Below are 221,382 nucleotides of genomic sequence, written 5' to 3'. Positions count from 1 at the left end.
AATCTGTGCATGACTTTAATGAATTGGTATCTAAAAATAGGTATATTTTAAACAAACTAATCGACTGTGTAAAATTTTGTGGAGTTTTCGAAATTGCATTGCGCGGTCATGACGAAAGTGACAGCTCCAATAATCGTGGAATTTTTCTGGGCCTTATCGATTTTGTTTCTGAACTGGATTTAATGTTTAAAGAACACATTGAAAAAAGTACAGTATTTAAAGGAACATCGAAAACAATTCAGAACGATATTTTAGAATCAATGTTAGCCATTGTGCATACTCATATCATGAAGGAGATTGGCCAGACAAATTTTGTGGCCATTCAAGTAGATGAGACCACAGACAGCTCCAATAAAACGCAGATGATTATCATATTGCGATATGTATTAACTGGTATTGTACATGAAAGATTTTGGAAATTTGTTAACCCCCTAGGTACTACAGCACAACATTTAACTAATGTAATATTGGAAGAACTTCAATTATTAAAAATTAATGAAGCACCTGAAAAATTGATTGCCCAAAGTTACGATGGTGCATCAGTCATGAGCGGTAAACTGGGAGGAGTACAAACAAAAATTAAAGAAATATACCCAAATGCACACTTCATTCACTGCTATGCCCATCAATTTAATCTTATCCTCCAAAAAGCGGCGAGTCAACACAAACCGATAAAAATATTTTTTGCAAATTTACACGGATTTTCGTCCTTTTTCGGCCGATCTCCAAAACGTACGATGGTTCTGGATAGAGTGGTTAAAGTAAGGCTACCTAAAGCTGCGCCTACTCGATGGGCTTTCAATACAAAATGTGTTGAAATTGTATACACTTATAAAGATGATTTAAAATCTTGCTTAGAGGAAATTATTGATGAGGAGCAAGATGGTAACAATATAAATCAAGCAACTGGTTTAAAAAGACATTTGGAAGATGAGCATTTTTTATTTTGGTTAAATTTTTTCCATAAAATAATGCCCCATGTTGATATATTGTTTAAACAATTGCAAATGCGAGACATTGATGTTATATCTGTCAAAAATTGTATCCTGTCTTTTAACAACAATATCCAAATAATTAGAAATACTATTTTGGAATCAGAAGTACCAAGCACATCAACAGCAAAAAAAAGAAAAACTACTGCAGAGGATCCAAAGCGACGAACTGCACTTGAAATTTGTGATATTATTATATCTGAAATAAATCACAGGTTTAGTTTCAATGATCATCTCATGATTTCACAGTTATTCTACATAGAGAAATTTGAAGCATACACTACCAACTTTCCGCAAAATATTTTAAAAATGGTGACGGCTAATTATCCCACAGTGAATATTTCCAAACTAAAATCGGAACTTGAAGTCTTATATTGTCGTGAGGATTTTCGCAATAGTGCTGGTGCAGTAGCCATACTTCAGCTTTTTATTAACATGAATTTGTCTGAAACATTTTCTGAAGCAGTGAAGTTATTAAATATTTTGTGCACACTCCCTATGACAACCGTGGAAAGTGAGAGATGTTTTTCTACTTTAAAAAGAGTAAAAACATTCCTGCGTAATACGATGGGACAACCTAGACTTAGTGCCTTGTCTATGCTGAGCATCGAGAAAACGCTTGTCAAGAGCATTCCAAATTTCAATGAGAAGGTCATAGACTATTTTGCAGAACTAAAGGATAGAAGAATTGACTTAAAATATAAAAATATTTAAAGTAAGTTTCGTTTTAATAAATTTACAATTTATTATACTATAAATATTCCTATCTATATATCAGTCAATAACCTGTTCATACCATTTTTCCTATATTTTTTAAAAGATTTACTCTAAAAAAAGACAAATTTAATTTTCGGAAAACTAGGGTAAATAGTATTGAGTTTTATCTAAGTCTGTATTTTTTATCTAAAATATAAATGCTAAAAGATCTTTTAAATACTTTAAAAAATCAACAGTTTGAAGTTTTCAAACCAAAATGACCCCCCTGAAGATTGACCCACGAGCCGCCGCTGAGTCTATTTGATTCCTTTTGAACTCCACTAGACGGTCGCCATTCTCATTTCTCTATCCCAGTCCATTTTTGCCCAGCACTCCTTCAATATTTTCATTAGATGACCCCACTTTGACGTTAAAATCTCCTAAAATTATGACGAGTTCACGATTCGGAATAGCGCGAACAGTTTCTTCTAGACGACCTGTTGATGTGTTCTTGTGCAGCTGTTGTAGTAGCGTATACCTGGACAATGTGTAGGGTATTGGTGGATATTCTCATTTTAAGGGATATTATCCTGTCATCAATAGTATTATATCCAATTACGCAGTCGTTAAGTTTAGAGGGTACAATTATTGCGACTGCATTTGTACTTTTGTTATCTGGGCTTGAAAAATAGACGAAGTTGCCAGCAGTTGTTTTAAAATGCCCTTTACCTCTCCAGTGAGTTTCTGAGAGTCCCAGTACTGAAAGATTTTGGTCTGCCATTTCAATTATGTGTAACTTTCCAGGGTTTTGGATCAGTCCCTGGACGTTCCATGTACCAATTCGCTGACATTTTCTTAAATTAAATGAAAATTTGGATTCAGTCGCACAATTTCTGCCAGGTCCCTCACACCTTGACAGCCGGTAGCAAATTTCATACCATCCGACCCGGAACCGAGATGACGCCGAGCGTGAGTCGGGTCGCTACACATTCCATCTTCACTTACTGAAATTGTCATCGTTATGGGAAGAAATTCTCTTGGGAAAATAGTGCAGTGATTTCCCTTTGCCTTCTGCAACGCTGTATATGTGTCGTTTCTGTGGCTGTCATTCTCGCCGCATGGTCAGTTTTGTAACAGCCAGCTGTCACTGTCCAACCTATCACCATGTCTGGCTACCCTCACTTAGCCTGCAGACCAATGCAGTTGCCCGGGATGTGGCACGTGGAGCCATAAGTGAGAGTTGAGTGCCTTATGAGGACCAGTTATCAAAAAACAATCTCCCGTCGATGACGTTTGATGTGGTCGGTCCAATAAAAGGTGCTACCTCTACAACACACTTACACAACCCGTCTGATACCTCATGTGATATACGGGGTGATAAATATATACTTTTTAATATCTGATATGAATGATGAATATTTGAGATTAAACAGGACTAAATGATGAATATAAACATGAACCAGATAAGAAAAGGGAACAACTATATTTCTTCTTGTTTCTGTAAGATAGTAGATACGTAAGTAGTAGTTTTATCTTTTAAAATGTATATGTCGTAGGTAATCGGCGAAACAGGCCATTCCGTGAAAAGCTTAGTCATTACACGTATTGCCGGCAAACGCTGTATTACAATCATTATTACTTTGTTTGAAATTATGCGCCATTTCAGGGACTGCCGTCTACGGTTTAGGCAAACGGTGATACCGCCCGAATGATTGAACGTTACAGCGTCTGACGGTTGTATGTTTAATCAATTTAGTCGTCGAATTAAGATTTTATCACATATCTCGTTGCAAGTGCTTATTATATAAATATTAATATCCACAAGGGTATAAATATTATCAAGTGAACAAAGACGTCAAAAAGCTGTGTAATTATAATGACATGAATGAGGTAAGAACCACTTAAATCTAACCTTAAATATAAAAAGTGCGCGGCCGTTTATTCCTATACGCTACCTTATAAAATTTATACAGCTTTCATAAAATACACCCTTGTGGATTTCCATATTAATAATAAACGAGATATGTGATAAAAGGATTCTGTGGGAAGGATTGTGAGAAATCAGATTGATTACATACTAGTAAATAAGAGGTATAAGAACAGCTGTACATATGTCAAAACATACCCGGGGGCAGACATAAATTCTGATCATGTACCAGTTGTAGGTAATTTCAAAGTCAGAATGAAGAAGGTTACAAGTAACTCGATGAAGAGGTAAGATATTAGAAAACTGAAAGATCCCAGTGTTCAACTGAAGGTGAGTGAAAACCTCAATACAAAGATGCTAAAATGCAGAAATGCAGGAACTATAGATGAAAGTCTAACCATCATACAAGAAACAGTGAGAGAAATAAAAGAACAACACCTGAAGAAAGATACAGAGAAACGGAAATCGTGGATGACCGATGAAATACTCGAGCTTATAGATCAGAGAAAAAAGAACAAACAAAATCTCAATGAATATAAAAGAATACATACCATCGTCAGAAGAAAGATAAGAGAAGCAAAAGAGAAACAAAAAACGGAACAATGTCAAGAATTAGAGTAGTATCAGAGTCGATATGACAACTTCAATGTCCATCGAAAGGTGAAGGAAATAGCTGGAAAGTTCCGAAAACGCAGTAGCGGAAAAATAACAGATGATGAAGGCAATCTTGCCAGAACCAAAGAAGATAAAAAGAAAGTATGGGAAGAATACTTGGGGAAACTTTTCCACGACCTTAGAACAGGAAAAGAACCCACCATTGAAGATAATTCAGGTCCCGAAATTCTACCAGAAGAAGTAACCACAGCCATCAGACAAATGAAGGATGGAAAGGCACCGGGACTTGATGAAATACCTGCAGAACTGAAATAGCTGAAATATTTAATGACATATACAAGGCAGGAAAAATATCAGCAGAGTGGCTCAAATCTGAGTTTGTACCGTTGCCCAAAAAACCAGGAGCAAAAGTTTGTGAAAACTATAGGACCATAAGCCCAATGAGCCATCTTCTCAAGCTATTTTTAAAAGTCATCCATAATAGAATTTACCGAAAATGCGAAGAACAAATTGTGCCCAATCAGTTTGGATTTGTGAACGCCATTGGTACGAGGGAGGCTTTATTTAGCGTGCAGGTGTTGTTTCAGAAATGTAGAGATGTCAGCTGTGATGTTTTTGCATGCCTGATTGACTACAAAAAGGCTTTCGATAGAGTCCGACATGAACAAATGATGGAAGTGCTGAAGAGGACAGGGATTGACGGAAGAGACCTGAAAATAATAGCTAACCTGTATTGGAATCAATCAGCAGTGCTCCGAATACATGGAGAATATACAGATCAGGTCAAAATCTTAAGGGGAGTGAGACAGGGATGCATAATTTCACCGCTGATATTCAATCTGTACTCAGAGCACATTTTTGAAGAGGCTCTAAAAGATATTGATGAAGGCATCTCAATAAATGGAGTCAAGCTCAGTAACCTGCGATATGCAGATGATACAATAGTGTTTTCCAATACCATAGAAGGGCTGCAAAACTTAATGAATAAAATAACTGAAACCAATAGCTAGATATAAACACCATCAAAACCAAGCTAATGATCATCAGCAAGCAAAACATAACTGGAGTAAATCTGTATGTGAACCAAGTGAGAATTGAACGTGTCTCACAATACAACTATTTGGGAACTATAATCAACGAGTCGTGGGACAATACTCAAGAGATTAAATGTCGTATCGGAAAGGCAAAGAGTGCATTCTTGACTATGAGCTCTGTGTTCAAGAGCCATGCTATCACTCTAAAAACAAAAATAAGGCTCCTTAAATGTTACGTGTACTCAGTGCTTCTATACGGAGTAGAAACGTGGACATTGAAGGCGGAAACTCTATCGAAACTTCAAGCTTTTGAGCTATGGTTGTACAGAAGGATCCTGAAGATACCATGGACAGACAAAGTCACCAATGAAGAAGTACTACGGAGGATGAACACAACCGCAGATTTAGTCAACATCGTGAAGGGCCGTAAGCTGTAGTACTTGGGGCATATAATGAGAAATCAAGGCAGATTCGAGCTACTCCAGTGCATTTTACAAGGTAAAATTGAAGGAAAAAGGGCCCCAGGACGAAGAAGAATATCCTGGCTTGCTAACATGAGAGCATGGTATAGAAAGACCTCAACACAACTATTCCGTATAGCAACTAACAAAGTTATCATAGCCAGAATGATCGCCAACGTTCGGAACGGACAGGCACTCTAAGAAGATGTGATAAAATCTTAATTCGACGACTGAATTGACTAAACATACAACCGTCAGACGCTGTAACGTTCAATCATTCGGGCGGTATCACCGTTTGTCTAAACCGTAGACGGCAATCTCTGAAATGGCGCATAATATCAGTCAAACAAAGTAATAATTAAAAAGGGTTCAAGGCAGGTTTTGTTTATATTCGATTCAGAGTTGGACTACCATCTCCATATAGCAACTATTTCAGCATCCTTATGCATCATCAGTGAAGATTATGCAGTCACAACTCTGAAGGGAATATAAACATTCTGCCTCTTTTAAGGCAAAACATCGCGATGCAATGAACCCACCTTTTGAGACGCAAATCAGCGACATCTCTCGTATTACGAGGAAAACAACGAAAAGCCCCAGATACAAAGTTTACTACTTTTTAAACAATTAGAATAATTGAAATAAAAATATAATAAACAATATTTTAAATCAAAGACTTTTCGTTAATAAACTGCTTTCTGGCTGCATCCCATATCTCCGGATTTTACAATATATAATCACGTAGAGACGACGAAAATAGGAGAAAGCAAATAGAGGACACTTAGGCCACGCATTTACCTTCTCTTCGTCTAGGAAAAGGACCGAAAGACAGTTTCTAAATACTCAAAAACTGAGTAAAATGAAAAAGATTAAAAAGGGTTCAAGGCAGGTTTTGTTTATATTCGATTCAGAGTTGGACTACCATCTCCATATAGCAACTATTTCAGCATCCTTATGCATCATCAGTGAAGATTATGCAGTCACAACTCTGAAGGGAATATAAACATTCTGCCTCTTTTAAGGCAAAACATCGCGATGCAATGAACCCACCTTTTGAGACGCAAATCAGCGACATCTCTCGTATTACGAGGAAAACAACGAAAAGCCCCAGATACAAAGTTTACTACTACTAAAGTAATAATTATTGTAATACAGCGTTTGCCGGCAATACGTGTAATGGCTAGGCTTTTCACGTAATGACGTGTTTCGCCGATTGCCTACAACATAATATATATATATATATATATATTTACTATTATATTACTTTTACATGTTTAGAATTTTTTTTAGAAATATTTGATAAGAAACCTCACTTGTTTTTTAGGCCCAAATAATATACACTAATAATATACACAAAACTATACACAAAAAGTATCGCATAATTTTTAAGACAGAAAAAACGATTAAAAGTAATTTTTAATTTTTAGCCGAATGTTAATATAATACTCGTCTATTGTCTTCTTTAGGTGTCTAAAAACCCATAACATTTCAAGGTTGAAATGTGTTTTTGCTGAAAAAGAAAGTAAACAAAACGTTGATAAGAGCGAATATTTATTTTGGAAGTTTGTGTACGAGAATTTGATCTGTGCACTATGCCTGTTTGATTTTTCAATGAGGAGCATTCTTAGAAAAATAAATGAGTAATTTAACGTCAGAACAAGCAGCCCAAATCGTAGTTTTAATTGGAGATGGACGATTGCAGCAATATGTTGCTGATGTTATGGGAATCCACCAATCCAGCGTTTTAAGAGCTTTAGGAAAGTATAGAGAAACTGGAGATTACACAAGACCAGATCCAGGACGTCTTAGGTGCACGAACCCGCAGCTGACCGTTATTTACGTCTGCAGACTTTGTGTACACGTCATGTTACTGCTAGGTAGCTGCGAAATGAACTTTCCACAGTCTGTAATGTTCGAATAAGTGTCAATTCGGTTAGAAACAGATTAAGGGAATTTGGAATCAAGAGCCAGAATGCCTGTTACTGCTCCACTGTTAACGAGGGCACACAGTATGACATTTAAGGTTCGCACGACAACATGTCGATGGGGATATTAACGACTGGGCTAATATTCTTTTTACCGATGAATCAAGATTTACTACACTTTGTGGATCCGACAGACGTATTCCAGTTTACGGACGCGTCGGTGAGTGATTAGCTCTGTGTAACATAAGATCAGGCAGACATTTTGGAGGTGGCTCGATTACGATATGGGGAGGCATCTGCTTTGCAGGTCACACAGAATGAACAGTGTTTCGTACGGGGTCCCTAACAGCTGATTGGTATATAAAAGAGGTTCTTGAAGAAAATGTCGTGCCCTTTGTTCCAATTATTTCAGATCATTTCGTTTTTCTGTAAGACAACGCTTCGCAAGTTCTCGATTGACCAGCAGTCATCCCAGACCTTAGCCCAATTGAGCATGTTTAGGACTACCTAACTCAAACTCAACGCAAGAAAAACGAAGTTTATGGTTATTAGTAAACAGGCAGCCGTAAATAATAATAACTATAACGTAACAATCGGTAATGACTCAATTGAACGAGTAAGTAATATTGTATATCTGGGTACTCATATTAATGAAAGCTGGAACCCTAGTACAGAAATAAAAAGTAGAATTGCCAAAGCAAGAACAAGTTTTATGAAATTTAAGAAAATCCTGTGCAGTCATGATCAAAATTTGGAACTTGGCATAAGAATGGTTCGATGTTATATATTCCCAGTACTACCTTACGGGGTTGAAGCATGGACCCTGACAGAATCGCTTTTAAAAAACCTAGAAGTATTTGAGATGTGGGTCTACCGCCGTATTCTGAAGATCAGTTGGGTAGAAAGAGTCACAAACGAAAGGGTTTTGCAACGTTTGGGAAGAAAATAATGGGAAAAAGAAGTGTGGGCCGCCGTACAACTTCTTGGCTTAAAAACCTACGCCAATGGTTTGGGAAAACTAGCACTGAACCATTTCGTGCGGCTGTAAATAAGACAATGATTGTTAATATGCTGGGCAACATGAGAGCCAACGATCGACAAACGGTCTCGGCACCTTAAGAATAAGAAGAAGGACTACCTACAAAAACGCGTAAGAGCCTGTATCGTCCCTCCAGATGAACTAGGAAATGCTTTAACGGAAGAATGGGACATTTTGGATTTGGAGTACATACAGTCTCTGATAAGAAGCAACAGAAAATGAGGGACGTCATTACAGCCAGCAGTGCTAATACCAGATCCTAAAATGTTCAATTTAACCTCGAAATTCCTAATTTCATAGATTTGTATTTTTTATTTTACTGGAATAATACTGTTAAATATTCCCACTAGGGTGGGCCAAAAAAAACTTTTTTTTTATTTCGTGTTGCTATACCGCGGAAAAGTTGCTACTAGAATAGAGTTTTAAATTACAAAAAGAATTTTTCAAATTGGTTGATATCTTCCGGTCGCGCATTGGTCGTAGTTTGAAAAATTGGTTGTTTTTGAAATTTTTTTATAAACACAAAAATATTTTATCCTGTTTTGCTATACCGCGTACATTTTTCCTTGAGGGGTCAGGATTAAAATAAAGCAAAGAACACAAGATATATTGACATATTCCGGTCGCGCATCTTCCATAAAATATTAAAAAATATCGTTTTTTGCTATTTTCTTCTTTGAAAATACAACGCTTTTAATAATATAAAACCAACTTAACGGCCCTACTTTTCATGTGTCAGGCACAAGACTTAAATAAAAAAAACAACTGAATTGCAATAAAAATTTCAAAAACAACCAATTTTTTTAAATCTTACGACCAATGCGCGATCGGAAGATATCAACCAATTTGAAAGTTCTTTTTGTAATTTAAAACTCTATCCTAGTAGCAACTTTTCTGCGGTATAGCAACACGAAATAAAATAAAAAGTTTTTTTCGGCCCACCCTAATTCCCTGGCATTTAAAAAAAATATATTTAGGAGATTTAGTTTTGTCTACATTAAAATATCGGTCGAAATATTTTTAATTTGGCAAATGGCTAAAGTTCTTTGGAAAAATAAAATATATGCAATGGCACTTTGGATAAATATATTCTGTTACAAGTTAACACCGTGTATATTACATACAATTAAATATTTCCACATTTTTGGACCAATCTGTACAGTTATTCATTGAATTTAAATCCTTTAAAAGGATGGATAAAATGTTTATTTATTCAAACTTTCCCACAATTCATCATCTCCCCACTTATCATTCCACGTATTTTCCACCTTTTTTTGTGTTTCTTTTTCCTTGGGTTTTCTTTCTTTTTTGTTACTTTTACTGGATCTATCTTCTGTTGGCGATGTTATACTATTTGAGGAATAAGTTTTTAAATCGGATTGGTAACTACCGTGATCTTCATTTTGATAACCACTCCAATCTCCTTCCCAGTTTTGATTGGGAGATTTAGGACTTGATGCTCTAAAATACAAAACAAATAAAACGATTATTAATATTATTATTGTAATTAAAATAAGGTGACGGAATAAAAACTAGCACGAAAATTTATGTATGGCCTGTACTAACAATAATAAGAAATATCATTTATTTTACATTGTATTTCTCTACTCAGAACCACTTTCATCCACCTTCTTGTACAAACTGATATATTGAGTTGCGTGATATATAACTGTTAAAAAAAATACAGTAGAATAAACCAAACGACCAGAAATATTGAAAAGATGAAAAAAAAAAGAATTAAGTAAATTCTATATTTCTAAAATAAGACGGTATAATAAGTATGGTGTATTCCACGAATATACGTCTGTTTTGGATTATCGCGACAACGAATATTTTAGTGTGCAACATAAGAAGTACGAAAGTATTTTGCTCTAATAATTACTCCAATAAACAACAATATAATTTGAAATTTACTTTTGTTCTTCATATTTTGCACAGTAAAATATTCGTTGTCGCGATAATCCAAAACAGACGTATATTCGTGGAATGGGGTATATATAAGGTTAGTTCCCCTGACATTTTGAAGTTGTTTTGACAGTAGTGACGTTTTAGAGATGATTATAATATGCACTGTCACTTTTCAATTTGTCAATAGTTTATTGATCCCTTTTCGTTTTGAAAATACCCCAAATAATAATTATATATTCCCCATGATACAAAATTCCATGGAAAACTAGTTGCAGAATTCAAATAGAACTTAGAAGTAGAAGCTCAAGGCAAGTCAAAGATATAATGTGACATTGTGCCAGTGCCAATCATATTGGGACCGTGCAAGTTCGGAAGAGCGGCACCTGGTTTCATAGCTCAGAACATTTGTAGCACTTTTAATTATATTGGCCAATTATATTAGTCCTGGTTACTGGATAATTGTCAAGGCCATAGCCCAAAAAAGAATAAGACGAAAAAGTAAGATTGAGGTTATATTATTAAAAGGTAAACGTTGTATGGAAGTCACCTTTTCTCTTTGCATTAATTTGTGCTTAGAAGTTGGAAACGAACAGAACTTAAATTGACAATTTTTTGTTGTATTTTTACAATTTATAACACAGCATTTGCGAAATTTCATTTTCTTCAATGACAGTAGGTATGAAATATGTCAATATGACAATTTCAATTGACAATATGAATTCAAGAAAGTTACGAAGATTTCTCCGCTACTCGCACAAAATCTTTTCTCGTATCCCCTCCAAGTACTTGCACACAGCGACTAGAAAATTATCAACTGGCAATTTTCTTCAAGCCATTTGCTAAATATTTTACAGAAAATTCACTTATTGTGAACACAATTTTTTCAGAAAGGTTAGCAACTTATACAAGTATACCGACGACAAATACAGATATATACAAGCACATGTGTTACGAATCGATAAATTATTTAAAAAATGAATAACCATTTTCAATTTCGTTGCAAAACGAAAATACAGCCGAACCATATTCCAGTCCAATCAGAGAGTGCCGCAAGCACCTCTACCGGTTTCGAAACTTATTAGTCTCTCATCAGGAGGCACATATGATGCTCTCCCTGATCCAACCAAAACAAACCCCAGCGTGCAGTCCCGAATTGCAACGAACGAAATGGCATGATGCCCTAGCGGCAACTGCTAGCAAAAGGCTAAGTTTTAAAAAGTCAATAGTAGCCTAAATCTAAAATCACAAATGAATTCCTCCGTTACGTTAGCCGCCATCTTGATTTTAAAGGAGAACCGGTTTTGCTCAATATCTCCGCCATTTTTAACTTTTCAACAAAAATGGTAGGAACTGAAATTGTTCCAAATAAATCGTATTTACAATTATTACAATTTCTTTTTAACAATTTTTGTCGTGAGGTCGATATTTTCGAGTTAATTGTACTTACAGTAGACGCCTTTATTTTTGACTATAATATTGCATGTAACTTTTTTGGTATTGTAATATAATTCAAATCCTTCTCACCACTTACAAGTCCTATGTTTTGTCTATCTGTGGGCAAATTTTCAGCCAAATTGATTATGATGTATTTTGGGAATGGATAAAAATGTAAAAAACGGTACTTTAACGTTTTCTACACTATAAAATTTGATCAAAAGCTTGTTTTGAATCAAAGTAACTTGTTATAATGCAATATAATGACATTTTTGAGTCCCTTCTATTAAAATATTATGTTTTCCATTGATACTTTACGATAGAAAATGCAAATTTGTATAAATAAACACCAAATCACTGTAAAATCGCATAAAATAACATTTTGAGAAAAAAAGAAGAAGATTTTTTGACCTTAAATATCTTATTTTTACGTCCCGCAAAAGCTATATACCAATTTTCAGACAAATCGGAGGTCCAAATTTTTTTTTTGCTCCAAAAGTGAGTGATTTGAAATGGAATGACCCTTATACATGAAGATGACATTGAAACGGTTGGAAAGTTTACATACCTGGGAGTAGAAATATATGCCGACGGATCAGAAGATGGAGAAATACGGAAGAGAATAACGCAGGCAAACACCTTATTTTGCCCTCTCCCATATATTTCGGTATAAAAGTGTCCACCGAAATACAAAGATGAGAATCTATAAAACCTTAATTCGACCAATAACATGCTATGGCAGTGAAGCCTGGGTGCTGAAAAAAACATCCAAAAACAAACTCGACACATTCGAAAGGAAAGTACTGAGGAGAATACTAGGTCCTGTGAGGGAAAACGGAATCTTCAGAAGTCGATACAACAACGAGCTTTATCAACTCTATAAGGAAACACCCCTGTCAGACTTCATTAGAATACAAAGATTGCAATGGGCCGGGCATGTGATAAGAATGGGAGAGGATAGGCTACCAAAAAGAGCACTGAATGCTAGAATGCAAGGAAAGAGACCGGTTGAAAAGCCAAGAAAGCGCTGGAAAGACACAGTAAATAGCGACGCACAAGCCCTTTTAAGAGTCCGTGTATGGAGAAGTCAGCCACAGACAAGCAAGGGTGGGGGCAAAAAATAAAGGAGGCCAAGGCTCAATTTGGGCTGTAGTGCCGTAGATGAAGAAGAATTTTTGTTTGGGTTTACTGACATTTTTCTGATGACACATTCCATATATATATATATATATATATATATATATATATATATATATATATATATATATATATATATATAAAATAAAATAGATGAAATACGAGTGGTCGTTAAACCAATAACCTTGGATCTTTGGTTCACTGAGTGTGTTTCAAAGATCTACATCTTATGTTTTTAAATATATATATATATATATATATATTAAACAGAGTTGGTGCCTGAGAGACGAGCTGGCACAGCATAAACGATAGGCTTCCATACTTAAATTGAAATATTATTTTACAATATGTAATATTTCAATTCTCTGTGGTAGTTCATTGTTACACTAATATTGCAGCAATACAGAAAAATAGTTTTTAATCGCAGAAACGATCTTTAAAATGTTTATGTTAAGACATAATAACTGTTACTTACTTCGAACCTTGCTGACTATTACAACTCCAATCCTCCTCTCTAACATATCCGTTTCCTTGACTATACAATGATGATTTTTCACTCGGAGAATAATTGTCCCCAGCTACTTCACCATATCCTCCGCCACTGTTGTTCTCATTGCCTAAATTGCTCACTTCTTTCCACCCCCTTTTGCCCAGTTCGGACATCTAAACAATACAAAAAATGTGATGAAATATTTGACACCTGAGTATATTCGATCTATAAGTACATTTAAAATTTAAAAATACTGTGAATTCAAATATAACTCATCAATGTAGTTGTTCAATTAGTTCACTTTTTTTATCACTAGTGACTCACTCCAAGGAGATCCTACATCACATGAAGTTCTCTCAAGCAAAGAATCTACGAAAAAATAATAAAAAATAAAATGGCGAAGGCGCACTAACAGGCAGGATTTCGGGTGGTTAGATAAACTATTGAACAATTTAACTGTGACACAAATAATTGAAAATAACATGTCTTTTAATCAAGAACCACATGTAGTATACAGTATGTAAATCGTTCAGCTGGACATAGGGAATATACATTGAGAGAATTGTGGCAACGGCGCTAACCTGTGTTAGTTGAAGCTTCTGTTCGAGTACGAGATTTTGGTGCAATAGAGCTGTTAGAACGAATAGAATGAGTGAGTTTTTAGGCAAGGCTGTCCATAAATAAATTAAAAACAAAGTTTATGATTAATGAGTTCATAATTTTACTTTAATTTTTAAAATATTTTTTATTTAAAAACTAATTTCAAAACTAGACAGTTTACCCATTCGCTTAGGCCAAAAATATTTAGCTACTACATTGTCATATTTTGACGTTTATTTGTGTCAGTCGAAATGAGTTGTCAACAATGAACTGTCAATACGGATGGAATAGGCACGAAGAAAATTAATGCGGCCACGATACAAGAGAGAGGTCCTAGAGAGAGACAGAGAAGGTGCTGGAAAATTTGACAGGCCGTGTAATTTCAGTTGCCTATATCAACTTAAATCGGGGAAATAGCCCTCATATTTTTTTTTAATTTTTTATTTTTTATTAACTTAATTTTTAAATACTGCCTATCAGCCCTGATACCAAGTTAAAAAAATATGAAGTCCATTTCCCCGATTTAAGTTGATATAAGCAACTGAAATTACACGGCCTATCAAATTTTCCAGCACCTTCTCTGTCTCTCTCTAGGTCTGGATCCCTCGTATGAAAAAAAAGTTGATTAATAGCAAGCTGAAAATTTGTTAATGGCTTAAGGGTGTCTAGTCGGATAAACTTTGATATATGGGAACACTGTAACAGGAGCAGTTTTAATTGTGGAACAGGTTAAAAATCTGGAACGGTCAGACCACGAAAACGGCACATTTATTTTGTCCGACAGAACAGACTTAAACTCTCCGAACAGACATTAAACTCTCATGCAAAAATCAGACTGCTATTTATCACCTGTCATAATTCCTGTCATTTAACATATTCTACATGTTCCACTCATTAAAACGCCCATTTGGTGATAAATAGCAGTCTGATTTTTGCATGAGAGTTTAAAATCTCTGTTCGGAGAGTTTAAATCTGTGCTGTCGGACAAAATACATGTGCCGTTTTCGTGGTCTGATCGTTCCAAATTTTTAACCTGTTCCACAATTAAAACTTCCCTGTTCCAGTGTTCCCATATATCAAAGTTTGTCCGACTAGACACCCTTAAGCTATTAACAAATTTTCAGCTTGCTATTAATCAACTTTTTTTTCATATGTGGGATCCAGACCTATCTCTCTTGTATGTTGGTGGCAATCTCGCTTCACTATTTGAATGGGACAGGGCCATTCCATCCGTATTGACAGTTCATTGGTTGTCAATTTTTAGGTTAATGCCCCTTAATGCTAACAACCATATTGCCATCGAGAGAGCTCAGTTGCCACAATTATCTCAATATAATACAATGTATGTATTTATGTATCTAAATATATACAACGTTTGTTCCCTATGTCCAGCTGAACGATTTACGTACTGTATAAATATGACTTTAAAACATATAAAACCTCTTCAGAAAACGAATATAAGAGTAATCCATAGAGACTGGATATACAAAAAAAGTTTCGTGTATAAATTCACACATATCATCAGTTCTATCAACAAGCTTACAAATATAGAGATATCAATGAATAACTTAACAAAGAATATGCAGTTGACAATTGATCGCAGTAATATTGACAATGATGACAAAATTGTCAGCTACATATTCTTATAAGTTTTCCATTGGACTCAAAAAGCACGAGTGAGGCTGAACAAATCGACGAAAACAAAGGAATTTGAAATTTTAAGAGGGTGCGACAGGGATGTATTTTGTCTCCTGTGTTGTTCAACCTCTATGTGGAGAATGTTTTTGCAGAGGCACTTGCAAGGCAAGGACTGTGGTATAAAGGCCAACGGGTACCCGATAAATAAAATTCGTTACGCCGACAACACCGCGATAATCACAGATAACGAGCATGATATGCAGTTGATGCTAAATAAAATAAATACCGCAGGAAAAACATATGACTTGAAGATAAATGCTGGAAAAACTAAATGCATGGCAATAAGAACACACTTTTAAGAATACAACTGCAAGTAGATAATGTTCCAATCGAGCAAGTGAAAACATTCAAATACTTGGGAATGATGGTGGATGATCAATGGGATCCTCAACAAGAAATAAAATTCCGTACAGAACGAGCAAGACAAGCTTTAATTAAATTTAAACCGCTACTTTGTAACCGCAATCTTTCCTTCAATCTTCGTTACAAAATGGTTAAGTACTATGTATGGTCCATATTGCTATACGGCATGGGGACATGGACGTTGAAAATATCTTCCATTAATAAGTTGGAGGCTTTCAAAATGTGGACCTTGCGAAGAATGTTCCGCATACCATGGATAGATAGAGTGAGAAACGAGGAAGTCTTAAGAAGAGCAAATACTGAGAGAGATTTGCTCAACTTGATTAAGTGGCGAAAAAATGGATACCTGGGCCACATCCCGAGAGGGGGAAAATACGCAATCCCTCAATTAATTATCCAAGGAAAAATTGAGGGCAACGGAGAAGACGTCGCAAAAGACAGACGTCTAACCTTCAGATAATTCGCCAACGCACTATAATAAGGAAAAGAGTATTCAAAGGAATTCTAGCCAAATCACAGTATAATGCTAAAGAGTTAGTAGGGTCACACCGCGAAAATCCTTTGTTCTCTATGTTCATTCATCAAAATTTGTAGTCCTTTGCGCAGATTAATGACAACTAACGTATCTTACGTTTGCCGTGATTGGTCGTTATCGTCGCGCATTCAAAATTTTGTCTCAGGAGTTGATTGCAAATTTGGAACCGTCAAAATTCGAGAGTGAATTAACTGATTCTTTAGCATTAACCTGTGACCATATCGCAGATTTGACTTGTAGTGGTAGTTGTGTTAAGTCCTCTTTTAAGTAAGGTGCTATCGTTTTTACGATTTAGGCCAGATTTATGTTAGGACGGGAAGTGGACGACACGGCCGTCATACGGGGCACGTTAAGAATCGTCTGATAAGAAAAGCATTGGCTAGTTTATCATAAAACGGAACGGGATGACACCGGGGACGTGCGCTTTCTATTGTTCAACGGCACGTCACGTTCTGTCCACGGCCCGTCGTAAGATAAACCAGCATTTATTTCATTGTGCATCTCAGAGTACTGCATTAAATGACTTTAGTGTTTTTCAACTTTGAAATTTGCTCTTTTCCCACTTAATTCACTTTACCACTATTTGTGACCGATGTCTTAAATATTTTTACATATTTATCATTAAATTTCATTTTACTTTCTATCTTTTTATTGGAAGCTTGTAGACTAGAAGCCGGTATAGGTGAAATTTGCTAATCATTTTAGGCACTATAAGACCCTATAACTTAAATAGTAGAACCTAAAAGAAAACGTATCAACACTGTGCCGTCACTTTTTAGTGGCACATGCGTTGACAGTGGCGCATCAAACTTTCCACTTATGGACGGGATAAATAAATTAAAATGTACCCTCAGTTACTCCCAGAATTCAATTTTTTTAAATTAGGCTCAGCGTAATTTTATCCGCCACCCCCTTCCCCTTCTCCCACCATCAAAAAATTCGTTTTTCGATGGTATTTTTTTTTAGGTGGGATGCAATCAATTTTAAAATTTCAAAAAATTTATGGACATACATAGTTGAGGATTTTCCAAATCATGTCTATTTGTTATAGATCAGTAGGCTGAGTATACGTAACCTCAAAAAATGTTTAAAATATATTTTTTAAAGCGTGTAACTTTTTTTTGGAGGTGGCTGGAGGACTATTTTTTTCTATTTTGTGTATTTTATCAAACACTATGTTTTTAATTTTTTAGATTTTTCCGTAAAGTTCGCCCCTTCAAAAAATCCAAAAAACTGTTTTTTTGGGGATTTTATCTAGTTTATAGACTTAAAAATAGATCAAATCAATGTTTTTGTATACGTTACATATAAATTAAAGTAACTGAGTCCTTTGTAACATTTATAAATGGGAGAAACACGTCCAACTCCCCAAAAACTCCATAAAAACAGTTACACGCTTTTTTCAAACAAAAAATATTTTAAAAATTTTTGAGGTTATGTATACTCAACCTACTGATCTATAAAAAATAGACATGATTTGGAAAATCCTCAACTATGTCTATGAATTTTTTGAAATTTTAAAATTGATTGCATCCCATCTAAAAAAAAAATAAAAACAAAAAATGAATTTTTTGATGGTGGGAGAAGGGGGAAGGGGGTGGCGGGATAAAATTACGCTGAGCCTAATTGTTTAATCACATAGAACTTAAAAAAATCAAAAAAATTAAATTCTGGGAGTGAGGAAGGGTACCTTTTAATTTATTTATCCCTTCCTTACGCGAAAAGTTCCTTATGCGCCACTGTCGACGCATGTGTCACTAAAAAGTGACGGCACAGTGTTCAAACGTTTTCTTTTAGGTTCTACTATTTAAGTTATAGGGTCTTATTGTGCCTAAAATAATTAGCAAATTTCACCTATAGCGGCTCTTAGTCTATTGTTCTAAATGAATTTTGAATGATTTTGAAAAAGACAGAATTATTTTAGATGTTTATTGATTTATGAATCTATTTTAAATCAAGTATCACCTTTTTGAAAGCGAGTTATCTCCGAATAAACTTTGTATTGCCTAGAGTACAGCTGCAGAACGTTTTGTAGCTTATTGCCTCATATGTCTTTTAAATTAAATTTAAACAGTTAAATTCAAATAAAATAAAACAACTTCTTAAAAACCCCTATTAAGACTATAAAATGATAGTGTTTTATTCTAATCAAAATGCAATAGTACTATTGAAAAATTAATAATTAAAATACCATCATAATAACTTATAATTACCTTATTGGTTAAACTAGTAACTTGACAACCAACTTCTTCTAATAGTGTTCCTTCTCTAACCTAATGAACGTAAAAAAAATAAAAATAAGGAAACAAAAAGATAAATTAAGACACTTAAACTTTTGCGATTTTCTGAAATCATGGCTTTTATAATTATTTTATGTAAGTAATGAATATACTTAATAAAATAAATGTAGCCAAAACTAAGAAAAGTATGAACATATTATAAACAATATTAACCTTTAACTACACGCGCTGGCGTATTTTGTACGCCAGATATAAGAAATCTACTGCAAATATATTTAAAAATTTAATTTTTAATCTTGTTTATCTCTCTAACCTATCACTGGAATGTACTTTACAATTTGGTTTTAGTTTCGTTATAATCGGCGGTCTGGGAAGATCGTAATTTACAGTTTATTATTTGTTTTTTCCGGTGGTGGTCAATATACGCCACGATTATATTAATATAAGTCTTAATATAAGTACATATTTCAATTGTTTTTTAGTAATTATGGCACAAAATATATTTTTCTTTATAAAAAATACTTTTTATCCTGTAAAAAATAACATTTCAAAAATTTTTTTATTAGAAATTTTATTTATCATGGAATCCAGTTATTCCATGATTCCAGTTATAAATCCCAATTGGCTTACTGAGAAGGAACTCCAATTATTCACTGATGCCGAATAAGGTTTATAGCAAACAACTAAGTGTATTTTTCCAAAAAAAAAAAAAAACAAATCCGCTTTTAAGTGTATTTTCTTATGGCGTATAAAGTACGCCACGCGTGTAGTTATGTTATAACTAGATGCGCGGGTAATTAAAGGTTAACAACGTATGTCAGATAACAGATTTAAACTGTGTTTCGACTGATCAATCATCAATTTTATAACTTCAAAACTTCATACTACACAAAAGCCTATAACCTCAGAAAACTAGAACGAAATAATAAAACTAATAAAAACAGAAACGAAACAACAAATGAAAAGCATAACTTGACAAACACAAAAACAAACCTTTTCCCCTACATGTGAACTAACTTCAACTACCTTCTGACTTGCTAATCCTCCATATTTAACGGCGTTTTCGGACGCTTTGCTCGCTAGTTTTGTTGCTGAAGAGGACAAGAAGGACCAACCCTGCAAAAAAAAAACAAATTATTGTTACAAAACGCAAATACTTAGATATACAATACGGACTTACTGCGGGCATATGAAACACTAATCTTGCTCATATTTGTGGATAATTTGTTAAAAACAAAATAAACGGTTTCGTTTTGATTCAAATCGAGTATCTTGCCATCCTCTGACCATCTTACCATGCTTATCAAAGAGGCTTCGCAAGAAGACTGATTTGAATCAAAACTCACCGAGAGGTTGGTGTAATACTGTAAATATTTACACCGGAATATGGTTAGAGTGACCTCTAGCTGGGAACGAAGAAATAAATGTCGACAACGATGCAAGCAAGCTGTTAGCCCAGATATATACTCATGGATAAAAATATTGCATATTTAATCTTCAATCGTTATTATTTGTTTATTTTTGATCTTTTAAATGTTAAGTATTTTTTTATTTATTTATTTATCTATTTATTTTATTTATTTGATGTATTTTAATTGATTAGAGATAAATAAATGATTAAACATAGTCTTTATAACTGAATATATGCAGTAATGTAACAAATTAACAAACATTGCATATTATGGAAAGTGTACTTTGGCGACTTGACAATTCTTGTTTTGTTGAATTGTCAGTTAGAATATGTCAGTTGGAGAGTTTTATTTTTCGATTCTGCAGTTTTCTTGCAGATATGCCACATTATTTAAGTGAGGTAGTGTGTGCTAGAATTGTTACTTTAAGAAATGAGGGTTACAGACAAGAAGATATTGCGTGGATAGCGAATATCCATCAGTCGACTGTTTCTCGTATAGTAAAGCGATACAATGAGACTGGGGAATACCAAAGGCGACCTGGTCAAGGACGAAAAGATGTACAACGTCAAGAGAGGACCAATATTTAAGATTTAATTCTTTGCGAAATCGTACACTTTAGCTTCTTATCTCAAAAATGAGTTACTGATCACAAGACAAGTTAATGTAAGTGCCAAAACTGTGACTCGAAGACTTAAAGAGGTTGGTTTGAATCCAAAACGGCCACTTCTCCTACCACGGCATAAAACTCAAAGGTTGCACTTTGCAAGAGCCCACGTTAACTGGAACGAACATCATTGAGGATGTTGGAGTTGAGGCTCTAGACTGGCCACCAATGAGCCCTGATGCAAATCCCATAGAACATATATGGGACATCCTAAAAAGACGTATACGAGCAAGAAATCTAGCTCCAAACTCAACTGAAGCATTAAGAATTGTTGCACAGGAAGAATGGAATCGACTTCCGCAAGAAACCATCCAAGATATTCTGCGAAGCATGTCCAAAAGGATGCAGGCAATCATTAGAGCTAGAGGAGGAAATACTAGGTACTAAATTGTTACAATATTGCCGTAAAAAATTGTTCTATTGTCGTTATTGTTTCTTTTTCTAATTAAATGTTATAAGCAAAATCAGACTATTTCATTAATTTCTCTACAAATTAGTTGTGACTTTGCAATATGCAAGTTACTTGACAATAAATATAAGTAGGATAGTTCAGCTCAACTCATTTAGCAATAAAAAGTACAAAATTTTTTAACAGGAATAAGATGTACTTCAAAAATAAAATATGCCATATTTTTGTCTGAGTGTATAAATATTAAACGGACGACGCTTAGGAAAAATATTCCATCGATGCATCTCAGCTTGCCTATCCGAATCGTCATATTTTTTTACTCGTATACTGAGTAAAGTGTAAAAACAAAGTAAACGGTTTCGTTTTGATTCAAATCGAGTCTCTTGGCATCCTCTGACACCGTGTTTCTGGGTCTACCCGTTATCAAAGAGGTTTCGCAAGAAGACTGATTTGAATCAAAACTCATCGAGTTTTGATTGAGAACTCAATTTGAGAAATTTGTTAAAAATATATTAGGCAATATATTAAAGTAATCAAAATGCAAATCAGATACAGTAGACTCCCTCTATAACGAGAACTGAAATGGCGGACTAATTATTTCGTTATAAGCGGATCTCGTTATATCAGACAACAATAATATTGTGCATATCACCACTACTGAAATGTTTTGATGCCTCTTACATAGCTTATTAGGTGTCGATGGTCGACTTCAACAATGAAACTTGGCCATTGTAAATTGTAACATTCAATATCGGTAGATAGATAAATAGACAGGAAGAAGTTTACTACAGGCGGTGGAATTTATTACAGCACTGGCCTCGGTAAGCACACAGATGTCGCGCATTCCTATATACAGGCAGTGGGGTATTTATTTATAGCCATCACCACGCCAAAAACAGGTAAAGAAACATATTATTCGATTTCATTTTTCTTCATTATAACCAAATATGCCTCGTTATAGAGGTGTCATAGTTCAATAATAACTTCAAGGGACATCTAGTGTACCTCGTTATGAGCGAAACCTCGTAATACCCGTGTTCGTTATAGAGAGAGTCTACTGTACTTTTACTGTCTTTTATTAAATTTCAGTTCAAATCTGTATTACACTGTTGTATTTTTAATGGTGTTGCATATTTACAATCCCTTTACAATTTTTGCTTGAATTCATTTCTTTTGTCAGTTATTAATATGTTACTACCAGGTAGTTGAATGTCGTTACTTTTTCAAATTTCTTCAGGGTCTTCATGTAGTCTTAATTTAAAATTAGAACATTAATTTCCTTGGTTCAATTACGATATATCCACTTGAAAAATCTACATTAATAAATCTGACAATAGTAATAAACTTTTTGCATAACTTTCGAAACCCCCCCCCCCCATATTCATAATTGAAGTAAGCCATTTGTTATGACATAACTCTATCCCCAAATAACTTCCACCAAATTGGATTCGTGTGATAAATGTTAATGTAGATGATCCCAAACCCCTTTTTTCAGTGCGTCATTAATTTTGACGTCATATAGGATTTTAAGAATGTCGCAAATCATTACATGACATTTTAGTTAAATCTGACACTGACAGTTGTCAGATTTAACATCATTTTCATCAGATTTAATTTTATATAAACATCAATATTTATATAAATATTTGCCAGAATAGTAATATTTTAAATATTTTAATGTAAAAATAAATAAATATAAAATCTAATTTCACTATACAATGACATAAAATTACAATTGTCATTTTACCATATGATTTGTGAAAATACGATCACAATGGATTTCTTTTAAAATTAAAATCTTAAGAAGTCATGGGGCCATCTATCTGAAGATGAATACCAAAAAGCAGAAGAGTTCATCAAGAATGAAAGTGACATCTTCTTTAAAAGAAAAATAACTGGCCGCACTGACTTACTCCAACATCGGATAAACTCTGACAACTCCAACCTCATAAGACAAGCACCAAGAAGTCTTCCATTTGCAAAACAAAAAGAAGCTTTTGCCATCCTTGAAGATATGTGGAAGGAGAATGTTATCGAAGAGTCGAGTAGCCCCTGGTTTTTTCCGGTGGTGTTAATAACCAAAAAAGATGGCTCCACTCGGTTCTGTGTCGACTACAGGAGACTGAATAGCGTTACCAAGAAGGACAGCTATCCACTGCCCCGTATTGACGATAAACTTAGTGCCTTGGCTGAGTCGAAATGGTTTTCCACTCTGGGCCTCAAAAGCGGCTATTGGCAAGTTGCAGTACACCCTGAAGACAGAGAGAAGACCGCATTTTTTGCTCGAAATGGGCTCTACTAGTTCAAAGTGCCATTCGGATTGTGTAATGCACCTGCCACGTTTGAACATTTAATGGAGCTAGTACTTAGAGGACTTACATGGAAAATCTGTCTGGTATACCACGACGACATTATGGTCATCGGAAAAGATTTCGACGACCATAATGTCGTCGAGGTATATCAGACAGATTTTCCATGTAAGTCCTCTAAGTACTAGCTCCATTAAACGTTCAAACGTGGCAGGTGCGTTACACAATTCGAATGGCATCACTTTGAACTGGTAGAGCCCATTTCCAGCAGAAAATGCGGTCTTCTTTCTGGTGTCAGAAGTGGGATTAAGTATTATATGGATTAATGTCAAATTATTGTTTTCAAATTATATTTTATTTATTGAGTTTATATTTTAATGACAGTTTTTTTAATTAACTTCACTTTCCCTTCCCTATTTTGATTGGTCGATTAGATAGTCTTGTTGTATAGTGGGTTTAGTTAATAGGCTTTAATTTTAAGAAATGTAGCTGGCTAAATGGGCACAGCTCCCAAAGGCCATACAAGAAGAAAAAGAAATAACAAAAATTTTACAAAATCTTTTGAAGGAAAACATGACTTCGACACTTATATAAGCCAAGCCGCACACCAAAGAAACATGAAACGAAAAACATGAAACATGAAACGAAAAACATGTTTCATAAAAATAAAACACTGCTAAACAAATCTCAAAGTCCGCCTACGAATGAAACGAGTGTGATTCATGCTCATGACACATTTTTATTTTCGGAGAGTTTCATAAATGGCCGGACATATATTTGTTTAGCAGTGGTTTATTTCCATGAAACGTAATTTACGTTTCAGGTTTCTTTGATGTGCGGCCTGCCTTACAGACAGTTATCTTTGTTTCACACTCTTAAAAACAAAGAGAAACAGTGTAGCCGGTGGTAAATACATGTTTTTTATTTGGCAACAGCGCTTTCCTGCTGAACTTAACGGTAGCGAAAAAACTAATATTTGCTCCGTGTATGACTGACGCGACACCTAGTGTAGTCGCCTGACATTTTTGGCGACCACAATTTGACGTTAAGCATATGATACACATATGACATATTTGACGTTAATATGTAATATTTATTTACCATTTTTGATAAAATTTGTTAAACAAACAATGACAGTGATATTACAAAAAATCGCCAAAATTATCATATTTCGCCGCTACGGACGCTGGCAGTTTCGTGTATCCCCACCATAGTCACGCACGGAGCGAATATGAGGTAAAATTTGTTGAATTTGTTTGCCGTCAAGTTTGTACCGGTGGGTTATGATGTCATTAAATCTATGACGTGCATGCCTAATTGTTTGACTTTTAGTTTACCTCAAGTGATTTCTATTTCTTCTTTGCAATACTCATGAATGACTTTGGAAACATGCATGTTATGCACCTAATTACAAAAATTATGAACTACTTTTAGAAAATATTAGGGCTAATATTACTAAAGAACATATCAGGAGCTTGAAAAGTAAGGGCGAACTCGCACAATGCTCGTTTCAAAAACAGTCTTATCTTCCTCACATATTTTTAAAGAATTGGTCTGTATATTATAGCAGCATGTTTCGCCCTTCATACACCTAACTTTCTTTAAGAAATAATATATGTACCAATCAATTCATGTCCGAAACTGAACTGCATCATCCTCTAGAAGAACAAGGGCGAACCCAAAGGCTTTCATTACGTTTCCGTTCAAGGTTCGCCCCTTCTCCTCTGTAACCCGCCCGTGTTTCTGTAGTTTTAGTTGTTCGCCCTTACTATTCTAACATGTTTGTAAACATTAACTCAGTTTTCCCGAAACATGGTTTTTGCAGTTCGCCCTTACTCTTCCAAGCTCCTGATATTAGAGTTAATTTTATCTATCAGTTTAGTAAACTTTGCATTTTTATTGTTTATCTATACTATAATTTTTTATTTCTTACATTAGCTAGAGATGATATGGCTGAATCTACAAATTCTTGAGATTGGCTTCTAGGTGGAGGTTCCATTGTATATCCAAATCCGCTGTATTTCCCTCCTTGGCTCGGTGGAACGTCACTAAAATTAAAATAAAGAATATACATGAGTTAACAATTAGATACAGTTATGCAGATGTAAACAAATTTAAGTAAGTATAATGGATTTCTATGGCTGTCGCCGCCTCTCCATACCCAGCTTCCAATTTTTTCTATCATAACACATATCTTCATCTAATTGCCTCGAATCCACTGCCTCCTGAATATTGTCCCTCCAGCTTCTCCGCGGTCGTCCTATTTGTCTTCTCTCCGGTGGGACCCACTCTAATATTTTCCTCGGCCAGCGAGTCTCATTCATTCTTTTAATGTGACCGAACCATGTTAGCTGTCTCTTTTCAATATCGTCTAATATAGTTTTTTCCACTTTCATACGTTCTCTAATTGTTTCATTTCTTACATGTTCTAATCTCGAAACCTGACAACTTCTCCTCAAAAAGTCCATTTCTGTACTAAGTAGCTTCTTTTTATTTCTTGCACTTATGTCCAAAACTTCTGCACCGTAGATTGTAGCGCTCTTCATTATACTTTCATATATTCTTCTCTTTGTTTCCTTCCTGATATCTTTGTCCCATAAAATTGAATTGAGGGATCTAGTGATGCTTCTACCTTTATTGATTCTGTGTTGTATTTCATCTTCACTATTTCCTCGTTTGTTAAATATAGCTCCCAAATATTTGCATTGTTTCACACCAACCATATGTCCTTGTTCCAATGGTAGGTTTTCAATGTCTTCGTTTCCCACTATGAAGCATTCTGACTTATCCATATTTATTACCAGTACTGTTTTTGTAACAATATAAGGTTCCGGTACGCAATGGTTCCGGTACGCTTAGGTTCCGGTACGCTTAGGTTCCGGTACGCAATGTTCCTGAGGGTCTGGGAATTGTTCATAAGGGGGATCCACCCCCGGGAAAACTTTTTAAATTTATTCTCAATAATGGCGTTTTAAAGCTATTTGGGAGCAAGGGAAAAATTCAGGAATTTGTCTATAATTTTGTTGATTTTTTTATTTTTTGTCCCAAGAGGTGCCGGTACGGCGTACCGGCGCGTACCGTCACAAAAACAGCACTGTTTATTACTAATCCTGCCTGTTGGTAGTGTTCATGTAGCTTCCGAATCATATAGCTTAAGTCATCTTGACCTTGGGCTATAACAACTTGGTCGTCCGCAAAGTATAATGTAAATAGGGAGTCGTCTCCCACTTTCAGTCCCATCGGTTTTACTGCTTTTGTCAACCTCTTTAAGGATTGGTCAAGGTATATTTTAAAGAGAGTGGGAGATAGACAACATCCTTGTCGGAGGCCTTTTGAAGTATTAAATGCCTAAGTGAAATTTTTGCCGTTTTTGATTCTGGTGTTAGTGGTATCATTTAACATTTTAGTTGCTTGTATGAGTTTTCCATCGATACCGATGTCTTGGCTTCCATAGTTCTATTATGGGGACCTATCATAGGCCTTTTCTAGGGGTTTCCTGATTTCTCTGTATTCTTTTTTCTAGTGCTATTTTTAAAGTGAAGAGATTGTCTACCGTTGAACGTCCCGCACGAAAACCAGCTTGTTCAGCTTGCTTTCCTTGAATTTCTTGTTCTATTTCATTTCTTAATATCCTGGAGTATAATCTTCCAATGGTGCTGATGACTGCGATTCCCCTATAGTTTTTGGGGTTATTTTTAGGTCCCTTCTTATGTATGGGAGTAATATGTGATGTTAGCCATTCATCTTGTACTTTTTCTCCATTTAGACATCTTTCGAAAAGTTTTTTAAGCATATCCCATAGTTTGGGTGGTCCATATTTTATTGTATAACTTTTATTTTTATTGTAAATAAATTTACCGATCATAAATTATCATGTAACTGATAATTTATCTTATCCAATTGACTTTCTTAATCGTGATTCTTAGAATTACTAAGAAGAATCCAAGAAAGAAAAATGCAATACTTGGGCAATGTGTTAAAAGGGGAAAGATATGATCTACTTCAAATCATATTAGAAGGTAAAGTACCGGGTGATCAGTTAAGGGTAGCGAGCGGCCATATCTCATAAGATATTGGTCGTATAGAATTGAGAAAAAAAAATCATGGTAAAAGTCGCCAAGAGAAATTGCTGGAAATTATTTTCGAGTTTATCAAACGTCCGCTAGAGGGCGTAACAACCAACACAAAGTAGAAAAATGGGATTTTTATAGAATTTTGTCCAATGAAAGTTTATCGATGATATCATTTTCATATTAACAGACCATTTCCCTACATTTTTTGTCTAAAACGTTTTGTTCTATCTATCAAAATAAAGCGGTGGGGGAAGTTCAATTGTTTTTTTAAACAAACCAAGATTTCTTCCGTTTCTTTTGACCGATTTTAGAAAACTTAGGCTCATATGAAAGAGCATAATTTGCACTACAAAACTCTTATTTGGTTTTTAATTTTTGACGTTTTCTGTCGCCGCTAGATGGCGTTAACTGAAATGGTAGCAAATTTTTGAGTTTTTTTCAAAAAAAACAAATGTAATGATATATTAATTTTTATATATTTTAAAAGAGGATAAATTTCTCTATAATTTAATGAAAATAATTTATTATCTACCTTTTTTTGAACCGTTGATATTGACCAAAATATAATTTTATTACATTAAAAAATGGCACGCCACTGTTTTTTATCAAAATAAAAATCAGTTTTGTAATCTCTTATTAGTTGCTAACAAAAAGAACCTCTTGACTTTTTTTCGTTAGACAAACGGTTTTGGATTGAAAAAATAAAATAGGTTTACATACTGATAATTATAAGGTTCAAAATTATTTTTAAATATTACATCTCACAATAATAAAATTATTACCTATTATTTTTATCATTAATAATTATTTAATTAACGAGAGAATGCATTAGTTCATAATTTATTAATAATAATTATTATTATTTCATAAATTAAATTAAAAATCAAACTTAACTAACATCGCATTTAAGCGAAGCAGGCCATGATCTACGAAACTGAAAATAAAATGAAAGAAAACACCAAATTGTCAATCACGCTGATATTTATTTTGACAGTTCCTGCCATTGACATCTAATTTAATGTTATGTAAAAAGTATTTTTACAACAAATCATGCCTTTTACGAATGAAGAAGCCTTTGATATGTTGAGAATTTATTTTCAATGTTTTGAAAATGCGGCGATTGCTTCTAGGCAGTATGCACTGCGTTATCCCCTCCGTAGACGGCATTCGAGAATGGTTTTTCGTCGTTTAGCCTTACGTTTAAGGCAACATGGCCAAGTGCAACCAACTCCAACTTTGAGAAGAAATCGTAGAGTAAGAAGAGAAGATAACATTATAAATGTGTTGGCTTATATTCATGCAGACCCCCATTTAAGCATAAGAGAGATCTCCAGATATTTAGGAATATCCTATGGCTCAGTGCAAAAAATATTAATGGATTTTAAAATGCATCCGTATCACGTCGTGATTCATCAATCCTTAAAAGAGACTGACTTTGAACGTAGGCTCGATTACAGCTACTGGCTTAGAGACTTCATTAGGGAAAACCGTCTTATTTTGTCACAAATATTATGGACAGATGAAGCATCGTTTAGCAGTAATGGCAAGGTATATCTGCATAACATGCATTACTGGTCGGACACTAATCCACACTGGTTACGTGAAGATTATCAGCAGGGTCGATGGAGCGTTAACGTCTGGTGCGGTGTTATTAATGGTACTATTATCGGTCCGCACATATTTAATGGCAATCTAACCGGTGACATGTATTTGAACTTTTTATTGAACGATTTACCAGGACTCTTAGAAAACGTGCCTTTAGAAGTAAGAAGAAACATGTGGTTTCAACAAGACGGATGCCCGGCACATTATTCTCGAAATGTGCAAGATTTTATGAACAGGCATTTTCCTAACCGTTGGATTGGTAGAGGCAGCCTATTTTTCTGGCCACCACGGTCCCCTGATTTAACCTGCCTTGATTTTTATCTATGGGGCCGAATAAAGGATTTAGTGTATAAAACTCGACCAACTACTCGAGAAGACATGATAGTCCGAATTCAAAACGCGATAAATATTATACCAAGAGCGGAAATTGAGGCAGCTGTCAACTCCACCCAGAAGAGAATGGACCAGTGCATTCAAAATAACGGACAACATTTTGAACATTTACGACAAAATTATTAATTTAGTTTTAACGTTTATTTTTAAAGTTCTGTGTTCTTGTTTTTAGTGTTACTGCTCTTGCTGTTGTTGGACAGTTTTATTAAGATTTTTTTCCAAATATGTAAATTAGTATGTTTCGAGATATGGGCGCCCCATGTAAACATATCTTATTTTTTCAATCCAAAACCGTTTGTCTAACGAAAAAAAGTCAAGAGGTTCTTTTTGTTAGCAACTCATAAGAGATTATGAAACTGATTTTTATTTTGATAAAAAACAGTGACGTGACATTTTTTAATGTAATAAAATTATATTTTGGTCAATATCAACGGTTCAAAAAAAGGTAGATAATAAATTATTTTCATTAAATTATAGAGAAATTTATCCTCTTTTAAAATATATAAAAATTAATATATCATTACATTTGTTTTTTTTTGAAAAAAGCTCAAAAATTTGCTACCATTTCAGTTAACGCCATCTAGCGGCGACAGCAAACGTCAAAAATTAAAAACCAAATAAGCGTTTTGTAGTGCAAATTATGCTCTTTTATATGAGCCTAAGTTTGCTAAAATCGGTCAAAAGAAACGGAAGAAATCTTGGTTTGTTTAAAAAAACAATTGAACTTCTCCCACCGCTTTATTTTGATAGATAGAACAAAACGTTTTAGACAAAAAATGTAGGGAAATGGTCTGTTAATATGAAAATGATATCATCGATAAACTTTCATTAGACAAAATTCTATGAAAATCGCATTTTTCTACTATGTGTTGGTTGTTACGCCCTCTAGCGGACGTTTGACAAACTCGAAAATAATTTCCAGCAATTTCTCTTGGCGACTTTTATCATGATTTTTTTTTCTCAATTCTATACGACCAATATCTTATGAGATATGGCCGCTCGCTACCCTTAACTGATCACCCGGTACAGGGCAAAAGATCAGTAGGAAGACGCCAGAACTCGTGGCTGAAGGACCTGAGAAGATGGTTTGACCGCTCATCCGCAGAAATTTTTCGTGCAACTGTTTCCAAAGCTACAGTTGCCATTTGCAGCTGAATCGTGATTCAGCTAACTGTAAATGAACCTTTACAGTGATGAGCGCGCTAATAACAGAGACATGTTAACCGTAGACAAGACTGAGCAAAAAAGCGTAACGCGCGGCAGTCGATCGGTGGCCTATCTATCTCATTTTACTAAGCGATAGCGCTCATATGACGGACAAAGATGGCTAGACCACTCAACATGAATATTGACCAATGGCGTCCTTGATATCGGCGTTACACCTCGATGCACAGAGCGTCCCATAGCTAGCCTAATCTACAGGTTAATATATCTATGGTTAATAACCGGCAGAATATCGTAAAAATATGGAAAACACATTACGTTGTGAGATAAAAAGAAATGAAACTAGTGGGGGTGGGAGATTTAGCGATAAAAACTTATAAACTTACATTCTATTTATTGTTTCCCACCTTTAGACGTATCAAAGGAGTATGTCAAATAAAACTGTCACTGTGACAGTGGTAGTTGCCAAACTCGTCCGATACGTCTAAAGGTGGGAAACAATAAGTAGAATATAAATTTATAAGTTTTTATCGCTAAATCTCCCACCTCCACTGGATTTATTTCTTTTTGGGCCGGTTGTTCGAACGCTAATCAAGAAGTTGATTATAATCAAGTCCCCTTAACAAACATCAAATAACAAAATCCGTTGTTCGTACGCCAATCAGTTGATTGTAATCAATTATGTTAATTATCATTACGATAATTAACATAATTGATTTATTAATTAATTATTAGTTATTAATTAACATAATTATTAACATAATTGATTAACTAATCAATTAATCTCATAATTTTAACCAATTATGTTTTCAGCAACCCAATCAAAGTTGACATTGACAGTTGGTGACAGTAATTAAATATTTGATAATGATTAGTTGATTCCATTTTTGATTAGCGTTCGAACAACCGGCCCTTTATCTCACAACTTAGGGCCGGTTGTTCGAACGCTAATCAAGAAGTTGATTATAACCAAGTCCCCTTAACAACTATCAAATAACAAAATCCGTTGTTCTTACGCCAATCAGTTAATTGTAATCAATTTTCTTGATGAGAATCAAATCGAGATATCAAATACACGTAAAACACTAATCATTCATTGTGATGCGTTGCATAAACGTCAATCAAATTGACGTTTATGCAACAAACAATCAATAAATAACTAATATAATATAATATAATCAAATAATAACTAATCAATTAGTGACAATTCAGCAACCCAATCAAAGTTGATAGTAATTAAATATTTGATAATGATCTGTTGATTCCATTTTTGATTAGCCTTCGAACAACCGGCCCTTAATGTGTTTTCCATCTTTTGCGTTATTCTGCCGGTTTTTACCGCGCTCATCACTGTATATTATTTTTATAGCATCAACTCCAATAATATATAACTTCCCCGCTATGATGCTAACTCTAACTCTTTCAGCTCCTCTTTAATATTTTCTACCTCAGCTCCTGTGCCGGCAGAAATAATCTCTTTTGAGTATAAGCGAACGGCTCCACGAGCGATAAATTGAAGGTAGCAGTAGCAGTAAAATGAAACGTGATAAATGAAACCAACAGCGATAATAGGGCTTTTCATTTACAGTGATTTGTTTCGAGCTTCTGTCATATGTCGTATAATCCGTGTATATTAATATTATACACAGATTATACAACATATGACAGAAGCTCGAAACAAATGACAATCGATGAAAAGCCCCATTGGAGAGGAACCGCAAAGTGGGCGACGCCTGGTGGCGAATTTGAAAAGCATCAACTCTAGGAAAACATTGACTTTGTCATTAATTTGTGTACATATTTGCGGTCAGTTTATGTTGTAATTAACAATGATTTCGACTAAAAAAAAACTATTGCAGTGTTCCTCAGTGTTCATTTCTATTATACTCTACGTAATGATGTGAACTAACCAATGCCAAATCACACATTTTGTTAATTTAACGTTTGTATTAAACGTAGTATTTTTTAATGTTTAAGCGACTGCAAAATTAAATAAACATATAAAATGTAGTATATATTCTGTACATAGAATGTACATTGTTATGCAAAATATTCCGACCATCTCATAATTTCCAGAACACAATTATTATAAAATAAATTCACCTACTTAGTTTCCAGTTTTTATTTAATTAAAAATTATTATCTATCTGTTTGTGTAAAATAAACAAGAATAAAAAACCGCTAAACGCCTTAAAAATGAGTGGCGCATACAATATTCCAGCTACAAAAGATCTGATATGAATATTACGTGGCGTGAAAATGTATTTTCATTTTGATGCAAAACAAAATTCTAGTTTTATTTTAAAAGATTTTTCCATAATATTTGCTTAATTTGAAGTAAACGCGCCACAAAAGAGTAACTTTGATACAGTTTGAATTTTGAAACTCTTTTGTGGCGCGTTTATTTCAAATTTAGCAAATGTTATGGAAAAATCTTTTAAAATAAAACTAAAATTTTGTTTTACATCAAAATGAAAATACATTTTCGCGCCACGTAATATTCATATCAGATCTTTTGTAGCTGGAATATTGTATGCGCCACTCATTTTTAAGGCGTTTAGCGGTTTTTTATTCTCGTATCAGGAGTTTTTCAAAGTTATTTATAAATTAAATGTATGAAGTTGAATGCAATGTTCCTCTATTACTCGTTAAGCTTTATAAATGGTCACCTTTGTTGCATTATCTCCCAAATGATCTAGTGTCCATCGAATGTACACTAGATTTTTTTCTATTCGAAATAGATTGAAAAAAAAATATTGAGATGACCGGTAAATGAAGTCGGATTGCCCGTTGCCAGATCAAATTTAGCGTCGTAATCACTACAACTACATAAACCATTTCGGGAATAATCGTTAATTGGATTATACTTTTGTAGCTTAATAACTTCTAAAAGGCTTAACCGATTTTGATCAGTAAACATGAGTTTGAAACGTATTTACCAGTAGTATCTGATATATCTAAGGTCAAGTATGATAACTGAAGCTATTACAGGAATTATTGAGCTTGAGAAACCGTTTTTCCCGTAGGAAATAGATTTGATCATACTTATGAAGCCTATAACTTAAAAATTCGAATTTTCCCGGATATGACGTATACACCGTTAGATTCGTCTAGAGTCCTTCTACAAACGCTCAGTTATTGGCGCAATTCGTAGGTTGAAATTTTGACTAATTATCGAAAAACCAAAATTTTCAAAGTATAGTTTTTCAGTTTTTCGGCTATACTGAGCCGTGTGTATGTCTGATCCTGACGGCTTAGACACCATTTGAAAGCTTAACTCAACACTATTGATTTGATGTATTTGCGGTTCTCCTGTCTCTTCTTGATCCGAAGATACATATCCCCAAAAAATATGCCGTTTTGTACCTACTAAGTCCTCTAGCTGGCTTATGGGTGGTCAGAAGTCACAAACTACACCGGTTCTGAATCGGCCCTGACCCCCGCCCCTCTTCAAACACAGAAAAAAAATTCAAATCAGTTTAACTTTTAAACACACATACATACATATCCACAAACATTTTCCTTTTTTTAAATAAAAATTTAGTCATACTTCTGAGCTCGGTAACTTTTGAATGGTATAACCGATTTTCAAAATTACACATGCGTTGGAAAGGTAATGATCAGTACTATTAGAAGCCGCAAAGGTCGGACTTAAAATTTTGAAGTTTTTTGGAGTTTTGGGGACAAGAACGAAAAACAGACCCTAAATAGAAAGGGCCGTAAAATCCACACTCTTGGACCAAAATGGATGGTTGACATATGAATGGGTGAGTCTTTTCCTGAACTTTAAGATGGGACTTGGCCCATCTTTCAAATCAGTCAGATTTAGAAAATCGAAAATTTCGTGTATATATAGTGTCGCGTGTAGGGGGTCGCTACCGTTCTCTGGTAATTGTAGTGTACCTATTAAGTAAATTAAGAACAACATTAGAAATTCTAAGATAGATTAATAATTTTTCTACGGCCGTGCTAAAAGAGCCACTTTCACGCACACATTTCGTTTCCGAAAGTTGCACTTTAAAATACCTTGTAAAAAATAAATAAAAAGTAAAATACCTTGTAATATGGCATTATAATATATTGTAATACATGCAATAAACTAATATTTAGATATTTACTAATTTATTTCAAATTTATCTTATTGTGTTCATGTTTTAATGAAATTAGCGCGATTATTTCATTCATAGGAGATTCTGACCAATAGAGAGCTACAGAAATCTGAATTAAATCGATAATTTTTGATAATCTCCCGTCGTTAAGTATATTACGTCAGATGCCCTTCGTTGCTACGAAAAAATACATTCAGTGACATTAATGACAATTAATGTTTTAAAAATTATAAAAGTGATGACTTGCAATCGTCAAATATTTATAAAAACTGCGTGTTTAATGGTACTTACATAAATAAATTACAATAAAATTTTGGTTTTGAACAGTTTTATTCGTGAAATAATCGCAACAAATTGCACTCGACCTCTGAAATTAATATAGAATTTTTGCTCTCGTGACACTTTGACATAATTTCACTCGCCTTCGGCTCGTGAAATTGTCAAAGTGTCACTCGAGAAAAATTCAATAATTTCAGAGCTCTTGTGCAATTACTACTGATAATTCGATGAAATAAAATTATTTTGAGATAATATTTAAAAGTCAGATCAGTGGACAATTACAATGGTTTTGAATCGTCGTCATGGAAATCAATATCGTCGTCGTGGTAACCCATTATATTGAAAGTTTGGTTTTGACAACCTTGTCAAAGAATTAATTTGTGTATTTTCACTTCTAAATAAAAATTGATATAACTCTATTTTTTGTAGCTTTTTTCCAAACGTACGGCCCTAGAAAAAATATTGTTCCTAACTCATGCGGAAAGTGTCTTCCCCGCACTCAACTGCTTGCCCGAACTCCGCTACGCGTCGTTCGGCAGTCTCGTGCGTGAAAGTATCATTTTCCGCACTAGTTAGGAAAATAACTATTTTAAAACGCTGTGTGATTATCGGGGGGCCACATTTTTTATGAAAAAAAGGTAAAAACAAATCATGTCTTTGTGGCAAAATTTAGTGGTTACTTTGGCAAAACACTCGTGTAAATGATTTTAATTTAACGTTTTAGAACTGTGAGGTCAAATGACAAAATGAATTGTTTTCCTAGAGTTATCGTCCATCTTTGAAATTTTGAGCGCCCTCTGTTGGAATTTAATTTTGCGAATACTAGGCGGCTCCACGGAGCTGTAAATTGTCGCTCAAGATCGGGAAAAGGCGCGTCGTCAAGGTCATGTCACAAACGGATGTTTCAAAATCTACCAGTTTATACCTAAATTTTATATAGGGATGTTCACTTCTAAAAATTCCTTTTGGTTGTAAGATTAACACGTGCCTTTGCAATTGTGATAAAAATAGGACCTTTAAAAATTCAAGACCAAGACGCGGCGCTATGCACGCTGTAAATTATCGCCCTCACGGAGCCATGATTTTACAGCTGTGCTGTCGCCGTAACTTTACTGCTACTGCTAGCGTCAATTTGTCGCTTGTGGAGCCGTTCGCTAACACACACAGCGCGCTTACGCGTCGAATGACACTAATATCTGTAGTCATATTTGGACGCGTGTACGCGTCGCCGGAGCTGAAATGATTAAGGTAGTGGACAAATTCACGTTTTTAGCTCCCTTTTCACCAATGAGAATTGTATCGCATAAGAAATAAAACGGATAATAATTCTAGCAAACAAGTCTATCCACATTGGACTGGGTAATGGGTAGACAACTAAAAATAGGGCCAGAAAATCAAAATGCCATACAAAATTTTTATTCTTCTTCTTCTTTACGTGCCATCTCCGCGACGAAGGTTGGCAATCATCATTGCTATTCTCACTTTCGACACTACAGCCCGAAAGAGTTCAGTTGAGCTGCATCCAAACCATTCTGAGATTTCTCAGCCAGGACATTTTTCTCCTACCTATGCTGCGCCTTCCTTGAATCTTTCCCTGCATAATTAATTTTAGGAGTTCATATCTGTCACCACGTGTTATATGACCCAAGTATTGAAGTTTTCTTATTTTGATGGAATCTAGTATCTCCCTGCTGTTCTGTATTCTCCTTAGTACTTCCTCATTGGTTATTCTGTCTGTCCAGGAGATTCTCAGCATTCTTCGATACGTCCACATCTCAAATGCTTCCAATCTATTGAGGCATTGTTTACTGAGAGTCCATGTCCCCACACCATACAAAAGAACAGAAAATACATAACATTTTAGTACTCGCTTTCTAAGATCTAGGCTGAGGTCCCTATTACACAATATTTCTTTCATATTAGTGAATGCACTTCTAGCCTTTTCTATTCTAATTCGGATTTCTTTGGTATAATCGTTTGTTTCACTAATGTTCGTCCCTAAATAGTTATAATTCTGAACTCGTTCTATCGTCTTATTATTTACGTGTAGATTGATGTTTCTAATATTTTTCTTTGATATAACCATGAACTTCGTTTCCTCTATGTTTAGTGATAGACCAAATTCTTCACTTGTTGCAACAACCTTATTTAAAATTCTTTGTAGATCTGTAATAGCTTCTACTATTAGTAGTGTGTCATCGGCGTATCTAATTTCACATATGGGTAGGCCATTTATTTTTATGCCTGCTACTTCATCTTCCAATGCTTTTTTGAATATTTCTTCTGAGTATGCATTAAACAGTGATGGCGACAAGACACATCCCTGTCTAACTCCTCTTTTGATTTTTATTTTATTGGTGTTTAAATTATTTATTCTTATGACAGCTTCTTGTTCATAATAAAGATTATTTATTATTATTATATCCCGTGTGACGATGTTCTTTGTTCTCAGTAGTTTTATTAACGGATTATGTTTCACCTTATCGAATGCCTTGTTATAATCTAGGAAGCAGAGATAGATGTCCTGGTTTACATCTAAACATCTCTGTATTAGCACATTTACTGCAAACAATGCTTCTCTGGTTCCTTGAGCATTTCTAAATCCGAACTGAGTTTGTCCAATGTCTTGTTCTAACTTTTTGTATATTCTACGATGAATAATCTTTAGAAATACTTTGAGTATGTGGCACATTAGACTGATGGTACGGTGTTCGCAACATTGTCTGGCGTTTCTCTTTTTTGGTATAGTCACGAATGTTGATAGAAGCCATTCTTTAGGTAATATACCTGTTCTGTCTTCTTCTTCTTCTTATGCAATCCACTCATGGATGTTCGCGATCACGTTTGACCATTTTTCTCTATCCCTTGCAGTATGTATTAGGCCTCCTATGTTTTTTAGTCCTGTCCATTGTTTGACATTACGGAGCCATGACATTTTCTTCCTGCTCACTCCCCTTCTTCCTTCGATCTTTCCTTCAATTAAGGTTTGCAGAAACTGATATCTTTCATTTCTAATTATGTGTCCCAGGTATGCCGTTTTTCTCTGTTTAATTGTGCACATCAGTTGTCGTTCTGTACCAATTCTTCTCAGGATTTCTTCATTTGTTATTCTTGCGGCCCAGGGAACTTTAAGGATTCGTCGATAGATCCACATCTCAAATGCCTCTAGCTTATTCATTGTGTTTATTTTTAAAGTCCATCCTTCCATGCCATATAGGAGCACCGACCATATATAGCATTTTGTGAATCTTAATCTTAGGTTTAGGTCAAAGTCAGAGTTCGTAAAGACGTTTCTGAATTTCATGAATGCACTTCTGGCTCTTTCTATCCGACATTTAATTTCCATATCCGACATCCAGTCTTCACATAGCCAGGTTCCCAGGTACTTAAACTTTCTTACGCGCTCTACATCTTGGTTGTTATATGCTAGTCTTGCATTTTGATGTTGACATAATTGACGGCTGATTATAAGGAACTTCAGTCTTTTTTATGTTGATGCTAAGTCCCATGTTCTCGCTATGCTCTGCAATTTTATTAAGAAGGTTTTGGAGGACCTGTTCTGTATATGATATTAAATAATTCGACAATTACATGTATATTGCAGTTGGCTATAAGTTGCAATATTTCTGTCGGTATTTCGTCCGGTCCTACAGCTTTCCCAGTTTCAGTTCTTTAATGGTGTGTTTTACTTCACTTTCTGTTATTTCTGGTCCAGTCTCTTCAACGAAATATTCGTTATCTATTGTGCCTCGGTTGTCGTTAAACAGCTGTTCTCTATAGTTTGTCCATACCAACAATTAGTTTTCTGTATCCATTACTATGTCTCCCTTTTCATCAACTAGTATATTTTGTTTGTATTCTGGTTTTCTAGTTAATTCTTTTATTTTCCTGTGTACATTAAAGCTGTCATGTTTATGTTGTAGCGTTTCTATTTCATCACATTTTTCTTTTAACCAATTTTCTTTTGCTATGCGAATTTGTCGCCGTATTTCGTTTTGTGTTTGCTGGTATAACGATTTATTTTTGTCCTAATATGCTCTTCTTTTGTTCATTAAGTTTAGTATTTCGTCTGTCATCCAATCTTTTTTCTTTTCTTTGGGTTTGCGTAGATACTTTTTTGAAGGTTGTATTAAGTCAGCCTTTATTTTTGATATTTTCTTCACTGTATTCCCCCTCCATCTGTACGGTGTTTAGACGTGCGTTAATTCTTTCTTTGATATTTTCTCTGATTTCTGGATTTCTTAGTGCACTTATATCAGTTCTTTCTTCTTTTGTTGTTTTCTCTATTCTTTTCATTTTAATTTTCATGTGAGCTACTAAGAGATTATGATTAGATGATATATCTGCTCCAGGTTGTGTTTTGACTGCTGTAATACTATTCAGATATCTTTCTTTGATCATGATATAATCTATTTGATTTCTCATTATCTGATGTTCATTATCTCTTGGCGATTTCCACGTGTACAAACGTCTATTAGGTAATTCAAAGAACGTGTTTGTAAATTTTTATTATACGGTTCTAAAAATATGCTGCTGATTCTTTTGAAAAGGTGAAAATTATGTCACGTGAAAATTGTTTCACATTCATTAATAGCTGCCGACGGTTTTCTTTAAAACGGCTTGTTATAGCTCACTTACACCATACATAAGCATCAAGTGTTGTTAAATGAGCTGAATAAGATTTATTTATTGTAGGTTATCTCATGAGACAACTGATTGGCATGGATGATAAGTCAAACAATACCTATTCGCTCTGTGCATGACTGACGCGACATCTAGCTTCGTCACCAGACATTTTTGGCGACAACAATTTGAAGTTAAGCATATGATAAATACATATTGTGAAGTTGCATATTATTACAGACTGAAAACCTCATTATATATATATATATACAATAGCACTAAAGGCCTTAGAGGCCCATGGCTTGAAAAGTTTGTTTTTTTTTCTTTCTTCATTTTCACGTTTCTTTATGTGCTGAGCTCTTCTCTGGCTTGATATGTGATTTTCCTCCATTCCTTCCTGTCACTCATTTTTCTTTTTTGGCCCTCTAGCCCCATTCTTTCCAAATCTTTTTCGACGCCTTGTTTCCATCTATTTTTCGGCCTTCCTCTTCTCTTTCTTGAAGTTATAGTGTAGTTTAGTACCTTCTTTGGAGTCCTCGTGTTTGGCATCCTTTCAATGTGGCCTCGCCATCTAAGTCTCTGAGCCTTTATCACTCCTATTATATTAGGTTGGTTGTATAATTGTTTTAACTCATCATTTGATCTTCTTATCCATAAACCGTCCCTTATTTTTCCTCCATATATCTTCCTTAGTATTTTCCTTTCCCAGATCTCCAGTAGATTTTGTTCATTTTTTGTCATTGTCCATGTCTCACTGCAGTATGTTACTATTGGCTGTATAGTTGTTTTGTATAGCTGTACTTTTGCCCTTCTTGATAGAAACTTGCTTTTCAACATTACATTAAGCGCATGTACACTTCTATTGCCTGCCATTATTCTAGCTTGTATTTCTTCTTTAATGATAGGTTTACGTGATATTATTGCCCCTAGGTATGTAAATCTTTCTACCATTTCGAATTCGTATGATGTTCCTTCTTCTACTTCTACTTTAAACTTTTGACCATTCCTAAACTGACCATCTGTCCACTCCATACATTTTGTTTTAGTTGAATTTATATATAGTCCCATTTTCTTCGCTGCTTTTACTATTCTCTGTACCATCTCCTGTAGCTCTTTTTTTCCTCTTGCCAGTAACACCACATCATCCGCAAACGCCAAAACTTGGTGTCTTCTTTGATATATGAGTCCTTCTCTATTGATTTTTGCTTCTCGCATTATTTTTTCTAGGCATAAGTTGAAGAGTAAAGATGACAGAGGATCGCCCTGTCTTAATCCTTCGTTTACTATAAATTTTTCTGATGATTGATTGTTTATTTTGACTCTGTTTTCTGTATTCTCCAGAGTGAGATGTATCATGTTACGTAGCTTTCTGCTAACTCCCAATTCCTCAAGCGCCTCTTTTAATTTCTTCCTCTTTATTCTATCGTATGCTTGTTGGAAGTCGATGAATAGTGCTATCGTTGGTAGGTTGTGTTCATAGCTTTCTGCTTGTAATTCTCTGATTACGAATACTTGGTCCGTTGTGCTTCTCCCTCTTCTAAGTCTGCACTGATATTCGCCTATTATATTTTCAGCTTCTTTTTCAAGTTTGTCTTTTATTGATTTTCCTAGGATTTTGTATACGGTATTTAGTAAAGCTATTCCTCTGTAATTACTGCATTCTGTTTTGTCGCCTTTTTTATGTAATGGGCAGATAATTGCTTCCTTCCAGTCCTCTGGTATTCGTTCTTTTAACCATATATCTTTTATGATTGTGTGTATCCAATCATTCAGCAATTTTCCACCATATTTCATCATCTCTGCTGTTATGTTATCGCTTCCAGGGCATTTGTTGTTTTTAAGATTTCTAATTATTTCCTCGATTTGTTCTTTGCTCGGTGGATTCTCTTCTATGTCTTCTAACTGTTCATTTTCTGTCTCTGCTTCTATGGATTCATTTTGGTTTGGCGTATTCTTGCCATTTAGTAATTCGTCAAAATACTCTTTCCATCTCTCTACTATTTCTGCTTCGCCGCTTATATTATCTCCAGCTTTGTTTTTAGCGAATATGGGTTTTTGCTGGTATCCTCTTTTCTCGTTTCTGGCACCTTGATACAGGTTTTTTATTTCTTTATTTCTGTAGTTCTCTTCTATTTCTTTTAGCTTATTATCTAAGTGTTTTCTCTTCTTTTCTCTCAACAACCTCTTTACTTTTTGTCTTTGTTCTATATATCTATCATGCGTCTCTGTTGTTTCTTTCTTGATCATTTCCATCCTTAATGATTGTCTTAGTTCTATTTCTTTTTGGCACTCTATGTCGAACCACTCCTTCCTCTTTTTAATCTCTTGTTTATTACATTCTTTTGCTGCTTTGTTCATTACTTGCTTTATGATTTCCCAGTTGTTCTCCGTTTGTTCTTCTATTTGTATCTTTTTTAGTTCCCTTTCCATTGTTTCTCTGTATGTTTCTTGCTCTTTTTTTGTTGCAAACCGAATTGGTTTATTTATACATTTCTTTTCTTTTGTTTTTGTTTTCAGGTATCAGTTGCTTCATTTTGATACCCACCATGTAATGGTCGGAGTCGGCATCTGGTCCTCTGTATGTTCTAATCTTCTTTATACATTGCTGCTCTTCTTTTTCGATCAGCACGTGATCTATTTGGTTTTTGGTCTTACTATCTGGCGATATCCATGTTTCCTTGTGTATTTCTTTTCTTTCGAAATATGTGCTCATTATGATCATATTTTTTTCTCTTGCAAAATCTATGAGGAACTGTCCGTTTTCATTAGTTTCATTGTGTTTACTATGTTTTCCTATTGTCGGTCTAAATACTTCTTCCTTCCCTATTTTGGCATTTGCGTCGCCTAAAATAATTTTCATGTCGTATCTGGGTATACTTTCGATTGTTCTATTTAGTTCACTGTAAAAAGATTCTTTGACATCATTATCTTTTTCTTCAGATGGTGCGTGAATATTTATGAGAGTGATTTTTTGGTATTTTCCCTTGATCCTGATACTACATATTCGATCTGATATTGGTTTGAATTCTACTATTGCTTCCTTTAGTTCTTTTCGTAGCATAAAACCTGTGCCTAATGTTCTATTCTTTCCGCCGCTATTAAAAAACACTGTATCTTCTATTTCTAATATATCATTTCCCAGCTGTTTCGTCTCCTGCAAGGCTACTATGTCAAATTGGAACTTTTCGATTTCTCTCGCTAGATGTTTAAGTTTACCTTCTCTATATGTGCCTCTTACATTCCATGTTCCTAAAAGTAAGTGTTCTTTTCGACATGTTCTCTTGTGTTTTTGTCCGGTTTTCATTTTTTTTCTCTTTTGTCCTTTTTTTGAATTATCGTTATCCTTTTTCTGTACTTGTGTCGTCATCGTTATTCCCATGGTACAATTGTCTGCTAGTTTTTTGATGTTGTTTTGATCATTTTTCCTTCTTTGTCGTTCCACTTCCATTCGTTGTTGTTTACCCATATTTTTTTTACTCCAATCTTGACTTCATTTCCTTTGTTTCTTTCTTCCTGAGCAATGTTTCTAATTGTTTTCTGTATTTCTCGTTCTCTTATGGTTGCATCTTCGTTAATATATACCTTCAGCCCTCTTATTTCTTTTAACTTATACTTTTTTTCCATTATTTTTCTTTTTTCTTCTTGGTTTTCTAATTCAATGAGGCATGTTTTTTCTCCTAGCTTGTGAGCATTCCTTATTTTAACCTCTACTCCTAAGTGTTGTTTGATGAAATTGTTAGTTGTTTCTTTTAACCCTGCTTGTTCATATGTGCCTATCCTTAGACCGTTCATGACTACGTTATTTATTCGTCGGTGTTTTTCCATAACTTCCATGTGGTTTGTTATTTCTCTGAGTTCCTCCTTGATTTCTATATTCTCTTGTTTTAGTTCCGCATTTTCTTTTCTCAGCGCTCTGTTTTCTATAATGAGCTTTTCTATTGCTTCCTTGCTTTCTTTTTGATTTCTTTTTATTTCCTTAATGTCATCGGTGAGGTGTCTCACCATTATTAATAATTGATCAATTTTTGTTTCTTCATTTCTTTTCTCTTGATTTTTTGTTGGTGTTCTCGAGAACTTTTTGCTCTTGCTAAAAATATCATCTTCCTCGTTATCCATATATCTGTCCTTCCTTTTTGACCCTCCTTCTGACTGTGTGTCATCACTGTCTAAAGTTTCCAGATACCTTTCCATTTTCCGGCGCCAAACACTGTCTTCCACCTCAAAAGTGCAGAGAAGACAGCGTTTACCGTATTTATTTTGTATATTTGTTATCGGTTGTTATTTTCTGTGGTTACCTGGAAAATCTACTCACAACGGCAACGTCGCAATTTCATCGGCCAGAGTTTCGTGTCTACGTTTTGTTGTTAAACAGGCTTAACAATTTTAGCGATCTTACTTTTTGTATGTCCTTGGTTCTATTTTGATGTTATTTCACCGATTTTAATGTTTTTAATTATCACTAACCTTAACTTAATGTCTTATATTGTTCACTGGATACTTTTAATAACTTATTTCCCGTTGCAACTCTCTAAAATTGAGTTTATTTTCTTTTCTTTGGGTTTGCGTAGATACTTTTTTGAAGGTTGTATTAAGTCAGCCTTTATTTTTGATATTTTCTTCACTGTATTCCCCCTCCATCTGTACGGTGTTTAGACGTGCGTTAATTCTTTCTTTGATATTTTCTCTGATTTCTGGATTTCTTAGTGCACTTATATCAGTTCTTTCTTCTTTTGTTGTTTTCTCTATTCTTTTCATTTTAATTTTCATGTGAGCTACTAAGAGATTATGATTAGATGATATATCTGCTCCAGGTTGTGTTTTGACTGCTGTAATACTATTCAGATATCTTTCTTTGATCATGATATAATCTATTTGATTTCTCATTATCTGATGTTCATTATCTCTTGGCGATTTCCACGTGTACAAACGTCTATTAGGTAATTCAAAGAACGTGTTTGTAAATTTTTATTATACGGTTCTAAAAATATGCTGCTGATTCTTTTGAAAAGGTGAAAATTATGTCACGTGAAAATTGTTTCACATTCATTAATAGCTGCCGACGGTTTTCTTTAAAACGGCTTGTTATAGCTCACTTACACCATACATAAGCATCAAGTGTTGTTAAATGAGCTGAATAAGATTTATTTATTGTAGGTTTATCTCATGAGACAACTGATTGGCATGCATGATAAGTCAAACAATACCTACTCGCTCTGTGCATGACTGACGCGACATCTAGCGTCGTCACCAGACATTTTTGGCGACAACAATTTGAAGTTAAGCATATGATAAATACATATTGTGAAGTTGCATATTATTACAGACTGAAAACCTCATTAACATGATAAAATGTTTGACTTAGAAGTACCTGTTTTACTATGTGTTTGAGCCAGATGCATGGTGCTCACAATAGAAAGCTAATCGAGGAGCTAAAAGCAGATATTGTGATGGCGCACCCTACGATGCAACAGTTTTGATATATAACTTCAATAATAAATTCAAAATTAATATACCAAGTAGGGAAAACTGGAAGGAAGGTGTACCCATACAAGCCGCTGCTACCTGATATACTGATGGCTCAAAAACATCGGAAGATGTGAGAGCATAGTAGTGACAAATCAGGGGATACATTTCCCGGTAAGCCTATCTAAAGGGGCCTTTAGACGGGCCACTAAAATTGCACATTTTCGGCAATATTTAGTAGAAATATTGCTCAGCGATATTTGTGAAAACAGATATATTACGTATAGCCTGTCAACTGTCAACAATAATAAAAAATATTTACTGCAATATTTCCAGCCATGCTTGTTGCATTATATTTCCGTTTTAGATGAAAAATACCTTTTTGAAATATTGACGAGACGAAGTCAAAAATAAAGATGTCCGACATTGTACAAGTTGCTGCGTCCTTAATCGTGCTACGACGCTACATAAAAAAGAAAAATAAAAAGCAGAAAATGTGGATACGCCTTTTTTTAAGTAAACGCAAAACAATGAGTAATTTAACTATGGAAATAATGCTAGATAATTGTTTGTTTAAGAATTTTACAAGGATGTCAAAAAGTGATTTCGAACTATTGTTTTCACCCAATTTTCAAAAATGTAAAAACGTTGAATTATCCACGTCCGTCCGTCTGTCCGTCCGTAAACACAATTCCTCCGTCATTATAATATGTACCAGTCAGAATGACAAATGAGCTGTCGAATGGAAGCTTATCATCCAAGGACTAAGACCTAGGTTTTAGAAATGTAACCGGAAGTACTGTTTTAAAGTCGCCGAAGACTACTAAACACGAGAACAAATATATACGTCCGGTTTCACGACTGTCTGTCCGTCCGTCCGCGAATATAACTACTCCGTTATTAATACAGATAGAATAGAATCACAAATGAGGTGTCGAATGAAAGCTTATAATCCAAAGATCGTATTAAATATTAGGATTTTTGACCTCGGACTTCAGGCTTTCAAGTTGCAACCGAAAGTACCGTTTTGAAGTCACCGAAAAAGCGTAAGCGATATATTATTCGACGTGCCTTAGCTAGATGAGAATGTATCCTTTCGGATTTTATATCATTTCCGGTTAAAAAGTTCAAAACGGAAGTGTCATATTATAGTCGCAGAAATAGTATATGTGACATATAAATCGAAGCGTATAAAGTCGAGCTTGAATTTTTAGTTCCGGTTTTGAAGTCATTTCCGTTTAAACAATTATGACCGAAAGTTTAGTAAAAATTACTCAAAATTAGTGAAATTGTACCTTATTGTAAAATTGTAAAGACAAGACATCGTAACTGACAAATTTGCATAAAATGAGTTATTTCGGTTTTCGCTTTAGAAGTAAGTGTACGGGCACCTATTAACCAGCGGTTAAAGCTGGGACAATTTCCGGAAGGCTTTAAATTATAGAAAACGGTACTACTAAACATAATAAGATACGTCCTAAATGAAAAATGATGTGGTTTTTTTTTGGTCTTCTGTAAAATCATCATCTTGCCACTAATAAATTCCTGCTTTTCCGCCGTCGCGATATGAATTGTCCACTTTGTCCAATTGTCGTCCACTTTGATTGAAAGTACTGGTGAAACCTAAGACTTACGAAGTCCAATTATTACTTATTGTGTTTTCATTTGACCATAAATTCATTTTTCTTTGTATGTTTGACAAATCCAAGTTAAATTTCAACAGAGTAGCCGAGCAACATGCAAGATTTTCCACAACAGTTCGAACTTATTGGCAACGCATCAGCCACTAACTGCAATAGTGTTCAAATACCAGCAATATTTCGGCCACATGGCTCGGCCCTACGGCGATATTTTCATTAGATGCTGCAATGTTGCCAGCAACATACCGAATATATATTGCCGGCAACATATTGTCACAGTTTTCCAGGCGTAAATAACGGCAATCCATCACTACGTGGAAGAACTAGAAAGACAGGAAAGAACGTTCCGTCCAGTTGTAATCTTCACAGATAGTCAGGCAGCGCTTAAGGCACTCAATTATGTAGAGGTCAATTCTAAGCTAGTATGGGATTGTGTGTGTGCCCTAAATAAACTAAGAGATCGTAGCAAGGTTACGGTAGCCTGGGTACCGGGGCACGAGGGTCATAGGGACAATGAAAAAGCAGATGAAATGGCCAAACAAGGCTCATCAATGCCATTCGTTGGACCGGAACCCTTCTGCGGCATTGCAAAAGCAGTTACAAGAACGGCTACAAGAATCTTTAGATTTGTGGAAGAATTCACCAGGACAAAGACAGGCGAAACAGTTAATTACAGAACATTTACCAAAATTTACGGCACACCTAATAAACAAAGATAGGAAAACGGTCAAAGCTATAGTAGGTCTGCTAACAGGACACTGCAAGCTGAATAGGCACTTGAATTGAAGCTGATGGGATTGTCAGATGATGACCTGTGCAGATTATGTTACCTGGAAGAAGAAACAGCAGAGCACATTCCATATAGTATGATATTCTGGCAAATGTGCGGTTCTTTGCATTAGGAGAAGAAAATCCACTGGCAAAGAACTACCTGGAAAATTCAGTCTCGAAGCTATTAGACCTTTTAAAAAGAGTCAGTCTAGAGAAGGTCTGTAATTTAGGACTAGAGAACCACAATATATCTGCAAGGGTCACAGTGGAATACGCCAAAAAGCCATATTTTTGAATCTATCTATCTATATGTTTGAGTTTTTTGTCGCAGTATTAGTCTCCGTTGATGGTTAGGTGTTATAAATTCTGCAGTAATAAAATTTAGTACGCTAGAACGATTTCCAGATTCATTTAGGTAGTGTAACGAAATCTTTGTTTTTGGTAATGTGAATGTGGATCATTGAATGTAAAAAATAAAACTTACTTTGGTCTACTTGCATTCTCCATTTGTTTCTTTGAGAAAAATGCTTCCTTTTGGTTTTTAAACTCTGGGGAGTTCATATTCTGATAACCACCCTCATATGTATCATAAGACGATGATTGGTAAGTACTGGCAGAAGAAGTGTGATTGGTTTTTGAGCTAGAATGTTGTAATGAGTTGCCTCCAATTAAATTACTTGTGTAATTTTGAGCGGGAGATTTCCTTTCATCCCATGGTTTTCCTTGAGCTAAAGTGGAAATCTAACAAGAAAAAAAAAACAAATTTAAACAAGTTTTCATCACTTTTGCTTTCATGAAAGAGCTAAAACATTATTTAGTATCGTATAGGTAACGTTTAAATACAAAATTAGAAAAAATACAACTGGATTTCGAGTGAAAAAAAAATTACTATTAAAAATCTACTACTAACAACAATATTAAGAAAAGTGAAAAAATCATTTGATACAACGCGATGATAAAACCTGTAAAAACTTCAAATAGTGGAATATTACTCTGGGCTAATTAGCAAAATTCATGGAAAAGTTATTTACCAGCAATTTTATTGCTGGAATCGAATTATAAGATCCTATATATTAATAATATAGGTATGCAAAGTCCGCAGATAGTGTGCTACTTTTTTTATAAACAAAATGGCGCGGACAAATCGTATTTTTTTCAATTATTGCTCTATAACTCAGAAGATTTTAACTTTACAACAAAAACACCTTAATAAAAATTCACCGCAATTAAATTCTGCATAGAGATATATTTTTCACGATTTGCTCCGACGAAAATTTTCCTCGGAAAATGCGGGTTTTCCTAACAAAAACTCTAATTTTCAAATAAAGTTTTAGGTAAATAATTATTAATCAATAATTAAATAACTTAGTGACATCAAAGCTTTCTTGGTATAGATTGTAATTCCAGAAGCCGGTGAAAATTAAACGAATATTTTAGCAACAATTCAATTGTTAATTAACAAATTACGATCGCAATAATAACCAAAATAATCATGATACATTGATCAAACTTATAAAGGTTATAAAGATGAGATGCTTATTTAATATTTTATCGACAAAATATAAATTTTTCTTTTTTTGCATAATCTTTAAATTTTGAAAAAAAAAAGATAGTTATAATACGCTGGTCTAATTAGTAAAGTACAAAGAAAGGTTATTTACCAGCAATTTTATTGCTGGAATCGAATTATAAGATCCTATATATTATTAATATGGGTATGCAAAGTCCGCATATAGTGTGCTACTTTTTTTATAAACAAAATGGCGCCGACAAATCGAATTTTTTTCAATTATTGCTCTATAACTCCGAAGATTTTAACTTTACACCAAAAACACTCAAATAAAAATTCACCCCAATTTAATTCTGCATAGAGGCATGTTTTTCCCGATTTGCTCCGACGAAAATTTTCCTCGGAAAATGTGGGATTTCCCAATAAAATCTCGAATTTTCAAATAAATTTTTTGGGCCAGTAATTATTTATCGATAATTATATAGCTTGGTGAAATAAAAGCTTTCTTATTATAGATTATAAATTCAGAAGCCGATGAAAATGAAACTAATATTTTTCAATTGTTAATTAACAATTTACAGTCGCAATAACAACCAAAATAATCATGAGACATTGATCAAATTTAGAAAGAATATAAAGGTGTGATGGCTATTTAATATTTTGTCGACAAAATATAAATTTTTCATTTTTTTGCGTAATCTTTAAATGTTTAAAAAAATTGTTATAAACAAATTAACATTTCTCAGAAATTGTTTATTATATTCTAATTTTAAAAAATACTTAAAATGCGTATTTCATAGGTCTTGAAAATGAATGCTTTAAAAAAAATTTCCAACCATTTGCAAAAAAGTTATGAAACAGCAAAGTAAATATACGAATTCTCCGTTGTTTATAATTTGTTTTAATTGTTTCAACGCTTAAAAGTGAGTCTATGGTACAATCTAATTACTCACAAAGAATGTCAAAAATTAGTGCAATGGTTATATTTTAATCAAAGATTAAAAATACTTTTTTTGTAATTTTTAGCGCGAAAGTAGGCTTGATACAGAGCCGGAGATAAAATGTTCACTCGAAGCGACTGACACGCTTAAACTCGGGCGAGTTGTGTATGTGGGCGGGTAGCTACGGTACTGTATTATTCTACTTTCGCGCGTGTAAATTATAAAAAAATATATTTATAATCTTTAATTACAATATAACCATTAAACTGATAATCGATATTTTTTTATAAATAATTAGCTTGTACTTTAAACTCACTTCTACGCTTTGAAAGAATTAAAAAAAAATTATAAACACCGTAATAATCGTATGTTTACTTTGCTGTTTCATAACTTTTTTGCAAATGGTTGCAAAAAATTTTAAGGCATTCATTTTCAAGATATTTGAAATGCGCATTTTAGCTATTTTTTAAAATTATAATATAATACAAACTTTCTGAGAAACGTTAATTTGTTTATAACTATTTTTTTTTAACATTTAAAGATTATGCAAAAAAATAAAAAAATTATATTTTGTCGACAAAATGTTAAATAGGCATCTCATCTTTATAAGATTTCAAAGTTTGATCAGTGTATCGTAATTATTTTGGTTATTATTGCGACTGTAAATTATTAATAAACAATTGAATTGTTGCTAAAATATTCGTTTAATTTTCACCAGCTTCTGGAACTATAATCTAAACCAAGAAGGCTTTTAAGTCACCAAATTATTTAATTATTGGTAAATAATTACTTATCTAAAACTTTATTTGAAAATTAAAGATTTTGTTGGGAAAACCCGCATTTTCCGAGGAAAATTTTCGTCGGAGCAGATCGGGAAAAACACGTCTCTATGCAGAATTTAATCAGGGTGAATTTTTATTTTGGTGTTTTTGTTGTAAAGTTAAAATCTTCGGAGTTATAGAGCAATAATTGAAAAAAACACGATTTTCGGGCGCCATTTTGTTTATAAAAAAAGTAGCACACTATCTGAGGACTTTGCATACCTATATTATTAATATATAGGATCTTATAATTCGATTCCAGCAATAAAATTGCTGGTAAATAACTTTTCCCAAAAATGGTCTATTCTCCGATAATCAGCCCAGACTATATACTAAGAAAAGAAAAAACCTGAAATGGTAAAAAATACACATCTATTACAAATTAATATTAATAACCAGGCTTTTTTTACTGTGAGGTATGGACAGACAACATCAGAAATCACATTGATAAAGGCAGGGTACCACAGGGCAGTGTTCTTGGTCCACTTCTCTATCTTATGTACATAGCTGATCTTCCAGTAAGCAACCAAACAATCACAGCTTCCTTTGCAGATGATAAAGCGATAATGGTCAAACACAAAGACCCAGTCATAGCTGCAAGAATTCTCCAACAACATCTAGTGAAAATCCAGGATTGGACAAGAAACTGGAGAATCAAAGTCAATGAAGTAAAATCAGTGCAGGTTACATTTACCAAATGCAGAAGTACAGTGCCACTTGTTACACTAAATGGACAAGATCTGTCTCAATCTGACAGCGTCAAGTATTTAGAGATGTACTTGGACAAAGGACTGACCTCGAGAAAACACATTTTTAACAAAAGAAAACAACTTGGCTTGAAACTCAGCAAATACTATTGGCTATTGGGAAGACAGTCAAAACTAAGCTTAAAAAACAAATTATTGGTTTATAAAGTAGCCTTAAAACCAATATGGACATATGGTGTACAACTATGGGGTACGGCCGCAAACTCAAACATAGAAATATTGGAACGCGTTCAGTCGAAGGTACTATGCGCCGTAACAAATGCACCTTGGTTTATACCAAACAGGAAAGTCTGCGACAATCTCCAAGTAGCCACAGTTAAGGAAATAGTAAGTGAATACAGCACCCAACATTTTGGTAAAATTGGAAAACCACCCAAACAATATTGCACTAAACCTGCTAGATAATAGTGAACAGACTCGGAGACTGAAGAGGCACAAACCATTGGGGCTACGATATAGGTTCTAAGCAGCAGTGAAGTGAAGTGCAGTAAAGTACTTAGCGTTAAAGGCACATTTCAATAATCTAAGAGACTAGTGGAATTTTTGTTATCACTATATAACAAATCAAAATTTATACATACACCCTTTTGTACAAAAAAAAACATGCTCATAATAATTATAAAAACTATTTTTATCTATTGATTTTATGTAGTAAATAAACTATAATAAAAAAAATTCAGAACCCTAATTAGACCCGCAACAACCGCAAGGATGTGAGATATGAGGGCAAAAAAGATGTCGATGGTATATGGAGAATAAAAAGAAAACGAAATTAGTGAACTGAATGAAGGATTCAACATTTTACGACTTGTAAAAAGTCAGAGACTGACATGGCTGCACATGTCCAGAGATTACAAGACTCAAAAGCAACTAAACAACTGGTGTAATGTGACAGAAAGAAACAAATGAGAAAGAATTTTATTGATTATTAGACTAAAAACGAGCTATTTTGAAAAAGTACAATTATAAATGAAGAGTACTGTTTTAAACTTGTAATAGTCTGGGCTGATTATCGGAGAATAGGCCATTTTTGGGAAAAGTTATTTACCAGCACTTTTATTGCTGGAATCGAATCTTATGATTGTATATATTAATAATATAGATATGCAAAGTCCGCAGATAGTGTGCTACTTTTTTTATAAAGAAAATGGCGCCCGAAAATCGTGTTTTTTTCAATTTTTGCTCTATAACTCCAAAAATTTTAACTTTAGACCAAAAACACTCAAATAAAAATTCACCGCAATTAAATTCTGCACAGAGACGTGTTTTTTACGATTTACTTCGACGAAAACTTTCCCCGGAAAAAGCGGGTTTTTCCAACAAAATCTTTAATTTTCAACTAAACTTTTAGATAAGTAGTTGTTAATCGATAATTAAATAACTTGGTAACGTAAAAGCCCTTTCCGTATATATTATAATTTCAGAAGCCAATGGAAATTGAATGAACAGTTTAGCAACAATTGAAATGTTAATTAAAAATTTACGGTCACTATAATAACGACAATAATTATGATGGATAAGAATAACTATGATTTTTTCATAAAAAGACACTATACCTATCTAATGTACTTTACAGAATTGAAATTGGACTATTTAAGCGGCCTCAGGAATATTTTAAAATTATAAACAATTTTTTGGCTTATAAACAAATAGAATATCTCGGGAAATATTAAACTAAATTAAATTGTGAAAACGGTATTCGAAAGACAGCGGCAGGACGCTTCTTTTAAAAGTAAAAACGTTTAATTATGACGAGTGGTTCCTAAGATACAACCGGTCAAAGTTGACCGAAATTTACGGCAAAGATATAAACAATGGGATCATAATTTTCAAACCATCACCTTTTCATTTTTGTTCTCTTTCTCCACACCAATTTTCATATCTTTAAAATCCTCATAACATATATTATTATAATAAAAACTATCGATAATACGTGTGAAAATTGCCAAAAATAGCAAAATTCCAATCAAAAATTAGGTTGGAGAAAATGTAACCCGCTAAGTTCAAAATCGGTATACGTTAAAAAAATGCATTTTATCGGCTTTCCATGGAGCAATTTCCTTCATTCTTTTTTTGTTCCCAAGTAACTCGAGTAGAGCCATCGAACTAACGCATTATTAAATATCAAACTTGCTTTTGTTTTGTTATAATAAATTAATTTATTTATTATAACACAAAATTTTAATTTGTTTAAATAAAAATTGTTTAAATAATTATACAGCTTTCAAATGAGAATATTTATGTTTTTAACTTTAAAAGGTACACTTGTAGTAAGTTTATCTAAAAAAAGCCTACAATTGGAAAAAATATATAATTTTCTGTTCTTATAAATAAATTAATCTATTATAACAAAACAAAAGCAAGTTTGATATTTAATAATGCGTTAGTTCGATGGCTCTACTCGAGTTATTAGGGAACAAAAAAAGAATGAAGGAAATTGCTCCATGGGACGCCGAGAAAATGCATTTTGTTAACGTATACCGATTTTGAACTTTGAGGGTTACATTTTCTCCAACCTAATTTTTGATTGGAATTTTGCTATTTTTGGCAATTTTCACACGTATTATCGATAGTTTTTATTATAATAATATATGTTATGAGGATTTTAAAGATATGAAAATTGGTGTGGAGAAAGAGGACAAAAATAAAAAGGTGATGGTTTGAAAATTATGATCCTATTGTTTATATCTTTGCCGTAAATTCCGGTCAACTTTGACCGGTTGTATCTCAGGAACCACTAGTCATAATTAAACGTTTTTTCTTTTAAAAGAAGCGTCCTGCCGCTGTCTTTCGAATACCGTTTTCACAATTTAATTTAGTCTAATATTTCCCGAGATATTCTATTTGTTTATAAACCAAAAAATTGTTTATAATTTTAAAATATTCCTGAGGCCGCTTAAATAGTCCAATTTCAATTCTGTAAAGTACATTAGATAGGTATAGTGTCTTTTTATGAAAAAATCATAGTTATTCTTATGCATCATAATTATTGTCGTTATTATAGCGACCGTAAATTTTTAATTAACATTTTAATTGTTACTAAACTGTTCATTCAATTTTCATAGACTTCTGGAATTATAATATATATGGAAAGGGCTTTTACGTTACCAAGTTATTTAATTATTGATTAACAACTACTTATCTAAAAGTTTAGTTGAAAATTAAAGATTTTGTTGGAAAAACCCGCTTTTTCCGGGGGAAGTTTTCGTCGAAGTAAATCGGAAAAAACAAGTCTCTATGCAGAATTTAATTGCGGTGAATTTTTATTTGGGTGTTTTTGGTCTAAAGTTAAAATTTTTGGAGTTATAGAGCAAAAATTGAAAAAAACACGATTTTCGGGCGCCATTTTGTTTATAAAAAGAGTAGCACACTATCTGCGGACTTTGCATATCTATATTATTAATACATACAATAATAAGATTCGATTCCAGCAATAAAATTGCTGGTAAATAACTTTTCCTTGTATTTTGCTAATTAGCCCAGAGTATAAGTAAAATGGACGCAAGCATTCTTGAAAATAGACCAGGCTTAAAGAAAAAAAGTCATTCTTATTTACTTAGGCAATGCACCTGACCATAAAGTCCCCATTATATCTGAAATTTAAGTAGTTAGCAATATGGAGATCTGGAACACCCACCTGGAGCCTCAGATATGGCGCTCTCGGATTTTTCTATTTTATTCTCAAACCTGAAGATCTTCCACAATGCAGTGCTTATTGTCTTCCCAAAAACCCATTGTGGCTGTAGATGAGAATTTTGTAATACTTTCACAGAAACACTATAGAGAAGAGATAATGACATTGGAATGCCAGTGGATGAAATGTATTAACATTAAAGACGATAATATTAGAAAATAATACTTCTTTGAGAGCATTATGATGGCAAGAACTTTTCAGGATACAACAATACTAATCATATATAGTTACCTTATCCCTGTAAAGAGCTGCAGCTTTAGAATTGTATTTTTGTTGTAGGGTCATATCATCGTGCCAGTCTGGTTGTGCTTCAAAAAATATCCGAGCATTTCTGTTACCTCCTAATTTCATTTTTTCTAGTTCTATATCCTTCCATTTATCCATAGTAACAGATCGTACAAATGATAAATGGACTCCTAACCCACGATGTTTCCCAGAACATTCTAAACAAATCCATATTCCATATGTGACTGACACCCATTGTGGATTAAGTGTTCCACACTCAAAGCATTTCTGAAATAATAAAATTAAAATAATATTAAGTCAAAGTGAGAAAGAAAAAGTTATATTGTTCTAATGATATTTTCTTTTAAACTGACACTTTAATTTGGTAATTACTAGAAAATGTGAATTAACCACAAATTTAAAATTGGGTCTACTTTATTTAGTGTTTCCAGCTTTATCTTCTTCTTCTTTCTCGAAACTCCTTATGCCCCTCAGGGGCGTCGGAGGTTTTATTCATCCTCTATCCGTCTCTTCCATTTCTGGCGGCCCTTTGCTAACTCTTTCATTTGTTAATGTGTTTTTCCTTTTTTCTGTCCAATTTCTATAATCTGATCGATCCATCTTTTCCTTGGCCCCCCTTTCCTTCTTTTACCATATCTTTTTGATTCCATCACCTGCTTTGGTAGTCTTCCCTGGTCCATTCTGTTAATGTGTCCATACCATTTTAATTTTCTTTTTTTGATCTTTGTTATTATCGATTCGTGTTTCAGTCTTTGTCTAATATCTTCGGTCCAATTTTATTTTTCCTAGATGAAGTAGTTTTCAATCCTAATAGCAATATTAATAATATTTAAAAATATTAAAATATTACTAAAAGATTTTTAAATTGAAAACTTATTGGTCCATTTTCTTGGTAACACCTCCAAGGCTTCTAAAATTTGCAAGCCAGATGGATGCTGAAGCGAAGAAGATAAGATAGTCGAGGAAATGAAGCTGAAAAAATGGCAAAACCTCGCAATTTTTTCGTCCAGCATCGATTTGTACAAAAATTTGGGTTTAGGCTCATTACACCCTCTAGTTCATTTTCTATATTGAGCCGTTGTACGCTTTTGGTTTTTTAAGGGTGAAAACTACCCCTAATTGTATAAAATTATAAAATAACATTTTAAACTTTAATATTGTCAACATTTGGTTCTTATTAGTTACATAATGATTGTTTTATGCATTAAGATATACTATCATAATATTTCAACCCTTAAAACCACCCTTGTTGGAGCTATATATAAAAGATTTACTTATCCTAAAAGAATAATTTCGGCTTGCATCGATTTACATAAAAATTTGGGATTAGGATCATCTCACCCTATACTTTATATTCTATATCATGCTTAAGGGCGTTGATTATTTTTAGGGGTGTTAACTATCCCTTATTTTCAAAAATTATATAAAAACATTGTAAACTTTAATATGGGTAAAATTTGGTTTTGATTGGTTAAATAATGATTGTTTTATACTTTAGGAAATAATATAATATTTCAACCCTTAAAAATCACCCTTAATAACATTACAGTTTTTATAAGTAGATATTTTATAGATCTATACAGAAAAAAAGTAGAATTAAAGAATTACAAAAACATTTATTTACACAAAAATACGAATTTACAAAAATGTTCAAATACAAATACATACAAATAGTTTTTTAGTCATCTTCTAGTATACGAACCGGTTCTATGGTATTATACCTACATTGAAAATTATCCATAAGCGGTCTCTCCGAATTTTTCGAAAAGAAAAATTGGTTTTATAAACATAGCTCCTTCATTTTTGGCGATAAAAAGTTTTTTCAAAAATGACTGTAGGATTTTTGAAGAGTTATAAGACAGTGTGAACTAAATTCCGTAAGATTTCTTAGTTTTTAATTAGGGTGGGTTTAAAGGGCTCGAATAAGGGGGTGTTTGCTCGTAAATAGAGGTTTTAAACAAATATATCTCGCTAACTGTTCACTGTAATGAAAACGTATGCACAAGGGAATTTTAGTTATTAAAAAAGCTATAATTTAGTAGTTTATCATTTTTTTCGTATCTCCGGTATTTTCGGAGATATTTTGAAGTAAAAGGTGAAAAATGAGAAATTCCAAAAAATTAATTTTTCTTTAAACCCTAATTTTTCTAAAATTGGGCCTTTTAAATGGGTCAAACTTCTTGGGTTTATTGATAGACCAAATATAAAAGGAATTACGGAAAGGTGAAGACCAATTTTTAATTAGGAGGGTAGTTAGGGGGTTGTTTTCACTGATTTTTTCATAGAGAAAAGCAGGTACCGACCTATTTTTGATCATAAGTCGCTTAGTTTTCAGGCTAGAAACTTGTTGTTAATATTTTTTGAAAAAACTTACTGTATATTTGAAAAAAGATTATTTAAGTTTTCTTCGAAAAATGCAAAGTTTTTCCGTTATTTTACTTTGAACATTTCAAATTATGCATTTGACGAAAAAAGCTAACTTTTAACATGTCGTATCTCGGTTTGTATTGGTCTTAGAGATATTACAGAAAAAGAATTTGGTTTGTGCTAGTTAGTGAAAAAAGTTGATTTTTTCATCGAAAAACTGTTACATTCAAGCTCGAATAACTCGAAAAATGTTGGTTTTACGAAGAAAATGTAAAAAACATTTTTTTCTTAGAATTACCTTTTACATCGACTTACATGATTAAAATGTAATAAAAAATTCCCGCCCCCGAGATGGGGTGGCAACCACTCCCAAGGTTTTAGCGTACAGCGGCATGATATAGAAAATGATCCTTGGACTATTCCCTACCTTCTGTGAAAATTTCAAGTAAATCCATGCTGGACGAAAAAATTGCGAGCCAAAATGCTTCATTTCCTCGACTAAGAGGGAATTCAAAAAACTTACAATTCACGACCCCGTCTGTTCTAGCTGGTAAATTCCAACAGAAAATGGACCTAGTTACTCAAAGAAGTAACGCCCAATATAAAAATAAAATAAAAATTCCATTTTTATTCAGTTGCAATGCGAAGGCAAAACAATCCTATTTTTCACTTAGAATACTAAGTGAAATCTAAGTGAAAAATAAGACTGTTTTGACTTCGCACTGCAACTGAATAAAAATGGAATTTTTATTTTATTTTTCTGTTGGTCGGTACTTCTTTGAGTAACTAGGTCCATTTTCTGTTGGAATTTACCAGCTGAACAGACGGGGTCGTGAATTGTAAGTTTTTTGAATTCCCTCTTGTCTTCTTCGCTTCAGCATCCATCTGGCTTGAAAATTTTAGAAGCCTTGGAGGTGTTACCAAGAAAATGGACCAATTAGTTTTCAATTTAAAAATCTTCTAGTAATATTTTAATATTTTTAAATATTGTTAATATTGCTATTAGGATTGAAAACTACTTCACCTTTCAATTGCCAGATGACGCTAGTCACCTAGTCCATTCACGTCAGTTGCGGTGTGGGGGATAAACTCTCGGTGTTGGTCACTTAGAGTATGGAGCAGCAGGCCTGCGTTCTCTCCGATGAGACTCCAACAAGAGTCGAAAATCGTCGATTCAGAGTGCTGGATTGCGCTCCGTATTCTAAGTGAAAAATAAGATTGTTTTGCCTTCGCATTGCAACTGAATAAAAATGTAATTTTTATTTTATTTTTTTATATTTCCTGCTATTTTTCTCAACTGCTTCATCTGCAAATCACGGTTTAACTCGCTACAACGTTCCATTTAAAAACAAATTTCTGAAATTTTTACAGCACATATCTCTTACCATTGTGAAGACTGACAATTGTTGTAGACTTTTAGTCTGCTTCTCGTAAAAGTTATGAATTTAAAAAAATAAAAGGTGCAGCTTCGTGAATTGCAAAGTTAAATCGCAAAAATTAAAAATTTATCTATTTGATCACGTCTATGTTAAACTATAGAGTCCAAAGAGAAGTGTTATGGGGAGTTTTAGATCTAGACGTGTTATAGAAAAAAAAATTAAAGCACTCATGGGAGTGCCGAAAGAAGTGAAAACTTCTTATAGTATATAAATTACAAGATCAGTTGCTTTTTATGTATACATACACATAATATATATTATATACGTACGAAATTTATTTCGGCAAAGTGATGACGGTTGCAGACTCAATAATTTTTTCCTATCTAAAAAGTGCACAACGTCACCAAAGAAGTTTTCACTTTAAAAATTTATTTCTTCAAACAATGACGGTCGCTAATTTAATACTTTTTGCCCATCTAAAAAGTGCACAATGTCCCTAAGAAGTTTTCATTTGAAAAATTTATTTCGCCGAAGCGATTACGGTCTCTAGTACAACACTTATTCCCCATCTAAAAAGTATATAACGTCTCTAAAGAAGTTTTCACTTCAAAAATTTATTTCGTCGAAGCAATAAAGGTCGCTAATTCAATACCTCTTTCACATCCAAAAAGTGCACAACGTCCCTAACAAAGTTTTGATTTTGAAAAATTTATTTCGTCGAAGCGATGACGGTTGCTAATTCAACATTTTTTTCAATCTAAAAAGTATATAACGTCCCTAAAAAAGGTTTCGGTTCAAAAATTTATTTCGTCGAAGCAATGACGGTCGCGATGGCGGTCGATAATTCAATATTTTTCTCCATATAAAAAGGGCACAACGTCCATAAAGAAGATTTCACTTCAAAAATTAATTTCGTCGAAGCAATGACAGTCGCTAATTTAATACTTTTTTCCCATCGAAAAAGTGCAAAACGTCCCTAAAGAAGTTTTCACTTCAAAAATTTATTTCGCCGAAGCGATGACGGTCACAAATTCAACACTATTTCCCCATCTTAAAAGTGCACAACGTCCCTAAAAAAGTTTTCACTTCAAAAATTTTATCATCGAACAAATACCGGTCGCTAATTTAATACTTTTTCCCCATCTAAAAACTGCACAACGTCCCTAAAGAACTTTTCACTTCAAAAATTTATTTCGCTGAAGTGAAAAGACGGTCGCTAATTCAATAATTTTTCCTCATCTAAAAAGAGCACAACGTCGTTAAAGAAGTGTTCACTTCAAAAATGTATTTCGTCGAAGCAATGACGGTCGCGATGACGGTCGCTAATTCAATACTTTTTCCCCATCTAAAAAGACCAAAACGTCCCTAAAGAAGTTTTCACTTCACAACATTATTTCGTCGAAGCAATGACGGTCGCTAATTCAATATTTTTGCCTATCTAAAAAGTGCACAACGTCGCTAAAGAAGTTTTTACTTCAAAAATTTATTTCGCAGAAGCAATGGCGGTCGCTAATTCAACACTTTTTCCCCATCTAAAAAGTTCACAACGTCCCTAAAAAAGTTTTCACTTCAAAAATTTATTTCGCCATGGCGATGACGGTCGCTAATTCAATATTTTTCCCCATCTTAAAAGTGCACAACGTCCCTAAAGAAGTTTTCACTTCAATAATATTAGTATTATTATTATACGTACATTATAATAATACCAGTACAAAATTTATTTCGTCGAAGCGATGACGGTCGTGAAATCAATCTTTTTCCCGCATGCCAAAATAGATTTTACATTTATTTTAAATTTAAATACTTTTATACAATTTATGTATACATACTCATAATATAGATACGTACAAAATTTATTTCGCCGAAGAGATGACGGTCGCGAAATCAATCATTTTCCCCATCCTAAAATAGGTTTTACATTTATTTTAAATTTAAATGCCTCTACACAATTTATATACATACACATAATATATATATATATATATATATATATATATATATATATATTGTTGTGATCTTGATTATTGATATGAGATAATAATTTTATATGTCATTTAATTTAATCAATGCTTTAATAATAATCTAATTAATTTACCAGATCACATATCAATATGTTTTCAATCTCAGGGCTTTTTTATAAAATTAATTACTTACATACGTGGCTTCTAAGTATTTCTTAATGGTTCCTAATCGGGATAGGAAAGAAAAGAGTAGAATAATAACACATATGGGTTACAATTGTAATCAAAATATTGTTTATTTTATTTAAATGGCAATCACTGCTTAATATTTGCTATATCTTATTATTCTTAAACATAACATTTATACATGGGAGTCTTATTTCCTATTGATTTCCAATTGAAAGTTTTTATTAACATTTAACTATTATGATTTATCAGCAACAATTCTATTTAAGTTTGATGAAGCTTTTCTGATATTATTGATTATGTTTTTTCAATTTTAAATGTGGTATTTACTACGAAAAACCCATACATTCATGTCCAAACAAATGAGACTGACCTTTTTCTGATGCACTGAGAATGTCTTCACACAAAACCCGTTTCCTGCTATCCTTGGCTGCAATCAAAACCTCTTCCTGGCTTCCAGTAATGTTCTCCTCCGAAACTAGCTCGTATAGCTCTCGTTTCCTGCTTCTGTCGTGATGCTGTGTTCTACCTTTTTCGAAACTGCAATCAGCTACCGGGAACTCTTGGCTCAAGGAGGTTCTTTTACTCTCAACTTGGCCTACCTCTCGTTCTACGATAGATACTCCACACTCACGGAACTACACCTGCTTTCTCACTCTCCGTACACTACCGTCTACGACTCGACTTCACTTCTCGACAGCTCAAAACATTCTGCTCTCTATTTGTCATTCATTCCCCTACTTTCTAAATATCCCTTCCAGATTCACAAATCAAAATTCCACCACCAACTCTCATTCGCAGTATTCCTCAAAACCAATTTTTAAACTTTCTAAATATGCTTAATGGATTTCAAAGAAAATAGTTAATTCCCATTCTAAAATTACTTTCTACTATATACAAATTTTAATGACCTTTTAACGATTTCACTTGAGTCTTATTTAATCACTTCTTAAAATTAAATATAACAATTTGTTGTATACAGGTTGTTCTAAATTTATATGCCCGTGGTTGAGAAAATTGAAAATATTTTATATTAAATTGAATTCTGTTTATAATTATCAAATTTTAATTTTCATATCACATAGAAATATAACAAATCCCCGCCTTGTATTCGATAAAATTTATCTGCATTTTTAAATAAATTTTCTCGAGGCAAAACCAACTCCCTGTATATTTCCTTACTTTAATCTACGTCTTATACCCCTTCTTCTTGTATTACTCTAATTAGTCCCACCTGTAGAGTAATTGTTTCCTTATTTTCAGTGTCCTCATCCTGTGTTAGAGTGTCGGCTATTATGTTGTCTTTCCCTTTTTCCCATATCAATCTTCTGTCTTTTTCCTCAGATTTTTCACATACTTTTACCGTGCATTCTGCATCCTCGTTTTCATATGCCTCCTCTTCAAATGCCACTGTTTCGATTTTATCTTTTTCGCTTTCATTTGTTAGCTTTATTTCTTCTTCTCCTGAGCTCATCTCTTCTTTTGAGGAATCCCAGTTTTCTTTTGCTTTTGATACTCTCAATTTTTCTTCTTCTGGGCTCAACTCTTCTTTTGAGGAGCCACAGGTTTCACTTTCTTTTGTCTTTTTCTGACTTTTTCTCCCTTTTCTTCTTTGTCCTTGCTTCGTTGCCAAATTCATTTCCACTGTTTGTTCTTTACCTGATTCGTCCGTATTTTGTTTCTCCTGTTCCTTGTCCTGTTCTTCTTCTTTTTCTTCTGTTAGATTCATCGTATTATTTTTAAAATCTATCACTACATGTTTTTCTGCCAATTCGTCAACTCCTACTATCATGTCATGTGACATGTTTGGCATTATTACACATTGTAGTGCATACATCTTCTTACCCAGTCGTACTATTACTCGTATGCCTTCATTTATAGTTGCCAATGTCCGTTTGTTTGCGCCCACTAAATTTACCCTAGGTATTTTATAAATTAAATTTGTTAAGTTAACTTCTTCTATTAGTTTTCTGTTGACCAATGTTATTTCAGATCCAGTGTCTATCATAATTTTAATTGGTTTCTCGTTGATAAATCCATCCACAAATTTTAAATTAACTCCATTTTTCTTTTCGTTGTTTCTTGCCAATTTAATAAACTCCTTGGGGTTACAAAAGATTCCTGTTTGATTTTTGGTTTTTAGTGAGCGCCGTCGTGAAAAAACGCCGGTTGCTCATCGTTGTTTATATTTTCGTCATAATGTCTCTCTCCGTCATATCCATCTGTCTGGGTATTATTTACTTCTCTTCTATTTTCTCTTGGTCTGTCGGATCTGTTTCGGTTTTCTCGATATCCCTGTTCATTATGTCTACCATTATTTCTGTTTTCTTGATTTGAGCGTGTGGTGTTTCTATTCTGGTATTCTCGATTTCTGTCCTCATTCCATTGCCTATTTCTTTGTTCATAATTTCCTCTTCCGTTGTCTCTATTTTCGTTTTCCCTTCTGGGATTAAAATCTCGTCTTGTATAGTCCCTCCTATTTTCATTTCTATCTCTGTACTCCTGTGTTTCTCGGGACCTGTAATCTTCTCGCGACCTTCTTGATTTTCTTTCTCTTAAACGCAATTCTCTTATTTGTAGGAATTGGCATAAACTATCTATGTCTTTGTAGTTTTGCAATGTGATATGGTCTTCCAGCGTTTCTTCGAAATGTCTTGCAATCAGTTCGACTAATTGTTCCGATGAGTAATTATATTGTAAATGTTTTGCGTTATAGTAAATTTGTAATGCATATGTCCTTTCTGATATACCCATCCTATCATTGTATTTCCCATTTTGCAATTCCTTGTTAATTTCCAATTGTTGGACTTTTCCCCAGAAATAATTCAAAAATTTTTGTTCAAATTCTTGCCAACTGTCAAATTCTTCTTCTTTGCAATCGAACCATAGGCTTGCTTCATTTTTGAGATGGTTTCTGATAGTTTCTTTTGCTGTTTCGAAATTTCCGATGTGTTGTATTTTCTTTTTCAGGCTATTTATGAACGGCACTGGGTGTAATCTTCTTACATCCCCGCCAAACCTTATTTTCACGTCATCTGTGCTATGTATAACCATTTCTCTTCTTTCTCCTACATTTTGTTGCGTCCGGTTTTCGGTGACTTGTTTTTCTATTTCTGTGATTCTTTTTTCCACTTCTTCTCTGTCTACTTGAATAGCATTTTCCAACTTATTTTCCAAATTTTCTATTTCCTTTTTCTGGCAATTCGTTATTTCCTTTATTTTGCTTTTGATTTCTTTAATCTCTGTCTCTTGTTGTCCCATATCGTTCTTGATCATTGTCAAACATTCTTTTACTTCCTTTTCATACTTTCCTATGCGTTCCTCCATTTTCTTGTTGTTCTCTTCTATTGCTTGTTTCATTTTTTGTTGTGTTTCATCCATTTTTTGATCCAATTTTTGTTGTGTTTCATCCATTTTTTGATCTACTTTATCCATTGTCCTTTTTGCTTCATCCATTGCTTGTTTTGTTTTTCTTTGATTGTCATCCAGTTTTTGTTGTATTTCATCCATTTTCTGTTCCATTCTTTGTGACTGGAGTTGCATCATTTGTAATAGTTTATCTATTCCTGATAATTCTTGCTGTTCTGATGCCATGATTGTCGTGTCTAAAATCTCTTCTTGGTCTGAATGTTCTTTTTGTTTTTTGTTGTCTTTGCTTTGGCTTCTTGTCACAGACATTTGTTTTCAAAAAGTACTATCCCCGCCAAATATGAAATTTTACTAGTATGTTACCAAAACGACTTTTTCTCACCCAAATATTATAAATTGTCAATAAATATATCAAATGTAAATATCGTAAAATAAAATATTAAATCAGTTATGTAAAATTTGTACCTAAAGAGATCTAAAATTTTATGTTATCAGATGTAAGTATCTCACTTTTTACCACAGGCATATAAATTTTCAAATACCGGCTTTACTCTTTCTATCCTTCAAATTTGCCACTAGAAATACTTTTCAAATGCCCTCCACGTTGGACGACAGTTGTTGTGATCTTGATTATTGATATGAGATAATAATTTTATATGTCATTTAATTTAATCAATGCTTTAATAATAATCTAATTAATTTACCAGATCACATATCAATATGTTTTCAATCTCAGGGCTTTTTTATAAAATTAATTACTTACATACGTGGCTTCTAAGTATTTCTTAATGGTTCCTAATCGGGATAGGAAAGAAAAGAGTAGAATAATAACACATATGGGTTACAATTGTAATCAAAATATTGTTTATTTTATTTAAATGGCAATCACTGCTTAATATTTGCTATATCTTATTATTCTTAAACATAACATTTATACATGGGAGTCTTATTTCCTATTGATTTCCAATTGAAAGTTTTTATTAACATTTAACTATTATGATTTATCAGCAACAATTCTATTTAAGTTTGATGAAGCTTTTCTGATATTATTGATTATGTTTTTTCAATTTTAAATGTGGTATTTACTACGAAAAACCCATACATTCATGTCCAAACAAATGAGACTGACCTTTTTCTGATGCACTGAGAATGTCTTCACACAAAACCCGTTTCCTGCTATCCTTGGCTGCAATCAAAACCTCTTCCTGGCTTCCAGTAATGTTCTCCTCCGAAACTAGCTCGTATAGCTCTCGTTTCCTGCTTCTGTCGTGATGCTGTGTTCTACCTTTTTCGAAACTGCAATCAGCTACCGGGAACTCTTGGCTCAAGGAGGTTCTTTTACTCTCAACTTGGCCTACCTCTCGTTCTACGATAGATACTCCACACTCACGGAACTACACCTGCTTTCTCACTCTCCGTACACTACCGTCTACGACTCGACTTCACTTCTCGACAGCTCAAAACATTCTGCTCTCTATTTGTCATTCATTCCCCTACTTTCTAAATATCCCTTCCAGATTCACAAATCAAAATTCCACCACCAACTCTCATTCGCAGTATTCCTCAAAACCAATTTTTAAACTTTCTAAATATGCTTAATGGATTTCAAAGAAAATAGTTAATTCCCATTCTAAAATTACTTTCTACTATATACAAATTTTAATGACCTTTTAACGATTTCACTTGAGTCTTATTTAATCACTTCTTAAAATTAAATATAACAATTTGTTGTATACAGGTTGTTCTAAATTTATATGCCCGTGGTTGAGAAAATTGAAAATATTTTATATTAAATTGAATTCTGTTTATAATTATCAAATTTTAATTTTCATATCACATAGAAATATAACAATATATATATATATATATATATATATATATATATATATATATATATATATATATATATATATATATATATATATATATATAGCATAAGCGATGACGGTCGCCAATTCAATGCTTTTTCCCCTATACAAAAATCGCAAAACGTCCCTAAAGATGAAGGTCGCGATGACGGTCGCGAATTCAATGCTTTTTCCCCTATCCAAAAATCGCAAAACGTCCCTAAAGATGAAGGTCGCGATGACGGTCGCGAATTCAATGCTTTTTCCCCTATCCAAAAATCGCACAACGCCCCTAAAGAAGTTTTCACTTCAAAAATGGTGAAACTTTTAATTTTAAGAAAAACGTTGTTTAATTTTTTTTATTTTTATGGTAAAATTGCGATTTTGACAAATTTGATTTTTTAATAAAAAATTAAGTAATCGTGTGGGAAAAAAATAAATATGCCATTTTAATTGCCTATTTGTCTAATTTGTAAAATTCATATTAGAGTTTTCAAAAAGCGTATACAGGGTGAAATTTTTTCTAAGACCCAAACGAACTAATTTTTTAAAGCCGGACCTGATTTTCTTCTAGTTTGAATAAATCAGCTGATTGGGTGGTAACATAAATCAAATATTTGTTTAAAAAAATTAATTTTTGTAATAAAAGTTAATTTTTTTTAAATCTATGGTTCACTTTACCAAATTTTTAATTCACAGTCAAATTTGATTTTTTTATAAAAAATTAAGTAATCGTGTGGGGAAAAATAAATATGTCATTTTAATTGCCTATTTGTCTAATTTGTAAAATTAATATTAGAGTTTTCAAAAAGCGTATACAGGGTGAAATTTTTTTTAAGACCCAAACGAACTAATTTTTTAAAGCTGGACCTGATTTTTTTCTAGTTTGAATAAATCAGTTGATCAGATGGTAATAGTGTAACGATTGACCAAAATAAGAGACACATCGATCTGACCGTTCAAAAATTATGACGAATATAAATTTCTGTCAAAATGCGAAACTCGCCCTGTATATTATTAAACAATGGGAGCAGACACTTTTTAATGGTCATTTGTTATTCCCCATAGGGGCCTCTATACGAGGTAGGAGTATGTACAGTTCCTCATGACTCACCCTGTATATTAAAGTTGGTACAGATATTGCATTGTATACCTTCAGTTCTAGCAGTTCAATTTATTTATCTACTTCTTCCTTTTCAAATATTGTTTTATTTAGTGCAAAGTAGATCTTATTTGATTTTTTCCCCTGGATGAGATTTCTTGGACTAGCTTTCGATCCTCTGATATTATTACTCCTAGGTATTCAAACATCTATACGGTCTAAGGTATTCATACGTTTTACTTATACATCTTTTATCTATACACTTTTATCTTTACACTGTTTTATGAATACTTATTTTCATCTTATTTTATTTTATTTTAGTTGTGTACACCTATGCTTCCTTCTATTTTAACTTTTTTTCATACACTTTTCTTTTGTACACAGTACTCAATGTTTTATTTCTGGAACAAATAAAAGAATAACTACTCCTCACAGTCAGCTCCACCGGCATGGAGTAGAAATAGGGTCAACAGCGGGGCATCCAAAGTAACGTTTGCTAAAAATACGTACCGGGTGTCTACGGCTGGAATGAGGGGGTTTTAGTGGGTAGGCAGTTGCGTTTTCACGATTGATTCGCTCGGCTTCACGGGTGTCTGAATCGGGCAAGCGAACTGAATCCCACACACCAGGGTAGAAGACAGAACACCAATTTCTTGGGGTGCTGCGGTCTACTCTGACGGTCTTATGAAGATTTCCTCCTCCCACAAAGAAAAAAAGGTATTCAAACGTTGAGACTACTATTATTTCGTTTTTGCACCTAAATATTGTTTGGTTTATTTCTTCCCTTTTCTTTTGGGTTACTATCATGGTCTTCATTTTCTTTACATTTACCTCCATTTTCAAATTTTCTATTTTTTCCACCCAGATATCAATTAATTTTTGCATTTTCTCTTTATTGTCTGCTATTATTTCTAGGTCACCTGCTTATAGTAATCCCTCCATTTTCACTGGTACTAAATTCCTATACTATATTGTGGACTGTAATTGCCTTGACCTTCTTTTAGCTCTCTTCATTACTCTATCCATTACTAATATGAATAAAACTGGGCTGAGACTGTCCCCTTGTTTTATTCCTCTCCTTAGATTTATTATTGGCGATCTGTTTCCGTTTATTTGTACTATTGCGGATACGTTTCTATATTTATTTATTTATTCACGGGCAAGCCCTAATCGGATATAAATGTTACAGTATTCTAAATTATCATAATATAACATAAATTATCATAATATAACATAGGGGACATGAAAGGAGCCTCCACGTAGATTGTGATCACTTGTGAATACAATTGGGCGTACCCTGGAAACGAGTAATGTCGGCTAATCCTTTCAACACCGGTGCACCAACAACACAGATGCAATCAGAATCAAAACGGTCTTTATTAAGGTCATTTTTGATGACGACCTCAATTAATATTGAAGGACTATCAGCGGATAAAAAAATAATATTGTCTAATATGTGCAGAGAACATGGTGTCGATGTTCTACTGGTTCAAGAAACCCATAGAGGTACTGCAAGCCGCAGACCAAGGATTCGGGGTATGAAGCTTATACTGGAGAGACCACACGACCAATATGGTAGCGCAGTCTTTGTCAGACCAGATATCGACATAGCGTCCACATCTCTAACAGATCAAAATGACATCGAAATCCTCACAGTGGAGATGAACTCCTGTACAGTAACGTCAATCTACAAACCACCAAACGCAGACTTTGCTTTTGAGGAACCGAGTAACTTTCAATCACAGCAAATCAAATTCGTACTGGGTGACTTCAACTGCCATAGTGTCGCTTGGGGTTATAACGAAACAGATTCCAATGGCGAAGAACTAGAAAAATGGGCTGAAATCATGAACCTAAAACTTATTCACGATCCAAAGCAGCCTGCGTCGTTCAACAGCGGAAGATGGCGCAGAGGCTATAACCCAGACAATATATTTGTCAGCGACAGAATTGGAGACCAGGTGACAAAAATCGTTGGAAGCGCCCTCCCAAAGACACAGCACAGACCAATAAGTTGTCTTTCCAACGCGGCAATCAGATACGAAATTGTTCCTTTCAAGAGAAGGTTCAACTTTACTAAAGCAAAATGGGAAAAATTCACTGAAGCATTGGATCAAGAAGTTTCCCAGCTAGAACCTTGCCCTGATGCATACGATAAATTTGTAGAAATCGTAAAGCAAGTATCACGGAAATTTATCCCTAGAGGTTGTCGAACTGAGTACATAGCGCGGCTCAATGAAGAATCTAAACCCCTACTTAAAAGATACGAACAGCTACTTGAAGAAGACCCTTTCTCGGAAGCGACAATACAGGCTGGGGAGGAAATGTTACATGCGATATCCTCCAACAGAACGGAAAGGTGGTGCAAGCTGGTCACGAGTCTGGACATGAAACAAAACAGCAGACGTGCCTGAAAGCTGATTCGGAATCTTGGCAACGATCCCGTTGCTCCGGAAGTCAACATGACAGAAGTAACACCCGATCAGATAGCTCATCGTCTTCTAATGAACGGTACGACGACATCAAGAAAGAACAAGGTGAGAGCTCAACGGAATATCGACGAAGAAAGAGATGTTCTAGGTACCTCTTTTTGTCTAGAGAAGATGAGAGGCGCGATCCACCAAATGAAAGATAATAAAGCGGCTGGCCTGGACGACATACGAACAGAACAAATAAAGAACTTTGGACTAAAAACCATAGAGTGGCTCGTAAAAATGATGAATTGCTGCATCCGTACATTACAAATCCCCAAAATCTGGAGGAAACCTAGAGTGGTAGCCCTCTTAAAACCAGGGAAGGATCCAGCGGATACAAAGAGTTTTAGACATGTGTCTCTCTTGTGCCACCTTTTCAAAGTCTTTGAAAGAATTATACTGAACCGGATCACAGAATATGTGGAGACTAAAATTATTCCAGAACAAGCAGGATTTAGACCAGGAAAGTGCTGCTGCAGTCAAATTCTTAATCTCACCCAACATATTGAAGATGGTTTTGAACGGAAGGAAATAACAGGAGTAGCGTTCATAGACCTAACAGCCGCCTATGACACAGTTAACCATCAACAGCTACTCGCAAAACTCTATGAAACTACAAAGGATTTCCGACTAACAAGGTTAGTGAAATGTCTCCTCCAGAATAGACGCTTCTACGTAACGCTCCAGTCCAAGAACAGTCGGTGGAGGGACCAAAAAAATGGGCTACCACAGGGAAGTATCCTCGCGCCGATACTATACAACATATACACCAACGACCAACCCATACACCAACAAACAAGGCAATTTATTTACGCTGATGATACAGCTGTGGCAGCTCAGGGAAGAACCTTCAATGAAGTCGAAGTGAAACTGACAGATGCCCTGGGAGACTTAGCTCTATACTACGATAAAAACCATCTGAAACCCAATCCCACAAAAACCCAGGTATGTGCTTTCCACCTGAGAAACAAGCATGCCCGAAGGCCGCTGGAGGTGGAATGGCGTGGTCAGATGCTGGAACACAACGAGACGCTAAAATACCTTGGCGTCCGTCTGGATAGAACTCTGTCTTACCGATACCACTGTCAAGAAGAAAGTAAGTGCCAGAAATAATATCATACGCAAGCTAACTAATACAAAATGGGGAGCACAACCACACACTCTCCGCACTTCTGCCTTGGCACTATGTTTTTCGGCCGCGGAGTTTGGAGCACCAGTATGGGCAAACTCTGCTCACGCAAAGAACGTCGACGTGGCTCTAAATGAAACGGTTCGTACCTATAATATCGGGTTGCCTGAAACCGACACCTATCGAAGAGGTATACCCCATAGCTGGAATTGCTCCACCACCTATCAGGAGGAAGGTCACGTCAGAGGTAGAACGAAAAAAGCAGGAGACGGACCGAAGACACCCCTTATATGACCACCAAACTCAGCCAAGCAGACTAAGATCTCGGAAAAGCTTCCTGAAAACATCAAGATCAAGAGGAAATGGCTGCTGGACACAATTTACCATATCCGACTTGGAAAGCGCTAAACAGATTAAGAACCGGCGTTTCACGTTGTGCTAGTAACCTGAAAAAAATGGGGATACCAGGAGGACGATACCTGCGACTGTGGCGCGGTTCAGACCAGCCGGCATCTACTATCATGCACAGAGATGGGAGAGACTTGCACAGAAAAAGACCTAATTATAGCAAATGACAGGGCCATCTATGTGGCCAACCATTGGAAATACAGAATTTGAAGTTGTTGGTGTTCCGGACACGGAAAGTAAGTAAGTAATAATATAACATAACAAAGTGGTTCGAGAAAAAATAATTCTATGAGTAGTACAGTTACAAGAAAGAAAAAAGAATAAGATAACATATAGGGCAGTACAATTACAAACAAAAGATAACACATAAATCAATTCAGAAATGTTCCAAGGTATAACGGTTTTGAGTTATCTAATACATACAGGTCATGTAACACTAATCAAAATACAAAAGCTCTGGCCGAAAGTATTAAAAAGTTAGGGAAGAAATATGATTTTTAAATCGGGAAACTGGGATTAAAAATTTCGAGGTTATTTAATGAGTTAGCTAATCGAAGAGTTCTAGGAATAAATGTGTTGTAAGAATAATTGAATCTATGAAAAGAAACATAAAAGGTTTGCACCTGCCTAGTCGAACGACTGGGGACAAATAGAGATATTTTGGAGAGCTCAGGGCAGTTACACAGCCCTTTAATAATTTTAAATAAAATTATTAAGTCTCTTTGTTTTCTGTGTACCTCAAGAGGAGGTAAGTTCAGTATGCGCTCTAATGCAGAATAGTCGTAGTATACATGCATTTTAGTGGCAGTATATATCAGAAAATTGTGTTGGACAGCCTCAAGTTTCAGTTTATGAGTAAAGTAATAGGGGGATCAAATTGTGGAACAGTGATCAAAATGAGATCTAACCAGGAAGAAATAAAGGGATTTAATAGCTGAGATGTTAGTAAAGTCTCTGGTGGTTCTCTTTATAAAGCTAAGCATCTTCATAGACTTCTGTATTGTACTGGAAATGTGTGATTTATAGTTAAGGATGGAGTCAAGGATCACACCTAGATCCTTAGTTTCAGAGGCAGAATGTAAAGTCAGATTATTTATACTATATTCGAAGATGATTGGATGATGAGTTCGATGAAAACGAAGAATATGGCATTTGGATGCATTCAAACACATACCATTTTGCATACACCAGTTAGATAGGCGATCAATATCACCTTGTAGACTAAGTGAATCAGCCTCACATGTGATCATTTTAAAACATTTTAAATCATCAGCGAATAACCAAGTTTCACTTACTTGGAAACAGGCTATTAGATCAATGATAAATATATTAAACAACAGAGGTCCCAAGTGTGATCCTTGTGGTACACCTGAGGTAACAGAGATGGTATGAGAATAGTAATGATTAACCCTGACAATTTGCGATCTTTGCGTAAGATAGCTCTTGAGCCACTTCAATATAAGACCATCAACTCCGTATAAATAAAGTTTATGAATCAAGAGCTCATGATTAACTTTATCAAAAGCTATGGAAAAGTCAGTCAGTTACAGAGTCAACTTGTAAACCCCTCTCAAGAGCATCTGTCAAAAAATCAACATATGTTATGAGACCCAATTCTGCTGATTTTTTTTATGTAAATCCAAATTGTTGGGCCCCTATAATTGGCGAGCAGTCATCTTAAATAATCGGAAATAATGCTCTCAAAAACTAGGAATAGAATAGAAATGGGACGATAGTTACCTATATCCGATTTTAGACCTGATTTATATATTGGAGTGACGGTAAGAGTTTTTCCAGTAGTCTGGAAATTCCCCTGTAAATAGAGACTTACTAAATATATAAAAAAGTGGGCGCGATAGAATGAAGCTGAATGTTTTAAGGAAAGTAGGAGGAATTCCATCAGGACCAGGACCTTTGTTGGTATTAAGTTCAGACAGTTTTTCGTAGATTTTTGAAATTTCAATTTGATAATTAGACATGTTAACCAAAGGTGAAATCTGGGTTACATGCGGATTTAAGGATTGGTTTGTATAGACGGAAGAGAATTGGTTAGCAAAAAGATTAGCAATATCAGTTCCATTGAAGGCAGTACGATCTCCAAGAGTCATTGTATTAGGTATAGCGTTATTTTCCCTTTTACTACTTACAAATTTCCAAAAGGATTTAACGTTATTAATAATAAAATGTTCGGTGCGTTGAATGTAATCAGCATAACACTCTCTTGATAAAAATTTACATCTAGTTCTTAAGTTACTAAATGCTGCATAACTTTCTGGACACCTTGTGCTCTTGTATATCTTGTGCGCTGATTTCTTCTCGTGAAGCAACTTCTTCAGCTCAGAGGAGTGCCAGCATGGATATTTCTTATCACAGATTTTTTTTAGTGGAACAAAACGATCAATGATGGAATAAAAAATGTCGTAAAATACAGAAACCATGTCAGAGAGCTCTTTTCCTTGAAGTGCACCATCCCATTAATTGCTTCGAGGGAAGAACGAATTGCTGCATAGTCAGCATGAACAAAGTCATAATAATACTACTCACCAGATGAATGTTCATTTGTGATTTTGAGTGGCAAACTGCATTCAAGTGGAGGATGATGTGTGTCCACTGGAATTAAAGTGTCGATAGCCTTCAATACATCAATACCCAATGGAGATAAAATGAGATCAAGCATAACTCCTCTATCATTGGTTATTTCGTTGGTCTGGAAGAGATTGAAAAAAGCACAGATATTGGATATAGTTTCAATAGAATCAGCTTCGGATTGTGTAGCTGTAGGCTGAGGAGAAGCAACGGAACAATAATCATTGACATCCCAAACTGCAGATAGAAGATTAAAATCATCCAATAGAAAAGGGTTTGCTCTATCGTATTGCTTGCTTATAGTGATAAGCTGTTCAAAGTACGATTGGTATAAAGTAGCTATAGATTTAGGTGGAAAGTATACAGTACCGATTATAGATTTGTTATTAAAGAGAACAAACAACTGTTCAATCAAAGGATCAGACTGAATTTGATAAGAAGGAATTGAGTTCTTAATGACAATTAATACTCCCCCACTTCTACTGAAGACACTGGAGTCCTTAGAGCGGTCGGCTCTGCAGATATTGTAGTTGAGAAGCCCAAGTTCAGCATCCGTAATTTCAGGTGTGAGCCAGGTTTCAGTTAAGATAATGATATCATAGGAACAATTGCTGACATTCAAGCTGAGGTCCGACAGTTTAGTTCTTAGTCCACTAACATTTTGGTAATAAAGTAAAGGGCTGCCCGGTTTTAGTTTTTTTTACAGATTTTCGGTGTACTGTTGAAGTACTTAATAGCTAAATTCTGCTCACCAGCCTGTTATATGTACTGTTATATTATGTACTTCTTGCCATGCTATATTTTGTGGGATTTGCAGGTCTTTTATTACTGACCATATTATTTCTATAAAGCTTTAATATCTATAAACGTAATATATAAGTCTTCTCCTATTTCGTTTTCCTTTCAATTATATTTCTCAGTATGTACGAGGATATATTATCTGTTGTTCCTCTTTCCTTCCTAAAAGCCGCTTGTTCTTCTTCTAGTTTTCGTTCCAGTTCATTCCTAAGCTTCCTTTCTATTATCCCGGTGTATACTTTATATGCCACTGATGATTAGCATATGGCCCTATACTTATAACAATCCGCTTCATCCCCTTTCTTGTGTATTGGTATCAATAAATTTTCGGACATCTTGGATTTTAAAGCACCCTATGTAACGCACAGCCGGCACAGCTGAATGTGGCTGAATTTTTATTTTTGTGCATCACAGTGTTGCCATGCTGTTTTCTATATATTTCTTTCATAATTTCAATCAACGTTAAATGTACCTACAAGAATAATAGAATAATAACATTTACTTCTTCGTCATTATACTAGGTATAATGACAAATGAGCTGTCAAATTTAAGCTTATAATCCAAGGATAGTAATAAAGGTAAGAAATTAGACCTAGGTTGTCTGTCCGTCTGTCTGTCTGACCGCGAATATAACTCCTCCGTTACTATACCAGGTAGAATGACAAATGAGGTGTCAAATGAAAGCTTATAATCCAAGGATGGTACTGAAGGTGAGAAATTTGACATAGGTTGTCTGTCCGCCTGTCCGTCCGACCGCGAATATAACTCCTTCGTCACTATACCAGGTAGAATGACAAATAAGGTGTCAAATGAAAGCTTATAATACAAGGATGGTACTGAGAAAGGTGAGAAATTTGACATAGGCTGTCTGTCCGCCTGTCCGTCCAACCACGAATATAACTCATCCGTCACTATAGCAGGTAGAATGACAAATGAGGTGTCAAATGAAAGCTTATAATACAAGGATCGTACTAAAGGTGAGAAATTTGACATAGGTTGTCTGTCCGCCTGTCCGTCCGACCGCTAATATAACTCCTTCGTCACTATACCAGGTAGAATGACAAATAAGGTGTCAAATGAAAGCTTATAATACAAGGATGGTACTAAAGGCGAGAAATTTGACATAGGCTGTCTGTCCGCCTGTCCGTCCAACCACGAATATAACTCATCCGTCACTATAGCAGGTAGAATGACAAATGAGGTGTCAAATGAAAGCTTATAATAAAAGGATCGTACTAAAGGTGAGAAATTTGACATAGGCTGTCTGTTCGTCTGTCCGTCCGACCGCGAGTATAACTCATCTATCACTATACCAGGTGGAATGACAAATGAGGTGTCAACTGAAAGTTTATAATCCAAGGATAGTAGTAAAGGTAAGAAATTAGACCTAGGTTGTCTGTCCGTCTGTCTGTCTGTCCGCGAATATAACTCCTCCATCACTATACCAGGTCGGACGGACAGGCGGACAGACAGCCTATGTCAAACTTCTCATCTTTAGTACCATCCTTGGATTATAAGCTTTTATTTGACACCTCATTTGTCATTCTATCTGGTACAGTGACGAAGGAATCATATACGCGGTCGGACAGACAGACGGACAGACAGCCTAGGTTAAATTTCTCACCTTTAGTACCATCCTCGGATAAGCTTTCACTTGACACCTCATTTGTCATTCTACCTGGTATAATGACGGAGGAGTTGAGTTTGCAAACAGACAGACAAGACGGACGGACAGACGGACGTGGACAATTCAATGTTTTCACATTTTTTCAAAATTGGTGAAAACAACAACATAATAAACTTTACTTAATTGGTGTTTCAAAACTACTTACTTTTAACCAGAGCCGGCCCGTGGGTAATATTTCACCCGTGCGAAATTCTATTGTGGCGCCCCCCCCCCCCCCCAGGAAGCAACTGGTTTTCAAAAGTTCAACTTTATAAGAAAGTTGACAAGTTATACAATTAGATTTTATTTAAAAGTCCTGAATACAGTTTGGAAAATGGTTATACAAATTTAATGACTATTAGTCCAGAAAACTACTGCGCATCCGTTAGGAAAAATATTCCGATTCGGATTTATTGCACAATCTTACTCAAAAAGGAGCCCTTTTAACAAATTTGCATGTTGCCAGGACCAAAAGTGGGTCAAACATTTTTTAAACACTTTTTTTTCTTAAAATTATTTTTTTTCCATGGAACAAAGTTTTTTTAGGTTTTTTGGATCATTCCAAACAGAAAAGGTCTTTAGTTACTTTTCTCTAAAGTTGATAGTTTTTGACATATAGGCGATTAAAAATTGAAAAATTGCGAAATCGGCCATTTTTAACCCTCAAAAACTATGTGAAAAACTGAAAATTTGAATGTTGCCAAGGTAGATAGATATTTTTTAAACATCGATTTTTAAAACCCCGAAGAGTTTTTTGCAATACAGTATTCAAAACTCCTTTGTTTTTTAATTTCTAATCACGCGTACGCGACACTATTTTCCACCGCTCGCGCTGCATGTGTAATGTGTATACAGTATGGTGCAAATGAAAGGAATAATTTCGTTATTTCGTAAACCGGCGATTTTAAGGAAAAATCCCGAAACAGGTCGATTTTTATTTTTAAGTTATTATATTGTGGCATATATATAGTATACTAGTGACGTCATCCATCTGGGCGTGATGACGTAATCGATGATTTTTTTAAATGAGAATAGGGGTCGTGTGCTAGCTCATTTGAAAGGTTTTTCAATTCTCTATTCAGTAATATAAACATTTATATAATTATTTATACAGGTCCTTCTACTTCTTTTTTTGTCAAATAATTTAATTTAATAAAAATTTTTTGGACACCCTGTATAAATAATTATGTAAATACTTACATTACTGAATAGGGAATTGAAGAACCTTTCAAATGAGCTACCACACGACCCCTATTCTCATTAAAAAAATCATCGATTACGTTATGACGCCCAGACGGATGACGTAACTAGTATACCATATATGCCACAATATCATAACTTAAAAATAAAAATCGACCTGTTTCGGGTTTTTTCATTAAACTCGCCGGTGTACGAAATAACGAATTTATTCCTTTCATTTGCATCATACTGTATACACATTACACATGCAGCGCGAGCGGTGGAAAATAGTGTCGCGTACGCGTGATTAGAAATTAAAAAACAAAGGAGTTTTGAATACTGTATTGCAAAAAACTCTTCGGGATTTCATTAATCGATGTTTAAAGAATATCTACTTACCTTGGCAACATTCAAATTTTAAGTTTTTCACATAGTTTTTGAAGGTTAAAAATGACCGATTTCGCAATTTTTCAAATTTTAATCGCTTATATGTCAAAAACTATCAACTTTAGAGAAAAGTCACTAAAGACCTTTTCTGTTTGGAATGATCCAAAAAACCTAAAAAAACTTTGTTCCATGGAAAAAAATAATTTTAGGAAAAAAACAAAAAAAATGTTTAAAAAATGTTTGACCCACTTTTGGTCCTGGCAATATGCAAATTTGTTAAAAGGGGTCCTTTTTGAGTAAGACTGTGCAAAAAATCCGAATCAGAATATTTTTCCTAGCGGATGCGCAGTGGCTTTCTGGACTATATGGGTATTTATCAAACGTAAAAATGAAAAAATAGTTTTAAAATAATAAAAATAGAGCTTGAAAATGAATTAAACTTCAAAATGGCAATGTTGAGCTTTGGACATAAAGTGGTAGGCCTTGTAAAGCAATGAGACATGACATTGTGTTTTTATGGTTTAAGTTTAACAAAGTTAACTTTCCTAGATTTTCTTTTGGGCAAACTCATTTACAATTGCATTAACCTCAATAATCTCGAGCACTGCAAACTCAATTGACATCAAAGCTAGTCACACCAATCTGTCTTGCGACATGGAAGACCTCAGATAATTTTTTACTATTTTCAACTTGGAGAAACTCCTTTCTCCACTCGCGACAGACACTGGGAGAGTAAGAAGGATTCGCAGTGCTACACACAGGTGTAAGTAGCTCAACATGTAAACTGGTCCTTTGATTTTGCCTTTGTCTTCTTTTTCTACATTCTGAATCATGCTGTTGACAAGTTTCAATTCAGAATATAGTTGAAGACCATCAATGGGTGCATTCAGCAGACACAATCGCTAACTAATCGATTAGTGATTTTCTGCTGAATGCCACATAAATTGTGACATTCAGCATGTAAATCACAAATCGATTACTAATCGATTAGTTAGCGATTGCGTCTGCTGAATGCACCCATTGTCACTGTGTTGGCCATCAGTGAGAGCAATGTGTAGGTCCTTGCAGCATTTTAATGTTGTGTCATTACTTGTGGTCTTTGAATGTAGAAACCCAAACAGTTGGTGATAGTTTTGAAGCTGCTCATATCTGTCTCCTAGAGAAGAGATACACTGATCCAAGACCGCGTAGAAGAATTTAGTTTTGAACACGATCTCAGCATCAAGAACTGGTTCATCACTTGATTCATAAAAAATCATTTTCTTCTTTTTTCTCGGCCGCAGTTCACTTTCTTCAGGGAATGCTGGGTCAACTTCAATCATTTCGGCCACTTCCCTGCAATCGACTAATATTCTGTTGAATCTTGCATAAATCCTCGTTTCTTAAAAAAATTGCTACGTTGAAGAAATCAAAGCAAGAGAGTTTGCTATGTCCATGTCAACCTCTTTAAGTTTCTTGCTTATGAGGTTTATCTTAAACAAAATCATATGCCACGTTACTAAGCAGTAGATGAATCGGAAATATTTCAACTTTTTGGCTAAACTTGTAGCTGTATTTCTTGCATATGCGTCTAGCCTTTTTTGGTCTTGACTACATTCAAAAAGCGCGTCATAGACTTCCCCAAGCTGATATTTCAGTGGCACAACCGCATTAATTCGAGTCTCCCATCTAGTCTCACTCAAAGGTTTCAGGATCAAGTTTGTTACGTGTTGTTTCAGAACATCCCAACGATGTGGTGATCCTGAGAAGAAATTGTAGACCTCCTGAATGATTCTCAACATGGAAATTATTTGTCTACAATAAAATAAAACTTACTAAGGCTTTCTGAAATATTACTAATTCATCATAAATGAATGAATAATTGGCTTAAAAAATTGACATAAGTTAAATAATTTATCGCATTTTAATTTTTTTTGGGGAGGGGGCACATTCGCCCCAAACCCTTGGCGCCCTGTGCGGGCGCACGGCTCGCACGGCCCTCGGGCCGGCTCTGCTTTTAACACATTAGGTACACAATATTACAAGGTTTCTAGCAAGTTAAACGTCACAATGATTTAAAATAATCAAGTAAAAACCTATATATACATAACATATTAGAACATACCTAAAATACACAAAAATGATTCATTTCACACACAAATATAATATCACAAAAAATTGTAACGTGATAGTATGAAAAAATAGAGGATACGGCAACGGTGTTACATGTGACGGTAGGACCGGGTCGGATTCATTGCCCAATATCTACACAGACATATTAGGGTGCTTTAATATCCAGGATGTCCAAATTTTCTTAACAGTCTTTCGGTATTGTTTCTGTTCTCCATGCTTCCCTCATTATTCCCAGTAGCCAAAATTTTCCAATCTATGTCATCGGCACCCCCCCTTTTCCAATCTTTACTCTTGCTAATCCTTCTTCCATATCTTTGATATTAATTTCGTCTATTCGATTGTCCCTATCCTCTTCTCTTTCTTGCTGTCCTCTCTCCTCATTTTGTTGGTTCCTTGCCACGAATTTTTCTTTGTAGTGCTTATTCCATATGGTTAGTAGGTATGTCTTATATGTTTGTTTTCAATTCAATTCGCTCATTTCTAATTCCTTTTATTTGTTTCCTTTTTGTTCCCTTCATGCTACTTATTTTATTCCAAAACTATTATCACTCCCAAAACCTTTGTTCAATTCGTCACCGAATTCCTTCCAGCTCTTTTTCTTCACGTCTTTTACCAGCTCTTTCACTATATTTCTCTGTCTTTACTGCTGTCCAAGTCATTCAGATTCTTCTAGTTATTTCTGCCATTTGATTCTGTTTGATTAGTTTGATCATGTGACCTAGGTATAGTCCGTCCGCTATAACTTTTCCCATGCGGTACGATTCATTTTCAATCAAATTAAGTCAAAACAGTAAGTGAGACGTACGCCGATGTGTGTAGTATATAGTATACAGTATACAAAATATATATACACATCGACGTTCGTTTCAATTTATGTTTTGACTTAATTTGATTGAAAATGAATCATACCGCATGGGAAAAGTTATAGCGGACGGACTATATATCGTCGGCTTACTGCCAAAACCAACCAACTCCATTTTTAAAAGTTTTGAGAAATCTACCTTTTAAACTTTAATTTGAAATGAAAAATCGTCTGAATTTAAATAATGATTTAATAATTGAAAAATATTTATTTATTTATTTATATATATTTACGAGCAAAGCTCATTGCAATAGAACATTACAGAAGATATGAAGAACTAACAAAATATTACAAATATACGTAAAATACAATAAGATACAATAAACACTACGACAATAAAGCAAGTCAAAAAGTAAAAATAACAGGATAAAATATTTTATGATAAAATATGATAAAATATTTTTCTGTTATTAAATAATTTTTTTAAATTCAGTCGATTTTCAATTTCAAATTAAAGTTTAAAAGATAGATTTCCCAAAACTTTTAAAATGGAGTTGGTTGGTTTTGGCAGTAAGCCGATGATATATACTCTTCAACAATTTTGATCTCACTTCCATCTAAGTCAACTGTGATATCTTGATTAGTCATCACTTTGGTCTTTATTCAAGTTCATTTTTAAACAGACTTTTTCAGATTCATGTTTAAGCTCCTTCAGCATGTAGATTGTTCTTCTGTATTGTTGCTTATGAGTACTAGGTATGTCATCAGCAAATCTTAGATCACGTAAAAATCTGCTGATTCTGAGATATTGACTAACAATGTCCTCTTCCTATCCAATGAATTATGGCATATTATATGGAAATAAATATTAATTGGAGGTATAATACCTTTGGAACAGAGCCATAAACTACAGCCACAACTACCGGGTTGTGTACAGAGAACGGGTTGTGTACAGACGGTTCAAGAGTTATTGTGTGTTTACTAAAGTAAGTTGCCCACAAGTTTATTGTAAGGTTATTTTAGTAAACACACAAGAATGATTCAAACAAATAACTAGGAGCTGTAAACAAGATTTTGAAGCAAAAGTGCCACACAAGATTGGGGTAAAAAGAAAATATGGAAAGAAGAAAAATACAACAGCAAGCAATGAGGCATTTATAATAGAGAAAAATAAATTAAATCTTAAAAAACAAACTAAGGACTTCAGAAGGACTAGTATACTCTGCAAACTAAATTCATTTGGGTGGTCCAACTCTGAATCAAATAAAAACAGAAACTGCCTTTTCCTTTTTGTTTTTCAATTAATTTAATTTTAAAATAATTTAATTTAAAATAAACAATAAAATTGTACAAAAATACAATATTCAAAACATCGAATTTTGTAAGGAATATACAGTAAGTACATAAACCTTAATAAAGAACAGACTATCACATTATTATTAGTATGTAAGTAAAAGTAAAAGTAGAACATTGGAATGAAGTAAAAATTATGTTCCTATTCTACTTTACCAAAACTTATCATATGGTAGTCAATTATATCTCTAAAGTTTAACTTTTCACAAATATCACTGTGCTTAATATTTTTTGTTGAATAATAAAGTTTACTTACATCGTTTTCATTACTGGGTTTTAATTCTTGTAAAACACGTCTTGTTCTTGGACTTGCCATTATATTGAAACTATTTGTTGGAATATTTATAAATAAAACTTCATAAATGTTTAATAACTATCCTAATATAATACAAATGTAAATATGTTACAAAATATGGATCTACTTGATATCCGAGAGGAAATTATTTCCTACGTGTCAAAAGATGTTAACTTGACACAATTAAAAAGATTGAGCGAGAGCGAGATTAGTGATGTTCATGACATAGGTGATGTTCTGTGTCATCGTGATCATGTGTTTGACATACGACTCGTCACAGAGGTCACAGAATAACAGAGAGACAACCAGAGTTGTCAGATTTACTGTGGTGTTGCTTCAATAGGGCTTTTCATCGATTGTCATTTGTTTCGAGCTTTTGTCATATGAATGGGGCTAGTACAAGGCTAGTACACGTTGGGCGGCCAAGGAGTTGAACCAACGTGTACAGGACCACTTGGCATGAGTTTGCGATTGGCGGTCAGCGTTGGTCTACAAACCGAATTTTGTCGGTATTTGGTGCACAAATCAAAGGATTTTTGGGACTTGCGCGATCTGCCAAACAGCTGTTTGGTTATGAACACGTTGTTGTAATTGAGTTAAAAATATTTGTTTTCTCTTCTCACAATACTGATCTGTTTACAAGTATTAATTTTTAATTTTAAGGTTGTGTTTTAATGTGAATACTTTTTTCGGTGTAAAATCACCGTCGTTTGCGCCATTGTGTTTAATCACTCTTGTTTGGTACACTTTTCTATAAGCATTGAACGCGTTGTACAAATTAATTGCGGCGGCTGCTACAGTCTCCACATCCATATCCATAATCAGAGTTTGTTTTTAGTTTATCCACCAAGAAAGGTTAATGCAGACTGATAACTCCACCAACGTGTAATCACCATGTATTCACTGTTCTTACTTGGCCCAACTCATTGGCCAACTAGTTGGCCCAACGTGTACTGGAGCCATAGGTTTGTTCCAGTGATGTGGGAGAGATGGGATATGACATAAGAGATGCTCTCGTGTTTACTAAATGGGACCACTTGATTTGACACTTTTGGGAAAGGCAATATGGCGGCGGGCAGGTTTTTTATGTTATACGTGGAATATATGTTGTTAATTAATTATTAAAATTATTAATTATATATATATTTATATAATATAATACAATTTTATAATTATATACTTTATATAGAACAGAATATACTGCTAAAGAGTTGTTCCGCCATATTTCCTTCCTCATCAAACCTATATGGACGTACGGTATAGAACTATGGAGTTGTGCCAGCAAATCAAACACAAAAATTATCCAAAGAACTCAATCAAAAATTCTACGCACCATCGCAAATGCCCCGTGGTACATTTCCAACCAAACCCTTCATACAGACCTAAACATCCCGTTAGTCAGCACAGTAATTCAAGAAAGAGCCAACAGACATCACGAGAAATTGGAAGACCACCCCAACCAATTAATATTACCATTACTGCAGCCACTAAACAATAGAAGATTGCGAAGATTATGGCCCATAGATCTTCGCTGAAACTGAGGTGAAACCGCTGGGTGATGTACCTCATAACGCCATTTTAGTGTACAATAATACATTGATATATGTTATTGTACTTGTTATCAAATTAGCTTATATAATATGTAATTATGATTGCTAATAAATGCTTACAAAAAAAAAAAAAAAAAAAAATATTTCCTTCCCCATTTAGCCCGTGAAAGCGATCCCATAGATAAATAATATAGTATTACCAGATCCCATCTACTTCACCTCATGTCACATCCCCTCCCTCCCACATCACACCCCCACAGTGGGGTTCTGCTGTGACTGGTTTGTTCCAACATAAACTTTTGGACGGTCCAGAAACCGTCACGAAACTACTTGTACTGTTTGTTGTGCGCATGTTCGTAATTGTATCGCCCAGTTATCGTCCCATGACGGTAATTTGGAAACCGATGTTGGAACGGTTACCTGACTTGACTGATAACTGATTTATCTATCAATATGTATATTGTTGTTGGTATATGCAATGATAAAAGCTAAAGACGTATGTCGTAGATATATTAATATTATGTGACACATGACAAAAGCTCGAAACAAATGACAATCAATGAAAAACCCTATTTCCCGATTACTGAAATGATCATCACGAAACCGTCACTAAAAGATCACAATTCTTGTTGGAACAGTGGGAAGGACGATCCAATGACGATCATATTTTTGTTGGAACGGATTTTGTTTACTGCGCAAGAGCGTTACCGTTTCGTGATGGTTTTCGGTCGTGTTGGAACAAACTTGTTGAATAATCTGTATACAGTGAGCACGTAGTGTTGGAATAAATTCATTTTCTCGAGAATATACGATTTTGGAAAAAAATCCTGAAACAGGTCAATTTTTATTTTTAAATTACAACCTTTTTGGCGTATATATCATACCAGTGACGTCACCCATCTGGGCGTGATATGGGTCGTGTGATAGCTCATTTGAAAGGTAATTTATTTCTATATTCAGTAATATAAAGATTTACATAATTATTTGTACAAGGTGTCCAAAAAAAAATTTTTTTTTAAACTAAATTTATAAACAAAAAGAAGAATGCATATAATTTTTCAGTCAAAAATACATTTTACTGCTCTCAGAAAACAGAAAAAAATGTTTATTTGAAAAATAATCATTGCTTTTCGCTTAAATTAAATGTTCAAACCATGATACTATAAATAACGAGATAGTATCTTCCCGTTTGCGCAAATACGTCCGAGTTCGCGCATGATTACGTAACTGGAGACCGGAAGTTGAATTTGAATTCTTGTTAAAGTTAAATGGGATTTGTATGCATTTTGTGATGAAATTATTCAATTAGCTAAATAACATTAAACTTCAATGTATTCCAAAAAAATTTAGTGTCAAAAATAAAATATAAAATACACTTAGCTTACAACCGCGAACAATTCAAACTAATCGGACATTACGAATGATTACGAACCATTACGAACTTGCCGGTCTCCAATTAAGGCCGCGTCCCACGATCAAATAATTTGATCAAACTGGTTTGAGCAAACTGAAAGTGACAGTTAGTGACGTCACATCCTGAGTGTTCATTGTGGATAATAATGAAAAATTTTAATTTTAAATAAAGTACAAACAAGTTAGACAACTCAATACAAAAAATTTGATCAAACTAGACTGATAGTGAGAGCACAGATTTGTAGAATTTCAAAAAAACTGCAATTGTGACGTCACTTTGACGTACTTCCTCAAGTACGTCAAGTTTGCTCAAACTGTTTGATCAAATTATTTGATGGTGAGACGCGGCCTTTACGTCACGAATTCCGGATGTGCAGTATATTATCTTGTTATTTATAGTATCATGGTTCAAACTATCAAGAGGAATGTGGGTGGCGGCTTTAATATTGAATTTAGGCAAAAACAATATTTATTTGTCAAATAAACATTATTTCCTTTTTTCTGATAGCAGTAAAATGTATTTTGAGTTAAATAAATTACACACATTCTTCTTTTTATGTCAATAAATTTAATTAAAAATTTTTTTGGACACCCTGTATAAATAATTCTATTAATTTTTATATTACTGAATAGAGAATTGAATTACCTTTCAAATGAGCTATAACACTACCCCTATTGTGACGTCACTAGTATGATACATATGCCAAAAAGTCGCAATTTAAAAATAAAAATTGACCTGTTTCGGCATTTTTTTCCAAAATTGTCCGTTCTCGAGAAAATGAATTTATTCCAACCTTTACGTGCTCACTGTATAATATTAATATATACTTCGTCTAATTTACTGACCGTTGCACGTCATCCGCGTCATAGCCTGTGACGTCGCATGATACCAACACGAAATATTTAGGCGGTAGGTGTGTTCTTTTTTAGAATCACTTTGCCGAGTACACTGGAATTACAGCCACTAGACATATTTTATTATATACGCGTAGAAATAATACTTGAAGATTTCTATTATATGTTAACCTAAAGAAATACACAATAATATTTTTCATTTAATTTGTAGAAATGGATTATAAAGCGTTTTTACGAAGCATATTTGTTCGAAACACACTGAACTGTAACTGAAGGTGACATTTTGGCATAAATTGGTAACATTTATTTGACAGTTGCGGTGATGACACTTCATATTTGTTTATATTCTTTACTATAAGTATCTGTTTTATTATATTTACTGTTTTTATTATTTACTTTACTATAAAAAGATCCTCTATTATAAAAATATAAATTTCACCTAATTTTATCACGACTTGGAATAATCGAGGTATCTGAAAACTTTTTTAGTTGTTATTGTAGACATACAAAGAAACCTACGGCTACATGCCAAGAGTTCGGAGCCGTTTTTTATATTAACAATGCAGTGCAAAAACGCTTGCACGCAAATCTTAAAAGATTATAACTTATTTCTTGTTCTCTATTTCTTAAGTTTTTACTTATTTACATTGAATATTAATTTGTTTTGTTGTATAATCCACGTTTACAATAATTATGTGATCTACTTGATTTAAAATGGATTCAGAATTTTTTTATACTTTGGCAACTACAGGTTTGTTCCAACACGACCGAGAACCGTCACGAAACGGTAATGCTCCTGCGCAGTAAACAAAATCCGTTCCAACAAAAATATGATCGTCATCGGATCGTCCTTCCCACTGTTCCAACAAGAATTGTGATCTTTCGGTGACGGTTTCGTGATGATCATTTCAGTAATCGGGCAAATGCATAAGGTTTGTTCCAACATGAACTTTTGGACGGTCCAGAAACCGTCACGAAACTACTTGTACCGTTTGTTGTGCGCATGTTCGTAATTGTATCGCCCAGTTATCGTCCCATGACGGTAATCATATATTTGTCATTTTTGTTGGTGACAGCTTGTGTGCTTTTAGTCGATCAAAGGCTCAAAAACTTTAAAGAATTAAATCCTAGTGCGCAAGTCAGTCCAACCAGCACATTATGCATTTGCCCGATTACTGAAATGATCATCACGAAACCGTCACCGAAAGATCACAATTCTTGTTGGAACAGTGGGAAGGACGATCCGATGACGATCATATTTTTGTTGGAACGGATTTTGTTTACTGCGCAGAAGCGTTACCGTTTCGTGACGGTTCTCGGTCGTGTTGGAACAAACCTATAATGTGCTGGTTGGACTGACTTGCGCACTAGGACTTAATTCTTTAAAGTTTTTGAGCCTTTGATCGACTAAAAGCACACAAGCTGTCACCAATAAAATTACAAATATATGATTACCGTCATGGGACGATAACTGGGCGAAACAATTACGAACATGCGCACAACAAACGGTACAAGTAGTTTCGTGACGGTTTCTGGACCGTCCAAAAGTTCATGTTGGAACAAACCTATTGTCAACTAGATCTCTGGCGTAGAATGTGGAACGGTAAAGGCCGCGTCTCACCATCAAATAATTTGATCAAACAGTTTGAGCAAACTCCGGAAGTACGTCAAAGTGACGTCACAATTGCAGTTTTTTTGAAATTCTAAAAATCTGTGCTCTCACTATCAGTCTAGTTTGATCAAATTTTTGTATTGAGTTGTCTAAAGACCGCGTCCCACCATCAAATAATTTGATCAAACTGGTTTGAAAGTGACAGTTAAGGCCGCGTCCCACGATCAAATAATTTGATCAAACTGGTTTGAGCAAACTGAAAGTGACAGTTAATGACGTCACATCCTGAGTGTTCATTGTGGATAATAATGAAAAATTTTAATTTTAAATAAAGTACAAACAAGTTAGACAACTCAATACAAAAAATTTGATCAAACTAGACTGATAGTGAGAGCACAGATTTGTAGAATTTCAAAAAAACTGCAATTGTGACGTCACTTTGACGTACTTCCTCAAGTACGTCAAGTTTGCTCAAACTGTTTGATCAAATTATTTGATGGTGAGACGCGGCCTTTAGTGACGTAACATCCTGAGTGTTCATTGTGGATAATAATGAAAAATTTTAATTTTAAATAAAGTACAAACAAGTTAGACAACTCAATACAAAAAATTTGATCAAACTAGTCTAAAGGCCGCGTCCCACCATCAAATAATTTGATCAAACTTGACAGTTAGTGACACAAAGTGACAGTTAGTGACGTCACATCCTGAGTGTTCATTGTGGATAATAATGAAAAATTTTAATTTTAAATAAAGTACAAACAAGTTAGACAACTCAATACAAAAAATTTGATCAAACTAGACTGATAGTGAGAGCACAGATTTTTAGAATTTCAAAAAACTGCAATTGTGACGTCACTTTGACGTACTTCCTCAAGTACGTCAAGTTTGCTCAAACTGTTTGATCAAATTATTTGATGGTGAGACGCGGCCTTAACTTGTTTGTACTTTATTTAAAATAAAATTTTTTCATTATTATCCACAATGAACACTCAGGATGTGACGTCACTAACTGTCACTTTCAGTTTGCTCAAACCAGTTTGATCAAATTATTTGATGGTGGGACGCGGCCTTAAGTAAATTAGACGGACTGGGACGGACTGTACACGGATTATACGACATAACGACATATGACAGAAGCTCGAAACAAATGACTGTGAATGAAAAGCCCTATGGAATTGTGCCTTTATGAAACACTGTACATTGTAGAAAGCGTGTGTAACAAGTTTAATAAAAGTAGCTGTGCCACAGCCATTGACATATTAAAGCCTAGACTCGACCCGGCATACTCCCCAAAAAGCGTAAAGGCGGCGCCAGATATGCGGTATTTGGCAAATAGTGAACAAGTGCTTGCTAAACATCAAATATTTGAGTGCTCATGAAAGTGTTCGTTAAATGACAAGCACCTTGCACCACATATTCGAGATTCACCACGGCGAATATTTGTTTACTTTGAAGTGTTGGAAAGACCGACAACGTACGGGAACACGACAAATATTCGACACGCACTAAAATTGGTTAATGCCAAATAGGAAGCAACCCCTCCACACTAATAGACAAATAGCAAGCATTTGTTTGGTATTTGCATAGCCACCTTTACTTAAAACATTCGCGGTCATGACTGCAAATGAAGTCATTTTTATTCCATAAGAATACGTGTATAAAATGACAGCGTGTCCGCGAATGTGTTAACAAGCCATGAAGTTGAAACAACTTGGCAACATCTATTGGTAGACCGATTAATTCTGACAGTTCTCATTTGTTTTTAAATAATATTCACCCTATTTACAGAGAAACTAAAACATTTGACAATATTTCGTGCTCCAAAATTACAAAGAACATTAAAAGGTATGTTATTAAGATGATTTTAGTTCAATATAATATATTTTTATATAAACTTGCGTGCATATAGAAATCCGTCCACTTAAAAATTTTGTCATTTTTAATGGGTGCATTCAGCAGACGCAATCGCTAACTAATCGATTAGTGATTTTCTGCTGAATGCCACATAAATTGTGGCATTCAGCATGTAAATCACAAATCGATTACTAATCGATTAGTTAGCGATTGCGTCTGCTGAATGCACCCAATGTCTTATATTTCCTAAACTTGTTGGCCGATTTAAGTGATTTTTTTAATATGTTATAGCCTAATTCTTTAACAATACCGCTGTAATAATATTGTTGCTAACCAGTTAAATTTTTATTGTGTACCGGGCATTTATAAAATACTGAAATTAAAACAAAACTATAGACTCCGGTTTTCTTAATAACATTCTGTTTTTTTGATTAATTCGCTTATGTTGGATAATAAAAAAGTTAGGTAGGTACTTTAACAACTAGATTTGTTCTTTATCAATTCAGGGTGTTTCTAAATAAGTGTGACAAACTTTAAGGGGAAAGGAACAAAATGCAAAATTTTGACGCCTGTCAAAATTTTCAATATATTTTAAATGTAATCATTTCTTTCGAATCCTGAGAAAACTAATATGTATTTTTGAAAAATTTAAAAGCAGAATGAAAGATTACTTTATTACCGAGGGCCAAAAGTCCCTTAGAATCAATAAAAAGTTTTTTTGAATGACATATTTGAAACTAAAAATCACACTAAATTTTCTTAGTTTTTTACCCCTGTAACTTATTAAAATAAACATAAAAGTTTTCAGGGACTTTCGGCCCTCGGTCCTAACATAATATTTCATTCTGCGTTTAAATTTTTGAAAGATACTTATTAGTTTTCTTAGGATTAAAAAAAATGAATCCCATTTATATTTTTATTGGTTTTTTTTTATAATAAACGTTACTTACAAGGAATTACTTTTAATTTAATTTTGTACAAACTTCTAATTAATAATATTTTTTTGTTCGACTCAAAGAATACTATACATTTTACCAGAATTTGTACTTTAAAATCGTAGTTTCGAAAGCGGTAGTCCGAAAGTCGGACGTCATCAATTGCGACGTTGCCTTTTTCTCTTCATGGCTTGTAAAGTAAAGGTGGCTATGGTATTTGCCAAATACCGCATATCTGGCGCCGCCTTAACGCGGAAACAGCATGGAAACAGTCGATCGGTGGTCTATCTATCTCTTTTAACCAAACGATCCCGCGCATGTGACTGACAAAGATGGCTAGACCACTCAATCCTATGTCGGCGTTACACCTCGATGCATTGAGTGGCACATCCCTAGCCAAGTCTATTCTCTTTACATGTCTCTGGCCACAGCTGTGCTCCAGCTGTCATGTCAAAGTCAAATCACAAACTACACAGATCGTTGTCTTTGTCTGTCCCCTGTCAGTTGCTGTCAGTAAGTCATTAAGTGACACTAGTGACAGTTGTTTGAAACTTAAAGAAAGTGTATTTTACTCGCTGACCGTTGAAAAAAGACTTGAATTTTACCAATTGAAATATGGCTGAAAGTTTTGATTTTATTAATGCACCACAATTTATAGATTTTAATAAAGATATGGATTATTCTCGAGGCACTTTTGATGCTTATTTCGGTAACAATATCTTCTTTTATCATCATAGTATAGGGAAATCGTTTACTGATAATTCAAATATTTGCTACATTGCCTTAATAAAAAAGTATTACGTTATTTCTCTATTTAAGAGAACGATATTTTGCTTGTAGATAACAGAGTTTGCATGTGGAATACAATTTTTCATTGCTATGGAATTAATATGGATAGTATACATAACTTATATTCAAATTCTTTATTTGGACTGCCTAATTAACAAACCACGTAACTCACATTAGCAATAGGAGCAATAATGTAGGAGCAACAAAAAACTAAATAACTTTGAAAAAGTAGGCCTTACTGACTTTATGTTTTTAAAAACACCAATATAAATACAGTGGAACCTGCTTAATTCGAACTTCTCTAATTCGAAATCTTCTTTAATTCGAATTTTTATTCTGGTCCCTAGAATTTCCTATACAAGTAATGGTAAAAAGTCGTGGATAATTCGAATTATATTTTGGATAATTCGAACTTTTCTAGAAGCTAAAAATGCCAATTTCATGATGGACATTTCCGCGAAAAGGGTAGTATTCTTTCCTGTCCTAACGTGCCACTTGTTTCGAGCCATTCAAGGCCATTGTACATTGTACCAGTACCTGGCGGCACCTAAATTCTCCCCCCATGCACCCGCCTTCTACCTGGCACGCCCCTTCAGTTGAGATGCGTTGGCGTTGCAATCACCGCAAATCACTCACGTCTATATTTGTACGTTTTGAGTGAAGATGTCGTCGCAAGGTAAACTTCGAACATACAAAACTTTGACCTTATTGGAAAAAATAGCGGCAATTAAAGAAGTAGAAAAGGGGACGAAGAAAAAATCTGAGATTGCCAAGGAGTTTGGAATTCCTCCTAACACATTATACACCTACCTGAAGAATAAAGAAAAAATTCTCAACAGCGAAAGTGAGTGCAGTAATTTATTTATTTATTTATTTATAGTAATGATCGAAAAAGGTTACGGGAGCCAGACAATCCAAATTTAGACAGTTGTGTTTTAAAATGGTTCAAACAAGCCAGGGATAAGAAGATTCCAGTGAGTGGCCCCTTATAAGAAGCAAAGCTGAACAATTTTCCATAGAAATGGGGAAAAACAATTTTAAGGCGAGTACAGGGTGGCTTGACGGCTTCAAAGAACGCAACAAAATTTCATTTAAATCCATTTGTGGAGAAAGCGGGGCCGTTAATCAGCAAGAAGCCAACCAATGGAAAAAAATTGGAGGAGATGATTCAGGATGTAGATGAAAGAGATATCTTCAATGTTGATGAGACGGGTCTTTCTTTTAAATGCACTCCTGACAAAACAAGGGCTTTTAAAAACAAAAAATGTCACGGAGGAAAATTAAGCAAAGAAATAGTCACTCTCCTAATTGGTGCAAACATGGACGGATCAGTGAGCAGCGCAAGAGCATGGATGACCAGCGATCTTTTCGAGAAATTTAGACAAAAAGTTCATAAAAGAAAAAAGAAAAGTTATTTTGTTTATCGACAACTGTACGGCACACAACACTATCCCACTGATGGACAATGTAAAAGTTATTTTTTTTCCTGCCAACACGACTTCAGTTCTCCAGCCTATGGATCAAGGCATCATAAAAAATCTTAAGCATTTTTACAGACGGTTTTTGGTTGAAAATATATTGACAGAAGATTCTGACTCACTTAAAATAAAGTTAGACATTCTTCAAGCCTCTCGAATGTGTAAGAAAGCTTGGGACAAAGATAACACCCGAAACCATAAAACACTGTTTTAGAAAAGCTTCTTCTTCTTTAAGTACCGTGCCCAAATTTTTAGGCGTAGGTAGCTTCCATAACAATTTGCCGATATCGTTCTCGATCTTGTGCGGCATGTAACAATTGATCTGCTGATAAGCCAGTCCATTGACGAAGGTTTCAGAGCCATGAATATTTCTTTCGACCAATTCCTCTGAAAAGCTGGTTTCATAAAAAGGGAGGAAAATGCAGACGACACTTTAACAGACGAGATGCTTTCAGTTGACTGCTGGGGGGACGTCATTTCTGATCCTGCTATCTCTTATGAAGACTTTGTCAACGTGGATGAAGATGTTGCAGTATGTGGTGAAATATCCGATGCAGAGATCATCTCTGAAGTGCTTAAAGACAATGATGAAAAACAAGAGAGTGATGAAGACGACGCATCATCTGTTGCGGAGGAAATACATGTTCTGAGTGCGGTCGAAGCAAGAAACCATATTACGCAACTTAGACGGTACTTTGAAAGTAAGAAAGACGTAAATGACTCTATTTTCAGTTAAACATCTTAGAAACTTATGTAATAACCGAGAAGCTAAATTCTAAAAAACAGCTAAAAATTTCGGATTTCTTTGGAAAAAATTAGTCTGTCTTTTTTAAATAATTGTAACAAATATTCCTATTTTTAATAAATTTTTTGAGACAAAATGTTTTATTGTTTTATTGAAGCGTTCTTACTGGGCAATTTTTATCGACCAAGATTTGGCCGAAAATACCAATGAGAACACCTGCAAATGATAGAAATCTGCAATAATTGACTATTTTTTATAACTTGTAAATGTTTTAATTGGTATTCTTGGCCGAATTTTGTTGACCAATTTTTTTCGGTTGACATAATTCGGACAAGAATATGAAAGATAACATTTACAAGCGATAAAAATGGTCAACTATTGTTTATTTTTATCGTTTGAAAATATTGTTGTAGCATATCTTTGTTTTTTTGTGGATGTATTTTTAATTTGAATTTTTGGATAATTCGAATTTTTTTAACGGTCCCCTGAGATTCGAATTATCCAAGTTTAACTGTATCATTCCAATATCAGTAGGATATTTTCTTTATATAAATACCTATACCTAATATAATTCTTTATTGTAGTTAGGAGTTTTTCCAGATTTAGTTACGGAGTTACCTGGTATTACTTTAACAGATACGTGGTTTGCAAACTTTCAATTAGGGAGTTAAGTGGTTTTAAACCTAATATTCTATTAATTTTAACTACCTTCATTTGACCCAATGTTACAGAATATTATCTACATAGGAGAAATAAAATAAGGACAGTACAATTTGCATTGAAAACGTGTATTGCATTTGTTTTAAAAAAATTACAAAGTTTTATTACATGGGTAAATTATCATAAAATGAGTGATAGTCTTTGGCAATACTCCGTTTCAGTAAATGATTTTTTTAAATGATAAACATTTTCTTGTAAATGATTTTCTGAATCCTTCATCAACCTTTTCTTTGCTATCATCACATGACGGTAGTAGTTTGAAGTCATCGTTGAAGGACAGTTAGTGGTGTATTTTTCCATTAGCATCATATTTCAAGCATCTGATGTCTGTGACTTTAAGGTCCCCTTTTCTAATACTAGGACGAATTGATTTGAACACCGAAACCATTGGTTTCGTAAAGTCTTTGAAAAAAGAGTGATCCAAATACATCACTTTGTATGGACTTCTTTGCCTTGCATTTTTGCATGCGTCAATGTAGTATGCCGGCACATTAATTTCTCTGTGTTTTATATATCGTTCTATGGTCGCATGCATTGAGTCACACTCCATCTGAGTGTGACCCTTTTCGAGATATTTACTCTATAGTTATTTTGTGTTTAACGACCACATGTAAGAGGACGTTACTCACTCATAACTGCACTTCGGTTTTGATAATTACATCCATCACTAAATATTACAATCTTCGTTGCATTGTTCCGCAGGGGAAGTTGCGATTCAACAAAATGTGTTAAAATGCTGGCAAATTCATTTGCTGAAAGTTCCCCTTCCGTCTCGTTTTAAAGGTAGCAAAACCCTTCCTTTGTCTTCAGGTCAAACATAGTGAGGTTGTGTACCGAAAGTTTACGCCTGTAGTAAAGGCCTGAAGCATTTGATTTTGGGCATAGTAACAGTGATTGAAGATCACTGCATCGCAGTGATGAAGCAGCAATGAAGATCGCATGTATACATGCTCTTAATTCATTTTATCTTTCGACTTTTCTTCTCTAGCTTCATCCTTTGTTCTGTGAGTTTCAAAATCTTCTTTAGTAATGTGATTTAGCTTGTGTGCCCTGCATATATCCCATTGATCCTTTTTTGTCTTGTATAAAGACAAATTCAGGTCCTCGAAGGTCTTGTGAAATGTGCAAGAAGAAAGTGGCTTATAATCTTTTGCCTTGTACCAGTTTTCTGCATAGAACTGGTACAGTTGAGCTTTTGATAACCAATTCGGCTCCAAGTAAAGTTTTTTTTGAGCTCGCCCGGCAATAGTGTGATTCGACTTTCAGTAAAGTCAATAAAAATTCTTTCAATGATTCCAATCTTTTGTTTAAATCATGTTGCCTTGATATTCTTTTTGCACTTTGTTTCTTTGCTGTATTCTCATTCTTCTTTGTTGGATTCTCTTTCGTATTTGGCTCATCTATTAAGTCATCATCTTTTTCTGTGCTATTTTCAAGCCAATTTTTGACCATCCACTCATCTAAATCCAAGGTTGAGAGTATTGTTTTCTTGCAAACACGGACTTTAGTCATTTGATCAATAAATAAGTAATGCTTAACCTTTACACTGCGGCTAGTTATAAAAGTAGTAATGTCTCTGGTCGGCTGTTTCATGCCTGTGCTGATCAATCCAGTTGCCACAGTCAGTCGATGTAGTACCTACTATGGCGCATAGATACGGTTCACGCAGTCTATCAATACAGTGTACTCAGGACTGTATGTGCAATTTTGTAGAAGTAGCTGTTAATTTGTTGGTGTTAGATTCTTGAAAATTAATAATTTGTCGACGTAACAGACCTTGTTCAACTGTTTGTAATTTTGTTTTTGAAGATTTTTCCAACTTTTATTAGTAGTGGCAAAACCGTATATATAGTCCCTACCATTTCCAACTATCGAATGTGAAAAATCGGGTTTTTCATTGCGATACCTTGCCCTCGCATTATACGTGATACATCTTGTCGCAAATTCTAGTTATTGTAGCTTGATTAGGAGTGCGGGAAATATGCTGTTTAAACCATTGAATATGAACATTTTTTCATTTGGTTGACTGCAAACTAACGAAAATGGTTATATTCGATATTTTGTTTTGTATAAATATAACTAAAGGTATATTTGTACAACGCTAAATGTCGAATGTGTCACATTCGTTAGTTTGTGTTGTACCTAATTTATTCAACAGTTATTCAATTATAATCTGTAAACTGTCGAAAATGCTAAACTGCTGAGAAGAATAAAATGCACGTGTTTACAATTAGTGGGAATTTTGTTTCAGTATCGCTTCCAAGAAATTCTTGTGAGGCAGTTTATGATTCATTTTAACGGATTTTCATTATTTGATTATACAGTTATTCGATATTATACATTCGCTACTTTGAATCATCGGACCGAAACAAATCTTTGATTAATACAAAAAGCAAAGTAACGAATGTGATTTTTTTGAAAAGAAAAAAATGATAAGCAGTTCTAATTTGTTATCAATCTAACAAGGATTAAACATTACATACAAAAAATATAAAAATTTTCCCATTTGTCAATACGCTGATTTAGGAGATCTCTAAAAAAGAGTTATTTTGTTCTCCTGAAAAGTACCACTTTTCACATTCGATAGTTGGAAATGGCAGGGACGATAGGTTCTGCAATTTTCGGCCCTTATTTGCAATAATTTTGATGCTAAATGCTATATAGACAAAATCTTGAAAATTCAACCCAAATATCTCAGATTATTTACTATTATTTTTACAAATTATTATACAAATTACTATTATACAAATTACCGGTCATAATGCTTTTGTACTTTTTTCAAAGTCAATACACCGAGAGAAAAAAATTCTTGACATAAAGAAACTTTATTAATATTTAAGAAATATCGACTTGGCATATTGCCTAAGAAATATATCTTTGTATGTAAGATATAATTTTCTAAAATATTTCAAATATTCGCTCCGAGCGTTAACAAAGTATCAAAGCAAAATCGACCGACCTGCTCATGGTGGCGGTTTTTTGAAATTTTATAAGGACGCTTTGTGTATGGAGACTAAAAAAATGTCGTGTCACGCTAGTGATATTATGTATTAATATAAACAGAAAATAAAAACGCACTATAAATTCTTCACTTTCCAATATTGATTATCAGTTTTATTTTGTATGCATAACCTCACTATCGCAGTTTATGTCAATAAATATTTATTAACGAAAAAGAAAATATTTTGTTGCACTATAAATTACAGTCTAAATTAATAACTAATGAATTCTAACAATTGTATTCGGTTATTATCACTACAAAATAAAATATTCAAGTTTAACAAAATAATCCCATAAGACTCAATGTTAAAACGTCCTTACAAAATCTGACAGCGTATCACGTGACTGTACGTAGAGGGGAGACGCACGGAGCCAATAGCCAAAGAAATATATCTTAAACATGATTGAACTATCACTTTCTGGCAAACTTCAAACCCATTTATCAGAAAGAAATTACACTTGATGTTAATTAATTTTATTAGTCATAAAAATATATTTTCTACACATTAGAAAACTATTCTTTCTGAGCAATAATATTTCTTAGTAAGGAATATTATTATTTTACTATTAATAATTTATTTATTTAATGTTAAGAAATATATTTCGCAGAGATAAACGTATATTTAGAGTTAAGTTAATATGTCTTGAAAATAAAGTGATATTACATACGGCGAAATAAATCATTGTGTTAAGGTAAAATCATTATTTATTAATAAAACAAGATATAAAACGTTATTATTACATACAAATATTTTCTCCAACCTTAAACCACTGGCTTCTACACAACAATAAAAGGATGGAGAGGCAAATCCAACTTCCTCAAATTTTCCTTCTTTTGTTAATAGCATTTTGTATATCAGCAATTCACTAAAACAAAATCGTTATGTAGAAAGAGTAAACTTACTTTAATAAATTTTTTTTTATAAAGATATAGATATTTATTTTGACAAATTTAGGAAATACAAAAAAAAAAACAAATACACGGCCCCACGTAAGAACTATTAATACTAATAATACTCAATCATATTTAGTTCAAACATATGGCATTATTTTTAGCCTACATATATTTGTTTATTTTTTTCTTTTTGTTAATGAAATATTAATTATTTATCTGTATAATATTAAGTCACACAATAAACATTGTTAGCTAAAACAAGAGGGAAAATTCAACCAATGTAAAACATTGAAACAGACATAATAATATGTAATTTTCTTAATTTTTATAATCTAAAAGAGACAGCATACCTAATCATTAAGAAATTTTATTACGGGAAAGTATTATTCGTTTACATCTAAGTCATTTAATACATATTAACTAATTCACGGTTTTCGGCAATAACATTTCTTAACCATAAACATATATTTCTTTTAGACTAACTGATTTCTTTATCTCAAATAAATTAACAGAAAAAATCCTCAGCGTTGCACCCGCCATGTTTGATATAGCGTTATATTGTATATTTTTATAGAAGACAATACATTCAAGAAACCTATTATAATTGATACATAAGTATACACATTTTTAAAAAGGTACTTACATGTATGAAGTTCTGGAAGGTCCCGCAGTTGGTTAATAACTCCTTTCTTAATATTGTTCTGAAGCTATATATTATATCATTATGTCCCAGCTTTAAATTGTGGCATATTTCCCAGTTAGAATAATAAGCTCCTTTATTTCAGAGTCGTCCATCATTATACCTAAAAAGCATATAAAGATACTATTATATATTTTTTTAACCATTCGGATACGCAACAATATTATTATTACATCTTAAATTACTCAATTTACTTTTATTTAATACCTATATATGTACGTACCTTCAGAATATCCGTTAATTTTTAAAGTACACCAATAAATCCAACATCCATCTATATAAACATGAACATATCACGCCATCTTGACAAACACTGACGACTAAATCATAAATAGTTAATCTGCGCCAATTCTTTTGTGGAAGAAAATCTCTTTGCAAGGAACATTTCGGCATTAATGACAAAGTTTTTATTTTATAACCACAGTTACTACAGAGGGTATTTCTGAAGAATTATTTCTTGTGGTTTAAAATATTTATTTAAATGCAAGAAAATTTCTTGTTCACAAATATAAATATGCATTAACTTAACATTATATTTCTTATACTGCAAAATATTTGTAGTTTTCAATTTAAGAAATAAAAACTTTAGGATAAGAAAATTAAATGTAGCCATTAATGCATTTCTTAGTATTGAAGAAATTATCTGTAAGAAATTGTTGAGTTGTGTTTAAAAAACTCGTTTCTTTATATGTGAACCGGTATGTTTAAGTTAATAGGATATGTTAACTTTTAAGAAATATTGCTCAAAGAAATCGGTGTTTTAGGAGAAAAGAAATTGTTCTCTCGGTGTAATAGGTTTATCAGCAACTGTAATTAGCACAATTGAATTCTTAAACAAAAAGGAAATAAGCTGATAAACACTATCCTACATAAATACGGCGAAGGGGAATCCTAAGCTTTTACAAGTAAACCCTCCAGAGTGCGCGTGCCTGTATAAAAAGGTGTGGATTTGTACGGCTCCCGCAGTGATGAAGTATAAAATTCTTAAATGTATTGTAAATTTTGATATTATATGCCTAACTCTCTTCTATAGGCAACATACAATACGCAAACAATATCTGATTCATACGGTTGCCGCAGCGAATGCCAAAAAAGGTTACGCGTATTTATCCGGTTCCTGTTGTGCAGGCACGGAATTATTTTACGTATATGTCCGGTTCCTGCAGTGAAAAGGAGTAAGATCGTCTTGATATATTTTCTTCTGATCTATCCCGAGCTCTTTGTGTCAAATTCACATCAGTTGAAGTTTTCACTAACATTTTTCTCTATTTCCATGTTAACGCCCAAAAGTTGTCAAATATCTTTTTTCTCTCCTGTTCTGAAATGTTATGAGTCCCTCCTTTACACTTGCAAGTGATTTTTTTCATCGTTCTGTTTGGTCTAGGAATGTATCCTGTTACTTTCCCATTAGTTAATTTCCTTCCCATGTATTCCCTTCCTTGCTCACGTAAAATCTTCGCTCGCCTGGTTACACTGCCTCCTTCCCATGTATTCCCTTCCTTGCTCACGTAAAATCTTCGCTCGCCTGGTTACACTGCCAGTCATCCTCTGAAACTTGATGTCGTTTTTTTCTTTTCCTGTTTGAGAGCTGATCGTTAACATCAGATAACCTATCTGGTACCACTATTTCTTGATCGTCAATTCCTGTATGTGTTCATCAATTTCAATCAGGTTTTCCGTGATGTTTTCAACTTGTTCAGATGATTCTCTATCACGGGGCTTTACATAATTCTCAGCCAATGGAACTGTAGGTTTGGGTTTTAGAATTGGTTTATTAGTATCCACTTCAGCAACCTCCACAAGTGTTTTAATACCATCAACGCCTACATCTGGTTCTACTATGTCTTGATCTTCATTTCTTGTATGTGTTACATCCATTTCAATCAGGTGTTCCGTATCACGTTCAACTTTTTCATGTAATTTTCTATTATGGTGCTTTAAAGGCTTTTTAGCCAAAGCAAAGTTTTGTTTGGATTTTGGAATTTGTTCATTGTGCACTTCAGCATATACCACGAATCTGTTTGAACCATCAACCCCTGGATCCAACTCTGAAACATAGTTTGTCATAATTGCTGTCTCCTTGTCATGACTGCTAGTATTTTTTTCCGCATCGAAACTATAACTAGAATAATTCTGCCGTGCTTAGCAAAAACGCCGTATCTGCAAAAATCTGAAAAAATGAAATTTTTACTTTTTTCTAACCCAAATGTACATATCTATCTTATTTGCTTACTAAAAATGACGTAAGTTAAGCCAAAACACATTAAACACACCTCGTCTTATGCCGTATCCTGTGTAAATGTATACGAATTCTTAAACTAAAATCGATTTTACTCGAATGTGATGTCTCTGCAGATATGGCGTTTTTGCTAAGCACGACAGAATTATGATCAATAACACATTTTAGGCTACTCAGGGTTTCATCTCAGTTTAATTCTTTAACGGCTATCAGGGCCTCACTCTCTGAAACATCTTAACTTAAAGATACATTTTCAAAACGCAAACTAGAGTCTCCTACAACTGTCTGTATTAAAAATAAGGTGCCGTCATCTTTTACAATGAAAAATCCAGATTGAAAATCATTGCTTCCAACATTTGTGTCGTCTGGAGTTGAGTTAGATATTCCCTCTGCTGGAAAAGATTCGTTCCCTTCATGTAATTTTGTGGTGCATTCCGCTACTACGTCGGTGCATAAACCGGAATCATCTAAACTAACCAAACATTTTGATATGTAAGTAAACCAAGTAACTATAATGCCCTTGGATTTAATCGATTTGCTAGTATATTTGAGCTTAAACAGACGAGCATAAGCTGAGGTTAGAACATTAAAGTAACTTACCATCAAATTTGAGAGTCATTGCATGAACTGGAAACATATATATACACAGGCAGAATGAATCAGCCAAGCACCATACAACTCGCATGCTACATTATGGAAACAGGCTGCCACAGCCAGGAGTTTCCAGGTTTGCATTAACAAATTTCCCACCAAAAAAGATATATGTTTTGTTTTTTCCATTTCTAGAATTAGTTAAATTTTTTTGGAGTTTAGAAGCAGCAATGTAGCGAGCTACATTATAGATCATAATAACAATAAAATCCAAAACTCGATTTTTTTGGAGTTACGTGGTTTGTTAATTAGGCCGTCGATTTTCTTTTTGGCAAACACAGTTTGTATAGAATTAGTCAGATAAATTGATATTAAAGTTATATTCATTTTAAAATTTCCTAAAATTTATATTCGATATCACTTTTCATAATTAAGTACTGTTGAGGAAGTTCTTACTTTTTTTATTTTCTTATTATTTATATATACAGTCGACTCGCGTTAATTCAAACCTGCGATAATTCGAACCTCTCTATAATTCAAAGTTATCACGAGTTCCCTACAAAAACTCTTTATAAGTATTTCGAACTAAATCAATACATTTTTATGCACTTGGTAATTCGAACGAAAAAAAAATCATTGCTACTTATATAACAAAACGACGCGTTAATTCGAACTCATCGGCGTCCAGCACTCGAGAATTCGGAAAAGATTATATGAAATGAATGCGGAAAGATTGTAGTAGGTACAGTTTTCTGTACTTTTTCTTCTGTACTTTCTTTTTCTGTACCTGCTTTAAAAAATCCGGTTTCTTAAAAGAAGATCAGGAAAATCTTCCAATACTTATGGATGACGAAGAACCAGCAATAGAACCATTAGTTGACATCTGCGGTGTGAGTTTTTCTGACTTTGTTCTAGTAGATGAAGATGTTACTGTCTCAGGTTCACTAACCGATGGCGAAATTTTATCTGTGACAGATACGAATGAAAAAAGTAACGACGAAGATGAGTACAATACATAAGAACCTTTGGCAGAGGTGTCAGTTAAGGAAGCAAGATCCTCGTTCGATACCTTACAAACCTTCTGTCTATACACGAAAGTGATGAAAAAGAATTTCAGGCACTTTTTTCTCTTAAAAAAAATTATTGAGCACTCGGAGCAGCAGCAATATGCTTTGAAGCAAACCAGTATAATACAGTTCTTTCGAAAGATTGATTACCTAATTCACATTATGAATACATACATGTATGTACACGAATGTACCTCTAAACTTTTGTCATCGTTATAGAATAGCAGTTAATAAATAATAATTGATCAACACTTAATAATTCGAACATTATTTATTTTCTCTCACAAATTTCGAACCATGTGATATTTCAAACACTCAATAATTCGTAATATTTTAAGAGTTCCTCGAGTTTCGAATTAACGAGAGTCGACTGTATATATATATATATATATATATATATATTTTCAAAAAAAAACCTTTTTACCACATAGTGGTGTAAAGCTTTCTTATTATTTAAGCTTTGTATGTTTTTATTTATTTTACAATAACATATTTTTCAGCTAAGTAGGTGATTCATTCTGTTCTACACTGTCTTCCAGATATTCTTTCTCTGATAATCTAGTTTACTATCATCTTTTCGAGCATCTTTTGTTTTGGGGGTTTTATAGTATTATGTTACTACTTAATTCAGGGACAAAATAAACTTGCCACAAATACAAAACATTCAAAAATTGTACATTATTCCTTTGTTTTTATTTCTAGATCAATATCAGGATCCTCTCAACAATTCAGATATTTTAAGTGAAGTGACACTCATTGCTGGTAAGTAAAATATAGAATAATCATAATAAAATTTATATAAATATACCATTTGTGGTATTATGTATATCAGGGAACTTGCACATTTTTGTTTTATTACATAATATTGTTCAGTATCACTTAAAAATAAGATTTTCAAAATTGCCTCAAAACCTCATAATAACTTAAAAGTACAAATTTAAAATCTTCTATGTAAAATCATTTCAAACACTTGTGTCACATCATTGTATTTTCTACTGACATTTATAATGTCTCATTTAAAATTATATACAATTTTGTTAACTTTGGAGTCTAACACAGTTTTTGAAGATATAGTATTGAATTGTGTGTGTTTTTATTATGGAATATAAAAGTAAATACTATGAAAGTGTTGTATAATACTATTATATTAAAGTACAACCATTAAAAACCCCAAATAACATATTTATTAGATTATCAGTCGATAAGAAACTGAGTTTAATAAAGTGGTTACATTTTTTTAAAGATGTTGCTGTTATAAGAAAGCCACATCGACACCCCATCGAACAAGGTTGTAACTCAAGTTAGATCTATTTTCAGATTTCAACACAGGCGAATTCAGCAAAAAATTGCGCACAGATCAATATAAACGACATAGTCTAATTCTCAATAGTTTGGCTAATACTCCATTGAAAAAGTTGTATTTTAACTTACTTGTGCCATTTTAGCGTGAAAAAGGCAGTAACATTGGATATGTTAAATATCTACTTTCTTTATACTTGACGATTTTTGGTTTTTAAAGTGGTTTGAAGGTTTTTAAATGAGTTACAACTTTGTTGCACGCATGTTTAATTTATAAAGTAATCAAACATATTGTAACAATAAAACGAGCGATTCGTATTTATATACGACTTTATTAATTTATTTATACAAGTTTTCTTTACAAACTCTCGCTTAAAACTAAACTCTATTTACAATATTCATCGGTTATATTTAGGTACGTTATTCTGGAACAGTCCACGCTCATCTCTAGCTATCAGCTCGTCACGCCTACTTGAGGTACATTCTCGAACACTCTTTACCCCTCCAGCACCGCCTCGATCATTCGATGGCGTTATTCTTACACGTTTCCAGTGGTGTACCGTTATACGGGGGTCGATCAAGAGTTCCCTTTCGTTACACTGCTCCCATCTTAAGATCTGAGCGTCCCGATCAGCAACTCTAGATGAAGGCCCACGATGGCAGAATCTACACGACTCTCCAGCTCTGCATACACCCTTCAAGAAAAAATAACAGTCTACTGTCTTTGAAGGGTACGACATCTTTCGGTTATTGCAACACACAGTAATTAGTACGCCGGTTTCTCTGAAGATCACTTCAAGCATGCTTTTCACAATCTTCCAATCCAGATTTTCTACTGCATGGCCTATTTTTGGTAAAGCCAAAGTTTTGATGTCATAATTACAAACGATTTTCTTCAAATTAGTTAGAGCACGCCATATGTCTTCGTAGCTTGGCGTGTCCGTATAAGACTTCTTGGTCACCATATACAGCAAAGATCGAGGACCATCTTCCAATCGCAGTACTCATCCAATTTTAGGCTGCTGATTTCTTAACTCGTCCAGGCGGCCGAACTTTCTAGTGAATACGGACGAGATTCCTTTAGTCATCTCGAGATCTTGGGCAACACAGTGGGCTAGAGATCTGGAACACTAAACAGATCTTGCTGAACTTCTGTGGTCATGCTGAATCTAGCACTCTTTCTCTCTGCGTAATTTGACATAAATTCTTAAAACTTGGTTGTGCGGCATCTTCCATCTCTTGTTGGAGGACTCGGGCTTCTTCTGTTTCATTTGAGCCAGCATATGGTGCAAGACGATTTGTGTGAATGACTTTTGGTTTACCGTTTGGAAACTTCTTAATTTACGGCCCTTAACTACGGAATTAACTCATACGGCCTTCCCATTGTCTTTGTAGTTTAGGACATAAGCCTCGACGCCGTTGTGGATTATAAAGCCAGACAAGATCACATACTTCGACGCTTTCATTCTTGCATCGAGAATCATATTGATCTTTCATTCTGTCACTGGCTATCTGGATGTGTTGTCGGGCAGGTTCATAAATGCTGTTCATTCGTAACTTCAGGCGGTCGACATATTCTTCGCCTGCAACATGTTCCTCGGAAGGTCTGCAGCCAAACTCTAGACTCTAGGCCATCAGGAATAAATGAATGTGTTGGTCCCAATCTCGCTGATGTTCAGATACAACTTTGGACAAGTGTTTACCCATCGTTCGGTTCATCCTCTCGACCATCCTATCTGATTGAGGATGCAGGGGTGTCGTTCTGGTCTTACTGACACCAATCAATTTACAAACGTTTTGGAAAAAAGAGCTGACTAGATGGTACAGAATAGCATTTTTCGGTAATAGGTTGGAACTGAACCTATTCCAAACAAATACCTATTCTAGAAATCTAATGCGAGTTTCTGATTCCGACGTGAAAAGACGATATATCGTATCTAGGATATCGTCCTAGCTTGTTCCTAGTTCTGCCACTATTGTCTTGCGCTGCATCAAATTCAAACGATCAAACTAATGGGTACCTATAATTTTGTATTTTTAATCTAGAGAAGGTATATAATTTGATTTTTAAATATATTTATATTTCTTACCATGTTTTTCCTACAATTCGTAAATCTACATACAGTCGGAAAAATGAAAGAATACCCATGAATGATCACATCAATCACTTATTTTGTATTTGCTGCCTTTTTCTATAAATAACAAACGTTTGATATAGAAAAAGACAGCAAATACAAAATAAGTGACTGATGTGATCGTTCATGGGTATTCTTTCATTTTTCCGACTGTAACAACTATTAAAACAAATTTAAAACAAAATAATGTCGAGGTTTATTCAGAATTCGTTTATGCAAATGGAAAATGAAGACACTAAGTTATTACAGAAGATAGGATCGATTAGGATTATAGTCATATAAATAAAAACATAATGCGAAAGAGTCAAAATTGTAACAGTTTTAAATGACAACTATACCCACATCACATTAAACATGTTGGAATCGAAGCAGACGCCGCCGATGCGTTTCTCTATGGTACCTATTCCGAGAGATCAGTTCAAGTTTCATTTCAAATCTCTTGCCCGGTCGTTCCGGAAAATATACCCAACTACGGCCGGCGCGTGCTGGAATCGAAACCGATGCCGTCAAAGTTTTGTCACTTGTAATACGTGGAATAGTCGATTGAAACATATTCCAACGTACCCGCTCCAGTTCCATCATGCCATCCCTAATCGAAACGTACATCACCGAGGCGTTCCCTACTTACCCTACGGTTGCTCTTTCGATGTCTAAATGGCTGTGCTAAAACCTATTCCGAGCGAGAATCTAGTTCGAGTTTATTGTAAATTGCGGATTGCGGTCGATGCGGCGCCGTTGGAATCGAAACCGATGCCGTCGACTTTTTGTCACTGGTGCGTGGAATAGACGATTGGAACCTATTCCGAGCTACCTGCTCCAGTTCCATCATGCCATCTCTAGAGCTGACTCAAAGTTTCGCCCTTGGTCGGAGTGGATCTCCAAGGGAACAGCAAATCGGCTGAAGAATTCTTTAACAACTACCTTTGCAACGGTAGCACCTTCTTGATTTGGAAGTGCATAGGCCTCAGTCCATTTCGTACAATAATCCATGGATTTATTTCCTTCATCGGTTTCTGGAAATGGACCTGTCGATTGCTACTCTTTCCATAGGACTGCCAACGTTGTACTGTCTCATGGGTGCTTTCTTTTTACCAACTGGACCATTACTGGATGCACACAGTTCACATTCCGGCACCATCTTCTTACATCATCTTTACATTTCACCCAATAGAATCGTTGTCGAACCTTCTGCAGAGTCTTCGTAATACCAAAGTGTTCACCTGATGTACCGTCATGCAAGTGACGCAATACTTCTGACAATTTACTTTTAGGTATAATCTGCTGAAGCTTAGATTCTGTACCATCATCGTTCTCAAATGTTCTGTACAGAAGATCATCTTTTAGTACCAGGCAATTCCATTGGCTCCAGTAGGCCTTGACTTCCGGACTACATGCACTAATCTTTTGCCAACTAGGTGTCTCACCTTGACGCATCCAATCCAATACTCTTTTTATACATGGATCATCTTCTTGGGCGTCTTGTAACTGTTGGGGCTGCCATTGCTCATTAACTACGGTGGTTCGTCTCACGGGGCAAAGTCGTTCCTCTAATTTGGCACAGTGGGTACAATTTGCACTGCATGGTCGTCTCGAAAGGCATCAGCATTTGAATGAACTGTTCCGGCCCTGTGTTCTATCTCGTAATCATATTCTTGTAATCGTTCTTACCAACTTGCCATCTAGCCCTCTGGATTACGGAATTGTATGAGCCATTTTAGAGCAGCGTGATCTGTTCGAAGAAGGAACTTTCTGTCATACAAGTATTTATGGAAATGTTCGCAAGCCTTCACTACGCCCTGCAGTTCTCTTCTGGTAACGCAATAGTTTCTTTCTGGTTTCGACAGGACTTTGCTGAAATAAGCGATCCATAAGTGTCCATCCTGAATTTGTGAGAGAACAGCTCCTATGGCACTGTTGCTAACATCGGTATCCAAAACAAATTTTCCTTCCTGTCCCGGGTAGCTTAATATCGGTGCATTGATCAGAGCTATTTGTAGTTGCTCGAAAGCTTTTTGACACTCTTCACTCCATGTATATTCTTTGCCTTCCTCCGTCAACTTTGTTAGGGGCTTGGAGATATTGGCAAATCCTTTGACAAATCGTCGGTAATATGTACATAGGCCAAGAAAACTTCTAATTTCATGTTTATCTTTTGGTACTGCCCAATCTTTAATTGCTTCAATCTTTTCAGGATCAGCTGTTACACCATTACTCCATACAATATGTCCCAAGTACTTAACTTCTCGTCGAAACATGTGACATTTCTTCGGACTTAACTTTAAGTTCGCTGCCCTCAATCGTTGAAAGACTTCTATTAGATTCTTGGCATGTTTATCAAAGGACCTTCCAACCACAATTACATCATCCAAGTAAACCAGGCATGTTTTCCATGTTAGACCTCTTAAAACTGCCTCAACAACATAAACCAAAAGGCATAGCCGTAAACTGCCAAAGCCCTGATCCTATCGAAAATGCGGTTTTCTCTCGATCGGCTGGCTCCATATCTACTTGCCAATATCCACTCTTTAAATCGAGTGTGGAGAACAAACGAGAACCAGAGTAATGTATCGTCTATTCTGGGCAAAGGATAACTATCTTTTTTTGTTACCGCATTGAGCTGGCGGTAGTCGATACAAAAACGCGTTGAACCATCTTTCTTCTTTACCAGAACTACTGATGATGTCCATGGACTATTTGATGGTTCAATTACCCCTTGTTTGTCCATATCCTTGATAATCTCTTCGACTTCATCTCTTTTCGCAAATAAGAGTCGTTTAGGCCGTTGTCTGATTGGCTGAGCGTCTCCGGTATTTATTTCATGCGTTACTATGCTTGTTTTGTCCTTATCTTTCTTATCGATAGCAAAAACATCTTGATACTCTATCAGCATTGACCTCACTTTTTTTGTTCGTTCATGATCAAGATCATGGCATCTTTCAATGACCATCTCAACAAGCTCCTTTGGATACTTCGACTTCGATGATTTCTCATTGGTATTCATGGAGCAAATTGAAGCCACGGGAACACACTGTCCGATCAAAGCTCCTCTACTCAACTTGATAGCAGTTTCCTTTAAATTCATAACTCTTACAGGGACGATATCTTGAACTCTCACCAAAGTTTTTGCCCTTAGGACATTGTCCACATCTTCGACCATTCTTAAACTTCCCTCTCGGCAGTGTTCATCAAGTCTGGTCATCAGAATTTTCTCACTATTACCGGGTATGATTACGTCGCATGTAGTTAGTAAGCGGATGACATCTTCTTTGTCGTCGTGAAAGGGCAACTCTTCACCATTGATCTTGAGAACTCCATTTTGAACATCCAATATTGCCCCCACTTTTCTTAGTACGTTCATCCCCAATATGAACTCGTCGGAGATCTCGGCAATTAATACTTGATGTTTAACTGTGGTCTGGCCAATGGATACTGACATATTAGCCTCGCCATATGTATTAATTAGTTCACCAGTCTCTGATGTTTAACTGTGGTCTGGCCAATGGATACTGACATATTAGCCTCGCCATATGTATTAATTAGTTCACCAGTCTCTGTTCTAAGCTTTACTGCTGCAGGTGATAACTTAAGATGGCCTCGTACTACTTCTGGACCTGCGATAGTTCTTGTTGCATCTGTATCCACTAAAAGCGATCTACATCTATTATTGATACGACCTTCGATGTATAAGTATACAGTACATAATCTCTTTTATGTTAGAAATATCATATCGCATTAGTGTAAAAGAGTCTAATCATTTCGCTACAAATTTTTAAAAATTCATGTTTTCGTTTTTGCCTCTCCTGTAAAGTCGCTAAAAATGAGTTACAACCTTGTTCGATGGGAGTGTCGATATGTCCATTTTTAATATAAAATCTCTAACAATTTTCAGCATATTAGAAAAAATTAATTTCCATTTTATAACTTGAAAGGGCTGTAACTTTGTTTATGTGCACATTTGTAAGTTAGGTTCAATCAAACTATTTTTGGTCCCAGATTATGTGATTTAGTTTATGACCGACGTTTTTGTTACACACCTGTAAAATGAGAGGTTTTTCATATCATACATATTTTCTTTTTGATTTTTAGATGACCTGGAGAGCCTCACAACTTCAAAAAGTAAATTTAGGAAATCAATGAGTGTAGGGGATTTGCAAAAACTGTGTGACAACATTCACAAACTCAGGTGTGTATCTTTCTGGTAAAAATTCGTCTTTGCATTCAGTATTATGAAGAAAATCACCAAAAGTGTTGTTTAATTTTATTATACGTCAGGTTAAATACAAAAGTTATTCGATTTTTAAATTATGATTTTTTGACATATATCATACTAGTGACGTCATCCATCTGAGCGTGATGACGTAATCGACTATTTTTTTAAATGAGAATAGGGGTCGTTTGCTAGCTCATTTGAAAGGTTATTCAATTCTCTATACAGTAATATAAACATAAGATAATTATTTATACAGGGTATCCAATGAAATTTTTTTAAATTAAATTAATTAACACAAAAAGAAGAGTGTATGTAATTTATTTAATTCAAAATACATTCCATGGCTGTCAGAAAACAGAAATAAATGTTAATTGAACAAATAAACATTACTTTTCACTTGAATTCAATGTTCAAGCTGCCACCCATCTGCCTCTTGGCAGTTTAAACATTGAATTTAAGCAAAAAGCAATGTTTATTTGTGCAATAAACTTTTATTTCTGTTTTCTTACAGCAGTAGAAGATATTTTGAAATAAATAAATTACATACATTCTTCTTTTTGTGTCAATTAATTTAATTTAAAAAAAATTTTTTTGACACCCTGTATAAATAATTATCTTAATGTTTATATTACTGAATAGAGAATTGAATACCCTTTCAAATGAGCTATCACACGACCCCTATTCTCATTTAAAAAAATAGTCGATTACGTCATCACGCCCAGATGGATGACGTCACTAGTATGATATATATGTCAAAAAATTATAATTTAAAAATCGAATAACTTTTGCATTTCATATTTTTTCTAATTCTGTAAATAAAGCAGTTTACAGGGGGTCAAAATATAGTGAATAACCCTGTACATGGTCCGTTTTTAAAAATGATTACAAAAGTCTTAAAAATGGTTTTAATTGCTTGGCTTGATTGAGTTTACCACTTCCTGAAAAATTTCAGAGTGCAGGTTGGACGCGTTTCCGCACGCCCCACGCCTAAACCTGTAGCTCTAGCGCGGTTAGGTTTTGTTATTGCAAAACTATAATTTTTAATTTTAATCAATAGATTAGGTTAAAATAAAATAAATTATTTTTGTCGGACAAAAAAGAGGGCGCGATCGTCGAGTCCGACACCCGCAAGATGTCACTCTAGCACGGTACAGTTTTGTTATTACAAATCTCTTAATTTTCAATTGAAAGTAATTATAATTAATTACTAAAGATTGTCGATCTCTTGTCCGAAAAATTTACAGCATCGATTCTTTAGTCTGACAACGTAAATATGTTCATTATGGCAGATTATGCTTTGCGATTAAGAATTTCGGACACGAATAACAAGTGATAGATTGGAGGGTCCTTTATCCAAATATAGCACTGCCCGATAAAAATTAGGTGTCAGATAGCCAGTCCGACAATTTAATTTATAAGACACGACCAAGATACTTATAACATAACAATAGTTTAATATACCAATAGTCTAAGAACAACTAATCAATCCTCAAACTGTAACATCTTATGTATCAGTATCAGACTCTATGTTTATATTAAAGTCAGGGATATTGGAGGAAAAGGTAGCTAGAGGAACGTCGGCTTCGGAGCTCGACTGGGGATTATCTTTCCTATTTCCTAGCCCGTGAACTAACGCGGGTACCTTGTGATCGGCTTTCTGGTCGTGTATCTTACAGTACCACTATCATAGTAGTGATCCCGGTGACCACTAAAGACGGCCAATGCGACTCGCTGATCGTTCGCCAGTGATTATTAGTTAAGTCTTCCTCAAGGTTCTCCTCCTCAAGGAGTAGGTGACTGAGTTCTTCCCCTTGTATTTCTATGTGTGGGCTTGGGGTCGAAGTTTGCTTACGTCGTGGTCTCGTCACCAATTTTGAGACGGGCTTGATTGGAGCCTTTAAGTAACTTGTAACTGCTCTCTCCACTCCGCTACTCGTGGGGAGTAGTGTGATATTTCTCGTTTGGGCGATGCATTTGGGTGAAAGTTTCAGAAATGTAACTCTTTCTGTAAATGTAACTGTTAAATTGCAGAGGTCACGTGCTATTTTTAGATCGGTCATAAAGTTCATCCAGGATACAGTGCGGTTCGGTATCCATGTTTATAATGGCTGTTGGAGAGCACGCTATCTGTGCACTAGCTAACTGGAAGCATCTTTCTCTATCTTCCGCTGTTAATTCGAAGTAGTGAAGTGTATTATAATCTACTATCAGTAGATTCCTTGGGCTTGTTATTTTCCCTTCTGGGTCCTCGGAGGACTCACATAATGGTCTTGAATTCATGCAGGCCTCTATTTGTGTTAATACAGTGCTTAATTCTTCATACGTTAAAACTGTTTCCCCTATGATTCTTTTCAGATAATATTTCATTATTCGGACTGCGCTCTCCTACAATCCTCCGAAAGGCGGTGCATATGCTGGTATGACATGCCATTGTGTACCTAGGGCTACTAATCCCTGTTTTATTCTGTCCTGTATCTGTTGACTTTCCTTTTTTAGTAAATTCACCGTTCGTGTGAATTTTGGTTCCGTTATCATTGTAAATGTTGCTGCACTGTCCTCTGCGCGCCGTGAATCTTTTGAACGCCGCGATGAATGAATCTGTAGGCATATCACTTACTACCTAGAGATGTACTGCCTTTGTTGACAGGCATAAAAATACCGCAATGTATCCTTTATAACCCTTTGTCCTCTGCCTTTCGTAGTACTTATTTTTATCGGCCCGGCATAATCTATCCCTGTATTCGTAAAGGGGTGCATTGGGCTCTGTCTTTAGGTAAGTCTCTCATTAATTGTTGGGCTGCTTGTCATTTATATCTCCTACATTTTAAACATTTAGTTAGTAGATTTTTTACGGTTCTTCTTCCGTTTATTATCCAGTATTTCCTCTTTATGTACTGTAATGTCTGTTGGGAGTCCGCTATGTAGATTCTTTGTGTGACTTTCCGAGATAATTAGTTTTGTTAGTGCACTTTCCTTGGGTAAAGTTATAGGGTGTTTTTCAGAGTAGTGTAAATTCGTGTGTCTTAGCCTTCCTGTGACTCGTAAATTTTCTTGTTGGTCCAGGAATGGTACCAATGATGATAACTTGCTTTTCCTGTCTTACTGCTGTTTATTCCTCAGCTTGTCAATTTCTTGTCTAAAGTAGGTTTGCTGTGTGAGCTTTATCACCTTTAATAACGTTTCCTCTAGTTCTCGGACCGTCAGTTGCTCTTGGTTCTTGCAGTTCTTTTTTCTGCAGTTGTTTGCAAATCTCGTACAATATGATAATACTCTTCTCATTCTTTCTAAATTCGAGAACCTCTCGCATATGTCTTCCTTTATTATTGGCGTATGCACCGTTACTTTCGTTCTGACTTCCTCCTCGTGTTTTCAGGTATTTCTGGTGTTGTCGGCTTAAGTGCTTGTTTACTTGTCAGCCAAGTTGATCCCTTCCATCATAATTCAGCTTTTATTGATTCTGATGCGGTACTTCCACGCGAAAGGATGTCCGCTGGATTTTCCTTTGTATCCACTTTATACCATTTCTCTGGTAATATAATGCTTTTTATCGCTTCTACTCTGTTAGCGACGAACATTTTCCATCTTTTTGATGATCCCTTTATTCATGCCAGGGTTATTGTTTAGTCCGACCACGCATATACTTCAATGTCTTCCCTGTTCAATGCCTGTAGTGTTTTCTTCATTAATTTTGCTAATAGTACCGCGGCACATAGTTCCAATCTCGGTAATGTCGTTTTTCCTTTTAATGGTTCTACCTACTTTTGATTTTGCTATCATTAGACTCGTTTTAATTTCCGGTCCTAATACCCTGGAATAAATTACCGCTCCATATCCTTTCAATGACGCATCTGCAAATGCATGTAATTCTATTCTGACTGTGTTATTTAAATTATTCCACCTGGTTATTGTTATCTTTTCCAGGTTTATTAGTTGCGCCTGATATTCTCTCCATCGTTTTTGTTGAGTGCTAGCTAATTCTTTATCCCAACTAGTCTTTTGTTCCCATAGTTCTTGTATGAACATTTTTGCCTGCATTACTACTGGTGCTACCCACCCTAATGGATCATATAGTTTGGCTACTTCTGACAATATGTGTCTTTTCGTTACTTTCTTTGTCGTGGTTATTTCTATTTTGAACTTGATTGTATCTTCTTTAGGTGACCAGTGTATTCCTAACGTCTTTCGTACTTCTTCTTGTTTTAATGCCTTGGAGTCTACATTCCTCATTCTTTCCGGCACGTAAAGCCTCCTTTCTTGAAGAGTTGTATGAGTTCCCTCTGTGCTGCTTCTGCTTCTTGTATTGTCTCAGCTCCTCCTAGAGTGTCGTCTACATACATGTTTTCCCTTACTATCTTTGCAGCCCTAGGAAATTCCGCTCCTTCGTCCTCTTGTAACAGCTGTATTGTTCTTAACGCTAAAAATGGTGCTGCAACCGTGCCGCATGTCACCATTTCCAATTAATATTCCCTGACTGGTTCATTTATATTCGTCAGGTCCTGTTGTAATTTTGGCCCTGTGTGCATAATATCATTCAGGCTTACTGCTGATGAGCTTTTACTTGACGTATCAAACACGGCGCTTATTTTAGTTGTAGTACTGTCTTCCTTTCTCACTGGATGATGTGGTAGGTAGCTACCACATGTTAATGTTTTTTCTGCTATTCCCATGTGCCCTTGTTTTTCATAATCTTCCATGAATTCTCTGTAGTTCACTTCTAGTTGTTTATCCTTTGTAAATGTCTTTTCTAGTTGCATCAATCTGGCGAATGCCTGTTGCTTTGATTCTCCTAATTCATTGACGTCATCCCTAAACGGAATTCTTACTTCGTACTCCTTCTTCATTTCTTTTTACTGTCTGTCGATAACTTTCTTCGCATTCTTGTTCTTCTACTGAGAATCTGGTTTCCTGATTTACTTTTTCCAGTTCCCAGAACTTCTTTTTTTGTGTGTCCATTTCTTGTCTGGATATCATATAGCATACTTCTACTTTTGTTGCCTCTATTTCTCGCGCGATCCCTGAAACTATCCATCCTAGTTTCGTGTTTTGAATAAGTAGCCCGTTACTTATTCGTGCATCCCTTCCATCATATTCTTTTACTCCTAGCAGGACGTCTATCTTCCCTACTTTGTAATATCTTGGGTCTGCTAGTAGTGCGTTTCTTTCATTATATTCCCGTAGCAGTATATCCTGTTCAGGTAAATCTTTGGTTATTTTTGCCTCTGGTTATACTACCGCCTCTGTTTCCATCTTGTAGTTACTTTGGAAGTGGGTTTCAATGAGCAGCTTCATGTTCCAGTTCGCTGTCTTTTCTCCCAACGAGCCTGCTCCTGATATGGTTGTCTGTATTAGCTGTCTATGTGTTCCTAACGCCGTCGCCGCTTGTTCCGTGATAAATGAACATTGTGAACGTTGGTCTATGAGTGCTCTCATTATGTGAGAGTCTCCCTTTGCATCTTTTATGCGTACAATCGCTATGGCAAGTAGGGCTTCTCCTTCCTAATGGCTTGCACAGTTAACTGAGTTCTGACCTCGTTGTTGTGTGTTGCCGTTCCTGTGCCCATTGTTCTCTTGCGTATGTTCTCGCCTTCCGTTATTTGGTTCTCTTGTATTGCTCGAATAGCTGTTTCCTCCCCTGTATCTGTCAGGGTGGTACCCATTTCTCCTGTTATTCGAATCTCTTCCATTTCTTTGTGGTATGTGTTCTCTTTTCCTCTCATTTTGGGTTCTTTCTGTTGCCCAGGTTTCCTGTTTCGTAATGTATCATTGTGTGGTGCTCCCCTCCACATTGTTTACATCCCTGCTGTGAGAGACATTGTTTTTCCTTCTTATGTGCTAAGCAATTCGCACACCATCATTTTTCTTTTATTATTCTGCTCCGGTCTCTTGTACTGAGCTCCAGGAATTCCCTGCAGTGTGCTATTCCGTGATCTCCGTTGCACATTACACAATTTATGCCTTGCCATTTCTCCTTGATTCTCCTGTTTCTTTTCTGATTCCAACAGCTCCATTGTTTGGAATCTTCTCTTTATGAATGTTTGCGTCGATTTATAAGTCGGTATCTCTCTACTGTCCCCGATGTGGTTTTCGTAAAGTCTCCTAGTTTCGTAGTCCCATTTTGTTATGCTTATTCTGGCTATTAACGGGCTCCATGATTCTGTGTCTGTTCCTAAGCCTCCGATGGCTTCCAGGCATTCGTGGAAGGTATCGTGTAGCGATTTCAGTGCTCTAGCAAAAGCTTCCTTTACTTCCTGCGCTTGGAGCATCCTGTCTATTAGTTTAAATAATATCATCCTCGGGTCTTCGGGTTTTCATATCTTTCCTTTAGCATATTCCAGGCCACTCCATAGTTGGCTTCTGCAATGTGTAGGTGCTGTATAATTCTGTTTGCTTCCGCTTTTACGTGTGTTTTGAGGTACTGCATTTTTTCTGCGTTTGATAATTGGTTATTTTCATGTATCAGTTTTGTGAACAGATCGTGGAACGTTCTCCACGTTTAATATTTTCCTTCGAACACTGGGTTTTTACCTGAGGGAGCGTTATGAAGTCTCTCCTCTGTGTACTGTCTGGCCGTTCCGTTCCTGGCCGTATCGTCTTTAAAGTTTCCTTGATTTTTTCTGTAAGTATGTTATTCTCTCCAGTTCTCCATTCTCCAACAAGTCTAGCTCCTCATTTATTGTTGCTTCAATCATGAGAGTATTTATTTTCTCCATATGTTATAGCTAAGGTGCACCCTATAGTTCCTGGGGTGTTATCTGCTTCTTCGTTCAATTTCGATATGACGGCCATTAAATTATGCGTCGAAAAAATTCAACCCATCTGTTCAGTATTGAGGCCATATCATTTAGGATATTTTCCTCTCCATCCTTACGGCTCGCTATTTTTGGCTTAAACTTTCTGATAATTTTGTTTAGATTTCTGTAGAACATTCGAGTTTCGTTTTTTTCGTTGACACTAGCATTAATATTACAGGCCTTGGTTAATATTAACGCTTTCAGCTAAAAATCTGAAGGTTGTTAGTTCTTCCTATTCAAACACTTCATGTTTTTTTTTGTCTAAAATACACGTAGTAGCAAAGTATAGAATCGTGGAAACGTAATGACAAATACAGCCGCGAGCCACAACTCTTTCAATTCGTTATATGTCTCTTTTTTGCTCTTATCCGCCAGGTATATAATTTTTTTTATTTATGTAGTTTATTCTTCATCAGTACCATAACTAGTTAGTATTATCATCTTTTTTTATTGAATTAATTTTATTATTCATTTATTAGGAGTGGAAAAATATATATAAACGAAGAATCAAATCAAGAATCCACTGAAGAGACTTTTGCTGAGGTAAAATATGTTTCCTCAAATTCATTGTGTGATGACACTAGTTGTTCCACTACTTCCTCCAGTAATAGAAGAACAACGAAGGTATTTATAATGATCTAATTATTTAATGTAAATATATTTTTTATTGTAATATTTTTATATTCGTCAAATACGGTATTTGTAATACTACAGAAATAATAAACCGAAATAAAATAAATTTTAGTGCACATGCATCAAAACTAATTTATTTAAAATTCATTTAAATTTTTCTCATATAAAGAATATTTAGTTGACCATTAAACGTTGAAGGCACCACGGGTATTACGGATAATAACGTTGATACCTTAATAACTATTGAATCATGCAGGAGCCATTTTAAATCGCTAAACTTACTCACTATACCAGCTTTATACATACAGTACGGTGCAAATGAAAGGAATAAATTCGTTATTTCGTAAACCGACGACTTTAAGGAAAAATCCCGAAACAGGTCGATTTTTATTTTTAAATTATGATATTTTGGCATATCGATACCTAAACTCCAAAACCTCTCAACTGAAAATCTTCAATTGTACTGTTTGAACCAAAAATATTTATAGCGGTAAATTGACGAAGAAAATCTATATCTTTTTTGTTTTAAGGTCTCAACTTAATGCAGAATGCATTAAAAAAAGGTTGCAGGAGTTCTTAGACATAAAAGACCAAAATATGCAAAATGAACAAAAACAGTTGAGAAGTTTTGGAGTTTAGGTATCGATATATGTCATACTAGTGATGTCATCCATCTGGGCATGATGACGTAATCGATTATTTTTTTAATGAGAATATGGGTCGTTTGCTAGCTCATTTGAAAGGTTATTCAATTCTCTATTCAGTAAAGTAAACATTTACATAATTATTTTTACAGGGTGGCCAAATTTTTTTTAAATTAAATTATTTGACAAAAAAAAGAAGAATATATAAATATGTATTTATTAAATTCAAAATACATTTTACTGCTGCCAGAAATCAGAAAAAAAATGGTTATATCACTAATAAACATTGCTTTTCGCTTAAATTAAATGTTCAAACTTCCAAGAGACAGGAGGCTGGCGGGAGCTGGCTTTAACATTGAATTTAATCGAAAAGCAATGTTTATTTGTGAAATGAACATTTTTTCTGTTTTCGGGCAACAGTAAAATGTATTTCGAATTAAATAAATTACATACCTTCGCCTTTTTTTTTTCAAATAATTTAATTAAACAAATTTTTTAGACATGTACACATGTATAAATAATTATGTAAATGTTTATATTACTGAATAGAGAATTAATGACCTTTCAAATGAGCTAGCACACGACCCCTATTCCTATTTAAAAAAATCATCGATTACGTCACCACGTACAGATGGATGACGTCACTAGTATGACATATATGCCAAAATATCGTTATTTAAAAATAAAAATCGACCTGTTTCGGGATTTTTCCTTAAGAGTGAGGGCGCAAATATTTTACGGCTATCCCTACTTTTTCTGTCTTTACACGGCAAATTACGTGTAGTAGAATTATCACTGGTATGGATATGTAATAATACTTGACAATGTCATCATTAACTTTAAAGAGATGGCTTTTGAATGTTCTTGGATAACTGTTACTTGTATAATTGCTTAAATTTTTAATTCAGTTAATTAATATAATAATTTTTCCCTAACTATGTATTCAGTGATTGTAATAATTTATATACTGTACGCCAAAAACTAATACTCAATCAAGAAAAGAGGAAAAGTGATCAAGTGATTTTTTAATAATATATTGTTACTATGGAACGCTTACAATTTTGAACATCTTTAACAACAAAATACTTGGATCACAGAATATATCCTGGTGTATTCTCTGCTTGGATCTTCCATAAATATAAACAATAAATATCTTTTTATTAAGTTCACGTCTTAAATCAATTATTTATCAAATACACTATCAATATTATTTATTCAACAACTCAAAATATTCCCGATGCCATATATGCCATGTCAAATATTTAAAATTGTCACTGTCTTGTCACCAAATTCTATTCGACCCAGTGCGTTGTATGACAAAGATAGCAAATGTTCGATTTGGAAAATATCACCACGGACATAGTGTCCATTTTTTTCGAATCCTGAAAAAATTAATAAATATTTTTAAAAACTTTAAACGCAGAGACTAAATTATTATCGAGGCCGAAAGTCCCTTAGAATAAATAAATAGTTTCTTTTGAATGAGATATTTAAAATTAAAAATCACCCTAAATTTTTTCGTTTTTGTCATCCCTGTAACTTATTAAAATAAACAATATAGAAGTTTTCAGGGACTTTCGGCCCTCGGGAATAATACAATCTTTCATTCTGCGTTTAAATTTTTCAAAAATACTATTAGTTTTCTCAGGATTCGAAAAAAATGAATCCCATTTAAATAGCATTGGAGCCGAAACTTTGTACCGATCCCCTTAAAGTGTCCGGTTTACGAAATAACGAATTTATTCCTTCCATTTGCACCATACTGTATATGAGTGTCTCAAACTTGTATATACCAACAAGCAGTACTTTCAACCGTTTAACATATCTCACAACTTTGACACTAGAAACAAATTTAATTATGATATCCCTTATCATAGGCTCGCATTACTGAAAAAAGGAGCTTTATACGCAGGTATACAATTCTTTAACCACCTACACTACAGCTTCCGGAGCGAACCATGGCCGATGAGAGAAATCCTCTCTGCATAGAGTTTAGGTGGGTATACGACCGACGACAGCGTTTCTCATCGGCCATGGTTTGCTCCGGGAGGCATCTAAACATTCCGTATATGTATTTGGAAACTAGGAGTTTTCTATTGGCTATATTAAATATTCGTACACCGAAAAAGATAAGTTTTTATTAGAGTCTGTTAAAAGGAGATTAATTTTAAAATACTTTTTACTGTATTATTAAATAAAAATAAAACAATTATAGAATTTGGAATGTTATTTGGTGCGAAATTCATATACGGTATGTTAAATATTCGTAGAACAAAAAGACGATTTTCATTAAAGCCAGTTAAAATGAGACTGGTTTTTAATAGTATATTATACAACGAGCATTTAATGATGGTCATTATGAAGTGAGTATAAGGGATACGAAACGAGCTGCCTAGCGGCGAGTTTCGTATAGAGTACGAGCTTCATAATGATAATTAAATGCAAGTTGTATACACGATTTTTTCTATGATCGTTCACAAAAAAATATATTCAACTTTATTAATTTTGTTACGCAAACAAATTAAGTAGTTTGTCAGTCTGACAGTTTGTTTACATATTGAGAATTGTCAAAGCGTATATATTTGACTCGCCATTGGTTACTGCGCGTGTGCCACCTTTATCGCGAATGTCATATCGCGATTCTATTGGTTAAAAATCTGTATCATATTGAAAATCTGTATCATAATGAAGTTCATTATGATACAGGTAGTGACATCATAATTGATATATTATAGTATGAGAATAGAAAAATTATTGTTAATGTATTATTAAAGATCCATAAGGAAAAGGTTTTCCTGTAGTTGGCTGTATACCATATAATACAAAAAAACGAATAAAGCCCTTTATAAAAGGTCTATATTTAAAATCCCTAAAAAGGGCTACATCACAGAACTAGTTTTCGATTGGTTGACCAATCATCATCAGTGCTTTCCTAAAATGAATATAACCTTATAAAATGGTGCAAAGGTTTTAAAATTTTGACCACGGTTAAAAAAGTTGTACGTTATACTCACGTGATCTTACATGCTAACCACCAAAATATTTGTAATTATGTAATATATGTAAATAAAATTTGTAATATATTTTGATGGTTAACATGGTGAGGACACGTGAGTAGGTATAACCTACGACTTTTTTTAAACGTAGTCAAAATTTTAAAACCTTTGCATTATTTTATCAGGTTATATTCATTTTAGGAAAGCACTGATGATGATTGATCAATCAATCTAAAACTAGTTCTGTGATGTAGCCCTTTTTAGGGATTTTAAATATAGACTTTTTATAAAGGACTTTATTCATTTTTTTGTATTATATGGTATACAGCCAACTACAGGAAAACCTTTTTCCTTGTGGATCTTTAATAATACATTAATTATAATTTTTCTATTCTCATACTATAATATATCAATTATGATGTCACTACCTGTATCATAATGAACTTCATTATCATACATATTTTCATTAAGACACAGATGTTTAACCAATAGAATCGCGATATGACATTCGCGATAAAGGTGGCACACGCGCAGTAACCAATGGCGAATCAAATACATACTCTTTGACAGTTCTCAATATGTAAACAAACTGTCAGACTCACAAACTACTTAATTTGTTTGCGTTACAAAATTAATAAATTTGAATATATTTTTTTGTAAATTATCATAGAAAAAATCGTGTAAACAACTTGCATTTAATTACCATTATGAAGCTCGAACTCTATACGAAACTCGCCGCTAGGCGGCTCGTTTCGTATCCCTTATACTCGCTTCATAATGACCATCATTAAATGTTCGTTGCATAATATACTATTAAAAAGCAGTCTCATTTTAATTGGCTTTAATAAAAATCGTCTTTTTGTTCTATGAATATTTAACATACCGTATATGAATTTTGCACCAAATAACATTCCAAATACTATAATTATTTTATTTTTATTTAATAATACAGTAACAAGTATTTTAAAATTAATCTCCTTTTAACAGCAGTGGCGAAGCGTCCATGTAACCACTGTTACCATTGGTAACAGTTACAAATCTTACAAATAAATATTTTATGACTATTACGAAATAATTTCATTTATATTTTTTACCAACAGAAATACTTGTTAATAGTACCTAATTCAGTAAATAGTCAACCCATGGCACGTTATCATAATATATTATTATGCTGTTACCAATACTGGCACTGGTAAACGGTACGCAGGAGAAACCCTCGCTATCGATCGGGACTAGCTCTGAAAATTTTGAAGGAGCGACGGGTCTAGAGACGGCGCGCGGGCACGCTGTGCATATCAGTAGTGTCACCATTTTGAAGATTGGTAACGTTGGTTTAGTACCTATTACAGATTACAGTGTGCGTGCATTTAAACATGGAAGAGTGTTGCTACGTATTGCGTAATTGATCAACTACTTGAAAAGTCATTCTACTTGTATATTTTTTTATATATTATTTTAAAGAAAAAAATGATATTATTGAAAATGGAAGAATTAAAATATAAACAATAGTTTTCAAAATCTGTTCTTTTTCCTACTTGTTCATTTTTTTATGTTAATTTTATGGTAGAATAATATGTTTAGTTTGTTTATTATTTATTGTTATACCTGTTACATATACATAATTACATACATATAATTTGGGAATAGTGATTTGTTTAATTTTATCCCACAGGATTGAAAACAAAAACTTATATTTGGGCGGTTCAAAATATTTTTTTAAATAAGATTTTTTTACATCTGGTTTTGGTAACACTTTATAGAAAAACTCACGCGTCGCCACTGTTTAACAGACTATAATAAAAACTTATCTTTTTCGGTGTACGAATATTTAACATTCCGTATATGAATTTGGAACCGAATAACATTCCGTATATGCGTTTATGACCTCGCCGCCTATTGGTTAAAATATGACCGCGTGCTGCAACGAACCAATAGAAAACCCCTAGGTTCCAAATACATATACAGAATGTTTAGATGCCTCCGGGAGTTGTACCTACGTATACATTTGAAGATATCTGATGATATCTCGATGATAAAAAGGGAGACAGTAAGCTTTTTGTGTAAACTAGAAACATACACAATAACAGATTTTGTAAATAGTACATGGAACTAATATATCTAAATGTATATAAACTTATGTAAGTAGTGCACTTGCTAATCATTGTTTCTCTACTTGTATGTAAATGTCATATTTTTAAAACAATATCATTGACTGGCTTTGTACATTTTTTAAAATAGTCCATGTAGTGAGACCGCTCCCGTCTGAAAAACATTTCTAATTCGGTTTCTCTGCGGATTCATATTCAAAAATGTCCCCTTTAAACTAATCTGAAGGGTGCCGGACGGAATTTTTGGGCAGAAATTGTTTAAACAATTTTTTTAAACAAATACATAAGATCACCTTTTATTGCTCCAAAAATATATTTTTAGGTTTTTTGGGTCATTCTAAACAAGAAAGTTTATTGACAGTTTTCGAGTAATAGGCGATTTAAAATCTAAAAAATGCGAAAATACGCATTTTCGAGGCTTAAAAACTCATATTTAGTTTAGTATTTTTAAGGGTGGCAATAACTTGGATTAAAGTTTAAACATTCCTTTTTAAGATTCAGAAGAGTGATCGGGTCTAGCTTCAATTTAGACCGCAGTTTTTTAATTGTTAATTATGCGTGTCTATCCGGTTTTTTTTGCCGATGCGGAGCGCACTATTTTCAAAAATCTCCTATTTTCCTCCGAAAAATATTTTTTCTAGATTCTTTGGGACATTTTAAATAAAATAAGTTCTTGATGTTTTTCTCAAAAGTTAGTAGTTTTAAAGTTATAAGCGATTTAAAATCCGAAAAATAACAAAAAAACACATTTTCGCATCTTAAATCGCTTGTAACTTTAAAACTAGTAACTTTTGAGAAAAATGTCAAGAAACTTATTTTATTTAGAATGTCCCAAAGAATCTAGAAAAAATATTTTTCGGAGGAAAATAGGAGATTTTTTAAAATAATGCGCGTTGCACCGGCAAAAAAACGGATGAACACGCATAATTAACAATTAAAAAACTACGGTCTAAATTGAAGTTAGACCCGATCACTCTTCGGAATCTTGAAAAGGAATGTTTAAACTTTAATCCAAGTTATTGGTACCCTTAAAAATACTAATTTAAATACGAGTTTTAGAGCCTCGAAAATGCGTATTGTCGCATTTTTTAGATTTTAAATCGCCTATAACTCGAAAACTGTAAATTTTTGAGAAAAACCTCAAGATACCTTTCTTGTTTAGAATGACCAAAAAACCTAAAAATATATTTTTTGGAGCAATAAAAGGTGATCTTATGTATTTGTTTAAAAAAATTATTTTTTTTTTTTTTATTTAATGTTGTAATATTTACAATCTGTCCTCAACTGAGAACAATAGGTAAATTATTTGACAAAAATTGAAAATTTTGACCTGTAGAGGGAGATCCAGTGATCACCCTCTTTACATAAATTAAATTAAAACAAATTAAAATAAGTTTAGTTATCACAGATTATTCGAATCTTCTTGCTAGATCCACTACTTTGAATCTCTTCAGGCGTCGTACATCATTGTGGTCATCAGTAAGGTTGCTGGCTAACTCATTTGGATGAGATTCTAGTCTCTTGGAATATTTTTTGTAATATTCCGTTATTACTGTTTTTATGGATGGCACATTGAGGTCTTGCTCTATCACATAGTTTGGCACGTACCAAGGGGCATTCAGCATTGTTCTAAGGACTTTGTTCTGGAATCTCTGCAATATTTCTAGGTTAGTTTGACTGGCTGTCCCCCAAAGTTGGATACCATAGGTCCACACTGGTTTTAATATAGTTTTATATATCAGCAGTTTGTTTTCAAGTGATAGTTGAGATTTACGACCGATGATCCAGTACATTTCTCGAAATTTTATTCCTAGTTGTTTTCTTTTTGTAAAAATGTGTTTTTGCCAAGTTAATCTCCTATCAAGATGGATTCCTAGGTACTTGACAGTATCGGTTTGTGGGAGTTGAGTTTCATTTAGTGTTACAGATGGACATGTTTGTCTTCTCATGGTGAAGGTTACGTGGATGGATTTACTCTCACTCGCCTTTATCTTCCATTTTTTAAGCCATATTTGTATATTATTAAGGTCTTTCTGAAGGGTTCTGGATGCTGTATTTGGATCATGGTGAGAGGCTAGTACAGCAGTGTCATCAGCAAAAGTTGCACACGTTGTTTTGTTACTTGTGGGTAGGTCAGCAGTGTAGAGCAAGTACAATATCGGTCCCAAGACACTTCCTTGTGGTACTCCGGCTTTTATTGGTCTTAGGCTTGTGTATTCATTATCCTGCTTGACTAGGAAATGTCGGTTGGAAATATAGCTTTTTAGGATTTGATAAAAAGGATGAGGAAGGTTTTTCTTTAGTTTAAAGAGCATACCAGCATGCCATACCTTGTCGAAGGCCTGACCAATGTCCAGGAATGCAGCAGAACAATACCTTTTATTTTCTAGATCACTTCTGATGTGTTTTACCAGTCTATGTACCTGTTCTATCGTTCCGTGTTGTGTTCTGAACCCAAATTGGTGTTGGGGAATTAGTTTCCTTTCTTCTATAACTGGGGATAATTGTTTAAGGAGAAGTTTTTCCAAAATTTTTGATAGAACAGGTAGCAGGCTTATTGGTCTGTATGAAGTCACCTGAGTTTTATTTTTCCCTGGCTTAGGTATGAGAATAATTTGAGCAACTTTCCATTGTTCTGGGTAGTAACCTAGCCTAAATATTGCATTAAATACTTGCGTTATCATTTTCAGACCTTTGCATGTCAATTGCTGCAGTACTTTCCCGTTGATCAGGTCATACCCTGGAGCTTTTTTTGGACTGATTTCATGCTGGATCATATTTCTAACTTCTTTAGTGGTGATTTTTTGTATAGGTAAATCCATCTGGTAGGGCGATTCCAGGAAGTCATTTATTTCTTCCTCTGTGTCACCATCTTCCATGGGATGTGGCTGGAATACATTAGTGAGGTGATTTGCAAATGCTTCGGCTTTTTCCTTATTATTTCTACACCAGTTTCCCTCTTGGTTTCGTATTGGTGGTATTTGTTGTTTCGGGTGTTTGATTTTTCTCGTGGCCTTCCAAAGGGTATATTCACTATCTGCGTTTGCTGATAAACCTGTAAGATATTCTTGTATTTTGTTATTTTTGATATTATGCAATTGTAGTTTAATTTCCTTGGTGATTTTATTTAATTTCGCCTTGTTCTCATGTGTTCTTTTTCTTCGCCACTCTTCCTTTATTTTTCTCTTTCTAGCAATCATTTCCTTTATTACAGTTGGGCAATTCTCTTTCAATTCTGTTTGGTAGCAGTCAGGGGTAGCATACCAAGCAGCTTCTTGTATAGATTTCTGAAGATTTTCTACTGCTGCGTAGATGTCACTTTCTGTTTTCAATGGGATGTTTATGTCAATTAGTTCATCTAGTTTAGTCTTGAAAATGCTCCAGTCTGTTTTGTTACTGTATAGTGATGGTTGTTTAGTACTGTTTGTTATTTGTGCATACCATGTCGCGATTACGCTAGAGTGGTCAGAGGGTAGATCGTAAAAAAAAAAAAAAAAAACCTAAAAATATATTTTTTGGAGCAATAAAAGGTGATCTTATGTATTTGTTTAAAAAAATTATTTAAACAATCTCTGCCCAAAAATTTCGTCCGGCACCCTTCAGATTTGTTTAAAGAGGACATTTTTGAATATGAATCCGCAGAGAAACCGAATTAGAAATGTTTTTCAGACGGGAGCGGTCTCACCACATGGACTAAAACTTTATGTACGTAAGTGTAATTTATTTTATTATTTATTTATTAAACCAAAAAATCCACAAAACATTAAAAATGTTTTCTTGACATTTCTGTTTATAATTATAGGAGTTCATAAATCGGCTAGCACAACCCAAAAGACAATTTAAGTCAGACCAAAATTTAAATAAAGATGAGTATGTGCCGATGGCAGAAGCTCTAAAGAAATTCCAAAATGCTACTCCTAAACGTTTTCGCACAAGAGTAAATAGTTCACACGAACCTTTGAAGTGTACTATCCCGCAATCTCCTAAATTACAAACAACAGTAAGAAGTCGTCCAGTCCACGTACTCTCATATGAAGAACAACAAAGAATGGCGGCAGAAGAGGCTAAAAAGTAAGCATCATCAACATATATTTATTTGTAAAAATATTTTTGATTTTGATAAGATATGGTCGCTAATTTTTGATATATACTCAGTGACATTAGAAGTGTTACACCCAGAAGGAATCATTTCTTGAACTTAATTTTTTGGCAACATGGTAAATTTACATCAAGAATGAAACGATAACGTTGACAAGAATTTTTATTAACATGTAATAAAAAAATGAATGTGTTTGGCGATCCCGTAGCTGAATACACTTCTGTGCACGTCTAGGTATTGACAAAATGCGATGTCTGCTTGTGGCACCTCGTTCCAAACAACTTGAACTTCATGGATTAACTGTGCCAGACTCTATTGATAATAGTGCAAAGTGGACAGTCTCCTTCCGATCATATTCCACACATGTTCGATAGGATTTAAATCCGGTGAACGAGTTGGCCACGGCGAAACATTAACGTCAGCTTCTTGGAGAAAGTGCATAGTCTTGCTGAAAAAGGGCGTGTCGATGGCCGTCTTGATAAGACACTAAAGTGGTTTGTAAGATATCATTAACATAACGCGCAGCTGTCATACTGCCTCGAATAAACACAAGTGGTGATCGGCTACCATAGGCAATAACCCACAAACCATTACTCCAACTGGCCTCTGTACATGCCTCTCAACAGCAAATCCGATATCTCGTCGCTCTCCACGGCGCACAGTGTTCAAAATTGGTCAAAACGTGATCGAAACTAAATTTGTTTAAACTGTAAAAGTTATCTCGCTGAAAACTTAGAATATTTGAGGTATTATACCGTATAACGAGTATATATATATATATATATATATATATATATATATACATCTTTATATCATACCTGAACCATCTGGAAAACCGTACAATCCTGAACCTCCTATATCTAGAGTATTTAGAGTTGCCCACGGCACGCTTATATTCATTAATTCTAGCGGGGATTTCAAAAATGTATATATACAAAAGAAATTTTTAATATTTTTAAAGATATATAAATAGGGATTTTACATAATATTGACATAATCCTGATCCCCTTGTTATTTCAGTCAATTCTGAACCCAAACATATGTGTATATATACAAACCTGAGCCTAATAGATGTTGCCAGTTTTAAGTGAAATGGGATTCTTAAGGAAATTTTCGTATGGCTTCAGTAAGTAGTCAAAATAAAAATTAACAAAAGAAAAGCAAGAATTATCTTTTACATATGCATAAGTTTACACCTTTTTGGAGAGTTACAATTTATCTAGTAAATTATTTGTATTGTTCATTAAGTGAACAAATAGACAAACCCTTCTGTTTATTTATTTTCCGGAGAAGAATAAATTGAATATAACTCTTATAATGTTAGTCTCTTATAATGGTGGTCCCTGGGATTGGGATCTCAGATTACAAGAACACTCGCCTGTGGAGTAATGACAGCAGTTATTTAGTTAGTTAGTTTATTTTTCAAAATAATAAACATCCAGGCTTTAAAAAATTACAAATTATAAATATCTCAAAAACAAACTATTAAACTGATTGTACTAAAATATTATATATAAGAAATTAAAGCAACCTCTTTTATCAAACACAATGATAAACTCGTTGGCGTAAGTTTTGATTGTATCTCAACAACAACAAATGTTTAAAAATGCAAAAATGAAATACATAGTGGATTGCACAGTAACGTTACATAGTATTTAAAAATAATACCTAATATAAAACTCATTAATTAAAAAAGGGTTTTAAACAGTAACAAACTTGTCGGCGAAGGTATCACATTACTGCAAAAGATCGGTCCCACATAATGAATATCATAAAGAAGGCGAACCCATCATAATATTGCAAAACGATATTATGTCCCACCGAATTAACAGCGATGGCATCATATTACTATAAACTATACGTTCCAGGTTCCAGTTCTTATAATGAATGTCAAAAATATGACGTACCTATGTTGACAGCAATTTATGCAAATTAACAAAAAAGGAATAAATCAGGAAAGTATTCGGTACAATAATTTATTATCAAAAGTAGGTAGGTACATTTGTACATTACTTGATTTTATTATTTATTATAGCTTAAGTAATGGCAATTTCAATTGCCTGCAAGCGTAAAAATAATGTGATACAGATCAAAAATAAAAAAAATAATGTCTTTCAAAATAGTGAAAAAAAATTAAACATCAACTAAAAAATATTTGAAAAATAGTGTTTAATATTTAAGTTTTCCTTTATACATATATTATAAACGACAGCTTTGATACTTGTGCATTTTATTTCTATAAATACCTCGAGACTCATATAAGTTGATGCACTTCTACCTTAACGGGAGGCTTTCTGTTTTTAATATGGTCGGAAAAATATTCTGCGATAATGCTTTTTTGTTGCTTTGTCCATGGTTGTCTCCTATCAATAAAGATTTTCTTTTTTAAATGGCCCTTTTTTTGGTGGTTCTTTATTATTATCTAAGTTAGCTGAAGTAGATGGAATCTGGTAATCGGCGTTTAGATTATCATCCAATATATATTTTCCATTTCTTCACCTTGCGCGTCAGAGAGAGGAGGTAAGTTAATGTCAATTTCGTCTAAAGTTTTACCTTTGTATTTTTCAGCTCCTTCCATCATTAAAAGTAAAAGTTTAGAAATTTTAGCAGTTTGTTATACTTTTTCAGACAAAGGATAATAATTGCAATGCGTTTGTAATGTGTGTCCCATGAATTTGCTTAATTGCTCCATATCATTATTGTAAAATTGGAGAAGTTGAGTAATGGTGGCCAAATGCTTTCGAAGTTTTGTTGCTGTTATACTCGCAGGTCTCTCCAACTGGCATTTCTTGGCATATTTATGAATAATTTTAGTTCCATCAACAAATCCTCTTCCAGTGGTGTGAAATACAAAGTCACTTTCAATTACAAAGTTATTTCTACAGTGTAAAATATAATCGAAATGAATTTTCATTGATAGTGATAACAACATGGGTACTCCTCTTCCACGCTTACCTCTTATAACAAAACGACTGTAAGTTTTTAATAAACATTTTTCAGCTTGAGTTAAACATTTTTCGAATTCGGTATCATTTTCACCCCCTAAATTAATCCATTTAAACGTTTTGATCTTTAGCTGAGCCACCTCTGCTGGTCTTCGTCTGTTAAGAAGAATGACTTGCGCATACAGTGTGTCTTTTAATGAATTATAGGTCTTAAAATCATACTCATCTGATTTTAATTTGTCAAATAATTCTTCTGCAGTTGTTTGCAAAAAAATGTTAAGTTTCTTGAGGTCGTTAGTAAGCGGCAAAAGTTCTTCCTTGTTCCATTTATTCTGATTGAAATTGGTACATGCTTGTGCAGACACTTAATTGCACCATTGGGATTCTATAAGATTTTTCAATATTTTAAGGTCTTTTCTCTCATCGCGTGTGTCCTCAATCTGAACAAGATTAATATCTGCTAAGTCGCAAGATTTTCTTTATAAATAAAATTTAATAAAAAACTTTGGTCTTGGTAAAAGGTATATTATTTTAAAAAGCCCTATAGGGCTACAAACATCGAACAGAACGTTTTCGCTCTAAAAAGAGCATCATCAGTGTTGCAAGAACATGGTGAGCCAACCAAAAAATACGAAGGTCAACGCCTTTCAAAAATGGACTAAAAGTCACATCAAAATGCTAACATAGCAAATTCCAAAGGATGGATATAATCCCTAAGGATATGGCCCTCCATATATATGGCCCAAACATATGACTCCCACAGGTTGTAAGTGGGTCAAAGGTAACAAATTAGGTCATTGTGTTACAAGAGCTGACAGGCAACTCAATGGTATATACTCAATGGTATACAGCCAGCTACAGGAAATTCTTCCTAGTGGATTTTTTTATAAATGTCCCAAAATTTATGGCCAACGTTGGTGACTCATAATTTTCTGTTTCTGGATTATATTTTGCCAGTTTATTAACTCCAGAAATTATTAGTTGAAAATGCTTTAGGCGAAGAATACCTATAAGTTTCTTAATCTCTGGATTTTGTAGTCTTGCAAAGTGTAAGAGTTTTGCAAGTCTTCGCATATTCTTTCTTACCAAATCCATATTGCCTTTACTTTGACGGCCTTTTATGTACGAATATGTATACTGACAAATTAAGGGATCTTTTTTGGCAATAATATTTATGTCATCTGCGTGCATCCTGAAAAATTTTTTTGATTTTAATAAATCGTCATGTTTAAGAAAATGGTGTAGAAACAAAGTAGTTTGTCCGTCGCTTTGGGTCGTTCGTCTTCTATTATTATCCTTATCATAATTATTAGACGGACAAATTTTGGTATGCCTAAGTAAACATTTTTTCTTATAGTATCCCAAACAATACTTGCACGGTAGATATTTATCTGCACTTGACGACTTATCAGTAAGGTTTGTCCTTTAACAGGTCTTAATGCGGCGTCTGCCCGATTTCCGATAAAATTTACCTTCTTAAGTTTGACAAAGCCAATCGTCTCTCTTTCAAATTAACTTTATGGCATAATATTTAACTACCTCAATTTCTTTTGAGTGCCATTAAGAAATATGTCTAGCAAAATGAGATTGTACATCTTTTTCGCAATAGAAGCAAAAATCCCTTGGATCTTTGTAATTTTTCCTCAACGTTTTTTCAACAAATGGCTAAAAAAATGTACAATGAATCAAACACATTAAAAGAAATAGGAAAGATTTAAGTAAAGTAACATTAAAAAAATAATCATAGTTGATTTTAACTTATTAGACACAAAATCTTGTGTCCAAGTTATTTCGTCATTTACGACTTGTCAGATAGGCTTTTTATACATGTAGCTGAGTTTGGTTTGTTTTGTTGGACACAAAAAACCGTCTTACGAGCCGTAAACGACAAAACAAACTTACCAGGGTATGTCATGTCTAATGGATTAAAATCAATTCTGCTTCTTTCCTTACGTTATAGGCTTTCTCACAGATTGTTAGTTTGATAATTATTGGAGTTTAGGAAAGCGTAAAGTACCAAATTGTTTTGTATGCCATATTATACTGCTTATATCGTAATTTAAAGCCATGGAATGGAGCCTCAATGTTAGGCATTTCTCGTAGGAATCGAATTACGAACAGGGAGATAAGACGGAGAAGAGGAGTGACGGATACCATACTAAAGTGGAACTGGGCTGGACACATAACTAGAATGTCGGATAACAGATGGACACAGCAAATAATACACTGGAGACCAAGACAAGAAGCATATCGAAGTAGAGGTCGTCCGCCAACCAGATGGTCTGAAGAAATAAAACGGATCGACAAAAATTGGATGCAAACAGCACAAAACAGAAATGCATGGAAAATACTGAGGGAGACCTATATCCAACAGTGGATAGATCCGGGTTGAATGATGATCATGATCGTAATTTAATTGAGTTATTACCTTCTCTTCTAGAGCAAGAGATGATATCCTTTTAGCTACAGAACTGCTGCTTGTCTGTTGCCCCTTTTCACTTTCCTTCTCCACTTGATGTTTACTATCAAAATTTAAGAGTTTCTGTATTATTAGGGATTCGTCCTTCTCGCGCTTCTCTCTTTCAACCGGTTTTTTTAAATGATATTGAAGAAACGTTATTCGCGTGATCCGCTCTATCAACCACTTCTTCAAGTATTAACGAATCGTTCTCACGCTGCTTGCTGTCAACCAATTCTTCACATATTTGTGGATGGCTCTTTCTTAGTAGAATACTTAAATTTGAGAACTGCAAGAATAGTCTGGGCAGATTATCGGAGAATAAGCAATTTTTGGGAAAAGTTATTTACCAGCAATTTTATTGCTGGAATCGAATCTTATGATCCTATATATTAATAATATAGGTACGCAAAGTCCACAGATAGTGTGCTACTTTTCTATAAACAAAATGGCGCCCGAAAATCGTGTATTTTCAATCTTTGCACTACAACTCCAAAGATTTTAACTTTACACCAAAAACACCCAAATAAAAATTCACCCTAATGAAATTCTGCATAGAGACAGATTTTTCTCGATTTACTTCGACAAAATTTTTTTTCGGAAAATGCGGGTTTTTTTCAACAAAATTTTTAATTTTCAACTAAAATTTTAGGTTAGTAATTATTTATGAATAATTAAACAACTTAGTGATATAAGAGCTCTTTTGGTATCGATTTTATTTCCAGAAGCCGATGGAAATTTAATAAACAGTTTAGCAACAATTAAATTGTTAATTAAATATTTAGGGTCGCCATAATAACCACAATAATTATGATGCATAAGAATAACTATGATTCTTGTATAAAATGGCACTATACCTATCTAATGTACTTTACAGAATTGAAATTGGACTATTTGAGCGGCCTTAGGAATATTTTAAAATTATAAACAATTTTTTGCCTTATAAACAAATATAATATCACGGAAAATATTAAATTAAATTAAATTATGAAAACGGTCTTGGAAAGAAAGCGGCAGGACGCTTCTTTTAAAAGAAAAACTGTTTAATTGCAATGAGTGGTTCCTGAGATACAACCGGTATGTAGTTGACCGGCATGTACGGCGAAGATATACATAATAGGATGGTAAATTTTCGAATCATCACCTTTCTATTTCGGTTCTCTTTCTCCGCACAAATTTTCATATCGTCAAAAGAATATGTTATTATAATAATAAAAACTATCGGTATTACGAGTGAAAAATACCAAAAATACCAAAATTTCAATAAAACATCAGGTTGGAGAAAATGGAATGTCAACGTTCAAAATCGGTATACGTTAAACAAAAATGCATTTTCTCGGCTTCCCATGGAGCAATTTTCTTCAATTTTTTTTGTTCCCAATTTTGTTCCTTTGACATTAATAAATGTCAAAGTTGTTTTTGTTTTGTTAAATAAGATTTAAATTTTCTGTTATGTTTTCTCTAGAAATTTAATATACATTTAATCCTTAAACCCTTTTTCTCAAAGTGAGAATTTATTTTAATCCCTTCTGTATAACTTAACTTTACCTAACTTATAAACACATATCAACCATCAATTTACAACGTCCTTTATTATTCATATTCACTTTTAAATCGAGCGCACACAGCGACGTTCCTGAACCAAAACAAACGACTGTTGCAAAGTTACAAAACTAAAGAATATAATATATACCTATTAACAAATCTGTCAGGCTAAAAATAGAATTCGCCGAATCTTTACACAAAATAACGACAAAGCAATGTTGCCACATGGTATGGATCAGGATGGTATTAATTGTGATATATACATAAAGATCATGTATATTCGAGAAATTGTTTCCAGCGCCAAAGTGGCAAATGTCTGAACTAAAAGATACAATGCTGAACCATACTACAAACAGGTTTCTCTCGGATTCCAAATGGCATATTGAATTGAAAGTTAATCAGTTTTGTCCGCTGATGACACCACTAGTTTAAAAAAATTATTTATATTGTAAGTTTAAAAATATATGTCAGTTATAAAAGGAAAACAATCCTGAACCAATATACAGGTTCAGGATGGTTAACGTGGTTCAGGTTTGTGTTTAAGTTTTACTATCGAAGGCTCAGGATTGTACTATAAATGAATGTATATATATATATATATATATATATATATATATACATCCTTCGTACAAAGTCAGTCCATTAGACAAAACAGTTATCCCGAGCCATCGATTTCTGATAGAGTTAGAGGAGTATATCTTTCAAATTTAAACTTAGGTGATATGTGACGTAATGAATTATGAAATATATACTTGACATAGTTTGCAAATAAAAGATTTGTAGAAAAAAAATATATCACCTAAAAATTTCTAACAATCCTGAGCCGATAGCAGATTCATACAAACCCAGTCCATCTTTATACTCCAATAGGTATCCATACGGTAACTCCCGAGCCAGGCAGTGTTGCCGTAATATTAAAACGCGTAAAAAGTGCAGACTTTTAAATCATTTTACATTTGGCCGTTTTCGTCTACAAAATCAACTTCACAGTCTCGTCTACAAATTTCACGCCTAGAAATTTTAAATACAACGTACTTAGTTGAAATGGGAAGTAAAAGTTACGAGATTTAAATTAGAACTTGTTCGAGTTACGAGATTTAAATCATAAATTTACTTTTATATACGGGTCATTCCATTTCAAATCACTCAATTTTGGAGCAAAAAAAATTTTGGACCTCCGATTTGTCTGAAAATTGGTATATAGCTTCTGCAGGACGTAAAAATAAGATATTTAAGGTCAAAAAATCTTCTTCTTTTTTTCTCAAAATGTTATTTTATGCGATTTTACAGTGATTTGGTGTTTATTTATACAAATTTGCATTTTCTATCGTAAAGTATCAATGGAAAACATAATATTTTAATAGAAGGGACTCAAAAATGTCATTATATGGCATTATAACAAGTTACTTTGATTCAAAACAAGCTTTTGATCAAATTTTATAGCGTAGAAAACGTTAAAATACCGTTTTTTACATTTTTATCCATTCCCAAAATACATCATAATCGATTTGGCTGAAAATTTGCCAACAGATAGACAAAGCATGAAACTTTAAGTGATGAGAAGGATTTGAATTATATTACAATACCAAAAAAGTCACATGCAATATTATAGTCAAAATTATAGGCTTCTACTGTAAGTATAATTAACTCAAAAATATCGACCTCACGACAAAAATTGTTAAAAAGAAATTGTAATAATTGTAAATACGATTTATTTGGAACAATTTCAGGTCCTCCCATTTTTGTCGAAAAGTTAAAAATGGCGGAGATATTGAGCAAAACAGGTTCTCCTTTAAAATCAAGATGGCGGCTAACGTAACAGTAGAATTCATTCGTGATTTAAATTTAGGCTACTATTGACTCCCCTAAAGATCAGAAAAATAAAATTTTAGGCAGCTCGGCATTCAAGATCAAATGCTATCCCGACTGGACTAATATATACTTTTGAATCTGATATTACTGCATGTAACTTTTTTGGTATTGTAATATAATTCAAATCCTTCTAACCACTTAAAGTCCTATCTTTTGGCTATCCGTGGGCAAATTTTCAGCCAAATCGATGATGATGTATTTTGGGAATGGAGGAAAATGTAAAAACCGGTATTTTAACGTTTTTTACACTATAAAATTTGATCAAAAACTTGTTTTGATTCAAAATAACTTGTTATAATGCCATATAATGACATTTTTGAGTCCTTTCTATTAAAATATTATGTTTTTCATTGATACTTTACGACAGAAAATGCAAATTTGTTTAAATAAACACCAAATCACTGTAAAATCGCATAAAATAACATTTTGAGAAAAAAGAAGAAGAAGATTTTTTGACCTTAAATATCTTATGTTTACGTCCCGCAGAAGCTATATACCAATTTTCAGACAAATCGGAGATCCAAATTTTTTTGCCTGAGTGATTTGACATGGAATGTACCATACTGATTTTGTGAAGCATACATCTATATTCGTTTAAATACATGGTTTTCTTACTTTTTGCTGGAAAAGTACGACTTTGCTCCCTACAATCAGGTCAGAAAAAGTATACTTTCGGTAAAGGTTGAGGGAAAATTTTTTTTCATATATTATGTAAAGTTTGCTACCTACTAAATAAACTTAAAAAACACCCTGCTAGTTTTCACAATCATAAACTTGTCAGGATGATAAGTTCCACAATTAAAACTTCCCCTGTTCCAGTGTTCCCATACATCAAAGTTTGTCCGACTAAACACCGTTAAGCTATTAACAAATGTTCAGCATGTTATTAATCAACTTTTTTTGGCACGCGGGATCCAGGCCTAAAAATTTATTTAAATATAAACAAATACAAGAAAGTCTAACATTGTGGATATTTAAACATCTCGGAAATTATGAAACGTAAGAATAACTGTTTCAATAAATTTTTGTGAATTGTAAATAAGATATGTACCTCCTACCTACAGTTATTTGCTTATTCACATTTTCACAATGGGATTTGTCGGACTGCATTCACTTAAAATTTTACAATAGGTATTATTACCCTTGTTTACGATCCCGACTTAGCCATAAAAAATATCGGTACCTATCCTATGAATCACTTCCTTTAGTTTAGTCCTTTAATAATTTCATAGTTGGAATTATTATACATATTGTGTTATTTTGTACCTAAATAGTTTGTTTTTACAATTGGAATAATAAACAAAAGATCAGCATTTCTTATGTTAAATTAGTATAAGAATACATAAAATACAACCATGAATATCTGAATATGTCATTCAATAACTTCTAAAAAATTTAATATAATGTGACTAAATATAGTTTTGTCCAATAAATATCTCCCCTTATCGTCAAAAGGTACTTTTAAATGTTTTAACTTTATTCTGCGATTTTGCTTCTTCTTCTTTAAGTGCCGTCTACCAATCGGTGCGGTGGTTTTGATATCATCATCATTCTCTTTACTCTATCTACCGCTGCGCTGAAGAGTTCTACAGAACTGCATTTAAACCAGTTCCTTAAAAATTCTTCAACCATGACACTTTCATTCTTCCAATACTCATTCTGCCTCTTATCTTTTCCTGTAATATCAGTCTTAGCATTTCATATCGCTGTCTCTTCATTACGTGTCCCAGATATTATAAATTTCTTATTTTTATTGTGTACATTATTTCGCATTATTTGTCAAATTCTCGCAATACTTCCGTGTTCGTTTTCTTCTGTGTCCATGCTATTCTAGGCATCCTTCTGTAACACCACATTTCAAATGACTGTAGCTTATTTATATGTTCTTGCTTTAATGTTCAACTTTCAAGTCCATATTGCTGTATCGAGAACACGTAGCATCTCAAAGCTCCTACTCTCAGTTCCAATCCAAGGTCTTTGTTGCAGAAAACTGTTTTCATTTTTACAAACGCACTTCTTGCTATTTCTATCCTGGTCCTTATTTCTGTTGTTTGTTGTTTTGTCATTATTCTATAAAATCCAGGTTCCTAGGTATTTGTATATATCGACCATTTCTATCGGTGCATATCCCAAATGAATGTTTGGTTGTATGTTTTCTTAGTTAGTATCATGTATTTTGTCTTTTTTGTATTCATTTTTAGTCCATTTTCTTCACAGAAACTGTTTGTTTTGTTTAGTAGTAGTTGGAGTTGTTCAGGAGAGCCTATGATAATTACAGTATCATCTGCATATCTTATGTTGTTAATAGATCTCCCGTTTGGTATTATTCCTTCACTATGAGAAAGTAATGCTTTTTCAAAAATGGCTTCACTATATACATTAAAGAGTAATGGAGACATAACACATCCCTGCTTAACTTCTCTCCTGATTTCAATTTCTGGACCGGGTTTGTATCTATTATAATTTATGCTCTTTGATTCCTGTAAAGGTTTGTTACTATTCGGAAGTCCCTTTGGTCTATGTTTTTTGTCTTTATAATTTGTACTAATTGTTCATGTCTTACTTTTTCAAATGCTTTCTCAAAATCAACGTAACAAACATGCACATCCACATTCATATCTATACATCTTTGAGCTAACACATTAAAAGCAAATAACACCTCTCTGATTCTTAGTCATTATTAGATTATTTATTTTAGATTATTATTTTTAAAAAGACAGCCCTTTATCGAATGTTAATTTGGTTTTACCGACATTTTTGAAAGTAAAAGTAATATCTTGAGTTAAATATGGGTGGGCACAAAAAATACACCCTTGGTAAAACTTGCTACTAAAGGTCTCTATATAATTTCTCGTTGGTAGGAACATAAAACTTGAAGCCTTCGAGATGTGGCTATACAGGCGAATCCTAAGGATATCATGGACTGACAAAATAACCAACGAGACCGTATTACGAAGAGTGGGCAAAGAAAGAGAGTTGATGTATACCATTAAAAGGAGAAAGTTAGAATATTTTGGACACATAATGAGAAAGGGCACCAAATACAGATTACTGAAGGTAATCCTTCAAGGTAAAGTATTGGGAAAGCGAGGAATTGGGAGAAGAAGAATATCATGGTTAAAGAACCTGAGGAAATGGTTCTCCACAACAACAACTAATCTATTTAAAGCATCAGTTAATAAAATAATTATAGCCAGAATGATCGCCAATATTCGAAACGAATAGGCACTAAAAGAAGAAGAAGGAACATAATCCATATAATTATCTACGTATAATTACATAATCGACATAATTATCCGCCAATGGTGAGGCTGAAAAGAAGAATGTGGAGAAAATCGACAAATCTGAATTACTGGCTTTTACTCGTATTTTATATATTTTTATATATATTCGTTGGTCGAAGACCAACTATTATAGTTAATCAGGATAACCAGGTAGTGCTAGGTGAAAAAGAGAAAATTCATATATGGGAAAACTATATTCAGGAGCTCTTTCATGACGAAAGACCCATGAGTGAAGTTTATACAGACGACCAGCTGACTGGCCCTTCAATTACTAAAGAGGAAATAGAAAAGGCAATATTATATTCAAAAAACAATAAGGCACCTGGACCTGATGAAATCCCTTCAGAAATACTCAAACTACTAGATGAAAGGGGAATTTCAGCACTACAAAAAATATTTAATTTTATTTATGAAACTGGTTGCTATCCTCAGCAGTGGTTGCTCTCTACATTTATTCCCCTACCCAAAAAAGTCAATGCAAAAAGATGTGAGGATCACAGACTCATTAGCCTGATGAATCACACTTTAAAAATATTCTTAAAAATACTACATCAAAGATTATACAAAAAATGTGAATGGGACATCAGTGATTCTCAGTTTGGGTTTAGGCAAGGTTTGGGAACAAGAGAAGCAATAGTAGCAACACAGGTGTTGGTCCAAAATTGTTACGATCAGAGGAAGGACGTATTCCTGTGCTTTCTAGACTACGAGAAAGCGTTTGATCGTGTCCAACATCACAAGTTAATGCAGATCCTCAAGAAGCTTGATATAGACCAAAAAGACATAAGATGCATTGAAAACTTGTACTGGTATCAGGCAGCACAATTAAAAATAGACAATTCTATATCCAAATCCATACATATAAGAAGGGGTGTTCGGCAGGGATGTGTGCTTTCCCCTCTTTTATTTAACATTTATTCGGAAGCCATATTTCAAGAGTCTTTGGAAGATGCAGAGATGGGAATCAAAGTGAATGGAGTATTAATCAACAACATACGATATGCTGATGATGCTGTCTTAATTTGCGACAACATAGCAGATCTTCAACAACTTGTCACTATAATCGGAGAATACAGTAAGCGAATGAGATTAGAGATTAATACCAAAAAGACCAAATTCATGATCATCTCCAGAAACTTGGATGCATTTGAAAACTCCACCATAACACTGAATACTAAGTCCATTGAGAGAGTGAGCAAATTCAAATACCTAGGAACGTGGCTTTTTGAAGACTGGGCATCGGACAGGGAAGTAAAATGTCGCATTGAGCAAGCTCGACAAGCTTTCGTAAAATTCAGGAAGGTACTGAGCTGCTCAGAGTTCGACCTTACACTGAGACTAAGGTTTACTAAATGCTACGTGTGGTCGGTGCTGCTATATGGCATAGAGGGCTGGACACTCAAAACGAGGGATATAAACAGATTAGAAGCCTTCGAAATGTGGCTTTACCGCCGTATCCTAAAGATACCATGGACGGCGAAAGTCACAAATGTGGATGTCCTTAAAAGAATCAACCAAGAACGTCAGCTTTTCGAAAACATCAAGAAAAGAAAAACGGCGTATTTGGGTCACATCATGCGAAACGAAAAATACCAGTTCCTTCAACTTATAATCCAGGGTAAAATTGAAGGCAAGAGAGGAATAGGACGCAAGAAAATGTCCTGGCTCCGAAACATAAGGCAATGGACAGGGATTACCGACATACAATCACTGATCCACATTGCAAGAAACAGAGAGTTAATGGAAAATGTGATCGCCAACATCCATTAGTGGATTTGCATTTGAAGAAGAGAAGAAGATTCTTGTATCAGGAGTTTTCAAAGTTATTTATAAATTAAATGTATGAAGTTGAATGCAATGTTTCTCGATTACACGTTAAGCTTTATAAATGGTCGCCTTTGTCGCATTCCCTCCCAAATGATCTAGTGTCCATCGAATGTACACTCAATTTTTTTTTCTATTCGAAATAGATTGAAAAAAAATATTGGGATGGCCGGTAAATAAACTCGGATTCCCCGTTGCCTGATCAAATTTAGCGTCGTAATCGCTACAACTACATAAACCATTTCGGGAATAATCGTTAATTGGATTATACTTTTGTAGCTTAATAACTTCTAAACGGCTTAACCGATGTTATACCTGTCAACATCATTACTCATAAACAGATATTAAAGACAAGATACAAAGTGCAAATCGTTGCTGGTTTGCGTTACAAAAAATAATAAAATCCAAAAATGTATCCAGCTGTACAAAATAAGAATCTACAGTTCGGGCCTATAATGACGTATGCCTGTGAAACATGGACAATGACAAAACAATACGAGAACTGCTTAAAAATCACAGAAAGAAGAATTCTTACAGGAATATATGGAGCAGTTAAAGATGACACCAGAGAATTGTACAAAGTGGGAACCTACCAGCACTTATATGACTAACCAGATATAGTTAAAATAATAAAGTCACAAAGATCGGTCGGACATGACAAGAGACGAGAGCATTGTATCGCCACATTCTCAACATTTTACAAGAATTAATTACTTTTCCAAACTATAATCTACGTTAAAATTAAGACAGCCAATTTGTCTGTAAAAAAGTGACAAAAAACAAAAGAAAATATACCTTATACGACATTATAAAACAAAATAAAAATATCTCAAAATATCTCTACATTAGTTTCTTAATTTTGTTCTCTTTAAAATTTGGAACTCAATTAAAGAATATTGTTCTTTCTACTATAATTTACAATAAATATACATTTTATGAAAATCTGTTATGTATTCCAAATAACCAGAATCCATTTGAATTTAAGAACGACAAATTTATCATTGTATTGTGTCACTTCCTCGGGTCCACCGCTCTTTTTACCTGAGGTGACACGAAACGATATACTGTATTGATAGTTACAACCAACGCTGTTGCCACTTCTGTTGGTTCGGAATTGCTAATTTTAAGACATATATACAAATAGGTGCAACAGCGCTTGTATATAATTTTAGGCGGAATTAGTTGGAACTAACAAAACGATCCTTCGTACAATGTGGAGCCACTTGACTTCAGTTTTGCCTTGCACTTTTTGACTATATGTGGCTCAAATATAGGCATGTTGGTATCATTTGCAGTAGATAATGCCATACTCTTTCATTTTCTTCCGCAATAGTCAATAAAATATGCAAATTGATGTAGAAAACTGCGAGAAACAATCCGGAGCCACGTATATGGTCTGACATTGTTTCACTGGTCTGACATTGTTCATTCATTTACCTATTACTGGACTGACTTTGTATGGAAGCGGAATATATATATATATATATATATATATATATATATATATATATATATATATATATATATATATATATATATATATATATATATATATATATATATATATATATATATATATATATATATATATATATATATATATACGTCTTCATATCAAGGCGAGATCCGACTAAATCGAGGACAACCCGAGATCCACCAATAGGAAATTAATTATTGGAGTATATTGTTCATAACTATCTTTATAATTAACATATTAATCATGGCACACTTAGAGGGGAAAAGATTTTTCTACTTAAATTTTTCTGATAAATTTACAGCGAAACGAGATCCGTAGCTGAAAAGTAAAGGGGAGGACTTATATACGAAATTTTAGATATTTACCGATCAACGCGAGATCACACACTGATGCCAGCTCTAAAGAGTATTATTCGAGCGATTGGAGCTCGTGTTGTATTGTATATTTCCCACGATATACAGATATATAGCGGGCGGAGTCAATGACGGCACCAACAGCGTTGTCTCGAATTCTTTATGTAACTTTTAAGTATCGCTTCTTTTGTGTCTTTAACGTCTACGATTTACCTTTCAGAAAGTCCCTTAGTTTTGTTACATACATAAGGGTGTGAAAAAAGAAAAATAATACTTCACAAATAATAACCATTTAATAATGATAATTATTTGCAATACAATATTTTAAAACTATACATTAATATTCTTAAAAAACACTTACTACGAAACCAGAATGTAATTATGATATTCTTAAATAATACAAATTGTTACAAAATAATTATTTAAATGATTGCTTGTTTTAAAAATACATTACAAGAAAGTAAAATTTTTTATAATTATTATTAAAGATTAAAAATTAAAATAACTCAATATGTAATTATTATTTGGTAGTTAAAAAATGATTTTAAGTGAAATGATTTAAAAGATAAAAAGAAACACACATAATTTTCAGGGTCAACTCCTAATTGCATGAAAATTTGGATTTAGATTCTACCCATCCCCCACTTCAAAGTTGAATTTGTGCCGTTGATTGCTTTTACTTGGAGGGTGAAAAAATATACGTTTAAAATAAGTCCGGAAACAGATCTGACTAACTTTAAGCAACTTTTGCTCTATAAAGTTTTTTTAACTTAGGTACTAGGTTAATTCAGTGGTAGGTACTAGAGTCACTTGCGACTAAAAATGTCTACTTTTCAACAAAAAAAAAAAACGTTTTTCGGCGGTTTTTCGCAAATACTCAAAAAGTAAGTATTTTATCGAAAAAATATTCTTGGAAAAAATGTAGCATATAAAAAAAACGAAAAAATGGTATATTCTTAGTCTATAGAACCAGTAAAAGTAAATTTGTAGCTAATAAAAAAGAAGATCTTATCCTTCAAATTCCAAACCAAATATTTTAACGTGATACATAGTACCAAAAAATGAAGCTCTTTTCGGGGAAAACCCATTAAAATTTTTTTAAAGTGTTTACAAAAAGGTTTATTATATTTTATAAAAGTTATATACGGGTAGGAAAGACAACGGAACGAATTTTCGAACGTTTAAACAGACGACATCCCAGATTTACCAATTTCTGGACAATTGATCCAAAGGCTGGATTCTAACAACGAAACAGTTGTGGATTTTTAAGTTCTCAATGAGAGTCAGAATGAAAAAACATTAGTGACCTCGAGTATGATGGTTTGGAGAATTTGGCTGGTTATATTTATCTGCCATAAATTGAAGGACTCCAGTATTCAATCCGAAGATGTTTCAACGTACACGTGGGTTGATCATTTGAGTAAGTGTGGTTTATGTAAGCCATCAGACACTCTCTTGTCATATATTAAGTAACTGGAGACAATTTTTCCTTCCACATGAATGGTGATTCCATTTTGGTAACTAAAAATTATTTAGAAAACCTTATGTCCAAAAGTGTAACTGTAGACTGTTCTAACAAAGCGAACAAGTTATTTTTTAGGTCTCGGATGTACTTCCGAATTAAAGAATTAAACAAGTCTCTTAACAACCTGACATTGCGTAAAATAAAAATTATGAAAACTGCTACATAGTTGCTGTATGTACATCCATTTCACATGCACAAAATTTAAATAAAGTGCATGGCATGAAAACTGTAAAACTTATTTTTGTCTTTTCCAAGCCTCTTACTTAAATCTGATGAAATACATTATTTAAAAAGTAAAAAATTTTGTTTTTTTATCAATCCATTAAATTTATGGTTTTATTTTGGGGCTTTTCTTCCCCTTGGTAAAAATTATATTTACTAATATGTAGGCCACTAATCAATTTTTGCCAACTAACGAAATATAATAATTTTATTAGATATCGATTATATGAATATTTTTATTTTCCGGATACCAATATAATCAAGAAACTGGGAACTTTACAAATAACTGAAAATCAATTTAAATAAAAGTAAATAGTTTAATAATTTTCCTCTAAACTATAAAAATCACTTAGTTTCTTTTAGTCATAATTCATTCATTTGTACTATTCTCAAATTTCATTCGCGTTCGTATTACGAACGCATAGACGGGACTATGCTTTACTCTGTTGCTGACGTCATGCGCCAATCGGACGAGCTTAGGTAACTAGAATATCAGGGTGTGCATATTTCCGGGTCCCGGTGAATTCGTATCTATTTTAATCCCCCATCCTAATTACAGGCCAACTGGCAACTCTGGTGCGCAGGTAATTTTTAGATAACCCATTAACTACCGGTGAATTGGTAACTTTAATTTTTTAAGTATTGTTGATAATCTAATATCGGTATTCCAGGTATTTAGCGCTGCACTCCTAGAAAATGGAAAAAATGGCACAGGAAGTGAAACCGATGATGAAACGAAACGCAAAAGAGAAAACTTGGATGATTGTTTTAATAGAAGTGAAATTAAAAAACGGTCACCAAGCAAAGCAGGCAACGAAAACAAGGAAGACATGGAAAATGTTATGATTACAATAATGAAAGAGCTAATGAATAAAAACGATGAAATGCTTCAGGATATAAAACAAATAAGGAAAGAATAACAACAAACCAATAAAGAGTTAATGGATGTAAAAGCAGAGAATCAAAAACTAAAAAAAGAAGTAAAACAGCTACATGAAAGAATGGAGCAACTGGAGAAATTTAGCAAAAAGAAAAGCTTGATCGTAACTGAATTGAAAGCAGAAATAAATGATTATAAGAAATTAAAAGAAGAAACGGAAAATTTCATATCCCAAGAGTTGCAAATACAAATAAAACTAAGAAGTGCAAAAAAAATAGGAGAAACAGTATGCGCAATAGAAACAGAAGCCCTCACGGATAAAATGGAAATCCTAAACAAGAAACGTAAACTAAAACAGCATAAAGATCGTATCTATATAAACAACGATTGGACATCCAAAGAAAAAGAAATACAAAAGGAAATAACTAAAATAGCAAAGGACGAAAGAAGCAAAGGTAAGCAAACGAAAATCGGCTACAAGAAATTAATAGTGAATGGCAAAATCTAGATATGGGACGAAGAGAGAGAACAGCTGATAAAAAATTCAAAAAACTAATAAACGAAGAACAGCGGCTGAAATATAATATTGACATGGCAAAAAAAGACTCGGAAATGCAAACGGTTAACGAAAACAAAATAACGCACACAAAATAAAGAAATAATCTCAATAAGAAGAAAAGAACAAAACCCATTAGAATGGGATCTTGGAATATTAGAACCATGCTGGCAGTAGGTAAGATGCAAGAAATGGCTCTTGAAATGAAAAAATACCAACTAGAAATCCTAGCCCTACAGGAAATACGACGGAAGAAAGAAGGAAAAATTGAGAAGAAAAACTTTAGCATGTATTATTCGGGAGAAAACAAACAGGGAACGAATGGTACGGCATTTATGGTGAACAAAAAAATGAGGGAAAAAGTGATACAATTCAAAGCAGTTAATGAAAGGATATCTTACATAAGAAAATAAACAAGCCAACATCTCGATAGTCAATTGCTGTGCACCCACCGAAGAAGCAAACCAAGAAGATAAAGCAGAATTATACGACATCCTGGAAGAAACCTGTGAAAATATTCCGAGGAATGACATATTAATAATATTGGGTGATTTTAATGCAAAGATCGGAAAGGAATCGTAATGTAGCTGGCAAAGAAACCATTCATGAAACTAGAATGATAATGGAGAAGAAATCTGCAACCTAGCAGTAGCAACAAACACATATATAGTTAGTACTGGGCATGAACATAAAAAAGAACACAAAATAACATGGATGATACCAGGAAGAATGGATGGAAACCAAATAAATCATACTCTAATTTCGAAAAAGTGGACACAAATAGTACAAGACGTAAGGTCATATAGAGGGGCAAATGGAGGCACTGACCACATATTGTTGATAGCAAAACTTAAGATGAAAATAATCAAAGCAAATAATCATAAGGAAGGAAAAAGGAGGAAATGGAATATAGCCAATCTGAAAACGCAAGAAACAAAGCAACAATATACAGAACAACTGGAACAGAAATTGGGTCAGTACGAGATCAGAGAAATAGAAGGAGAATGGAAAAACACAAAGAACAGCATAACAGAGACAGCAGAAAAAATAATAGGATTCCAAAAAACAAAGAATCGAAAGAATGGTTTGATGAGGAATGTCACCAAAAAAGTCAACTGAAGCACCTCGCAAGAAACAAATGGCTACAAAGTGCCGAACAGGAACAATTGGACCAATATAGAAAAGAAAAACAAGAAGCATTGAAACTCTATAGAAGAAAGAACAACACATGGATCTCTGAACAAATGCAAGAATTAGAAACGAATAATAAAGACAACAAGAAATTGTTCGAATAGATAAAACAACAATACAGTACCAAAAAATCTGTCACAAAAATAAACAAAAAAGATTGGGAAAAACATTTCACGGACCTATACAAAAACGACAATAAGGCATATTCAGAGGATGAGGATATAAGAGATAACAGAGATGAAGAGGAAGGCCCACCTACTTATCAGGAATTCATGGAGGTATTAAAACAACTAAAAGTAAACAAAACGCCAGGGCCAGATGAAATCAACAACGAACTGATCATCAACGGAGGAGAGGAACTCACGAAGCGAATGCACAAGTTAATGGTTACAATTTGGAAGGACGAAAGCATGCCCATAGAATGGAAAAACGGACACATCGCACCAATCTTTAAGAAAGGAGATCCAACTAAGTGCTGCAACTACAGACCAATTATGCTACTAAATACAACGTATAAGATATTGACCACAATTATAAGAAACCGACTAGAAATATCATAATTCAATACACAGAAAAAATTATAGGACCATACCAACAGGGGTTTTAGAAAAGGAAGATCAACAATAGATGCAATACATGTACTTACACAAACAATTGAAAAAAGCTATGAACATGACATAGAATTACACATACTATTCATCGACTTCTAACAGGCCTTCGACAGCATATACAGACAACAATTATTAAAATAAATGAAAAAAATGGAGATAACGGCAAAATTAATAAGACTATCTAGAATGACAATAAAAGACTTAACAGCAAAAGTTAAAACAAATGAGGGCGATACAAATGACATCAAAATAGAACTTGAAGTAAGACAAGGAGACAGTCTGTCAACGACAAACGACACTATTTAATATCGCTCTAGAAGGAGTAATTAGTGACACAGGGCTGAAAAAGACAATTATTCAAAGCTCAACACAGATCATAGGATATGCAGATGACCTGGGACTGGTAGCACGAGATAAAAAAAGACTAGAAGAGGCACTTTTAACCCTGGTAAGAGAAGCAAAGACGAGAGGATTAATAATCAATCAGAATAAAACAAAATACGAGTACTTATAAGCAAACGAGACAATGTAAACAGAATAACAGAAATAAAGATAGGTGAAAATACATTCCAGAGAGTAGATTGCTTCAAATACCTGGGGGTGATGGTGGACGGCAAAAACGGAAGGAATATAGAGATAAACGAAAGAATTAAAGCAGGTAATAGAGTATATTGGAAATATCACCAATTACTCAAGGACAAAAACCTGAGCAAAAAACAAAATCAAAAATATACACAGCAGCAATCAGATCAGTGATAGCCTATGGAGCAGAAGTAATGTGCCTTACGAAAAAAGTCGAAGAAAAGTTAAGAATAATTGAGAGAAAAATTATGAGAAGAATACATGGCCCAGTAAAGACAGAAACAGGGGAATATAGAAAGCTGATGAACCATGAAATAATAAATATAAATAAAGGAGAAGATATAGTAAAATTCATTAAAGCACAAAGGCTCAGATGGTTTGGGCACACACAAAGAAGAGGGGTAGAAGAACTGATCAGGAAGATAATGAACTGGAAACCAGTAAAAAATAGACCAAGAGGAAGACCAAAAATATCAACTGCTAGACGATATATCAAAGATGGAAATTGCAAACTGGAGAGAAAAGATTCAGGACCGGAGAGAGTGGAAGAAGATAGTAGAGAAGGCAAAAAAACATCACAACCTATGAACTACGACCTAAAGGAAAAGCGGACTAATTTACCGCGTGAAATGGATTAAAAGAGATATTTAAAGGATATTTGAGCGAACTATACTCTAACAAGAGTGAACGGTCCATATAATAATTCCAGGTATGTACCTGTATAAATTACCCTTCTTGAAGTTGGTGTAAAAGGTATTCATCATTTATGTATTGTCTTTTGGAAGGATTATTAGAGAAAATCCAAATAAATTTTGAAAAAATGGCTGAAATCGCTGAAATTCTTGTAACAGATTTCGTAATGAGTGAACATGGGTGTAAGTTATTGGTGGTAAATGATTTTAAATTTCACTTAAAGAAAGTGCTAAAAAGTGGAAAACATTTATGGTACTCTTCTGCATCTGGTTGTCAGGCAACCTGTTATACCGACGGTTAGTTTTTTTTAAATATTTTGAGTAGTAACTATGTTATCAACAATTTGATGTCAAAAATGCACATTTTGCCATTTTTTGTCTACCAGTAAGAAGAAAAACATTCAAAACAAAATTTAAGATAACCGCATTATAGAGCATGTAAAACAATTTAAACAAGGTTTTATAAATTTCGCTATACTTAATTGTTGCTTATAAAACTATAAATTAAGTCAGTTTAACGTTAATATAACTTATGTAAAAATACAACTTATATCTCGATTTTACGTGAAATAGCTCAAAGCAATGAGTAAAAATACACGGTTTTTATGACACTCAGTGTAACTACGTATATTTATTGACAATTTAAATGAAAAATAGCCGATTTTAAGAATTTTCGTCTATAAGTTACAATATTTTACCAAAAAACTGAAACAAGAACCGGTTAGTTTATTGAAATAGCCTTAAAATGAGTTGAAGTAAAATAGAATTGGAGCTTTGTTTATCAATAAACATTAATGAAAAGTATACATTTGCGATAGGCTCTGTGTTGGCTTAATCCGTTACTATTCAAATTTATTTCTTAAGTTTTAAGCTACCTGAGGTACCCCTAAACCCTAAAAATGTCATCAAAACGACGATTTTGAAGCTCTTCCGACTGGATTAAAGAAGCTATTATCGGTTCAAACAAAGGTTGTGTATTTTTAATTCTAAATTTCAACTATTTAATTAAAAATAAAGGGTTTCAGTTGATAATTCAAAGTTGCTACACCCACCGCTTTCCCAGGCAGAATAAGAACCCTGCTATTGCATAAGTATATAGATTTTGAAAAACCATTAAAAAAGTATTCCAAAGTTTTTTCGATATGCCGTCTAGTCTTGAGATATTTGACAATCGCCTTTCTAAACAGAGCCCTTAAATAATGTAAATATTCTTTATTCTTATTCAAGCTAGACATAAGCCGAGTGAGAGAGCTGACCGTGAAATTCATTTGCGATGTTTACAAATTTACCGGATCTCGGATTGTCTGCAAAATATATATTTAGCATATACACAACGGATCGCGCGCGCTGCCCTCTACAGCGGATTTAGTGGAACCACCGCAATATAAAATTCACCAAAAGGGGTGCAAAATGAGGTCCAGACAAAAATCGATTTCCTTGTACCCCAACCATTGTTACATCGAGATGTCACTATATACACGTGAATACAAGGTGAGATCCAAAATCGGATCTCGCCTTGCAAAACGGATCTCATCTTTTATAGCTTATGATACAAACGGATCTCGCCTTGATATGAAGACATATATATATATATATATATATATATATATATATATATATATATATATATATATATATATATATATATATATATCGATATATATACAAGGAGAGGTTAACGCGAGTTAATAAATATCGGCATGGCTCGCAACAATGAAAATACAAAATTTGCATAAGATGGAATGCAACCACAGACACGTGTTTCTGACTTATTAGTCGTCATCAGTATGGTATTGCGTTGCTCCTGTTTGGCTATACCATACTGATGACGACTAATAAGTCAGAAACACGTGTCTGTGGTTGCATTCCATCTTATGCATATTTTGTATATATATATATATATATATATATATATATATATATATATATATATATATATATATATATATATATATATATATATATATATATATTCAAATAATTCAAATAATTTATTCAACCACTTAGTTATTTTACAATATACATATAACAGACCTAATTAATATACTTATACTGACTGATTCATCCGGAGGCAGACCTAGACACAAGGCATCTGTTTGTCGGATACCTCCCACTGATGTCAGTCAATACAATATACAATGTACATATAATTTATTAAATACACTGTCTATAATATGTATAAATTAAAGTAAAATATAAATCAAAACATTCAATAACAATAGCAAATCGATACATTTCTTTTTAGATTTTAACTGTTTATGTGATTTAGTTTTTTTTTTTTTTTTTTTTTTATTAGATGATTATTAGATGATTAGATGAAAGAGTAAAAAAGGAGAAAATACGAATTGGTTGTGCAAATCAAATTCAAACATTTTCAAATATTTTAAACATTTCCGGGTTACAGATAATTAAACTCTTTACTAAATTTATGTCTTATATTAATTTCTTTTAAATGCGTTGGTAACATATTAAATAGTTTAGGACCATAATAGGAAAATGATCTCTGCGTCACAGTTTTTTTAAATAAATTAGTATTTAGATGTAGATTAGTAGCTGCTCTAGTAATTGAAGTTTTTTTATTGTTTTTTACTTTTGAAAATTGGGTCCTTAGGAGACATTGGTGTATATAAATTTGACGTATTTTGAATAATTTTGTTTCTTGGTAGAGTAGAGATGTTGAGTGTAATCTAGGTTTTTTAAATATTATTCTAAGTAAAATATTTTGTGTAGTTTGCAAATTTTTTAAATTAGTAGAGAATGCACCACCCCAAATAGTTATACAATATCTTAGAACTGATTCAACTAATGAATTATACATCATAATAAGATTGGACTTAGATAGGATGAACCTTACTTTATAAAATTTATGTATTAAAGCTCTTATACGTTTAGAGACATAGGTAATATGATGTGACCACCTTGTGTGATGATCAATCATAACACCCAAATATTTTATTACAGGGGTTTGTTCTAGTATGGGGCAATCACATATATTATCTTTACATCTGGGATTATGCAGTCTAATCTTTAAAGATGGTTGGTCCGTAACTGTTGGGGAAAATGTTACATATTTTGTTTTCTCGACATTTAAAGTTAAAAGATTATGATTTAGCCAAATTCTAATATTTTTAAGACAAACCTCTGTCGCAAAATGCACTTCTTCCCAAGTATTTCCTGTAATTATGAGTGCAGTATCATCTGCGTAACATACCAACTGTCCCTCAAAATTCTGGATTGTTGCAATACTATTTATGTATACGAGAAATAAAATAGGCCCTAACACCGTTCCTTGTGGTATCCCCATCTGAACATTAATATTAGTGCTTATTTTGTCACCGATTTTAGTTTTCTTCGTTCTGTTTGTTAAATAATTTTTAAAAAGATCTAATGCAATACCCCGAATACCATAATTATTCAATTTACCTAACAGTTTGGCATGAGATACCGTGTCAAAGGCTTTAGCCAAATCCAGAAAGACTGCTAGGCATTTTTTAGAATTATCGAGAGCTTTAATTATTGTTTCAACTAGATTCAATGCGGCATCTTCTGTACAGGATTTTTTTCTGAAACCGTATTGAATTTTAGAAAGAACATTATGCTGATCCAGAAAGCTAACCAATCTATTTGTTAATACTTTTTCAAATAATTTAGCAAAGTTATTTATTACAGATATCGGTCGATAATTAGTTAGTTTATTTCTAGAACCGCTTTTGAAAATGGGAGAAACTACAGATTGCTTCCATTGCGTAGGTATTTGTCCTGTTGAGAGACTGAGATTTATTATATGGGTTAATGGGCCCAATATATTAAGATGAATATATTTTATTAATTTGCTACTAATCTTATCGGGACCAGGAGAACAATTATTCTTTAAATTAGATATCAAAATAGTTATTTCGGCCTGCGTTACCGGTTTTAAGAAAATAGACGATTCTATATAAACATCTCTCAACAAATTATCAGGTAAATTTGAATTTTCTATTTTATTTGCCATTTTCATTCCTAAGTTTATAAAAAAATTATTAAACACATTTGCCTTATCTGTATTATTTTTAACGCAGTCCCCATTTTCATTAACAATATCAATATTAGAAATATCTAGTGTATTTTTACTTCCTGCAACCTCATTAATAATATTCCATAATTTTTTAGTATTCCCATGAGTACCGTATAATTTTTGTTTATAGTAATCATTTTTCTGTTTTTTTATTAACACATTAAGTTTATTTCTATATTCCTTATACTGTGCTTCTAGAATGGGTGTAGGCGTTTTATTTAGTTGTTTTTTGAGGATATGACGTTTATGAATGGATGTTATTATTGCCGTAGATATCCATGGTTGTAATTTTTTGTATTTGTTATTTTTGTTGACAACAATTTTAGTGAAAGAGTTTGTAATTGTGTTTATTTTATTAATGAAATTGTTGTAAGAAATTTGAACATTATTATTATTAATTACTTCAGACCATGATTCATTTTTTAAATAATTATTTATTTTTTTAAAGTCAATTTTTTTGTTGTAATTTTTTTCTTTATGTTCTGTATTTATACTGTCACAGCTTTTAAAGGGAAAAACTATCGAATCTATATCAATTTTACTTTCTATATTATTAGTTTTCCTAATAAATATATGATCTATTGTTGTCTTAGAATCAGAAGTAACTCTTGTAGGTTTATTTATATAAGAGATGAAACCATATGTATTTAATATGTTTAGATACCTAGTTGTATCGGGTGTATAGGATTTTAACAAGTCGATATTTATATCACCTACATAAACTTCAAGATGTTGCATATCCAACTGCTGCAGATATTGTTCCAGATCGTTTAAGAATATTTGAGTATTTGTTGCAGGTGGTCGATAATAGGCAGTTATCCCAACTGAATAATAAGTATTTAAATGTTTCGTTAAAAATTTCACGCGGAGAAATTTACTATCATTTATCTCTATAGTACTAATTGTAGATGATATACTATCTTTTATATAAATCACCGTACCATCGCATTTATTTATACACGATTCATTATAATATATTCCGTAATTCGGAATATGAAAATCATTTATATTTACCTCCCTAGTTTCGGATAAAATAATTATGTCCAAAAGATCCTTACCTGATTCTAAATATATGAGCAGTTCATCAAAATGCTTTTGTAAACTTCGAATATTAAAGTGAATCACACCAATTCCATTCTCCCATTTTACCCTCTCCAGTTCAAGTAAGTAATCTTGAAAATTATTATATTCTTTTGTATCGATTTCCTGACTATTATCTAAAATTTTTAGATATTCAAGCATTTAGTCATAAATTGTACCTGATATCCCAAAATTTAATCAATCGTTTATTAAAGCGAAATAGAAAAATGGTATCGAAAACAAAAATTTAAAGCCTTAAAACCTAGAGAGCATTAGCAATAATACAATTGATAAAACACATATTATTTACAAATTATAATGAGTTCTGTATTCATCAAAGTCTTTAGAATTTTTTATTATTTTTACGTTACCGTTTCGACAGACGTAGATTTTACCATTGTCAGTCCACACATTTTTTAAACCCACAAGACTGGTTAGCTGATTTACCAATTCCAATTTTAAGTTAGTGAGATCTTCCTTAATAACTACCCCAGTACCCTTTAGTAGCTTCTTCTTAGCGTAGACTGTTTGCTTATTCTCGATTGTATTTAATTTAAGATACACAGCCCTAGCTTTATCCTTGTTTTGTTTACCAATTCGATAACATAAGTTAATATCTTCATATTTTAAATTTAAACCCATTTTAGAATTTATTAGGTTAATTATTTCGTTTCTGGTGTCTTCTTTCTCCTTTTCCTTTAGATTAAAAATTCGTAGACACATGTGCCGGTTCCCTTGATCTAGTCGATCAAATTTCTCGTTCAATTCTTCTATTTTCCGCTCCAAGTTTGTTTTAGTGGAGTTAATATCCACTTTAAGTGACGCCACTGTTTCTTCTAAATTACCTAGACGGGTTTCAATGGTATTTATAATGGCTACGGCGACATTATCAGTAAGACTTTTTATAATATCTTTATTTTGGAGACTTTTTATAATGGCTTGACTTACAGCATTTTCAATAGCTTCTTTTACTTCTCTTGTAATAACCATAGTGTTCCAATTTTTTTTTTCAACTCACAGCACCAAAACTATTTTATATTCACACTACTGAAAAATTAGGAAATTTTTCGCTGAATTTCCTTATTAAAATGTTACTTTTTCGGGAGCTCAGATTACAACCGACTACTCACTACAATCCATAGGCGGCGAATGAATATATATGAATATATATATATATATATATATATATATATATTCATAAAATCACTATTTAACACAGTACGGTCGAAAATATTTGTACAATATATATATATATATATATATATATATATATATATATATATATATATATATATATATATATTGATACATGTATCCATGTGACTTCCAAAGTAGATTCTCGTAATACGTTGTTACTTCATATATACCGTTATGACTTCCGATTTCGGAAGTCACAACGTTTTGCCTATATTTTTACGAATTTGGCTACTAGATGGTATCAGAAGGCTTATATTAAAAATTTCGCTGGAAGTCATATCGTATCTAACATACTCATAAGATCAGATTTTAGTTCGACGGTATATCACCAGCGCTAGTGTCGCTCCCGTGCTACTATACAGGCTATGTACACAACGCGTAGCGTCTTCCGTATACCACACCGCTCGGTGTGACTTCCGTTTTTTGGCAACCCTGTGTAACAGTTTCCAGACATTTATCTGTTGTAGATTCGCGGTCCTAATCGTACTTAGTGTTTTGTGTGCCTTTTGTTTTTAAACATGAATAATAGCAGATCTGCTTTACTTTTAAAGTTAGCCTTAAATGAAGGTACAATAAGTGATTATATATCTCTATAATTATATATTTTCTGTACTTATTTTAATCTATAATATTTACTTACCTATTTACTTATATAAATTCATTTTTCTCGTGTTTTTGTTTACTTCCTTTTTTACAATGAACTTCTAATTTAATCTACACTCACCGGCACGAAAAACGGGCACCCCAAAAAAATGGGTAATTTTTGATGTCTCGTATCTCCCAAACCTGTTGTCCGATTTAAGTAATTTTTTTTAATATGTTATAGCCTTATTCTTTAACAAAATAGCTATGATAATATTGTTGATAGACAGGTAAATTTTCATTGTATACCGGGTGTACCAATCAAACTGGGTTTTTTTCTCAATTTTCACAACACCCTGTGGAATATTCTAGCCTTTATAAAATATTTAAATCAAAGCCTAACTATAGCTCCAGGTTTTATTAACATTCTGTTTTTTTATTCATTCGCTTACGTTGGATAATAAAAAGTTAAGGACTTTAACAACTAGCCATGTTCTTTATCGATACAAGTGTTTCTAAATATAAGTGCGACAAACTTTAAGGGGTAATTTCTGCATGAAAAAATAATGATCGTTTGGCAAAAGAATTTTATATTTGCAAGCATTTGCGGACATAGCTTTATCAAGTAAACGATCATTATTTTTTCATGCAGAATTACCCCTTAAAGTTTGTCGCACTTATTTAGAAACACCATGTATTGATAAAGAACATGTTTAGTTGTTAAAGTCCCTAACTTTTTTATTATCCAACATAAGCGAATGAATAACAAACAGAACGTTAAGAAAACCTGGGGCTATAGTTGGGTTTTAATTTCAATATTGTATAAAGGCTAGAATATTCCACAGGGTGTTGTGAAAATTGAAAAAAAAACCAGTTTGATTGGTACGCCCAGTATACAATGATAATTTACCTGTCTAGAAACAATGTTATTACAGCGATATAGATAAAGAATAAGGCTATAGCACATGGGTGGGCAAAAGCCGGCCCGCGGGCCGGGTCCGGCCCTTTCGCTTACTTTGTCCGGCCCGTTGAAAAACCCCGCAAGTACCTAATCTTTTTAATCCCTTTTATGTGATTTTGTTGAAATCAACAGTAATAGTTTGCATAGTGTTCACATAAATTATTAAATATATAAATAATAGAGAGTATTATAATTACGAACAGCCTTAGCTAACTATATTTTTAAAAACTGTTTAATTGTATGTAACTATTTACTTTAAATTTCTTTTAAAATATAGGGAAATCCCCGGAGATTCAGAATTGTTTATTCGGTATTAATAATCGTATTTAACTCTCAAGGTCTCAAGACAAGCACTCGGTGTTTGGGTATCTATTTCAACCATATCACTGACAGTTTATGATCTAAATACCTCAGCACTTTGGTCCCAATAATATGATTCTTTATTTATTAAATCTGAATTAAGTATGGTTGTTTGGAATACCTACTTCAGCATAAAATTCATTGTTACCGATTTTTGCCGAAGTTTTACAACTACTTCGAAAGACGCGTATAAGTTTATTTTGATTTAGCACTGGTCGTATTTCCTATTACTCCTCATATTTCTTTTGATACAGTGTGTGTTATTTTGCAAATATATAATAAATTGAAAAAGTGGAGGACATTTTGTAAGTAAAATTTGAAAACATTGTTTTTATTTTATTGTATTAAAATATTTATTTGTAAGCATTTGCAAAATGATACAATCTAAAAAAAGAAAAGTTGATTTGGAATGCAGAAATTTTAATGAAGCATGGACAGAAAAATACCTTTTTACGAATATTGGTAAGAAAGCAATTTGTTTAGTTTGCCATTAAACCATTGCTGTTTTCAAGGAATATAATTTAAAGAGGCATTTTACATCAAAACATCCAAAATATGCATCGTTTTCTTTAGAATAACTTAAAAATGCTGCAGACAACTTAGCAAAAAACTTAAATAAACAACAAAATATTTTTAGCAAACAAAGTAACATCGAGAAATCTACCACACAAGCAAGTTATGTTATTGCACACAAAATTGCTAAGTTATGTAAACCTTTTTCTGAAGCAGAATTTGTTAAACAGTGCATGGTAGAAGTGTCGGAGATATGTTGTCCTGAAAAAAAACATATTTTTGAAAATTTAAGCCTGTCAAGGAGAACAATAGTACGACGGATCGAAAATATTTCAGGAAATTTACTCGACCAGCTAAAAACAATAATTGCTGATTTTACATATTGTTCTCTGGCGTTGGATGAGTCCTGCGATATTACTGACACAAGTCAATTATTAATATTTATTCGGGGCATTAACAAAAAATGTGAAATTCGCGAGGAACTTCTTAGTGTGCATCCAATGAAAGATACAACTACCGGTGAAGACTTTTTTAACGCTGTTGAAGAGTGTTTAGTTAAAGTAAATTTACCTTGGAACAAAATAGTAAGCATCACTACGGATGGCTGTCCTAGTTTAACAGGGAAAAATGTGGGCTTACTAAAACGAATCAGCGACAAAGTAAAACAGTTGCAGCCAGAACAAGACATATTATTTTTACACTGCATTATTCATCAAGAAGTGTTATGTAGAAAAGTTTTAAAATTGAATCACGTCGTTACTGTTGTGACAAAAGTTGTAAATTTTATCCGGGAACGTGCCTTAAATCATCGACAGTTTGTTGAATTTTTGAAAGAAATTGAAAGTGACTTTTACGAAATTCCTTACTACACTGAGGTGAGATGGCTTAGCATCGGTAAAGTTTTGGACAGATTTCAATATTTGCTTGATGAAATAGTATCCTTCTTGTCGATAAAAGAAAAACTACATGATTTTCCTGAATTGCAAAATGAGGCATGGCTAAACGATTTGTCGTTTTCTGTAGATATTGTAAAATATTTAAATGAACTTAATGTAAATTTACAAGGGAAAAACCAGTTCGCTTTCAATATGCACTCAAATGTCAAAGCATTTATGATAAAACTAAACTTATTTGCTGAGAACTTTAATAAAAAAATATTAAACCACTTCCCATCATTACAAACACGACGAGAATTATTGAAAAATTCTGATTTTCTTAAATATAGTTCAGTAACACAAGACCTGCATACTGAATTCCAAAGAAGATTCCAAGATTTCAAAGCTATTGAAAAACCTTTGTCATTAATTAGTCAACCTATCAATTTCGATGTGCAAGAAGCTCCTGTTGAAATTCAGCTAGAATTAATTGACTTACAGGCAAATAATTTATTAAAAGAAAATGTTCAATCAAACGAATTGAGTGCTTTCTACGGTGCTTTGAATACAGAACATTTTAAACATTTTTTAAACTATGTTCAAAAATACCTAGTTTTATTTGGTTCGACATATATTTGTGAAAGAACTTTTTCGTTGATGGTTTCCACGAAAAATAAATATCGATCACAAATTACTGACGAAAATCTACACTCGCTATTAAGGATTGCTACAAGTGATTTGGATCCCAATTTTGAAGAAATAATATCACATGAACATTCGCGATTTCACGTTTCGCATTAACTATTATAGAAGTTATACTTATAATGAGTATTCTATTAATTTTAACGTTTAATGTTTGTCTTTTTTTTTATAATTTTATTTAATATTAGGTATATTTACAAAATATGTATCAATATAAATTAATTTGTATCGTTAAAATATAAATAAATAAGAAAATAAAATCTTTCAATAACTGATTTATTTAATTACCATTAATTTATTATTATTTTTCTAACGCCGACTCCACTAATGAAGGTTGGCTAAAACACCATTGCAAATTCGTCTCTATTTTCTGCTTTTCTTAAAAGCGTCTGTGTGTTTAACCCGGTCCAGTCTCAAATGTTTTCAGTCAGAATATTTGTCGTCTACCAGGACCCCTTTTTCCTTCGAACAACTCGTACATATCATTTCTGAGCATGTGCCGTAAATATGCTGTCTGTCTCCTTTTAATGGAGGTCAAAAGTTCTCTGTCTCTTTCCATTTCGTGCAACATCATTTTGTTCGTATATGATCGGTCCATGGTATTTTCTAAATTCTCCCAAAAAGCCACATCTCAAAAGCTTCCGGCTTTCTCATTAAGTCAGCATTAACAATCCAAGCTTCGGCACCATAAAAAAGAATAGAGTGGATATACAACATTTTATCAACTAATATCAGATTTGCAGATTGAGTCTTTGGTGACTCAGAAATGTCCTCATCTTTAAAAAGTCTACCCTCAATTGCTCTATTCTTGATCGAATTTATGATTTCGAATTTAAATCTTCCGTAATCCAGACTCCTAAGTAAGTATTTCATTTTGTCCACTTGCTCAATATCTTCATTTTTTATCTGGTTCTTTTTCTGGATCTTCTTATGATTTAATATAATGACCATTTTTTTTTCAATTACGTGACATATTTTACTGGGCATGTTTTTCGCATGTATTCCCAAGTAGGACAATTTATTATTACCATTTTCTAATTATTAACAGTCAAATTTCTTTGTCCAAATGCTTTAAAATAATACTTATAGTATTTATTTCTTGGGCAGGGAATAAACTACACCAAAAAAATTCGCGTGGGCACAGCGTACATATCCGGTATAGTCCTCCGGCCCGAGAGACATTTTGAAACTTTCATTTTGGCCCGCGCTTAAAAGGAATTGCCCACCCCTGATCTAAGCGGTTTTTTAAAATTTATGGGTTTTGCAATATTTTACCGTCAGCGAACGGACTAATAGTAGAGGATCCGATATAAGGCCGATCTGCATCGATCTATTTAATGGATAACGTGTGCGTGAAGTAACAATGTATTTTAAACGGGATTTACTTTTTCGCACTGTTTTTGACACACTTTCATATAATCAAATATCCTTAACTTTCGCGTTGTCATGGTGATGACATAATGAGCAATAAATTACAAAAAAAAAATTGACAGTTTTGTGGTTTGAAAGAAATTAGAATGTTTAAATAAGTTCTAAAAATTGTAGAATAGGAATGAATTCCAGTGATGAAGAGTTACAGTTTTTTTATTTGTTTATCGTAGATAAAATATTGTATGAAAGTGTGCGTGAAGTACTTTTTGCGAACTTAAGCGATGTATAGCACTCGCTCCGTTGTCGCTTGTGCTCTAAACATCACGTGCATTCGTAAAAAGCATACTTCACGAACTGTTTCATAAATAACTATTTTCATATATTAAAAAAAATGTTTCGACCCGGGTAGATATTATTCCAGATTTTCAGATTTCAGCAGTGTTAGATGGTTGGGGCATATATGGAGAGCAGGTAGCGTAACAACTATAAACTCAATTTTACAATGGAAACCCGGACTTAGAAGGAGACGCGGAGGAACTAGAATAAATGGTTACAGGAAGTAAAGGAAAATTTATATAGGGCAGGAATTAGAGACTATCAGAAAAAGACAGAGGATAGAAAGAACTGGAGAAGCACAGTCAATAGTATCGAGTAGCAGACTGGGACTAATCTGCTCTAAAAAGATGGATCTAGATAGCTTTTTAGCAGCTCAACCCCACCTGGTGTATTTAGCCATTTAATTTTCTTATTACACATTATTATTGGTACATCAAAAATTAAAAGGACGGTGCCTGTAATAAAATCTAAAATTCAAAATTTAATCAAGAAAAATAATAAATATTAAAATTTCCTATAAGTTCAAATTTATTTATTAAAATTTTTGATATAATTTTCATAAATAAATTACTTACTAATAACACTTTTTTAATTAATTCCAAAAAATCCATTTTGCAGCAATAATAAAATATTAGTATTTGTAAAATAAATATCAATCATATCATAAATAATACAGGTTTACAAAAAAAAACTAAATTTCGGACTATTTGACGAAACCATGTTACAAGGGGGTTTTTGGGGTGGCTGATCACGAATCCGGGGTCCGCTCACCTCTTTCACGCCAGGTAAAGGTCATTTCAAGGTCAAATCAAGATAAATCGACAGTCGCTCTGAGAAAGTATATTAGGGCGTTTTTGGTGTCGCTGATGACGAATTTGTGTCCGCTGACCTCTATCACGTCTAGTTCAAGGTCAAATCAACATAAATCGACACAATCGCTCTGAAAATATAGGGGTTTTGGAGTCACTGATCATGAAAACTGCGGTCCGTTGAGCTCTACCACGTAAGGTAATGGTCATTTCAAGGCCAAATCAGGACAAGTCCACAAAACTGATTTGACCTTGAAATGACCTTTACCTGTCGCGGTTGAGCTCAACGGACCCCAGTTTTGTGATCAGCGACCCCAACAACCCCCTAATATACTTTTTCAGAGCGATCGTGTCCATTTATCTTGATTTGACCTCGAAATGACCTTGAGCTAGACGTGATAGAGGTCAGCGGACACAAATTCGTCATCAGCGACCACAAAAACCCCCTAATATACTTTTTCAGAGCGACTGTCGGTTTATCTTGATTTGACCTTGAGATTACCATTACCTGACGTGATAGAGGTCAGCGGACCCCGGATTCGTGACCAGCGACCCCAAAAACCCCTTAGTCATATGGTTTCGTCAAATATTCCGAAATGTATTTTTTTTGTAAACCTGTTTAATCAAAAGAATATCAATCTTTTAATTTAAATAGACAACTTTAAAACATAGAACTGCATTCACAACTGTATTCACAGTAAAAGTTTCAAAAGATCACACATTACGCTTAAAGTAAGAGGTAAATCAGCAGACGAGTCGTTGTGACTTCCAAAATATGACAACACCGCTGGAAGTGACAACGCACCTTGAACTACCCTATATATGGAAGCCATAACGTATGCTGTACGCTTCGGTATATACGTATATATATACAAAATTTATTTTGGTAAATCCTTTCCCCTCAATAGGTAGACCCATTTTATAAGCCCCCCTTTTACCAAATACACAATTTTTAAAAAATAATTCCTAGTAGAAAAGGTGGAAGTCGGACAGCCTCTTCTGTATACCGGAAGTCACAACTTAACGTGCATCAATATATATATATATATATATATATATATATATATATATATATATATATATATATAATATATATATAATAGGGGTCGTTTTTTTAGTTTTCATCCCTTCATTAGGGGGTATTTTACTTAAAAAATATCGTTATACAGGGTGTTTCATTAAGAATGTCCAATCTTTTAGTTGTAGATTCTAGACCTTAAAATATTAGGATTTAACCCAAATCACTCAAATAAAATGTGGCTCCTTACAGAGTTACAGGGTGTTTTATTTAACAATTTAAAAACTATTTTTGCTCAGTGGTTTAAAACTTTTCGACGTATCCTTTTCATACTTGGAAAAAAGTGTAAGTATTGTACACCCTATAAAATTATGTTAAACAAACGTTTCTGGCTATTACCAGAGGCGTACGACAGGGGACAGTGAATGGTTGACCCTTCCCAAATTCTACGCAACTAGCGGAAATGCCATTTTAGCGCAATTTTTCGATTCTCCAATACTCTCCATGTAAATAACATACACTTCATTCGTAACGATAAAGTCATTAGTTTTCGAGATATTTGAAGTTAAACATGTAAAGGCACAGATATTTGATTAATGTATTGTGCCGCTTAATTTTAAACTTCAAATATCTCTAAAATCAATGATTTTATCGTTAAGACTGAAGAGTATATTTTTCATTCATAATGAGAAAATCATTAGTTTTGAAGATATTTGAAATTAAAAATTAAGCAGCACAATACATTAATCAAAATATCTGTGCCGTTACTTTATAAGTTTAAATATCTCGAAAACTAATAATTTTATCGTTAGGAGTGAGGAGTGAGTATATTCTCTATTGAGGAATAACACTACTTCATCAAAATTAAAATCTCTTTTCGTAACCCTAACAAATAACATGTGTTTGACATACTTGTAAACAATACGTACGAGTGCAATTATTAATTCAGACAAATGCGCGCGGCGCTCAATGCAAACTTATGCGAATGTACTCAGTTGCGCACCTTTGCGCAGTTTGTCTTATATATTTTTTTATTCCTTACATTGTAGTCTTTCATATAGTGAAGGATTTAATTTGGCACAAGATGGCACAATAAACGTAATACGCTGTCTAAACATTAATTTTATCAAAAATTGGATAGGTTTTTAGACAGCCGATTATATCAAAATCACCTTTCAGTGAAGGTAACTATGCTATTTTAATCTTTAAAGTGTGTACTTTTATCTCAAATAATTACTTTTATATTAGCTATCCACATAAATGAAGTAATAATTACAGTAAAAGGCAGCCTCTGAGGATTTAAATTTGATGTATAAAATTATATTGAATTTTGTACTTTTGATCATTAATACATCTGGCCCTAACAAACATAAAAAATCAATTTTTGCTGAGAAGTTGCATCATGAGTAGTACAAACAAACCCCTTAATTTCGGCATTCTCAGATTTATTTTTTTTTTTGTACTTACGATCACGTTTTCTTCAATTTTGAACACTGTGCGGCGGCGTCTTACCATCATGCATTCCTAAACATAATCGCGATTCAACGCTGAATGCTACATTATGTCATTCTGCCACCCAATGCTGCCGTTATGTGCACCAATTCAAACGATGATGACAGTGGTCAGCAGTCAAAGGAAACACTATTCGTGGGCGGAATGAAACCAGTCCAAAGGCGTGAATGCGACGGTCAAGTGTACGCACAGTAGAGAATTATCAAGTAACTCTATGAGAATACGGTAACGTTATAAATAACATGTAAAGTATACAGTAAAATAGCGTTACCGTATTCTCCTAGGGTTACTTGATAACTCTCTAGTAACCGGTCTACCTACTACTCCAACCCATTGGTCAGCGATTTGACGCGTAGTAGCAAAACGGTCTCACAGAGCCAGTAGTCTAAAGCACCTATATTGACGCTCTTGATGTCTCGGGTGACCAGTTGGTCTTCTTCATGTTCCTTTACCTTCGTTTGTCCACACACGACACACACATAACCGTCATTACCGTACAATTAACACGACGACCAATTTCGCGATACAACAAAATTCATATCTCTAAAGGCAACAATTCTACCCCTGTCAAAATCGCCAACATGGTGGAAATTTTGGTGTCTTCGAACTTCGAACTCGAGGCATTTTCTTACACTGAATACAATTAAACAGGAATAATAACTAAAAATTTCTGTACCAGCCGGTCTTAATAAGTCGGTCCCTTCACAAAAAAATTTAAAAATAAAACTTTATTTTTACAAAAAGTATAAAAGATAAAACATTGATATTGTTATCGTAGCATGCTTTAAATGTAGTCATTCGGTTGCCAAAAAATTAAGTCCAAGAATTTATTCCTTCTGTGTGTAAAACTTCTACAAGTACAAATACAAAATATATTATTAAATAGTAATAGGGAAAACCCTAAAAAATATATTTTACGACATGTTCTAATTTTGTAGGACACAATTTAAAGCACATCCTGTTAACAAAAAGGCTCTCCAGCCACCTACACCTCCAGTTTCGAAAGGAAAACGATCTACAATACCTGAACCCTTTAAATTAACAAGTGTTGCACCCAAAAAGGTAAGTTTAAATTTATAATAATTACAAAATCTAGTACCTTTCCCTCCCGCTTTTATGCATAGTATAGGCAAATTCTATAGACCTTATAGAAGGGTACTGTCCTGTAACGTTTCAGCATAGGATTTTGTGCACCAACTGAGTTGGTGCATGTGGCTTGACAGTGACTGCGGTATTTTCAAGGGACAAATAAACTTGACCATCTGTTCCATTCAAACTCTTCTTCTAGGAGAGTATATATTCTTTGGTATAGGATCCGATATAAGGTCGACCTGCACCGATCTGTTTAATAGATAAAAATGGTTTGATATGTAATTTAGTATGTTAAAAATTATAAAAAACAAGGGATGGCCGATATAAGTTTGTCCTGACTATAATTTTAATATGTAATGAAAAAATGATTTTTTTATAAATAAAAAAAAATTGGCCCGACAGATATTATTTTAGATTTTTTGGATCATTCGACACAAAAAGGTCTTTTGTAATTTTTCTCTTAAATTGATCGTTTTCGAGTTATAAACAATTTAAAACTAAAAATAAAACGAAAAATGACGATTTTTAAGGCTCAAAAACACAAGTAGACAATATTATTTTTGTAATCATTAAGTACCTTAATTCAAGTTCAAACCTTCTTCTATCGGGTCCCGATAAGAATTGGTTATACGAGGTTAAGTTACCTTTTCTTAATAAAAAAAGATGAGAAGTGCATAGATTTTGATTTTTTTATTAACCTAATTATATAATTATAATAGAATATTAATATTCCGAGATGTTGAATCGGGTTTATGTCTTAGCGTAGTAAAAAAAAACAATAAAAAATAATAAAAAAAGAAATTAAAAATATAATAAAAATAAATACAAAAAAAATAAATATTTACAAAAAAAAAAATATTTACAACCAAAACAGTGTATTATTTAGATAATCATTGTAATATGTTAGTTTGTTATGTATTTAGAGTTAGAAATAAAGAAATAATTCCTCTGATTGAAAAAAAAAATTTGTTTGTTTTTAAAATAACAAAATATCTGGCTAATTGGTTTGGCCAAGGCCATCAAATTCACACAAAAAAAAAGTCAAGACTGGTATATTATTTGACAAATAATGACATGATTTCGAAGTCAGTTAAATATGATATAATGCCCTTAGGCGTTATATTTAAATAACTAGTTTAATACTGTCAAGTTGACAAATAACAACCTAAGTAAAACTATGGTTACCACAATTACGTTACGACTATTCCTGATAAATGTACTTATTTGAAAACTAATTAATTCAAAATTTATTCAAATCTTTTGCATATAAAGAAGAATTTAGTCGGACATTAAACGTTGAAGGCACCACGGGTATTATAGATAATAACGCTTTGGGTCAACGTATATACCTCAAGCGTTATTATCCTTATAATACCTTTGGTACCTTAATAACTAGTATTAGTAATTTGTATTAGTTTTAATAATATTAATATGTATTAGTATTAATATTCTAAACATGTATATGGCTAAATAGCTAAGTGCTAACACAAAAAAAGATCTCGTGAAAATGTTGGTATGAATTCGCACCATGTGACTTACTTGCATGCCAATAATACGAGTAGAAATCAGATAAAAAAATAATAAATTTAAGATACGTTCTTTTTCAGCATTAGCTCTTATTTTATAACACAACATCATCTCAAAAATGAATCTCTTTATTTTTTAAATTGGCGAATATTTAAATGTAGATAAAATTACATCACTTTTTTTAGATCGGTGAATCTCCAAAGAAGACTCAACCTGCTTTTCATGCAAAACCTGTTCCAAGATCTCTGTACGAAAATAATGTACCCAAAATCAATCATTCTTTGATGAGAACACAAGTAACTAAACCTTGTACACCATCCTTTATGAAAAAATATAACGCCAATCCTATTAAGGCGATTCCGAACATGAATGAAAGTATTTTACAACAGCCTAACGCTAAATTAAGGGCAACCAAACCCTTACCATTTAGTTTTGAGTTACGGGATCAACATACAAAAAGTCGAAGGGATGAATTAATGCGAAAATGCATCGAAGCAGAACAGAAAGCCCGGGAGTTTCATGCCAAGCCAGTACCTAAATCAGTATTGGTACAGTCAAAAAAGTTTAATACCAGTGGAAGTTCTCGATGCAGTTTATTGATGACTACGAAGACGGTATGTATGCATAATACACTAAGCACCAAAATTAACGCACCACCTTAAAAATGGGACATTTTTGATGTCTCGTATTTCCTAAACCTGGTGTCCGATTTGAGTGATTTTTTAGTATATTATAGCTTTGTTTTTCAAGAATATCGATGTAGTAATATTATCGCTACAGGGGTAAGTGTCATTGTATACCGGGTGTAACAATGAAAGTGTTTTTTCCTCAAAGTTTGGAACACCCTGTGCAAAATTCTAGCTTATATAAAATATTGAAATTAAAACTCAACTGTAGCCTTAGGCTTTCTTAACATTCTGCTTTTTGACTCATTCGCATATGCTGGATAATAAAAAAGTTAGGTACTTCAACAACTAGCAATGCTATTCATCAATACAGGGTGTTTCTAAATAAGTGCGAAAAACTTTAAGGGGCAATTCTGCATGAAAAAATAATGACCGCTTGCTTGATAAACATATGTCCGCAAATGCTTTGTTTCCGAGATACGGGATGTTGAATTTTTTCTTACAAAATGACGATTTATTTATTGCTCTAAAACTGGTTGAGATATGCATATGAAATTTGGTAGGTTTTAAGAGGTAGTTATTGCTCATTTTTGACATACAATTAAGAATTTGATATTCACCATTGGCGTGTATACGGGTATAAACATTTTAGATACATCCCTTATACCCGGGAGGTAGTGTCATATTTGACCGGAGCATTTTAGCATGGCTGTTTTCTTTTTATTTAGTTAGGTGTTCCAAAGCTTATTAACAAATGATGTGTCAGCTGGCCCAAAACCGGGGATTTTAGGCAAGAAAAGGTAAAATGTGAAGCTTAATGGAAAAACGATACAACTTATATGTCAAATATTTATCTCCTTGATTTACATGTATATAGACCTAGAATACCTTGCTACTGGCTTTCACCCAGGCGATAATTATTTTTTGATAATACTACGTTTTTATTATTTATACGACACAATATGATAAAACAGTCTCTATTCTTTTATAGAATCGTAAACTATGCATTTGATCATATTATGATTGACCTCCTCAATAAGCAAAGTTGTTGTACATGAACCCCTGAAGCTTCCTAAGTATTATTTTTATTTTTTTTTGACAAATTGTTTTTTCTTAATTTTATATGATGTAGAACCAAAAGATACATACAACCCTAATTTTTCCCTTATAGAATCGTAAACTATGTATTTGATCATATGATGACCTCAAGCAAAGTTGTTGTACATGAACCCGGGAAGGTTTCTGAGTTAATACGACCAACCTAAGTAATCATTATTTACGCAGACACCAGAAAAACAATTATGAAAAAGATTGTGAGGGATTGAGAGAAACGTTAAATAAATTAATTTTATTTATTTATGTTAATGTAATGTTAAATTTTACTATTTTTTTATTTGAGTCGTACTAAATAATTATTGATGAATTTATATACGTAAATAAACAAAGTTGTCGTTATGACAACGCTCACATTTTTAGCTTGTTTCAATGCTTAACTATTTAGATCGGAAATAAGCCACAATTAAATTGAAAAATCGGGTCTCATTGTCAAAATACAAATACATTTGTATTTTGACAACGACACCCGATTTGGGCGTCGAAACGTTAAAAAAATTATTCTTTCAATTTAATTGTGGCTTATTTCACATCTAAATAGTTTAATCATAAAAATGCCACAAGGATTCAATGCTTTAAATTGCTTTAAATGCTTTAAATTCACTTTCACATGTCATTCTTTCGTTCTCAAATGATGTTTACTTATAGTCTGGGAGCTAATGTCAAATTTTTACGGTGATTTTGGCACGGATTCTATGAATTTATTTTGGTGGTTAGTATTTATTTGATAACGAAAATGTCTGTCAGCTCCGGAACTTTTACGCAAGAAAAATAATATGAAAGTAGATAGAAAAAAACCCTATAACTTATAAACCACTATTCTAAATGGGAAATAAGCCACAATTTTACTAAAAAAATTATTTTATTAACGTCAAAGTTTTTTAACATATTAAAAATATTTTTAAAGATATTTAATTGAAAAACTTATCGGACCATTTTCCTGGTGACCCCTCTATGGCTTCTAAAAATTTGCAAGCCAGATGGATGCTGCAGTAAAGACAAGAGGGAATTCTAAAAGTTGCATGTAATTCACAACCCCGTCTACAGCTTGGTAAAATTCCAACGGAAAATGGGCCTAGTTACTCTATAGGAGTAATACTAATAGAAATATAAATATAAAAAAATAAAAATGTACACAATTTTTGTTCAGTTGTAATGCGAAGGCAAAACTGTCATTTTCACTTAGTACAGAGAGCGCAAACCAGCACTCTAAATCGACGATTTTCGCCTCTTATTGGAGGCATCATCAGAGAGGCGTAGGTTTGCTGTTCTCTGCCCCAAGTGACGAAACTCCGAGAGTCTGTCCTCGCACTGCAACTGACTTTATGGAATAGGTGTCTAGCGACATGTGCTAAATGGAAGTCAAAGTTTTTCAACCTAATAAAAATATTTAAAAATAATTTTAAAAGATATTTAATTGAAAAACTTATTGGACCATTTTCCTGGTGACCCCTCCATGGCTTCTAAAAATTGTAACTGCAGTGAATACAAGAGGGAATTCTAAAAGTTGCAATTCACAACCCCGTCTACAGCTTAGTAAAATTCCAACGCAAAATGGACCTAGTTACTCTACAGTCCCTCTAATATACTTACCATTGCACGTCATTACCTACATAAGAGATCTAAGTTGACATTGTTGCCCAATTAGAAAAAATTCTTGGATTCATTTTAAGTTAAATATATCACATAATTATTGCGAAGTGGATTATACAATAAAACAAATTAATATTCAATGTAAATAAATAAAAAGTTTAGAAATAGAAAACAATAATTAAGTTATAATCTTCTGTTAAAGTAATTAATAAAAACAGTAAATGTAATAAAACAAATACTTATAGTAAAGAATAAAAACAAATATGAAGTGTCTTCACCGCAACTGTCAAATAAATGTTACCAATTTATGCCAAAATATCGCCTTCGTTCGATTACAGTTACAGTGTGTTCCGAACAAATGTGCTTCATAAAAACGCTTTATAATCCATTTATACAAATTAAATGAAACATATTCATGCCTATTCTGTAACTCATTTCGATGATAGAAGTCAGTAAAATCGAATAGAAGTGGCCAAGTCGAATAGAAATAGTCCAAATCCGTATTCCATAACTACTTCGGAATCTCTACAATCGTAATGTGAATAGAAATCACTTCGACAGCGTTTACCCTGTCGAGATGAGATTTCGATTATCGGAATTATTGTGGTTGACGCCACGGTTCTTAGACATTACTACGGTTACCTAAATCGACTAACCAATGAACATTAAGGGTGAGATTACGTCACGAGAGTTTACTGTCATTTGAATCGTAATATGATTTTTTTCGAATCCTGAGAAAACCAAGTATTTTAGAAAAATTTAAACGCAGGATGCAAGATTACATTATTACCGAGGGTGGAAAGCCCCTTAGAATAAACAAGAAGATTCTATTGAATGAAATATTTGAAATTAAATATCACACTTCTCTTTTATTTTCAGCCCTGTAACTTACTAAAATAAACATTATAGAAGTTTTCAGGGACTTTCAGCACTCGGTAATAATGTAGTCTTTCATTCTGAGTTTAAATTTTTCAAAAATATTTATTAGTTTTCTCAGGATTCGAAAAAAATTAATACAATTAAAACACATTGAGAATTTTGACATGCGTCAAAATTTTGCATTAACTCAATGTAAAATTCTGAACTGCTGAATTCCAGCTTCCCTAATAATTATTGTACATCAAAAGACATTAGAAACTATTTGTAGAGGATTGAAATCTGCATTGGAAATAACTGTTAAAATTGGTCTACGTAATTAAACATATTCCAAAATTTTGTAAAAATGTAATACATTTTAGTTTTCAGCCCAAACTGAGGCCACACACAATGCAATAATGTTCACATTTTTGAACTGTCAATATTTTTATTTTATCATCTATTGTTTAAAAACAATACAGTTGATAAGATACCCTCAGTTACGGAGAAAGGATTAATAATAAAGATTTTTTTTCAGTCAATGGTGTGAGAGCACTGTCAGTTAAATAGTAACGTGTGGCCTTACTTTTACACGCATACCCGGTATGCGTATGTTTCACCACCCGGTATAAGATAAAATGTGTACTATTTGTCTAATTATTTCATAATAACACAAATAATACACAATAACACACATTCAATGATCGAAAATCGTTTAAAAATATGGGAATGTAAACTCTTGTGACGTAAAGTCAAAAATATAAGTCTCCCCACCACCGTCGGACAAGACAACCGTAATAAAGTCTAATAACCGTGGGTTGACGCAAGCGCATTTTGTTTTGTTTTGACGTTTATATTTTATATATAAAAATAATTGATTACTACTTATTTATTATTTATAGTCTATATACCTTTTTTTAGATGCTTAACTTTTAGTCTGTGGTGTTATTTGTTTAGAGAATTATATATTTCATTTAGACATGTTGTACGAGTATGAATTGGACCTAACCTTATTTATTTGCTATTTGGCATCTGAATGTTTCCCATTCACAGTGTTGCCATATTTTGTTCGCTTATTTCTTGTACAATTTCAATCAATGGTATATGCACAAGAATAGCATACGATAGACTTCTTATGCGTTAATTGATAAATATATTTTACCAGTATACTTGTATATTTAGCCTTTGAGCATGGGATCACACATGTTCATTAACTCGGCCCATGGAGAGTTAGAGCCATCTTCTCTAACACTCACATGGGTAATTCCTACCTGGCGCGTCCATGTCGCGGGGGTGGGCACCTCTCACTTCAGTAGGCCGGAGTGAACAGGTGGCGAAGTTCAGGTAGGGACCCAGTTCTGTGGGGTATAACGCGGACCCCTGCCCAGGGATACGGGTGAAGACCACAACGGCGGAGACGGCGTAGAAGAGGATCTTCGGTTCGGCGTCAATGGCGGAAGTGGCAGGCCTGTTTTTTCGGCATACCACTGCAGAATCGGATCTAAAATGGGCGGTTGTGGATTCTGGTTGGCGAAGAAACATCGACGGCGAAAGAAAAGGAGCAGATTGGGCTCTTTAGTCCTGTAAGACAACCAATCTAAAGGAAGAAAACCTTGATTACAAATTACCCGGTCCTCCTGGTAGGGGGTTAAGACGTCAGGCCGGTTCCCTGTCACTTGTAAAAATTAGAAAAATACCAAAAAGCCTAAAGATTGCCTCGGAATCTCGGACGGATTAAATAATAAATGACTTCGGCGACGGAAAAGGATTATGAACATTGGCACCTGGAATGTGCAGAGTATCAGCGGAAAGATGGAAGAAATAACTGAAGAAATTAAAAAACTAGATATGGATATAGTTGTCTTAACCGAAACAAAGAAGAAAGGGATAGGTATAGAAAAAGTAAACAATTATGTACATATATTCAGCGGAGTTTCAAAACACGAGAGAGCGAAAAGAGGAGTATCCGTTCTAATACACAAAAAACATAAACATAAAATCACTGACTTTGAAGCAATAGACGAAAATATAATAAGAGTAAACATAACGATAAAAGAAACACCTATTACGATACTTGGGATTTATGCAATCAGTGATGATGAACCTTACACAAACAAAGATGAGTTCTTTGCTAAAGTTAACGACGAAATTACGAAAATTGGAAATAGAAGAGAATTGATAGTTATGGGAGACCTGAACAGTAGAGTAGGTCGTAAAGTAGATAATAAGGTGGTAGGTCCCTACGGAGAAATAAACCAGAATGATAATGGTGAGAGGCTAATTGAAATATGTGAAAACCATCAATTAAAAATAACCAATGGATTTTTTAAACATAGAGATGTACACAAGTACACCTGGACCCAAACTACAAGAAATTTAAAATCAATTATAGACTATATCATCACAAAACAAAATACTAATATGCAAGTACAGGACACAAGAGCATACAGAGGAATAACATGTGGTTCAGATCATTATGTCGTAAAATCAAAAGTAACCTGTCCATTTAGATATAAAATAACACATAATCAAACAAATTGTCAACCCCAACCAGAAGAAACTTTGGAAAAAAGAAGTTATAATTTGGATAGTTTGACCCAAGAGAGTACAAGAATACTATATCAACAAAGACTGGATGGCAAACTAATGAATATAACTGAAACATCAACAGTAGAGGAGGTATATGGAAACGTAGTCGTTAGCGTTAAAAAAGCTGCAGAAGAAGCACTCGGCTTTAACACTCAAAGAAAAAGTGAAAAACTATGGTGGAACAAAGAAATAGAAGCACTCGTAGAAGAGAAAAAGCAAGCGTATATTAGATGGCTGAGCAGTAAACAACAAAAAGATAGAGATGAATACCTGGAACTCAAAAGAATAACAAGAAGAACAACAGTAAAAGCAAAAAGAGAAATGTGGGATAAGAAGTGTCAGGAAATTAATACCTACCTGGGAGGCAGAAAATGTACAGAAACATGGAAGTTCCTCAATAAAATAAGAACTAACGAAAGGAAGAGCACAAACATTCAATTAATATCCACACAAAAATGGGAAAAGTACTATGGGGAACTACTGACAGAAAATAGGGACGAATACTTAACTCAATCACCAACAGAGGTTAACATTGAAGGAGAAGATATAACAATACAAGTGACAGAAATTATAAAAGCTATAAAAGAACTGAAAAACGGTAGGTCTCCAGGACCAGGCGATATCCCAGCCGAACTAATAAAATGTGGATCACAAAAATTGTTTGAAACCGTCACTTGGTGCATAAATCAATTTATAAATGGTTCTCCCATACCCGACGAGTGGAAAATTGCTTATATTTCGTCGATCCATAAGAAAGGAGATAAGCTTAAATGTGAAAACTATAGAGGGATATCAGTGACTAGTACATTCAGCCGTTTGTATGGACGAATAATTAGAGACCGCATTGAGAAGGAGTACAAAGACCAAGAGGAAGAAGAACAATCCGGTTTTCGAACAGGAAGAAGCTGTACTGATAATATCTTCTGCCTCAAACAACTAATAGAAAAAAAATTAAGCACAAATCAAGAAGCCCACCTCATGTTTATTGACTTGCAGAAGGCGTACGATACAGTTCCTGTAAACAAACTCTGGAACGTGTTACGACAGACGAATATTAGTGTCACCTTAATAAAAGCCTTAAGAAATTTGTATGAAGGGTCAACATCACAAATAAAAACTGGAAACAGATTATCGCAAAGCTTCCTGGTTAATAAAGGTCTACGTCAGGGGTGTTGTGTATCACCGACCTTATTTAAAATATATGTTGCAAAAGCATTGAAAGAGTGGAAACGAAAATGCAGAGGCATGGGCGTAGACCTTGGAGAGATTTGCTTATATACATTGCAGTTTGCTGATGACCAGGTTGTTATAGCAAACGATAAAGATGATTTAGAGTACATGGCAAGGAAATTACAAGAAGAATATAGAAAGTGGGGACTAGAAATTAATACAGAAAAAACAAAATACCTGCCAATAGGTACCGAACTATCGAACATCACATTAGAAAATAATGAAATCATCATGCCCTGCGACCATTACACATATCTAGGAATCGTTTTTGACACAACGGGGAAAGATGATGAAGAAATAAAGAGAAGAATAACACAATCCAGAAAAACAATAGGTTGTCTAAACAGCGTACTGTGGAATCATGAAATAGGAAAAAGAAGAAAACACAATATCTACGAATCTCTTATTAAAAGCAGTCTATTGTACGGAGCAGAAACTTGGCGGATAACCGAAAACAACAGAAGAAAACTGGAGGCAGTAGAAATGGACGCTTTTAGAAGATCAGTAGGAGTGTCACGCAGAGAGAGAATACGTAATGATGAGATAAGACAGCGAATGGGGGTTGACGGCTCTCTAACAACAGACATAGAAAGAAAACAGCTGATATGGTACGGACACGTCCAGAGGATGGATAACTCAAGACTCCCTAAAATAATTATGCAATGGGTACCACCAAACCGCAGAAAGAGAGGAAGACCCAAGAAATCTTGGAGAGAGGGAGTAACGAAGGCGATGAGCGCAAGAGATCTTAGAGAGGGTCAATGGGATGATAGAGTGTCATGGAAATTAGGCATCGGACAACGTCGCAAGACGTTTTAAAACCGATTGATAGATAGATACTTGTATATTTATCAGTCAACGCTCATAGCCTAAACAAATTATAGAAAAGATGCCATTTTGGAAAAGTTGTTTAGCAGTTATTTTAGCTGGAATCGAATCTTAAAGATTGCATATTATTAGTAATATCGATTTTAAATAATTTATTAATAATAATGAATTAATAACATCAATTTAAATATCTTTGATTTAAAAGCATTTATACTTCTTATCTTCACTTATCTTTTTTATGTATCAGTTTATCTTCTTTTTTATATAAATTTTAATTAACTTTAATTTAACCTCTTTTGAGCTTTTTGCATTCAGTATTTACACAAATATTTTGTTTATTTTTCAAAACTTGAGGATAGTATGAAGACAGTATGAAAACATTGAGGATATGGCAACGGCGTCATTTTCAAATTTAGATCCAGAACAAACAGGTCACAGAACACTAATTTCGCTGGTTAATGCGGGGTTGCCACCACCTCAATAAACGCGTGAAATAGAAGTTAGAGATTTCGATTTAAACTGATTAAGATACGAGTTACAGAATACCAATCCAAACACAAAAATGATGCGATAGATATCAAACATTCCGATTTCGGGTAATTACGATTCGACTTGGTCATTTCTATTCGATTTGTTAAAAGTTACAGAATAGGGCTGATTATTGTGTATATCTTTAATTAACATTAATAGAAATCTTCAAATATTATTTCTACGCGTATATAATAAAATATGTCTAGCGGCTTTAATTCCAGTGTACTCGGCAAAATGATTCTAAAAATGAACACACCTACCGGCTAAATATTTCGTGTTGGTATCATAATATGACGTCACGGACTATGACGCGGATGTCGTGCAACGGCAAGTATATTAGACGGAGTATATAGGAGTAATACTAATAGAAAAATAAAAATGTATACCATTTTTATTCAATTGCAATGCGACGGCAAAACTGTCTTATTTTTCACTTAGTACATAGAGCGCAAACCAAACTGAATAGAAATGGTATACATTTTTATTTTTCTATTAGTATTACTTTATAGGTTCTTTACCCGTTTAAGGTTTACTTAAGGGTTCTTTACCCGAGCGTCATTAATACGTGGCGAGATAAAACACATATTTGATACCTCAAATTTTAACCCGTGATTCCCAGTAGGCTCGGGTTCGATTCCCGGCATCGAAAATCCTTTTGGTTTTTAAAATTGGCATTTTGATTTGAAAAATAATAAACAAAAAACTAAGTGTTCAATCTAATAGCACAATTGAAAATGGTTATCCATTTTTGATGAAAAATAATAATTGTTTTTAAAATACTTTTTTATATTGTTTCGTATAAGTAATAAAAACGTGGTATTATAAAAAGGTCTTTTTTATAAAAGTAATTATTTTTATTATTAATTTTCCTGGTCTTTTTTCATTTTATGTCCCGGTTTTGGGCCAGCTGACACATGTTTTGTTAATAACCTTTAAAACAACTGACTATATATAGAAAAAACAGCCATGCAAAAATGCTCCGGTCAAATTTGACGCTTCCTCCTGGACTATTATTTATTGACTAAGAGCCGGTATAGGTGAAATTTGCTTATCATTTTAGGCACGATAAGAGCCTATAACTTAAATACTAGAATCTAAAAGAAAACGTATAAACACTGTGCCGTCACTTTTTAGTGGGACATACGTCGACAGTGTCGCATCAAACTTTGCACTTATGGACGGGATAAATAAATTAAAAGGTACCCTCCCTAACTACCAGAATTCAATTTTTTTCATTGTTTTAAGTTCTATGTGATTAAAAAATAAGACTCACCGTAATTTTAACCCACCACCCCCTTCCCCACGATCAAAAGCTTCATTTTTCGTTTTAATTTTTTTTAGGTGGCATGCAATCAATTTTAAAATTTCAAAAAATTCACATGCATAGTTGAGATTTTTACAAAACATAACTATTTTTATAGACCCGTAGGTTGAGTGTACATAACCTCAATTTTTTTTTTGGAAAAAATCGTATAACTTTTTGTTTAGGATGGCTGCAGTTTTATTTTTTTAAATCTTGTGTATTTTATCAAATTTTCTAAATTTTATATTTGTAAATATATTGTATATTTCTAAATATAATTGTATATTTCTAAATTTTTCAGATTTTTCCGATCGTTCGCAACCTTCAAAAATTCAGAAAATTGTTTTTTTTTTATTGAACGTGTTTCTCCCATTTGTAAATGTTGTAAAAGACTCATTTACTTTTATTTACATAAAACCTGTAAAAAACATTGATTTGATCTATTTTGAAGTCTATAAAATAGAGAAAATTCCCGCAGAACCCCATAAACACAACAGTTTGCTAACTAGAGTCGCCATCTAACAGTCGTCATGTAGACACACATCTACTGGCTTTGCAACCCACGTTATGGGAGAGTCATGCTGTGCCCAAGGTCCTAATTATTTATAAATATTATCCATCCTATGGTATTTTAAGCAAGTATGCGATTATAACATATTTTTATAACATTTAAAGGGTTCTGACCCTGGTATTTCTTTGGTGGCTCAGCTTGCAATTAACCAATCCTTAACACTGATGATGATTTTTTTTAAATCGAAAACCTTCTGTCATGTAGGCCTTAAAGGGATTTAAATAAAAAAAATTATACCTTTTACAAAGGATTTTTCATTAAATTTTTATCACTTTTTTCTTTGACATTTTACCTCTGTTTATGCCAAATTTCATGTCAATCCAAGCTGTTGGATATTTTATCATGGAGTACCTGTATTTTACGGCAGTTCATATTGATTAATAGCATAGGGGAGTGCATATAGATTTTCACTTCGGAAAAAATCAAACAAGATAGAACTTTTTGTAATTTCATTAAGAAATGTTTAATAAACATATCAAAAAGTTCTACTCGAGAAGTGGGTGCTTCATTTTTTATTAAACAAATGAACTACGAAGTTTGATGTTTTTTTCAATAACTAAAATATAAATTTTAGAACAAAACTGACTTGACCATTGAAAAGTTCAGAAAATTTTACAAAAAAAACCTTATATAAAGAATTTTCTAAAATGAAATCTGTATCTTCTATAATTTTTTATTTATAACGCTAAAGTCACCCTTCTCACAAACATTGGCGATTGGCGATTCTCATAAACTAGCTTACGGCGAAGTGCACGGTTGAGTTATTTTAATGTAATTCTTTAATAATGGATCAAATGAAATTTTACAAACTGAACCTAAAAGAAGAATAATTAAGCTATATTATGGTTATAATAAAAATAAAATGTATGGGCATAAGTACGGTGGGGGCGGAAAGTGAGCCTTACATGAATTTTGTTTAAAAATGATTTAAAAATGTGTAACTAATACAATTTTTCTTATAAAACTCTCAATTTTGCACAACTTACCTTTCAAGCATCCTACTAAATCATGTTTTATTCAAATAAAATCTCAAAAATTTAATTCAAATGATATGACGTCTTAAAAAATGTAATTTTTGAAATCTTCGTAGTTTTATAGAATTACCACCACTTTACGACGGTATTACTCAAGTTTGAACAGATCTATTACAGTTTTATAAGTGTTTTTTTAAGCTTAGGATGTAATCTTTAAAACGCACTAAATTATTTTACTTTAGAAATTAACCCTTAATTTGGATTTGTATCTTATAGGCTATGTCATTTTCAAATATTCAAATTGTCCTATCTCTTAAATTATTTACTCACTATTGTCTGTTAATTGTGTTGCCCACACGTCTACTAAACTCAAAAAGCTAATAGTACTGCCATATATAGTGATCATTCAAAGTTAGTCACAATTGTTTATAAGATAGTTGCCTAGTGAACGCCGATTAGAAAAAGTCTGGTAAGTTTTATTCAGTATTAGTGTAAAAATAAGTATTTAGTTTTAATACAGCAGGTGAAGTTGTAGTATGATGATGTGTTGTGCTCATACATATATGAATATTTATATATAAATATCCAAAAGTGACAATACCGAACCATTTTTTAAGCTGTATCCTATAATCTACTTTGCCAAAGATACAGCATAAAGGAGCATTTTTGTTTTGTATCCTATAATCTACTTTGCCAAAGATATAGCTTAACGGCCCTTTTTTGTTATGTATCTTATAGTTTACTTTGGCATATATTCAGTATTGTGAAATATTTTTGTTTTGTACCTATCCCACACTTCATTTTCAATAATTACATTAGTAGAATTTGTTTATGTTGTTCTGAAGCTATTTTCTTGTGGCATTTTTACAATTTTAACTATTTAATGGGAAATAAGCCACAATATTATTAAAAAAATAATTTTTATTAACGTTTCGACGCCCAAATCGGGTGCCGTTGTCAAAATACAAAATACTACTAACATAAATTTTTGTTTATGTTAGTAGTATTTTGTATTTTGACAACGGCACCCGATTTGGGCGTCGAAACGTTAATAAAAATCATTTTTTTAATAATATTGTGGCTTATTTCCCATTAAATAGTTTAAATTAGAATTTGTTTTAATGAAACTTTTCAAAATGAATTCATTTAGTTTTATAAGTATAGTGTTTCTTTGGTTTCAGCGAAATACCAATATGACATCATCAAGGTCCGAAAAAATTTTGGCATTACTTCCACTACCTTCATCTGATATGGATGATTCAAGCGATGAAGAAATTGAAAGTTATACTAAACTATCTAGAACTCAAAGTTCTGAAACCGATGAAAGTTCTGAATTCGAAAGTTTACCTTCTGAAGTTCAAGAGATTTTTGATACATTATCAGATACAGATCTATTAGAGTTGATTGTCAACAATACAAACCTTTATTCCATTCAGCAAACATTCAAGTCGATAAGCGTTACTAAAGATGAGATAAGTGACTTCATAGCGATACAGATTTTGATGGGTATAGTAGCTATGCCATTATACTTGGACTACTGGAGTGTAAACTTTAGATACGATAAAATATCAGAAATAGTGTCCCTCAAACAATGTCGAGAAAATTCGCCGGTATATTCACTTCGCTAATAACGATCATATAAACAACGATCAGTACTACCGATCTCGCCCAGTTTTGGACATAAATGGTGAGAAGAAATTGTTGTATTATAGAAGAAGAAAAACGCCAGAGTATGGACGAGATGATTGTCCCTTATAAAGAGAAAGATGCTGGTTGTTCTTGCTCTAACACAATCAATGAAATCACCGGCGCTCTGTGTTATCTATGTCGATAATTTCTTTTCAAGTTTTGATTTGTTTTACATTCTTCGCCATGATTATGGAATTTTAGCCCTGGGAACAATGAGAAAGGATCGATTAAAAAATTGTGTTTTAGAAGATGATAAATCTCTGAAGAAAAAAGGAGGAGGGTCGTTTTGTTGAAGAAGTGACAACATTTAATAAAATAAATGTTGTGAAATGGTTTGGCAACAAAACTGTTTTCCTTGCTATTACATATATATCTTCTAGACCTGTCCAAACAATTAAAAGGTATGATAAAAGTCAGCGAGAAAAAATTGAAATCCCTTGTCCCTTTTTCATAAAACAATACAATTCTTACATGGGTGGAGTAGATGTGATGGACATGCTGGTAAGCCTTTACAGAATTCCCATAAAAACTCGTCGCTGGTACCTCTCCATATATACACAAATGAGATATTTGTATAAATAACGCATGGATTCTGTATAGAAGGGATAAAAATATTTCACAACACACGTCCAAAGATTATACTCTCAAATATTTTAGACAGTTCATAGCATTGGCTCTAAGCTCTAAGAGCAAAGGGCCGAAAAAATAAGAGAGTGTTTGCCGAGCGAAACGAAGAAATTAAAAAAAAATAAAAAGTGTGTTCTGCCGAGACCATCAGAGGAAATACGATTAGATAAAGTTGATCATTTTCCTATTTATGATACCAAAGGCAGGTACAGGTATTGCAAATCAGGAGAGACACACTGGTCATGTTCAAAATGTTCTCTTAGATTGTGTTTAGTAAAGGATAGAAATTGTTTTAAATCTTTTCATAATTGCACATAAGTAAGTTTTACAACAGTTTTGTTTGTTTTTGACTAGAATGAAAAATTAATATCTTACTTTATTACTTTTTGCTTCCATTTTTTATCAAAAAACTAGTTTTAACACTTTCAGTTTCTTCTTTTTTTGTGAGGTTTCACCTACAATCTTAGATTATGTCTCTTATAAGATACATAATAAACTTTTGCAATAAATTCGGATATTTGACTATGTATCTTGTGGGATACACTCCATATCTCCTTTATTTATAAAAATAATAATATAAAAATGGTCAAAATGCCTTCTGATATACCATATCACACTACCTAAACAACAATTTCACAAAAATTACTGTTACATTAAGACTTGCCAAATTAAGGGTTAACTAAACTATTTCTTTTTGAGAAAATTAAGAAAGATAACAAAAATGTAATACAAAAACCGAAAATTACCAGCTAAAAAAATGTTTATATAAATGATCAAAACTTTTTTCTGGAAAACTTACCTAAAATACATTTAATAATAAACTTCAACAATAATAAATATTCAGCAAAAAAATTTTTTTTTAGCTCTTATACAGTATGTCTGCGTAACTTGGAACCTATTGCTAACTTTTTTATTATCAGTTTTACGAAAAAAAGTAATTTTTTAAAATACTCTGCATTGTATATAATCTAAGATGCAATCATCAAATATCAAATTTAATGAATTTTATACGAGGTATGTCAAAAAATATGAATTTCACTCAAGAGTAAAGTATCGTTAAATTTCACAATATCGAAAATTGTTATTAAGAAAAGTTGTTTGGAATTAAAAAATTTGTTTTAGTGTTCAATTACATCCTTCTAATTAAAATATTGCGAATAATAAAGGCATTTAACTCTTAAGAAAAATTCATATTTTTTACATACCTCGTATAAAATTAAAAAAGTTTAATATCTGATGGTTGTATCTTAGATTTTAGACTAGGGAGAGCATTTTATGAAGAATAACTTTTTTTCGTAAAAGTGATAATAAAATATTTATCATAATTGTAATAAAATGATGAGTATCCGTAATTTGAGAAAAAATTGAAAAAATTTTTCGATTAGAATAATGTAATTGTATATTTAAACATAGTTTTTAATTTCAAACAACTTTTCATAATAGCATTTTTTGATATTCTGAAATATAAAGGTACTTTACTCTTTAACGAAATTCATATTTTTGACATAACTCGTATAAAATTGATAAAATTTGATATCTGATGGTTGAGTATTAGATTTTTGACTATCCAGAGCATTTTATGAAAAATAACTTTTTTCGTAAAATTGACAATAAAAAAGTTTTCCATGTGGTTCCTAGCTACGCAGACATACTGTATAAGACCTTCTGTATAAGAATTTTCAAATTGCAATGCCATATTCGGATTCAGTATAATCAAAAACAAAATAGAAACATATTTGATCAAAGTAAAATGATGAATTTAACGATATTTTTAAAATTATTAATACAAAATAATTGTTATTGTTTAAACAATTAATAAACAATTAGCGGCCAAATCCACGAGTAGAACTTTTTACTTTAACATGTATATAAAACTAACAAAAAGAGTTTTAGAAAAATATAAGCTTGTTTGAATTTTTCCGAAACAATGCATGTTTTCATTCTAATTGCACTCCCCTAGCAAAGCTGATTTCATATTGTTAAATTCACTCCATTTTTCAGAACTCTCAAGACAACCTCAAAACTACACAATTCAAAGCCAAACCACCGACAGTGCTGTATAAAAAACCTTTTGAACCAAAAAGATCTGATAAACCTATGATAGAAATGGCCGAGTTCAATCTTCATACAGATGTCAGAGCTAAAGAACGAGAACATTTCGAGCACTATATCAAGGACAAGGAAAATAAGTTGGTAGAAATTAAACAACGTGAAGAAATGATGCGAAAGCAGGAAGAGGAAGAAGAAATTATGAGGGCTCGTAAAGAAGCTGAATTTAAAGCGCAAGAAATTCGACGATATAAAGAATTGAACATCATACCAGTCAAAGAAGTTACTGAGCCAGTATCTCCCAAATTTTTGACCAATAAGTTAAAAAATAATTCCGCAAACAAAGAAAATACTATGTCCAAGGCTGATTAGTTGATATTTGATCTAAACATTTATTTGAAACTGGTAAATAACTGTGAAATATTGTTTGTATATGGGATTTAACCACAATTATTTGTAATACAATTTTTTTAATGTTTCGATTTTCACTCCTGAAATCGTTTTCAAAAAAGATTCATATACAATAAGGAGTTATTTAACGTATGATGTTTATTAATTGGGGTTTTGTTTTGACCAATTTGTCAGGTGACTTACTGACTTAGTTGACCTCGATCTTGTAGGCGAATGGCCATGTTTTGGGTTAAGAACCCCGAGAGTGGTGTATTTTCCGGTTGATGTCAAATTCTGATTTTAGTGTATTTATGTAGTATCTACAGTCGGAAAAATGAAAGAAATCCCATGAACGATCACATCAATCACTTATTTTGTATTTGCTGTCTTATTCTATAAATAACAAACGTTTGTTATAGAAAGAGATAGCAAATACAAAATAAGTGATTGATGTGATCGTCCACAAACGTTTGTTATAGAAAAAGATAGCAAATACAAAATAAGTGATTGATGTGATGGTCCATGGGTATTCTTTCATTTTTACGACTGTATAAATTGTAACAATGTAGAAAAATGTCAAATTAGCCAAAACAAAGCGCCAATTAATAAATTTCACAGGCTAAATAACTCCTTATTGTATGTTAATCTTTTTTGAAAAGATTTCTGGAGTGGAAATCGAAACGTTAAAAACAAACGCAAAATTTAATTTTTATTACAAGCAATTATGGTTTAACAGGTTAAGTGCAACCAATTCGGTGAACAAAAGACAAAATCTTGTAAATTGCTCAGGAGTACCAGAGCTATATATTATCTTTATTTATTGTCATAGAACGATTTTACAAATACCATTCGGTTTCTCGTGGGACAACCAAGATATTCATCATCATCATTAATGGCGTTACAACTCTTCGTGAGTCTTTGCCGCTTTACTATTGCCTTCCATGTTTGTCGGTCCTGTGCCACTATTTTCCATTGTCTCACTTCCATTTTCCCCAGATCTTCGCCCATCTAGCCTTTCCCAAAATACATTGTTTATAAAGCGATTGTCGTTACTGCGTATCACATGCAGCGCCCATCTGAGACTATATTTTCCTTTCCGAAGAGATACTCTGGTTACTGTATCTGTGCTTCCATTCGTTTATCACGTTGTCTCTGCAAGGGCCATATTATATCATTCGAAGGATTTTACGTTCCCACGCCAGCAATTTATTTACTTCTATTTTTGTTTAGCGTTCATGTTTCGCTTCAATATGCGACTACTGGTCGTATTATGGTCTTATACACTAAGCGCCAAAATTAACGCACCACCTTAAAAATGTGACATTTTTAATGTCTCATATTTCCTAAACCTGTCGTCCGATTTTAGTGATTTTTTTTAATATGTTATAGCTTTATTCTTAAAGAATATCGATGTAATAATATTGTTGCTAAACAGATAAGTGTCATTGTATACCGGGTGTAACAATGATAGTGTGTTTTTTCCTCAAAGTTTGGAACATCCTGTGGAATATTCTAGCGTATATAAAATATTGAAATTAAAACTCAACTGTAACCTTAAGCTATATTAACGTTTTGCTTTTTGATTCATTCGCTTATGTTGGATAATAAAAAAGTTAGCAACGTTTTTCATCAATACAGGGTGTTTCTAAATAAGTGCGACAAACTTTAAGGGGTAATTCTGCATGAAAAAATAATGACCGTTTGCTTTATAAACATATGTCCGCAAATGCTTCGTTTCCGAGATACGGGATGTTGAATTTTTTCTTACAAACTGACGATTTATTTATGGCTCTAAAACCGGTTGAGATATGCAAATGAAATTTGACAGGTTTTAAGAGGTAGTTATTGGGCATTTTTTGGCATACAATTAGGAATTTTATATTCACCATTGGCGTGCATACGGGTAATATGACCGGGTAATATGACCCGTATGCACGCCAATGGTGAATATAAAATTCTTAGTCGTACGTCAAAAAATGCGCAATAACTACCTCTTAAAACCTACTAACTTTCATTTGCATATCTCAACCGGTTTTAGAGCAATAAATAAATCGTCAGTTTGTAAGAAAAAATTTAACATCCCGTATCTCGGAAACGAAGCATTTGCGGACACATGTTTATAAAGTAAACGGTCATTATTTTTTCATGCAGAATTACCCCTTAAAGTTTGTCGCACTTATTTAGAAACACCCTGTATTGATGAAGAACGTTGCTAGTTGTTAAAGTATCTAACTTTTTTATTATCCAACGTAATCAAATAAATCAAAAAGCGAAATGTTAAGACAGCTTAAGGCTACAGTTGAGTTTTAATTTCAATATTTTATATACGCTAGAATCAATTACTTTTAATAGTAATAATTGTAATAAAAGTAATTGATTAAAAAATGCCACAAGAAAATAGCTTCAGAACAACATACGCTAGAATATTCCACAGGGTGTTCCAAACTTTGAGGAAAATACACAATATCATTGTTACACCCGGTATACGATGACACTTATCTGTTTAGCAACAATATTCTTACATCGATATGCTTGAAGAATAAAGCTACATATAACATAAAAAAAATAACTAAAATCGGACAACAGGTTTAGGAAATATGAGACATTAAAAATGTCCCATTTTTAAGGCGGTGCGTTAATTTTGACGCTTAGTGTATATCTGGATTTTTGCACCTCTGAGATAAGCTTTGACTTCATTAGATGTTGCATTGCAAAGAAACATGTTTTCTGCCATTCGCGATTCATCTTCTCGATCTATTTTGTTGTCAATGGTGATTGTTGCTCCTAGATATTTAAATTCTTTAACCACTTCGAAGATATGGTATATCGTTTATAGTAATATTTTGCCTTATTTGCAGTCGTTCTTGTTTTGAGACGGCCGTGTATTATGTTTTGTCTTCATTTATTTTTAGACCGATATTTAGTGCAGCTTCTTCGAAGCTCGAGAAAATATTCTTAAATTCTGATGTTGATTGTGCCACTGCATCTACGTCATCGGCAAAGACAAGTACGATTTTTGCTCCCCGAGCAGCTATGTCTGTTATATCCTCATGGTTTTCTTCCAGTTGGGACTTCTTCTCATACCAGCCTTAATGTTCTTTGGTCAGAATCTCTTCTGAGGTGTACTGCCCATTGGAGTCTTCTGCATTTTATTTCTTTCATGATGTTGGCGTCTGGGTCTGGGTATAGTTCTTCCAGCTCTGTGTTAGTTCTTATCCTATATTATTCTTCTGCATCATCAAGCACAGGCCCAAAGATCTTTCTTAGGATTTTCCTTTCCCAAACACATAGTCTCTCTTCGTTTGTCTTTGTTATCGTCCACGTTTCGCTTCCATATATCACTACGGATTGTATGATTGTTTTATGTACCGGGTGTCCCAATAAGAATGGCTCTCGGCCATATCTCAGGAACCGTTTATAGTACAACTTTGAGAAAAAAATATTTATAACAAAAGTTGCCTCGGGAACACCCTGGAAATTATTTTCATAATTGTACGTTCACCGCTAGAGAGCGCAATTGAATATTAAAAATTAAAAAATCAAAATTTTACAAAATTTGTCTAAGAAAGGGCACTGGAAATCCGATCATCGTATTCTTCATAAAATTCTGCGCATATTTGATTTCACAAGTTTAAGTATACCTTTGCAAATAAGAGGTGGGGGTGAGTGGGAACCTTGTTATGAAAAAAAAGTCCGGTTTTGCTAAATCGAATTTTGCAAACTTGGTCTTGTTGAAAACAGCTCTTTTTCATCAATGTAAGAGTTATAATTTCGAAACAGCCTATTAACGGCCAGTTTCACAATCTGCGGTTAACCCTAGCGGTGAACTAACCTTTGCCCACAGTCTAACTGACAGATGCTGTTTCACAACCACAGATTCAATCATGGTTAGTTGACCGTAAGTTTTGTTTTATTTTTCTTATGTTGGTAGGAAATTATGGACAATGATCACCAGAAATAACATTTTTATGGAGAATTATCAGATCAGCTGATCAGTCAGATGAGTTTTGATTAATATTTATTAGGATAAATTCAATAAATTGTCATATTTCTTTAGGACTATTTGTTGTATATATTGTTTAGGGATTTTATATTGAGTTGTGGAGTTTATTTTGCAGACTAAGGAAAAATAAATGTATGTATATGTGTGGTTAGGATATTCACTGCGAGATTTCATTTGGTTTCTGGGGAATTTGGTTTTCTGGTTTCATTTGTATAATCATATTTTTAATGTTGATTCTTGCTATCTTGCCTTAAAAATTCATATATTTTAACATATCTCCTATGGGATTAATAAAATTTGATATGTGATGGTTGAATCTTAGATTTTGGACCATATAAATTAGTATGCAGAACTTTTTTTTTCGTAAAATTAATATTAAAAATGCTTCCCATACGTGGCCAACTAAAGTACACACGCTGTATATTACATGCACATTATACATTTTAAGTTTTGCTTAAGAATAATTAAGGTAGAAGAAGAGGTAATTCATTCCTTAAAAAAATTAGATAGCGTTCACCAAACAAGTAATTTTGGCTCTATCATATAAGGATTTTATGATTCCCTTTTTAACGTTGATGTTGTGATTTGATTTGTAATTGAGATATCTGTTGGTATGTGTTGGTTTTCTATACACTTGAGTCTCATATCCAGTCTCATATCCAGTTATTGACATTATGTACTAATAATACCTATTTTCAACTAAATAATGAATTTTATAAACAAAATTTTGGTCTAGCAATGGGCTCCTCTTTATCTCCATTATTGGCTAATATATTTATGGAGGATTTCGAAACTAATATCATTTCTAAACAAAATTTAAAACCCACTGTATGGTGGAGATATGTAGATGATGTGTTTTCAATATGGCCTCATAGATCAGAATTGTTGGATACATTCCTGAATATTATAAACGATCAAGAAGAGACAATAAAATTTACAATGGAAAAGGAATATAATAACACCCTGCCTTTCCTCGATGTTTTAGTCTTAAAGAAGGATACTGGATATGAGACTCAAGTGTATAGAAAACCAACACATACCAACAGATATCTCAATTACAAATCAAATCACAACATCAACGTTAAAAAGGAATCATAAAATCCTTATATGATAGAGCCAAAATTACTTGTTCTAACGAAAATTCCTTTTTAGAAGAAAAACAATTCTTAACATCTGTTTTATTAAAAAATGATTATCCTTTATCGTTTATAAATAAGGAATTGTCAAGATTGGATCGAATGGAACAGAACAACATAGAACGGGATCCTACAACATTCACAAGAAATAATACGAGGAAAATATCAATACCATACATAAAAGGACTATCCGAGAAACTTAAAACAATAGGAAATAAATTCAACATTTCAACAACATTCAAAACAACCAACACATTGAGATCTATTCTATCTAAAACTAAACCTAACAATGAACAAGAAAGGACAAAGAATTGTATTTATAAAATACCTTGTGAATGCGAACAGTTTTATATAGGTGAAACATCAAGACCATTAAACGTTAGAATAAGTGAACATCAATCTTATATTAAAAATAGAGAATTTGATAGATCTCAAATATGTCAACACGCATGGGATAATGAACATAGAGTTCAGTGGAGAGATTCAAGTATAGTCCTGAAAGAAACAGATAGTAAAAAGAGAAAAATCAAAGAAGCGGCTCTAATTATGCTAAACGAAACCAATTGTGTCGCAAATTCCTCGGTGGAATGCAGTAGGATGTGGATACCCATACTGAAAGAGGAAGTCAATAGAAAGAAAATACCACAATTAGTAAGTCAATAGTCGAGTTAGTACATATTTTATATTTTAGTATTACTTATATACCCATGTATTATTGATATTATTTATAATTTAAACAAAATTATAGTAAAGTCAGAATTTGGTATTAATTTTGAGAGTAAATTAAATGTAAGACCAAATACTTACGATGTCGGGATAGTATCACGAGGTTTTTCCTGGTTTTCCCTCGTGATTTACTATGAGATCTCTAACGCGAGAATTTTAATGTCACCATTGCATGTGGTCGTCTTTTTAAAGACAGATCACATGCTATGATTTTTTGTGACGGATATTCTTGAGTTGGGGTTGATTTCATGTAATCGAATGAACTATCTTTCAGTAAAGTCGTCCCAGGAACGCAACTCATAAATATTGGCAATATCATTTTAAAGTCTTCTACTTTAAAATGTATCATATGTATCTGAATTGCCGATATAAATGAGTCAAATTAAATAAATTATTAGAAGAATTTTTTTACTAAGCAACAACATTTTTGTTTATATTAATAGTATTTTGTATTTTGACAACGGCACCCGATTTGGGCGTCGAAACGTTAATAAAAATCATTTTTTAATAATATTGTGGCTTATTTCCCATTCTAAATAGTTAAAATTAATTATATAAGTTGAGATCTGGAAAATTTTTCTTTGTTTTTTCCACAGCACACTACCTTTCCTTAACTTCGTTTACTGGTGACAGTAACGGTTAGGTTTAAAATTTACACGTTTTTTAAGATATCTGGAAACAGAAAAAAGGTATCGACATGCGGTTTTCGCTATTCTGTTGCTAATTTGACCTAACTTTGTAATACAGGATTAAAAATGCATACTTGTATTTAATATTTTCCAAACAAAACTAGATTTCTGAAAATAATTAAATAACGCCTCCTAGCTGGGATATTACTTAATGGGCTGTTTCGAAATTATAACTCTTACATTGACGAAAAATAGCTGTTTTTAACAAGACCAAGCTTGCAAAATTCGATTTAGCAGAACCGGACTTACAGCCATTTTTTCATAACAAGGTTCCCACTCACCCTCACCTCTTCATTGCAAAGGTAGACTAAACTTGTGAAATCAAATATGCGCAGAATTTTATGAAGAATACGATTGGCTCAAAACTCAGTCCCTGCTCCACTCCTACTCTCTCCTATTATCATTGCTATTTCATCCAATTCTGTTGTAGTTGACTTTTTGACCAATAGCTACTTCTGGTAAAGGATATGCTTTTTACTTTCCAATAAGCTTTTCACGCTATGAATAAATATCTAAATGAACCACCAATATGAATATATACTCTAAATGAACCACTAAACGGTACGAATCATCAAACACAAGCTACAATAAAATTATTTTTTTTACTTTCCACTCATATGGGTGTGTACTCTCCTTTAAAATCGCTTTTTTAGTAATACAGATTTCTGGTATTACAATATTTCTCTTTTACCTACTCATTATGTCAAAAGGTAGTACAGGTATCGTAATATAATTACAGGTTATATTTTTCGATTTCAACCACAGATGTCTTCTAATTTATAGTCCAGGGCGCATCTGTTTTGAGATGAACGTTGAGAGGTGACTCATATTTTTTTACAGAAATTGGTTGGAATTAACTCATAAAATAATAATTAAGTTATCCTCCCACCCAAAAAGGTCGGGAATATTGTTTAAATAATCAAAAAGTCAAAAAATGAAGGAAACATTCGATTTTTTTCTTCGTGTTTTGATTATAACTTTCAAAGTATTTTTTCCGTGAAAAGTTGCGTCCCTTGCACTGACATAAAAGTTGCGTCCCTTGCACTGACATAAAAGTTGCGTAATTAAATTTCCTACAATATAGGATTGGTTAAAAATTTTAAAAATTGTCACCCTTGTTGCAAAACAGCAATAATTGCGAAAAAAAAAACATAAAAAAATAAGTATTTGCATTTTACGTTTTTCAACCATTTATGCTACACTTAGGACCTTATATTTTACTCAGAAAAACTTTATGATATAATAAAACAACACTGAAAATTTCATTAAGATCGGTTCAATAGATTTTGCATAATAAATTTTGCAATCCAGCTTTCGCAAAAAAATTCATTTTTTCAAAATGTTGCAGGACTGAAAATAAAGCAGATAGCAAGTTGAAACTTTTCTTACATATAGAAGAATACTGTATCTTTTATTTGCAATTTGCAAAATTAAAATCGGTTAACTACCACGGCGTCAGGATTTTTTTTAAATAAACGTTAATTTTTGGTACTACGCGCAGGACAGCGGTGTTCGATTCGCGCAAGTTGATTTCCGCCAAAATTTCTTCCAATCTTTATCTAATATATTATTTTCTCACTCTATATTTTGTTGTATTTCAATATTTTAATTCCACAAAAATCAAACTAATTTGAATATTGTTTGTGAAATATTGTTTAAACAATTGCATATGTTTAAAAATAATAAACTTTTATTCTGTAAGTTAAAACATATGAACAAAGAAAGTTTTTGTTAAAAAAAGTGTTTTTTCAAAGGATAGAGTATGTGTTTGTATTTTGCAATAAACAAATTTATTTATTTATATCGAAATGTACTAAAAATTAAAATGTATTAATAATTATCATAGGTCATTGGAATGCCCAATCAGAGCAAACTATCCGCTGTCCTGCGCGTAGCACCAAAAATTAATGTTTATTTAAGAAAATTCCTGACGCCGTTGTAGTTAACTGATTTTAATTTTGCAAATGAAAGGTACAGTATTCTTCTATATGTAAAAAAAGTTTCAACTTGCTATCTGCTTTATGTTCAGTCCTGCAACATTTTGAAAAAATTAATTTTTTTTTGCGAAAGCTGGATTGCAAAAATTTATTTTGCAAAATATATTGAACCGATTTTAATGGAATTCACAGTATTCTTTTACTGTATCATAATGTTTTTCTGGGTGAAATATGAATGTCCTAAGTGTAGCATAAATGGTTGAAAAACGTAAAATATGAATACTTGTTTTTTTATGATTTTTTCGCAATTATTGCTATTTTGCAACTAGGGTGACAATTTTTAAAATTTTTAACCAATCCTATATTGTAAGAAATTTAATTACGGAACTTTTATGGCAGTGCAACTTTTCTCGTAAATGAATACTTTTAAAGTTACAAAAAAAACTTCATTCTTTGACATTTTGATTATTTAAACAATGTTCCGGACTTTTTGAGTGGGAGGATAAATCAAATATTATTATATGAGTTATTTTCAAGCAATTTCTGCAAAAAATCTGAATCATCTCTCAACGTCCAAATGTACTAATATTTTTACAGATGCGCCCTGGTCTATTAATTGATAAATCGTTCTTGTACACCCAATTGGGAGGGCACAAGCAAACATTAAGGTTTTGTTGTCCACCCATTTGGGTAGACATCTACAATATTTTGAGTTTATGGAAAAATCCCATATAAATACAATATTTAACTTTACATGCCACAAAAAACTGTGTCAAAACGTCTGGTAAATAAGTAGTTGTAATGTAAATAAGAGAAATAAATTTTACAATGACTTCAATCGACCTTCCAGTTAGATGTTCTGAACATAAACTATTATAAAATTATTTTAGAGTCCATAATCATTAGACAGCATTCATTATTTGTATTAACCGATTACCCGCCATTCTTAGTTTGAAATAACGAACTTACTGTTTACGTATGATTCACCAAATATTTCTAAGGGATGTACAATATCTCCTGACGAATTTTATACAAATTTTATAAAAGTTTTTAAAAAGAATATTTTTATACAAACTATCTGTTGTGTTTTTATTTTGGTTTCAAATACTTAGCTAGTGTTAATATATATTTTTTATTTTTGTATCATCTTTCTTCTCACAGCCTACTCTCTATTTTATGTTGCGTTGTTATAAAAATTGCTGATTTTTATCCGGTCTTGTTATGCATTGTCATGAAACTATAACAACTTAGGATGTTCTTGTCACTAATAATGTTTTGCGCTGTATTCTCTATAGCATATAATAGATTGGATACTGATCACGCTTTATACGAGGACGTGTGATTTGGAATAAATTAATTTTCTCGAGAATGGGCGACTATGGAGATAAATCCCGAAAAAGGTCGATTTTTATTTTTAAATTATAATTTTTTGTCATATATTTCATACTAGTGACGTCACACATCTGGACGTGATGGCGTAATCGATGATTTTTTTAAATGAGAATAGGGGTCGCGTGATAGCTCATTCGAAAGGTTATTCAATTCTCTATTTACCAATATAAATATTAGCATAATTATTTATACAGGGTGCCCAAAAACAATTTTTTTGAATTAAATTAATTGAGACAAAAAGAAGAATGTATGTAATTTATTTAATGCAAAATACACTTGACTGCTGTCAGAAAACAGAAAAAAATGTTTATTTGAAAAATAAATATTGCTTTTCTCTTAAATTAAATGTTCAAACTGCTAAGAGGCAGGTAGGTGGCAGATTTAATATTGAATTTAAGTAAGCGAAAAACAATATTTATTTATTAAATAAACATTTTTTTCTTTTTTCTGACAACAGTAAAATGTATTTCTTATTAAATAAATTACATACATTCTTCTTTTTGTCTCAATTAATTTAATTAAAAAAAATTTTTTAGTGCTCCCTGTATAAATAATTATGTTAATGTTTATATTAATGAATATAGCATAGAATAAGCTTTCGAATGAGCTACCACATGATCCCTATTCTCATTAAAAAAAATCATCGATTACGTCATCACGCCCAGATGGATGACGTCACTAATGTTAAATATACATATGCCAAAAAATTATTATTTAAAAATCGACTTGTTTCGGGATTTATCTCCAGAGTCGCCCATTCTCGAGAAAATGAATTTATTCCAACTCAAACGTCCTCACTGTATATATCCTTGTTTTAATTACCAGTCTTACTGTTTATTTACCATTATTACATATTTCGGCTCCGCAATGAATAAAACTTTTGGGTACCTAACTGAAATAAGGCACCTCTACATTATTCACATGATATTGGTGACTGTCACTGGTGATATGTCACTGGTGACATAATCATTAAAAATGGCGGAAATGATCATATCGCAAGTAATACTTCATTTGAAAGCTCTTGTATCACTCAATAATATATTCATAGATTTTTGTGTGACTTTTCGCAAAGTTTCAAAACACGAGTGTTCAATGGTGACAGTGGTGCAATAAGTATATACTACCCGTAATGTTCTGGTAGTAAAAATTTCAGCTTTTATGGAAAACGTTCGAAGAGGTCATTTTATTTCTTCAAATTCTGATTTAATTTATTTGTTTCTTATTGACATCTGTTGTCATTGATATTTTTCTTAAATAATATGAAATAACATGTCATTAAAAATTCTTATGTCACTCAGTAGGTATGTTCCTATACTTTTGTATGACCTTGCCGTGTCCTTTCAATATGTTTCATGATCTAAGGAACAGAATAATACTTTCTTGTTTCTAGAAACACACTAACACAAGAGCTATCAAATCATGTATCGCTCCTCCTCATCCTCTATCTTTTCTTCTTCGTAAGGATATAGTAGCGTCATGTAATTTGTTCGACTATTTGTGTCCAATTATCTCTCCCGTGCGTGTTGTTTTGCTTCGGAGAATGAGTAACCAGTTTTGCCCTTTATTTGATCCGACCATCTTATTTGAGATCTTCCTCTGGATTTTTTGCCTACGTTGCCTTCAACTATCATTCGTTCCATGCCTTCTCTTATTCTAGTTATATGTCCAAAATATCTCAGTATATTCTGGTTGATAGCTGTGGTGAGTCTAGTTTTTATGTTAAGTTCGGCTAGTATTGAATTATTTGTGCGATGTGCGGTCCATGGTATACGCAACACTCTACGGTAGACTCACATTTCAAATGCCATTATGCTTCGAATGCTATTCGAATCTGCTTTTTTTATAGTCCAAAATTCAAGTTTTCGAAGCGTAGATGGCGATAGAAAATATTAATGCTCGAACAAGCTTTATTCAAGAACAAGAACAACATTATTCTTTTGGAAAAATATCAATGACGTCATATTTTTGACACGTTAATCATATCGAGGGATGACAATCATATAATTATTTGTGCAGAAATCGTAAATGAGCAAAGCAGAATAAACATTTACGTTGTTATTGTATTGTGCAACACAAAGCCCTTACTTGTATCTCACAGCAGGTAACAAAGATTGTTGACGTACTAAAAGAAATTCATTGTACATACACCACAGTCTTCAAGTAAAACAACTGCTTTTTTATGTGTCGTAGGAATTCTTGATTTCCATTGAAAGGATTTGATCTTTGTTTCCCCCTTGTAACCGCAAAATTAAGTGTCTTCCTCATTGATGACGAATTTCAAAAAGTTCACTTAATAGGCTATTGATTATGTTCAAAATAAGAGAGCTAAAAGCAACTACAACGTTAACGGGATTTTATTGTCTCATATGGTCAATGGATCTCTATATCTGAAAAAACCGCGGAGTGCTACCATTTAAATGGGTGCGTTTTTGAGAAATGGGTGAATTAGTCCCTAGGCACAGGGCGAATTAGGGTGACTTCTATGCACTTTTGGTACAAACACGTCTACAGCAAAAATTGTTCCAGGTTAAATTTGCTATCGAAATTTCACATTTTAAAGTCAAAAATATTTACTTTTTACAAAAATATATTCAAAAGAAAAACAAGACAAAAACACGAAATAAAGCAATTTTGTTTTTTGCCCCATAACTTTTTTCCACAGTAATATAGGTATAGGCATTGCTGCAGCAAAAAATAACCTCCATCCTTCCTCTTTAAAATGACGTTTGGTAGAAGTCCCCAGGATTTATAGTTTCCGAAATAGGATTTTTCTTCGCAAACATTGTTCTGTAACTTTTTTCTACGCATTTTTTTCGTAATTACCTTTATAATGGTCTAGAGTATAATATAAGGTTGTACGACTACTTTTAAGCAAGTTCTGCTTTTTCAAGGTTTTATACTTTTAATGATTTTTGATATTTCTTTTTTAAATTTCTCATTATGACTTTTTTTCTTGTACATTTAGGTATATACATTGTGGAATAAAAAAAATCTTACTTTCTTTACTTTAAAATGGTTTATTGCAAAAAATTCTAAGACTACTTTTAAACAAGATATCCGTAGAATATCCAAAAGTATCCGTATTCTGAGAAAAATTTTAAAATTCTTAATTTTTTTCAATTAGAAGAATATAATTGCATATTGGAACATAATTTTTAATTTTAAATAACTTTTCTTAATAACACTTCGATATTGTGAAATAGAATGGTACTTTACTCTTGAGCAAAATTCATATTTTTTAACATACCTTGTACACTATTGATAAAATTTGATAATTGATGATTGCATATTAGGTTTTAGATTATACAGAGCATTTTATAAGGAATAATTTTTTTTATAAAGTTAATAATAATAAAAGTTTTCCATTTGGTTCCCACTTAGTGGGACCTATTGCATGTGTATATGTCACATTTTGATAAAGTTTAAAAATAGTCCTAGAATTTTTTACCATACACCATTTTAAAGTAAAGAAACTATGCTTTCTTTTTTATTACACAATGTATATACCTAAATATACAATAAAAAAGTTATAATAAGAAATTAAAAAATAATCGTAAATAATATCAAAAACCATTAAAAGTATAAAAATTTGAAAAACCATATCTTGCTCAAATAGAGCCTTCAATAGACCATTTTAAAGGTACCTAATTGATTTTTCTTCCTATTATATGTCACATTGCATATTGTACTTAAAGCTGCGTAGAAAAAAGTTACAGAACAATGTTTGCGAAGGAACAAGGAAAATGGCCCAAAATCGCTGTGAGTGGCGAAGTTTGAAAAATCATATTTTGGAAACTATAAATGATAAAGACTTCTACCAGACATCATTTTAAAGAGGAAGGACTGGCGTTTTTTTTTCGCTAAAGCAATGCCTATACCTATATCCCCGTGGAAAAAAGGTATAGGGCAAAAAACAAAATTGTTATCTTTCGTGTTTTTCTTTTGAATATATTTTTGTAAAAAGTAAATATTTTTGACTTTAAAATGTGATATTTTGATAGTAAATTTAACCTGGAACAATTTTCCTGTAGACTTGTTTGTATCAAAAGAGCATAGTACTCAGCCAAATTCGCCCTGTGCCTAGGGACTAATTCACCCCTTTAAATGGTAGCACTCCGCGGTTTTTTCATATTTAGAGGTTTATTGACTATATGAAACAATAAAACCCCGTTAACGTTGTAGTTCCTTTCTAAAATACATAATCAATAGCCTATCACCATTTCAAATAGTTTCTGAGATTGGCGTTTTTTGTGTTACTCAGTCAACAAGCCTAGAAACAAAGTTCATAGCCATATGGTGCATTAAAATTTTTTTCATGAATCAAATTAAATGTTTCATTCCTCGGTCATCTGAAGAATGGTTAACACAAAGCTTTTTTGCTTCCGACTTTTGTAACATGCTGAGCGTAAGCTTTCTACTGACGGCTTTCGGCCTTTTGTAAACCTAAACTCTTCGAACATTATGACCGACTCAAACATTTATCCCTAAACGTCTCTTGCAACATTTGAACCGTTAATTCAGTTAACACAAAATTTCACAAAATCACGTTGCTCTTTTAAATTCATCTTGCAAATAATAAAAAAATATCCAATGGCCAAGTCGGTAAATTAAACATCTTTAAAAAGAGCATAGTTTGGGATATGGGGTCTAGGACGTTTCATCGCCGCCGTTTCGATGCCGCCAGTTCGATGCCGATGCCGGCCGATTCATCGCCAGTCAATTAATCGCTATCTGATATATTTCCGAATTTTGGACAGTTACAATTATTAGTTATTTTTAGTATTAATTAAGAATTCTAGGAAATGCGAGATATGACGGCGATGAAATGCACTGGCGATGAACCGGCGGCATCGAAACGGCCGGCGATGAACCGGCGGCATCGAAACGTCCCATTCCGTGGGATATGGCATGCTGAAAAACCGTAACAACTGAACTTCCATTGTGACGTGCAACGCAATAATTCGAAAACAGGGTCATTATGTTAATATTTATCAACGTTTGCCATTGACAATTGACTGTAACTTTATGAGGGCATGTTGAAAAATCCTTATCCTAGTATAGAAGCAAACAAAATTTGAAAATCAAAGTATTTTATTAGTCAACCTACTCTTCTCTTAATTGTGTATATTTAACAACGAAGCTGCAAAGCCACTAGACACCTAAATTTTTTTATCGTGCTCTGCAATCCAGGCGTCCACAGCGTCTATCACTTCTTCGTTAAAAAAATCTTCCTACCTTTTAGACTTCGTTGAGTCGAGAAAAGACATGAGATTCAGAAGGAGTCAGATCTGGTTAGTAAACGGAATGTGCTCATATCCAAAGCAACGTCAACTATATAATTGGCGTTTTAGCCCTATTCGATGGTCTGATAAATGTCATGTCTTGAACGTCATCGATATTATAACGGGTCTCTGAAATTTATCTCTCTGACCGGTCTTTAATGGAAAATTTACCTCTTTTTTCCAATTTTTCAGGGTTGCAAATACGGAAACTTTATGATAGCTTGATACTTTAATTTTCATAACTTTTGGTCAACAAGTTTGACTTTTTGACCTGAAACTTTACACTACCACTTCAAATAAGTTATCCTTGGTTACTATGTAACACTATCTTTTCTTTATCCACGGAATAGGTCTAAGCTAACTAGATCTGTTAGTCCTATTTTTATCCTATGCATGAAGTTTTTGGGTTTTTACTCTTCCGTCTATTGTCGTTTTTCACAACACTAGCCACTTTAAGTCAAAGTCCCTTCAAGGAACTCTATGTCTGTTTTCCTTTCAAGATGTCTCTTATAGTCTGACATTGTCTTTTTAAACCATGGTATTACGATTTGTCTGACATTTATTGGGGTGGTATTTTCTTGAAAAAATATTCACGTATTAGATAGGAGGAATGAAGACAAGCCTATGAAGACATAATCCTTCAAGCTTGGTGAATGAGCGGGTGTACTATACATTAGGACAAGAGTCTTGAGAGGCAAAAAAGAGTTAGTCTGTTGTTCATGAAGTGTGCCCTACATTCAAAGCAGATCTATACCGGGATACCACTATGCTTTTATTGTATAATTTTAGTTATTGTAAATATCTTTTAATTGAGCTATATTTCTTAAATGTAAGATACAATAGAAATATTACACTCTAAAATGTTTTAATAGTTTCACTGCTTGTGCTTTTTTATTTTTAGAATTCGAATGTTAAGTAATTTTAGTGTAATATATTTTTTAATACTATTTTTTTTATTTCATTATTTATTTCACCCTATCAATTCCTATTTAGAGCAAATTCATCAATTAAATTATAGTTTTTTTAACCTATTTTGTATCACTTTGTAATGACAATTATGGCATTCAGAATTAGTAACTGTCCTCTGCAATAGAAGGTATGTTACGAAATTACTGTCGTCTTTTTCAAAGCAACAAAAAAAGATAAACCGTTCATAATAATCTCATCGTGCCCTCTGCAATGAAGATGGTGTTGGAGAAAAAAATTCCCAACACTAATGTTTAGTAAAACTATACTTTATTTCAATATTTTATTTAGTGGTTTACGCCTTGTGTACACGTCGCAAAGTTTTTCTATGTTTTTATGTTCTGTGATTCGAAGTTTACACAAAGGCGCAATATTCAAAACAAAAAAAGTTCGTTACTAAGGTTTTGTTATAATAATAAAAATAATAAAAAATATAAAAACGGGCAAGTAGGGCTTGTGTCCGATCCCACAAAAATTATTACGTTAATACCAAAAGTTTGTAATATTGTAATAAAGTTAATTAGTGAAAAGTGCCTTTAGTTATTCCTAGCTTCCGAAATTCAAAACCAGTGAAAAATTATTCCTTGGTGCTGAAAAAACCCAACATCAAATTGATCCAGTCGAGCCGAAGATATAAAAAAAGCTAGGAATTAACCTAATTTCCAGAAGGTAAGCAAGATACATGATAAAAAAAGAAATTATTCAACAAAAAAGAACATTGAAATATAAATTTTCTAAAACGTCAAGCAGAATACCATAACGACATCTATGTGAAAAAGGGCAAACGACCTGCGTCAAATCAAGTTACTCAGCGATCGAGAGGTACGATTAATTACAGAGACCCGATTCGTCAAATGTCCGTAAACTGCGCATGTGCGAGGCGAAGGAGTTTGAATGTGCCAAACCACAGTATCTTAGATAAGGGATAACAAATTTTACAGAATACATCACCCAATGTATTCTGTGTTAATACTGTGGTTCAACACTTGAAAAATGAAATTCAGAAAAACTGAAATGTTTAATTAATTAAGGTGCATGGTGCATTTAAGGGGGATCTTGTCTTGTAGTCGAAGGTTTATGTTTATTATTGTACTTTAATCTTTGATATTGTTATGTGTTTGTATGTCTTTAAAAATCACAATATTATTAATAAAAAATTTAAAATATGTATTGTGATTATTTACAAATTTAATAACAATTTAACTACAAAGATATTTTATTCATATAGGTACCCCTAATTAAAAAAAAAGTATTGTGATTGTTCATTAATATAACTACCAGGGTATTGCACTCATCTACATTATAATTCCTCTATGCTATTAGAGGGTACTGCAAATTTGTAAGTGCTGGACAAACTTGAAAAATAAAGCGAAGTTAGAATATTATCATTGAAAAACATTTAATTCTTCTGATTGTTTGTTCTACATGAATTCTTCCTCTGGTCACTGCCCTAATACAAGAAGTTACTTGTTCTTTAGTAAACTGTGGTATGGTTTTAGAAATAAATTGATGAAAACTAACATCTGGTGGTAATATGTTAGCTAATAAAAATCCCTTATCTGCAAGAATTAAATCACCAGGTCTCATTTGATGCACAATACCACCATCCTGGACATTTTTTTTGTCTGATGTAAAAATCACTACAAAACGTTACTACTCCATTAGGAGCTACAGCAAACAAACCTTTGAAACTATTTATGTGTTTATAAACCTATAAGTTGGTTTTTGATGTGCCACTAATGTTGGTTTTTGGTATGTCACTTCTGTACAATCCACAATATTATGTAAAAGTGCTGTTAACTAGTAGGTGAACATAATTTATTTTTAAGTTGGGATGGTATATTTTTTATTAGCTGGATGAACAAAGTTTCATGCATAACGATTATAACGGTGCGAAGGTAAATGACCACCCCTTAATTATTTTTTTGTGTTAAGACAATAACTATATTACGACCCCGGTATAAGCGTTTTGTCTAATAGATTCATATTTGTTTATGGAAGAATCGTAGCTCCTAACAGATCTTTCGCATGATGTGTGTTTTGTCGATTCTACGTTCCCACATATTACGTATTTTATTTATCTGGCCGTTCTTTGAAATGTGACGTAATTGTTTTTGAGTGCCCAAGTAATTTTTGCCTGAAAGCTCACCGCCAAAGAGGTTAAAAGTCGTAGATCTTTCAGTAAATTGTTTTTATCGACATTTAGTCTGAATTTTGTTTATATTATCTCACAAGTGTTTGGCGATAACAGCTTTGAGTAAACAACAAGTGTTACCCATTGAGCACACGTGCAGAATTGCTGACTTGTCACTACCTTGAGTTTGTCGTGAGAAACCAAAGACTTGCTTACGGAAAGTAAGTATCCCTTATTGGTGGAGACATTTTGCATGGCGTCAAATTAGATGTTTGGCGTAGTATGATTTTGGTTTTCTGATTGGCCAAGATTGATTGATTGAGGAATTTGAATCTGTAATTGGTTGATGGGATGGATCCTGTGATGATTTTGAGAGGGCGTTAATTTTGAGAGATGTTAGTTTGAGGAGATCGAGTTAGTCAGTTCTGTTGGGTCCGTCACCAAGAAGAGTTCTGTAGGTCTTTCATCAAGTCAAGTTTAGTTTTCAAGTTGAGTTAGCCTGGGAGGGTCCGTTGCTGGCAGCGGTACCTGAAAGGTTGAGTTAAAAGTCTAGTTTGGAGTTGCAGTGACGTTAAAATGTAGTTACCAGTTCTTAGGCCGGCTGAGAACTCAGCGCGGCGATGCAGTGTGGTGTGATTACAATGGAACTCCGGCAATTTTAGTTGCTGTCAAGCGAATTGTCGATAATTCATAAATACCATTTTTGGTACCTATTCCCTTTTTTTATGCAGTCAGATCCAGGAATTATGCAGAATAAGTTTTCTTTTTGTGTTCCAACACCCTAGTTAAAGCGAAGTTTGCTTTGATTTTAGTAATTTTGATCCCGTTCAATGAACTATAAAACAAATCACTTTTAATAATTTTGTTCGAGTAGAACTAATTTGTTTTTGAGAATGCAGAATGCATACAAAGCTGAATTTTTCTATAAACTATGGATAACCTTATGTACTGTTGCTGTAGCTATTAACATTGTGAAGGGACTTAGCGTAGTGAAATAGCGTCTTGGACTTACAACAACCACACCAAGAAGAACAGGACTGATAAACAAGGTATATTTTGTAAACTTTTTATTTTATTTTTTTGTAATCTCGATCTCTATCATTTGTAACACCAAGAGATCACAAATTCATTGTTTTTGTTTTTTAATAAATAATGTTTAATTTGCTAACTACAAATTTATTATTTCTTTCCTTCTCTCTTGAATCGTAAGAACAGTATAGAATATTGAGTATAGAGTATAGTATAGAGTAGACAAGGTAAGTTACACCATATTTGCTGTAAATTTAAAGTATTTTATAAATTTTTTATTTGACTATGTTTTTTTTGTTTTATTTTGATTTAGCTATCTTTCTTTCCTTTATTTCTATTTTTTGTATAAATTTTGGTTCCTTAAGGTAACTAGTGGCGCACAATATTTTATTTTTTTAATTTTACATCCTTATTTCGATTTTTCTCTTTAATTTTTTTTTAGCTAATAAGAGTACACTATTAGCATCCCTTAAGAATCCACTTCCCATTAGATCTCTGAGACTAGAGCGACCGTGGCCTTGAATTTTGTTGTGTAACATCCCCTTAGATGACATATCAACATCTTATCAAATTTCAATTCCCAATTTCATGTTACATAAATTACACCCTCTTTTTGGGGCATGTTACACGATTAACAATGTATACATAATATTTGCAATAGTCCCTCTACTGCAGCCAGGTATGTCTGCAACAAATTTAAACGTAATTGCATCAATGTCATGAATAATTTTATTGATCTTATTTAAAGTTATACATACTTCTTTAGGCATGATTGGGGAAAATGTTGAGGATGAATTTTTATAAAAACGACAGTATAAAGTACATGCACACATGGACAGTATAAAGTTAGTTGCTAAATCTTTCAAGTTACGTATATATCAATACAAATAAAGTGTGAAAAAGATATATCAGTTTTTTTAGTAAATACATTTCTTGATAATTTTTGGTCTTTGGATGTCTTCTTCGGGAATATGATAATAAGTATTAAAATATTATGAAAAGGAGATTAAAAACAATCTTAATATTATTTGTAAAATCTGTCAAAATAATCCATTTTCTCATCAATTTTACAGCCATATAACACACTGACTTACACGGTTGTCCTGATTGATACCTATAGTCAAGCAATGTTGGCCGTTGTTATATTTTGGATAGGTGACCGCTTAGGAACGTCTTATGTTGTTGCTTTGCCTTGCTATTTTTATCCTATGCATGAAGTTTTTGGGTTTTTACTCTTCCGTTTATTGTCGTTTTTCACTAACACTAGCCACTTTTAGTCTAAAGTCCCTTCAAGAAACTTTATGTCTGTTTTCCTTTCAAGATGTCTCTTATAGTCTGACATTGTCTTTTTAAACCATGGTATTACGATTTGTCTGACATTTATTGGGGTGGTATTTTCTTGAAAAAATATTCACGTATTAGATAGGAGGAATGAAGACAAGCCTATGAAGACATAATCCTTCAAGCTTGGTGAATGAGCGGGTGTACTATACATTAGGTGATGTGACGTCTTATTTTGTGGCTTTGCCTTACTTTTTTAAAATTTATTATTAAAATACCAAAAATTTTGGTAAGTAATAAAGTATTAAAATTAGTTTAATATTTAAATAAAATATAAATAAACTAACTATTTAGATGGGAAATAAGCCACAATTAAATTGAAAAAATAATTTTATTAACGTTTCGAAGCCCAAATCGGGTTTCGTTGTCAAAATACAAAATACTACTAAATTAAACAAAAATGTTGTTGGTAAGTAAAAAAATTCTATTTATGAGTTGCGTTCCTTAGGATTAGGAAACGAAGGATCAGTTTTTTAATCAAGATGCCGTGATTTACACAATCAAAAGCTTTGACATAGTCACAGAAAACAGTGGCAGTATAAAGATTATTGTTTAGTGCTTGATAAACCTCATGTACTACAGAAAACATGGCATCAGTGGTACATTTATTAGTTAAAAAGCCGAACTGATTTTGTGATAAAATGTTGTTATCAACGAGAAAGGAAATAAGTCGAGTTTTAATGAGTCTCTCAATAATTTTGGAGAGTACCGGTATAGGTATATAGTTGCAAGCATTATATTTTTCACCACTCTTATGAAGAGGAATAATAATGGCTCTCTTTAGGCACTCTGGAAATTTACCTTTTTCGAAGGAATCATTAATTAGCGAGACGAGGATTTCCAACACATTTTCTGTGGGATTAGAGAAAATTTTTATAGATATAGCCCAGTAAATGAACGAAAAAAAACCGCGATACCGTGTAATTTTCAGGGGCAACTCCGAATTGCATAAAAATTTGGATTTAGGTTATACTTACCCTCCACTTCAAAGTTGAAATTGTGCCGTTGGTTGCTTTTACTTGGGGGGTGACAGTCACCCCTTCTCGGGGGTGAAAAAACATATGTTCAAGATAAGATCGGAAATGGATAAATTTACTGATTTTAAGCAACTTTTGTTCCATAGAGTATTTTTCGAGAGTCAATACTTTTCGAGATATTTGCGATTGAAAATTTTTATTTTTCGACAAAAAAAAAACTACGTTTTCAGACGGTTTTTTGCAAATAACTCAAAAAGTAAATATTTGATCGAAAAAAATATTAGCAAAAGTGTAGCTTATAAAAAACTTAAAAAATGGTATATCAGTAAAGACTACCAATCGAGTAAAAACAAAGCTCATGAAAAATACGTTCTTATTCGTCTAATTCCAAATCGAATATTTCGAGGTGAAATCACCGAAAAATTAAGCACTTTTCGGGAAAAATCCATTCAACTTTTTAAAGTGTTTATAAAAGGCTTTATTTTAATTGTTTATAAAAGTTTCTAGCATTAAAAATAAGCGAGTTACGTTGAAAATAAAGTTGGCCCTCTTTTTTTTTTGGTAAAAAAATCATGAAAGTCTCCCCGTGTTTAGCTCCCCAAATAAAATTAATCGCTACCGCTTTATAAACAATTTACTTACTTATCTATTTTTTATATGATCTGTCAGTCTCACCGGTTTAAAGTGCTTATTTTTGAAAGGGTTATAGTTGAAAAAGCTTGAACGGGTCACTAATCACGAGTGTATGCAAATTTTGAACAGCCATATCTTAAACAATTTTTATCTTACGGAAAAACAAAATGAAACTAGCATATTTATATTAGCAAAACCTACATTTTTTTACTCTTTAAGATTTTACTTATCACTAATACTTTTTAAGTTATTTTGAAAAAAGGAAATTTTTCAAAAATTTTTAGAAAATGTTTTTTTACTATAAAACCAAATTTTTTCAAAAATAAGCACTTAAAACCAATAAAACTCAAAAAACATATAAACAATACATATAGGTACAGTTTTTTTTCGTGGAATTTATGGCTTTGGTGAGAACCAATTAGCCAGACTATGTTAGATTGAATAATTAAGTTGTGTAAATTGTTTCATAGTATCAAACTTGAGCATGATGTATTCATTTGTTTTGTTAGTAATATGTAGCATTAGTAAGGTGTTTAATTTCTTTTTTTTTCTTCACAGCGCTAGGGCGTCAACCCGGTTCAACACCGCGGAGGTTTCAGCCCTCTTTGTGTGTGTGTTTTATGTTTTATTTTTTTTGTTTTATTTTTTTTTTGTTTTTTTTATTTCTTTATTTTTTTTATTATTTTTATTTTAATTGGTTTATTAATTTTTTTTTGTTATCACCATTTTTTTTCCTGTAATAATGCTTTACATTTAGTTTCTTTCGCAGAATTGCTTACAAAATTGGTTAGTAATTTTACAATTTTAGTTTACAATTTATGATGTGTTGATGAAGTACATAAAGTATATCATTATTTCCTGAAAAAATAATACAATTTAGGTCTATTGGAAGGTTTATATTGTAGGTAGTGAATTAAGTTTTTATATAGTTTGTTAATGTTTACATTATTTATTGGACATTCAAGTAAAACATGTACCAATGTACCCATTTTACCACAACTACAAAGTGGATCGTCTGTAATTTTCATTTTGTGCTTATAATAAGGTGTTAGTGCATGATTAGCAGGTAAATATTCGATTCATTGTGGCGACAAAGTTTCTGTTTGGTATTTTGTGAAACCATGGTTTTCTGGGGATTCTTTGCTGGTGTTTACAAAAGTTTGTTCCGGTTGTTGATGCACTGTATAGGTTATGCCACATCTCATTTATTTTGGTAAAATAAATTTTTTGTCAGTATTTTCCTCAAAATGGTAAAAGGCACAACTGGTATATTCTTTTGACTTTGATCCATCAGTGAATATAGAATCATAGTTTGGCCAGTATTTGTTTTTTGTTTCGTTGAACTTTGATTGATACATGCTACTTCTTGACTTTCAAAATAGTAGGTTCTAATTTCACGTGAAAAAATTTGTTCAGGTGAGTAAATTAAAACCGGGGGGAGTTGGTTGGAATAGACTATATCTGTAATGTCAGCTATTTCTGAGAAAGTTTCTACTATGAGGGGGGTTTTCTTGAAGTGCCAGTATCTATGGGTCAAAACTTGAACTGTTAGTGACTGTATACTATTGAGGTAAGAAGTTTTTTTGGAAATGGTTTTATCATGAATTTTCTGCTCAATCGTTGTCTTCTTAGTTTAAGAGGAGGTTCCATGGCTTCAGCTTGTATGATGTTTATGGGCGTTGACTTTAGATATCCCAGGCAAACTCTTAAGCATTTATTTTGCTGTATCTCGATTTTATTTAGATGTGTATCTGCTGCTGTTCCGTAGAGTTGACTTCCATAATCCATTATTGATCGTACCATTGTTTTGTAGAATAGTAAAGCCGTATTTGGGTCTGCTCTCTGCTCCCCACTTTGCTTTACAAATACATATACAGTTAAAATAAATGGTAAAGTGGTAACGAATAATTATATTTAGGGTGCTAAATAGAGGGAGGTTTTCACGATTTTTTTTACCAAAAAAACGGGCCAACTTTTTTTCTCAGTGTAACTCGTTTATTTTTGATGCTATAAACTTTTGTAGAAAACAAATATAAATATTTCTTTAGATACTTTAAAAATATTAATAAGCTTTTCCCGAAAAGTGCTTAATTTTTCGGTGATTTCGCGTTGAATTATTCGATTTGGAATTAGACGAATAAGAACGTATTTTTCATGAGCTACAACTTTGCTTTTAGCTAATTTATAGACTTTACTAATACACTATCTTTTTCGTTCTTCTATAATCTACACTTTTGCTAAGAATATTTTTTTCGATAAAATATTTACTTTTTGAGTTATTTGCGAAAAACGGTTTGAAAACGTAGTTTTTTTGTCGAAAAATCAACATTTTCAATCACGAATAACTCGAAAAGTATTGACTTACGTAAAAAACTTTATAGAAAGAAAGTGGCTTATAATCTGTCAATTTATCCATTTCCGGGCTTATTTTAGACACGCGTTTTTCACCCTCCGAGAAGGGGTGACTGTCACCCCCCAAGTAAAAGCAACCAACGGCACAAATTTAACTTTGAAGTGGAGGGTAAGTAGAACCTGAATCCAGATTTTCATGTAATTCGGAGTTGCCCCTGAAAATTACACTCCAAAACGGTCATTTATTGGGCTAATAGTCCACCAGTACTACAGGATGATTTGCTTTTGATACTACACTGCGGTGCGAAAAAATCGATCCACTAAAAATTTGGTCATTTTTGAGGTTTCGAATTTCCTAAACCTGTTGTCCGATTTAAGTAAATTTTTACCACGTTATAGCCTTAAACATTGGCAATATCTTTGCAATAATATTATTGCTAGACAGTCAAACTGTCGTTGTATACCGGGTGTACGAATCAAACTTTATAATCATATGTCCGCAAACGCTTCGTTTCTATGATACGGGATGTTCAATTTGTTTTTACAAACTGACAATTTACTTATTACTTTAAAACAGGGTTGTCCAACTGGCGGGCCGCATCCGGCCCGCGAGGCTATTTGTTGTGGCCCACGTAAGATTTTCGAAAAGCATATATTTTCTTTAAATGCTGCCACTGTGAAAAAAGATTTTTTAATTTATATTTTATGGTTTAGCAGTATTTTTACATTACAAGTACTGTACCGCGTGCCGCTTCGCGGACATGTAACGAACACAATCGTCCTCCACCACTATGAGAACTGCACTGATTACTGCGCATCACAGTTCACGCAGGCCACACCTCCCACTGTTTACCATCCGTCGCCGGCCGCCATCGTGCCAGTGTGCTACTGACACGTAGGCTAGTCGGCTAATCTATTACGTTGCTAGTGAACAGTGAACTTGATTAATTCTTTGTCTTGATTCCTCTTATACAATAATGAGTGTAAAACGAAAAATTGATAGTGAGAACAGAATTTACAAAGAAAGTTGGGAGATTGATTACTTGATTGCTAACAATAATGGAAAGTTGCAGTGCTTAGTGTGCATGAATGTCGTTTCAGTGCCTAAAGAATATAATGTGAGAAGACATTACACAACAGTGCATGAAAATAAGTATGCTACGTACACAAATGAAAGTCGGCGTGCCCTAGTTGCAGATTTGAAGAAAAAGCTTAAACAGCAAACTGGTATGTTCAGTAAAATATTACACTCTCAAACGCATTCTTTGCATGCATCTTATGCCGTGTCGCTTGAGCTGGCAAAGGCAAAAAACCTTTCACTGATGACAATTTGATAAAAAAATTTGCTGTTGAAATGGCCAAAGCTTTCGGTGATTCTAAAATGGCAGAGAAATTTGAATCAGTGCCACTTTCACATCAAACCATACAAAGAAGGATTGTTGCTATGGGTGAGCAAGTAGAAAAATCTATGCTTAGCCTTGCTAAGAAAAGTTCATATTTCTCACTTTGTTTGTACTCTGGGCTAATTAGCAAAATTCATGGAAAAGTTATTTACCAGCAATTTTATTGCTGGAATCGAATTATAAGATCCTATATATTAATAATATAGGTATGCAAAGTCCGCAGATAGTGTGCTACTTTTTTTATAAACAAAATGGCGCCGAAAAATCGTATTTTTTTCAATTATTGCTCTATAACTCCGAAGATTTTAACTTTACAACAAAAACACCCAAATAAAAATTTACCGCAATTAAATTCTGCATAGAGATGTGTTTTTCACGATTTGCTCCGACGAAAATTTTCCTCGGAAAATGCGGGTTTTCCTAACAAAAACTATAATTTTCAAATAAAGTTTTAGGTAAGTAATTATTAATCAATAATTAAATAACTTAGTGACATCAAAGATTTCTTGGTATAGATTGTAATTCCAGAAGCCGGTGAAAATTAAACGAATATTTTAGCAACAATTCAATTGTTAATTAACAATTTACGATCGCAATAATAACCAAAATAATCATGATACATTGATCAAACTTATAAAGATTATAAAGACGAGATGCTTGTTCAATATTTTATCGACAAAATATAAATTTTTCTTTTTTTTTGCATTATCTTTAAAATTTGAAGAAAAAAATAGTTATAATACGTTGGTCTAATTAGTAAAGTACAAAGAAAGGTTATTTACCAGCAATTTTATTGCTTTAATCGAATTATAAGATCCTGTATATTATTAATATAGGTATGCAAAGTCCACAGATAATGTGCTACTTTTTTTATAAACAAAATGGCGCCGACAAATCGTATTTTTTTCAATTATTGCTCTATAACTCCGAAGATTTTAACTTTACACCAAAAATACTCAAATAAAAATTCACCCCAATTTAATTCTACATAGAGGCATGTTTTTCCCGATTTGCTCCGACGAAAATTTTCCTCGGAAAATGTGGGTTTTCCCAACAAAATCTCGAATTTTCAAATAAATTTTTTGGGCCAGTAAATATTTATCAATAATTATATAGCTTAGTAAAATAAAAGCTTTCTTGGTATAGATTATAAATTCAGAAGCCGGTTAAAATGAAACGAATATTTTAGCAACAATTCAATTGTTAATTAACAATTTACAGTCGCAATAACAACCAAAATAATCATGAGACATTGATCAAACTTAGAAAGATTATAAAGGTGTGATGCCTATTTAATATTTTGTCGACAAAATATAAATTTTTCATTTTTTTGTATAATCTTTAAATGTTTAAAAAAAATTGTTATAAACAAATTAACATTTCTTAGAAATTGTTTATTATATTCTAATTTTAAAAAATACTTAAAATGCGTATTTCATAGGTCTTGAAAATGAATACTTTAAAAAAATTTTCCAACCATTTGCAAAAAAGTTAGGAAACGGCAAAATAAATATACGATCTCCATTGTTTATAATTTGTTTTAATTGTTTCAAAGCTTAAAAGTGAGTCTATGGTAAAATCTAATTACTCACAAAGAATGTCAAAAATTAGTGCAATGGTTATATTTTAATCAAAGATTAAAAATACTTTTTTTTTGTAATTTTTAGCGCGAAAGTAGGCTTGATACAGAGCCGGAGATAAAATGTTCACTCGAAGCGACTGACACGCTTAAACTCGCGTGAGTTGTGTATGTGGGCGGGTAGCTACGGTACTGTATTATTCTACTTTCGCGCGTGTAAATTACAAAAAAATATATTTATAATCTTTAATTAAAATATAACCATTAAGCTGATAATCGATATTGTTTTATAAATAATTAGCTTGTACTTTAAACTCACTTCTACGCTTTGAAAGAATTAAAAAAAAGTATTAACACCGTAGTAATCGTATGTTTACTTTGCTGTTTCATAACTTTTTTGCAAATGGTTGCAAAAAAGTTTTAAAGCATTTATTTTCGAGATATTTGAAATGCGCATTTTAGCTATTTTTTAAAATTATAATATAATAAAAACTTTCTGAGAAACGTTAATTTGTTTATAACTATTTTTTTAAACATTTAAAGATTATGCAAAAAAATAAAAAAATTTTATATTTTGTCGACAAAATGTTAAATAGGCATCTCATCTTTATAAGATTTCAAAGTTTGATCAGTGTATCATAATTATTTTGGTTATTATTGCGACCGTAAATTATTAATTAACAATTGAATTGTTGCTAAAATATTCGTTTAATTTTCACCAGCTTCTGGAACTATAATCTAAACCAAGAAGGCTTTTAAGTCACCAAATTATTTAATTATTGGTAAATAATTACTTATCTAAAACTTTATTTGAAAATTAAAGATTTTTTTGTTGGGAAAACCCGCATTTTCCGAGGAAAATTTTCGTCGGAGCAGATCGGGAAAAACACGTCTCTATGCAGAATTTAATCACAGTGAATTTTTATTTGAGTGTTTTTGTTGTAAAGTTAAAATCTTCGGAGTTCTAGAGCAATAATTGAAAAAAACACGATTTTCGGGCGCCATTTTGTTTATAAAAAAAGTAGCACACTATCTGAGGACTTTGCATACCTATATTATTAATATATAGGATCTTATAATTCGATTCCAGTAATAAAATTGCTGGTAAATAACTTTTCCCAAAAATAGCCTATTCTCCGATAATCAGCCCAGACTATTGGATGAAAGCACTGATCAAACCGATGTTAGTCAGCTGTTAATATTTGTGCGCACTACTTTTGATGATTTTACCAGTAAAGAGGAGTTATTTGATATTTGTCCTCTTTATGGAACAACAAAAGGAAAAGACATCTATGAGGCTGTGAAGAAAACAGTTGACAGAATTGGAGGCTTTGATAAATGTTCAGCCATAGTAACAGACGGGGTCTCATCAATGACAGGTAAAAAAATTGGATTAGTGGGTCTGCTTCGAGAGAATGGTGTCACTTGCCCAACAATTCATTGCATTATACATCAGGGAGCTTTATGTGGAAAATCAGTCAAGGAAGATCAAGTTTTCCAAACCGTGATTAAGATTATAAATATGATTAGAGGTGGAAATCGATCTCTTTTACACAGGCAACTTAAGCAGTTTTTAGTGGAAACAGAGGCTGAGTATGGAGACTTGCTAATGTACAACCATGTAAGGTGGCTGAGTGCAGGAAAGTGCATGGAACGATTTTTTGCCATAAGAAAGGAAATCCCTGCATTCCTCAACAAATACGTTTCATCTGACACAACTGAACTGGAAGAGAAGTTTAAGGATCCAGAATTCTTAAGACAGTTAGCTTTTATAACAGATCTGACTAATCATCTTAACATGTTAAACTTGAGTCTTCAAAGAAGAAACCAGACGGTTTCAGATTTGATCAGTCGATTTCAATCCGTAATGATAAACGGATTCCGGAATAAGCTGAACGTGTTTAAACGTGCTTTGGAAAAGAACAACCTGACACGCTTCCCTAGCTGTCTGCAAATAGCAGAAGAATTCAACGGTGAGGAAAATATTGAGTTTTCATCCTGCATTTCACAAATTGAACAAGTTATTGATGAATTCAATACAAGATTTGAAGAAATTGAAAGTCTCAAAAGCAGTGTACTACTTTATAATAACCCTCTTGGAGCAACCATTGATGATCAACCACCCAACTTACAGCTTGAGTTATGTGATCTTCAAGCAGACATGTTCCTAATCACCAGACAAGAAAAGGGACCTGAATTTTTCAAATTACTGTCAAAGGAGAAATTCACAAACCTGCGAGATTTTGGACTGAAAATGACGTCAATGTTCGGAAGCAGATATACATGTGAAAATGCCTTTTCCTCCATGAAATACATAAAAAACAAAAACAGAAGCAACCTTACCGATTCTTCCTTACGTCATCTTATGAGACTGTCTACAACTGAACTGGAGGTGGACATTTCTTCATTGGTGGATGAAGCCGATCGACCACAGTCCTCACACTAATTGGATACATCTTTTTCGTTACTTTTGCAATGTTTGTCTTGATTATTGAAAAGTGTTATCAATAAATTTTCCGTTTATAAAAAAATGTAGTTGTTTAGCAATAAAAGAAATAATACTCTTTTTTGTTTTAATTATTTTTATACCTCACTTTATTTTGTTATTACTTGTAACAAAATTATTATATGGCCCGCGACAACATCAAAGGTTTTAGTTTTGGCCCTTGAGGCATTGCAAGTTGGACACTCCTGCTTTAAAACCATAGCAAATCAAATTTGGTGGGTTTTAAGACGTAGTTATTGCACATTTTTTGACATACAATTAAGAATTTAATATTCACCATTGGCGCGCAAACGGGTATTATGACCGATATTACCCGTACGCACGCCAATGGTGAATACAAAATTCTTAATTGTATGTCAAAATATGTGCAATAACTACATCTTAAAACCAACCAAATTTGATTTTCATATCTCAACTGGTTTTAAAGCAATAAATAAATCGTCAGTTTGTAAAAAAAATTGAACATCCCGTATCTCGGACACGAAACATTTGCGGACGTATGATTATTAAGCAAATTGTCATTATTTTCTCATGTATAATTACCCCTTAAAGTTTGTCGCCCTTATTTAGAAACACCCGTACTGATGACGAACATGGCCAGTTGTTAAAGTACACAACTTTATTATTATCCAACATAAGCGAATGAATCGAAAGAAAAAATGTTAAGAAAACTTGAGGCTATAGTTGGGTTGTATATTCAGTATTTTATAAATGCTAGAATAGTCCACAGGGTGATGCGAACTTTGAGAAAAAAACACAGAATAAGGCTATAACGTGGTAAAATATCACTTAAATCGGGCAATACGTTTAGGAAATTCAAAACATCAAAAATGACCAAATTTATAGTGGATCGGTTTTTTTTGCACCGCAGTGTATTATTTGGATCAGTTCAGTTATCGACTTGTCTTAAAAATATGAATTCGGGACCTTTCTTGAACTAGGAAGATAGAAAATTGGATCTTGTTGCGGCAAAATAGTTCATGTTATATTTTTACTCACATTAACGAAGTATTCGTTTAGACTTTCAGGGTTTGGAAGGGAAAATTATTGAGCTGTGCGAGTTTTATTTCGAAGATCGTTTATTATGGACCAAGTTTCTTTTGCAACACTTTCAGAGCTTTCCAGACGATTTTGATAGTAGGCTTTTTTATCTGATTTGATAAGTTTTAGATACGTTACCATGCACTTCGTGATGTATTCAGTGACAGAAACGTTGGTAGTAAATTTCTTGATGTATAGTAGTGAACGCATATTCTTGGCTGATATGCGGATACTTTTCGTAACCCAGGGTTTGCGATGTTTTGGCTTAATTGTAGTTAACGAAAATGCCTTATTGAAGATACACAGAAGTTTATCTAGAAAAACACTGAAATTATAAAAGGTATATTTGTTAAAATCCCTATACAGGGCTACATCAAAGACATAACTAGTTTTCAATCGGTTGACCGATCATCATCAGTGTATTCTCAGAATCTAACATGCTAACCACCAAAGTAAAAAATATTTGGGTATAAACCGATTATAATTAATCCGCCATAGGAACATATGAAAATGATGTGGTTTTGAACATGGATATCTTATACATCTATGTTCAAAACCACATCATTTTCATATGTTCCTATGACGGATTAATTATAAAGGGTTTATACCCAAATATTTTTTACTTTGGTGGTTAGCATGTTAGATTCTGAGAATACACTGATGATGATCGGTCAACCGATTGAAAACTAGTTATGTCTTTGATGTAGCCCTGTGTAGGGATTTTAACAAATATACCTTTTATAAAGGATTTTATGTTTTTGTAATGGTATACAGCCAACTACAGGAAAATTTTTTCCTCGTGGATTACTGAAATTATAGTCCACGTCCATAGAAGGAAAATACCACTCAGAAGCTAAGCATAAATTTTGGAATTTACGAAAATTTTGAGCGGAAAAAATACTTCCTAAATGTCGGGTTTGCTTAGATGTTAAACTTCGTATACACTACTTCATGATCAGATAGTCCCGCTAATAACAGTAGAGCAGACATCAAGGAGTGAGAAATCTGAGACAATATAATCAATTATGGTAGATGCAGTTTTGGAAGGATACTTGGGTAGCACGATCAGCAGCATAATTAATGTTGAAGTCCCCGCATAGAATTTTTCTGCTTTTATGAGGCAGGTCGTCTAACAAATTTAGCAGGTTCTGAAAAAATAGTTCCACGTTTGAGTCAGGAGATCTATAAATGCAAATAATGTAAAGATTAAGATTCTTATTATAAATTAAAGAAAACTCAAAAAAGGCTTCACTTAACAAAAAGTCATATTTTGTTACCAGAGAAAAATAAATTATTTGTAGAAAGAATTAGGGTGCCCCCATGAGCTGAACTTGGACGATCATACCTAGCAATTGTGGTATATTTTTCTACAAAAAGAGGCTCGTTGACTTCAAGCCAGTGCTCTGTAACCGCAACTATCGGGGGAAATCCTAATTCCTCTAGAAACAAACATAATTCATCAGTTTTATTTCTTATATAACGAATATTAATCAGAACCATGCTAAAGTTGTCATCACTAAAATTATTTGAGGTTTCTAGTCCCTAAGAACACGTCGTGTTCAAAAATTTCGCTTTGGAGAGCCAGTGGAATAATAATTTCGGTGACATTCCCTTGATTTTTGTAAGTGTATAATTCTTTCCGAAGCGAGAAAGGACCTAAAAGCGGCAAGATCAGCTTCCACCTCATCTGGACCAATTCCATAGGCATCGTTAAATTCTAGAATTTTTCGTAATTCTTCAGTCTTAGTAGGTAGTCATTCGGAACCCAAAAAGAGTTTAACGCTGGTGTTGGTATATCCATCATAAAATACTGAAGCAGGTCGGTCGTGTAGAAAAGCAAGATGTAGTTTAATTGCTTTTAAGATATCCGGTTCCCTTAATCTTGCTAGAAGATATCGACTGTTCGAGTTATTGGTTAGTCTAACTTTTGGTGGTGTTAAAGGATCCAAATTTACGGATGGCTCCAAAGTATTTTTCTTAATGAAGTTGATATGGGAACGGAAAGGATGATCTTTAGATTTGCAAATTGTGATGGCCTGCTTGTCTGTAAGTATATTTGTGTTTTCAACTTAATTTTTGTTGTTGCTTGGAGTGGTAATTGGACTTTCCAAGTTAACCGGGCTTCTGTGCTTCTGATGTGCTTTGGATTCATATTTTCCTCAGATGAAGTCGTTGGTACGAGTATGAGGATTCTGTAGACCATTTAATGTTTACACCAGGTGGCCAAATTTCCTTATTAAATAATAAGTCAGTAGATGTTATTGATTTTATACCTATTTTGAACGGGGCACCAGTTGCTGTGTTGCATCTTTAAGCAGAGCATAACATCTGATATATTCCTGTATACCTAGCTTCTCTTTAATGTAGTGAACTATTTGTATAGGGTTTAGTGTGAAGAGGCCGAAATCATTAGACCGAAAGCAGTAGACCGAACTCATTAGACCGAAAACTCACTAGACCGAACAGTACGAGACCGAAAAGCATTAGGTACATAATACATGGGGCTCAAACAGGATTGTAATCTCAGCAAGAGTAACATCAACATCCGTTCACCCTTTATGCAGGCTTAGGACTGGCAGCACAAAGTACTGCTTTAGAAGTTATTTTTTGCATTGTATTTTGTTTGTTTTCATTGGCATTAAGTTTATTTTTTATTTATTACTAAAAATTAAATACTAAAAATAGTTTAGAGGTTGTGTTTTTGGCTTTGTTTTTTATTTCATTTTTTTGTTTTTCGTGTATTTTTTTATTTACTAGTTAACGTTACGTGCAATCCCCCTTAAGTAATTAAATATATTACCACGAACATCAAAGTTACTGACGAGGCGTTTTAATATGTCAGCAGAATCTCTGTATTTTTTCTGGCTCGTGGGTGTTCGCCAGCTAAATATTTTTCTATTCTTAGTTCGTTCAAACTCTGTTCTCTCTGTATTGGTTTAAAATCTTACCATAATTTACTGCAATCTTTTTTAATTTATGTACCATTTCGATACAATGCTGTTCGGTCTAGTGAGGTTTCGGTAAAGTTCTTTTCGGTCTAATGATTTCGGTCTAATTGTCGTGTACCTTTGTATAGGGGTGTATGTGCATACTGGGGCCAAGTTGCTAATAACAACAAAGTGACATTTATCTTCTGAAATTTTTGACTTTTGTTCTGGACTGGATTCGAAATGTTGAGGGTCTTCAGTTTGGGTACTTGAAGTGACATTCACTATTTTTTTCTTCGATTCCTCATTTTTCGTTAGTATAGCTGGTAGTTTGTTAGAAAGATTACTCATTTGATTAGATATTTCACTGATGTTTGCAGAGAGTCTTTCTAATCCCAACTTTATCTCGGTTGAATTTGTGTCTTGAACTTGGACCTTAATAGTCTCACCGGAACACCGAAAAAACTGACGATATATTGAAGATATCTTGTTCCTAAAAGGAAAGCAAATATGGTTCAGAGAGTAGAGGCTCTGTACTGTAATCAAATCTGAACCATCTTTTCTTTCCTTTTAGTTTATACCTTATTCACTTTTGTGGATATCAAAGGAAATAATTCGCTAAAATTATCCCGGTGAATGACAGGACGTGAAATGCAATTTTAGATTTCCCTTATCGAGTATTTAAAAATTATTGTCGACAATAATTTACCTACTTTTATCCAGTAGTAAATGTTTTTATTGTATTTTTATAAAAATGTTGTTTATATTTTCAAGTACTATGATTTACGTTACTGTTTGACCTTGCTGACAAGCCGTCAGTTTTACTGCAGGTCAGTTATAATATGTAGGTGAATGTTATATTATCGATACATTTTTGGCAAAGTAACGTAAGTGACATTTTTGGCAATCATGTTTTTCCATTAAACTAACGCAATTATTGTTTAGAAGGTACTGCCAAAGTGTAGTAAGCCTATGCATATTATGTTTAAAACGTAATTCTAGGCTTACTACACTTTGGCAGTACCTTCTATACAATAATTGCGTTAGTTTAATGGAAAAACAAGATTTTCGCCAATAATGTCACTTACGTTACTTTGCCAAAAATGTATCGTTATGTTACACAAATATAAATTGAAAACTCTTGGCTACGTTTTAGTAAAATTATGCAATATGAATGAACTACAAAATGAAATGTGTAAAATTATCAAAGTATACGTTTTTCTTAATTAAATTTTTAATTAAGTTACCTTTTCTTGATAAAAAAAGACGAGAAGTGAGACGAGAAATTATTTTTTTTTTGTTATTCATATTCGCAAAATATTCGCACAAACTTCGCGAATGCGGATGCGAATATTCGTTACATCACTAGTACCTACCTTTATATTCCAGAATATCAAAAAATGATATTATAAAAAGTTGTTTGAAATTAAAAACTATGTTTAAATATACAATCACATCATTCTAATCGAAAAAAAAAATTTTTCAATTTTTTCTCAAATTACGGATACTCATTATTTTATTACAATTATGATAACTAGGGAGCGGATTTATATGCGATCAATTTTGAGGAAATATGCGCATATATATGCAGTAAAAAATTACGA

General features: G+C 33.3%; 3 protein-coding genes across 5 annotated transcripts; 2 read left to right on the top strand and 1 right to left on the bottom strand.

Moving 5' to 3' along the window:
- Positions 1–9,758: 9,758 nt before the first annotated feature.
- On the bottom strand, positions 9,759–83,597 carry LOC114330704 (ADP-ribosylation factor GTPase-activating protein 1). Of its 3 annotated transcripts, none has more exons than XM_028280118.2 (8): positions 83,349–83,597; positions 55,973–56,254; positions 48,493–48,749; positions 25,822–25,936; positions 20,088–20,210; positions 19,068–19,127; positions 13,644–13,831; positions 9,759–10,150 (listed from the first exon to the last, which is right to left on the bottom strand). In XM_028280118.2, exons 1-8 carry the CDS (start codon positions 83,406–83,408, stop codon positions 9,895–9,897), a joined length of 1,341 nt encoding a protein of 446 aa, XP_028135919.1. In that variant the 5' UTR covers positions 83,409–83,597; the 3' UTR covers positions 9,759–9,894. The 3 variants fall into 3 exon arrangements, with proteins under 3 accessions (XP_028135919.1, XP_028135920.1, XP_028135921.1); XM_028280119.2 differs by having other exon boundaries at positions 20,121–20,210; XM_028280120.2 differs by lacking the exon at positions 19,068–19,127.
- An 8,544-nt stretch (positions 83,598–92,141) lies between these two features.
- Positions 92,142–187,555, top strand: LOC114330701 (targeting protein for Xklp2 homolog). Its single transcript, XM_050644057.1, has 8 exons — positions 92,142–92,318; positions 104,536–104,595; positions 111,354–111,450; positions 118,748–118,892; positions 128,452–128,720; positions 167,077–167,200; positions 168,943–169,371; positions 185,288–187,555. Exons 1-8 carry the CDS (start codon positions 92,225–92,227, stop codon positions 185,705–185,707), a joined length of 1,638 nt encoding a protein of 545 aa, XP_050500014.1. The 5' UTR covers positions 92,142–92,224; the 3' UTR covers positions 185,708–187,555.
- Positions 187,556–215,171: 27,616 nt separating this feature from the next.
- On the top strand, positions 215,172–215,750 carry LOC126880845 (EPM2A-interacting protein 1-like). The gene has a single exon (XM_050644913.1). It carries the CDS (start codon positions 215,172–215,174, stop codon positions 215,748–215,750), a length of 579 nt encoding a protein of 192 aa, XP_050500870.1.
- The last annotated feature ends 5,632 nt before the right edge of the window (positions 215,751–221,382 follow it).

This window comes from Diabrotica virgifera, chromosome 2 (genome assembly GCF_917563875.1).
Source record: "Diabrotica virgifera virgifera chromosome 2, PGI_DIABVI_V3a".
NCBI lineage: Eukaryota > Metazoa > Arthropoda > Insecta > Coleoptera > Chrysomelidae > Diabrotica > Diabrotica virgifera.
The sequence above is the reverse complement of the archived record's forward strand: the minus strand, read 5'-3'. Positions and strand labels throughout refer to the sequence as shown.

Excerpts from the sequence above, each read along its gene's own strand:
- LOC114330704 (XM_028280118.2), bottom strand. The coding sequence starts at position 83,408 with ATGGCAAGTCCAAGAACAAGACGTGTTTTACAAGAATTAAAACCCAGT. Across the intron at positions 56,255-83,348 it reads AACCCAGTAATGAAAACGAT|AAATGCTTTGAGTGTGGAAC; the intron begins GTAAGTAAACTT and ends TTATTATTTCAG. Across the intron at positions 10,151-13,643 it reads AATAGTCAGCAAGGTTCGAA|AGCATCAAGTCCTAAATCTC; the intron begins GTAAGTAACAGT and ends TTTGTATTTTAG.
- LOC114330701 (XM_050644057.1), top strand. The coding sequence starts at position 92,225 with ATGGCTGAAAGTTTTGATTTTATTAATGCACCACAATTTATAGATTTT. Across the intron at positions 92,319-104,535 it reads CACTTTTGATGCTTATTTCG|ATCAATATCAGGATCCTCTC; the intron begins GTAACAATATCT and ends TTTTATTTCTAG. Across the intron at positions 104,596-111,353 it reads TGAAGTGACACTCATTGCTG|ATGACCTGGAGAGCCTCACA; the intron begins GTAAGTAAAATA and ends TTTGATTTTTAG.
- LOC126880845 (XM_050644913.1), top strand. The coding sequence starts at position 215,172 with ATGATAAACGGATTCCGGAATAAGCTGAACGTGTTTAAACGTGCTTTG.